A 249,389-nucleotide genomic window follows, 5' to 3' on the forward strand; every position below is an offset into this window, starting at 1 on the left:
AATGGTAAAATTGAGGTGCCTGCGTATGAGTTTTGCCCCATGTTTACCATAATACTCACCACCCCGATCAGATCTAACAATCTTGATAACTTTTCTCAACTGTTTTTCGACTTAATTCAGTCTTAAAGATCTTAAATTTATTAAGAGTTTCAAACTTTTCTTTGATAAAAAACATATATTCAAATCGGAAAAAATCATTAATAAAAGTAATGAAATACTTATTATTGCATATTGTGGGTGACACTACAAAACAGCAGCCATTTTGCGACGGATAATTCCGTCGCAAACTACCCCTTTTCCGTCGCGAAACCACATTTGCGACGGCTTTGCGACGGACAAAGCCAATCGTCAAATGCCTGGTCGCTAAAGAAATAGCGACCAAGGCGTCGCAAAAATGGCGACAGACCGTCGCCATTGCTAAAACTCCGTCGCCAATTTTATCTCCTCGAAAATGAAAAAGGAGACGAAATGGCGACGAAACATTGAATTTGGCGACGGAATACATCCGTCGCCAAATTATGTAATTTGCGACGGACTATTATCCGTCGCAAATTTATTTAACTTTTGCGACGGCTTTTCCGTCGCAAAATGAGCTTGTTTGGCGACGTATAATTTTCATTTTGCGACGGAATGTCCGTCGCAATTCCGTCACTATTTGGACAGAACATTTCTTATTTTTGTCTGTTTCCCTGTTTTATTCATTACGATTATACCCCGTAAAATCTACTATTTGCAATTCACACTAAAACTCAATTTTCAAAAAAAAAACGTTGCCATATCAAAACATGTCATAGTTTACATATCGTAACAAAATGTATATAGTGACAAAATACAAAATGTCAGAAATACAAACAGGACACTACAAAGTCGGAGTGTCATCATCGTCTGGTTGTGGGGGTGGGCGATACTGCGGAGGAAGAGTCTGCATCATCTTCGCCATCTCAGCCTGAATAATCTCGGCCATCCTCTCATTGGCTCTCGCCTGCTGGGCACGGAGATCCTCCACCTCGGTGGTAATCTGGCGCAGTCCATCCTGGATCCCTGCCTGCACATGCCGCTCGATCTCCTCGTCAGTTCGCTGTGACTGTGTGGACCTGGTCCTCGCCCTACTAGACGCCATCGTATCCACGTACGCACTAGTCGATGAACCCAACCAGTAGACACGCCGCTTCTTGTTGACGCCCTCGATATCCAGAAACAGCTGGGTCTCGTCAACTTCCGCTGTGCTAGAAGAACCACCATCTCCGGTCGGCGGCTGCGATGCAGCAGCAAGTCTCTGAGTAATTGCATCCTACATAAAGATTGAAAAATATATCACGTAACGGCTAAAACGTTAACGCATAACATATGAAATGTAAGTATAATTCTTAACAAAATTTCGGCAGCATTTCCTTTATAATTTGATCAACACCCATTTTTCAGGGACATCCTGCAAACATATAGATTTCATATACAACCCACCGGCTGTTAACACACCTAATCTAGCATTTACAATTTAAATTAAAACACATTTACACTAATTTAATCTAACACTTGAGTAAAGTAAAACAACTACTAAAATTATATAGGTTCATGACTTACACTCATGTCCTGGGCCCTCTTGCCTACCATGACACTCTTATCAGCTATCGTGGAGTGCATCCGAGTATACAGCTCCGTTGCGGTAGGCTTGCAGCCAAGCTCTTCAGCCTAAAAGAAAAATAAACAATTTGTTAGTTCATCAGAAAATCAGAAAATAAAAGATAGTTGTAAATAAAAAAGAATTTTAGAAACAAAACAACACATCCATATGTCGGATGGCGGAACGGGATCCCCCTGTATGGCGTACTGGTCCGGAACCGGCTCCAGTAGGCTCGCTCATCTGATTAGCGCGAGCTACATCGGACTTCTTCTTCTCGTCCTCGGACGCCCAGAAGGCCTTCCAGGAATCCCAGATATCTTGGCTGATTGAGGTATGTTTTTCGTCCTTCTCTCTCATCCTGTGAATAACGTCCTTGCATCGGTTGGCAGCATGCGTCATGAATACACTTTTGATGACGTCGTCGCTGTAATCCGCCGTATCCCACCAGTATTCCTTCTGCAAAACATAAACACCAAGTTTGAGTTAGTAATTTTGCGTTAGTCTAAATTCAAACTTTAAAATAAACAATTTATTACCTTAAATTCCTCCCAATAGAAATATGTCTGCTCTGCGGTCAGAAACCGCCAGGCTCGCCCATTCTCGAACCAGCACTTTCTAAAGATCTCTCGCATAGACCGGGAGATTGGTCCAGAGTTCAACAGCCTCTCCCTGCGAGGTCACAGCAAACTTTTACTTTCTATAGTAAAACGATAAAAAAAAATTAAATTAAAAATTTACATTCTTACCTGCTGGCGTCTGGGAAACACAGTGCCCTCCCCTGGGCATCCAGCACTACAGAGGGCTCTCCTGGCTGTCGGGGCTGAACAGGGGGTGCCGCCTCCACCTCCTGCTGGTGACCCTGAACAGGGATGTCCTCAACAGGGGCACGCACAGCTGGGTTACCCCGACCACGACCTCTAGCTGGGTTACCCCGACGTCCCCGACCTCTAGTCGGATCACCTGAACCACCCTGCCCTCTCATACCTGCAGACATTAAAATACGTTTCGTTCCACATATAACAATTTAATACATTGTTAAAGAATACGTTATAACAAAACATTACAGAAAAATACATTATAAAAAATACATTGTTAATTGTTAACAATTTAATATATTTAAATTAACTAATACATTTAATATAACTTATTCATTACAATAGTAACGAATACAAGTAACAAAAACTGTAAAAATATCTAAAACGTCAGTCAAGTTGTTCTTCATCTTCGTCTGATGAGGATGGCGGAAATTCTTCTTCTTCATCTTCAGCAGGAGGGATTTGCAATGCATCTTCGTCGGCCACCTCATTCAGGTCATCGAAATTTATGGGATTGTCGTCCGTTTCAAATATAAGGGGATTTTCTTCAATGTTCTCTTGAAAGGTCGGGATAATCGCATCGGGCATGTCAAGTTCTGATCGTGTCTTAATTTTGCAAACTGCCCACCTATTTACTTTGTCCCGTCTTCTACTTGGATATGGAAGGTAATGAACTTGGTCAGCTTGTTCTGCCAAGATGAACGGTTCGTATTTATTGTACCTGCGTCTGTGATTAACATCTACCAAGTTGTATCGATTGGTAGTGTATGTGCCTGTATCCGTAGGGTCGAACCATTTGCATTTAAAAATGACGGTCTGCTTCATTGGTAGAGCTGGATACTCTAACTCAATTATGTTCGTTAACACTCCATAAAAGTCATTTTCACCCTCAACATATTCTGTTCCCCTTACGCAGATACCGCTATTCATTTGTAAGTTGATCCTGCCCATATTCCTGAGTAAGAAATTTGAAGCCGTTTACATAGTATCCCTTATATGTGGTGACCTTTCTACATGGTCCCTTTGCAAGACTCATAATAAACGGATTAGTACAGACAGTTGGATCTCTCGCCCGTGGGGAGTTAGAAATTTGTAAGATTTATAAACCTTATTATAAAAATGAAAGTTCATTGTTATAAGATACTTACATATTGTTCGAACCAAGAGGCTAAATCACTTTCCAGCACTCTTTCAATTTCTGTTTCACTTATTTCACTGTTCCTTTCGCGCAACCCGTCCATAAAAACCCTTTAAATGGAAGAGGCCCAAACTACATAAATTTCTAGCAAATATGTGAAATATTACACTATATTTAAATGCTTACTTTCGATGATCTTCGATTTCAGAACAATTCAGAAGAACATAGGTCCGAGCAGCGATGATCTCATCGTCTTCAAGATATCTCTTACCGCTACCACGCAACGGCTTTCCCTTAGGTTTAAAAATTCCCAGTCTGTCGGCATCGTCATCGATATCCATATCACAAGTTTCATTTCTTCCCAAGCGCGCGGGTAACATCAGATCACCTTCAGCAAAATAATAGGATGTAAATTTAGCGATTTCTTCTTGCAGATATCCACTACTAATGCTCCCTTCCACCCTGCCTTTATTTGTGACCTTTTTTTTCAATTTCCTCAAATATTTGTAACCGGATATTAATATTAGTAAGCATAACTAATTGAGTAGATGGATACGATAAAAAACCATAACTAATTGATTACCTTTCAAATAGATACATACAGCGATACTGAACCGGTCCTGCCTTCATAGCTTCATACGGAAGATGCACGGGGAGATGCTCCATAGAGTCAAAAAAGCTGGGTGGGAATATACATTCCAACTTGCACAAGATTTTTGGGATCTCAGTTTCCATACGGTTTAGATCTTCCTGTGACAGTGACGTGGAAGTTAACTCTCGGAAGAAGATACTTAACTCTGTTAGAGGCTCCCACACGTTTTTCGGAAGTAGCTCCAGAAGGGCGATTGGCAGAAGTTGTTGCATAAAAACATCGCAGTCATGACTTTTCATTCCATGCATTTTCAGCCCGTTTAGATCAACACATCTAGACAACTTTGAAACGTACCCGTCTGGAAACTTTATTTTCTGAATCAACTCACGCAAAACTTGTTTTGAATCCCTATCGAAAGCATACATTGCCTTTGGAAATCTCTCAGTTGCCGGATCTTTAGCTAACCCTGGTCAATCACAGATGTTGTTCAACTCTTCACGAGATTTTGCATGGTCTTTTGTTTTCCCGGGGACATTGAGAACAGTATTAAAATGTTATCGAAGACATTTTTCTCAATGTGCATGACATCGAGATTGTGACGTATTACATTCGTTCTCCAATAAGGCAAATCTTAAAAGATACTTTTTTTATCCCACCCATGATCTTTTGGCAGTAATGCATTAGTAACTTTCGCACCAGGCTCAAATGCCTTCTTAAACCCCAGTCGATCAATCTGTGCTAACAATTCATCTCCAGTTCTCACCCCTCTAAACCCTTTGCTCTCTCGTTTCCCCTTACGAAAATCAGTAACATTTCGGCGGAATTGGTGATTCGGAGGCAAAAACTTGCGATGGCAATCAAACCACGATTATTTACCGCTTTTATCCAGTGTGAATGCATCGGTGTTTTCCATGCAGTACGGGCATGCTTTTCTACCAGCAGTGCTCCAACCAGACAACATAGAATAAGCGGGAAAGTCATTTATTGTCCATATAAGAGCCGCTTTTAGTTGAAAATTCTGACGCTTATGAACGTCATATGTCTGGACTCCACATTCCCACAGTTGGTTCAACTCTGCAATCAGCGGCTGTAGGAAGATATCCATTAGCTGTTTCGGGTTTCTAGGCCCCGGTACCAAAACCGTTAAAAACATAAACTCATCCTTCATAAACATGCCTGAGGGAAGATTATACGGCGTCAAAATGACCGGCCACGAGGAATACTACTGCCCAAAATTGGTAAACGGCTGAAACCCATCGGAGCATAAGCCTAATCTGATATTTCTCACTTCATTGGCAAACTCAGAATGCAGCTCACTGAAACATTTCCAAGCCGGAGAGTCGGACGGGTGGCACATCTTATCACCATCCATCTCGTGGTCTGCGTGCCACATCATATGTCGGGCAGTGGCTTTCGAAGCGTACAAGCTCTGTAGCCTGTGAGTTATTGGAAAATATAACATTTTACTATATGGAACATTAGCCTTTCTTTTTGCGGATTTTCCGTGGGTCACAAGTTTCCACCGCGCATAATTAAAACTTTGCAGTGCGTTAGACCCGCGTCCTCCCCCCAATAAATCATACAGTTATAGAAACAACAGTCAATAACCTCAACCGGCAACCCCAAACCTCTGACCAGCTTCTTAATTTTAGCAAAATTCGTTGGCATCTTGTTGTCCTCCGGGAGCAGCTCTTGTATCAATCTGCAGACGTCGTCTACTAAAGCTACTGAATCCTTATGTCGACACTTGATCTCCATCACTTTAGCAGATGCAGAAAATGGAGAATGTCTGCTATTCCCAGGCCATATGTCTTCTTCAGCCGCACGCATCATATCATAAAATTTCTGAGCTTCATCATTCGGGAGCTCTTCTTTAGGAAACGTTATTTCTGAACCGGTCGCATCAAGAATCATTCTTTGAGCGGAACTGAACTCACCTGGCCCCTCATTTTCATAGTCGAACTCAAAATCTTGCTCTGGTAACTGTACAAGGGGAGGGGGATTCAAAACGCTCCCCTCGCCATGAAAAACCCATACTTGATAATCTTTCACAAACCCATTCTTCAATAGATGGAATTCCACCTCATCGACATCCCGATAGTTTGTATTTCGACAACCTCTCTTAGGGCAGGGGCATTTTATCTGTACTCCACTCATACAAGCCGGATGCCGTAATGCAAACCGGACAAACTCCTTCACATGCTCCTTGTACCCTGTGGTTAGCAGCCCGTTTGTGTGGCTCCTGCACATCCAACTGCGGTCTGTCTCCATTTCTGTAGCGCGGATAATTAGAAGTGGGGTTTTCACTCGAGATAAGCAAAGTCAATGTAATTGACTGCTGAAAAGGTAGGGCCCTATCCCATTCGCAAAACAGGCGCCCCGTAACTCGGCCACGATATATGCCTAGCAACGGAAAAAATATTCGGCTGCCTTCCGGCGTCGTTCTCCTTTAGTGCAATATTTAGTATATGTGTTGTAACGCTAATTATATATTCCATGAGGAATAAGCGTTACAAAACATATACTATACATCCATCCGGAGAACAAACGCTGGAAAACAGCCGGATATTTTTCTACCGCTACTAGACATATATGGTTTTTCGTGATTGAGTTACGGAAGCACCAGTTTTGCGAGCTGTACAAACTGTACAATCCCGTGTTGTTCAATCTCTTGAACACACAAGACGGGAACTCTATGGCTAGGTTTACGATTTTATTCGGTGGGAATAAAATCGAGGTTTATTTAGGTTGAATATTGTAAATAAAAGCTATTTCAATTAAAATAAATCAAAATAAGCGATAAAACCTACTTGTTGAAGGGCATAACCGCAAATAGAAGGTGAAACGCCCGGATCACTCGGATTAACGGTGCGCAGCTATCAAGGGCTATCAGCGACTGTCATACCTATCATGGTAAATAAAAACACGTATTAATTAATAAAAATTCGGCAGCACTTCCCCTAAAAATGAGCATCACCCATTTTTTCAGGGAAGTCCTTCAAGCAAATCAAAATACATTTTAAAAAATAATTACTTATTGATCAATCACAACCAACAATACCAATACCAATTATAACATTATAATAAATTATTCAACATTATAATTAATTATAATATTAAATAAATTAATCACACAAATAACCAATTTATAATTTAACAAACCTACAATTTAACAATTAATATTAAATTAACACTTTAATTAACAAAAATATATAAAGTAAGTAGGATTTTATTACGTAAACTAATTATAATTGACTTATTATTAAAATAAAATAAATTAAAATAAATTAAATTAATCTAAACTAGAGTTTTTTTCCCTAAACTATAAGTTATAATATTTAATTAAACAAAGTTCAATTAAATAATGAAAAACTCACTATGGCAGCGGGACGGAGGCGGTGGCAGCGGGACGGAGGCGGTGGCAGTAGGACGGAGGCGGCGGCGGGACGGAGGAGACGATCTGAAACCGAAATAATAAAATTAATATATATTAAACAATTTATTAAATAATAATCAAACAATCAATAAAAAATAATCAAACAATTAATTAAACAATACTTACCGCCGGAGGAAGGAAAGGAGGCGGAACGGATGGCGGCGCTCGGTGGAGGAGGAGCGGATGGCGGCAGCGCTCGGTAGAGGAGGAGGCACTGATGGCGGCGACGGACGGTGAAGAAGAAGGAAGGAGCGGCGTGGAGGAGAAGGGAAAGGAGTCGGCGGCATGGAGGAGAAGGAAAATGACCGGCGGCGTGGAGGTGAAGGAAAATGAACGGCGACAGTTTTCAATTTCAGAAAAAAATTTGTGAAAGAATGGAAGGGAAGGCGTGCGCTGCTTTTAATTTAGGTCTAACATTAGCGACGGACAGATATTTCGTCTTAGACCTAAATGAAACGCTGCGTTTTATTAAGGCCATTTGCGACGGAATATATTAATCTGTCGCAAATGACCTTAATGAAACGTAGCGTTTCAATTGGCGCCTCACATTTTGCGACGGATGTATTACTCCGTTGCAAAATTTGAGGCGCCAATTTAAGCGCGCCAAGTCCCGCCCTTTTAGCGACGGGTTTGCGACGGATTGTCCGTCGCTAAAAGGGCGGAAAATCACCCCGCCAAGAATTCGACAGGATTGCAGACGGATTTAGATTCCGTCGCAAAAACAGTAAATTAGCGACAGAAATGTATTCCGTCGCAAATTTCCGTCGCTAATATGTTGTTTTCTAGTAGTGTGAATAAGGTCTACTTATATCTATATGAATTAACTCCAAAAGGTCTAAGTTACGAACATGTATTTTTTTTTGGTTTGTTTTTCCTACAATAATCACCACATGTTTTTAGGTCATTGAAGTTTAGAGTAGGCAGAATATCAACTTTAATCAGCCTTTAAACCCTATCCCTAGAAATATGGCTAAGTCTTTTATGCCATAATATGGTTATCTTTAGATCGAGGTCTTTTAGCAACAACATTTTTAACATTATACAAAGTGGTACAGATGTTACCAGAATCATAATAGAGTATATACAAAACATAACAAAACAAAACGACGTGCTACTTTTGAGTCATGAGAGATATTTATACAACTAGATCTTATCTCAAAAAGTAGCCAAGTTCGTATAGTATTGAAACTATTATTAAGTTCAGTCTAAAAGACGGTACATACATAATATCTTTCCAAATTAATTTAATCCGGAGCTTGGTTTCAAAGAAACGTCTCTAACAAACTCCACATCCGCGTTAGCTTTGTTACTAACCACAAGCATTAACTCATTCTTATTTGGTTTCCTCTTATTTGTGAATCCCTTTAATGTGAAAACAATAATTTTAGTTGCTCCACTATCTAACCACCAAAAACTTGATGTGGAATCGATAAAATTAGATTTACATAATACAAGAGTTAAAGAGTTACATGTATGCTCGTGCTTTACTAACCAAACACTAAATTTAGAGCAATCAACTTTTTTTATGACCTTTCTTCTTATAATATAAGCATGTTAATTATTTCTTAAAGACAACGTTAAAACTACCCACCCAGTTTCCTTAGCAGTTAAAGTCTTTGATTTCTTATCTTTCTTTTTATGTTGAGCTTGAGAGACAAAAGAGCTGTAATGCTACGTTCTATCTTTATTTCGTCTTCCTCAGCGATACACACGGTAATGAAACCATTGACATTCTATGGAATCTCACGAGAATTATTTATAAGTGTTGCAAACTCCTGTGAAGCACCAGGAAGAACAATGTTTATATTTTTCAGCTTATTTTGAATGTGAAATATCATAAGGATATACTCCCTAACACTTCCTAAACTAGTACATTTTATGAATTATTATTTCTTTAAAAAGATACCTGTATTGGACACTTTGTTTATCAAGGACATCCACCAGAAAATCCTTTAACAACAGTGATCTCAAAAAGACCATTAAACAATATTTTGAAGTCGGCATCTTTATGATCTCAAAAAGACCATTTACTCATTGATATGCATGTTACTTAAAATATATAAAACAATTGAATTGAATATAAAATTAAAAAACGAAATCTGCTTTGAAAACGTTCAACAGTTCTTGATCTCTGCACGCCATCTGGATCAGAAGTTTAAATCTTTTCCTTATGAATTCAATCAGGAGATGACCCTATTCTCTATACCTTATGTTTTCTCCGAATTTTATGAGAAATTTAAAAATATTTTTTATGAGATTAAAAAATAAATCTAGCTATTTATACTGTTTAAGGAGTTGAACAGACTCTCATCAAATTCTGTTAACTCTAGTCCACACTTTATTCTCCACACACAAATTAAAGCTCAATCTTTTTTTATTTGAACACATGGATTTAATAAAACAGTCATTAGTAAAGCCCCTAAATTAACAAATTCGAATTGAAAATTCCAATAGAGTGGGCTCGATGTTTCATTTCCTTTATTTGGTCGGTTTGACAGCCGGTTCTTCGAAGGCGCAAAAATATTTTGTAATTTCAATAATAGATTACGAAAATGATATATGTTGAGTAACTTAAATTAATAGTGGACACTGTATAGTCTAGGTTATTTCAATATTAGGTGTAAAATTATATATATGGTTTTACACTCCTAATTATTTTGATTCGTCCGAACCAAATATCTTTATCAAGTTGTACTTAATAACAACTTAATATAGAGTATTTGAAATTCAGAATAGATAGCTTGAGTCAGTTAGTTATTGATTGAGTTAGTTATCTATCTTTTCTATTTAAAGGAAAGCTCTCTGTAACATTGCCTATTAACGTTGAATAAAATTATCAAGTTACCCATAATTTCTCTTTTCTTCTTGGTATCAAAGCAGGTTGAGAGTATTATATCTCGTTCTTAAAAAAAAAGAAAAAACCAATCATGTCTACAGCACTTGCTACAAACAGCTCACAATCATCTCTTTCCCTTAATGTCGGCAATTTCATCACTCTCCGACTCAACTCCAACAATTATCCATTATGGCGAGAACAAGTTTTAGCCCTTTCAGAAACCCAAGATCTCGTCGGTCATCTTACCAATGAAGACCAAGCACCCACCAAATATAATGCAAACACAGAACCACAAACTCTAACTGATGATTTTATTGTTTGGCGCAAATCTGACAGACTTCTTCGTGGTTGGATCATCGGTACTTTATCCGAAGAAGCTCTTGGACTTCTCGATACTGCACATTTAGTATGGGAGGCTCTCAAGAATGAATATGCACAAGATTCGCAAGAAAGAGAATTCACTCTCCGACAACAGATTACCTATTTTCGCAAAGATGACGATAAAACTGTTGCAGAGCACATCCGCACATTCAAAGGCTTATGTGACAGCCTTACAGCAATCGGCAAACCAATTCCGGACAAAGAGAAAGTCTTTTGTTTACTTACAAGTCTTGGTCCCCAATATGAACCATTCACCACATCTATGTTAAAACCACCGAGACCCACTTACTCAGAACTTGTGTCACAATTACAAAGTTTCGACCAGCGACGCAATTGGTTTTCTGGTCATACAGATGTTACATCTCGACAAGTTACCCAACAATTAGCATTTTACGGGCAGCAGCAAAACACCACAAAATATCGAGGTCCGCCAACCTTTACTTCAGCTGGAAGAGGATTCCAAGCACAACAATCCAGAAATTTCAGCAAAAGCAACGATGACAACTCCTTCTCCAACATCAAACGTCGTCCACCACCACCAGGAGAACGTCGCATGACTCCACAAGAGCGAGACATGTATCGTGAAGAACGCTGCCAGTATTGTGGTACTGCAGGACATATTGCCAAGATTTGTTGGTGGATGCCAAAGAAAACTACAAATCATGAAGATGTTCCACAAGCCCTTGCAGCACTTACATTGGACAATACCATTGCAGAGACTGAATGGACATCAGACACCGGTGCATCAAACCACATGACAGGTAAGTCAAATATGTTAAGAAATATACGTCCTTACCAAGGCTCAGATGCTGTTCTTATAGGGGATGGCTATCCCTTAAAAATTCTTGGTAAAGGCGATACATTTATAAAGCAAAAAAATACCACTCTTCCGCTTCATGATGTTTTACTCGTTCCTGAACTTACAAAAAAATTACTTTTTGTTAGTCAATTAACCAAAGAGTTTCCTGTAAATTGTGAATTTTCTGATGTTGATTTTTGTGTAAAGGAACGAACAACAGGGCAGCCAATGATAAGAGGGAGTCGTAAAGGTGATCTTTATGTTCTCTCCAACACGCCGGAATTATATTTCTCTTGCAGGCAACAATCCGGCACATCTGAAGTGTGGCATCAACGTTTAGGACATCCTCAAGCAGCTGTTTTACATTTACTTAAGAATAAGGGCTTAATTAATGTTTTAGGAACTACAAAATCACATCATCTATGTGATAGTTGTCAATTGGGAAAGCTTAGTAAATTACCATTTACTAGTTCTGAACAATCAAGTACTGCTATTTTTGATAAAATACATTGTGACTTGTGGGGTCCTGCCCCTGTTTTATCTATTGGGAAATTTCGCTATTATGCTTGTTTAGTTGATGATTTTTCAAAATATACATGGATCATTCCGTTGCATAATAAATCTGATTTTTTTAATATTTTCTTAGCATTTGAACAATATGTCCATCGACAGTTCAACAAGCAAATCAAAGTTTTTCACTCTGACGGAGGAGGTGAATTTTTAAACTCCAAATTATCATCTCATTTTCTTGCAACAGGTGTCAAACATCAAATTTCTTGCCCCTATACTCCGGAACAAACAGGTATGGTTGAACGACGTCACCGCATAATAAGAGAACTAGGTATGACAATGCTATTTCACTGTGGTGCTCCTTTGTTCTTATGGGTTGAAGCATTCATGACAGCAGTTTATCTTATTAATCGGTTGCCCTCGTCTTCTTTGAATAATGAAACTCCATATTATAACTTGTATGGAAGTCATCCGGTTTATTCTTCACTTCGAGTTTTTGGGTCAAAATGCTTTCCGTATACATGGGATACTCGACATCACAAGTTTGATCCTAAAACAGTTCCATGTATTTTTATTGGTTACAGTGATAAGCATAAAGGGTATAAATGCTATCACCCATCAACCAAAAGAAATTTTGTTTCGCGCCATGTACTCTTTGATGAAACATTGTTTCCTTATAAATTAAAAAATATTGATTCTCATGTTCCTACACCAAAACATGTTGTTGATATATTTGATTCATGGTTACCACCTACAACTGACAATGACAATTTTGTAGGTACATCAGATCTGAATTCTGAACCGCCATGTTCAAGTCCATTGCCAACTTCTATTTCAGTACAGCCATTGCCAAGTGCAATCGAGATGCCTGCCGAGTCACCGATTTTGTTACCTTTCAACAGCAACATATCCCAGCAGGGTACCACTTCGTCACCCTCGTCAATAGATGATCTGCATTCTGCCCCCTCACTTGATAATACCTCAAGCAGAGATAGTACGTCTTTACTTCCCATTACTGAAGCTATAACGAGCAGCTCCATACAAAAATCTGGCCCTATGGTTACACGTTCTCAACATGGAGTGTTTAAACCAAATCGTAAGTATGCTTTGTCCGCCATTACTTTCTCCGTTCCTCGGGAGCCAAACACCATCAAAACAGCCTTAGCACATCCCGGTTGGAAAGCTGCTATGGATGAAGAGCTAGCAGCTTTACACTCTAATCAGACATGGCGTCTTGTCCCTCGCACTCAAGAAATGCACGTTATAGGATCGAAATGGGTATTTAAGACAAAACTCAAACCTGACGGTTCCTTAGACCGCCTTAAAGCCCGCTTGGTGGCAAAGGGCTATCATCAAGTCGATGGGATAGATTATACAGAGACGTTCTCTCCGGTTGTTAGGCCTGGAACGATTCGACTAATTATGACCATTGCTTTGGTTCAAAAATGGCATATACGACAGCTTGACGTCAAAAATGCATTTTTACATGGTCTAATTTCAGAAGATTTATATATGGAACAACCTCCAGGCATGGCTGATGTGCAATGTCCAACGCATGTGTGTAAGCTACAACGAGCCCTTTACGGGTTAAAATAAGCACCTCGAGCCTGGTTTGATCGATTTAGTACCTTTCTTCTTAAATTTGGTTTCTTTTGCAGTTTGGCTGATCCTTCTTTATTCATTTTTCATTCTGATCATGGTTCTCTCTTTTTACTTCTCTATGTAGACGATATGTTATTAACAGGGTCAACTTTACATTTGGTTAATTCCTTTATTCATATCCTTAGCAATGAATTTTCCATGAAAGATCTAGGACATGTTCATCATTTTCTTGGGATAGAAATTTCATAAGTATCTAGTGGTCTTCATTTATCACAGTCTCATTATGCTCTCACAATACTTGAGAAAACAAACATGGTTGATTGTAAGCCTATGAGTACGCCTATGGAGTCTAAAGTTCAACAATCTGTTAAAACTGAATTCTTAGATAATCCCAGCTATTATAGAGGAATAGTAGGTGCTTTGCAGTACTTAACCCTTACTAGACCTAATTTGTCCTTTAGCGTTAATTATTTATCTCAATTCATGCATTCTCCCACAACAGCTCATTTAAAAATGGTTCGACGCTTACTTCGTTACGTTAAGGGTACAATTCACTTTGGCTTACATTTTACTTCGAATACTTCACTTGATCTATGTGCTTTTTCAGATGCAGATTGGGCTGGCTGTTCTACTACAAGACGCTCTACAACAGGATACTGCATTTTTCTCGGAAAAAATATTATATCTTGGTGCGCCAAAAAGCAACATACTGTCTCTTGATCTAGCACAGAAGCCGAATATCGTGCAATGGCCAACACTACAGCTGAATTGACTTGGTTAACTTATATTCTCAAAGATCTGCGTGTTCCGTTATCTCGTCCTCCAACAATATATTGTGACAATCTCAGTGCTCTCTATATGACTGTTAATCCGGTATTTCATGCTCGAAGCAAACACATCGAATTAGATTATCATTTTGTACGCGAACGAGTTGCCCTTGGTCTCCTTGTTACTCGACATGTCTCCACCAATGATCAGCTCGCTGATTTATTCACTAAGCCAATGTCCAGAGCTGCTCTTCATTATTTCCGCAACAAACTCTGCCTCGAGCCTCGGCACAGTTTGCGGGAGGGTATTAGCCAACCCTCACAGCTCAGCAGTAAAAATTGTTATGAGGATAAAAACAAAGAGACCCAACAATCTTGGAGTGATAAGGAAGCATCTTGGAGTGATAAGGAAGTTTATCCTCATTCAAAACAATAAAACTGTATACTGCTATTCTAATGTGTATGGAGAGTGTTTGAGTAATACAGGAAATCCAAGGTTGACTAGTTCAAATCAAATGGTTATCTAAAGAGATGTGATCACATGAAAATAACAACTTAATATAGAGTATTTGAAATTCAGAATAGATAGCTTGAGTCAGTTAGTTATTGATTGAGTTAGTTATCTATCTTTTCTATTTAAAGGAAAGCTCTCTGTAACATTGCCTATTAACGTTGAATAAAATTATCAAGTTACCCATAATTTCTCTTTTCTTCTGTACTGTTATGATAAAATATTCATACCGGACCGGACTAAATTTTGGTACAGCTTTAGATATCTCAATTTTTTTAACAAAAATCAGTTTCCGACTCAATTCAAAAGATTTATCAATTTCCAGCTTCCTCTGAACCGAACACAATCCTACTTACATTTATCACTGGAAATTAGTAAGTTTATTATTGAAAATGGAAAGGATAGAGAAACCAGAAAATGTTGGTATAAAGTTAAATTGCAAAGTCATACAAGTATTTATGGTCCTCATAATTCTTTAAAGATTGGGTGGTCTATCTAACAAGGCATGTGACCTTTAAAGCAATTGCTATAAAAAAAACACATTAGCTCCCTTTCATAAAAGTACCATAAAATTTGAACTCATTTGTAACTCTTAAACTACTTTTCTTTTAATGTCATATTTAATACTTCCACTGACTCAATAGAATTATCAATTTTATCATTACCACACGATTTAATAAAAGACAATTATTATAATTTTTTACTCCTTTTAACTTTCCTTTTAATTTTTTTTATTTTTTTTGTTATACTAGAACTCATTTATTTATATATTCCACCATCCCAATTTTTATTAATAACTTTTGTAATATTTATGAGTGAATTGAAAAATAAATATTTAAATATAAGATCCACTTTCAATTCACTCATAATTATCAATAAAGTGAATTTTAAATAGGAGTAGTATAAAAAAAATAGACAAGAGTTTTTTTAATTTTTTTTATCAAAGTAGACAATTCTATTGAAACGGGTGGAATATAAATAAAGGGCTTAAACAGTAACGAAGTTAGAATTTAAAAATTAAAGAGAAATTTAGGAAAAATACTCCAAATTTCAACATATTTATAAAATATACCTCACCTCTGAAAAGTTAAAAGAATTACTCTCCGTTTTTTCATCTTTATATTTTTACTCTAATTCATCTATAATTTAGTTATTTACTCTGTATTTTATATTGTAATACTCTATAATTTATTCTGTTTTTGTTTTTCACTCTTCATCCTCTTTCCCCTATTTCTCATCTGATTATTTCAGAGAGCACCACTGCCATCTTCGATTTACTGCAACCTTTACCCGCTCGGCTCTGACCTGTTCCGGATCCACATAAGCAGATTTGTCGCTCGCTTCTCTAGTCTTTCGCAAGAGCAAACCAATTTGTGGCCCCTTTTACGGTTATCCACTGCCGCCGACTTTCATTGCTTTCTTTATTTGTGCTTGCACTGACGGCGTCGCTTTTGGCTTTTGTTTGCCATACTTGTGCTTGGACAGATGGAGTGATGTTTTTCTTAGTCGGCGTCGACAACGATCATGAAGCAATTTTTTCAATCAATTTTTAGGGTTTCTTTTTGATTTCATAGTGTTTAAACTGAATTAAATTGGTTTCATGTCTGGAACTGTCATAGTTACTAGACCAGAGTGAAGAGGAATAATAGCTGTAATAAATCTTAATTACGTTGTTCATCTAATTCTGGTGCCTCATTTTTTTCTTCAGTTTGAGATACATAAATATTGCAATGGTGGTGACAATTCTAAAGAATGTTACAAATATTCTAACAGCAATTGGAGAGTTATACATTTTTAGCAAACATCGGAACCAGAAAGTTTGGGCTGCCATGGTTTTGATGGTAATACATAACGTTTGTATCATGAACGTATCAGTTCTTAATATATAACTAAAGTTGGAATCATCAAATTGCAGTGTAGGATTTGGTTTTCTCTGAGGTGACATGCCATATTGACTTGTGTAAAATCTTTTGTTGGGTAATTTTGGTTTTGGTAATTTAAGTGGATTGGTTGAAAAGCTATTTTTGAATTTGATAATTATAATGAAATTGATGTTGTGCCTCTTAAGTTGTTGGCTGTCATTATTGTTCTTCTAGGTCAATCAATAAAAATTTCAATTTTGCTTCTCTTTTTCTGGGCATCTTTTTGAGGTTAGATTATTGGTTATGAATTAAGTGTTCTTAACGGTGATGGAGTTGTTTTTTTGACGATAAAATGACGGCCATGAGAACCAGTAGTGGCTTTTATACCAATTTTAATTACAAAGTTTAAACCCTTTTACTTTTATTTGAGATGTAAAATGAAAATATGTTTGGTTTGATGGTTTTCAAACGAAAGATTTATTAAAAAAAATTAAATTATCATAAAAAATTATAAAAATCTAGAAAATTACCATTGAACTATGCATACAAAAATTATGATAAGACTATAATAATATTATGATAAGTCTATGATAATACTCTGATAATACTATGATAAGTCTATGATAAGTCTATGATAATACTGTCACGACCCGATTCTCGGCATCGAGACCGGCGCTAGGGAATGGGAGTGGTTGCTCCGAAACCCGTAGCAAGCCTTAAAAATACATTAAAAATCACTTAAAATTTTTCGCGGAATTCAAATCATTTTCGAACATTTTAAAATCGCAGTTTAAAACGTTCTCATACAAATTACCATTTAAAACATGCACATAATTTTTTTCTTTAATTATTGCATTTTAGTTTTTAAAACCATTTCATTATGGTTTATCGTGCATCTCATTATGCATACCATCTTACTAAGGTAATTACTGCATTTCACTATGCATGCCATTTCTCTATGGACTTAACCGCATTTCATTATGCAGACCATTTCATTATGGATTTAACTGCATTTCATTATGCAGATGCGCTCGCCGCATTTTATACTCGTGCAGTCGCTCGGACTTTCGCACAGCATTCACATATTACATTATATCAGAGTTTAAGCGTTATGAAATATAAAGCATAAATAGTTCCAACGACTACTAAGGTATCACCGTTCATTATTCTAACTACTGCAACTCTAGACACAAAAAGGAGAGGTCATTCTCACTTATACAAGCCAGGGATTTCCGGAACAAGAAATTGGAAATCCGCACCTCAAACTACTCGCCTGTAAAAATATTAAATTCAACGGGGTCAGTTATAAAAACTGGTGAATGCGTACAACATGTACTAATAAACATTAATATGAAAGCAATGCATTCCAGATTACCGATTCATATGAAACCCTAAACCATGATTCATGTTCCTATATGCTTTCAACACAGGAAACATAAATAATCCACATTTTTCCATTCCATCCGGGTGAACCTTTTATTTTTCTTTGGCCGTATTTATTTTCTCTTTTTGTACTATTAGCCAGTCAAATTCCGATTAGTTTACTTTTACGTATTTGAAAGTCCCAGACTCTTCTTACAATACAACGGATTTCGGCAGTACATAAATACCGTCGCCAATTTCACTTTTTTTAAATAAAAGGTTTCAACCTCTCAGATCTCGGTAGTTTGCTGACTACCTTTGGTCGTCTATATTCCGTTGCCTCTGAAGATCTGCCATATGTCTAGGCCGTCGCCTGACTACTAGACCGTCGTCTAGTTTTCCACATACCCATATTCACATGCAAATAAATTCTAAATGCAATACCGGTGATCACACAGCACTATTGCCGCCCAATAGTAAGCACGTTTCAATGAATCTAAATCGGTTTCAACACTATGAATAGTTCATGCGATTTAAATTCAAAATAAAATAAAGCATTTGCAAATCATGTAAAGCAGTTCGCAATATTTTTAATACTAATATTTAGCAGTATAAGTTGTAAACACACTCACAGTACTCGCTTATTCCAAATATAAAAATACCACCCGTCGAATATCAAAACCTTTGCTCGCCGGTTTCCGCGACAAAACTCGCTGGATCTAATTTAGAGATTAAACATTAATAAATGTAATAACTCTAAATTCTAGGATAAACTCTAGACCGACTCAACCATATAACCCACATAATCACAAACCAAATTTGATTCCGACTATCTATTTTCGCGTCATCGTATTTCTATACGATACACCACATAGTTTATTTATTTCAATAAATAAACATAGAATTATAATTCCATATAATTCTAACACACATTCAATACACATAATTTTCTAAAAATACATTTTTAGAAAATCTCAACAAATATACCACATTTCATAAATAACCAAAAATATTTTTCCGTAAAATATTTTTGACCCGGGGCTCGGCCCCCCCTTATTTTCTGCCAAAAACATTTCGGCACTAACTGCTGCCAACTGAGTTTAGGACTGAGCCAACATGCTCTATCCCCTCTACTCAAACTCCGGTCACCGTATTCCGGTGGTTTTGGCCGGAAAACTTAAAAACGCTAAAAACGCTTAAAAATCCATTTTAAGCCATTTTTATACCGAAATTCACCAAAATTATTTTCAAATACATTTTTAATTTTTATCTTGTAAAAACAGCAGCCCAATATTTTTAAAATAATATTTTCCATTATTTTAGCCATTAAAACCGAAATATCAATTAATAATCAAAACCGATTATTAATCCTTCAAAACACTACACAAAAATCATTTAAACTCCACAAATAATTATCAAACACATTTCATAAATTTTTTTCACAAATATTTTCTGCCCAGAAATTAAAATGACAGTTTTACCCTTTTTAGAACAATTTTGGCCGAATAGAGTTATTAAAAATTAAACCCGATTATTAAACCGCTAAAAATTAACCATCAACCATTTAATTAACATCAACCACAAATATAACTCATCCATGAACAAAGTTATTTCCAGAAATTAAAAATCAATTTATTTACCATTTTTAAGCGATTTTTAAGCTTTAAAACAATTAAAAACCGAAACCCAACTAATTAAATTAACACCCGAATAAATTAACATTTTTAATCCACAAAAATTTAACTTTAAAGCATATATAAATCTCAACATATAGATCAGCCCAGAAATTTAAATAAATAATTTAATTTTCACGGAAAAAAATTATTTAAAACCGAAACCCACATAAATAACAACCAAAACTAGTTAATTAACCATCAAACACTAATATTTAACCATCCTAAGCATGTTTCTAGAGTTCATCAACTTCAGAAAATAAAAATCAAGATTTGAGCTTGAAATTATACCTCAAACGAACATGCAAATATAGTTTAATGATCTACGCAATATTTCCGACGATTTTCGTGAAGAAAATTTTGAGAGAAAATGGAAGTATAATTTTTTGTGTTTTGATCTTAATGGTTCGGCACCCACACAATGGAGAAGATGATTGAAGAAGCTTGGGCACCAAGACTTGTCTTAGAAAATATCTAGATATTATTTGGTTGTTCAATTATTTACAAGTTTGCCATTATGGCATTCTTGTAAATAATTCGAACTCTAGGGGCAAAATAATTTCAACTTTACCAAATATTCAAAAACATTAAATCATATCATATGGGCTGTTTTTAAAATATTTTTGGGCTTTTAAAAATATTTAAAATAATTATTTTTACGGTTTTTAGTGAAAAATCACAAAATTCACTTTTAACACGTAAAATTGCCAAAAATCACATTTAAGGCAAACACATAGCAAATCACATTTTTACCCTTATAAATTCATCACGTGAATTTATTCACTATTTTCGAGGTCCTAATCAATTAAAATTGGACACTAGCGAAAATAAACACTAAAAATTCTACGGGGTATTACATTCACCCCTCCTTATAAGAAATTCGTCCTCGAATTTCAAAACAAACTATTACCTTGAGCAAACAAGTGGGGATATCGTTTCCGCATATCCGCCTCTGTTTCCCACGTACATTCCTCAATTGTACGGCTCCTCCAGAGCACTTTTACCATAGGTATCTCCTTACTACGGAGTTTCCTAATCTGGGTATCCACAATTTCTACGGGTTCCTCCTCATATGATAGTTCCTCGTCTATCTCAACCTCCTGAGGTTGAATAAGTCTATGAGGGTCAGGTATATACTTCCTAAGCATTGACACGTGAAACACTGGATGTACTAGCGACATCTCAGACGGTAATGCTAACTTATAAGCTACCGCTCCTATTCGCTCAATAACCTCATAAGGTCCTGCATATCTCGGCGCTAGCTTTCCTTTCTTTCCAAATCGGATTACACCCTTCATAGGTGATATTTTAAGAAACACAAAATCTCCGACTTGAAATTCTATATCCTTTCTCCTCACATCAGCATAGCTCTTTTGCCGACTAAATGCAGTTTCTAAACGTTGCTTAATCAACGGCACTTTCTCAGACGTAATCTGAACTATTTCAGCTCCTGACAACTTCCTTTCTCCAACTTCTTCCCAACAAATTGGAGATCTACACTTACGTCCATACAACGCCTCATACGGTGCCATCTCAATACTGGAATGATAACTATTGTTATATGAGAACTCTACTAACGGTAGATACTCATCCCAATGGCCTCCGAAATCTAAAACACACATTCTTAACATATCCTCCAAAGTCTGGATGGTCCTTTCAGACTGTCCATCTGTTTGGGGATGAAACGCCGTACTAAAATCTAAACGCGTTCCTAAAGCCTCTTGTAGACTTTGCCAAAATCGGGATGTAAAAACTGATCCTCGATCTGACACAATTGACACAGGAACTCCATGTAAACTGACCACTTTGTCAATATAAATCTGCGCCAATTTCGCTGCTGTATAGGTAACCTTGATCGGAATGAAATGAGCCGACTTTGTCATTCGATCAACGATAACCCATATCGAATCAAAACCATGTTGCGACTTAGGCAATCCAACGACAAAATCCATGGTTATTCTCTCCCATTTCCATTCTGGTATTGGCAATTGCTGCAAAAATCCAAATGGTCTCTGATGTTCCAACTTCACCTGTTGGCATATCGGACACTTAGCAACAAATTCTGCTATATCTCTTTTCATACCATTCCACCAATACATCTCCTTAACATCGTGATACATCTTAGTAGAACCAGGATGAACACTATACTTAGATCCATGTGCCTCCATCATAATTCTCTGTTTCAATTCCTCTACATTTGGCACGCACACCCTTGTACCAAATTTCAGAATACCACCTTTCCAATTATACTCAGAGTTCATTCCCTTTTGAACTTCTGCAATAACATGCTTTAGTTGAGGATCCGTTGTCTGAAGTTCCTTAATCTGATCATTCAATGTAGGTTTAATCGTCATTTGAGCTAACAAACTCCCCAAATACGAAACCTCTAATTGAACTCCTTGATCAAACAACGAATGCACTTCTCTAATCATTGGTCTCTTCTCAACTAAAGTAACATGAGCTAAACTTCCTGCTGATTTTCTACTCAACGCATCAGCCACTACGTTAGCTTTGCCAGGATGATACTGTATCGTACAGTCATAATCCTTTAGCAACTCCATCCACCTCCTCTGCCTGAGATTCAACTCTCTCTGATCAAATATGTATTTCAGACTCTTGTGATCAGTGAATATTTCGCATTTTGCTCCATATAGATAATGTCTCCAAATCTTTAATGCGAATATTACTGCTGCTAATTCTAGATCATGGGTTGGATAATTAACTTCATGCTTTTTCAACTGGCGAGAAGCATAAGCTATAACTCTACCATGTTGCATCAGTACACATCCTAACCCGATCCTAGAAGCATCACAATAGACTGTAAGTCCATCACTACCAGAAGGTAATGCCAGAACTGGAGCTGTTGTCAAACACTCCTTCAGCTTCTGGAAACTCACTTCACATTGATCACTCCAAATGAACTTCGCGTTCTTCTGAGTTAGCTTAGTTAATGGTGCAGACAACTTAGAAAAGTCTTGCACAAACCGTCTATAATAACCAGCTAAACCCAAGAAACTACGAATTTCTGTCACTGAACTTGGCCTTTTCCAATCCATCACAGCTTCAATCTTTTTAGGATCCACCTTAATCCCACTTTGAGATACTACATGTCCCAAAAATGCTACTTCTTCTAACCAAAACTCACACTTCGAGAATTTGGCATAAAGCTGATGATCTCTCAAAGTCTGTAACACAATCCTTAAGTGTTGCGCATGCTCCTCCTCTGTGCGCGAATAAATCAAGATATCATCTATGAAAACTATCACGAATTGATCTAGAAACGGTTTAAAAATCCGATTCATCAAATCCATGAAAGCCGCTGGTGCATTTGTCAATCCAAATGACATCACCAAAAATTCATAATGACCGTATCTTGTTCTGAATGCAGTCTTTGGAATATCATCATTTCTGATCTTCAACTGATGATAACCAGACCTCAGATCAATCTTCGAAAAGTACCTCGCTCCTTGCAATTGATCGAATAAATCGTCAATTCTGGGTAAAGGATACTTATTCTTGATTGTGACCTTATTGAGTTGTCTGTAATCTATACAGAGTCTCATTGATCCATCCTTCTTCTTCACAAACAACACAGGTGCTCCCCAAGGTGAGACACTTGGTCGTATAAATCCATGATCAATCAATTCTTCTAATTGATCCTTCAACTCCTTTAGTTCTGCTGGTGCCATACGATACGGAGGTATCGATATTGGACTTGTACCAGGAACTAGATCAATACAGAATTCAATCTCTCGATCTGGTGGTAATCCAGGTAACTCTTCTGGAAACACATCAGAATACTTCGAAACTACTGATACATCATTCACATTTCCAACTTCCTTCTGAATATCTCGTACCAGAGCTAAAAATCCTTGACATCCTTTACTTAACATCTTTCTCGCTTTCAAAGCCGAGACTAAACTCTTTGGGGTTTCCAACTTCTCTCCCCGTATAGAGATAAGTTCAGTTCCAGGTGCATGGAACGTCACTATCTTTTCTCTACAATCCACATTTGCATAATGTCGCGACAACCAATCCATTCCTAGGATGACGTCGAATTCTAAGACATTAAGCAACAACAAATCCGCAAGCAATTCTCGCTCTCCAATTAACACAGGACACGACGGATAAACTACAGTAACGTCTATGCTTTCGCCTACAGGTGTAGCTACTAACAATGGGTTTTGCAAAATCACAGGTTGAATTCCTAATTTTAATGCAAAACTCGACGATACAAATGAATGCGTAGCACCGGGATCAAATAAAATTGATGCATCATGCGAAGATATTGAAAATATACCTTGCACTACCGCATTCGATGCATTCGCCTCCTGAGGATTGATCGCAAAAACTCTAGCCTGCCCTCCGCTAGCAGTTGCTCCAGATCCTCTTCCGCCTGTGGTCCTTCCTCCACCACGATTACCAAAACCATATCCTCTTCCACGTTGTCCATTAAACACATTTTGGTTCTGTGCCTGCCCAGACATTGCAGGATATACAGGTCTAGGTTGTTGAAACACTGGTTGAACAACACTAGCACTTGAACCTTGTGGTCCAGACATAGGACATTCTCTTGAGAAATGACCTTGCTGTCCACATGTGTAACAACCTCTAGTTGCCCAATAGCATGCTCCAAAATGCTTCTTCCCACAAGTTGGACATAGTGGTACCGTTCCTCCTGAACTTCGTCCACTAGAACTTGATCCAGACATACTGAACCTCCTATCTTTCTTTCCTTTCTTAAATCCTTTACGATATGGTCCAGTGAACCTGTTCGTATTCGAACTAGCAGTTCCTTCTCTTACGAGCTCACTAGTAACATTGATCTTTCCAAATTGGATCAAAGTACTTTCCATCTGACGTGCACTATCGATGATTTGCACCAAATCCTTACTAACATCAGATAGCAATCCAATATATTCGGGTCCTAGCCCCTTAATAAACCTTGAATTCACCCTATCTCTATCCAACATCAGATCAGGTGTGAATCGACTCAACCTTGTGAACTCCGTCACATACTCCTGCACCGTCTTTCCTATCTTGTTCAAATTCAACAACTTCTCTCGATGATTCTCCGTTACTGATAACGGCAGAAAGAAATTCTTAAATCGAGTGACAAATTCATTCCAAGTCATCTCTCCCATACTTGGTTGAATATGCCTTTGAAACCAATCCTTCGCAGATCCTTTTACTGACATCTCCACCATCAGTATAGACTGTCTTTCACTAGCATTAAGACGTCTAGCATTCATCTCTACTTCATCCAAGAAATCTAATGCATCGTTTGATCCATCAAACTTCATGGGCTTGAGCCTCATGTAAGCCATAACGAGATCACGATCAACATTAGCACCAACTCTCTGCTGTTGGTAATCCAACTGCTCTCTGTGCATATTCTGCACTTCCACTTGATTCGTTTGCATGGCTGCTATGCCAGCTAAAAATTGTTCGAAATCAAAGCCCGGAATATTAAAATTAGGCCCACGGCCTCTACCACGACCTCGACCACGTCCACGTCCACGACCACGACCTTCGCCTGCTGCGGGTATCGCATCGTTATGAACGGACTCCTCATCATGAACATTCTCCTCTTGAATGTTTTCCTCATGCTGATCAGCCATTCTGATCAAAGCACGTCGTCTATTAAAAATCTATCTAAGCGTTCTAATCGTATACTATCAGGCTCTACTTACTCCTAACAAGCATACAGACTCGATCCTAGAGCACAGCTGGGAATATTTAAAAACAAATGATGACTTAACAAATGACATGACAGAAACTTATATGTTGCAGTAGACTCTATATATTAATTTCCTAGGTTCACATTCCATACGGTATATCACAATGATACCACCTTTATCACTTTTATCGTCTTTATCACTCCTTACTCATATGAGTAATGGTTTAAGATTATAAACCATCACTTTGATATCAAACTCGACAATGGCCCGTTTTTCGACCATTGCTCTGATACCACCTTTGTCACGACCCGATTCTCGGCATCGAGACCGGCGCTAGGGAATGGGAGTGGTTGCTCCGAAACCCGTAGCAAGCCTTAAAAATACATTAAAAATCACTTAAAATTTTTCGCGGAATTCAAATCATTTTCGAACATTTTAAAATCGCAGTTTAAAACGTTCTCATACAAATTACCATTTAAAACATGCACATAATTTTTTTCTTTAATTATTGCATTTTAGTTTTTAAAACCATTTCATTATGGTTTATCGTGCATCTCATTATGCATACCATCTTACTAAGGTAATTACTGCATTTCACTATGCATGCCATTTCTCTATGGACTTAACCGCATTTCATTATGCAGACCATTTCATTATGGATTTAACTGCATTTCATTATGCAGATGCGCTCGCCGCATTTTATACTCGTGCAGTCGCTCGGACTTTCGCACAGCATTCACATATTACATTATATCAGAGTTTAAGCGTTATGAAATATAAAGCATAAATAGTTCCAACGACTACTAAGGTATCACCGTTCATTATTCTAACTACTGCAACTCTAGACACAAAAAGGAGAGGTCATTCTCACTTATACAAGCCAGGGATTTCCGGAACAAGAAATTGGAAATCCGCACCTCAAACTACTCGCCTGTAAAAATATTAAATTCAACGGGGTCAGTTATAAAAACTGGTGAATGCGTACAACATGTACTAATAAACATTAATATGAAAGCAATGCATTCCAGATTACCGATTCATATGAAACCCTAAACCATGATTCATGTTCCTATATGCTTTCAACACAGGAAACATAAATAATCCACATTTTTCCATTCCATCCGGGTGAACCTTTTATTTTTCTTTGGCCGTATTTATTTTCTCTTTTTGTACTATTAGCCAGTCAAATTCCGATTAGTTTACTTTTACGTATTTGAAAGTCCCAGACTCTTCTTACAATACAACGGATTTCGGCAGTACATAAATACCGTCGCCAATTTCACTTTTTTTAAATAAAAGGTTTCAACCTCTCAGATCTCGGTAGTTTGCTGACTACCTTTGGTCGTCTATATTCCGTTGCCTCTGAAGATCTGCCATATGTCTAGGCCGTCGCCTGACTACTAGACCGTCGTCTAGTTTTCCACATACCCATATTCACATGCAAATAAATTCTAAATGCAATACCGGTGATCACACAGCACTATTGCCGCCCAATAGTAAGCACGTTTCAATGAATCTAAATCGGTTTCAACACTATGAATAGTTCATGCGATTTAAATTCAAAATAAAATAAAGCATTTGCAAATCATGTAAAGCAGTTCGCAATATTTTTAATACTAATATTTAGCAGTATAAGTTGTAAACACACTCACAGTACTCGCTTATTCCAAATATAAAAATACCACCCGTCGAATATCAAAACCTTTGCTCGCCGGTTTCCGCGACAAAACTCGCTGGATCTAATTTAGAGATTAAACATTAATAAATGTAATAACTCTAAATTCTAGGATAAACTCTAGACCGACTCAACCATATAACCCACATAATCACAAACCAAATTTGATTCCGACTATCTATTTTCGCGTCATCGTATTTCTATACGATACACCACATAGTTTATTTATTTCAATAAATAAACATAGAATTATAATTCCATATAATTCTAACACACATTCAATACACATAATTTTCTAAAAATACATTTTTAGAAAATCTCAACAAATATACCACATTTCATAAATAACCAAAAATATTTTTCCGTAAAATATTTTTGACCCGGGGCTCGGCCCCCCCTTATTTTCTGCCAAAAACATTTCGGCACTAACTGCTGCCAACTGAGTTTAGGACTGAGCCAACATGCTCTATCCCCTCTACTCAAACTCCGGTCACCGTATTCCGGTGGTTTTGGCCGGAAAACTTAAAAACGCTAAAAACGCTTAAAAATCCATTTTAAGCCATTTTTATACCGAAATTCACCAAAATTATTTTCAAATACATTTTTAATTTTTATCTTGTAAAAACAGCAGCCCAATATTTTTAAAATAATATTTTCCATTATTTTAGCCATTAAAACCGAAATATCAATTAATAATCAAAACCGATTATTAATCCTTCAAAACACTACACAAAAATCATTTAAACTCCACAAATAATTATCAAACACATTTCATAAATTTTTTTCACAAATATTTTCTGCCCAGAAATTAAAATGACAGTTTTACCCTTTTTAGAACAATTTTGGCCGAATAGAGTTATTAAAAATTAAACCCGATTATTAAACCGCTAAAAATTAACCATCAACCATTTAATTAACATCAACCACAAATATAACTCATCCATGAACAAAGTTATTTCCAGAAATTAAAAATCAATTTATTTACCATTTTTAAGCGATTTTTAAGCTTTAAAACAATTAAAAACCGAAACCCAACTAATTAAATTAACACCCGAATAAATTAACATTTTTAATCCACAAAAATTTAACTTTAAAGCATATATAAATCTCAACATATAGATCAGCCCAGAAATTTAAATAAATAATTTAATTTTCACGGAAAAAAATTATTTAAAACCGAAACCCACATAAATAACAACCAAAACTAGTTAATTAACCATCAAACACTAATATTTAACCATCCTAAGCATGTTTCTAGAGTTCATCAACTTCAGAAAATAAAAATCAAGATTTGAGCTTGAAATTATACCTCAAACGAACATGCAAATATAGTTTAATGATCTACGCAATATTTCCGACGATTTTCGTGAAGAAAATTTTGAGAGAAAATGGAAGTATAATTTTTTGTGTTTTGATCTTAATGGTTCGGCACCCACACAATGGAGAAGATGATTGAAGAAGCTTGGGCACCAAGACTTGTCTTAGAAAATATCTAGATATTATTTGGTTGTTCAATTATTTACAAGTTTGCCATTATGGCATTCTTGTAAATAATTCGAACTCTAGGGGCAAAATAATTTCAACTTTACCAAATATTCAAAAACATTAAATCATATCATATGGGCTGTTTTTAAAATATTTTTGGGCTTTTAAAAATATTTAAAATAATTATTTTTACGGTTTTTAGTGAAAAATCACAAAATTCACTTTTAACACGTAAAATTGCCAAAAATCACATTTAAGGCAAACACATAGCAAATCACATTTTTACCCTTATAAATTCATCACGTGAATTTATTCACTATTTTCGAGGTCCTAATCAATTAAAATTGGACACTAGCGAAAATAAACACTAAAAATTCTACGGGGTATTACAAATACTCTGATAAGCATATGATAATACTCAGATAAAATTATGATAATACTATGATAATATTATGATAAGACTATGATAATACTATGATAAGACTATGATAAGACTATGATAATACTATGATAAACCTATGATAATACTCTGATAAGTCTCTGATAATACTCTGATAAGCCTATGATAATAGTATGATAATATTATAATAATACTATGATAAGCCTATGATAATACTATGATAATACTATGATAATACTATGATAAGACTATGACAAGCCTATGATAATACTCCGATAAGCCTATGATAATAGTATGATAATACTATAATAATATTATGATAAGCCTATGATAATATTATGATAAGACTATGATAAGCATATGATAATATTCTGACATTGTTATAAAAATATTACTTAATTTTGTATATTTTATATAAAAAAATTATGATAAAATTAATGATAATATTATAACAAAAATAAGATAAGATTGTGATTAAGTATGTAAAATATTTTTGCATAGTGAATTTATGATAAAGCTATGAGAAAGTTATAATACTATTATGAAAAATGTTATGATTACGTAAATAATTTATACAAATATTATGAAAAATTATGCTAATGCTATGATAATATTATGATAAGCCTATAATAATATTATGATAATATTAAAATAAAATAATACAAAATATAATTACAATAAGATAAATAATAAACTAGTATTTTATTATTATTATACTATATAATTAATTTATGTTAATTATAAATATATTTTATTAAATGTTATTTATTTTATTCAGTTTATATTAATTTTTAAATATACTATCAATATAATATTAGATAAATAGTAGCATACAAATTAAAATTAATAAAAATATTTGATTTAATTAAAAAAAATTATTTATAAAAAGAAGAAATATTATACGTTTAAACAATTAAAAAATCAAATGTATTAGAAATTATAATCTGCAAGAAGAACTGCATGGGGAAAATTTAAACAACAATAATGATAAAAGATGTAGGTCTGCGCGCAGTGAGGGAGAGGAAGGGAGGGAGAGAGAGAGGGAGAGAGAGGGAGGGAAGGAGAGAGAGAGAGTTGTGTCATAGATTGTAAGTGTTGTGTCAGTTTATGCGAGACTAAGAGAGAATATAGCCAGAGTATAATTATAAATAATTGGGCACGGAGAGTAAAAAAACAAAAAGCTAAATTTCCTGATGTATTTTCGATATTTTTTTCGTGTTGAGGTACTATTCCCTATTATTTTTTTATTTTAGGTAAATACATAATTTTCCCAAAATTAAAAGGACAAAAATATTATGCATTATACATGGAGTAATTTTTAGAAGTTATGAGGTAAATTACAGTATGTAATAACTTTTTCTACTAGTTAGACTTTTTTTAGAAATATTTTTTTTGATGATTTTTTTTAGACTCTTTTTAGAAATATTGGTAGACTTTTTTTCTAATTGTCTCGCTGTATTTCTCTTTTTCCAATTACCAAATCGTATTTTAAAATGATTGTCTACTTCACGAATGGTTGCGGGGGACTTAATTAATCTTCTTAAACATTTCTCAATAATGCAAACTAATTTCTTTTCTAATTAAGTTTGGTTCAAATTTTCTTTTAGTAAGTAGATATACTTGTAAATGATTATAAACAAACTTGACCATATGCTTCTTTTGCACCAACATAAATGTACATTTATCACTTTATATTCAACTTCTAGAAAATAAAAGTGCTGCCAGTATCTATTAAACTGGCATAAAGCAAAATGATGAATACAGTAATATTTGACCAAATGTTCGTCATTCTATGACCTCCATTTAATACAGTAATACTCCTTCCGTCCCATTCTAATTGAACAATATTTCCTTTTTGGGTGTCCCATTTTAATTGACACTTTCCATTTATAGAGTAGTTTTCACACTACTTTTCTCATTATACCCCCTTCAATTAATGCATTTAGAAAGCATATTTTTGAAAAGTTGTGATGCATTTAATGTAATGTAAGGATATAAAAGTAATGTTAATAAAATTTCTTAAATAATGTGCAATTGAAATTTTTTCAATTAGAATGGGACGGAGGGAGTATTTAATTACTATTTTACGGTTTAAGTAATGTTTTTTATTACTCCCTCTGTCGTATTTTAGAACCATTTGACTTTACACACAGATTAGGAAAACATTAATTATCTTTGTCTTTTCATGTTTTTTCATGTTTTACCCCTATTAATAATAGTGGTATTTTTCATAAAACTCTTTTAAGATAACTAAAAGAATGGTAAAATAGGGTATTTAATGGAAAAACATCCTATATATAGTAATGAGACTATTTTAAATGGGACATTTCAAAATGGAATATGGGACTTTTTAAACGGGACGGAGGTACTTTTTTGATAAATGGCTATTGCATGCAAGCACTGATTAGCTTTATTATCATAAATTTCTAAGTCTCTACAAATAGTATGAAAAAATAAGTGTTGAATTTTAGAAGAAGGGTGGTTGTTGGGGGTGAAGGATGAGTTAAGTTTTGAAAAGAAAGAGTAAGATTGTCACTAAAAAAATTAATAACATATAAAATCTATCATTTTTATATAAAATTGTCAAAATGATATAAAATTTAAAATGTAGTGATTCAGAACACCACCTCTCATTTTTTTTTCAAAAATAAAATGAGCACATTTTTAATGGAGTTTATATTAACATGGCATGATCCGTATCACTCTCATCGGGTGTACAAATCAGCAAAATATTATTTAAAAATGTGCCTATGTTGTTTTTGAAAAGAAATGAAAGGTGGTACCCTGAATTGACACATTTTAAAAGTCGTGTTATTTTTGAGATTTTGTGTAAAAATGATGATTTTATATATAATTAACAAAAAAAGAAATTATATGAAGCAGAAGCACAAAGAGTTTTACTCCTTTTGTGATGCTGCTCTGCTTTGCTTATATAATATTTTTTTATGAATGCTTAATTAATTAATTAAAAGCAAAAGCTATTGATTTGTCCTGGAGTGTTTATCACATATATTGATGTGACATGTCATATTTACAACAAGCCAATTAACATTTACAATAGAGAATCTTTTAATTATTACATAATATTTTCACATGATTAACGCAATATTAGTTTGTTATACGAATTGATGGATACCGAATCAAATCTTAACTATAATGAAGTCGAGTAGCAGAAGATCCACTCTCAGACGATATCAGACTCCCGCCAGAAAAACCAAACATATAGGGAATATGGCTGAATCCACAGTATTCGCCGTGATAGCATTTAACAAGATAAAGACCGAATCCCTGAGGACTCAGACAAAGTGCGTAGACCCTGGGATTCAGATAGATTACCATATTTACTATATAATCTCGAAGTATCTTTACTATTTGGATACAAACTTCAACTTAGGAAGATAACTCCAACTTAGGAAGACAACACTATTTAGGAAGGCGTTCCTAAATAGGACTCATGTCTGAATAAGGAAGGACACTCCTAGTCAGCATCTAACCCTACAAAGTAGGATTCACTTTTCCACTACAATACTAGGTATGCAATCATCTACTATAAAATAAATAAATAAACAAAAAATAATTTTTTTTGAAATTAATCCGGTGAACAGACCCACCGACGTGGGTCTTCTTCAAAGAGTAGACCTTCCGGCGTGGGTCTGCTCTTTGTATCAGACCCACTCCGGCAGTGGGTCTGCTCTTTGTAGCAGATCCACCGACGTGGGTCTGTTTTCCGGTGAGCAGAATCACCACGGTGGATCTGTTCACCGGATTGATTTAAAAAAAACTAATTTTTTTATTTAAATTAAAATTAATTATTTATTTAATTTTTAAATAAATTTAGAGTTGGTTATATTTGTCTGGTTTGATTGGGTGGGTTTTAAGTTTGGTTAGATTGAAGTTGTCTGTTTTGTTTGTATTTACTTACAGATTTGCAGGGTATTTTGGTCAATTTATATCAAAAGGGGTTTAGTTGATCATTAGGTAAAGTTTAAGGGATTTACGACCGATTTTAAAATTCAAGGGTTTGGTGATAGGGGAACCTAAGTTGGAGTTTCATAGCTGATTAATAGCCCAAAATATTGTCACGACCCATTTTCATGAATCGTGACCGGCGCTAGGGTATGGGTATGGTTGTACCAAAACCCGTAGCTAGCCTTGCGGATAACCAATTTATAACATTTAAAACAATTAAACCTGCAGAAAATCACAAACCTGGAAAATTTGGGAAAACAACGGAGTCAGATTTACTGAGTAGAGTTTATATAACCATTTACATTTATTAAGTTAAAAACCTTTAAAACGTTTAATAAAACATTTTCATTATGGATTATCAATGAAACCCTAAACCACAATTCTAAATCCATTGTCGTGTCGGTGAGACGTATCTCAATAACCGATCCCCGACTATCACTTAATAAATAGTGAGCCCAGGAGACGTATCTTCCACCGGTGTCCTCACTAAGGTGAGACGTATCTCAACCTACATCAATACCATAATCATTACCGGTGCGCACGCAGTCCCGATGATGCCCATCGAGTAGCACGTTCCAAATCAAATCCACAATGCCGAAAACAGTTCGAAAGCTGTTTATACATATACATATATACAAAATATAACAGTTGCTTAATAAAGAGGTAAATAGAGATATAAACTCACAGCTTGCTATTCCACGTGAAACCTGACAAGTAATCTAACTCTGCTTCGACTCTGAAGTACGAACAGTCGACGGATCTAAACAAGGTATAAAATAATAATTTAAAACAGACCCTAACTCTAGAGAGTACTAGACACCACATAGGACTAGCACGGAGACAAATCAATGTAAAGCCAAGACAGAGTAATCACAATACTCGACTAATAAAGTCAACAACAAATCAAGCCTATTGAGTTCCCGCATTAAATTATAACGCGAAAGAATAAACCCAAATAAAATAAATCAAAATATTATATCCAATTTAATAATTCCAACGTAGTGAGTCAACTGAGTCAACACGTAGCTCAATTTCTTCTCACATGTCGGGCGACCAATGTCTAACCCGACCCAACCATTTTATCAAAAATATAATCTCCAGATTATAATATCAAAAATAATAATAATTTTGATTAAATAATAATTCATAATTAAAACGGAACTCAATAGCTTTAGACTCAAGTAACCAATATCTAAAATTAATTATTTAATCAAAATAATCTAAAAAATAATTAAAAAGCTAAACAAAATTAGCCAAATTGGCACATCAAGCCAATAATATAAAATTAACCATTGGCCAAGTAATTATTCATTTAAAAGATTATATACATGCCATAGTCAAAATATGAAAACAACTAAGATCCTAAGTTATCACAAAACATCGAATCCATAAATAAAGCGTTTTATGGTAAAACTAGCTAGTCTCGTAATTAAGCCAACATGAATCAACACAAACATGTACCAAAATTCCAAATTCATATAGATTAGTAGCACATAATACACGTGCTATTATAAGATTATTATAATTGAAATTCTTTTGGACTAAAAGGTTAAATTTTAAACTTTAGGGACTAAACTATAATCTTATAACATTATAAGAATAAAATGATAAATTGTTCAATTTGCCGTGTAGGAAAGTGATTTATACACTTATCAAATTAGGTTAGGTTGTACAAATAATCAAATAAAAATTAAAGGAATATTGAAAAGTTGAATAATCAAATTATAAAGTAAACCAAAATCATGGATAAATATTCCCTGCATTGTTTCAAACCAAAAGCAATAATACGTGGACCAAAAGTGCACCAACCCAATTACAATTTAACTTGCCCAAACAAAAAAATAAGTTTCAAAGAATTTGTGCGATTAATAATACCTGTTGAAGAACAATCAATTTGAATAACCCAGTTGCAATGTTACGTTTCACTTTTCTGTTTTGTTTTGTTCGGTGTTTGTTGTACCCAGATAAAGAAAAGTTAAGAGTCTTTTATATACACTTAGTTAGATTAGGGTTCTATTTAAAATAGATGAGATTCCAACTTAGCCCTTATCTTATTATTCTCCTCATTTTATTATTATTATTTTTAATAAAAAAAAATACAAGTTTACCCTTTATAATTATTTATTAATTGTTAATATAATTATTTTTTTAATCTTAAAAAGATTAAAATAAATTAATTTCTTTAAATACACATTATTGGAATTAGAATTTTTTTCGCGTATGCGTGTGGTGATCATTCGAATTTTCACATTAGTTTTCGTATTTCTTTAAGTTGGGGAGAATGTAACACCCCATATTTTCAGCGTGTATTCCGCTAAAATATATTTCGTTTCGCTTGACTCTGCTTAGTTGTCTTTGTGCGGTTTTGTTTTACTTAGGTTGATTTTGGCGGTTTTTATCCCGTTTCCGTTGAGTTATCACCTGATCGTAGAGTAATTTTAGGAATCAGAAATTTTTTTAATTGGTGGTTTTCTTTCGTTCCGTTGAGGATGCGTTGTTCCGTATTTTGAGTTATGTGTGATTTTATGTGTGTTATAATGGTTTTTCTTTGACTTTGGTTTTGTGGTAAATTCGAGGACGAATTTTTAATAAGTTGGGGAGAATGTAATACCCCGTAAAAAAAAAATTGAAATTTATTTTATGAGTTTTCGAAAATATTGAGTCGTTTGCGAATTTGTGGTTCGATTTATGGTTTGATTCGTTGTTACGATTATTATTGTGAATCCATAATTAGCTATTTACCAATATTTTTTTTAAAAGAAAATAAATAAATAAATAATTGTTATATGTCTCATACGTAAAAGATGTTATTAATTTAATCTAAATTTTATAAATGGATTAAATTAACACAAAACCCAACCTTGTGAAAACGTGCATTAGAGTAGATTAATTATTTTTCTTTTCCATGTATTTTTCTTTCTTTCTTTAACAGGTCTATATAAAGACCTTTTACCATTAGACTTCGTAAGCTTTTAAAATTATGTTTTAAAACCAAACTCATTCCATTCAATCAAACAAACCCTAGCCGACTTCTTCACCTCAAAAGCATTCTGATAATATTCACCATCCATTCCTCTCGTGGCTTTGAAGTTTGGTATGTTTCTCACGTTTCTTTTCCTTGTTTATTCGATATCGTCACGTTCGGTTTCTTAGCTCATTTTTTTTATTTTAAGCGTTAGATTTGGATCCGTCTCGTCCTAGTTGTTGTAGACACACACCTCTACGATTCTCAACTTCGTTTTAGTTAAACGGTACGTGAAACTTCTCCGCTTAAGCGCCGTTGCGTTTGACCGTTGTTATTCTTTGGCTGTTGTTCTTCTTGATTGTTGCTGTTTTTGATTCATGTGGGATCTGTAAATCCTTGATGGTTGAGTTTTTATTATCTGATGAGTGATTGTTAAGGACTGGATTGCTTGGGATTACTGTGTTGTGTTGATCTCGTGTCTTATTTTTGGTGATGACAGTGGACGGGAATAGAGTTGTTTTGAATGTGTACCCTGTTTTGTCCACTTATTCATTGATTAATTGATTTCATGGGTTAAATATTGGTGATTTAATTTGCTGTTTGAAATTGATATGGTGGGTTTCCATTCTTGCATGCATTTAGTGTTTGATTTACGTAATAATGTGTATTGCCATGTTCAAAGAATGGCATGACTCATTTATCTTTATGTTCCTTAAATTTTTTATGACTTCATGGTTGTTCTTGTTTTGTTTAATTAAAAGTTTGATTTGGTAAAATTCCAATTTGAAACCGAACTTTTAATTATCGAATAGGTCGTTAAAATGCTAATTATTTTAAATCTGAGAATAATATTTGTTTTGATTCTAATTTAAATTATTTGGGATTATTATATTTGAAAACGATAATTATTTTATCTTATAATTATATAATTACTTGGGTAGTTATTAGTTATTTTAAATTTTGCTTGGTATGCCAAATTGGCTAAATTACAATTTAACTTTTAAATTTACGTTTTAAGATTTTAAACGTTTTCTAATTTATTTTAATTAAATAAATTATTAGTAATTATTGGTTACTTGGATTTAAAGATATTGAGTTCCGTTTTAAATATTGATTATTATTTTATCAAAATTATACATGTAATTATAAACTATGGTTTATAATTGGATATTATATATTTTATCAAAGTTATTTTGGGCTTATAAACTCCGGTTTATATTTTGATAAAATATTCGGGCTGGGTTAGACTTGGGTCGCCTGACATGTGTGGTTAGCGTGTTAGTTATCGGTAACTCGGCTAACCCACTATTTGGATTTTAAAACGAATTATTATTTAATATCTATTTAAATAATATTTATGAAAATGACTTTAAAGCAAGAACTCAATAGTCTTGTATTAATAGGGCGTTATTACCTTTTGGGTATTTTGTGTTGCCTTGGATTGTTTTATTCCGACGTGTTATTTGTGCTAGTCTTATGTGCTGTCTAGTACTCTCTAGAGTTAGGGGCTGTTTTTAATAAATATTTATATTATCTAGACTTGTCGACTGTTCGTGCTACGTAGACGAATCAGGAGTAGTTGCTTGCCAGTTATCACGTGGATTAGCAAGCAGTGAGTTTATATCTCTATTTACCTCTTTATTAAGCAAATATTATATTTTGTATATGTATAAACAGCTTTTGAACTGTTTTTCGGCATTGTGGATTTGATTTGGAACGTGCTACTCGATGGGCATCATCGGGACTGCGTGCGCACCGGTAATGATTATGGTATTGAGGTAGGTTTGAGATACGTCTCACCTTAGTGAGGGCACTGGTGGAAGATACGTCTCTTGGGCTCACTATTTATTAAGTGTTAGTCGAGGATCGGTTATTGAGATACGTCTCACCGACACGACAATGGATTTAGAATTGTGGTTTAGGGTTTCATTGATAATCCATAATGAAAATGTTTTATTAAACGTTTTTTTAAAGGTTTTCAACTTAATAAATGTAAATGGTTATATAAACTCTACTCAGTAAATCTGACCCCGTTGTTTTTCCCAATTTTCCCCAGGGTTATGATTTGAGCGAGTCAGCTGGTCTCTGATTCTTTAATTCCTCAGAGGTTTATTTTATTTTATTAAAACTATTAAATTGATTTTATTCTTAGACCGCAGTAGTAATTAGAAGTTGTACTTGTCTAATACTTGTTATCATAATTATTCAATTGATTAATTGTTGTTTTGGCATTAATATAATAACTTGGGTTATTAAATATTTATGCTATGTTGGAGACTCAGAATTGATCGAGCATCTAGCATCTATTATATAAATATTGTACTTTATGAACTGTTAGAACTAGGCTAAAGTCTCGGTTGCCCCCGAGCATTGTTTTCTTGCAGGTTATGTATTTATAGGGTTAACTGTAAGGCTAGCTACGGGTTTTGGTACAACCATACCCATACCCTAGCGTCGGTCACGATTCATGAAATTGGGTCGTGACAAACTTGGTACTCATGTCTGAATAAGGAAGGACACTCCTAGTCAGCATCTATGTAATACCCCAAAATATTTAAGTATTTAATTGGACCACGTGTCCAGTTTTGAGTCGCCAGAGTGACGATAACGGAAAGTCTTCCGATAAAAATAAGATAAATAAGTTTTAGTAGATCGGCTTTGAAAGAGATTATAGCAAAGACTTAACATTATATTTCAGTTCTAAAGTTGGAATTGAAATTAGAAAAGAAAAATGTCAAGAAAAGCTCGAAATGAGGTACAGGGACTAAAGTGGTAATTTAGCCACTATGACTTAAAATGGAAATTATTTCGCCAAGGTCCGCGAAATGTTTTATAGTATATGTGGTAAAAGTTTCGGGTCAATCGGAGACCTTTTAAAATTTGGACGCGGATACGTTTTGGGCTAAATTGTAACTTTTGAAAAGTTCAAGGGCCAAAATGTAAATTAGCCAAATAAATCTCGATAATAGCAATTAAAAGATTATTGACGGGAAATAATAATTATAGATTAGTATTATTTATTTGGATATAAATAATACGTAAGTAATTGAGTTAAAAGAATAATTTAACCGTTAGGTTAAATTAGAAAGCTTAAAAGAGAATTGGTTGGAGTTAAAGAAATGAAGGATCAAAGTGGCTAATTAGCCATGATATATTAAGGAAACCAAATGAATTAAGAAAAGAAGAAGAAGGAGCAGAAGGTTACAGAAGAAGGAAATGGCGATCGTTACGTTCCGTCGCCGTTTCGCCGTTTCTCGTCCAAATCGCGAGTTCTTTATATCGATTCGTCCAGAATTCGATTCTCTATCATCGTTAAGCTTTAAATCGAGGTAAGCTTGACGTTTTTATTGTGAGAATTAGTAAATTAGGGTTATTTCGTTTAAACGAATTAAACAAATTGTAATCGCGTTTCTATACTCGTTTTTGGTGAGATTTAGATTGGATTATATGTTAAAATGAAGCGTAAGCATGTCGGGAGTGTCGGAAAGTGGCGCAGCGCCCGGAAAATGACTTTTCCGGGGGCTGTCAAGGGTGTGCGTTCGCACACATTGAGTGTGCGATCGCACACTCCTTGAATTTTGGGGTGTGCGTTCGCACACTCATTGTGTGCGTTCGCACACTACCCAAATGTTGCCAGATTCAGAAACCCTACGGTCAGTTTATAGATTTGCCTCTTAGGAACGCCTCTGTCCAATTTTATCTCGATCCAACGGTTCAATTGGGAGAGATCGTCGTTTTACTAAACAGTGTCAGTGCGCAGGCAGCACCTGCGCATTGTCCTGAAAACTACTTGAAACTTCATCGGAATGAAACTAAACCCTAAAATTTGAAGGTATCATACGTATTAGAATACGACTAAGAGATATAACAAGTATCTCGACTAAGTATTAGAATACGATCAAGGTTAAAAGTCGTATTTGAACTACGATTATATTAACCTAAGTTTATAACTTAGGGTTTTGATATTAAGCCTACGTTTATGGATTAAACGTACAGGTAACTCGACTAAGTAACTGACGTATCGACGAGCTACCAAGCCATTGGGCCGGAGTGGTTACGTGAGTGGACAATGCATGGAGCTTACGCTTGCGGGATTATAATAATGCAGTTTTGGATAGCGGTCACTGTGAGTGGCAATTTACTTTTGCGTATTATTATAAAAGTTATTTTCTTATATTATGAGTATTGATATTAAATATCTCGTATCTATATGATTTGCTCGTATAAGCTGTTTTGTTTGATAGATTTGATTATATGAATGTTGTTGTATTCGTTGTTTTGGAGATAAGTGTCTAGTGTGCGGTCCGAAGAGACCAACTACCTATTGGGTGTCAATAGGCTACATGATCATTGGTGAGTCAGTCTAGAGTACCTAACTTTATGATTAAGAGTTAATATATATTTATGCATAATATGTTATGAATTCGATACGAGAGTGAACTCGGCTACGGTGTAGTCTGGAAGTCCCCGTATCTAGTGGGCTGGGCCCACCAGTGGCTGGGCCACCAGTGAGTTGGACTCACACTTTATGATTTCGATACGAGTGAGCACTCGACTACGGTGTAGTCTGGAAGTCCCCGTATCTAGTGAGTTGGACTCACATCTTTGAAATTAATAATGTTGCTTATATCATAAATTTATATATGTAATAAGCGTGTGACGCTATATTTTGATAATACTATAAGTAACTTGCAAACTCACTCAGTATTTTCCCAAATACTGACCCCTCACTCTGATGTTTGCAGGTAGACAGAGTCGGATCAGACAAACCATCTCCACTGTGCCAGAAGTCATTGGACTTGCACAAGTTTGGGTTTCTAAAGCTGCAGTAGTCAGTAGGTGTCGGTATTAGATAGATATTTTGACTTCAAACATTATTTTATATTGTAAACGCTAGTATAATATTTTAATATTTATAAATGCTTTATCCGAAAGAGTTTTTCCGAAAATGTTTTATACATAATATTATACTTTTAAATGCGAAAAATTATTAGTGGTTTTAGGCTTACTACGGGTTTCGGAGCTACCACTCCCATTCCCTAGCGCCGGTCTCGGCTCAATAATTTGGGTCGTGACAATTGTGGTATCAGAGCAGTTGGTCCAGTTACCTCTGCTATGATTTGTTTGTCGGTTAAGTAATCTAGGAACTACTGCAGCTATAAAGTTGAGCTTTGTCTGATCCCAGTTGTTTACGTTAAGTGTTTTGTGATAAGTATAATAGATTAACTTGTGAAATATTTGGTTGACTTTCGTGACACGTATATACGAGATAAATATACGTATAATTTTGTTTTCGATAAGATGTGCTTGCATGATATGAGATTGATTTGTATGAATTGAATCGGATACATCGGTTGGCTTTGCTATCGATGTCAGACATATCCGATACATCGGTTGGCTTTGCTATCGATGTCAGACGTATGAGATACATCGGTTGGCTTCGCTATCGATGTCAGACAGATAGGATACATCGGTTGGCTTTGCTATCGATGTCAGGTATATAGGATACATCGGTTGGCTTCGCTATCGATGTCAGGCAAATAGGGTACATCGGTTGGCTTTGCTATCGATGTCAGACAAAAGAGATTAAGAATAGTATGCTTTTTGAAAGGAAGTTTCTAGGAGAGGTATTGCCTCCTATGAATAGAATATAATTGATGTGAATGTGATTTGATATGGGTATTTAGCATCAGATAGCAGGAGAGATGTTATTGGATTCGATCGATCGAAATTTCAGAAAGAGTGAGAAGAAAGACTACAAAATTAAAGAAGTTGAGGAACTTTCCAGAAGCAGAGTTTAAAGGTCTAGAGAACTTACAAAACTCGAAGTTTATAACTTTTAAAAGTTATTTGTTTAACGATTCTAAAAGCATAATTGTGCCTAGACCCGTAATAGCCATTGATAATTGCCACGACATTGATAGGAATGCATCACTACATACATCAATTCATGCATTAATAGAACATGCATCATATGCATTATGTTCAGACGAAGAGGTGAGATGTGGCAACTCTTTGGGGATGAGAGACGTCATCACCCTAGTGCACAATTTTGCTAAGATTTAAATGAAATTTTTAAATGAGTCGTTTTATTTGAAAGAGTTTTCAAAGAGTTTTGTTTTTAATGTGAGTATACCTAGACCAGAACTCTGTAAAGGAAGTAGAGTGCTCGCGAGCAAGCTGTGATCTAGGCTATGAGATGAATGATTACGTATAGTTGTGAGAACATAGGATTTGTGCCTCTAACTAATGAACTTAGCCTTGATTAAACAGACTAGTATATGACTAGGATAATAGATATGTGTTCGGATAATAAAACATATCTGATTAACAATGTATGATATGTATGCTATGTTTTAATACTCTTGATGTTTGATTAAGTCCATGTGAGCGGGATGCTCACAAGACTTAAGTGATGATACGTAATCAAGGAAATCTAGGGAACACTGATTTTCTTGAATCCTGACAACGTAAATGCTTATAGCTATGATGATATATGTGTGTAACATATGCAATGCGAGTATATGTTTTAGTAAATTGCTAAGTCTACAATAAGTTAGAACACTCAGAAGACTAGCAATAAACGACGTAATCATAAAAGGTAAAAAGGGAAGGAGATACTCCTAAAGTCCAACGTACGTGGACATCGATTAGTTGTGATGATTAGTAAGTGTTATATTTAAGGAATTTGTCAGTATTCCTTTATATAATCGCTATACTATGAATAAAGAACTGCGCGAACGCGTGCTGTTGCACAGAAAGTATACGAGACGCGAGAAGAAGATCGAGGTGACAAAGGTGAATGCAACCTAGTCCAATTGGCCTGCAAAGGCTAGAAATGTGATGAAGGTCAACGGGAACCTAACACGATAAAGTGGGAATGTACAGGCATCGGGAGTGCCGCAGTACCCAACGCCATTATAAATCAGTTAGCCGTAAAAGTAACCAATATAAGGAATGGTGTGCCAATGATGAGACGATGGATATAAAGATAGTATCAACGTGAAGAAAGGAACACCTATAGAGATTGATAATGGTATACATAATATAAGACTAAAGGAGTTTGACGGATCACGCGATATGCTAGATCCTCTAAGAGAAGTAAAGTAAGATGTTCATATACATCGAGCGAATGAAGGACAAATAGTATTGTTGATTAAGATGTGATGAAAGGTTTAAATCCATGATTAGTTTGACAAGCAATTAGAGCAGTAATAGATCAGATAGTATGAATTAAGTTTATGACCCGATTTGGGAAATCCTTTTTACTATTAGTTCTGATTAAAGATGATCGTGAAAGATCAAGATACTTAGATCAGAGGATATGACGAAAATGAATAAGTGAAGTATATAATAAGAAAAGATCAAGAGTTAAATAACAAGAACTGCAATCAGTGGATTAAGAGATGAAACTTCCACTTCAAGGTATCAATTACGAAATAAAATAGTAGACTGTGAAAGGTACAAAAGCAATGAATACTTGTGAAATGATAAACCTTGAACTTCAAGTTAAATCAAATAAAGAGTAAAGTGTATAATGTGATCGATAAAGGAGATGAAAGTAAAGTATGCCAAAGGTATGCAACGTGTATGATAAAGTATAAGGATGTAAAAGTAGATTATGGATAGGAAGAAACCAGTCAAGGTAATTAGAGTTAAGGAAAGTACGAACAACCTGCGTATGACGCAAGGGACTCGATAAGAGTGATCGAGGAAAAGAAAAAGAGAGAAGTCATATGGAGAATTGACAAGGAGATCAGAGGAATAGAACTCTATATAGTCGCAGACATATAGAGATAAAGAAAGATAAAGAGGGCAAAGACATAGGATCGAATCCACTTACAGTTAAGATGTCAGTAAAGGTACAATAGTACAATATTGATCGACGTTCAGAGTACTGAAATAAGAAATGTTAGATATGCGAGACATGATAAGGACGATATCAACATAGGATCGGCTTTACAGATGGCCATGATGACAGTACAAATATGATAAGACGATACGTATATGACTGAGAGCACATTACATCGAGGAATTCAGATGAAGAAGGGCACAACTCTCTATTAATGATTGATGTTGTGAATATTAAACGCAAGTAGTACGTGAGGTGCAAGATACGCTGAAGGGGAAAGTATAGAATGCAAGGAAAGATAATGAAGAAACCCGATAATAGCATAAATAAAGAACGTAAGAGAACACCAAAGGATCATAGCATTTAGACTATGAATCCTATTGGTTGACTAAGGACAAGAAGTCAAAGGAAAATTTCCAAGAAGTACATCTACGATATGAATAAAAGTAGGAATAACAAGTGAAGTGGAAAGAACATGGATAGTAATGAGGAGTAAGCTTAACGCTATGTGATAATAAAGAGAAAGGATTTGGAAGTTAAGATCCAAACTAAGATTGAAAATTTGAAAGAAGATACAGATAAGAAAGAGTTAGTTTATGACAATAGATGCTAAAAGCATCTTTGAAAGTCAAAAGACGAACAATATCAAGAAAACGACGGAGAAAAGAAAGGCGTAGGTGAAATAAGAAAGGATAATGAATAAAAGGGTCAAGTTTGAAGTAAGTAACGACGTCATCAGAGTACATTCTGATGTAAGTATATGATTGAAAAAGGATTAAGGCCTTCATTTGAGGTTTATAAGCAAAGAAAGCTTACCTGAGTATTGGTCACGCGCTGTCTTATTACAATAACGATTCAACGATCAATATGACCATCCTATCTGGCTGAAAACCAGATTGATGAAACAGATCGATGTAAGGTAAGAAGAGACAGGGAGTTTTAAAGAATAGTACGTCATGCATAAAGGAAATAAATCAATGGATATGCAGACAAATAAAAAGGTATGCGACATATCTAGATGCAAGAAGAAGGTTAAGTAAGTTTTACAAGAAAAGTGAAGACCTCATAAGGATACGTCCTGAGGATTCACCTCATGGATAACCATGATTAGTGACGATAGCGAAAGAATCTGCATACGAGAAATGAAGTAACGAGATAAAAGGAGATAACAGAAAGTGGAATAAGCTCCTAGCGCTACTATAGATAATAATCAGACGACGGCAATAGCCATACAAGAAAGACTATGTAAGTAATGAAACACGAGTTGTTTGAGTGTCCATATCACTCAACAAGGAATGATGATAAGATTAGACGATATCGGAAAACAAGATCAAGTCGTGACAACGACCAAATAGAGAAGACTAACGGATCATCTAAACGAGGAGGCCTAGTGACAAAGATTATCATCTTTGATAATAAGACGTCATTAAGACGCACTATTATTGGACATCAGTAAGAAGCTGAAAGTTCATTTACAATTATAAAAGTTTATAGCAATGAAGGTTAGATAAAGGACGAACACAAGGATTGTGTTATAGAATAAAGAAGAAAAGATCAAAGATAAGGTTGTCAGTGATAACTGACGTTAAAGTGTAAGAAGTACAGAAATTGAAATGATGATTTCATGCACCGACAAGTGTCAGTAAGACGAACACGGTATTCCTATTATGAATAAGAATTCTAGATGTAGATGGGATTAAAGTAAGAAAAGAATAAGAAAATTCGAGGACGAATTTTTATAAGGGGGGAAGAATGTAATACCCCAAAATATTTAAGTATTTAATTGGACCACGTGTCCAGTTTTGAGTCGCCAGAGTGACGATAACGGAAAGTCTTCCGATAAAAATAAGATAAATAAGTTTTAGTAGATCGGCTTTGAAAGAGATTATAGCAAAGACTTAACATTATATTTCAGTTCTAAAGTTGGAATTGAAATTAGAAAAGAAAAATGTCAAAAAAAGCTCGAAATGAGGTACAGGGACTAAAGTGGTAATTTAGCCACTATGACTTAAAATGGAAATTATTTCGCCAAGGTCCGCGAAATGTTTTATAGTATATGTGGTAAAAGTTTCGGGTCAATCGGAGACCTTTTAAAATTTGGACGCGGATACGTTTTGGGCTAAATTGTAACTTTTGAAAAGTTCAAGGGCCAAAATGTAAATTAGCCAAATAAATCTCGATAATAGCAATTAAAAGATTATTGACGGGAAATAATAATTATAGATTAGTATTATTTATTTGGATATAAATAATACGTAAGTAATTGAGTTAAAAGAATAATTTAACCGTTAGGTTAAATTAGAAAGCTTAAAAGAGAATTGGTTGGAGTTAAAGAAATGAAGGATCAAAGTGGCTAATTAGCCATGATATATTAAGGAAACCAAATGAATTAAGAAAAGAAGAAGAAGGAGCAGAAGGTTACAGAAGAAGGAAATGGCGATCGTTACGTTCCGTCGCCGTTTCGCCGTTTCTCGTCCAAATCGCGAGTTCTTTATATCGATTCGTCCAGAATTCGATTCTCTATCATCGTTAAGCTTTAAATCGAGGTAAGCTTGACGTTTTTATTGTGAGAATTAGTAAATTAGGGTTATTTCGTTTAAACGAATTAAACAAATTGTAATCGCGTTTCTATACTCGTTTTTGGTGAGATTTAGATTGGATTATATGTTAAAATGAAGCGTAAGCATGTCGGGAGTGTCGGAAAGTGGCGCAGCGCCCGGAAAATGACTTTTCCGGGGGCTGTCAAGGGTGTGCGTTCGCACACATTGAGTGTGCGATCGCACACTCCTTGAATTTTGGGGTGTGCGTTCGCACACTCATTGTGTGCGTTCGCACACTACCCAAATGTTGCCAGATTCAGAAACCCTACGGTCAGTTTATAGATTTGCCTCTTAGGAACGCCTCTGTCCAATTTTATCTCGATCCAACGGTTCAATTGGGAGAGATCGTCGTTTTACTAAACAGTGTCAGTGCGCAGGCAGCACCTGCGCATTGTCCTGAAAACTACTTGAAACTTCATCGGAATGAAACTAAACCCTAAAATTTGAAGGTATCATACGTATTAGAATACGACTAAGAGATATAACAAGTATCTCGACTAAGTATTAGAATACGATCAAGGTTAAAAGTCGTATTTGAACTACGATTATATTAACCTAAGTTTATAACTTAGGGTTTTGATATTAAGCCTACGTTTATGGATTAAACGTACAGGTAACTCGACTAAGTAACTGACGTATCGACGAGCTACCAAGCCATTGGGCCGGAGTGGTTACGTGAGTGGACAATGCATGGAGCTTACGCTTGCGGGATTATAATAATGCAGTTTTGGATAGCGGTCACTGTGAGTGGCAATTTACTTTTGCGTATTATTATAAAAGTTATTTTCTTATATTATGAGTATTGATATTAAATATCTCGTATCTATATGATTTGCTCGTATAAGCTGTTTTGTTTGATAGATTTGATTATATGAATGTTGTTGTATTCGTTGTTTTGGAGATAAGTGTCTAGTGTGCGGTCCGAAGAGACCAACTACCTATTGGGTGTCAATAGGCTACATGATCATTGGTGAGTCAGTCTAGAGTACCTGACTTTATGATTAAGAGTTAATATATATTTATGCATAATATGTTATGAATTCGATACGAGAGTGAACTCGGCTACGGTGTAGTCTGGAAGTCCCCGTATCTAGTGGGCTGGGCCCACCAGTGGCTGGGCCACCAGTGAGTTGGACTCACACTTTATGATTTCGATACGAGTGAGCACTCGACTACGGTGTAGTCTGGAAGTCCCCGTATCTAGTGAGTTGGACTCACATCTTTGAAATTAATAATGTTGCTTATATCATAAATTTATATATGTAATAAGCGTGTGACGCTATATTTTGATAATACTATAAGTAACTTGCAAACTCACTCAGTATTTTCCCAAATACTGACCCCTCACTCTGATGTTTGCAGGTAGACAGAGTCGGATCAGACAAACCATCTCCACTGTGCCAGAAGTCATTGGACTTGCACAAGTTTGGGTTCCTAAAGCTGCAGTAGTCAGTAGGTGTCGGTATTAGATAGATATTTTGACTTCAAACATTATTTTATATTGTAAACGCTAGTATAATATTTTAATATTTATAAATGCTTTATCCGAAAGAGTTTTTCCGAAAATGTTTTATACATAATATTATACTTTTAAATGCGAAAAATTATTAGTGGTTTTAGGCTTACTACGGGTTTCGGAGCTACCACTCCCATTCCCTAGCGCCGGTCTCGGCTCAATAATTTGGGTCGTGACAATCTAACCCTACAAAGTAGGATTCACTTTTCCACTACAATACTAGGTATGCAATCATCTACTATAAAATAAATAAATAAACAAAAAATAATTTTTTTTTGAAATTAATCCGGTGAACAGACCCACCGACGTGGGTCTTCTTCAAAGAGTAGACCTTCCGGCGTGGGTCTGCTCTTTGTATCAGACCCACTCCGGCAGTGGGTCTGCTCTTTGTAGCAGATCCACCGACGTGGGTCTGTTTTCCGGTGAGCAGAACCACCACGGTGGATCTGTTCACCGGATTGATTTAAAAAAAACTAATTTTTTTATTTAAATTAAAATTAATTATTTATTTAATTTTTAAATAAATTTAGAGTTGGTTATATTTGTCTGGTTTGATTGGGTGGGTTTTAAGTTTGGTTAGATTGAAGTTGTCTGTTTTGTTTGTATTTACTTACAGATTTGCAGGGTATTTTGGTCAATTTATATCAAAAGGGGTTTAGTTGATCATTAGGTAAAGTTTAAGGGATTTACGACCGATTTTAAAATTCAAGGGTTTGGTGATAGGGGAACCTAAGTTGGAGTTTCATAGCTGATTAATAGCCCAAAATATACAACAGGTTTTTAGGCAAAAAGAATTTGACTGCCACCTAATCATTTTTTATCAGAAAAAATTAAAATGAAAAAAAATTAAAATTTTGTAACTAAAAAAAATTAAAATTTAATGACTAAAATGAAAAAAGTTGAATGTTCAGTAACTCTCAAGATCAATTACTTCAGAACAAGTTAAATACACGTGTATAATAGGGGTGAGCACGGTTCGGAGGAATTCGGGAATTGACAAATCTCCGGAACCAAACCAAAAATCGGAGATATCAAAAATTGGATCTTCGGATCCGTACTAATAATCGGTTCGGTTCGGAGATTTAATTTTTCGGTACTGTTCGGTACGGGGATTCGGTCCTAATGATTCGGTATGGTTTGATATGGATATCACTAGAACTGCGTATATTGTATTATTTAAAATATGATCTCTACTATATCATAATATGTAGTATTTTGACTTTTAAAATTAATTAGCTACTCAGTCATTCATTTTTTTATATTTTTAACTATCACAAAAAAAATCATCACTAAAATAAAAAGGCACAACATGTATATTATCGTTCGATTTAATATTAAATTTTTGATTATTTGATAAGGTTACGTTTATCTATTATTAAGTCTAAAACTATATCATTGTTGTTAAAACTATGTAATTTGGTCAATGATAGAAAATAATGAATATGTACAATTTTTATATCAATTTTTAAAAAATACTTTTAATAATTATTAAATATTTGACAAACTCATATAATTTTCATTGATATATATATATATATATATATATATATATATATATATATATAAACTAATATTTTTAATATATATTATTTAATTTTATAAAACAATTTTAATATTTAGTAATTCAAAGTTAATACGAATATATTAATTAAATTAAAAATAGACTAATATATATATATATATATATATATATATTCTTTTTGGTTATTCGGGTATAAGTTCGGTACTTCGGTTCGGTTCTCGATACGGTTATTATAAAAGATCCAAAATCGTATCAGTAAAATTTTCGGTACGGTTCGGTTCGGGAAAAGTCAATGGTCAACGGATATTTTTCGGTTCTGGATATTTTCGGTCCGATTTTCGGTTCGATTTTGGAGGTATCCAGGATCCGTGCACACCCCTATGTATAAGTGTCAAATAGGTGAAAATAGAGGTTAAGAGGGGAAATTGCACAATTTCAAAGTGGAGAGTTCATATAGAATAATTGAATAGAATCCGGGGATGAAATTATATATTAAGCCATGAAAAGAACAGCAACGACATCGTTTTACCGTACTTTACCGTTTACAACAATCGCGCTCAAACAGTGTCCCGTTAAAGGATAGGACTACAAAATTAATAGCAACAGTGACAGCAGTGGTGAGTGACTCAACATCATCAACGACACTCCATATCGCTAAATTATGCTAAAACGACAACCGTCGATGGCGATTCGAGACGAAGAAGACGACGAAGCGAAATGGAGTCTGTACGAAGCTTACAACGAGCTACACGGACTAGCACAAGAACTGGAAACTCCGTTCGACGCACCGGCGGTGCTTGTGGTGGGGCATCAGACAGATGGCAAAAGCGCATTGGTTGAAGCTCTTATGGGATTCCAATTCAATCATGTCGGCGGCGGTACTAAAACTCGTCGCCCTATTACTCTTCACATGAAATATGATCCTCATTGCGAATCCCCTGTTTGTCTTCTCCTTTCTGATGCTAATAGTAATGAGAATGACGATTATGTCCCTAGACACAAGTCTCTTCATGAAATTCAGGTACTCATTTTTATTATTGCTTGATAGAGTTTAATTTGAGTGAATTTTGAGGTTCTTGAAGTATTTAGGCTGTTTTAAACATATTCTAATTCTGTTAAATTAATATTGTTATTCTTTTAGAATGTGTTCTGATGCCATTTTTGCCCCTAAATTTGTGGTCAAATTATCGTTAATATTTTATTTAGGTGTTACAAATGCTGCCACATTGTAATAATCTATGAGATAATTTGATAAGAGAGAAGTTAATTTAGAGGTTAACTATTACATTGCATATCAATTCCGCGAGCAAATCGATTTATGAAACAATCTTTGTTTTTGCTGTTGTTAGTGAAATGAGTAACTAGGCATGTTAACAATAGCATATTGAAATTGTAGTAAACTAGTGATTTGTAAATAGGACTTTTGAGGGGATAAAATGTCGATTTTGCACGTTTAGATAAATTAGTCTATTAGTGTACCTTTAACAATGTAGTTAAGTAGGCCACATTTTGCCCTTTAAACTTGCAGCAAAAGCTACCATGCTTAAGTAATAGTTGTATGTTAATTTGGGGAATAGAAGATTAAGTTTGCGGGTCAGTTTTTCCAGTGCGTATAAGTTCATGGGGTTCATTGATGCTTAAAGTGCTGTTGTTCATGTTGCTGTATCAATGAAATGGATATTTGTTTGGTAGGCATATATTGAAGCTGAAAATATGAGGTTGGAGCGTGAGTCATACCCGTTTTCAGCTAAGGAAATTATTATCAGAGTGGAGTATAAATACTGCCCCAATCTTACTATTATTGATACTCCTGGACTTATTGCTCCTGCGCCTGGTCGAAAAAATCAAGCATTACAGGTATGGGATAGGAAGTTTAATCATTTAGCATTTTTTTTCTTTTTATGTGTTTATTTTCGATGGATATGAACTTTAAATTCATATAGAGCCAAGCACGTGCAGTGGAATCTCTTGTGCGAGCAAAAATGCAGCATAAAGAGTTCATTATACTATGTCTTGAAGATTGCAGCGATTGGAGCAATGCAACTACTAGGAGGGTAGTAATGCAAGTATGTGCTCTCTAAATTGTCTTTTGAACTGTTTAGTCATTCTGTCTTTTGCTTTTTGCGATCATATTATCACATAGGAGTGTGAAAGTTTTATTGAATTTGCTACAGTCTCGTAAGTGCAACTTTAGGAACCTTGAGCTTTTAAACCAGTTAGTTGGATCTGATCCAAGCTCAGATAACAGAAAACTTTAATTTACAGTATTTTCAACAAAACGTGGACTTCTATGTGGATTTTTTTTAATTCATGATCTCCGATTCACCATCTTGGAAAATCAAGCATAAGTTGCATTATTCGTTATAGAAATTATAGAATTGTTTAAAGTGTTCAATGTTTCTTAAAGCTTGACTTCTCTTCTTGGTCATGAACAGATCGATCCTGAGCTTTCAAGGACTGTCATTGTTTCAACCAAACTTGACACCAAAATACCCCAGTTTGCTCGCTCATCTGATGTTGAAGTTTTTCTTTTGCCACCCACCCACACGCTGGATGGCTTCATACTGGGCGACTCTCCCTTTTTCACATCTGTGCCTTCTGGAAGAGTTGGTACTGGTCATGATTCAGTTTACAGATCAAATGATGAGTTTAAGCAGGTTTGTCTGCGCAGACTACCATTATTTCTATCGCGTCGAATTAAAATAGTATGTGCAAAATGCAAAAAATTCTTAGCAATTTCCAAAAAGAAAAGAGACAATTAGTCTGAACCTCGAGGTTCGACATACTACATTAGTCTTGTAAAATATATTAAAATATCCTTTTATCTTACAATATTATACCAAAATATCATTTCGTTGGATTTAGTAAATTTCTAAAGCACAACTTACATTGCCGTGAAGGATGACCGATAAAATAATGATATCAAAATCACTTGTATTAAAGGTCAAATTAAGGTTAAACTATGGATACGTGTAAAGTTAAAAGTAAAGATTTGCATGAAATGCATGCAAGAGGTATGGTTTTCAAAACCTACTGGATTATAATCAAACTTCTTGTTGCAGGCCATATCCTTGAGAGAAATGGAAGACATAACATCTTTGGAGGAAAAGCTTGGCCGTCCATTAACAAAACAAGAAAGAAGTAGAATAGGTGTTAGCAAATTAAGGTTATTCTTGGAGGAATTGTTACAGAAAAGGTATACTGTCATTTGTCTCTTATCTTATACTGGTTTTATAATTGCTTTAAAAAACTCTTTTAGTCCTTTCTGTGCTTGTTAGGTATATGGACAGTGTCCCTTTGATCATTCCCCTTCTCGAAAAGGAGTCCCGCACTTCAACAAGAAAGCTGAACGAAATAATTAATGAACTCAGGTTTGTCATTTGAAGTATGTGATATATCCAAGGAAATATGGCTCTCATCCATTTCTCACTCCCTCAATGAAAGTGTATATCTCATTTGAGATAAAACAGAGAAATATATATGAAACAGATGGCCCTAGACTCCTTCCCTCAGTGGTCTTCTAATTGTTTGATTTCCGACTAACTGGCTGAATGTCCCTAGCTATTCTCATGCTAGAAACTTTCTTTTAGTCAGAAATGGGATTGATGTAAAATTTCTAGGTCTCTCTACCAAACCCAATTAGCATTTCGTTTCCATAATACCATTGAAAGGTCAATCTTAACAAAATAGTATTTATGATAAAAATCACGACGAATGAATTTTTACTCAAACACCATGCACCTACAATCCTGAAAATACCTAGCAATCTATTTGCAACCACATTTGACTTGTAAAAACTCATTTTCACTTTATTTTTAGCCTTTTGATTTCCATTATATTAGACGATTAGTCATGAATGAATTTCTTCCTTAGCATTAGTAGTTGTTTTGAAATATCATTTGCAATGTGTGCAGCACTTTAGACGAAGTAAAATTGAAGGAGAAAGGGCGGGAGTTTCATGACCTATTCTTAACAAAGGTATATTATGCTTACTATTATTTTTTCACCTTTCCTACTACATTGATGTTTTTTTCTTTTAAGCCAACTTTGGCTTACTTGTTCAAGAAAAAAAAAACTGGGCTATGAAAGAGGTCAGGTTATGTAAGTATTGCTTCATTTCCACTTTCCAGCAACCCTGGGTCTAAAAATGCAGCACTGGATAATGTGATGCATGCAAATTCTATATATGTGGATTTTTTTGATGCTTTTTATTGGGTATTTGTGCTGACTAAATTTGCTTTGCATATTCAGCTATCGTTGCTGTTGAAAGGAACAGTTGTTGCACCTCCAGATAAATTCGGTAAACTATTTTGCATTGCTATCCAAACAAAGCTTAGCGTACGATACTGTTACTCTGCTATGGTGTCATTACTCAGAGAAGTGTGAATTTAGTGGCTTCAACCTTCAATATCATTCCCATTCTAAAGCTGGCTTACTGTTTTTATGCCTGTAATCTTAGTAATGAACAGTTTTAAGTTTGTTGCAGGTGAAACACTGCATGATGAGAGAACTGTTGGAGGGGCATTTGTTGGTACTGATGGTCATCAGTTTCCGCACAAGTTAATTCCTGTATGTTGCTTTGCGAACTCAATTTCAGATCTTTATACATATTTCATTGTTCTGCAGCTTGTCGAGCAGTAGGAATGTGCTATACATTCTTGTATAAGTATAACATCTTTGTCGCTTCCTTTATGACCTAAATTTTCGCTAAATGTTATATGATGTAATGCAGAAGTCATCTTGAAATACACGAGACCTACAACTAGAACAGCCCTGAGCCTGTTTCACCCATCTTTTTCTGATCTTCATTTATTTCCTCAAAATCCTCATTTTCTATATAAATTTCCTGTCTATGTCCTTCTTCGCATCATAAACCTAATCACTGAAGCTATTGAATTTTCTGCTTTGTTTATTTTGTTTTTTCTTGATAATTTTATTCTTTCAGTTTTTCCATTTGAGTAACCTGTATTATGCTGATATAGGTACTATTCTCATAATTTGAGAGAAAAGTTCAAGCTTTCAAGAATTTAAGCAAACTTTAAATGTAGAATGCAGGGATGCGACTTTATGGTGGTGCACAGTATCATCGAGCCATGGCAGAATTTCGTTTTGTTGTAGGAGGAACCAAATGCCCTCAAATTACTCGCGAAGAAATTGTGAATGCATGTGGAGTTGAAGATATTCATGATGGAACTAACTACTCTAGGTACTGGTGAAAATTTTGGTTGAATCATGCATGATTTACGTTTTAATTCTTTTGCCATCAATTTATCTGAATTCCAACTTCCTCATTCTTATGAATCTCAGGACAGCATGTGTAATAGCTGTTGCAAAGGCTCAGGATACATTTGAACCTTTTCTTCATCAGGTGCAATATAATGTCCTCCCTTAACAAACCAAATTTACTTTTCTCTCAAACAAAAGTATTCTCTTCCCTCATCCTCCTCATTCCTTTCTGATCGGGTAAAGAATTTAATCTGCAAATTGAGAATCTAACAAGGTAATCTGATCTTATCTTGAGAGTCACTTCAGAACTGGCGTTTTCTTTCTCTATGCATAAAAAACTAGGACTGGGCACCGTTTGCTTGAATGCTGTCAAGGGCCGCTATCTACAAAAAGGAAGAACTCATTGACTAAATGAAGTAGCTATGATTCACAGGAAGCAGATGTTGAGAAATATCTGTTTTTGCTTAAGGAAACTATAATAGGTCTCTTCAAATAAATTTGACGGACATTATATAGTTTAATATTAACTTCTATAAATCGTGGGCAGATATTTTTAACCGGAATGTAAGAAGTTAGGGAAGTGTCAATAGACGTTGAAAAATTAGAAATTCTACTCCTGTCAAGTGCCTTTAGAGTAAAATCAAGCTCGTCTGAGGGCTAATTTCTGTTTCATTCCTTGGCTGTTTTTTTTTGGCTTGATGAACATTAGAAGGACATCTTATAGCTTATGTTGCAACTTAATTTTATTATTGTGACCAAGATTTGTTATGGAATGGTTAAATAGAGATTTAATCTCTACTTTGCAACGGTAATATCATCATATTTTTAGTTTTATCTCTTTTGTATGACCAGTGTTTAGGCTTACTGTCGTCATATTTTTAGTTTTACATGTGTTTAGGCTTTTTCTGCCTGATCTATTCTTTCCAAACTACAAAATTTATGTTTGTTTTACCTTTGATTTGGAAATGTTTGTACGTACTTCCATAAGTTGTATGTTGACTTTTTTGTTTTCTTGGTGCAGTTGGGTAATAGGCTATTGCATATTTTGAAGAGATTACTTCCCATCTCTGTCTATCTTCTTCAGGTATGGGATTTTCCAATTGATGTGATTTTTTGAACTGTTTGACTATAACTATATCCTTAATTGTTTTTTAACAGAAAGACGGTGAGTATCTTAGCAGTCATGATGTATTCCTTAGGCGAGTTGCTTCCGCCTTCAATAATTTTGCGGAGTCTACTGAAAGAGCATGCCGCGAAAAGTAAGTTTGCCACTATTCCTTTTTTTTTTGACTTAAATTCAAATATTATGTTGAACTGCAATTACACAGGCCTAATCCATGCAAGTGAACTAGAGGGTGAGAGCATTTATATTTTCCCTGGAGCATGAGCTCTATATAACGTCATAAGGTAGATAAGAGACAGACCTAGTCTTTGACTATATAAAAAGTGTCTTAAATGTAGCAGAAGTGTTTTAATTTTTCTTTCCCAAAATACCTTTAAATAATAAGTACATAAGAAATGCTTCAATTGTTACTTAATTACAAGTTTTTCCATAATTATGTTTTAACTCAGTCTTCCGTTTCATTAAGTTTTGCCCCTTAACTTTTAACCTTAGATAAATACCCTTTTATTAATAGTATTAAGGTATTCCAATGTATCAATTTAGGCATAAAGTCATATAACAGATTAACATTAAGTTTTCACGTTAATACTGCTCTTATACTTCCATAAAAAAGAATAATAATTTAAGATATGGATAATTTTTTTTCTAAATTAATTTATTTTTTCGAGTAATTATTATTGAAGGAAAGATGCATTCTCATCCTACAGTGATAAGAATAAAGTCAAAAAAATAATTGAAGAAATTTATTTTCAATAATTAGTATATGATTAGTTCAAATATATTAGAAATTTTGTGATGCACCTTTTTGTTTATTTAATAATTTAATGAAAATAAAACTTATTCAATTACTTTATTTAACCTTGGACGAGAATGATTTTTTCACTGAATGACATTTTTTCACAAAATATAAGGTTTTTAGAAAATGAATTAATGGTATAATGCTCCTTTTTATATGTATTTAATTTTCAAATAATTATGGCTTAACCCATCTAGAGGTTCCTGTACTTTACACTTTTTTTTTCGTAGATCCTTATACTTCATTTTTGTATCATCTGGTCCTTCTACTTACCTATTTTCGATTTTCAGGTTTTTTTTGAGTTTTTTACAGTCCCTGTACTTATAATTTTTTTCCCTCCAGCCCCCCACTTACAATTTTTTTTCCTCCAGTCACACAAAAAGACTGGAAAAAACTCAAAAAGGACCTGAAAATAAAAAATAGGTAAGTAGAGGGACCAAATAATACAAAAATGAAGTATAAGGACCTACGGAAAAAAAGTATAAAGTACATGGGCCTCTAGATGGGTTTGGCCAATAATTATTCTTTTCAATAGATATTTAGAAATTATATATGAATGGTAAAATATATCAATTTTTAGTTTATTCTATTTAAATTATTATGAAAAGTGTAATGAACTAGCACTGGCCTCATTTTCTAATTTGATGGTCTGTTTAATTTCTGAGGCGTGGGTCTATAACTTTGCATATGTATTTGATCTATTTCATTGCTTGGCAATATGTGTGTGTGTATAAATAATGCCTAGAGTGATGATTGATGAGAATGCAACTATCATCATTTAACATAGTAATTGTGATTGTTTTAGTAGACTTTTGGTCAAGGATGTGCATACAAAGAAATATAACTCATCTTTGATCTTCTTAGGCCAGACATGTTATTTAGTGCTGTTAGCCTTTCTTCCCCAAAAATTCATAACAATGTCGCCAAACTCTTAATATGAAAAACATAAATTATATATACGCTTCTCTAAGAGTTTTTATTATTTCCATTGTCACTGTAGAGTCCTTCATATTCTATTAGCTTGTTCCTTATGCAATTGAGTGCATCATGCTGTGACAGATATTGCTAGTGGGATCTAGTCATGTTGAGGTATTGGATTTTGAGACGAATGTGAGATTGTCCACGGTGGTGAAGTATTATGTTATTTCAATTCTAGTGTCAGTTTCCTTCTGCTGTTATGACTGTCATTTTGTCATCATCTTTGCTGCTATTTGATTTAATGATTTGTGGTTGGTAATCATATAGTTTTTTCATCTTTTATCAGCTGGAACATCCCGACACCCATGCCGTGATTGTTTCACTAAAAACACTTCAATTGTTCTCTCCCCTTAAAAGAAATAAAATGTGAATGTTCTTCTGTTCACCAGAAGATTGGTATTGTTGTTCATATATGATTTTTTAGATAAAGAACTCGTGTACTAATTTTTTTTATACATTTGTTGCAGATGTATGGAGGACTTAGTCAGCACCACTCGTTATGTATCATGGTCTCTGCACAATAAGGTTAAACACAGTTAATGTACAAAGCTTAATTTGAGATGTGTAAAGTCTTATAAGTCCTTGTAGTTCTTTTTCGAATATTGGTGCATTTTGCTCCTCAAAATTTATGGTTGTTGTAGTGTGATCTGAGTTCAGGCTGCTCTTTTGGGCTGTGGAGTAGTTTTGCCATGTATACATCATTTTTATCTTCAATATTTTGTTTTCTGATTTTTTTTAAAGTTTACTACTTCAGGATGTGAACACATTTTCCGAATTAGCAGCATTAAGCTTCCAAGCTGGTTTCTAAAATCTGTACATTTCTTAACCTGGTGCTCCTATTTTAGGAACACAGGAGTTTGCCTAGTTTCTAGGATTAAAATAGATAGATTTCTGATGGGCACTCGCGCTACAGGTCATAGAAAAGTTATTACATTTCATTCAAATATCTTCGTCGATTTACTTTTTTCTTTTTTTCTCCTTTTCTTTTCTTAACTAAAAGTACAATTGCTGTAGTGCTGAGAAGAAAAATTTGTATGAAAAATTATAAATCTAAAACTACTGTTAATATTTGCAACTTTTCGATGTGGTGTTCTTGTTATTAGTAATTTACTTGCTTTCACTCTCTTGGTGTTAAACTACAGAATCGGGCTGGGTTACGCCAATTCTTAGACTCATTTAGTGGATCAGAGCAGTCAGCTGCAGGAGGCAATTCCGTATCAGGTGGTCTTCCTCAAGAGTCATCCATGGGCGCAGTTGTCAATGAGAAGCATGAGAGTAAGCCAAGGGCTGACGTCAAGCTTTGTCATTTGGCCTCAGGTGTCGATTCAGGGTCATCTGTTCCGACAACAGAAACAAGGCTTGCCGATCTTATAGACAACACACTTTGGAACCGAAGACTTGCTCCTTCATCTGAAAGGATTGTTTATGCTCTGGTACAACAGATATTCCATGGGATAAGAGAGTATTTCTTAGCCTCTGCTGAATTAAAGGTATAAAATCTCGGATCACCTCTAGTTGTCGAGTAAAAGAATATGTGCTAGCTTATAACCTTTCTACTGATCTTTACATCTCTCTCTGTATATGTATTTTCTATTTGTTATATTTAATTTACATGTTCATAATTTGCAGTTCAACTGTTTTCTCTTGATGCCCGTCATAGACAAGTTGCCAGCCCTTCTCCGGCAGGACCTAGAATCTGCATTTGAAGATGATCTGGATAATGTCTTTGACATAACCAATTTACGCAACTCATTGGACCAACGAAAGAGAGAAACAGAAATCGAGCTGAAAAGGGTATGTTTTTTCCTGCTTGCGTTCCATATAAGTTACAAATTCGTCAATATATTCACTAGTTTTTTGTTAAAATATGGTGTTGGCTTGCAGATCAAGAGGCTTAAAGATAAATTTAGGTTGATATACGAACAACTATATCTGCACCAGGTGAAGGCCGGTGGTTCTAGCCTTGAAGGTTTAAATTGCAAGTAAAGGTGCCAACGAGGACTGCAGTTTTCTTCTCAGGTACGCCTATAGGATAATATATAGGATAATAATGGTACGCCTACTCCTTCGGTTTGTCTTCTCAGAACTCGAGGAGAAATGATTGTACTTTCATTGAAAGCCTTAATTTATTGTAGGTAATTAATTAGGAAGAAGCCTTATGAATTTGTTGTGTTTGTGCAAATTGCATGATGCTTCATTATATTAAATAAACTAGTCGAACGAGTCGGATAAATCGTAAAATGCAAATATTTATTTGCTCAATTTGATTCAATTTGTAAATTCTACATATTCTTGTTAACAGAACTGTTAAGCTGTATGGTTTTGGAAAATGGGAGTATGCATTCGGTTCAAATCGAACCGAACTGAACCAATCGAGTTTGCTTTGGTTTTTCAATTTGGAAATCTCTTACCATCAAAATTGAACCGAGTCAAAAATTGATTCTTTTTATTCCCAATCAACTTAAATTGAATTTTCCGGTTCAATTTGGTTAATTGATTTCGGCTCGGTTTGCAGACTCCTAGGTGGAAAATTTAAAATTAAAGGAGCAGAAAGGTATCAATTGGTTGGAGATGTAGTTAAGCAATGAAGCCTTTTTGAGCTGTCTGTCTCTACTTGTAGATTCACTCTCTTGTACACGTATTCTTTCATTCTCTAACTCTTTATCTCATGCATTCATATAAAATCTTCACTACTACTACATTACAATATGTACGGCACTTGCAACCTACAAAGGGGCTGTTTGGGTTATGGCTCAAAATCTTAAGTTGCTTCTTGCTCTTTTATTCATCTTCATTACTGTTGTTTCAGGTAACCTTTTTTTTATTTTATTTTATTAGTTTCCTACAATTTAGCATGTGTTTTTTTTCTTCACAATAGAGTATAGCTCAATATATTTTTTTCTCTCATGCAATAAATAAATTATGATGTCTCAATCATTAGCATTACACTTACGGATGTGCAGTTGGTTCAAATCGAATGAAACCAAATTGAACCAGTTGAGTTGAGTTTTCGATTTAGTTTGCACCAAAATTAAACTCAGATTCGAACTGAAAAACTTTATAATTATAAATATGATTTAGTTCGGTTTTGCATAGCTTATACATACATTTTGCATTAGTATATGATTCAGTTTTTTATTTTTATTTCTTAATTTTTTAAAAGGATTACGAAGAGTTGGATTTTGAACTTAAGATCTATTGCAAATGCCAAATGAACTGCACATTACTAGAGTTCATTGAATTTCTTGTTAATTATACAAAAAAAGAAAGTAAAACAAAATTGATAGAATATTAGTCAATTGAAGCTTTACTAATAAATTTAGATAATATAATTCTACTTCCCTACTTGTTTTTAAACTTGACCCTTGCCATTTCTTGAGTTATTAGCCATTTCATATCATTTTTGTTTTTGTTCATAAAATATAATGAAATAGGTTCATTTGTGAACATGAAAAATAGGGCAAAATGCTTCAACAAGTACAAAAACATTCACATTGATTAATAACTGCAAGGAGACAATTTGGCCTGCAATATTAACAAGAGAGATTTAGAAATTTACCTAAAAAATAAAAATAATAGGACTTTATACCTCAATAAGGAAAAGTTAGTACAAATACCTCACTGTTTTAATATTTTTATGATATTACTCTCCTTATTTGATTGTTTATAATTTTACTCTGACACATATCACACATTGCACATGCTCTCTATCTCTCTCCACGTGGTCCCCCTTTCTTTTTCTTTTTTCTCTCTCCACGTGGTCCCCCTTCTCTCTTTTTTTTTTCTTTTTTCTCTCTCCACATGGTCCTCCCTCCTCTCTCTCTCTCTCTCTTTCTCTCTCGTATGACGTGACATACCTTATTTATGCCCATTACAAATTATTCATAGGTTTAAACTTCCTTTTGTTTATTTCTTTTTTGTGATTCATTTATTTTTCTTTTTTCTTTTTTCTTCGCTGATTAAATTAATAAAATTGCAGACTACACATTATTGAATAAATTAAAAATTTTCTTTTCATTTATTTCAGTATCAAATATTTTCTAATTTAAAAATATATGCTAATATTTAAATATTTTATTATATTAATAGCATATTCAAAAACTATATGAACTAAATAAAAAATCACAGTATCACATTATCATATGATTATCACAGCTTCATCTTAGCATGTAATTATCAGTTTGTGATATTGCATTGTCATCTTATTATCATGTCATTATTCAAAATCGTATATAACTGATCATTATATGATAATGTGATGATACCGCTGCATAATGTAAGACAAAATCACATTATCACTTTATCATATGATTATCACTGTATCACATTATCATATGATTATCACAGTTTCATCTTAGCATGTAATTATCAGTGTATCATATTGCATTGACATCTTATTATCATGTCATTATCAGTACAATATGTAGCAGATTATTATATGATAATGTGATGATACTGCTGGATAATATTAGACAAAATCAGAGTATCATATTATCATATGATTATCAAAGTATTACATTATCATATGAGTATCACTGTATTATCATGTTGTTATCATAACACTGTATAAAGAAAGATTTTCAATAAAAAAAATTAATTATCATGTTGTTATCACTGTATAATCATCTCGTTATCATAATATAATCATATGATACCGAGATGATAATGTATTATTATACCTAAATAATAATGTTATGACAACGACATAATAATAAAATTATGATAACAATATGATAATATGATACCTATATGTAAATAATTACATAAAAATTATGATAACGAGATGATAATGTGAAGAAAATAGTATGATAATGAAGTATAATAAGGTCATATTATCATACTATAATCTTCACTTTATCATCTTATTATCATAATTTTTTTGTAATTGTTTTTTTCATGCATGTATCATATAATTATACTATTATCTTCACATTATCACCTCGTTATCATAATTTTTTTGTAATTATTTTTTTCATACAGGTATCATATTATCTTTACATTATCATCTCATTATCATAATTTTTCTGTAATTTTTTTACATATTATCATAATTTTATTATTTTATTATCATCTGGTTATCATACTGGTGTCATGAATCTTTTTGTAATTCTATTTTCACGTACGTTATCATCCAGTTATCATAACATTATCATAATTCATTATCATACTCTAGTGTTATGATAACGACATGATAATCAGACACTATTTTATCATATATTATCATATATATCATCATATATGTACCATAAATATTATCATCTTGTTATCATATGATAAAACATTATCATATGACACTATTTATGTAAAATATTTTTCATGTAAATATCATATTATCATACTGTTATAAGCTTATAATTATATTATCATAAAAACATTATCATAGTATTATCATTATCGTACATTTGTATTATCATAACCTTATCATAATCATATAATTAATGTCATGCGACATGATAATAACATGATAATCAGACGCTGTTTTTTAATAAAAAAAATTGATTTTTTTCTGCAGTGTTATGATACTTGCATGATAATGCAGTGATGATACTCATATGATAATCAGAAGCAGTTTTTTTTTCCAGAAAATCATTTTTGTGTATAAAAACGTCTTTAATGCAGATTTTTAGATCTAAAATTGAAAAAATTCAAGATTAATTATTTAGATCTGAAAGTTAAACAAATCGTATTATTCACCACGAGTCAAGAAAAAAAATGCTAAAATTGAATATGAAAAACGGCTTAGCAGCGGCAGAATGATGGCGGAGCGACGGCGGAATGATGAATTATTGATGAAGAAGAAACAAAAATGAAGAAGGAATGAAGAAGAAGAAGAAAATGAAGAAAAACAATGGCGGAAAAAAGAACAGAGAAAGAGAACAAAATGAATGGAGAAGAAAGAGAAAAGGAGAGAGGAAAAAAAAAAGAATGACAGTTGTCAAATATGGTTAGAGTAAAATAATAATAAAAGGTAGGTATAATTATAATATAAATAGGTGTTAGAGTAAAAAAATAAAAACATTAAAATGGTGAGGTATTTTCTCTATCTTTTCTTTGTTGAGGTAGGAAATCATATTATTTTCAAAAAGAGAGTATTTTTCCTAATTTTCTCTATTAACAAAAGGTGATGATAGCCATGGACATGGACAAGCTTTTACCCTAAACACAGGCCAAACTGCTTTCTACAATGCCCCAATTGGCTGGAGTGGCAGAATCTGGGCTAGAACCAACTGCAATTTCGACAAAAACGACACAGTATCGTGCCAAACAGGCAGCTGTGGCACCTCCCTAAATTGCTCAACCCCAAGTACCCCACCCAACACGATTGCCGAATTTACCCTCGGAGATCCCGATTTTTTCGACATTAGCCTTGTCAATGGTTTTAATCTACCTATAGTTGTTTCACCTCTTAACACTAAAGGAAATTGTAGTATAGCCGGTTGCGACGGAGATTTACGTCACAATTGTCCGTCTGAGCTCGCAGTGAAGTCCGACGGGAAAGTTATTGCTTGCCGGAGCGCGTGTGACGTGTTTGACACGGACGAGTATTGCTGTAGAGGAGGATATAATGATCCTATGGTATGCCAACCTTCAAACTATTCAAAGATATTTAAGGAAGTATGCCCTGCATCATCTAGCTATGCATATGATAGGGATGCAACTAGTATTGTATCATGCTCTGCGTCAGATTACATTGTTGCCTTCTGTGCATCAAGGTAAGTTTTATTAATGGAACTTAAATTAAATACTGAATTTTAATTGTTGAACTTGATAAATACTAAAAACATTACTTGCTGAATAATATTCTATTACAGAAAAATATTGAATTTTTCATTGAACATGTTTTAATGTTGAAATTTTTGATTTGTAATCATTGAAATTACTTATATAAATATTATTTGCATCGGAACATCATATCTATATAATTATATAAAGAGGTATGAAAGTCATAACATTACTGAATGGTATAAACGTCAAAAAATGATTTACAAATTATTATTGATACTTTATTAAAATTTTGATATCATAAAGTTACTTTAATAAAAAAAAAATTCAAATACAAATTTTAGTTAGTAACTTTGATTTATGATTTTAAATATTTTTAAATTTGATTGGATAATTTGAGTTGAATTTGATATGTATTAGTATCAAATATTACTTAGTAAAAAATACTAATAAAATAATAAATTGAATAGTCAAACACCATTTTAATAAACAAAGTATATCTCAAAGATTGAAGAACTAATTGCTAAATTTTGTTTGTGGATTTTAGGAATCAAACTCTATGCTCTTACCATGATAACTAGTTGATGACTCAAAACCACTATTGCCCAATGGATGGTGGATTCTCATGGTGGCACTGCCAATGACATTTATTTTCCAAATCAAGATTTAGCATCCTGTAATTTGTACGGTGTTCCCATTTTTGAAACTGAAAATTTAACGTCGTTTATATGTTGTATCTCTACTTTTTTGCTTGATATAATGTGAACTACTCCAAGTTATTTTCTCACCCCCAAAAAGTATCATTTATATATCATTAATCACAAATTTAAAATCCAACACCTCAACATGTTTGGATTGAATTGAATGAAAAGAATTAATAGGAACCTAATTGTTTATAAAAGAAAGTATAGGTAGTTAAAGGACTCTTTTAGTTATTAGTTGTTCGAATATTTAGAGGAAATTAGGCCCAGCACCACCAAAGGCCTAATTATTCTCACTTTTACAGCCCGGTCCAGTTCATTAGAAATATACGATTCATACCTTCTTCTCTTCTTTTTACCGTTAAACATTTAGAGGATTACAGTTTCTATCAAAACTCTGATTTCCTCACTACATTTAAGCATTCATGTCTGCATGTGTTTGAAATTCGAATCCCACACACTTCTTTTTCAACCGCTCCAATTTTCTCAACTGTTTCTCCACACTTAATCATCGTGTTCTTCATTTTTCAATTTTATTAGTTTTCTCTATACTATGGTGATTACTAGGTCTGTTTCCAAAAAATCTCCTAAATCTACGGCTGTAATGCCTAAAATTAAGAATCCTTCAAGCAAACGAAAGATTGAGTTTGCTGAGAGTAGTGGTCACAAAAGGAGAGTTGTTGTTGAAGACGACGATGATGATTTCGAAAATGTTATAGTTTCGAAAAAAAAAATTGCTAAATCTGTTCTTCCTTCTAGTTCAAAGGCTGTGCGTACCGTTAAGGTGACTTTTTCTTTTTATAGTTTTAATTTTTTTGCATTTTCATGTATTTTGTTAGTTATTTAATAATTATGATATTTTATTTATTTTTGATCTGTGTTTTTATTTTTATTAATGATTATTGTTATGTGTATTTGTTGATTTTAGCAATAATTTTTAAAAATAAAATTTTATTTCAGGATTTAGGAATTTTTAATTTTCATATATCGCAATATTTTTCTGATTTAATTGTTTTGGTTATGATTAATTTTGAATAGCTAATTTTACAATTTATTAACCTATTTTATAGTTTACTTAATGTTAGTTAATAATTTTCTATTGAGTTTTGTGGTTTTTCTGTGTTTGTATTTGCTATGTTTGGTTTTTCTTATTTTCCAAATTTAAGATAGGTTTACTAACTAGTTTCTTTCAGTCTACTATTTTTTTTGTTCTTTTATGTTTTTTGTAATATATTGTATTCTTTTATTTGCATTTGTTCAGGAATGGGATTTTTTCATCAGGCCTGAAGATCATTTTCATTCAAAGGTTTCTCATAATGAGGGTGTCGATGTCATTTCTAATATTAAAAAGAATTTAACCCCTGAAACTTTGGAGAGATTTTCACAAACTTGTTTTGGAAAGTTTTTAAATATGCAAGAATTTTTAATTCAAGGCCAATTGATCCACTGTTTGCTTCTTAGAGAGGTAAAACAACCTGTGTTTTATGAGTTATGGATCAAAGTTTCTGGTCAGTTGTTAAAATTTTCTATTGATGAATTTGCTTTAATAACTGGACTGAAATGTGTTGGTAGTGTTGATCTCAAGTTGTACAAAAATGAGACTTCTGATTTTAAAACTAACTGTTTTGGAAATATAAAGAAAGTTTCAAAAAAGTTTTTGGAATATAGTTTTCTTTCGAAGCGTTGGAGTAACGAGGAAGAGGCTTTTCAAATGGCTGTCTTGTATTTCATTGAAATATTTTTATATAATAACAAAAGTGAGTCAAATGTTCGTGATGCACATTTTAACCTTGTTTGTAGTGGTGACTTTGAAAATTTCCCATGGGGAAAAGATTTGTTTCATGCTACTTTGGAGTTTTTAAAAAGTAAACTCAGTTTATGGAAAAACTGTGATTTTTTAAAGAAAAAATCGAGATCTTCTGATACCCGACCTTCAAGCCGATATGACGGATTCCCTTTGGCCTTCCAAACTTGGTTTTTCGAGTGTTGCCCTGCTCTCGAAGGTGGAATAGCTTCTTGTTGTGGAACTGAAATTCCTCGCATTTTGCGTTAGAAGGTTACAACTCTTCAGAGTTGGTCTTATTTGTGCCGAAACCTCTTTGATCAATCTGCTGAACAGGTTTATATTTTATATACTTTAATTAAATTATATAGAGTTTGTTTATAAACCCTGGTTTTATATATTTATGTTAATAAACACTCATACACTGTTGGAACACTGTTGGTAAACTATTTAATAGAATTTGTTTAACAGTATGTATATTATCACGTAGCTGAGTTTATTTAACTGTTTTGTTTATGTTGTTTGTCTTTTTTTGTTCAGTTAAAATTATGCAATATTACACCAACCGTTGAGGAGAGGACGTTGTTGAACTTAGAGGCGTTGTTTTTAAAAGGAAAGCGTAAAGTCGAAATGGAGCTAGAGGATAGTGAAGGAGTTAATTTTAAAACCAAGATTAATAAATTGGTTTTGAATCAGTCGAAGATGTTCAATGAGTTTGCTGCTATCAAGACATTCATAGAGACTGAATTCTTTGATGTCAAGAATCAATTGGTTGAATTGAAAAGTCTAATCACTGCGGCTGCTCGTCGAGATACTGTCGAGGTAAACATTTAGTAATCCTTTGTTTTATAGTTAGTAAAATTTTTATGTAATTCATTATTTACCTTGTTATATTTTGTTTTTGATCTTTTGTGTAGGTGGATGCTCGTGGTCTTGTTTCTTCTTCAGAAGAAACTGTTAGTGAACATTCGATGAGAGTGAATCAAGAAAGCATTGATAACAAGGGTGATGAGAATGAGCAGAATAAGAAAGTGGAAAGTAATGCGAACGATCCTACTGACATACCGAAAAGCGATGACGTCGGTGATTCTAAGGATCATATGAATGACCATACTGATGACAGCGATGATAGCGGCAGTGAGGATAAGGTTGATCCGAATGAGACTCGCGATAGAGAGGAAAGTGATGATAGCGAAAATAGTGATGATGACATGACAGATGATAAGAGTGAAAGAGATGACAGAGCAGGTGATATAAAAAAGGATGATGAGAGAAGGGATGGCTCAAGCTATGGGAATGCAGTTGACGAGAGGTTCAATTATGCGTACAAAGATCGTGAGGATGGTGAAAGTTCTGAAAAGAAAGTTGATGAGGGTAATGATGTATCAAAAGAGAATGAAAAAGTTAGACAACGTAGCAAAAAGGTAATTTTTTCTAGGTATTTTTTATTAAATTATTTACTGGCTTATATGGTTATTAACTTCTTCTTTTTTTTATGTAAGGCTGATTCTGTTGATAGTCGTCCTACTTTCAATCTTCTAGAATCAAGTACTCAAGGGACTCCTAGTACATTTGATTCAGTTGAAATAATGGGTCTTACCAAAGCTGTTGATCTTGCTGAAATAGAAGCCGGTCTTGTTTCTAATGTAATTATTTTTATTTTCCTGTTTCAATAATTTTTTTTTTTATTTAATGGTGTACTTATGGTTTACTAATAGTTTGCTAATTAATTTTTTTTTTAAGGTTAATGTCGTTGATTCTTTTTTTGAAAAGAAAGTTGATGAGGGGATTAATGTGATGCAAAAGGGTGAAAATGATATCAAAGATAGCGAAAAGGTAGAATTGATTACCCTTACACTTTTTAATTAATTAACTTGTGCTTTTGTCATTCTTATTAATTTTTTTTTAAGGTTGATTTAGTTGATAGTCGTCCTACTCTCAATACTTTTGAAGCAAGTACACAAGGGACTTCTAGTACATTTGACGCAGTTGAAATACGTGCTATCGATAAAGCTGAAAGAGACGCTATCAATAAAGCTCAAATAGACGCTGTTGATAAAGCTGAAAGAGACGCTGGTCTTCTTGGCAAGGTAATTTGTTTATTACTTTTATTCTGATTTAAAGTAAGTTTTTTGACAAATTACTAACAGTATACCAATAGTTTACCAATAGTTTACCAATATACATTTTATTTGTTTTTTGACTGTTATTAATATATAGTTTTTATTTAGAAGGTTTATGAAGTTGATGAGGGATTAGAGTATGATTCTATATTTGATGAAGCTTGTCTCAATGATCTTGCTTATGTTTGTGATCGTATTGAAAAACAAGCTGCTGATCGTATTGAACAACAAGCTGCTGATCAAGTTGCAAAAGAAGCTTCCGCTGGTCAAGTTGCAAAAGAAGCTTCTGAGGTATTTATTAAAATTTAATAGTGAATAATAATTTATTGTTGTTTTTTTATAAATTAATTTTTTTTTAAATAGTTGCAGAAGGCGTCTTTGAAAGAAATTACTGTGTATCGAGGCAGTCCATCAGAGGTAGTATTTCAATTATATTTACTGTTTTTTTGTTATAGTAAGTAGGTTCTAAATAGTTACTAATAGTCTACTAATTAGTTTTTACAGTTATTTTTGTGATTTTATTTGATATAATAATAATAATGGCAGCAAATTTCAAAGATTGCCTCTGAGTTCAAAATTCCTTATGCAAAGCCACTAGCATTTATCAAGGCTAAAGAGAACGTAAAATGTGTGAAGAAACTGAATCCTCTTGACGACAATGTTGATGGAGATATCCAATGTGCAGAACTACAAGATTTTGTTGATTGGATTCAGTGTGGCCTGAGGCCTGATCTTAAGTACGTTTTTCTATTTTTAAGTTTTATTATTTTAATGCATTATAAATATATTTTAACTGTTTTTTGTTTTGATATTTGTAGGAAAAAGTTTTATCTAGATAATGACAACATGATTCGACCAAGAATGGATTTTGGAGTGGAACATATTTGGAAAAAATCATGGTTTTATACGATTAAGTGTAGTGGTCAATTTTTGACGTCATCTATAAGTATTTTTTACTTGTTTTATTATTGTGTTTAAGTACTACATTTGGTTTTAATTTCCATTTAACTTTTATTTACAGCATATCAATGTGGTTATGTATTACATCCGCAAGAAAGCAAAGTATAAGCTGTTAGATGGTTTGCGAATTACCACAACTGACTGCCTGTTTGACGATAGAATGTGTGCAACGTATGTGGCATATACAAAAAAGAAGAAGCATGATGTATCTACTGTCAGTGAGCGTGGTACTGTAGCTGATTTTATTCGTGGAGATAAGGTTCTTTGCAATACTCATTGGAAGGACGTGGATGAGGTTCTTTTTCCCATACACGTGAACAGTCAGAAACATTGGATTTTGGGACGTTTGGTCTTTAAAGAGAGATGCATATATGTCTATAATTCCATGCAATCAGCTTTGTCGAGGGCTCTTGGAATCGAAGCAGCCACGAAATATTCAGTTCTCATTCCTCTGTTTTTAACTCGTATGAATATTTATCAAATGAGGAGCGACATTGATTTCAACTCTCCTGCTTATCAGAATAAGGATTTTTGTGATCCTTTCAATATTGTATCTGTTTCCAGCCTTCCAGAGCAACAAGAAACGTAAGTATTTATATATTTATAGTTTTATATACATCTGCGTTTTTGTGCATTAAATGGGTCATTTGTTGATTATTAATTAAGTCTTTTTTTAAACAGTGATTGTGGAGTGTTCACTCTCGCGTTTGCAGAGCATTTGATTCATAATAAACCTATTCCGTTGACTCTGGATATTAATCGCTATCGGATGCGTCTCTCATATCTGTTGTACCGATATGGCATGATGAAGAATGCAGAAAATATTGTTAGTGATGAAGAGATTGAATCGAAGAAGAACGATGAAAAAGCAACAAAAAAAGGGAAGAAAAAGGTGTCAGATTAGTAAATGTTTAGTATAGTATGGATTTTTAATGGTATGTTTGAATCAGTAAAAGTTTAGTATAGCATGGATTTTAGTTAAACTAGTGTTTTTGGATTATTATGTGTTTTTTTTTGTATATAGGTTTTTTAAACCTATGAATGCTTTTACTTTAAACTAATGTTGTTCTAAATTTTTCTCTCTTTTAGCAACCTTTTAGTTTTCTTTTAGAAAACAATATGTGATATTTAATTTTTGCCTTTTCTTATATGTTTCGATTATTTTATGTTTTTTTTTTCTATATAGATTTTCTAAAACTATGAATGCTTTTTTACTTTAACTAATGTTTTTTCAAATGTTTTTTAAAATTTTAGAAACTTGTTAGTTAACTCTTAGAAGACTGTATATAATTTAAAAAATTTTAAGTTTGAATGTTTGTATTATTGTGTTTTATCTCTTTTATGATGGAAAGATCAAAATAGTGTTAAAAGAGTATAAATTTTTGTTAGTTAACACTTAGTAAACAGTCAGTTACCATTTAACTTTTTTTTTATATATATATTCACTCTTTTAGTAATATATTAGTTAACCCTTAGTAAATTGTTAGCTACCACTTTGATTTCCTGACTATATTTAAGGATAAAGAAGTAACTAAGATTTAACTAAAAAATTGCTAAAGAGTATAAAAATTAATAAAAGAACATTAATTATTATAAATTTTTAACACTATAGATAATAGTTAGTTAATCATTAGTAAACTATTAGTTACCATTTAACTTTTTTGTATATAATATTCACTCTTTTAGTAATATGTTAGTTAACCCTTAACTCACTGATATATATATATATATATATATATATATATATATATATATATATATATATATAAAACACTATAGATAATAGTTAGTTAACCTTTTAATAAACTGTTAGTTATCATATATATATATATATATATATATATATTTCAGTGAGTTAAGGGTTAACTAACATATTACTAAAAGAGTGAATATAATAGTTAGATAATAGTTAGTTAAGCTTTAATAAACTAACTATTATATTCACTCTTTTAGTAATATGTTAGTTAACCCTTAACTCACTGAAATATATATATATATATATATATATATATATATATATATAAAAACTATAGATAATAGTTAGTTAACGTTTAGTAAACTGTTAGTGACCATTTAATTTTTTTGTATATATAATGTTAGTTAACCCTTAACTCACTGAAATATATATAAAAAGGGTTAATTGCAAATTAATACACAAACTTTACCCTAATTTGCAATTACAACACGAACTTTAAAACTTGACAAATTGGTACACCGATTTTCATTTTTTGGCGAATTGATACACCAAATTGGAAAAACACTAACGTGGACATTGTCATATACAGCCACGTGTTGTTGTATGATTGGTCGGTGTACTGATTTGCCAAAAAAATGAAAGTTGGTGTATTAAATTGCCAAGTTTCAAAGTTCGTGTTGTAATTGCAAATTAGGGTAAAGTTCGTGTATTAATTTGCAATTAACCCTTAACTCACTGAAATATATATATATATATATATATATATATATATATATATATAAAAACTATAGATAATAGTTAGTTAACGTTTAGTAAACTGTTAGTGACCATTTAATTTTTTTGTATATATAATGTTAGTTAACCCTTAACTCACTGAAATATATATAAAAACTATAGATAATAGTTAGTTAACCTTTAGTAAACTGTTAGTGACCATTTATATATACATGCAAATTGTTAAAGAGTATAAAAATTAATAAAAGAACATTACTTAGTATATTTTTAAAATATTTAGTAAATTAGTATTCAGATGCAAAATCAGTTTTTTATTAGTAAACATATGTAACTTGTTCACAAACAAACAATAATAGTGTCTAAAAAATTTCAATGATGTTTTATTACAAATCAATTACTGAAAAATAACATTCTACTTTGGTAGATTTCGACATGTCTTTCGGTTATGTCCTCTTTGATCACATCTTCCACACTTACTTGGATTAGTTGTCTCCGCTGGTCCATTTATTCTTCTTTTTTTTGGTCTTCCAGCTGGTATCTTTCCTATTGGTGGAAGTATTTCAATCCTTTCAATTTCAGTAGGTATATCCCAATTGTTTTGACTTGGCATTGGATACACAACTCCATCATACATTGCAAGCAGATTCTCTTTGGTGAAGAATTTAGAGCAGTATTGATAAGGATCTAGGTGTAGTGAGGATAATATTGCAAGTGTATGTGGACATGGCATCTCATCAATTTGAAATCTGCCACATGTACAGTTCTTTTCTCTCAGTTTCACTATAAATGTCTTTTCACCATCTTGCACATCATGCACATTAGTAACTGATGTTGAAGCCTGTGTTATAAAAAAACATGTTATAACTTAATTATAGAATACATTAGAAATTATAAATAGAACACTGTCAGTAAAAGAGTGAAAAATAATAAAACATTTAGTCCTCTAATTAGTAACTAACAGTTTACTAAAAGAGTGAAAACAGATAATAACAGCATTAATAGGTTTAGAAAACATATATACAAAAAAATAAAACATAAAACACAATAATTAAAAACATAGAAGCAAAGATAAAAAAGTCAAAGATATTGCTAAAAGAGTGAAAAAATGTACCTTCATTCTCAAAGAAATTGCATAGTTATCTCTGAGATCATTTTCTGCTTTGCTTGTCAACTTAGTCATTGTACAGATTGCGGCATTTCTATTCGTGTAAGTCCATTTTTGCGTCATGAATCTCAAATATTCAAGAAGTGTCGCTACTGGTAACTCCCTAGCTGCTTTGATAGCTGCATTCATAGATTCGGCTATATTTGAAGTCATTGTTGAGAACCTATTGTCTTTGCAATGTGATCTTGCCCATTTTTTGACCCCAATTTTTTCCAGATAGGGTCGAATTGCAACATTTATAGCATCTAGTTGTCCCATGAAATAGTCAAAAGACTGAACTGAGTAAGACTTTGCAGCTCCATAGAAACACTCTCTCAACGCTTTTGCATTTGTTTTCTTTCCGAACTTTAGTTTAACATTGTTTAGTAAATGGTATGCACAAATTCCATGACTTGCTTCTGGAAAAATGTTTTTGACTGCCTCAGATATGCTATCGTGCCTATCTGATACTATACACAATCCAGCCCTCCGACCAAAAGTTTCCAGTAATTTTGCAAAAAAGTATTCCCAAGAAGCATGATTTTCAGAATCAACAACAGCAAATGCTAGTGGAAAAATCTTACCATTTCCATCTTGGGTGGATGCTGTCAATAGCATTCCACGATAGGTTGATTTTAAAAATGTCGCATCGACTACAATCACTGGCCTACAGTACTTCCAACCTTTTATGGATGCATCGAGAGCCATAAAAACATATTCAAATTTTCCATCGGTCGTCTGTATATCTACTACTGACCCCGGATTAGTTTGTAAAAGCATGTGTTGAAATTTTGGCAAAATAGAATATGAGTCACATGGATTACCTCTAATCTGATCTAGCGCCTTTCCTTTTGATCTCCATGCCCTATTGTAACTCAAAATCACCCCAAAATCTTTTTGTATGTCTGCAATTATGTCTGATGGGGTATAAATTGTTTTAACATCCAAAAACTTTATTTTTATATATTCCCCAATTATTGATGATGTAGCTTGCCGTTTGTCTTCCATTCTAATTTCTGGTGGACAGATGTGGATGTTATTCACTCTTCTAACAACAAACATACTTGTCTTTCCATCTCTTGAGGCTCTTACAGTCCACTTGCAATTGTCGTCTAAGCAATTGACTATATATTCCTTCGGGCATGATTTACTCACTTTATATTGAAAGTGGTTAGCAATTGTGTAAAAACAAAAACTAGTTATCATGATCTTTTTATCCTTAAAGATCTGCCCGACATATATATCCTTTATACTAGGTTCAGTGACCATTGAGATGTCTTCTGGTGTTCTCTCAGCTTTTTCTTCTTCTTTGCTATTCTGTTCTCCCAAAATTTCAGCATATTTGACAATATCCATTGTTGTTTCACTGGAGATCATATTTTCTGACTGTCCTTCAATCATTGTGGCAGAATTGAAGCTTTCAGGTTCCGGTGATTGCCACTGTTCTTCGCATACTTTGTTAGTAACACACAAAGGAAATTTGGTTACTCGCATTTCCTTTTTTTTTAGTTCAATGTAGAATTGTAGGCTGTCATTGTCTTCAACTTCTAAAATCTGGTAGCTGTCTTCTAAGCGATATTTCATTTCCAGCTCTGTTTCCCAGTGGTTTACCTTCAGTATTCCAGCTATCATTTCCTTCAGTTTTTGAAAGTTTATGTCTTCCTTTATTATTATTCCTTTCACCTTATAGTTGGAGTAATTTAAAACTTTATCCCATACTCCATTGTAGTATACAAGACCTTGAAGTGTTGCTTTTGCTGCATCATATTTATATAAAATTAATAAACTTATAAAAATAGCATTAGTTATCTAAAAATAAAATAAACACTTAATTTATTATAAAACTATTAAACTGTTGAAATCCAGTGGTAATCTATGAGTTTACTAACTGTTTACTAGCACTTAATTTATTATAAAAGTTCTCGTAATCTATAAACAGAATACCTAAACTAAGAAATGTACATTAAAATAAATGAAAAATACAGTGATAATTATAATTGTTGAAAACTTATAAAAAAATATTGTAAGTTTAATTTTTCTAAATTCTCAAAAGCTGAAATTCACTCATGCACATACACGTTGTAACACATTCACTCAGTACACATACACATTGTAACATATTCAAACGCATAGAACACTTTTAGTAAACTAACAATACTAAAAGTGTTTAACTGATTATTAAACAATTTACATAACTTAACTTAACTCATAATACATAACTTAACTCATAATTTTAACAATTTACACAGCTTTCAGCTAAATAAACACATCTAAACATTTTGAGAATCATTCAAAACCTAAATTTAGTTTGATTTGAGCTGTTTAACTGATTATTATCTGTTTTTAGTTAAATTTGTATGATATTTCAGCTCGTTTAAAAATCACGATTAAGATTGAAAGTTAGTTCAAATGTGATTGATCAAAACTCACCGAAATCGTTTGGTAAACACATGTCGTCGTGATTCATCGCTTTTTCTCCAATGTTTTGATTGATTATCCTTTTTCTGTTGAACTGTGATTGATCGCGATGATCAATTTTGTAATTGATCGTGTTCTAATCAGTGATTAATCGAAGCTCTGTTTTGAATTTTGAGAGAATTTGTTGTTTGAGTTTAGCAGAATCTCTTAACTTTTTGAATGATTGATTTTGCATGGGTTTTGTTTCCTATTTATATTGAATCGTATATATGCGAAAGAGGAAACATAGTTTTGCTAGATTTTAAAGTCAACCTGTGAATTTCTATAAGTCCTGGTCAAATTGTATTTGTGAGATTCTTTTCTTATTTTATATATATTTGTCTAAAAATCCCGAATATTTACCGCTGCTATCAAAAATATACATACAGATCAATATTATTCAAGAGAAACTGGACATAAAAAAAGGCGAAAAACAAAGATTAAAGAACTTTACCCATTACACGGAGAAATATACATTTTGTAAACTATATACATTCCATTACAAGTTTATCTACAAGAAAAGGCTTCTTCACTGTCCATATAATAGCATTTACCACAAGCTTTCAATGAGAAGAAATGCACTATAACAGTTCAGAGTAACTTTAAAACTCATCAGTTTGAAGGGCTTCTTTGAATCAATTGAAATAGAATTTTAACCAAGGAACCACATACGCTCGCGATATTGGTACCACCAACCATGTATATAAGCTTACTGAAAGTTGCTGGCTTGGTGTAGCAGATTCAAAGCAGCACAAGCTGCAAATTGCACATGCAGAAACAAGAAGCAAAATCTTGAAATAAGAAAGAATGTTAAATCAAATGTTAGCGCACTATGAAGTCGGAAAACAATTTACCTCAGTCCTCGATCAAAAAGCTTGTGAGTGGTAAAAATGATCAGCTGATGTGAAAGGTATTCAGGAAAAACTTGCCTTCATTTAAGATCTTAAACACGTCTCATTCGACTACGTCAACATCATTTTACTGTCTCCCCTAATACATCCCGCCTAATTCTCACAAAAACAGCTTGAAGCTGATAATAATAGCTGTAAGAGGTAGTAGCTTTTCATAGTAAGGGTCTATTTACGTTGCTCAATATCTAAGGTTTACCACTCTGTTCTAACTCTTCTCCAATTGTTTATTATCAATTTTCTTCTTTTCTTTTGCTAATGTTGAATCATCACTTTCAAAAGGTAACACGGCTACAGGAGCTGCAGGCACGGTGTCCCAACGTTCTTTCAAAAATGTTTTGAATTTTTGTACCATTTCCTTCCGGAACTCGAGCTCCCGCGTAAAGAGATCAAAGAGAAGAAAGGAAGCAACATACTTGAAAGGGACAATGAGGAGAGTGGTAGCAGAAGCCAACAACACCAAGGCAACCTCAGTTGTAATCTGACATATAGTTCAAAGTGTGAAGTTAGATGCTTGTAGAATATACAGAAAAACAAATTATTTAATATTTCAGAAGGCGGGAACAATGAAATTACAGTTATTGAATAACTGCTAAGATAACCGAATAGTGTGTGCAGTAACCTAATAGAACGCTCTCATCTTAACCATTTCTACATTGGAGACAATCACCTGAGTCAGTCGAAAACATGACATCTTCAGAAAATGACATATTTGAAAAGGATGTCAGTGCTTAAGATTTTTCTTTAAAAAAGAACATTTGCGTGTGATTTTATAAGAATTCGTTAGTTAAAGAATAGAACTTAGTAATTGTAGAGAATTAACAGGAGGAAGAATAAAAAGAAATAAAATAGAAGATGACGAATTCAATATGAGAGAAAATGGAGAGGTTATCTGCATTTAAAATCAACAGATGATATTTACAACTTGACTCCCTTTTTCATACTATTAACTGAAGTAACAGAACGAGAGTTAAAAGTCCAAATCATAGCTATCAACTCTAAGAAATTGAGCAGGCTATCTAACCAGCGATATCCAACTGTTTCAGCACTACCTCCCAAATCACATAAATGTTACTAGGCTGTTAAGTTCAAATCTGAACTTTTCTTGAATAAAGGCTGAGACTAAAACTGGGCAAGGGACTTGAGCCGCTCCCTTTTGCATCAGCTTTTTATAGGACGAGAACATCATGTTCTTCAGTTTTCAACGAAAGACAGGAAGTTTAAAAGAAACCTTACAGTTTGCTTATTTTAAAGATAACATACCTGAGGTTGACCCGAAAGAACAATCGTACGTATTTTAAGAAGGGCGACGTTGAGACTCTGGAGATAATCTTCCACATCACGCATGGCATCTTTTACTGCTATAATCTTCTGTATGGTATTTGAAGGTGGTTGATCATGGATGGTCACTTTCCCGAATGATCTTCCCAACCGACCTTGTTCTTTCAGCCCCTTTAGCGTTAGCATCCCAGCAGCCAAAACCAACAATGCCATTGGAAACACATACGACAACAAATTTCTGAAAGGAAGTCAACATAATAGCTCAGACTCTAACAGAACACACAAATTGAACAAAAGAGTAGCCTGGAGAGAACACATTACTTTATTAACTTTCTATTCAAAACTATATAGTATATTCTAATACATAACTTTTCCAATGTAATATTACATGACAGTCGCATGGCAAATAGATGAGAGGATGCAAGAGTTCAACCTAGTTTCCTAATATATGGGAAGACATCCATCAAATGAGCAGGAGAAAAGAAAAGGAATCAATAGTCTATCACTTTATGAGACCTGCAATAGCAATGAACAAAAGATAACAAAACCCTCTTTGTCGCTCTTCTTCCCAAAAATAAATAAAAAATTGAGATGCCATATCACAAAAAAGAAAATTATCATTTTGATGCTTCCGGTTTGATAATATAGGGAAATCTTTGTTCAATCAAAGAATAAGTGCCACATATATCAGCTTCAAGAAGTTGAACAAGTACGCTAACTGTCTAAAATTGAGCAGTTGGTTAATACACAAAATCAAGGAAGTTAACCTACAAAACTGTTCTACTCAAATGACTTCGTCAAAACATGAAGTAAACTTCTGTATGAAAAATTAGTCGAGAGTCATAACATGTTTTAATCCAATTAATAGAATAGCTATGTGAGGATAGCTTCCCGCATGATGCTTTATTGACACTTAAGCTGTTTATTAGTAGTTCTTCTAAGCATTGAATGTACCTGAAAATAATCGAATATGAAAATGCAAGAAAAGATATCGTCACATGTGGCTCCTCCCAGCGTCTCAGTTTTTCAAACTTTTTGGCAATGATAGTCAGGGGAAGCATCAGTTCCTGCAATGAAAAAGTGCAAATTCCGTTTAGTAGCTACATTCTAAAACTGAAACGAAACCAAACAGTCAACAACTTCTAAAAAGTTTATCATTCATAGTTACTGTCGAGAAAATTTTAGAATTGCAACAAAATTAAACAAACCGTTGAGCTTAAAAATTATATAGAGCTAGAATAATATTCTTTCTATGTCACTTGAATGCTAGTCAATATAGAAAGGCAAGAAGTTCAGAGAAGTAGAAGACCATGCATTCTCGAAATATATTTTAACCAAGTGACTCGAGCTAGTAAAAGAATAGTGAACCGGACAGTTGGCATCATTGGCAAAGAGGATAACTGCCCAGAAACATAAACGATGAAGGAAAAGATGCGAAATACACCTTGAAAAGATCAATGTTACTTGGTATTCCCTTGAGCATAGCAGCATCAATCGTTGCTTGAGTCTTCTCAACCACCTGGTATTTTTCTCTGCATGTCAATGCTGCCTTCTGAACAAGAGCAGCATCAGCCACAACAAGATTTTTACTTAATACAACTCCTTGCTTTATTGAAGAGTTCTTCCAGAAGTTATCAGAAGCATTGGATGCCCATGATGGAGATCTCATCCATTTCTGCAAGTACACACTCCCATCTATGTCAAATACATGATTACTAATTTGTACACCATTAGAAGGCCTTGCTCCTTGTGCTGGTTGATAGTCTGCCTCGGTATATTTTTTAGCGAAAATCCCACCCCAGTAATTCACAGCAAGAGCTTGGTAAACAATGTCACCATAGGGTGCCTTTTGCAAATATGAGAATTGAACAAGTTTGATAGGATCATCTAGCAACTTCCGCATGAATTGAAGTGTCTGAAGTCTAGCAATACTATTCATTGCACTGGTAATAGCCCTTTCCTTTCCTTTCTGGGCACCATAAGCTTCCAATGCTGACTGATCACCTTCTTCAGGTCCAAACTCACTCATAAACTTGTGCAAGGAAATAACTTCATTGATGATTGCATGCCAGACATCTCTTCTGGAGTCAGAACCCAGGTCAACAAATTCTAGTACCCATGTTTCTGATCTGAACAAAAATTCATATTATGACATGTTAGATATAAATAAAACTATGGTTGTAGCTTCACAAAAAAGCTTGAACTTTTAAGTGAATTGATTATTTCACATCCTAATTTTCTTAGACAAGCTAAATGAAAACGTTTATACATTAGTGCATCTGTACAAGTACTGAAATAAATTCAGGTTGGGAATTTACTCACCCGGGACCAGATGAAACAGATACTGCAGAGTCAAAAAGTACAGAACCAAAAGGTCCAATCTTTGTTTTCTGCACCTGCAATCCATTTTTACTAAGATCAAATCTTCTGGATTCTTTCTTCCCGAGCAAGCTAACCGACTGCAAGGCAAGTATGAGACAATAAGATAAATGGTAGAAAAAACTAAATTCAGTCAAACAAAAAGTTGTAGGATTCTCCACTGTCAATAGTTTGTGTTCATAGTGGTTTCCTTATTTGATCATTAGATTATAGGCTGAGTTAATGCTGCTATTTAAATCAGCATTGATATGTATATAGCAGTAGATTAGCATTTGATTTACTTTCCTTGTATAGTAGCTAAGTTATAGGCTGTAATATTGCTGTGTACAGCTTGTCTTTTCCTTTCTTGGCTCATAAGCCTTTTATATAATAGAAACCCTACCTCATTGAGTAGGGACTTCAGCCAAAATTGACATCCACTAGCACGTTATTCATGGAGCAATTTTATCAGGTCCTTGAAGAACTTTACTTTTAGAAACTACAAATATATATATTTCTGGTGCCATTTTGCATATTCAGGTTTATAATACGTTACGAAAACATAGCATCACCTTAAGATTTTAATGCTTTTCAAAAACTGAAATGGCAACTTTTCTTTTTACCTCTCTCTTCTACCCAACTCTCTCTACTTCACAAAACCCTAACCGCAAACCATCAAGGGAGGTGATTTTGGCCATTTTTTGGTCTAAAATCACCTCCCTAACTCTTAAATCTCTTCTACTTTAGTATTTTCTTGTTTTGCTTTCAATAATTTCAGATTTGAGTTTATTTTGTTTTTTCTCTTCCTCTATGGAGTTTTTGTCTCCCTTTGTGGAGTTGATTTTACCGAACTTATTATTTCCTTCATGGAAATCATTTTGGAGTGTAGATCTAAAGTATTAATATTCCATCAATCAGACTCATACAAAGACCAAAGAGTCGATTTGTGGTTTAAAATAACTACTGAATGGAGCGGGCGGATTGCCGAGTTGCACATTCAAAGAGCTCCGTCAACACACTTGAAGAATTTGGATATAAAGTTATGTTATTTTACCGATGTTCTCCTCTCTATGTACTTCTTGAATGTATTGCTTAACTTAAATTTAGATCAAGTAGCAATTTTATTAATCTGTTAATGAAATATCATTATTATTATAAAAAAAAAACTGAAATGGCACGATATTTCCAGACTTGAAAGTTCTAAATGATTAAATAGACAAAGCAAGTTAAATAATGGAGGAAAGCCAAAAGAAAAAAAAATTAACTATATTTACTTGAACCACAACTAACCTTTAGATAAGTACATTACTACTTCAGCTACAGCATCCAAAAAATCCTAAAATTAGCACTTCAGTTTACATTGTTAAGCTGCTTTAACATGGTCTCATTTTTCTTAGGAAGTAAGATGAAATTAATAGTAACCTAGAAAACAAAAGCTTCGTACTATTTTGGGCAGATGAAATAACAACGCATTCATGTAACACAAAATTGAAAAAATAGTTAATAGATTTTTTGCTCGAGCATTTTGCAGTATCCAGGATTTTAGCAAAGAAACCAATAAACTATTGTAAGAGGAGCTTCCCATTCAGTCAAACTTCCTTCTTTACAAGGGTAGGGAAATGGAGATAGAAGGAACAACAGTAGGTAAAAGTACATTATGCAACAATTTAGAAACACTTAATGTCATCTCGTCAAGAACAAGAAAACATCATGAACTTGCACAATTTAAATGAAGTCAGGTTGTTTTCTCCATTAATTGTGCACACATCAACATCTAAATTGCGTCTTACATAAATTTTATTTCAATTTGTCCATTTTCAAATTTGAATTTTGATCGACTTTACCGCTTGAGTTGGTAACCTGACCATTTGTTTAATCAATAAGAATTGCATCATATGATTGACTCACTAAAATACAAAAGATTGTTAAGTAAAAGAAATTATTGATGAACCTTTGAAAATACTAGGAGTCCGAGTCGCCAATTGCATCATAATATCATATGCACAAGTACCATACTTATTAGAAGAAATGTAGAACGAATAAGTACCTCAAAGTAAAGTGCTCTATCAGTTAAAATAACTTTTCCTGGCCATGCCATGTTATTTTCCCATTTTAGAACGGGACGCTTCCTGCTGGAACCAATGCATAAAATTTGCTCCTCCAAAAGGTTAGGACATTCATGAATCTGGAATGATCTCCGCCCTTCATGCACTCTACACTTAATTTGAAAATGATATCTCAATAATATATGGAATGAAAAATAAATCAAATATATATCAAAGATAACCAACATTTATATTGAGAGAGGAAACTGGGAAGCACAAAGTCAAGAACATAAGAAAAGTGAGAGAAAGAAGCAAGCAAAGATAGAGAGGTTAAGTGCATCTGTGAAATTTTTCATCATTATGCCGCCAGTTTTTTCAAATCCATCAAGGAAAAAAAGGACATATAATACAGTACAATAGACATACAAAATTTTATAATATCAACATCCAATTCATGTCTTTTCAATGATTAAAAAGGACTAACTGTCAACAATCTCCCTTAGTGTTGTCCATCTTTTGTTCAATGGCTTCCTGTCTAATCAAAATTATCACTTGAAAGTCAACTATTTTCTTGACAGTTTTTTTTATGAATATTTTCTTGACAGTTAATTACTAAAAATATTTGAAGCAGTCATTTATTCTTATGTACCCATGGTCATAAAGGAAACCCATACCTAGCATCTCATGAAAAACTATCAGAAGATTGGTAATTACATAAATAAGTATCAGTGATATCATGAATCTCACTTGAGAAGTTCATCAATGTAAGTCAGCCACAAGGCTAGAGATATTCCTTCTTCCTCCCCAGCGAGATCCCTGAAAAGGTTATGTGCCGTGACATGATCAGCCAAACCGGAGACAGCAGGAGCAATACGTATGAAAGCCTCTTCTCCTACAAGCTTTCCCTTCAATGTCAACAAGGAGAAGAAAATTATCTTAATTTTCCATCCACCATTTTCATAGCACTTTTGCGAAATAGAAAACTGAACCTATATGTCCACAGGCATAACCATGATTAAGCAAGTAAAATTTAATTTATTTTTGTTCTGAACTGAAGGTTCTCCAGCCAAACAACTGAAGACAAGTTAAGCACACAATGGTCATTTTTTGTGAACTCTCTCCCAGGGCCACATGGAAAAATTACTTTCAGTTAGTTGTGTTTGATTAGGTAAGACTAAGAAAGATCTATTTCACTAAAGTTGGCAGAGTCAGTCCTTTCACTTGATAATTGACACTGTTGACTCCAATGTTTTCACATATTATGGTAAAAAAACTGTGTCCTGCAAGTTCAACCAACGGACATGGAGTTTGACCATATACTTTGCAGGTATATTTCCACCTGGATTTAGCATACTTTGACCTTAACTACAGCGACAATTAAAAAGTACGACCGACAGACTATTTCTTTTCTTAGCTGCAGCTTAATTCATTAAGTAAACACTTACAGCTTGAAGCCGAAGAAGGCTTTTCTCCTGTACTTATCAAAATATGATGCAATCAAACTGTATTTCAATTACACCATCAACCTCAAAATTCCTATTGACAAAAACCATCTTGCGATAAGATAATTCATGGTGCAATAAGTTGGTAGGAGCGTCATAAGGCACTTAGGTATAGCCCATAAATTGCATCAATAAGGAAATGATTATGTCAATATTGTGCACACTGAGGCACCCATTTAAAACTCCGCCTTTTTTTGACAATGAAACATCTTGTTTGCTTTCATTTAACGTAAGAAACAAAACCATCACTACAATACTGAAATCTACTAGTTCTTCACTAAACTAAAGGTATTGTCCTCAAAAGAATTAAGAACTGAAATTGAACCTGAAGAGAAGGTTTTTCAGACACATCTTCCTTGCCATAAGGATTCTCCCATGCAAGCATAGTTATGAATATTAGTTGCTGGAATGCTGGTTCCTGTAAATATATCATGTTTACCTCAAAAAATTAAAACAACATTTTACATGCTTAAACACCAACATAGTATCAAAAACAACAAGGAGATCAAATAATTTAGACGCCTAAAAGAGCATGTTGAGATCAAAAAATGCAACCTTCAGTGAAGTTGGAATTGTGGTTATTCCTCAAGATTTTATGAGTTATGTGCATACCTTTAAAATTAGTGCGGCTTATAAGCCAACTAATAAATACCTAAACTTGACAATTAATGCCGTGGCAGACAACTCATTCATATATTACATAAGCATATTTCAAGCAGAGGAGGGGTGAGTACCGAAAGCAATGTGGCGACATAATTCAATTTATTTACAAACATAATTTTCAGTTTTAAGTATAGCGTTTTCTTTGCTATTACAAGGACAGGAAAAATTACTGATAATAAAGGTTACAAACCTTGAGGCACGGATGAATAGCAGAGCTATCCCTCGACAAGAACCTGAAGCAGCAATACTCCACCAAATTACGGGCATCATTAAAAATAGGTTCAGTAACAAGTGTTTTGAATATCTTCTGCATCTTATAGGCAGTCAATCCATTCATCCTGCAAATCGTATTCCAGGATTCAATTCAAAATTCTTTCATCAGTGTTGTGGGCATGCAGTTATGTAGCATCTTAAAAGAAAAACATTCTCACAGCAGATCCACTGCAGTATAGCTTTCAGAATGAGTAAGAAGCATAAATTATTTAGATGATCTAAATATCTGAACTAAGTTAATCTAGATATTTGAACAAAAGTTTCCTAGCTAAAGTAACATGTCTTAAATAACGGTAACTGTTGCAATCATGGTTGCAGTCAAGATCGTGGTAATGGACATGTGATGGTCATAACATAACGATAACGTCTGTTGCTGTGCAAATTGTTTTTGAAAAATTTGGAAAATTTGTGAAATTAATAAAATTTAGAAGAGCCCATCACAGTAAGATATACAAATGTCTAATGCACATGACTGAAATAAATAGAAAATATTTTATTTATAATTTATATCATAATTAAATAAAAAACTTATTTTTCTTGATAAGACTATCAATTATGAGTAGAAATTAAACTAAAATTTTAATCCAACTAGATTAAGTTGAGATTGTAAGAAAAATACTAAATATCATGTTAAATTTATTAACTTCATATTTATGTTTTTTAATTTCAACATAGATATTCACTTGATTGATTTAAATGTTAAGAGCATAAATTATGCTAAACTTGGTTTAGTATAAATCTTAGTTGTTTAGTTATTTTTTACTTCTAGCAGGAAAAATCACAAAAACAATGTTTTAAGTTTTAGAGAAAAATAAAAAAAATTATACACCTTAACTTTAAGACTCCATTCTCAGGAGAAAAAATCCGTAATTTATTTTGGCAAAATCAAAGGCAGAATAGAAAAGAGAACATGCATTTTTAAGCTGTAAAGGTTGTTATGGTAACACTATGGTCCATTAATGGCTGCTAAGGTTATGTAAGGGTCATAACGACTGTAACCAATTCAAAAATACTGTAAAAGTTCTGTAACACGAAGGCAATTTTTGTTTAAATAAGTTACTTAAAAGGGCTATTTGGAAAAAAGAAAACACTCACCTTTCACGTTTATAGCAATTTAAGCACACCTTTTAAAACTGGGCATAAAAAGGCTCAACCTTTCATTTCTTGATATTTTACGGCCCAACATCGTTACCCGGTATCGTTTCATTCATTTCAGAACGACATCATTTGGTGAAAAAAAAAAAGTTTTCTAGCTAGAAATGCCAAGAAATGAAAGGTTAGACCTTTTTGTGCCAAGTTTTAGATGTCATGTTTAAATCGTTACAAACATGAAAGGTTAGGCTTTATTTTTTGGCAAATGCCCTTATTTAAAATTAAAACCATGAGTAACATAATAGTAAATTACTGTTAAAGTGTTAACTTCATCCAAGTGGCTTGCTGACATAAGAAATCTAAATGCAGATTTTTGGATGACATTAGGAGGAAAACAGCACAATACAAGACTTTGGAGAAGATTACTCGCGTCCAGTCAGAATAAGTTTAATGTTGGTATTTACCAGAGAACTATACAATTAAAGTAGCCTCATTTCAACAGTATAAGATATCTGCTACAAGGATCCTCATAACTTTTATTTCGTTAAGGGCCATGACTGGCAATGGACTTTCCTGCTTTCTAAAAACCAATTACCTCTTCCTAAGTAGGGTTTTTATTTTATCAACACGATTGATACGTTTCATTCAATAACCCAAGTCATCTCGTAGCAGAAACATCAGGATTAACATATGAAATAATTACATTGAATGATCTAATAAAAAAAGACTTCAGACCAGAGTTACTAAAAGAGACAGTTTTACCTGCTAAATTGCTCAATAGATATGATAGCAGCAAATGAGAGAACACCATTTGGCGTCCTACTATCAATCGTCTGCTCTCCAATAAATATTTCCTTCAGCTCTGGAGCATCAAATGCATTACCAGGATCAGGGTTTCCAGCATGACCAGATTTCACTAATGGCGTAGTCACCTCATTAAAAAGATCTTGGGTCTTAGACAGCCATAAATTGAATCTTTCTTGCACTCCCTCTGTCAAAAGAGTATCGAATATTGATGCTTAGTTAGATCAAAGACACCAAGTCACCAACGAAATAATCACAATTTATAAACTCCCGAAAATATGATATATCATGAATCTTTCTTCTTCATTCTTCAAATAGAAACAGGCCATTGATGCAAAATCTATAGACATGGAAATCCATTTAACAGAAATATAAAAGTGTCCAGATCAAGGTCAATATTCTGGAAATTAGCATTCTTAATTACTCTCCAATTCTGGAAATGAAATGCATTACCCGGATGAGGCTTTCCAGCATGATCAGATTTTACTAGCGGCACAGTCACTTCATTGAAACGATCTTGGGTCTTAGACAGCCACAAACTGAATCTTTCTTGCACTGCCTCTGCCAAGAGATTACAATGCTCAGATAGATCCAAGACAAGTAAACACAACCGTATTTTCTTTCTTATATGATACATCATGGAGTCCTCGGTTACCTTTTAGATAAAAACAAGTTACAATGCATTCAAATCCATGGACATGGAACTCTACTTCACAGATAACGCATTTAGATCAAGGTCAATGTTAAATTCAACATTCTCAAAATAACTTGCACAATTTTCATTTACATGTGTACTCCATCATATGAAAGTATAACTGCAGTGAAAATCTATAGATTTGGAGATCATAAAGAGATTTGGAATTGAAAATCCACTTTATAGAAAAATAACAATGTTCAGATCAAGGATGGTGTTTCTACGCCATCAAGGTACCTAAATATAGTTACACCGTGTTAAAGCACAAAAATGTTTGCTATGTGATGGTGCTACCTCTATTCTAGAGTCTAGACTGTGTTGTATGGAAACGGAAGAAACAAGAAACTGGTGAAACCAAATACTGCAAAATGATAGGTTATAAATACAAAAATTGGAATTTCATAAGTATTCTAGAAATGAAACTACAACACCGACACTTAAGACATGATAAGTTTTAGTGCATCATATGTTCTAGACTGCATGATAAATTCCATAAGCCAGAAATTACGCCATGTCTGGATGAGTACTAACATCATACAATGAGCATAACAGGATGGAATTATTAATACGAATGGAGCTAAGAAGAGAAATTTAACATAACTATTGAAAACACAAATTGAGAAAAAAAGAAATGAGATGAATAACAGGGAGTAATGTTTTTAACTGAGTTGATTGAATGCAATTTATCATAGACCTATATTAACGGTACTCAGATTTTGATTCAGAGCTTCATCCAGCAAGAGAGAAGAATATAAAGCAGCACAGCTTAAAGCAGTATCAGATACATATGTTTCATTAATATCATATAACAAAAGCTACAAAAATATAAATTGAGCATAAACATGGCTAAACAGAATAATACAATCAATCCAGCTACTCTACCTAGTTTAATTGAGTTGAATTATATTGCACAGACATTCATATTTAGAGACATTCATATTTAGGGTCAAACGAATTCCACATTTTTCATGGAATTCAATTGAATTATGCTAATGGAGTCCCCGTTTATTACTATTTTTAAAATATTAAAATATAAATTATATAATATACAGCAAAAATATTAGAAAATTATATTTAAAAATCGTGATACCAAACATAAAAACTCATTTTCAAATGAACATCAAATAGAATTCATTTACAAATTAAACATAATACAGGATGACTAAAAATCTCAAAATCAGTATTGATATCTGTTTGTTTGGTTTTAATTAGTTAAATAACAAAGATTTAAATATTAATCTGCCCCTTCAATTTATACACGATAGACAATTAACAATGAATAACTCTTCTTATCAATTTAACTTCATGTGTCAATTTTGAAGAAAAAGAACAGCTCGACGGGCCAACTGATTAATTAATCAAATACTACTATTAAGCTTAGTGATGAAAATTAACAAATTCATGGAACTAATTGATAAAGAAATTAATTTTGGTGCTAAAAACCCATCACATGCAAGTTCGGGGACCAAACTGACATTTAAGTCTAGACAGACTACTGTATGTACGCACATATAGGATTAGTCTTTTATGATTAACTCGCTCAATAATTCAGTTGACCAATCTCATGAGACTAATTCTTAATTAATAACCTCAAGCGTCATTAATAATATAAAAAATTGATCAAAATTCAAAAAAAGGGAATAAAATTGCGTACTAGTATCGATATCTCCGAGCTTCCATCTATCGCCGAGAGATTGACCCACGACCTTAAACCTTGAGCGGCGGTCGGCGGAGCAACCGAACCGGCAGAAATTCCTCCGGGACAAAATGGAAGAAGTGGGAACAGTTGGTAACAGAGTTGGTGTGGAGTGAGCAGAAGAAGGTTTTGATAGCATTTTTTTTTAACTGAATTTTTGTTTGCTGTTTAAATTAGGATGTTCAAGATTCAAGAATTGAATTCATAATTTAATTAAAATGAATGGCAATAATTGAGAACGAAGAAAAAGGAGGAAAGTGGGAAGTGAATTTGGCCATGTTTTTCTTTTTCTTTCATTTTCATCAACAAAGTTTTGCCTAAATATAAAATATTATTCCGACCGTTGATCATATGCGACCGATGTCTGACCCATTAGATCTGCCGCAATGTAAATAATAAAGGTTGATTTCCCCCCTCCGACTCCAGTCGAAACACCAAAAGATCCCAAATTCATTATTTTGAATAAATATTTTAAACCAATTTACACATCTAGGTAGCACGAATCTGGATACCGACACAGGGAAACGGAACACTTGGACACAGCGAAACGGTGTTATTGTAAGATTTCCTACGTAAAAAATAAAGTTTCGTGTCCGAAATGTCAAGTGTCTGATCCGAAATGGGACACGTCGATTGAATGAAGTATCTGTGCTACCTATTAATATCACGTTATCCATATTCAGCAGTGTACGATGATTTAAAATTGATAAATTCGGATTTGTTTTTGGTACAAGGTCGATGAGATCTCTAGAACAGATCTCAATTATGAAACGACGCCTTTAAACTTTCCACATTCAGATTAATTCTCACTCGAATTGTATAGGTTTTTTGTGGAAGACAGACTCTGGTACAAAAATTTAAATAGCTGTATACATGAATACGGTTCGAACCCACGAGCTCATTTAAGTTAAAAAAGCGCCTTACCAACTCATTTACGCCGTTAAATTTAAATGTTTTATTATTATCTCAAATTATAAATTTATATTCTGTAGATCTTTTGTTTCAAATTGGTAAGTGAAATATGAACTTTTATTGGTTTAGTAAGTTATAAACTTTATTTCTAATAATAATATTATATATTATTCTATATTAAAAAAATTGTTTTTTTCTTAATTTTGAATCACATATTTAATTTAATTAATATAAACTATCAAATACTTTTCATTTATATATATAAAAAAGTATCATGAAATATTAAATAGAAATCATCAATATACTATCTATAAAGTATTATATATTAATTTAATTATACTATATAATTTCACTTCAATCTATATGAACCCAATTAAACTAAAATAAGCTATAAAAATTTAATGAAAAAAATAATTTACATGTTTTGACTTTTTTTATTTTATTACTTATAGAATAATGTAATTTGCTACATTCTTTTTTACTTTGGGGGTCTAAGAGAATCTCTAATAGTTTAAGTTAAAATAGTGTGAATTTTACACTAAAATGTTTAGCTCTAATAGTTGACTCTATCTTTTTACACCAAAAGAATATTTTCAGCATATTCCTATCCAATAAATTATTTAAACATTTTACATTTACACACATAAATTATTTAAAATATATCTATATATTTATTTATAATAAAAATTATTTTCAATTAATATATTTCTGAATATGTTTTCATGTATTTTTAAATATATATAGTATATATTCATTAAGAAAATAAAAAATATATATTTATTAATAATAAAAAAACATTAGTATATATTTTATTTGTAAATTGTTGAATTAATTGATACAAATTTATTTTATTTAATGTTACATATTCAAATTTCCGATTAAATTGAATATGCTTATTCGGATAATGTTATAACAAAAACTAACAAATGTTTAATAGTGAAATTTATAATAAAGGTACACTATAATGGAGTACTCTATTTCATTTTAAGATTCATTATAATAGAGTGATTTTAAATATAGAATAAAAAATAAAGTATATTATAATAAAATTGGATATAGAATATTATCAGGGAGGATTCGCCCGTCAAATTGACAATTTGGTATGCTATTATTGTAGATGGCCTAAATAGACCAATATTGAAGTTGAGTAATTATGTTTAGTGGTGAGCGTCGGTTGGTTCGGTTAATGTTTTTTTAGTTTTTTCGGTTTTCGGTTTGGAAAAATATCAATCCAAACCATTCTTTATTTAACCAAACACCAAAAAAGATTTAACTGAAAAAATCTGGTTGGTTCGATTCGGTCTCCATAATTTTTATCTGTTTGGATTTTTAAAAAGCCCATAAAAAAGTTAAAGTAACGCCTATAATTTTTAATAAAGAATTAAAATAAAGTCCATGATTTTTAATAAAAAGTTAAATAATTCAAACTATAAATAAATTATAACATAACAAAAAAACCTCCATTAACAATTACAAATATTAGAGTTTGTAAATTAAAAAAGAATATATATATATATATATATATATATATATATATATATATATATATATATATATATATATATATGTTCTTGTCCTTCTATTTAAACGATATAGTTTTAGTATTTTCGGTTGATTCTGTTTTTCGGTCGGTTCGGTTTTTTAAAAGTTACAAACCAAATGAAACACCAAACACCAAATTTTCTCATATTTAACAACGATCTAAACTATTTTTACTGAAAAACCGCACTAAACAATAAATTTCGAATCAGCTCGGTCCAGTTTTTCAGTTTGGTTGGATTCTTGCTCACCCCTAATTATATCTTACACTGCCTTTTACCTAAAGAAAAAGCAAATAACATGTCACGTGCAAGATCACACGCAGCAATAACCATCATTAACTGCCACTAAAACCAAGAATTGAGAACAGAGAGACAGAGCTGAGCATAGGCATGGCCTTATCTTCTTCAACACTAAACTCTCTCGCAATTCTCACTACCAACCCATCAATCCCCAGCCTCACCATCACCTCATTTAACCACTTTTCTCCCAAACCCATTACCAAATTCCATTTCTTGAACCTTTCAACCTGTAAAACTAACACTAACTCCAGCTCCGATGATAAGTGGAGAGCTAAAATTTCGTTCTTTCCTGCTTTCTTGAAGAAGAAGAAAGACGCCAACGTCCTTAAAGAAGAGCTTCTTGATGCCATTGCTCCTCTTGATCGTGGCGCTGAGGCCACTCCCGAAGACCAGCAGAGAGTTGACGAGGTTAGTCCATTTACTTGGGACTCTGAATTGGGTTCTTGAAATGTATGTTTAATGATCAATTAGTAAGTGTTGGTGTTTGTGTTAACAGATTGCACGCCAACTTGAAGCTGTTAATCGGACAAAGGAGCCGCTGAAATCTGATTTGATCAATGGCAAATGGGAGCTTATCTACACTACTTCACAGTCTATTTTGCAAACCTCCGTAAGTTTTCTCTTTCTTAAGCAAATCAGAATTTTAATAGTTGCCATCTAGGTAGCGAAATGGTGTTATTTTAGGGGTTTCTATGTATAAAATGAAGTTTTGTGTCCGAAATGGCATGGGTCTCAAACGTTTTCGAAATGGAACACGTTGATTGAATGAAGTGTCCGTGCTAGCTAGGTTGCCATTGCTATACATTCGTTTTCATGGGCACTTTGCTATGTACTTGCAATGACTCATCTTGTTCATTCACCTCTAACTTTACTCAATGTTAATTATGTACTGTTAGCTATGTATCAAGGAAATGGTGAGAAAAACATAAGTATTTTCAAAAAGGGAAACAAAATGCTGAAACGTACGAGTCGGAAAGTTTTCATTCTGTGTCACTCTCACTGACTGCTTGTTGAGTGTTAATATCTACTGTCTTATTATTAGTTCATGGGTCCTGATTATTGAAACACTGCTCCAGTTTCTTATTTCTTTAAGAAAAAGAAGGGAAAGAAGAAGAGGGTTTACTATTTTTCTAGTTTATTTTTATCATTTCTTTTGTTTAATTTTGCAGAGACCTAAGTTCTTAAGGTCTAAAACAAACTACCAAGCTATCAATGTGGATACACTCAGGGCACAAAATATGGAATCCTGGCCACTCTTCAACCAGGTAATTTTAGAGATTAATTTGCCCTTGCAATTATTTTTGAACTTCTACTAGCTACTGTGATTATTTTACTAGTACATTCCAAATTCTTGCCAGAGTTAAATTATTTGCCAATTAAGCAGAAGTGTAATTTGTTCTTTAAAAGTTCTCAAAAATTTATCAAGTCCCACATTTCGGCCTTTTTTGAACTTCTAGCTTCTGTTAATATTTTAATAATACATTCCGAATTCTCATCTGATTTAAATTATTTGCCAACTAGTCTAGTGTATTTTATTATTTCTATGTTGCACGGGAATTTGTTGAGTCCTATGTTTTGGCGTTTCATTTCCGAAAATGGGAACCTTCTGAAACTTGGGCGTTTTTGCAGTTTTCTATTTCGACCTTTTCCATTTCAACGTTAAGGTTTCCTTGCAACAATTTTGGCTTATCTGCAATAATATATCATCTCCCCTTTTCTTGAATTTACATTTATTTTGTTCAAATCTTCATCATTTCTATGCTGTGGCTTAAATAAGTGCTTGTCAATTTGACAATTATGCTTTGTAGGTGACTGCAGATCTAACACCCTTGAATGCGAAAAAAGTGGCTGTGCAGTTTGATACTTTCAAAATTGGAGGTCTGGTAAGTATTTTGTTAGTTTCAACTGCAATGTTTGTTCTTTTTCTTGACTACAACATTTCTGAGATTTTATGAGCTGCTACGTGTTTTAAAAGCTTAAGAACTGTTCTATGAGTAAGATTTTTTTTGGTTACATAATGTCAATTCAGGTTCCTTGCTTTAAAACCATAAAGTAGCATTAACCACTGAAGTTTTGTTTTAAATTACTGCCACAAGGTAGCCTAGTGGCAATACCTCTAGGTTGGTCGACGACTCAAACTCGAGTCCTCACTCGTGCCGAGTCTAAGTTTCCTCCCCGATTAGAGAAGAGAAAGAAAAAAATGAAAGTAATAAATTGGTTCATTTAGTAGAATCATCTTGAAAAGTTCACCTCCTACAGAGTATTTGGTAATGAATTCTGGAAAAGTAGGTAAATAGATGTTCTTTCAAAAGTAAGTTTGGAAAAATAAGAAAAAAATAAAGAATCAAACAATTAATTCAAAGAAAAATCTGCATTCACTTTTCTAACAGGCTTATAATAGTTTTTAAGATGTGAAGTACTCTCGTCCATATAAGCTATGAAAACATTGATTTCATCATGGTTGCTAGATTCCAATCAAGGCACCCGGAAGAGCTCGAGGCGAGTTGGAAACTACATATTTGGATGAAGAACTAAGATTAGTTTTAAAAATATATTCCTGTTTGTTTCGTGCTTTAATAACTCAACTTTTACAGGAAATGTACCATAATTTGCTGAGAACAAAATAATAGAACTTGAAAAGTAGCTATTAAGAATACAAGTTTATTAGTGAGTCTCTGTGTCCATTTTCAGTTCATAATCCAACTGAACTTAAGATGATCAAAATGACTATACAATCTCGCATATGATTCACCTCTGGGAATGGAAATGTGCTTCATCTTTAGCAAGTTATTGCATTTAAAATCATCTTTGGACACTCATCCCTTAATTTAGCGATACTTATACTATGCATTTTCAACTGATTTCTGCTGTAATTAATGCACATAATAGTCATTTTTGTTCTTCACTTAATCAAGTTTCATTTTTCTTTCAACAGAATCTCCCGGGGTGACAAAGGAAATTTGTTCGTCTTGAAAATGATCGACCCCTCTTACCGTGTCCCTGCTTGATTGCTCAATCACATCCCCACATTGTATCTTCCTGGTATTTGATCATGAGAATGAAAAGGTTACTGCAGGTTTTGCTTGCAGATAATCCCAGGCTCTCTGATGTATACAAATGATGTTATAGATACATTTTTGACTCTTTTTCCTGTATATAGAATAGATTATCTTCCACTCGGAATATTGTACTAATTGAAATTCCAAAAAGAGTTATAAATAAAGTTGCTAAATTTCTCTCCATTGAATATTTGTGGAATTATTCATCTTAGAATGACATGTGGCGTAACAGGACTGGATAAAACCCCTTATCCACAAACTGAAGGAATACTAACATTCATAAAAGAAGCAAATTTCACCACCAGTCCACCACCACTAATGGCCACCACTTCTTCAGGTTTTAAACTAAGAACAACACTGCACTTGGCTGAGCTCTTCACTTCTCATCCTTTACAATCTAATCTCTCATTAAATTCTTTATCTTTAACCCGAGAACCTAATACCCAAATAGAGATAAGTTCTAACAGCAAAAGCAATGAGTATGCGATTTCTGATTGTCGGAAATGGAGGACTAGAGTTTCCTTCTTACAGGGTTTCCTGTCAAAAGAAAAAGATGTTAAAAGCCTTAAAGAAGAACTCTTTGAGGCCATAGCTCCACTAGATCGAGGTGCTGAGGCTTCGCCTGGAGATCAAGAACGTGTCAATGAGGTAGAACTTGATCTTGGTTTGGTTTTATCAGATTATAATTCTCTACATATGCTTTCAGAATTGTATTCATTTTCATTTGCATTTAGTTTTGTTTTTGAGGTTTATGAGCTGTTTGTTGATCAGATTGCTCGTAAACTCGAGGCAGTGAATAAAGTAAAGGAGCCTCTGAAATCTAATCTGCTGAATGGAAAGTGGGAGCTTCTATATACAACATCTCAATCTATTCTTCAAGTAAAGGTATTGAAATATTCCCAACCTTTATTACTTTCGGTGCACTGCTAAAAATATCATTACTTTGATTCCAAATCATGAATATGTGGGAAATTCTTACCTAGACCGGGTTTATGGTGAGCCACTCGTACAGTTTGGGGAAACTACTGCATTTGAATTTTTCAAAATGCCTTTTCAAATCTGATTCCTGATTTGCTGATTACGATTTTATCATGTGTGCTGTAACAGAGGCCAAAATGGCTAAGACCAAATGGAAAAATTTACCAGGCAATCAATGTGGATACTTTAAGGGCTCAAAACATGGAAACTTGGCCATTCTTTAATCAGGTACTATTTATTCTTAGTAATCAGAATTTGCTTTGTAAACATACAGTTATTGCCTCATGAAATCTGCTTATTCCTTTATCTACAGGTTACTGCTAATTTAGTACCTTTAAATGCAAGAAAAGTGGCTGTTAAATTTGATTTCTTCAGAATTGCTGGTCTGGTAGGTCAAACCTCTTATAGCACTGCATTTCATTAGATATAATTTCTTAAGCAATCTGAGATTCAGATGGTGCATCTCTATATTATCTATGTTACATGGTAGTAAAAATATTGAAATGGAAAACGGCGAAATCGGAGTTTCAGATGTCTTTCCGGAACAGGAAAAAAATGCTGACGCGACATGAAACATAGTGTATATCATCACTACATTCCTGATGCCGGGACACATTGGAAGAATTTTGTTTTTAACAATTTTATCAACTATTTGATAGCGAAAAATAGTTTCTTTTTTCGGGTTTCGAAACAACTTGGGCGAAATGGTATTGTACCGGGAAATCATGTGTCAACAATGAAAGATTTTGCTTTCATGTGTATTATTACTATCTTATAGTTTTTCTGAACCAAGCTGTACGTTTGATCTGCTTCTCTACAGATATCAATAGCATCACCTGGAAGTGGTCGCGGTCAGTTGGAAATTACATACTTGGATCAAGACTTAAGGTAAGCAAAAGAATGATGATTATGTTAAATTATTTTAAACTATTACAGTATACATTGTAAAATGAGTAAAGGGTTATTCCGGTACTTCTTCAACTTATGGACCGCGCTCATATAAATCAAATTTGGTCTATTTTAAATGCTTTTGTATCTTTAAAACGATAAGAAAAACTATCGTGAAGATGTTAAACACACACATGTTGAAATTATCATAAGATACTACACATAAATATCTTCACGGTTACTTTTCATGCGCTTGGAAATACAAGAGTAGGTGTTATTGGTGCACTTCAAAAACTGAAATTTGCTCATTGTAAGCCCCTACTTATATTGAATTTTCATTTGCTTATTTGCAGAATTTCAAGAGGTGACAGAGGAAACTTGTTCATTTTACAAATGGTGGATCCATCTTACAGAGTCCCTCTGTAATATACTATTTGTTTTTTTTATCTGAAACTTAATATACCATTAATAAAACCAGACTTTAAGATACTTTTTAGCCCTTGTACATGTAATATTTCTTTACTTTTTTAAGTTTAAGAATTGAAATTATACCACTGACCCTCAATTCATTGGAAATTAATCTATTCTGAACTGGAAAAGTCTCTTTAATCTTCATCCTTAAATATAACAGCAATGTTTTACACTCGAAACAATTCTCCATGTAAAGCACAGAACTTATGAATTCACTATATTTAACAAGTACTCAAATTGGCATTCTAACTCATCGATTCCATCAGATTGAATGGCCCAGATTATGATGCAAATTAAAAAAATAGAAACCAATGTCAAAGATTGGTAGTAATCTTATCAAAACTGTTAGAAGAATACAAAAAGCTTGACCACTGTTTACAGTTAAAGGATGATCAAGTGACATTTTAAAGCAGAGATGAAGCCAAAATAATAAAGCTGAAATGCTAATGTTATGCATCACAATTAGTGATGCCGGGAGAAGCTGTGGACTGCAGACAAGTGAACTCGTCTCTAGCCACTTGCATTCCGTTCCTGACAAGAGCAGACGCTTCTCCTTCAGCTTCATGCTGTGCTGGGATCAAGAACATTAAGACGCTTGCTCAAACTCTAGCCGATAAGCGAGCTGCATGCAAATGTATTAAGACAGCGGCTGCTCATTACCCCAATATAAAGGACGACGCTGCCTCTTCCCTCCCCAACATCTCAAGAACCACTAACTGTCAAGCGTAAGTATTCCTCGTAATTTTTAGATTCTATGTGTATTATTGAATGATCTTCGCTACCTAACTCCGTGAATCCATAATTTTCGTGCAGCATCAACTAAATGAAGGTGGAGATGGATCTAAGAAATAAAGATACTGGCATATTTGCTTGTATGTTTAGTATTATCTGAATAAAAGATTGAAGATTACAGGCAATGTTGAGTTGAGATTGCAATACCATTGTATTAACAGGCACAATCAAGAAACCTTGCATCAAACCAATTAGCATACAATACATGATGTTCTCAAATCTAAAATCAGGTATAGAAACAGTAGGTGGAATTCAACAAAATAGACATAGTAATCCAAGACAAGAGCCAGGCAGCTATTGGAAGTTGATAAGAAATTAAAAAAGCACAATTGCCAAACCATATTGATGTCAGAATAATTCACCATATAAAGCACAAAACAATTAATATGAGTTTTTAAATTCAACAAAATTTAGGAATTCACTGAAATGAGTAAATCTATATTTAACAAGTATATTCACAACATTAATAACCTAAACTCTTTAAACTGTAAATCTATCCTCATGGTTCTGCAAGAACTGATATCTAATATAATCTGCAAGGTCTTGATCATCTTGAAGCTGTGCAGCCACGTCATTTGCGAGTTCAATTTCTTCCATAGAAAAAGCAGTCCTTTGTTCTTCAGCAGCAGCAACAGAAACAACTTTATCATCTTGAAGCTGTGCAGTCACATAATTTGCAAGTTCAACATCTTCCGTAGAAAGAGCAGTCCTTTGTTCTTCAACTGGAAGCATCGCAGCCTCATATTCTGCAAGTTCAACTTCTTTAACTTCTTCTTCTTCATCATCTTGAAGCTCAGCCAGGAATTCTGCAAATTCAAGTTCATCAATTTCTTCTTCAGTAGCAGGAACTTGTTCAGAAGCAATAGTACTCCTTTGTCCTTGATCAGCAGCAACAGAAACAACTTGTTCATCTTGAAGCTGTGAACCCAAATAATTTGCAAATTCAACATCTTCCATTTGTTCGTCAGCAGCAGCAACAGCAGGAACAGAAACAACTTGTACACCTTCTTCAACACCAATAACTTGTTCATCCCTCCTCGCGCGCTTCGATCCAAACCCATCAGCCCCATCTTCACCCTTTCTTTTCTTGTGGTTCTTTTTTATCCGGCACACCACAGTCCCTTCAGATTCATCAAGACAATATTCCTGCATCAACCAGCACCCATTCTCACACTTATTCTTCTTGTTTCGATATGAAAACCGCTTTTGAGTCCATCCAATTCCTTGTACCTCAAACTTCTTCCCTGTGTCCTCTCCGCGCCAAGTCCCTCCGCTGGATCCCACATTGCGTTTGAACGTAGAACCCCCGGCAGTCCTCCTCTTCAAACAGCTGAAAACGTAAAGAAAGTCGTTGTTGTTGTACGTTGGTCCGCCAAGTCTATCCCAAATCTGCCAGGGTTCTTGATCGCCGTAGATATCGCAATCTTGAATGAGTCCTTGGCATGGAAGTGGGGTTCCACGGACCTTGTTGAGTAGATATAAGTGGACAATTTGATCATCTCTAGGCTCAAACTGGAAACCACAGCGAGTGAGGTCCATGATACAGCTCATTGCTAACAAATTAAGAAGAACGCAGATCAAAGCTTAGAAGTAAAGAAGAGAAGAGTAAGAGTAGCTAGGGTTATTTACTTACTTATTTATAGGGTTGGGTTACGTCGGCTACGTGATAGAATTTTCTTTCTGGTTATAGATTAGGAGATATATATTAATTAATTACTTTACTTATTTATTACTCATTTTGGGACTTTCTATTTAGGAAGTAGCATTTTTATTTTTAGAATGTTTTTTCATTAAACTTCTTTTTACCCTTCTTTTAATCATGTTAAAATAATTTTATAGAAAACTTCACTATGGGCAAAAATGAAAGAGTTTAAGATGCATTAGATATTTACGTTGAAAGAGTTTAAGATGCATTAGATATAATTACTTTACTTATTTGCTAAAATTGTAGTGCTTCTTAGTTCTTACTTTACTTATTTAGTGATTTGCGGTGGTAACAAAGAAACATAAAAAAAAATTACCAAAAAAAAAACATGAAAATAAGGGCAAGTCTCTCCCTGGTAAACTCTTAAGATCATTCTACTTTTATCAAATTATAATTTTATTATTAAAATTTATTTATTTTTAAGATTAAATTTCAACTTTATTTTAGAATGAAAAAGTCAATCAATTTTAACGACGTGGCACTAAAGTCAAAATATTCAAAGAATCTTTACCATGTCATTTAAAATTCAATTTTCCTTTAAAATAAAGTAAAATTCCATATTTCAAAATTTCAAAAAATGTTCTAATATATTATAAAAGAACTAGAGTCAATAAAAAATATAATTAAAATTATAAAAAAAGTTACAATTAATAAAATTACCAATTAGATGTGTGCAAGTTTCATTTAATTTGGTTTGCTTTAGTGAAATCTAAAATCAAATTGTTCTATAAAGAATAAAATAAAAATTAAATAGTACAAAATATTTATATAAGATTTGGTTGTGTGGAAAAAATAATAAGAAAATAAAAAATTTAAATATATTAAATATAAATCTCAAGTCCAATTCAAATTTTAATGTATTATATATTTTACTAGTATTTAAACAAAAAAAATGTAATAAAAAAATTATAATAAAGTTTTATAGTTTATTGTTTGGTCTTTGCATATAAATCCCAAAGTGAACTATTTTATTTTAAATTTATAATATATAAATCGAACATATCACTTTTTAATTTTGTTCGGTCTTTCTATTAGTTTAGAGTTGAATATATTTGGTGTCAGGTAGGTAGCTAGATGCATTACTAAAAGTGAGCATCCGGTCGATGAAATGTTAAAACTATATAGTACATGACAAAAAATAATCGAACTAATTAAGTAGCATGATTCTGTTGAATTTTTGGTTTAACCAAAAAATAAGAAAGTAATGTTTTTAATTTATAATGAGATATCAAATCAATGAAAAAACTAATAGGTATTAAATTTAGAAATCAAAAAGAAATTAGAAATTAAATCTACATTGAACTGTAATGTAAGATAGCTTATGTGGCAAGCCTATAAAACACGTAGCTAGTGTGTTAGTTTTCTTTTTCTTGTATCTATAGTCGATCAGTTGTAAATAAAAGCGGTTATCAATATCAATAGAATTGATAATGACCTTTAATAATTTATCTAAACCCTTATTTTCCAACTTTCAAGAATATGGTATTGTTCAGCAACAAATTATCCCTACATTTCACAACAAAATGGTGTTATGAAAAAGAAATATATATATATATACTTGAAGTGACTAAAGTATTAAGATTTCACGCATATTGCTTTCTAATTGCCCATATGCTTATGAGAATTCTAAATTATGAGAAACATCTGTCAAAACCTCCTAAAAAATTATCTATTGAGAATTTTTTTTTTTTTATTGTCTAAATTTTTTTATTTACAAAAACGGCCTAAAATGTTTTATTATGAATTTTCGAGAGCTTCTGAAAGTTTTCGGTTTTCGAAACATTTTTGAAACAAGACACTTAATTTTGTCAAATTTTTCGTACTTATTAGGTTGACTATTGTATAAAATGAGAAATACTTGTGTGAACAAGTTTGCCATGTAACCATTTTACGTGGTGAATTTAATTCACACAAATTTTTTTCCTATAAAACACGTAGTTAGTGTATTTCTTTTTCTTGTATATATACTTGATCAGTTGTAAATAAAAGCGGTTATCAATAATAACATTAGAACTGATAATGGCCTTAAATATTTTAACTAAACCCTCTTTTTTAAACTTCCAAGAATATGATATTGTTCATCAACAAATATGTCCCGACATTTCACAATAAAATGGTGTTATAAAAAAAAGTATGAGCAAATTATTATTAGACCCCTCATATTTAATATAATTCACACTTTAGTCCCTTCTGTTTAAAAATTAAACTATATGCGTAAACATTTTAGTCTTTCGTTCCATTTTTGGTGTTAGTCAACAAAGTAAAAAAACTTAAGGTATATTAACTTTCAAATTCTGAGCGACGAAATCGTTGACAAAAATAAAAATAAAAGATGAAATCGTTGAAAAACAAAAAACAAAAATGGGGGGACTATAGTTTCGTTGACTTTGTTGGCTAACACCTAAAATGAACGGAATGACTAAATTATTGATAAAAACAAAAATAAAGGGCTATAGCGTTTGATTTTAAAATAAAAAGAACTGAAGTGTAAATTATGTAAGTGTCATAATTTATTCTTATATTTACTTTTGACTAGATCTTTAAAATTTCACGCACATTGCTTTCTAATTGCCGCATATGCATATGAGAATTCCAAATTGGCAGATTTCTTATGAGACATATCGGTCAAAACCTCCTAATTACAATATTCTCTTAGTTTTTGAGATTTATGAACTGTTTGTTGATCAGATTTTGCTCGTAATTAGAATTTGGCCATTCTTTAATCAGCTACTATTTATTCTTAATAATCAGAATTTGATTTGTAAACATACAATTATTGTCTCATATTATAATCTGCTTATTTCTTTATCCATAGGTTACTGCTAATTTGGTACCTTTAAATGCAAGAAAGGTGGCTGTTAAATTTGATTTCTTCAGAATTGCTGGTCTGGTAGGTCAAACCTCTAATGGCATTGCACTTCATTATATATAATTTTTCAACCAATTTGAGATTTAGACGGTGATATCTCTATTGTCTATCAATGTTACACGGAAATAGAAATACTGAAATAGAAAACGGCCAAATTGGAGTTTCAGATGTCTTTCCGGGACGGAAAACAAATGCTGACTCGACATGCAACATAGTGTATCATCACTTCATTCCTGATGCCGAGTCCGTTGGAAGAATTTTGTATTCAAATTTTTTATCAATTGTGTGATAGCGAAATACAGTTTCTTTTTTCCCGTTCTGAGACAACTTGTGCGAGATGGGATTGTACCGGAAAATCATGAGTCAACAATGAAAGATTTTGCTTTCAGGAGTACCATTACTATTTTCTTGATTTTTTGAACCAGGTGCTTGATCTGCTTATCTACAGATACAAATAACATCACCTGAAAGTGGTCACGGTCAGTTGGAAATTACATATTTGGATCAAGACTTAAGGTAAGCAAAAGAATGAGGATTATGGTAAATTGTTTTGATCTATTACAATATACATTGTAAAATGAATAAAGGGTCATTCTGGTACTTCTTCATGCGCTATGAAAATACAGGAGTTGGCGTATTGGCGCAGTTCAAAAACTGAAATTTGCTCGTTGTAAAGCTTCTTCAACAATAAATAAGCTCCTACTTATATTGAATTAGGTTAATTCCTAAAAAAATCACGAACTTTACACGAAGTTTCATTTTAATCATGACTTTTAAAAGTTGTCATTTAAAGGCACAAATTTTTATATTGTTTCAAATTCATCATTTCAATGTATTTTTATTAACTAAATTCTTCACTAAACCATTAATGAAAGACCCAAGTTACTAATCAACATCAAATCTTATTATCTTTCAGTTAGAGTATTTAGGATTAGAAATTTTTAATCAGATAAAATACACTGAATTTACCTTTGGTGATAGATTTGAAATAAAATGAAAGTCCGTGCCTTTAAATGACAACTTCTAAAGGTCATGATTAAAATGAAATTTCGTGTAAAATGAACTTTCCATTTGCTAATTTGCCGAATTTCAAGAGGTGGCACAGGAAACTTGTTCATTTTGAAAAGGGAAGATTAGGATAATACTCTATTTTTTTAAAATAATTTGATTTCCTACCTCAATAAGAAAAAGATAAAAAGATTTTATTTTTTTACACTAAAGCATGTTTATATTATAATTATACCTATTTTTCTTTAATTATTTACTCTAATTATATTTTCTCTTATCATGTTACAGCTGTCATATTTTTTTATCTCTCTCTCTCTTTCTCTCTCTCCTCTCTCTTTTTTTTTTGAGAAAATTACACCAAATCACCCAAAAATTCAAATCTTTGTGTTTATAACCCAGCTTTTTATTTTTTGCAAAAATCCCCCTTTTTTCAAATCATCTTTCTACGCATACCTTTTTACTTTTTAGTTTCCCATTCTATCCTTATGCTACACAACTTTACTTTGTGTCTATAACACCCTATCATTTCCCTCACTTCCTTCTTCTTCTTCATTTTTCATTTTTCTTAACTGCTTCCATTACTTCCATTACTCTTTCAGATTTACTCCACGATCTTTGTAACTGCTCGTCACTCTCACCACATTTACTCCATTATCTCTCATAATATCTGTTCTCACTCCTTTATATTCTCTGCAACTTCTTTTTTAACCTATTCTAATGGTTACGACGCGCAAAGCTTCTGATAAACAATCTAAAATTGAAACTGCTGCTATGAGGAAGAAAACTGTTGCAACAAAGGTTCGAGCAAATGCACAGGGAAAATCAACAGGAGAACCCCCAGCTGTCCGTTCTCCTCTTTCTCTTAATAAGAGACATGCAGATGAGCTAGCTCGGATATCTAAGAAGCAAAAGGGCATTTCTATCAATGAATCGAAGGAATCTGCTCCTAAGGTATGATTCTTAATTTTTTTATAATTTTTTAGGGTTTGTAATTAGTTTATTTTAGGTTATTGTAACTTAAATTAATATTCATTAGATTTTTTGTTTGTTTGTTTTTCCAGTTTTTATGTTTCAATTCTAATTTATAGTTGTGTTTATATGTTGTTGACATTGTGTTTCTGTGTCAACTCAGTCATCTAAGAAGCAAAAGGGCATTTCCATCAATGAACCGACAGAATCTGCACCTAAGGTATGATTATTAATTTTTTCAATAATTTTTTAGGATTTATAATTAGTTTATTTTAGGTTATTGTAACTTAAATTAATATTCATTACATTTTTTGTTTGTTTGTTTTTCTAATTTTTATGTTTACAATTCTAATTTATAGTTGTGTTTATATGTTGCTGACATTGTGTTTCTGTGTCAACTCACTCATCTAAGAAGCAAAAGGGCATTTCCATCAATGAACCGACAGAATCTGCACCTAAGGTATGATTATTAATTTGTTCAATAATTTTTTGGGTTTACAATTAGTTTATTTTAGGTTATTGTAACTTAAATTAAAATTCATTAGATTCTTTGTTTGTTTGTTTTTCCATTTGTATGTTTACATTTTCAATTTACAATTGTTTTTATATGTTTTTTACATTGTGTTTCTGTGTAAACTTACAATTTTTCATTTATTTTTTGTATAGCAATGGCACTTTAAAGTGAAGCCAGAAGCTCGGTTTCATTCTAAAATTGATACGTGGATGTCATATGATGTTATTGAGGAGATTAACTCGATTCTCAATCCGGCTGAATTGAAAATGTTTAAGGAGTCTTGTTTTGGTTATCTGTTGGACATTCCTAAAATAAAAGTTCAAAATCAGATTATTCACTGTTTACTTTTGAGGGAAGTACATCAACCAAACAAGACTGAAATGTGGTTCGAGGTCGGTGGACACAGATTGAAATTTGGAATTGAAGAATTCGCTCTAATTTCAGGTTTAAAATGCATAGGTGACAGTAACAAGTATGGTTATCCACAAGTTTCCAATGGTCTTATTGATACATATTTTAGTGGGTGTAAATCAGTTTCGAAACAAACCCTTCATGATTTGTTTAAGTCTAGGCGTTGGGAGTCGGATGAGGATGGTTTTAAGATTGCATTTATGCACTTTTTACATAACTTTTTGCTAGCTTCACCAATGACTACCCGTATTCAGTTAAAGGACTTTGATGTAGTTGATTCTGCAGATTTTAATGATTATCCTTGGGGAATCGACGTATTCAAGTACACGTTCGATTCTTTGACTACTAAGGCAGTTCTTAGTCCTGGTAGTCTTAAGAAGTCAAAATCTGAGAATGAAATTTATAAGTATCGCCTCATCGGTTTCCCACAAGTACTGCTTTGCTGGTTCTATGAATGTTGCCCGACGGTCAAAAATTCCTTTGTTCAGCTTGTTAACAAAACTGCTATCCCGCGCATTTTAAGGTGGCAAGCGTTCTTTTTCCCATATTATATTCCAGTTGACAGAGAAATATTTCTTGATGTTGCATCCGATAAGGTTTGTATCTTTTTAAAATTCAACTTTGTTATTTATATTTACTATTTGTTCTTTGTTGATATATAGTTTATATTGGGTTCATATTTTTGTTTATATGTAACAGGTAACATTTCGTTCTATTGTTCCAACACCGGCAGAGAGGAATGCCCTTTATTTAGGTGATTTTTTCAAAAGAAATAAGGGCAAGGGCAAGGCTAGTGATGATGTGAGCGTTGGCAAAGAAGATGGATGTGAAGTTGGTTACCGTCCGGCATTTGACATATCAAGGGATCGTGATCCATCGTCTAAATTGATTGATTTAAGTATAATAGAAGAGAAGTTAGAGTTTTTGGTGGCTGGTCAGAAGACTATGCAGTCTGATATTTCCAAGTTGAAACAATTTTTCAACTCTAAAGTTTCTGAAGTCCTAAAGGTTGTGACTTTATTGAATGTTAAGCTTAATCCTACCGTTGATTCTAAACAGGTAACATATTCTGATTTCCAAATTTAGCTTTTTATTACTTTGTTTTTTTATATGTTTTTCTGTTTTTTAATAGTTAATCTCTTATTATTTCTTTCTTAATTTTTTTTCTTAATTACAGGCTGATGGAGTTGTTGATTCGGAGAAAGATGTCTCATCTTCTCGTGATGAAAATGAAAATGATGATGCTAGTCCATTTCTTGGTGATAAAACTGTTCAATCTGAAGAACCTATGGACTCAGAAGATACCGTTTCTGATGAATCTGAACCAATTTTAAAGGTTTTTGTAAAATATAATGTTTGCTCTTTTATTTTATTTCTTTGTAACTTGATATGAACTTGATATGAACTTGATATGAACTCTATTTTGTGTCAGGTTAGTAGCAAAAAACAGGAAGCATCGGCTAGCATGCAGACATCAAGTGTTGTCAAAGAAGAAAATTGTGCACTTCCTGTAGAGGAAAGTTCAAAGAATGACAGTTTTACTGCTAGCGTTGCTCAAAGCAATAGAGGAGGTGAAGATTCTGTTGCTCGTCAAAATGTATTTTCCGATAAAGAAATAGATAATAAGTCTATTTCTAGCAATGAAAACAATGACAAGGAGTTCTGTGGTGAAGAAGAAAAGAGCAAAAAAACTGAAGATGTATATTCGGTTGATGACAAGGCTGTTAATGATGTCAAAGTTGACGATGTTGATCGTGTGTTTGTTGCGGATTATGAAGCTGCTGGATGCTCTAAGAATGTTGGTTCTGCTGTTGGGATCAATGTTCTTTCTGATTTTGCGACTGAAAAAAATATGGATTCTGCTGTTGTTGTCTCTCCGGTTACTGAGGTATATTTATTAGTTTGAAATTTAGTTTTTTTATTTTTCTTTTCTTATCTCTTATACTTTTAATTCAATAGGTTCCGGATCAAAGAAATGCTATTTTGACTTCTCCAACCTTCAATTTATCAGTTGAGGACATCGATGAGGTTCTCGAAAAAGCAGCGGAAGCTCATGCTAAATTGAAGTTGAGACAGGTAAATTTTTTATTTCATTCTTCATGGTTTACATTTGGTCAATTTATAGTTCATATGAGGTCACTTACTGCTTCTTGCTTTATGTTTTTTGATAGGTTGATTATGTCCAAGCTAACTTTGGTATTGATTCCATAAATCCTGATTTTCATACCCCAGTTCCTACTAAGAGGGTTATTAAACCTAGTTTTTTGATGAAGTCGCCTTTTCTGAATGAGTTTGGTTCTTCTTCAGGCTGTATTGTTCCGAAGCAATCTATTGGTTGTGTTCGTATTTGTCCATTTCATGAAAATGGCAATTTTTTTTGTGATTTGAAGAAACGGGAACCTTTTCGGAAATGGTTGGAAGAAGGACGTCCTAAAAAGTCTAGGTTAGAATCTCAACTTATTTTATTTCTATTGTTATTTTTCTTAAGTTTAGTTATCTAATTTGTTTATATTTTATTTTTAGGAAGAAAATTTACGAAGATTCGCATGCCATCTTGTGTCCCCGTTTTCGATTCGGCGTGGTTGATATTGAATTGAAATCATGGTTTTACCAACTTTATCATTCTGGACAGCCTATTTCTTGTTCTGTTAGTATATTCCTTTTTTATTTGTTTTTTTTTTAATTTTTTTTTTATTATTTAAATTAATGAAGACAGTTGTATTAACCATATGTGAACTCTATATTAACTTATGTTTAAATTATGTTCATTTTGGCAGCATGTTGATATTTTGCTTTACTATTTGAGGAAAAAGGTGAAACTTGGACATGCTGCAACCACCAGATGTACAACTACTGATACTTTCTTCGATCGACGTATTCAAGCCATCTACAATTTGTACTCGAAAAGCAAAGATTTGTCACTTATTTCTTCAAAAAGTTCTGAGGCTGATTACATTAACGGTGGTCGTATATGTTGCAACACCAAGTGGGCTGATGTCGATGATGTTCTTTTTCCGATTAATTGTGGGAAAGATTGGCATTGGATATTAGCTCGTCTGAATTTTAAGGAACGGTGCATCTATGTCTACAATTCATTGAGATCAGCGCGACGTGACAAATCAGCGAACGAGTATGTTGAATGCTATAGTGTCTTGCTTCCACTATACTTTGATGCAGTCAATTTATTTGATTCTCGGAATGACATTGATACTACTACCGGTCCTTATGAGGAAAAGAGTTCTACTGATCCATTCAGAATTGTAAATGTGGAAAACATACCTGTGCAAACTGATATGTAAGTTTTTTTTATTCTTGTGAATTTTTTATTTACCTGCAGTTTTTTTAAGTTATTGTTACTTAATATGAACCTAATGTCAACTCTTAATTTTGATATATTTTCACTATTTTCCTCCTTTTTTCCAGTGATTGTGGAGTTCATATGTTTTGCGCTGCTGAGTTTTTTGTTGATGGAAAAGTTATGAGTGATGATTTCGATATCAAAGAACATCGAGCTCGTTATGCTTGCTCATTATATACTTATGGATGTTGGAAGGATGAATTTGCAGCTTTGAGTGAAGATGAAGGTCCTGTAAAGATCAACAGGATTTGATTGTTCTCATTTTTGAGTGTTTGATGAACCTTTAGGTTTATGCATCTTTTGGATTTGAAATCCTTTTTGAATATCTCCTGTATTATCGTATTTTACATTTGAATGTTCTTAATATGTATTCAATTTGTGTTTTTTTAGGATTGTATTATGGATTTGATGGTTTTAATTATATTTGGACTCTGTTTTTTCTTATTTTCTTTTTTTTTCTTTTATTATTTTATATAATTTAATACTTATCTGTCTTAATTTATATGCAAATATGAATAAAAAATACACATGTTCATATGTACTTAATATGAACCATATGTGAACAATATGTTAATTATAATATAAAGTAAAAATGAAAATTATAATGTCTTGTCCAATTATAAAATTTAAGCAAATGGATAACAAATTTAATAATCTAATAACTTTCATTATTGAATTTAGACATTTTATTTGTTTAAATTATATAAATAAATAGTTTTAGACATTAACTGTGTTAGATATGAACCAGATATGAACTAGATATAAATCATATGTAAACTTGACTGAAATTTAATTAATATTCATAATGTTACTCTATTAAGTGTAAATTTATTTTTCAGCACATATATGTGACATTTTATATATAGAGAAACTGAAATTTATATTACTTTTCAAATTTGAATATGTCTTTAAGTAAAAGATATGTCAACTTCATAAAAACCTAAAATAAACCTGATATGAACTTCAATAAACTGAATTAATTTTTTGTAGGCATATTTTTGCATGTCTTCACATTGTGCCCATACTTTTGACACCTGCTACACTTGCTATGACCTCTAGTTTCATTACGACTTTTAATTCTCTGCTTTCTAGGCCTTCCTGACTTTGTTCTTCCATGTGGTGTAGTTACAATCTTTTGAGCCACTTCTTCCGGCACATTCCACGTATTTTGGTCTTCCACCGGATAAACTGTTTCCTCATATGTCTTCAATATTGTTTCTTTTGTGAAATAATCAGAACAAAATTTGTAAGGATCTTGATTCATTTCTTTGAGTATTGCCATTGCATGTGGGCAAGGAATGTCGTCAATTTGGAACCTTCTACATGTGCATGTTCTTTCTTTGAGGTCTACAATGAACTTTGTTGTATGTTGAAACACTGTCTTTATGTTGTCATTTGAATTTGAAACCTGCATTTGTTGTTAAATACCAGAAACTTGATATTAACCATATATGAACTGAATGTAAACTTTATATATTAATCTGATATATAAATTCATACCACTAATTTCAGTGAGTTAATGTAATTTTCATTCAAGATATCTTCTGCTCTTTTTGATAGGGCTGTGAAAGTTGATCTCGCCAAATGTCTGTTTGCGTAGCTCCATTCTTGCACCATTGTTCGTAGGTACTCAAGTAAGGTAGTGACGGGGAGATCTTTTCCAGCCCTTATTCTGGAATTCATTGATTCTGCAATATTAGTTGTCATGACTTTGTACCTGTTGTTTTCGCAATGTGCTCGCGCCCACTTTTTATATTTAACAGATTCCAGGTAAGTCTTTAAACCTCTACACATACTGTCAAGTTCCTTCATGTAGTAGTCAAATGCCTCTTTCGTGTAAGCTTTTGCGGCACCATAAAATGCTTCGCGTAGCTCTTTTGATGACTTCTTGAAGTTTTTTTTAATGTTGTTGTACAAATGGAATGTGCACAAAGCATGAGTAGCTTCTGGAAACACAGCAGCGGCTGCGTTCTTTATGCTTTCATGTCGATCGGAGACAATACACATGTCTCTTTGCATTTGAAACGCATCTCTAATCCTTCTCATAAACCATTCCCATGATGCATCGTTTTCAGAATCAACTACGCAAAAAGCTAGAGGAAAGATCTTACCATTTCCATCTTGTGCACACGCTGTTAAAAGCGTACCACCATAGGCTGAAGTAAGGAAAGTACCGTCAACAGCAAATACGGGAATGCAAAACTGCCATCCTTTTATCGATGCATTCAACGCCATAAAAACATAAAGGAAACTGTCATCATCATTTACTTCCAATTTGACAAAAGAACCCGGATTTGTAACCATTAGCATGTACAAGTAGCTCGGTAGTAATGAAAAAGACTCATCTGCTTTTCCTCTCACCATTTCTTGAGCTACGGCTTTCGATCTGTAGGCTTTGGAGTAGTTCATTTTTATTCCATAATCATCTTTCATGTCCCTCAAAATATCAGCCGGCTTGTACACAGTTTTGAGGTTTATGTACTTTGATTTGATGAATTGTCCAATCACATTTGATGTCGCCTGCCTCTGATCACTTGTTCTCACATACATTGAGCAATTATGGTTGATATTGAGTTTTCGAATGATAAAAATCTGTGTTTTTCCTTTTCTCGAAGCATTAAGTTTCCATGAGCAATCCGGATCACAACAACTCAAGAAATATTGTCTATCACATGATCTTCGTACCTTGAACTGGAAGTGGTTGTTGATTGCATAAAAGCTCAAAACTGATTTCAAAACGTATTTGTTTTTGTAATACTGTCCTTCTCTGATTTCTCCATGTTTAGGGTCTGTTATCACACTTTCACCTATAAAGCTGCTTTCCGCTTCATCTTCATCATTTTCGAACCTGCCGGTTAAAAATTTAGCATAATTTATCACATCTGATATAGTTTCTCTCTGTTTTTCACTTGTTGTATCAACTTCATATGTCGATTTCGATGCATTTGCAGATTGCTGTCCTGATTGTATGTCCGCATTTGATATATTGAAAGTTGACTCAAAGAATGCCATTTCTTTTTCGTATGACTTGAATGAAATACACAACGGGTACATCATACAGTCGGCTGCTTTCTTCTTCAATTCCAAGTAGAATGATAGATTTCCATTGTCTGTTATTCTTATTGGTGGGTAATTATCTTTCACTTGATACTTGATCTCCAGGCAAGTTGACATATGGTTGATATTGAGTTGCTGTGACAATATTTCCAGTAAACTTTTATAATCACAATCTTGTCGGACTAAAATTCCCATCGGTTCAAAATCAACATACTCTATGTTTTGATTCCATTCTCCCTTGTGGTGAACAAATATCAAAATATTATCCATGTCTGCATTTATTAAAGACAAAAATATAAAATAATTAGTTAAAACAGTCATAATAGTGTATACTGCTTTTTCAGAGCTTCAATATTCAATATATGTATAATCTGTCTTGTAGAATATGGAATCATTGAAGTTCATATTTATTCAATGTAATGTTATTAAATTAAAGCATTTTATCATTTAAAATTTGTTTAAGTTCAAATCAAATTCATTTTTTTTGAAAATAGATCTTAAAGTGTAAGATCTGAAATTAATAAAACTTGTTTTTATATAAACCTATTTAAGCTTGAAAATAAAAAATAAAACCTGTAAACCCTGTAATTGATCAAAAGTTCTTTGAAGAATTAGATAAATTTTACAGAAATCGATTCTGTTTAATTCATTGCAATTTATGCTATCAAACAATTCAATGTGTTAGAATACAGATAATTTACTTGTTTATTGATTAGAGTAATGATTTCAGAACATGAATTTCATTATAGAGATGTTACCAGTTCATGTAAATTAAAAATTTCTTAATCACAGTTGATTACTAACCTGATATGAACTTGATTTTGAAGCTTTCAAGTATCGTTGATAATGTCAGAGATCGCTTTCTTATTGTTTGAAGAGGAAGCACATTCTGCTTAAATTCATCATTAATGGCGTTATTGAAGGAGCTTGAAGAAGGAGAATGTTATTGTTGTTTGTTTGGAAAGTTATTCTTTCCTTTTTGTTTCACACGTTTCTGTTGGTGTGTGGAGGTTATAATTGTCCTTTCCTTTATTATTTTAAGTAAATTTTGGGGTATGAGTGATTTGTAGAAAGTTTTTTATTTTTTTGAGTGATTTTTGCCAAATCTGAAATTCTGAGGTATAAACAATAGAATGTCAACTTTTTAGGGGATTTATGTAAAAAACCCTTTTTTTTTCTTCTTCTTTTTTTTCTCTGTTTCTTTTTTTCTTCGTCAATTTTCTTCTTCTTTTTTATTTCTTCTTTTCTTCTCCATTTTCTTTCTTTCTTCTTCGTTCCTTCATCGCTCCGCTGCCGTTTCTTCATCGCTCCACCGTTGTTGCACTGTTCTTTCATATTTTATTTTAGCAAACTTTTCTTTAATTCATGGTGATTATTGCAATTTTTATAACATTCAGATCTGAATAAATTACTTTTGATTTGTTTTTTAATTTTAGATCTAAAAATCTACATGAAAAAAACGATTTTCTGCCCAAAAAACGATTTTCTGCAAAAAAACAATATCTGATTATCATATGATTATCATAACACTGCAGAAAAAAAATGATTTTTTATAAAAAAAAAAAAAAATAGTCTCTGATTATCATATGAGTATCACTGTATTATCATGTTGTTATTATAACACTGTATAATGAAAAAATTTCTACAAAAAAATTGATTATCATGTTGTTATCACTGTATTATCATCTCATTATCATAATATAATCATATGATACCGAGATGATAATGTATTATTGTACCTAAATAATAATGTTATGACAACGACATAATAATAAAATTATGATAACAGTATGATAATATGATACCTATATAAAAATAATTATATAAAAATTATGATAACGAGATGATAATGTGAAGAAAATAGTATGATAATGAAGTATAATAAGGTCATATTATCATACTATTATCTTCACTTTATCATCTTATTATCATAATTTTTTGTAATTGTTTTTTTCATACATGTATCATATAATCATACTATTATCTTCACATTATCATCTCGTTATCATAATTTTTTTGTAATTATTTTTTTCATACAGGTATCATATTATTTTTACATTATCATCTCATTATCATAATTTTTTTGTAATTTTTTTACATACAAGTATCATATTATCATAATATTATTATAATTTTATTATTTTATTATCATCTGATTATCATACTGGTGTCATGAATCTTTTTCTAATTCTAATTTCACGTACGTTATCATCCAGTTATCATAACCTTATCATAATTCATTATCATCTAATTATCATACTCCAATGTTATGATAACGACATGATAATCAGACACTATTTTATCATACATTATCATAGATATTATCATATATGTACCATAAATATTATCATCTCGTTATCATATGATAAAACATTATCATATAACACTATTTCTATAAAAAAAATTCCATGTAAGTATCATATATCATACTGTTATAAGCTTATCATTATATTATCATAAAAACATTAGCATACTATTATCATTATCGTACATTTGTATTATCTTAACCTTATCATAAATCATATAATTAATGTTATGCGACACGATAATAACATGATAATCAGACGCTGTTTTTTAATAAAAAAATTGTTTTTTTCTGCAGTGTTATGATACTTGCATGATAATGCAGTGATGATACTCATATGATAATCAGAAGCAGTTTTTTTTTAGAAAATTATTTTTTGTGTATAAAAACGTTTTTAATGCAGATTTTTAGATCTAAAATTGAGAAAATTCAAGAGTAATTTATTAGATCTGAAAGTTAAACAAATCGTATTAATCACCACGAGTCAAGGAAAAAACGCTAAAATTGAATATGAAAAACGGCTGAGCAGCGGCAGAATGATGAATTAACAATGAAGAAGAATTAAAAATGAAGAAGGAATGATGAAGAAGAAAGAAAATAAAGAAAAAGAATGGCGGAAAAAAAAGAACAGAGAAGGAGAAAAAAAATAGAAAAGAAAGAGAAAAGGAGAGAGAAAAAAAATGACAGTTGTCAAATATGGTTAGAGTAAAATAATAATAAAAGGTAGATATAATTATAATATAAATAGGTGTTAGAGTAAAAAAATAAAAATATTAAAATAGGGAAATATTTTCTCTATTTTTTACTTGTTGAAGTAGAAAATCATATTATTTTCAAAAGGAGAGTACTTTTCTTAATTTTCTCTTTTAAAAATGGTGGATCCATCTTACAGAGTCCCTCTGTAATATAATTTTTATTTATACTTAATATGATATTTATAAAACCAGACTTTACGATACTTTTTAGCCCTTGTACATGTACTATTTATTTTGAACCGAACTGACAGCAACTAACAGTAAAAATTTATTTACATTACTTTTATAAGTTTAAGAATTGAAGTATACCACTGACCCTCAATTCATTGGAATTTAATCTATTCTGAATTGGAAAAATCTCTTTAATCTTCATCATTAACATTACAGCAATGTTAATTTTTTGTACTCTTGCATCCAAAAATCAGATACTTACACATCATGATCATGGAAACAACCAAGTACAATGGCAAACCATATTTATGTCAGAATAATTCTCCATGTAAAGCACAGAACTACTGATCTGAAATTTTCAATTTAACAAATTTATGAATTCAATAGAGATAAAAAGTGAAACTGACAGCAATGAGTAAATCTATATTTAACAAGTATATACTCAAATTCGCATTCTAATTCCTTCAGATTGGATGACCCTATTTTGCTGCAAATTAAAAAATAAAAAACAATGTAAAGATTAAGATTGGCTATAATCTTATCAAAACTGTTAATACAAAAAGCTTGTCTTCTCTTTACAGTTAAAGGTGAGCAAGTGACATCTAAAGAAAAGAAGAAGCCAAAATAACAAAACTGAAATGCTAATGTTATGCATCACTCCTAACCCACAAATTCTAACTTTAAATCTCGAGAGGCTATAAATACCATGTATCATTTGTTATTTTACTCATCAATCACACTCAAAAGCACAAGCTCAAAATCTCACTTAGTTAAGCATTTTCAAATACCTGAGTTAGTAGCGGAAAAATGAAGGGAGTAGCGATCTCAATGTTGGTTATGCTCGCTATTGTTCAATTACTGATGCCGGGAGAAGCTGTGGACTGCGGACAAGTGAACTCGTCTCTAGCCACTTGCATTCCGTTCCTGACAGGAGCAGACGCTTCTCCTTCTGCTTCATGCTGTGCTGGGATCAAAAACATTAAGACTCTTGCTCAAACTCTAGCAGATAAACGAGCTGCATGCGAATGTATTAAGACAGCGGCTGCTCATTACCCCAATATAAAGGACGACGCTGCCTCTTCCCTCCCCAAGAAGTGCGGCGCTGATATCAATATTCCCATCTCCAGAACCACCAATTGTCAAGCGTAAGTATTCCTCGTTATTTTTCTATTCCATGTGTATTATGGAATGATCTTCGCTACCTAATTTTGTGAATCCATAATTTTCGTGCAGCATCAACTAGATGAAAGTGGAGATCGAGCGAAGAAATAAAGATGTTGGCATATTTGCTTGTATGTTTAGTATTATCTGAATAAAGGATTGAAGATTACAGCCAATGTTGAGTTGAGATTGCAATACCATTGTATTAACAGGCACAATCAAAAAAATTACATTTAACCAATAAGCATACAATACATGATGTTTTCAAACCTAAAATCAGGTATAGAAACAGCACATGTTTAGATACTTAAATATCAAATTCACCCTTAAATTTACAAGCGTTGAAAATTAACACCAAAATTAACTCTTTAAATTAACAAGTTGCCTCATGAACTTGTTAATTTTGATCAGCTAATCCAAATATTTGGTCAATTAACACCCTACAGTTGTTCTGAAAATTACCACATTTCGTCTAATTGATAAAAGTTAGCAGATTCAAAGGATTAATTGAGGAAAAAGTTAATTTTGGTATTAAATTGCTCATTGTGTACAAGTTCTTGATATTTAAGTTTTTTTGATAAGAAAGTTATAATGCCAAATAATGGCGATCAAACTGTCATGAATAATCAACTTTTTGCAGCAAATAGAGAAACAATGTTCAAATTTCAAAATTGTGTACTGCAAAAGAGTATTATAATTGTTACCTCAAAACGGTTCCAGAAGTATAAAATGAGGTGCTGCATAAATGCTGCAGCGATCGAGAGCGCCAAGTACAAAAAACCTGGAAAATAAATTGAACAATATCCTCAGATAAAAATGAATAGTCAAACTACAAAGCAAAACCAGACTTAATAGAGTAGATCCATACCATATGAATAGGAAAAGAAGTAGATGTGAAAAACCAGAAAATAAAGCAAAAATAAGCATGGAAAGAACTTCATTGATATTGGTGTCCGCACGCTGCAAAATGATGGCATATACACAATATCGTTATTAGAATATTACTGAAGAACAAAAATTGGTAGAGCTGAAGAGTCCATTGATAGTGGAGTAGAGTAAAATGAACTTAGCAATCACAGTAATTACATTGGCTAATTTAACCCAGATGATGGCCATCTATCCGAGAAATCTAGATGAACTTACCATGGATAGTGGGATGCATAGCGTAATTGAATAAAACTAACCAACCAATCAATACCACATCAATTAGTGGTTTTTTTTATTATAATTAAGGCAAAAGGTACAAAAAAGCCCTTGTAGTTTTCACAAAAGTACAAATCAGCCCTTTTATTTTTTTGTGGTATAATTAAGCCCTTAATGTTTTCAAATAGAACAAATAACCCCTTTCATCCAGCATTATTAGAAACACTCGTTAATGGTTAACATGTCTCTCATAATCATATAGGAAAAAAGTTCAAAATGTATTTTAATGTTTAAAATATTTACCGAAAATTTGAGGGGGCAAGTGTCCCAAAAGTAAACTAAAAGGACTTATTTGTTCGATTTTAAAACAACAAGGGTTTAATTGTTCAATTTTAAAAACCCGAGGGCTTAATTGTGCCTAAAAAAAGTAAAAGGGCAGATCTGTACTTTTGAGAAAAAGTCGAGGGTTTTTTTGTACCTTCTGCCTATAATTAAATATTATTTGTTGATTGGTCATCTTCGTTCAATTGCGCCACATGTCACGCTATCACTGAAAAGTTCACAAGCTTACTTGGTATATTAGGTCCATCTAATAATCGTTCCATCTAAACACACCATCAACCAAAGACCACATATAAAGAAAAAGAAAAGTTCGTGCAAGAGGGGGAGAGACCCGATCAATGTAAACAGTTCGCAATGCCAAACAAGAATTAAGACCATGAATGCCAAAAGTTGATTGTCATAAAACTCGAATAGAAAAAAACAAGATCCCAATCATTACCAGCAAAAAAAAAAAAGAATAGAATCCATGAGTCATTAATCCCAGAAGACTACTGGGAGCAAATTTACAAAGAAGAACCATTATAGTGGTCAGAAAACTGGTGAACAGAATATGAACAACTTTTAGAATTTGTTAGAATAATATCACAGTAACAGTAGCTCAGCAAGATTTGTTCTTACAGGAACAAGACAAGTGACTCGATCACATGAGCGAATATCAACTGAAATGTTGGCAACGTTGTCGAGCATGGTGTTAAAGCTGCACAGCAGATATTAAAAGAGTACAAATACAAATCATAGCAATTGAAGAAAAGTGAATGAAGCAAAGACCGATATTAAACATCTAGAAAAGGCAGTGCTCCCATATCGTGTGAACAAGTCATGTTAGTAAAAGCCACATAATTTTTCAAATTTAACACTTGATCACAAAACTAAAAGTCGATCCAATTAATTTTATAAAAAATTAAAATTAAATCCTTAAAATCACACATTGACAGATAAAAGTTTTGAAAAGTTTCCAATCAAAACCTTAATTAAAATTACTCCATAAAAGTAATATATGAAACTTCAAAAAAAACATCCAATTAGATCCAAACCAAATTAATTTGGACACCAATCTATTCTGAATTGGACAAATCTCTCTAATTGTCATCATTAAACATAACAGCAATGTTTTTTATACTCTTGCATCCAATAATCAGGTTCATGGTCATGGAAACAAACAAGTACAATGCAGAACCATATCGATGTCAGAATAATTCTTCATGTAAAGCATAAAATTACCAATCTAAATTTTTCAATTCAACAAACATTTAGGAATTCACTAGATATCAAAAATGAAAGTGGCAGCAATGAGTAAATCTATCTTTAACAAGTATATACTCAAATTGGCATTCTAAATCATCGACTCCTTCAGATTGAATGACCCTGATCATGATGCAATTTTTAAAAAAAAAATCAATGTAATATCAAGATTGGCTGTAATCTTATCAGAACTGTTAGAAGAATACAAAAAGCGTGTCTTCTCTTTACAGTTAAAGGTGAGCAAGTGACATTTTAAAGCAGAGAAGAAGCCAAAATAATAAAACTGAAATGCAAATGTTATGCATCACTCCTAACCCACAAATTCTAACTTTAAATCTCTTGGGAGGCTATAAATACCATGTATCATTTGATATTTTAATCATCGACCACATTCCAAAACACAAGCTCAAAATCTCAGTTAGTTGAGCACTTTCGAATACCTGAGCTAGTAGCGGAAACATGAAGGCAGTAGCAATCTCTATGTTGGTTATGCTCGCCGTTGTTCAATTGGTGGTTCCGGGAGAGGCTGTGGACTGCGGGCAAGTGAACTCGTCTCTGGCCACTTGCATTCCGTTCCTGACAGGAGCAGACGCTTCTCCTTCTGCTTCATGCTGTGCTGGGATCAAGAACATTAAGACACTTGCTCAAACTCTAGCCGATAAGCGAGCTGCATGCGAATGTATTAAGACAGCGGCTGCTCATTACCCCAATATAAAGGACGATGCTGCCTCTTCCCTCCCCAAGAAGTGCGGTGCTGACATCAATATTCCCATCTCCAAAACCACCAACTGTCAAGCGTAAGTATTCCTCGTTATTTTTATATTCTATGTGTATTATTGAATGATCTTCGCTACCTAATTTTGTGAATCCATAATTTCCGTGCAGCATCAACTAGATGAAGATGGATATCGAGTTAAGAAATAAAGTTGTTGGCGCATTGACATATATGCTTGTATGTTTAGTACTATCTGAATAAAAGATTAAAGATTGCAGCCAATCTTACCACTGTATTAACAAGCACAATCAAGAAATGTTACAATTAACCAATTAGCATACAATTAGTTATAGAAACAGTGAGGGAATGCAACAAAATAGGCTTAGTAACAATTGGAAATTAAAAAATCATATACTAATAATTATGATGCACAGAGGTCGTAACAATGTTAACCTAAGAATCGCATTAGATGATCGGAATGCAATTAAAGGAAGTTAGAGAGAGCCAATAATTCAAAACCCTAATTAGACATAACCCTAAATCAAAAAGCATATACTAAATCACCAAATTGAATAATGAATTGTAATTTTAATGAGAAAATCTCAACATAAAGAAGCTTTCAGAATCAATGTGTTCTTCTACTGCTAAACGATCCTACTGGTAAAGGGTGAAAATGATAAGAAAATGTAAAGAATTGATTTTTTTTTTTTACCGATTGTTTTGAGATTGATTTTCTATATATATTTCGCGCCAAGTTAAGGGGTGAAATTGATCCTTTATTCTTTGGGAATTTTTAGAAGTAGAAAAATAGTTTATTTAAGCCCCTCAATTTTGATTATGTTTGTAATTACATTGTGGTGAAAGCAAAACAATTAGCTATAATATGAATAATAAAATTAATATCGACGAGGTACTTTTTTTTTTTGATACAAAGAAAACTGGCCAAAACCAGAGAACTCTAAAGAGATCTACACATACGGGGTAAACATATGCCCGCAATATCGTCCGAAACGAAGCTGAGAAGACCGTCTATCATGCCATCATAGATGGTAAGGCCTAGGTTCTGAGCAAAACCATTGCTAGCCATTTTATCGGCGCAGCGATTTCCCTCACGATGGACATGCCAGATAGTAACATTCCAGTCACGCTTAGCCATACTTCTGATAGCATTCACCAGGTTTGTGTTAGCATTAACCATGATACCCTCCCTACAAATAGCCTCGACCGCAAGCATGCTATCCATTTCGAGAATGATATCCCTGAACCCTCTATCCCAAGCGATCGCAAGACCATCAAAAGCTCCCCATAATTCCGCTTGTAGAACCGTACAAGACCCAATAAGCCTGCATTCTCGTAGTAGCGTAGTTTAAGATTGAAATTAAAAGGGGAAAATATTTTTTATATATATATAATATTAAAAATTAAATTTCTTAAAAACCAAAAGGGTCGGCATATATTATTTTTAGATAATATGTACAAATTAAAATAAATTTTACTTGGCCTTTTTTTTAATTAAGGAGGGCACATGCCCCTCCTTGTTATCAAAATAAAAAATTAAGGCCTTATTTGGTTGAAGGTAAGTTCACTAAGGAAGTTTAACTTTCCGAAAAATAGCATATTTTTCTTACTTGGTTCATTTTTATCAATTTACTTTCCGAGAAGTTGAAGGGTTGACTTCCCTTTAATTAGGGAAATGACTTCCCTAATAAAACTTTGGTAAGTTCTACTTCCCTAGTTAAGTTAATGATAATACGATTATAATCTTGCATTTAATTAGTCAATTTAGTTATTGAATGTAATATTATCTTTATATTTTAATTAATTAAAAATAGAGTGCAACTTCCCGGGAAGTTACTAAGTGACCAAACAATAAAAATATTAATTTTCTCCACACTAACTTCCTTACTAATTAACTTCCCGGAAAGTTATACTCCTTTTAACCAAGTGAGGCCAAAGTTTTAGAATGTATCAAAACTCTTTTTGACAAGTTAAAGAAACTTTTATCGCTTTACTCCTAAAAAAAATAGATATACGTCGAACTATTTCACACTTAATACTTTTTATATAAAAAGATATTATATGTTTGAAAAATATTTAAACTCATATAAATAACTCACACGAAAAATAAAGTTTTTAGTAATACATGAGACAAAATGCATAGATAACAAAAGGCATATATAATCTCTTATCCATGTATATACGAGATTTAACCAAATCCACATTCTATTTTCTAACTCTCAATTATTTCAATTAATACTTCCCAATAAGTCATTTTTCTTTAAGTGCATTAAGTCTTACGATATATATTTGTCATTATAATAACTCGTAATTATATCTTCTAATTACATAAATTCGTATTCATAGGTTATATAATTTTATTCATATGCTCATGCCTGTTAAATATGGCTTAATGCCTTAAAAAACTCCGACCTTTTATCCCCTTTTCAATCCTACCCCGACGTTGAAAAATTATCAATTTTATCTCAGTTTGTATTTTTTCATTTCAATTGTACCTTAAAGCATAAAATTGACCTTTATTTATTTGACAAAATTTCAATTTTTTTTTAAAATGGTCAATTTAATATAAAAAGTTAATCTAATGCAAAAAAGGTTAATTTAAATAATTTTTGCCAAATAAAAAAAAAGGTCAATTTTATGCTTTGAAGTACAATTGAAATGAAAAAAATGTAAAATAGGGTAAAATCGACAGATTTGCAACGTCAGGGTAGAACTGAAAAGAGGATGAAAGGTTAGAAAGTTTTAAGATATTAAACCGTTAAATATTAATAAGATACATAAATGGATATTCATAATATTGTGTGGTGTTACAACACACGTCTCATATATAGGCAATGCAAGAGTATACTAAAATTAGTCATTTCCAACAAATCTCCACCATGACAAACTTCACTTTCTATCATCTTTGTTGTTGAAAGATCTCCAATTTATCTTCGATTCTTGATTTATGAAATTTCAATTGCATTTGCGCTTCGTCGATAAATGTTAATCCATCAAGAAAAAATGAAAAAAAATTGGCTAATTATTATACTATATGAAATTAAAATAACATAAAAGAAAAGATGGCTACCGTCAATGGCATTACCTAAACCATTGACGGCAGCCGAAGAAGAATTGAGAAAAGAGTTATAGACGGCTAGGGTTTTTTCAGAGAAAAAAAGAGATAAGAGAGGCTAGGATTTAGTTAATTAGACAAATGCTTCCTTAATTGCCTAAATAATTGCATGTGCTCTACCTATGTGGTAAACAAAGCAATTGTTGACAGTAAAATAGATTTTTTACTAATCGGCACCTTTGTTAGATTAAACATATATACAATAGTTGATCGCCGCTTTCTAAATCACTAGCGTAGTCGAAATCATAATACCTAATTATATATTGACCATATTTTTTGTCCTGGACAAATATTAGACCAATATTTATAGTGTTCAGAATATATCGTAGAATCCATTTTACTTCTTGTCAATGCTTCTTTCCAAGTGCATAAATATATATCTGCTCACAATCCCAAATGCTTGTAAACGTCAGGCATTATACTTATCATAACGTACATCAAGTTGCCTACAACACTTGCATATAGAACCTTTAACACACATTCTTGTTCGCATTATTCTTTTAAAATAAACACTCATTCAACTTCATATGTGAAACGGGTAGAGTACTCAATTAATTTTGATTGTTCATTCTTTCCAAAATATTTTAGTACCTTTTCAAATATTTCCTTTTGTGGCAAACAAAGTTTTTCCAAACTTCTATCTCTACTTATTTCCATATTGGGAATATTCTTGCCTTCAAAATCTTTCATTTTAAACTTTTGAGTGAGTTGAGCCTTCAATTTCTCCTTTATTCCTCAAAGCTATCGACGTACCATCAACATAAATGAGAAGATATATGAAAGAATCATCTTATAGCTTATGCAAATACACACATTGATCATATTTGCTTTTTTTATACTTCTGTCTTAACATAAACTTACCATATCATTTGTACCACCGCTTTTGTGATTGCTTCAAATTTGATTAATTAGTGATAATTAAGAATAATTAAAAGACAAGTTTTAATCCTAATGGTCTATGGCAGGGAAAATCCTAGCACCCCTGCCCCCATATAAAATGAACTTTGACTATCAATTTAAGGAGACCATCTTATTTAAAAGGGTTAATTACATATAAAATCACCACCTTTACACGAAATTGCAAAAATAACACGACCTTTAAAACGTGGCAATTCAGGGCACCACCTTTCATTTCTTTTCAAAAATAACACGGGCACATTTTTAGTGGCATTTTTGCTGACGTGGCGTGACACGTGGCACTCTCATTGAGTGTCCAAGTCAGCAAAATTTTATCAAAAAACGTGCCCATGTTGTTTTTGAAAAGAAATGAAAGGTGATGCCCTGAATTGACACATTTTAAAGGTCGTGTTATTTTTGAAAATTCGTGTAAAGGTGGTGATTTTATATGTAATTAACCCTATTTAAAATCAATTTCAGTATTCACTAAAAAAGCTTTAAATACTGAAATTTTCAATACTTAAAATTATTAATCTTAGCCATAATTGAACTTGAAAAATAATCAAACAACATTCAATCTCGGTTCAATTTTTAGTTGGAACCATTATAGCCGATCAAATATGCTATTTTTCAGCCGGATAAAAAGAGAGGCAAGGCGGTATTTCTAAATAGACCTGACAATTCATCCGTGCGGGTCATATATGTTTAGACACAAAGTGTTATTAGCCTAAACACGAATACGACATGCTTATTAATTGGGTTTATTGTATAAAATCCAAATACGGCCCATTTTATCATACGAACTAAGAGATATATAAAGAGGAAATTAGGCCCAGCACCACCAAAGGCCTAATTATTCTCACTTTTACAGCCCGGTCCAGTTCATTAGAAATATACGATTAATAACTTCTTCTCTTCTTTTTACCGTTAAACATTTAGAGGATTACAGTTTATATCAAAACTTTGATTTTCTCACTACATTTAAGCATTCATGTTTGCATGTGTTTGAAATTCGAATCCCACACACTTCTTTTTCAACCGCTCCAATTTTCTCAACTGTTTCTCCACACTTAATCATCGTGTTCTTCATTTTTCAATTTTATTAGTTTTCTCTATACTATGGTGATTACTAGGTCTGTTTCCAAAAAATCTCCTAAATCTACGGCTGTAATGCCTAAAATTAAGAATCCTTCAAGCAAACGAAAGATTGAGTTTGCTGAGAGTAGTGGTCACAAAAGGAGAGTTGTTGTTGAAGACGACGACGACGATTTCGAAAATGTTATAGTTTCGAAAAAAAAATTGCTAAATCTGTTCTTCCTTCTAGTTCAAAGGCTGTGCATACCGTTAAGGTGACTTGTTCTTTTTATAGTTTTAATTTTTTTGCATTTTCATGTATTTTGTTAGTTATTTAATAATTTTGATATTTTATTTATTTTTGATCTGTGTTTTTACTTTTATTAATGATTATTGCTATGTGTATTTGTTGATTTTAGCAATAATTTTTAAAAATAAAATTTTATTTCAGGATTTAGGAATTTTTAATTTTCATATATCGCAATATTTTTCTGATTTAATTGTTTTGGTTATGATTAATTTTGAATAGCTAATTTTACAATTTATTAACCTATTTTATAGTTTACTTAATGTTAGTTAATGGTTTTCTATTGAGTTTTGTGGTTTTTCTGTGTTTGTATTTGCTATGTTTGGTTTTTCTTATTTTTCAAATTTAAGATAGGTTTACTAACTAGTTTCTTTTAGTCTACTATTTTTTTTTGTTTTTTTTATGTTTTTTATAATATATTGTATTCTTTTATTTGCATTTGTTCAGGAATGGGATTTTTTCATCAGGCCTGAAGATCATTTTCATTCAAAGGTTTCTCATAATAAGGGTGTCGATGTCATTTCTAATATTAAAAAGAATTTAACCCCTGAAACTTTGGAGAGATTTTCACAAACTTGTTTTGGAAAGTTTTTAAATATGCAAGAATTTTTAATTCAAGGCCAATTGATCCACTGTTTGCTTCTTAGAGAGGTAAAACAGCCTGTGTTTTATGAGTTATGGATCAAAGTTTCTGGTCAGTTGTTAAAATTTTCTATTGATGAATTTGCTTTAATAACTGGACTGAAATGTGTTGGTAGTGTTGATCTCAAGTTGTACAAAAATGAGACTTCTGATTTTAAAACTAACTGTTTTGGAAATATAAAGAAAGTTTCAAAAAAGTTTTTGGAATATAGTTTTCTTTCGAAGCGTTGGAGTAACGAGGAAGAGGCTTTTCAAATGGCTGTCTTGTATTTCATTGAAATATTTTTATATAATAACAAAAGTGAGTCAAATGTTCGTGATGCACATTTTAACCTTGTTTGTAGTGGTGACTTTGAAAATTTCCCATGGGGAAAAGATTTGTTTCATGCTACTTTGGAGTTTTTAAAAAGTAAACTCAGTTTATGGAAAAACTGTGATTTTTTAAAGAAAAAATCGAGATCTTCTGATACCCGACCTTCAAGCCGATATGACAGATTCTCTTTGGCCTTCCAAACTTGGTTTTTCGAGTGTTGCCCTGCTCTCGAAGGTGGAATAGCTTCTTGTTGTGGAACTGAAATTCCTCGCATTTTGCGTTGGAAGGTTACAACTCTTCAGAGTTGGTCTTATTTGTGCCGAAACCTCTTTGATCAATCTGCTGAACAGGTTTATATTTTATATACTTTAATTAAATTATATAGAGTTTGTTTATAAACCCTGGTTTTATATATTTATGTTAATAAACACTCATATACTGTTGGAACACTGTTGGAACACTATTGGTAAACTATTTAATAGAATTTGTTTAACAGTATGTATATTATCACGTAGCTGAGTTTATTTAACTGTTTTTTATGTTGTTTGTCTTTTTTTGTTCAGTTAAAATTATGCAATATTACACCAACCGATGAGGAGGGGACGTTGTTGAACTTAGAGGGGCTGTTTTTAAAAGGAAAGCGTAAAGTCGAAATGGAGCTAGAGGATAGTGAAGGAGTTAATTTTAAAACCAAAATTAATAAATTGGTTTTGAATCAGTCGAAGATGTTCAATGAGTTTGCTGCTATCAAGACATTCATAGAGACTGAATTCTTTGATGTCAAGAATCAATTGGTTGAATTGAAAAGTCTAATCACTGCGGCTGCTCGTCGAGATACTGTCGAGGTAAACATTTAGTAATCCTTTGTTTTATAGTTAGTAAACTTTTTATGTAATTCATTATTTACCTTGTTATATTATGTTTTTGATCTTTTGTGTAGGTGGATGCTCGTGGTCTTGTTTCTTCTTCAGAAGAAACTGTTAGTGAACATTCGATGAGAGTGAATCAAGAAAGCATTGATAACAAGGGTGATGAGAATGAGAAGAATAAGAAAGTGGAAAGTAATGCGAACGATCCTACTGACATACCGAAAAGTGATGACGTCGGTGATTCTAAGGATCATATGAATGACCATACTGATGACAGCGATGATAGCGGCAGTGAGGATAAGGTTGATCCGAATGAGACTCGCGATAGAGAGGAAAGTGATGATAGCGAAAATAGTGATGATGACATGACAGATGATAAGAGTGAAAGAGATGACAGAGCAGGTGATATAAAAAAGGATGATGAGAGAATGGATGGCTCAAGCTATGGGAATGCAGTTGACGAGAGGTTCAATTATGCGTACAAAGATCGTGAGGATGGTGAAAGTTCTGAAAAGAAAGTTGATGAGGGTAATGATGTATCAAAAGAGAATGAAAAAGTTAGACAACGTAGCAAAAAGGTAATTTTTTCTAGGTATTTTTTATTAAATTATTTACTGGCTTTATATGGTTATTAACTTTTTTTTTATGTAAGGCTGATTCTGTTGATAGTCGTCCTACTTTCAATCTTCTAGAATCAAGTACTCAAGGGACTCCTAGTACATTTGATTCAGTTGAAATAATGGGTCTTACCAAAGCTGTTGATCTTGCTGAAATAGAAGCCGGTCTTATTTCTAATGTAATTATTTTTATTTTCCTGTTTCAATAATTATTATTTTTTTTATTTAATGGTGTACTTATGGTTTACTAATAGTTTGCTAATTGATTTTTTTTTAAGGTTAATTCCGTTGATTCTTTTTTTGAAAAGAAAGTTGATGAGGGGATTAATGTGATGCAAAAGGGTGAAAATGATATCAAAGATAGCGGAAAGGTAGAATTGATTATCCTTACACTTTTTAATTAATTAACTTGTGCTTTTATCATTCTTATTAAAAAAAAAATTTAAGGTTGATTTAGTTGATAGCCGTCCTACTCTCAATACTTTTGAAGCAAGTACACAAGGGACTTCTAGTACATTTGACTCAGTTGAAATACGTGCTATCGATAAAGCTGAAAGAGACGCTATCAATAAAGCTCAAATAGACGCTGTTGATAAAGCTGAAAGTGACGCTGGTCTTCTTGGCAAGGTAATTTGTTTATTACTTTTATTCTGATTTAAAGTAAGTTTTTTTGACAAATTACTAACAGTATACCAATAGTTTACCAATAGTTTACAATATACATTTTATTTGTTTTTTGACTGTTATTAATATATAGTTTTTATTTAGAAGGTTTATGAAGTTGATGAGGGATTAGAGGATGAATCTATATTTGATGAAGCTTGTCTCAATGATCTTGCTTATGTTTGTGATCGTATTGAAAAACAAGCTGCTGATCGTATTGAACAACAAGCTGCTGATCAAGTTGCAAAAGAAGCTTCCGCTGGTCAAGTTGCAAAAGAAGCTTCCGCTGGTCAAGTTGCAAAAGAAGCTTCTGAGGTATTTATTAAAATTTAATAGTGAATAATAATTTATTTTTGTTTTTTTATAAATTAATTTTTTTTAAATAGTTGCAGAAGGCGTCTTTGAAAGAAATTACTGTGTATCGAGGCAGTCCATCAGAGGTAGTATTTCAATTATATTTACTGTTTTTTTGTTATAGTAAGTAGGTTCTAAATAGTTACTAATAGTCTACTAATTAGTTTTTACAGTTATTTTTGTGATTTTATTTGATATAATAATAATAATGGCAGCAAATTTCAAAGATTGCCTCTGAGTTCAAAATTCCTTATGCAAAGCCACTAGCATTTATCAAGGCTAAAGAGAACATAAAATGTGTGAAGAAACTGAATCCTCTTGACGACAATGTTGATGGAGATATCCAATGTGCAGAACTACAAGATTTTGTAGATTGGATTCAGTGTGGCCTGAGGCCTGATCTTAAGTACGTTTTTCTATTTTTAAGTTTTATTATTTTAATGCATTATAAATATATTTTAACTGTTTTTTGTTTTGATATTTGTAGGAAAAAGTTTTATCTAGATAATGACAACATGATTCGACCAAGAATGGATTTTGGAGTGGAACATATTTGGAAAAAATCATGGTTTTATGCGATTAAGTGTAGTGGTCAATTTTTGACGTCATCTGTAAGTATTTTTTACTTGTTTTATTATTGTGTTTAAGTACTACATTTGGTTTTAATTTCCATTTAACTTTTATTTACAGCATATCAATGTGGTTATGTATTACATCCGCAAGAAAGCCAAGTATAAGCTGTTAGATGGTTTGCGAATTACCACAACTGACTGTCTGTTTGACGATAGAATGTGTGCAACGTATGTGGCATATACAAAAAAGAAGAAGCATGATGTATCTACTGTCAGTGAGCGTGGTAATGTAGCTGATTTTATTCGTGGAGATAAGGTTCTTTGCAATACTCATTGGAAGGACGTGGATGAGGTTCTTTTTCCCATACACGTGAACAGTCAGAAACATTGGATTTTGGGACGTTTGGTCTTTAAAGAGAGATGCATATATGTCTATAATTCCATGCAATCAGCTTTGTCGAGGGCTCTTGGAATCGAAGCAGCCACGAAATATTCAGTTCTCATTCCTCTGTTTTTAACTCGTATGAATATTTATCAAATGAGGAGCGACATTGATTTCAACTCTCCTGCTTATCAGAATAAGGATTTTTGTGATCCTTTCAATATTGTATCTGTTTCCAGCCTTCCAGAGAAACAAGAAACGTAAGTATTTATATATTTATAGTTTTATATACATCTGCGTTTTTGTGCATTAAATAGGTCATTTGTTGATTATTAATTAAGTCTTTTTTTAAACAGTGATTGTGGAGTGTTCACTCTCGCGTTTGCAGAGCATTTGATTCATAATAAACCTATTCCGTTGACTCTGGATATTAATCGCTATCGGATGCGTCTCTCATATCTGTTGTACCGATATGGCATGATGAAGAATGCAGAAAATATTGTTAGTGATGAAGAGATTGAATCGAAGAAGAACGATGAAAAAGCAACAAAAAAAGGGAAGAAAAAGGTGTCAGATTAGTAAATGTTTAGTATAGTATGGATTTTTAATGGTATGTTTGAATCAGTAAAAGTTTAGTATAGCATGAATTTTAGTTAAACTAGTGTTTTTGGATTATTATGTGTTTTTTTTTTGTATATAGGTTTTTTAAACCTATGAATGCTTTTACTTTAAACTAATGTTGTTCTAAATTTTTCTCTTTTAGCAACCTTTTAGTTTTCTTTTAGTTTTCTTTTAGAAAACAATATGTGATTTAATTTTTGCCTTTTCTTATATGTTTCGATTATTTTATGTTTTTTTTTCTATATAGATTTTCTAAAACTATGAATGCTTTTTTACTTTAACTAATGTTTTTTCAAATGTTTTTTAAAATTTTAGAAACTTGTTAGTTAACTCTTAGAAGACTGTATATAATTTTAAATTTTTTAAGTTTGAATGTTTGTATTATTGTGTTTTATCTCTTTTATGATGGAAAGATCAAAATAGTGTTAAAAGAGGGCTTAATTCATAATTTGACCCCTGAACTTATACCCTTTTACCTATCTAACTCCTAAATTTAACGTCTCACCTATCGAACCTCTGAAGTTGTTAAATAATCCGATTTAACCCCTGAACTTGATAAATATGTAAATATTGAACCCTTCGTGTCCACCTGTCACTTGAAACGTTCTAGAAGAAATTGTGTACGGAGGGGTTAAATGTTTACGTATTTATCAAGTTCGGGGGTCAAATCGGGTTATTTAACAAGTTCAGGGGTTCGATAGGTGAGACGTTAAATTTGGAGGTTAGATGGGTAAAAGGGTACAAGTTCAGGGGTCAAACTATGTATTCAGCCGTTAAAAGAGTATAAATTTTTGTTAGTTAACACTTAGTAAACAGTCAGTTACCATTTAACTTTTATATATATATATATATATTCACTCTTTTAGTAATATGTTAGTTAACCCTTAGTAAATTGTTAGCTACCACTTTGATTTCCTGACTATATTTAAGGATAAAGAAGTAACTAAGATTTAACTAAAAAATTGCTAAAGAGTATAAAAATTAATAAAAGAACATTAATTAGTATAAATTTTTAACACTATAGATAATAGTTAGTTAATCATTAGTAAACTGTTAGTTACCATTTAACTTTTTTGTATATAATATTCACTCTTTTAGTAATATGTTAGTTAACCCTTAACTCACTGATATATATATATATATATATATATATATATATATATATATATATATATATATATATATATATATATATATATATATATATATATATATATATATATATATATATATATATATATATATATATAGATAGATAATAGTTAGTTAAACTTTAGTAAACTAACTATTATATTCACTCTTTTAGTAATATGTTAGTTAACCCTTAACTCACTGAAATATCTATATATATATATATATATATATATATATATATATATATATATATATATATATATATAAACTATAGATAATAGTTAGTTAACCTTTAGTAAACTGTTAGTGACCATTTAATTTTTTTTGTACATATAATGTTAGTTAACCCTTAACTCACTAATATATATATATATATATATATATACATGCAAATTGTTAAAGAGTATAAAAATTAATAAAAGAACATTACTTAGTATATTTTTAAAATATTTAGTAAATTAGTATTCAGATGCAAAATCAGTTTTTTATTAGTAAACATATGTAACTTGTTCACAAACAAACAATAATAGTGTCTAAAAAATTTCAATGATGTTTTATTACAAATCAATTACTGAAAAATAACATTCTAATTTGGTAGATTTCGACATGTCTTTCGGTTATGTCCTCTTTGATCACATCTTCCACACTTACTTGGATTAATTGTCTCCAATGGTCCATTTATTCTTCTTTTTTTTGGTCTTCCAGCTGGTATCTTTCCTATTGGTGGAAGTATTTCAATCCTTTCAATTTCAGTAGGTATATCCCAATTGTTTTGACTTGGCATTGGATACACAACTCCATCATACATTGCAAGCAGATTCTCTTTGGTGAAGAATTTAGAGCAGTATTGATAAGGATCTAGGTGTAGTGAGGATAATATTGCAAGTGTATGTGGACATGGCATCTCATCAATTTGAAATCTGCCACATGTACAATTCTTTTCTCTCAGATTCACTATAAATGTCTTTTCACCATCATGCACATTAGTAACTGATGTTGAAGCCTGTGTTATAAAAAAACATGTTATAACTTAATTATAGAATACATTAGAAATTATAAATAGAACATTGTCAGTAAAAGAGTGAAAAATAATAAAACATTTAGTCCTCTAATTAGCAACTAACAGTTTACTAAAAGAGTGAAAACAGATAATAACAGCATTAATAGGTTTAGAAAACATATATACAAAAAAATAAAACATAAAACACAATAATTAAAAACATAGAAGCAAAGATAAAAAAAGTCAAAGATATATATATATATATAGTCTATTAAGGTTTAACTAACATATTGCTAAAAGAGTGAAAAAAATGTACCTTCATTCTCAAAGAAATTGCATAGTTATCTCTGAGATCATTTTCTGCTTTGCTTGTCAACTTAGTCATTGTACAGATTGCGGCATTTCTATTCGTGTAAGTCCATTTTTGCGTCAAGAATCTCAAATATTCAAGAAGTGTCGCTACTGGTAACTCCCTAGCTGCTTTGATAGCTGCATTCATAGATTCGGCTATATTTGAAGTCATTGTTGAGAACCTATTGTCTTTGCAATGTGATCTTGCCCATTTTTTTACCCCAATTTTTTCCAGATAGGGTCGAATTGCAACATTTATAGCATCTAGTTGTCCCATGAAATAGTCAAAAGACTGAACTGAGTAAGACTTTGCAGCTCCATAGAAACACTCTCTCAACGCTTTTGCATTTGTTTTCTTTCCGAACTTTAGTTTAACATTGTTTAGTAAATGGTATGCACAAATTCCATGACTTGCTTCTGGAAAAATGTTTTTGACTGCCTCAGATATGCTATCGTGCCTATCTGATACTATACACAATCCAGCCCTCCGACCAAAAGTTTCCAGTAATTTTGCAAAAAAGTATTCCCAAGAAGCATGATTTTCAGAATCAACAACAGCAAATGCTAGTGGAAAAATCTTACCATTCCCATCTTGGGTGGATGCTGTCAATAGCATTTCACGATATGTTGATTTTAAAAATGTCGCATCGACTACAATCACTGGCCTACAGTACTTCCAACCTTTTATGGATGCATCGAGAGCCATAAAAACATATTCAAATTTTCCATCGGTTGTCTGTATATCTACTACTGACCCCGGATTAGTTTGTAAAAGCATATGTTGAAATTTTGGCAAAATAGAATATGAGTCACATGGATTACCTCTAATCTGATCTAGCACCTTTCCTTTTGATCTCCATGCCCTATTGTAACTCAAAATCACCCCAAAATCTTTTTGTATGTCTGCAATTATGTCTGATGGGGTATAAATTGTTTTAACATCCAAAAACTTTATTTTTATATATTCCCCAATTATTGATGATGTAGCTTGCCGTTTGTCTTCCATTCTAATTTCTGGTGGACAGGTGTGGATGTTATTCACTCTTCTAACAACAAACATACTTGTCTTTCCATCTCTTGAGGCTCTTACAGTCCACTTGCAATTGTCGTCTAAGCAATTGACTATATATTCCTTCGGGCATGATTTACTCACTTTATATTGAAAGTGGTTAGCAATTGTGTAAAAACAAAAACTAGTTATCATGATCTTTTTATCCTTAAAGATCTGCCCGACATATATATCCTTTATACTAGGTTCAGTGACCATTGAGATGTCTTCTGGTGTTCTCTCAGCTTTTTCTTCTTCTTTGCTATTCTGTTCTCCCAAAATTTCAGCATATTTGACAATATCCATTGTTGTTTCACTGGAGATCATATTTTCTGACTGTCCTTCAATCATTGTGGCAGAATTGAAGCTTTCAGGTTCCGGTGATTGCCACTGTTCTTCGCATACTTTGTTAGTAACACACAAAGGAAATTTGGTTACTCGCATTTCCTTTTTTTTAGTTCAATGTAGAATTGTAGGCTGTCATTGTCTTCAACTTCTAAAATCTGGTAGCTGTCTTCTAAGCGATATTTCATTTCCAGCTCTGTTTTCCAGTGGTTTACCTTCAGTATTCCAGCTATCATTTCCTTCAGTTTTTGAAAGTTTATGTCTTCCTTTATTATTATTCCTTTCACCTTATAGTTGGAGTAATTTAAATCTTTATCCCATACTCCATTGTAGTATACAAGACCTTGAAATGTTGCTTTTGCTGCATCATATTTATATAAAATCAATAAACTTATAAAAATAGCATTAGTTGTCTAAAAATAAAATAAACACTTAATTTATTATAAAACTATTAAACTGTTGAAATCCAGTGGTAATCTATGAGTTTACTAACTGTTTACTAGCACCTAATTTATTATAAAAGTTTTCGTAATCTATAAACAGAATACCTAAACTAAGAAATGTACATTAAAATAAATTAAAAATACAGTGATAATTATAATTGTTGAAAACTTATAAAAAAATATTGTAAGTTTAATTTTTCTAAATTCTCAAAAGCTGAAATTCACTCATGCACAAACACGTTGTAACACATTCACTCAGTACACATACACATTGTAACATATTCAAACGCATAGAACACTTTTAGTAAACTAACAATACTAAAAGTGTTTAACTGATTATTAAACAATTTACACAACTTAACTTAACTCATAATACATAACTTAACTCATAATTTTAACAATTTACACATCTTTCAGCTAAATAAACACATCTAAACATTTTGAGAATCATTCAAAACCTAAATTTAGTTTGATTTGAGCTGTTTAACTGATTATTATCTGTTTTTAGTTAAATTTGTATGATATTTCAGCTCGTTTAAAAATCACGATTAAGATTGAAAGTTAGCACAAATGTGATTGATCAAACTCACCGAAATCGTTTGGTAAACACATGTCGTCGTGATTCATCGCTTTTTCTCCAATGTTTTGATTGATTATCCTTTTTCTGTTGAACTGTGATTGATCGCGATGATCAATTTTGTAATTGATCGTGTTCTAATCAGTGATTAATCGAAGCTCTGTTTTGAATTTTGAGAGAATTTGTTGTTTGAGTTTAACAGAATCTCTTAACTTTTTGAATGATTGATTTTGCATGGGTTTTGTTTCCTATTTATATTGAATCGTATATATGCGAAAGAGGAAACATAGTTTTGCTAGATTTTAAAGTCAACCCGTGAATTTCTATAAGTCCTGGTCAAATTGTATTTGTGAGATTCTTTTCTTATTTTATATATATTTGTCTAAAAATCCCATATATAAATACGTTTAGCTAAACATGTTGATGGACCAATATATTTAAAATGACACATTTAAATCTATTATTCTAGGTGCAATTCTTCAATTATATTAGACTTCATTCTTTAAAATATCCTCACCTTGCAGTTTTTTTTTCGTTTATACCCTGACCTTGTAAAAACACCATTTATACCTAATTTTGGGGTTTTAAGTTTTATCCCTACCCAAAAGCATTACATTGTACTCTTTTTATTTGGAAAAGAGTTTGTATCATACTTTCTTTTATTTTAAAAAATACAAACAAATCCTTTAATTTAAAAATATTTAAATACATCCTATTAATTAATTAATTTTATTAAATAAAAAAAATTTAAAAATTTTAAAAAAATCTGAAACCAACGAAAAGCTGCGGCCGCTCCTTTTCCAATTTGGAGAAGGAGCGGCCGCTCCTACTCCAATTTTGGAGAAGGAGCGGCCTGTCACGACCCAAATTATTGAGCCGCAGCCGGCGTTAGGGAACGGGAGTGGTAGCTCCGGAACCCGTAACAAGCCTCAAACTACAATTAATTTTTTGCAATAATAAACAGATAACATCAAACAACAGAAGCAAATATACATATATAACATATAACCAAATATTTACACTAACTGTTCAAAAACCTCGCGGGCTCTAGTTACCGTACCCTGTACGAACTGGCCTCGCGGTACTATATACAAAAATTAGTGTAATAGAACATATCACCGGCATCTGGGGCCGTGAACAAAACATACTATCTGTAGCCTATTAAAAACATATAAACAGAACAGCAAGTAATATGTACACTCAAAATGTACTGCTGTCTAGGCTACAACTCTGTCGACGCGGGACCACTACTGCAGCACTCACAGAAGTCAGAGACTATACATACACATCTGACTTCTGGACTTCAAAACTGGCTTCTAGCTAAGTTCACACACTAAGCACCTGAAAGACATCAAAGGTGAGGGGTCAGTATTTGGGAAAATATTGAGTGAGTTTGCATTTACTAACGGTATTATTATAAAAACATAGCATCGCATTTCAAGAAAACAATAATATAAAATAATAAACAGGTATTTAATCCGTACGAAACTAATATCCTAGCATGCGACATAACTTTCGAATAATCAAATCATACTGATCCAGATAGTCCGACCCGGGAGTGTTCACACTCTACCTCGTCGATCGTGACCTATCTCTTAATCCCAAAGTGTGAGTCCAACTCACTAGATACGGGGACTCCAGACTACACCGTAGTCGAGTGCTCACTCGTATCGGATTCATTGTCCAACTTCGAAATTCATATTCATATTATGTCATTTCATATCATGCGTGTATCAATCATGAATTATATGCAAAACACACTAGACTGACCCGATACTGGTGATCACACAACCTATTGACACCCAATAGGTAGCTAGTTTCTTCGGATCGCATACTAGTTCTAGTATATATACTTAATAGAAACATATAACATTTATTCAAATCATATATAATGTGATGCATATAAACAAACCACGTATATATAAAATATAATATTAAATAACTTTAATATATAATACACGAAAGTAAAGTGCAACTCACAAAAACCGCAATCCAATCAATGACGTAGTCGATGAAATGATGTGCCCTCGCTATCCCACGTCTACTGACCTCTCCGCTCGCTAACACGTCTGATACATAATAATTAACGTTTAATATGCAGATGTTAATCCAGTATCGTTATACGTCAAACATTTTATAATTCTAGGTTTTAGTTTCATTCTTAGGTTATCCGTAAACTCGATATTTCTTTATTGTATTCACGATATATCGAACTCCGCTTCTCATATTCGAGAAACGTTTAATATCCTTAACGTTTCCCGTTATCGTTAATTATCGAAAACGTCGAACTAAAACTTTACTTTTTAAATTATCGGGGTCCTTAATCGTCTTCAGGGTCTAATATTCAAAAATACAGAAATCCTGTTCAATTAGGGCAAAAAGCCCAATTTGGTCCCCGTGGACCCACTGTGCGGGCGTACACGAGCACTGTGCGTCCGCACAGTGTAGTGTGCGTTCGCACACTGCAAGTGTGCGTTCGCACACCGAATGCAGTCCCACGCACAGCTCCGGAAACATCGTTTCCGGGAAGTTTCGTCGCATCTCGACACTTCCGACACCTTCAAAACGTTACTTCCAACAAAACCCGTATTCTCGTTTTTCATTAAAACGCTAAAATAGGTTAAAATCGTCAAATTCATTTATCCCACACAAACAGCCCATAAAACTTGATTTTAGCACCAAAAATCCGAAATTTTACCTTGAGACAAAGCTTAGGATCGATAGAGAACGGAATTCTGGAGAAATTGCCGTGAAAATCACTCGATTCAGACGTCAAACGGCGGCGAAACGATCGTAATCGGCGATAATTTCTCCCCTTCTCTAAATCTTTCTTTTTCCTTCAGATTCATATTTTCCTTCCTTATATATTTCGGCTAAAGTGCCACTTTGGTCCTTGTTCTTTTTGTTTATTATCATTTATCCTTTAAACTTTTCTTTTGTACGATTTAGTCCATAGCTAAATCGTTAAAATACTTTTATTATGACTTATACGTATTATTTATCTCCGATAAATAATACGAAACTTGATATTAAGACTTTCCTGCCAAAATCTAAAATTTCCATTTTCGATTCCTAGTGGCTAAATTACCACTTTGGTCCCTGCACTTTATTTTGGGTTTTTCTTGACATTTTTCCTTTTAATTCCAATTCTAATTTTAGAATTGAAATATAACCGTAATTTCCGCATAATTAATTTCCCGAAACCGACCTACTTGAATTTTATTTATTTTAATTTTATCAGAAATCTTCCCGATTTCGCCACCCTGGCGAGTCCAAACTGGACACGTGGCCCAATTAGATAATTAAACATTTTGAGGTATTACACGGCCGCTCTTTCTCCAAATTGGATAAAGAGCTTCGGCTCCTTCGCCACTTTTGGAGAAGGAGCGGCCGCTCTTTCTCCAAATTGGATTAAGAGCTTCGGCTCCTTCTTCACGGAGAAAGAGCAGCCGCCGCTCCTTTTCCGATGAAAAGGAGCGGCGGCGGCGGCGGCTCCGAAAATATTAAAAAATTAAATAAAAATTATTATCATTTTAATTTTTTTTTAAAAGATGGTATTTTTATACTATTAATAACTAATTAATATATAGGTTAAAAATAAAAGATTGTTTTAAACTCTTTTCCAAATAAAAAGTACAATTTAATATTTTTGGAAATGGATGAAACTTAAAAATTCAAAATTGGGTACAAATGGTGTTTTTACAAGGTCGGCGTATAAATGAAAAAAAAAGTGCAAGGTGTTATTAAGAATACATAAGGTGTTATTATTGAATCTGATTCAAGAGTTGCACTATCTCGAATATTTGAGCCCTCTATTAGTATTATCAATAAAATCAAATATCATCAGAAAATTTCTCCCTTCCATTCATTTCTCTTAGACTTCAGACAAGATGACTCTGTAAACGCTCTTGTAAAAATTGGAGTATTGATTTCATCCCCCAATTTTAGCATTACATTTGCTAAAACACAATTTTATAATATCGCTAGGAGATGAAGTTTGATGATGTAGATCACATTACATCATAACTCTCAACTATTCTTTTTATTCGTCATATGTAATTAGAATTTAGAAGTTCTAAAAATGCAGTGGATTGGATGGTCTCGGGGAGCCGTGTCAAATGTGTTTGTACTTCATAGTTGTATCGTCTAAATCCACTCAATTGATATGATTAGAATATATCATTTTAAGACAACAAAATAAAAAGATAATATCATTTTAAGACGGAATGCGCATTTATTTTTTAAATGCACTTTTAATATACTTTAGAATATATTACTCTCATCATAAGCAAAATGTAATAAGAAATGTACAAAAAAAAAATTATTATTTAGAATGGACGCAAAAGTGTGCTTATGACAAGTGGTGCCATCTCTGAAAATATCTCGAGTACAAGAATCATATAAACATCAAAAAGTTCGTGCTTTTATGGCATTAACTTCTCCCATAGAATAAATATGTTCTAAAACAAGAACCCGAGCAAAAATCTAAAAAGGAGACATAATTCTTCCCTAAAATATGTCTAGTATTATTGCAAAAGAGAGTGCCCCTTCTTCGTATATTTGCGCAAACCAATAATATTTCTCACAAGTCACATCTGAAATTTCAAATTAGGAAAAAACACCTCAAGAAAATACCTTAAGCTGCCTTGGGTGCTTTATCTGGTAGGACATTATCTGGAAGAATAAGTTCAGGCGGGGTTTCACGAACAACACCCAACATTGAGTCATATTCTTCATCCCGATGTGCAAACTTCTTGCGAAGCACCTTCTCAAACTCGATCTCATCAAAAGGCTTAGCATTCTCAGCAGCGTGAACCTGTGCAAGATTAGAATAATTGATGGCTGACTGTGTGATAAAGGCTATCTCTTCATCAGTTAGCTTCCTGAGAAATTTTGCAGGATTGCCTCCCCACACCTGCATATGTTGCAAACACTTGAGTTGCTATATCATGGATAGCATCTTGAAGTTTTCACTTTAATGTAAGTGCGCACGAGAATATATTATGGACCATAGCAGCTCCACTAATGATGCAATTCCTACCTATATATACTGGGTGATAATAATTTAAGTGGTCAAGACTAATATGATTAATAACGGAAACAAACTCCTAATAAAAGATATCACTATAAGATAAATATGCTGATATCATCTTGCATGGAAACAGGTGCAGAAATACCTCTCCTGCGGGTATCTTTGTGTTCTGCCTTACAAGGGCACCAGCAGCCACCATGGCATTTTTCTCAACAACAACACCATCAAGAAGTGTTGCTCCCATACCAACAAAAGCCTCATCTTCAACCGTACAGCCATGGAGAACAGCACTATGGCCTGCCCATTTTAAACTTCAAATAATAATACACAGGGAGTTGAAGCTTACATCAAGTTGATTAACAATAAAGAATGCTGCGGTCATATTCCTCACCTACAGTAACATTGTTCCCAACTATAGTTGGCAGTACCTTCCCACTTAGATTAGACTTTGCCACATGCACAAGGGAGTTGTCTTGTATGTTAGTTCCGGATCCAACACTAATACTGTTCACATCACCTATCCACAAAGAAAAGTATACATTGTTGTCAACAAAATCTACCAATGCAACCGCAAATGGAAGTAGTGTGAGTTAGCCTCTTCTACAATTAAAAATGGCCCTACCAGCATTTCCGTTCTAATTCCAACATCTTTGTTTATCACTTAGTGCTCCGTTTATGGAAATGTTTCTTGGGATTAAAAAAATGAAAATTAATACATGAACTCTATAAAAGAAAGGGACCTAGTCCTTAATATAGCAATATAATTATCATTTTACCTAGACTACCGCTCTAAAGTCAGGTTTGAATTTATTGATTTGCAAAAAATGAAATTACTGTGGAAAAAAGGGTCAAATTCTATTGAATAACCTATATCCATTATATCAACAACAACAGGATGCAACGATCCAATTTAGCCGAAAATTTTAAATGTCATGTGTGATGGAAAGAATACAAGAATTTTAATCAATTCATTACAGCCATTTACACAGATGAAACTCTTTGACTAGCAGAATTTATAGTTATAATAGACTTACAAATTACAATCGAGTGCAAATGATAAAGAAAAAGTAACATATACATGATAAATCATACATACCTCTCAAAACACAACCATACCAAATAGAAGATCCTCTACCAACTTGAACATCCCCAATGATTGAAGCACTAGGAGCCACAAATGCATCATTATCAACCACAGGTACTTTGTCAAATACATTCATCAGAGTGCGATGCCTAGACACTAAAATCCTTAAAATATTAATTAGTTGCTAACTAAAATAATAATACTAAAACAACAACCTAAAATTTATATTCCTCAATCTGATCGAGTCAATCACCATTACTACTATTATAAAATAAGGACAGTCAGGTGCTACTCAATGTTCATTTAAATTAAACGGAAAGGATCTAAGATATTTAAACAAAATGAGGAAAACTTACATTTTTCCTGGAAGTAGTAGTTTCCTTGCAGACGGCAGCCGAGACGATCAAGAGCTTGGCCAGATTCACGAATCCAGAACCCGACGGAGTATATTGCTCTGCCTAGGGTCCCCATTTATAAACCTGATAGCATAATAATAATAAAATCAAAAAACATTAAAACATAAACCTGATAGCAAAAAATTTGAAAAACATTAAAGCGTCAATTTAAAAAACATTCAATTCAATACATAAAAACAATACGTTTATCCAAAACATAAAAAAAATATTAGAAGTTGTTCGAAAAACGTGTCACATAATGATCTTGTGTTTATATGATTTCAAATAAAATTCTGTAGTCAAAATCTGTAAAATTCAACTTTTAGAAGGGAAGCGTCAATATTGTGATATACAATCACGCCAATTAATAAGCCAAATTAGATCTGAAATAAATAGAGGCGAAGTCCTATCATCGCTATCAAAAACTGCAACAATAACAATAGCAATCAAAGAAATCTTTAACATGCATGTGAAAATAACTCGACTTTTAACAGGATATCAAATCAACCAAATAATATTCACCAACATGCTATTAATTATTTTATATGTCAGTGCACTTTTTCATTTTTAATTTATAATCATAAATTATTTGATATTATTGAAGTCTGGATGTCAATGTCATAGCTGATAATATGTACAAATCTATATAAAAAATTATACTGAATTTAAATTTTTTAGTCTTGGTAATGCAACTCTAGAAAACAAATTACATATACTATTAGATTAGAAACAAAAAAAAAATGTAAAACATAACACAAATTAAAGCAAAATGCCAAAGTTAATATTGTTAGAGTTTGAATGAGTGAGTGACAAATTTCTAAATACATTTTTTCATTTTGGTAATAAATTTCCAACTAATGTTTTAAGGCATATTTTATGATGATAACGACTCTCATTACATTAATATAGACAACCGTTTATATGAAAATAGCTAATAAGAACATTTATCACATCTGTTAAATTAAGGCCTAATGCCTTAAAAAACCCCGACCTTTTAGCCCTTTTTCAATTCTACCCTGACGTTGAAAACTGGTCAATTTTACCATATTTTGCATTTTTGTGTTTCAATTGTACCCTGAAATATTAAATTGACGTTTTTTTCGTTTGGAAAAAATTAAAAAACGTTCTCCATGTTTAGCATATATTAACTATAGATGTTGAAAATTTATTTAGATTTAGTTAAATTAATTAAAAATTTAAATTAGTTTTAATTTGATTATGGTTTTTAGTTAGTTTTTAAAAATAAAATACTTATTTGTACATTTTTAAATGAAAATATATTTAATTTTAAAATCTTTAAACTTAGTTAATTAAATGATTTCATTATTTAAATAAAATAATTGTGAAAAATTAGGGTATAATTGAAACAAGAAAATACGAAATAGGGTAAAATTGATCAGTTTTCAATGTCAGGGTAGAATTGAAAAGGGGCTAAAAGGTCGGGATTTTTTGAGGTATTAAGTCTTAAATTATTCATATAAAAGATATAAAAAAGGGACCAAGATGTTGAACAATAAGAAACATGTAACTGAAGTAATTAAGAAAGAAGAAGAGAATTATAAGATTTCAATAAGTTGTAGTTCAAATCATGATTAATCAACAAATAAAACTTAAAAAAATTTAAGAAAATTTATATGAACAATATTTTAACCTCTCGTGAATAGTTAAAGAGTTCCAATTTGTAAGCATTACGAGGCAAAAGTTTAGATTATGCAAACAACTAAATAAACAATAACACATACAAGAATTCACATCGTCATTGGGTTCCTTGGAAGAATCAAATTCAAAATTAGAGAACTTTGCTTTGTTCTTAGAATTAAAAGATTTCATTACAATTAACTGATTATTGATTATTTCTTTTCCTCATCTTTAAGAAATTATAAAAATTTCATTGCCTTTCTTTTTTCTAATATTCCAAACATTCTTCCTTCCAAAAACCAACTTATCAAATTTCCAATGCTCAATACTCAAATATGGAGATTAATGTAGAAGACATATTTTAAGAGAATGTCAAGACCAAAATAATAATTAACAATATTAATGAAAAAAATACATTGATTACCTAAATTTTTACTTACAATTATTATCAAACAGAATTACAAATTATACATTCTAATTAACTTATAAATACTTTAAATAATTAATAATAACAATTCACAAACTATTCCGTAATTGGTAAAAGATTATTAAAAGTATACAAATTAAAATAATTAAATTATTTAAAAATTATCTAAGAAACTAAAAAATACTTAACAGATTAAACTAATAGTGCTCACTTGTTATAGAGCAGGCGGCGGCAGCGGAGAAGAGGAGAGGAGAGAAGCAGCGGTTCGGTGCAGATAAGAGGAGAGGATCAGCGGAGAGGAGAGGAAGAGCACGGCAAGCGGCGGAAGCGGCAGGGGCAACGAACGGCAGCGGCAGATGGAAGAGTGACGGATGCGGCAGATCTGTTTTGCAAAGGCCAGAGATGAAATGAAGGACTTAAACTTTGTTTTTTTTTTTTGAAAAAAGAATCAAATACGCCCCTAATGTTTATAGAAATATGCGGATATGCCTTTAATGTCTAAAACTTTTGATTGATTTTTTTAAAAGTAAACCATACACGAATATAATAAAAAAATTATTTTTATGTAATTCACTAATTTTTTTTATAATATATTTTTAAAAGAAATTCATTATCATATTTATAAAAACATATTAAAATAATTTTAAAATATACAATTGAAAAATTATTAGATAATAAAAAATAAAAAATAATTATCATAATAAGTAAATAACACTCTTTTTAATATTTTACATTGAAGAAAAAGTTAAAAAGTTATAGTACTATCTATAGCATTTTATAACTCTTTTGTGCTAAATTTAGCATAAGAAATGATACTATGCGAATATGAATAAGTATATGAAGTCAAAGAGATTTACAAAATGAAAATATAGTTTTGCAATTTGTTTCGTCGATTTAAGCGGGCGACCAAGCTTATCCCACAATAGACATGAGTAGAGGGAAATGAAAGGCACAACATGTTGTAAATTCAGCTAATCTCTAAATCCTTTTTTTTATCGGAGGTGGAAATCGACTCTTTAGAGTCTCATGTTAGCTGTTAGTTACCGAGGTGTGATTCGAACCCACAACCTCTCGATGCACTTAGAGACGCCTTAACCATTCAGACTAGGCCCACATTGGCAACCTCTAAATCCTAGTAATGCTAACTCTAAGCTCAAACATTTTTATATAATAAAAAAAGGAAAAAAAAAGGTTAACTTAGGGCTTTGATAGGCCATTAGCAACTTATCCAACTTATCTATTTGCTTCTGCATGTGTAATGAGCAAAAAAATTAGAGGAAAGTAACGCCCAAAAAAATTTAACAACATTAAAAAAATAGATAAGGTTAATCTACATAAACCATCCAAAATCGGGTTCGGTTTACATTCATACCTCACAATATTTTTGTAAAAATCTCTTAAAATAATGTAAATGTTTACATGTATTCCTAATATACTCAAAAATAAATATATTTTAACACAAAAGAGACAAAAATATCCCTTACACGTGTCAACATCTCATTAACTTGGTTTTATGTCAATAAGATGTTAACACACGGTGGTTAGTGTCTCCAATTGGAGTGTTCCGCAGCTGGCGCTTGCCGGATCTAGTCGGCAACGATCAGTAGTAAAGACAATCGGGATCTTAGACTAAACAATATACTCTACCGGGTTTTGAATTCGCAAAACTGGCTGAATTCTTGATTGATTGATGTTTTAAATCTGTAAGGTTTCTATACTAAATACTGTGAAGGGAATAATTAATTGATCATTTTCATATTAAAGAGTTTGTCCGGCCATACACCTTTTGTGCTCAAAGCATGGGCCGCTACAGATCTTTGTCGTGTTGGATCCGTAAAGTCGACTTCCCATTCTCAAAAAGGTCTACTTTAGAACATAGAGAAACTAAGTCTATAGCCTCGAAAGAATGGGAGTTTTCCATGTCTTGGATTTTAGCTTCAAAAACAAAAAGATTACTTGTAGTCTCCACCACAAATTTTTCTTAGCACTAAAGAGAAGCTCCAGCAAGCTTGGTCCGTTTCTCGAGCAGCTTCATCTCATCCTTGATCAACTCCAGCTTAATGTGGTCTTCGTTAGCATGGCTCATAACCTTATATATAAAGCATGGACCTATACACAATATTTGAAGACTACTAAAAAACACATAAAAAAGAGAACGAATCACTAACAAAACTACAAACGAAATAAAAAATAAATAAGAACTCACACATGTTGATCATGCTAAAGGCATATTAAGGTGAGAACTTTGGATCCAGTTCATCAATATACTGTCGATCTTGAGGAAACACTATTAGTTTAGGAATATCCAGGACACTTAGAGATTGCTCATAGAAGACTTCCCGTGATAGTTAGACTGCAACTACATATGCACACGTTCCATAATAAGAGTAGATTCAGGGTGAGAGCCATCAACCTTTTCTGGCATTCTAACTTGAACGTCAACAGCAGAAGAGACACGACGCTTCTGAGTAGTCGGCATATGCTCCTCTGTTGCATTCTGAGAAGAATAAAATAGAGCAACCTTGTTAGCATTGGTAGGAGTAGAAATACTCATATCTTGTTATTGTTTTCTAGCCCATTTATCACTTTTTAATGTAATTTATAATGCTATATATCTCATTATTAAACTTGAGTAATTTCAAGATCAAACGCCTTACAATGGGGAGTTTCAGGATTATTTTAACTATTTCGAAGAGTGTTCAAGCATCGGGAATCAAGTGAGCATCAAACAATGGCTTTTGGGAGTTTATAGTTGCCATGACCCGATTTCACGGCACCGCGAACGGCGCTAGGAAACGAGAGTGGTTGCTCCGGAACCCGTAGCAAACTTTAGAAAACGACAAACGATCATTCATTTGATGGATCCGGTAAAAAATTGCCATGTCTTTCGAGTCGCTCCAAATTCTTCTCCCTTTGGATCGCTCCGTAATAAACTTTATATCTAATGAACCCTTAGTTATGTCCTACAAGACAAATAAGGTCAGATAGGATTTCAAACTCTTGCTCCAAAATCCACTCTGAAGTTTAAGTTAGTATCAATCTCCATATAGAAAAGTACTACACAAAAGAGGCAATAAAGCTCAACTTACTATAGTAATAGGCTGGCTTGTCTTATATATAGACTTATTGAGTTGTCTTCCTTATAAACTAGAAATGTAGGATTTTGGTATAAAGCGGTCATCTGAGATTTTGTCTTATTCCATCAATTATCGATAAAATCAACAATTCTCGGGTTAACCAAGACTCCGACATACATTACATGGCATAAACATCACATACATATCGATTTACATTCATACACCAATACTCGAAATGATCTGAGATTCCAACCTTAAAATAGCATTTGCTCGAATCAACTCGAGTCTCCAAAATATTATGTTAAGATAAAAAAAAATATGCCATAATAACATTACATAAAATATATAATCATCCACATCAGAGTAATTGAAACTACAAACGACAAACAACTTTTATTGACTATTATCTCTAGAAGGAAAAATGTTTACATTAAACTTTGATAACTAGAACTCCCGGAATGAAATAAGAAGTCCCCTTTATGCTTTAATCGATAAAACCTGAAAATAGAAACAATAGCGGGGGTCAGTCAAAACTGAGTGAAAAATTGTTAATCTCTAAAGCTCAAAAACGGTGTCTTTGTATGATAAAAAAAGGAAAAAACTGTTAACTTAAGGCTTTGATAGGCCATTAGAATCATATCCATTCGCTTCCGCATGTGTAATGAGCAATTTTTTTAGAGGAAAGTAAAACCCAAAAATAAATTTTAACAACATTAAAAAAAATGGAGAGGGCAATTTACACAAACCACCCAAAATCGGGTTTTGTTCACAATCATACCTCATAATTGTTTTGGTAGAAATCTCTTAAAATAATATAAATATTTATATTTATTCCTAATATACCCTAAAATAAATATATTTTAATACAAAAGAGACAAAAAAATATCTGTTACACGTGTCAACATCTCATTAACTCGGTTTTATGTTGATGAGATGTTGACACATGGTGGTTAGTTTTCCGATTGGAGTGGTCCGCAGTCGGTGCTTGCTGGATCTAGTCGGCAATGATTAGTAGTAAAAAAAATAGACACCTTAGACTGAGCAATATACTCTGTAGGGTTTTGGAGGCCGAATTCTTGATCCATTGACGTTTTAAGTCGGTAAGGTTTCTATAAGGATCTTGTCTACTTGTATGCCGTGGAAAGGGGAATAAAAATGTCACGTGCTTACAATTTCATGGTTCACTTGGATGGGCTTGTAAGAAGGCCAAGCACTCTTCGGTGTGATGCATTTGTCATGGCATTAATCAAGCACTCTTCAACATGGAGTCCACAAATCCTCCAACTTCAAGAGAAGACGTACAAGTGGAATGCAGACTTGATAGACTTAGATCTTTGGATCAACAATTGCAAGGCCTTTCGAGTTAGGGGTGATCACTTTGTTTGTTTACTTGATGAGAACTTGATGCGCACCCAAATTGAACGACTTGCATCCAAAAGGAGGAGAGGCGAGGGCCAAATGGAAGCGGAACAAGGGATGCAAAAAGGGGTTGAAGCGGCTATTGGACAACCGCCAGATGTGCCAATGGAAGAAGCACAAGCTTTCCTCCACCTCCACCCGGTATGGACACCAATCAACTTCTCTCTCAACTATATAAGAGAATGACTTTATTTGAGCAACACATCGACAATCAGTTTCAACAAAATGGATTCAAGGTCTGATAAGGTTGAATTTGACATAGTCTATAATGCGCTCAAGAATGGATTTCTATTGGGGTGCTCTTTCTCCCCCTCGGTTCATGATGAATAAGAGGAATATGATGAAGAAGTGAGCGAGAGTTAGAATTTTTGAAGATCCATATCATTGCATTTCATTTAACTGCATTTTAATTTTGTTTTTCAAAATTTTACAATTCTAAAAATGCCTTGTATTCCTTTCTAGCCATGAAATACATGTATGTTTGTATTTAATTTATGCAATGACTTGTTATTAACTTAATTCTTAATGCAATTGGTGTGGTAGTTATATTGTTTTGCAATTACTCAAAAATATACTTATGATTATATGCTTTGATTTCAATTTTTTTATTAAAAATGCAAATTTTATCAAATGCCTAAGTTTTAATTTTTTTTATTTAATTTATGTCTTTAAATATCTTTTTGATTATTGGTGTATGAAGTAAGGGGGAGTGCTTCACGGGATTCACAGGCGTGGCAGGTTTTCACGGGCGTGACAGGAGGATATGAAATACCCCTTGATTTTGAACATAAGTCATGGGCGCGACTCAGAGGCTTCACGTGCGCGACCAAGAGATCAGTTGGAGAGTCCAAAGGTTACATTTGAATGTCTCAGTGAAAAGGTGCCATGTGGCAAACGACAATTGCAGAATTCAAGAAAACCATGAGTTGCGGGCGCGACCGAGTTGTTTCTTACAATTTTTTTCTCACTTGGAAGACTGAGAGAATAATTGTATAGGTTAAAAATATCCTTCAACCACCACATTTATGTGGTTAGACACATTAAGAATAATAACAACTACAAATAATTGATTTTTTACTGTTTTTATTTATTGTGCATCAAATTAATTGATTGTTTTTTTGTTGATTATCATTTGTTTATTAATCGTTTTGTGTAGGGTTGTGATTAGTCTTGAATAATTACTTTGTGGGTTTGAGATTAACTCTAAAAAATTAAGTGTTTAGTTTGAAAACACCAACCCATTAGTGGATTAGCAATCTCAATCTTTGATTGAATAACGGAGTAGAATCGGTTTGTTATTCGAACCACTCTAAATCCTTGGGGTTAAATGCAAATTCATACACCAACTTTGACCTAATTTGCAATTACAACATAAACTTTTAAACTTGGCAATGTCGGTAGCCAACTTTCATTTCTTGGCAAATTGGTACACCGACCAATCATAAAATGACAAATGGCGGTTTATTACAATGTCCACGTTAGTGTTTTTTGAGTTTGGTGTATCGATTTGCCAAAAGTGTAAAGTTGGTTACTGACATTGCCAAGTTTCAAAGTTTATGTTGTAATTGCAAATTAGGTCAAAGTTGGTGTATGAATTTGCATTTAACCCAAATCCTTGTGTGATTTTCTCGCAACTCTCAAACTCTTAATCTAAACACTAAATATTTTTTTTTTTAAAATAACTTTATTCACCCACTCAAAGGTAGTATTTAGGAAATTAATTTAATGGTGTAAAATATCACAAATTTTAGTGTGTTTTTTGCATTTTAACACCAACTTTTGATTTTTTGCAATTTTAACATTGAGCAATTTTCAGTTAGAAAAATGCTTAAAAATGTTGATGTGTATACCAGAATAATCACTCTTCTGGCATAATTATCGCATTCCATAAAGATAATACTTTTCAGACAAAGTTGTAATCATTGCATTACATAAGGATGAAACTGTAAATTAAATAAGTTTCATAAGACTTGTGAGCTTATTAAGTCAATTGTTTTAGTGTTCGAGCTGAACTTGAGTAGATAGATTATTCGAGTAGTTCGAACACGATCTCGATCTCGATCTCGATCTCAATCCTATTAATACCGAAATCAATTCCGTATAGCTCACGAGTTACTTGGTTTGATCACCTACAACCCTTCCATAAAATATGTTTGCAAATGTTCCAATTTTTTTTAATAGACTAATAATATTTCTAAATTTCGGTTGGCCAAAATGCAAACAAATCACAAACCGCCACCATTCTCTTCTTTTTGTTTCTTTTCTATTTTTCCTTTTTCTTGCAAAATCACAATCTATAAGAAATAATAATAAAGAAATGAAAAGACACAAAGATAATGACAATTAAGAAAACCAAAATCATAGCTTAAATAATCAATATTACTATGATATTAAGAATGTTGTTCTTCACCAAGAAACATAACAAACCTTCTCCTCCAACTCCTTCAATGGCGCCATCTCTCTCATCTCTTCTCCCCTCTCATTCCCACCCTTTCTCATCTCTCAATCCAAATTCTAATCACAGCCCATTTCTCACACAACGCCACTCTCTCAAACCCATATTTTTCTCCACAAAAAACTCCTCTAATAACAATAAAATCACATACCCACCGCCACCTCCGCCGCCGCAACAAGAGAAGAAATCATTTGCTGTGGCAACAGGGGAGCTGTTCTTGGGAATTGCGTCGAGGTTGTTGAAGAGTAGGAGCAGAAATGATAAATTTGTAGATGGGAATTTGCCAAATTCTAGTGCTGGGGTTTCTTTGAATGGGAATGGGAATGTGGAGTATGAAGAGAGAATTGGAGCTATTATGGAGGATGAGATTGAGCCTGCTGTTATTTGGGAACAAAGGGTTAAAGATGTTGAGGCTGAGAAGAAAAGGCGGGTGATTACTAGCCCTGGTTTTAGTTTTTCTGCTGCTGGATTGTTGTTTCCTTATCATCTTGGTGTTGCTCAGCTTCTTATTGAAAAGGGTTACATTAAAGTTAGTATTTTTTTTTCATTTATTTATACATATAGTGCCAAATTATGTTTACCATTGCTAAAATTTGGAGCTTTTGAATTCGAATTAAGTGATGGTTTTTGATGGTTAGAATTTTTATATGTTAATGCTGACAGATATGGTTTGTGATTGCATTGTGAATTTATGTTAGTAAAGTTTAGAAGAATTTCGGCAAAACGCATATTTGGGTCCCTGCACTATCTCTGTACTAAAAAGCATCCAGATTGGGTCCCTACACTATCAATTGCAAATACATTGAGACCTTCCATCCATTTCTGTTAGATATGAACTCAATGTGTTTACATGTACGTAAATGGACGGAATGGCTTAATTTGGATGAAATTGATAGTGTAGGAGCCCGACGTGAATGTTTTTTCTAGTACAAGGATTCAATCTTTAAAAGTGTGGTATTCTGTGTTAAGCCAAGAATTTTGCTTATAATGTGTTGATGGGGTGGTAAATTTGTGTCGATTTGGTTTTTGGCATGTCTTTCATATTCTGTAGGTTGGTTTGCATTATACCAGGTTGTGAATTTTATGATTATAATTTTGGGCCTTTTAAATCGATGTCGTTGTCCAATACTAGAATATCATCTAGGCAGCTTCAATTCAGTTTGCTTTTATTTGTGAAGAGTTTGTTTTTATTATAAAACATAATTTGCATGGATGATGTCGGGTTCCTGAGAATATATAACATGTGTGCTTGCTTTAGGTAGAAGGTTGTTTCTATACTTGATAACTTCATTATGAAGTTTAGTTAATTATTAAAAAATGTCATCTTAGCTTGTGGTTATGGTCTTATGGATACTCTTCCTGTTAGTAGCTTTGTAGTCCTATTATTCTGTTCACATGGACTTAATTAAAGTGCGCTGACTCTGGTCTGGTTATGAGGTTCCCAAAGCCATTTCAGAATCAGAAACAAACAATAGCGTGATAAATTCTTTCCTTGACCTGCTGATAATTTTATTTTTCCTCATCAGTAAATTTTTATTGAACTCAAATGTTTGTTTGACTCATAAACTTCTGAATACTGTGATTCAGGAAACCACACCATTGGCTGGTTCCTCTGCTGGTGCCATAGTTTGTGCTGTAATTGCCTCTGGTGCTAGTATGAAGGAGGCACTAAGAGCAACCAAAATACTGGCTGAAGACTGTCGGCTAAGAGGGACTGCATTTCGACTTGGGGTAAATTTCTACTGTAATTTCAAATGTGCTATCTGTAGTTGGGTATTTCTTTTTACAACGATAATTTTCATTTTTAATTCTACTGGGCTAGCATGTATTATTAATTTGTTTTACATTAAGATTTGATGTTTAAAGTAATGTCATATCTCAACTACTATTCTTGGAACAAGGACATCGTATATACAGCAGCATTTAGAGAACATTTATACATAGTCGAAAGCGCAACTTTAGATTTGTGTTTGGTCTGCGATTTTTATGTCCTTGCTATTGATCCAAAGGATGGAATGGCGGAGGCCTTTGCTCCCCGTCAAGAATAGGGCTTAGGACCTTGAGGTTAATTTCTTTGTGGGCTTGGGAGAAGCAAACTCTGCAACAAAGAGAATCACTATAATTTATTCTATAATGTTGCAAAAGAAGGGAATGATAGATTTTATACCGATTTTTTTTTTTTTTTTGGGCACAGGCTGTTCTACGTGAGGTCCTTGAAAACTTTCTGCCAGATGATGCCCATATCAGATCTAATGGGAGGGTTCGTAGTAAGATGATCTTTACTCTTTACTGATGAAGTCTCTGATTTATTGAGAATGATTGATACTTCTAGATAATTTGTTTTCTTCTACAATTGAGCATTTTTCATAAACTAATATCTGTAGTGAGGCAGATGTGATGGCATAAGTGTGCATGCATTAAAAATATATTTGTGTTACAGGTTTTGGTTCCTTTTTTTTTCATAATCTTTTCCATTAGTTAATTATCAGATCATTTATGTTGCATATGCTTGTTTTTGTTCTTGAGCATCTCTTTGGTTAGGGTAAATTATTTATTTGCAATTTGCAGCATTTAGATAATTTTATGACTTGTTTCTATTTATAATCATTTCCTTGTCCTGATATGGGACTACAGTAACATGTATTTGGACATTTGAAATTTTTATTGATCTGACCGTGGACTTTGTTAATATTGTCTGTGTTATACAGTTGCTGTAACTCAGATTTTGTGGAGGCCCAGGGGTTTGTTAGTGGATCAATTTGACTCGAAAGAGGATCTCATAAATGCAGTTTTCACTTCTTCCTTTATTCCAGGGTGAATAGTTAATACATTATTTTGCCTTCCATACTCGTTTTTATAATTGTTTTAGGGAACATTAAATTAAAATTATAATCTATTGAAAGTATTGCAGATATCTTGCACCAAGACCTGCCACAATGTTCAGAAATCGACTTTGTATTGATGGGGGTTTGACATTGTTTATGCCACCGACGGCAGCTGCTAAGACGGTAATTCGTAATTGCTTATGATATTTTCCTGTATATTTTCTCAATAAGACTCCCAGCTCTATCATACATAAACCAGTAGTTGAAGTGATCTAAATTATCATGATCTTGTACATAATTCTTGGCTAGGTTTGTAATTTACAACTGAATTGACGACGTTCATCCGAACTGGCCATTTGATCAGTAAACTGAGCTTCTCTTTGTGTGGTCTTCTGTCTGTGTGGTCTGATGTGAAAACAGTCTGATGTGAAAACAATGTATGAAAAAGTGATTCTTCACGATGGAGACCTATAAAAGGTCCCAAAGCAATATTGTGCACGCCAAATCTGTCAACTAGATGATTTAAAGAAACTTGTGATCGAGTTGGATAGCCAGTTGCGACTAGCACGGCCTCTGATTATTAATTTTTTTTTTTTTTTTGGGGGGGGGGGGGGTTTCAGAACACAATTATTGGCCAGTATTTAGGAAATCTTGAATTGTTCTGTCGAATTGTTTGCTCGCTCTTATCATGCAGCTCCATTTGTGAATTGTGGCTATGCTTCGTTGTGCTTTATTCCATTTTGTAAAAGCATCTTCACTTCATATCATGTCACTTGGTTATCTTCAAAATTCCTTGGATTAGCATGCAATGAATTTAGGCTCATTTAGGCTGCTTCTGCTATTGTTTAGAATACTTATGTCTTAAAACTGGAATCACCCAAAACATATAGTTGATATATATATGTTTATCGTTTGAGATGTGCATAGCTAATTACATCCTCCATTTGCTGCAATATATATCAAGATATGGACATTGCCATAACCTCATTGTTGCGTTTATTTCTCTCGGTTTCCCTCCTTTTTCTCCACAATGTAATATAGCAACTGTTTGCTGTGTTACAAGCTACATTGCACAGGAGCTTATTGAGTCCCACTTTCGCCTGTTATAACTCTGAAACGTTATATCTATAATCTGTTCCTATAAAAAAATTGTTTCAGCATTTCCCGTTTCAACATTTTCTATCCAAGTATTTCTGATTTCATGCGACATAAATTACAAGTATGGCATTTTGGTTAGTATTAATGAGTGTGGACGTTCTTGTTGTTTTGCAGGTACGTGTTTGTGCCTTCCCAGCTAGCCGATTGGGTCTGCAAGGAATCGGAATTAGTCCAGATTGCAATCCTGAAAATAGAGCTAGCCCTAGACAGGTACATCGGTCGTTGTCGCTGACTTTAATACTCTACACAGTATTATAGTTAATTAACATGTGTTTGCAATTATTCCAGCTTTTCAACTGGGCATTAGAGCCAGCAGGAGATGATATTCTCGACAGACTATTTGAGGTTGGTTACTTGGACGCAGCTGTTTGGGCTGCGGAGAATCCGGTCAATGAAGTCGTCCAAGATGACAGCCCGAAAGTTGAAAATGGCTCGGCGAAGTAGCTTAATGTAAATTCTGTTTCCATTTTGATGCTGAAGATGCGGATTATACGGTTTATAGTTGGCAGTTAGTTCCATACCTTAGGTTAATACTTGTTAGTTTAGGGGGAGAAGAGAATACACACATCTGATGTTCTTCTGTTAAATGCTGTATAGTCAAAAATCAATCTAGCAGATATCTCAAAAGGGAGAGGAAGTGTAAGGAAAATTTGTAAAATTTAGGGATTTTGATGTAGTGTGATAAAATTAGGATGATTCAATGTACTTTTTTTTTGCATTGAACTATAGGTTTAAGAAGAATCCACAATAAGAGAAGAAACTCTATTTTTTTTTATATAATTTTAAGTTTATTTGCTCTGTTGTTGTCTTGGATTATCAACCCTTATTTTGTATCTTTTCATTTTCCTCTCTTTTTTGGGATAATTATGTATCTTTTCAGTTAATTGGGCAGATAGCTAATTAAGAGTATCTCCAAAGGACTTTAAAATTGTCAAACTCTTTAATTTAGATAGTTTGACAATAAATTTAAACTTCAATGGACTCTCTATTTTTTAAATTTAAAGAAAAGAGTGAAAATGGCTCTCTACATATAGAGAGCCGTTTTCACTCTCTACTTCAAATCTTAAAAGATCAAATTTTAAATTTCAAAAAATAAGTTAGTTAGTTTTACTTTAAAATATAATATTAATTATTTGTAATATAAAAACTGAATAAATAAATAATTTTAAAATAAAAATAATTTTATATTATTAATATATATTATTAGTATTAGTTTTTGTAAAAATTAAATTAAATAAAAATATTATTATTAAAAAAGTCATTGAATTAATATTATTAATATTTAATATTTTTATTATTATCTATAAAAATTTAAAATTTAAAATTAAATTTAGAGAGCTTATTGGAGTAAAAATAAAAATAGTACTCTATTTAAAGATGCTCTTTATTTTACTAAAGATGTTCTTTAAAATAAAGAGCACATTGGAGATGCTCTAACTATATAGTTGATATATATTTCTTTGGCTTAATATATCATTTGACTCCTAAATTATACCCTTTTATTCTATGAGATTCCTAAACTAATTTTGTATTCTATTGAATTTCTTAACTTTTCTAAATTTTATTTAACCTCTCAACTACAATTTTTTTGACGATTTGACTTTTTTCGTCCAGCGTGGTAAAAGCGCGTGGTTTTAAATGTTTTGAAGCACGTGAAGAGTAATTAAAATGCATAAATTGTTCTGTTTAACACTTGAAATATACTATTTTGTTCTATTTGAAGTCTAAACTATTTTATTTTCCTTCTGTACCTTCAATTTTTTATTTTTTTTACCCATTTAACCTCCTCGAAAATATAATTATTTAATTTTTAAGCATTTTATACCTAGCATGAATGGTAAGAAGCATATAAAATAATTTATATATAATCACATATAATTTTTTTATAAATTGTTAACGACAATAGAAAAACAAAAGATATTGAAATCACATAATATAACTTTTTATACATGTAAATATTTACTTAGATTTCAATAATAATTAAGGGATTTTATCTATTTTTAATGATATTATAAAAGATATAAATTTATTATACTGTGATAATATTAAATACAAACTTAATTGTTTAAAAAATTATATTTTTTAGTGTGTTTCACAAATTTTAAATTTTAAAAATTTTAACATACCAACTTTTAATTTCTTGCAATTTCAAACTTTTCAAATCAATTCTGAATTTTTCAAATTGGTGTTAAAATTGGAAAACACGCTAGATTTCATGATTTTGAAAGTAATTAAGCTTTAAATGATTTTTCAAATAATATATAAAGTATATCACTTTTTATTTTAAATAAAAAAATATTTAGAATTAATATATTTTTTGACCACTAAACTTTACTCTTTTGTTCCCTATGACCTCTAAACTATTTTAGTGTTCCATTGAATCTCTTAACTATTTTTTGTTCTATTTAACTCCATGTCAACAATTTTATCCACATCAGCGCGCGTTGTGTGCACGTTTCGAATGAGGGGGTAAATAGAATAAAAAAAGAGAGTTAAGAGGTCCAGTAGAACATGAAATTAGTTTATAGATCGCAGAAAATAAAATGGTATAATTTAGGGATTAAATGATGTATTAAGTCTATTTCTTTTAATTGGACTAGTGAGACTAAGAAGATGAAGAAGAGAAGTAGATATTATAATTGTATAAAGAGAAATTGGCAAAATAAATGCCAATGTTTCACTTTTGTAACGATTTAAATTTAATGTTGAAATTACGAAATAAATCTCAATCTTTTCAATTTTTACATTCTATAGCCTCATTTCGAGTTTCGGTCATTTTGCCATATTCTTTAAGCCACATAATGCAAAAATACGAAAGATTAAAATTTTATTTGCAACGTTTTAAAACGTTGAGATTATATATATATATATATATATATATATATATATATATATATATATATATATATATATAAATGCTTACCACGTATGCAAATAATTATTAGAAAACGGATTGGGCTATAAAATACAAAAGATAGAAAATTTGAAATTTGTTTCATAACATTTTGAACATTAGATTTAAATCGCAACAAAACAGAAATGTTAGGATTTGTTTTTCCAATATTTCTATAAAAGATAAGTTAGTATTTTTATAAAGAAAAAATTGACATAATATTTTTGTAAATATTTTATATTATTGTAGTATAGGGTGTAATTCTCTAATCACATTCTCATTTCTAGTCAATGAGAGTCTACCCTTAATTGTTAAGGTGTCTTCAAGTATATTATGAGGTCGTGGGCCGAACCCGCCTCAATAATTAACATATGATAATTAAGATCATAATAGTCAGGATTTTATTTTATATATAAAAAAAAATTCTCATTTCTATATGATTTTTTTTTGGTAGAAAACAACCAAAAGCTCATTTAATTAAAATTAAACAAGAATACAACCAAAAACTAACGAAACCCCTGTTAGAAAAGCCTCAGGGGGAAAACAGGAAAGGATAAGTCCTCTGTTACAAAAGCCTCAGAGGACTAAACCTAACTAGAAAAGAAGAAGGCTGGAACAGAAACCACCCCTGTTACAAAAGCCTCAGGGGGGCCTGCAACAAACAAACAAACCTACCAGAAGAAACATAAAAAGAAGCAAACCAGAGCACTGCAAACTACTGACCCCAATACAAAAGCCTTAGGGCCTAGAGCAAGCAACCTCTGGCAGACACATAGCAGATTATATAGAGCTAACCCCCTGTTACAAAAGCCTCAGGGGAAAAGCAAACTAACAGAAGCAACCTTCAAAGACTATATGAGGAACACACCAGAGAACTACAAAGCTACTGACCCTGTTACAAAAGCCTCAGGGCCAGAAACAAGCATCCTCTGGAAACCAGAAAACCAAGCATTAAGAGAGTTGATTGATAACTCCATTAATTCATCATTCTTGTCTCCCACTTTAGCAATCAGCACCATTCTGATATTCTGGATAATCTCTTCCATTTTAGTATCCTCTTTTAAGAAATTTTTTTGTTCTTGACTTTCCAAATGTTGTACACAGTACCAGCAAGCACAATTCTTCTGCAATTTGCCATCAAACTCTTCCCAGAAGCCTTCCTGCTAAACCAACTAATGAGTCTTCTCCAACTACTCAAGTCCAGTGGGCATCTGCAAACAGGCAAAACTTTTTGCCAAATGCTTTTAGCATAGAAGCACTCAAACAAACAGTGCTCCATAGTTTCAGCAGTACTAGAGCACATTTCACAAGTATCGGCATCAATGACTCCCCATTTTTTCATTTTATCTTTAGTTCTTAACTTGTTCATTATAGACAGCCAGAGGATAAAATTGAATCTGTGAATGGAATTTCTACCCCAAACCACTTTGTTCCAATTCACCATAGGATGGTTGTCTCTAATCTTCTTCCAAACTTGATTAATTGAGAACTTGTAGTTCTTTTCCACACTCCAAACAACACTATCCTCAACTTCATTCTAGATTTTGTAGTTGTTCCTTATAAACTCCCAGGCATCTTCAGTATCTTCATCAATGAAAATCATTAAATAGTTAGAAGAGCGGGCATCCCGTCTGTCTCTATAGACCAATTCAGTCAACTTAATTTAAAAAATACAGTCGAGTTTTACTCAATTTAGATTCAGATCATTTTTTATTTTGATTATAATATATTGACTTAAAATTAAAGGTTTGTAAAGGAAAAGAAAATATAATAATTTGTTTTTCGATTTATAATACGATTTATAAATCAAATTGTGCACTTTTAATGTGTTTTATATCAGTTCAACAAGAGAAATTTGAATGTTTTTTGTATTTTTTAATAATATTACTGCAATTGTAATAATTTAATAATAATTTATAATTTTACTTGAAAAAGAAGTATGAAGTGAGTTGACAAATTAAGTGATTATAAAGGCTTAGGTAGTGGAAAACAAATGCAATCCAGTTAACATTCCACTTTCACAGCAAGTCAAAAAGCTTCTTGAAAGTGCTAGTAAATCATTTTACCTCCAACATGTCAACGACAAACTCATTTTTATCCTCCCATTCCTAAAAGCACCACATCAAAAACAATTTGATCAAGTCCTCTTTAAAAAAACAACAATTTCAAGGGTAGACTTATGAAATTATAAGAGTAACATATGAATCTCCAATTTCATACGAACCTTTTAACAACTCATTTATAAATACTAGTTTCGTATTACGTGCTATGCACGTGACTCGTAACATAACTCGTTAATGAATATATTAGTAAATTTATTATAATTATATTAATTTTTTTATTTATAATTAATATTAAATTAGTTAATTTTTTTATAAAAGTAAATATAATATATTCGGTTATCAAATTTTTTTCCATACTGAATTTATTCTTGTTTTGATTTTATAATAATCATAATTAAATAATTAACTTAATTTTATTAATAATATCTTTAAAAATAATAAAATAAAAATTTAAATAATAATATATTGACCAAATACAGTATTTTAATTTTGTAGTTCAATCAAACTAAAAGATAGGTATTCTACTAATTTGTCGACAATTTAGTTATTTTTTACACACTAAAAGCTAAATTAGAGATAATTTAGCTACCTATTCTAATTAGGACTTTAATTACAATAGTGATTAATTAAATAATTAATTAGTTAATGACTATAAAATCTTTATTTAGTAGTAAACTGAAAAGGATTATTCAGTAAATTTGTATGTCCCCCCATCCGTGCTTTTATATATAGTATAGAAGTATAGATTAGAAGTCTCATTTTATGGGATATGGAATTTGAACCTATGATGTTTTTTCAGTCATTTGTTTACTGTCTGTATATAAGACTAATTGAACCAACCTTAAAATGTTAGAGTGGTGGAATGATTTTTGTTTAATTAGGACCAAAAAAATGCCACTTTGGCCAATGTTTGTTTTTTCTTTCTAAAAATAACCATATAAAATATGGTTTGTTATAAAAAATAGTTGAATAACATGCGACCGTTAAAGTGTAAAATTTCACCGACTATTTTGCTATCCTTGATTCTGCCCATGTAAATGCATAAAAGAAGTGATCATTGCATACAGCTATTAGCATATATGAACATAGACATCGTACCAAACCATGCACGCTCATGCACCTTCTTTCTACATAAAGTTGCTCTTAATTTCTTCTCAAACATTTTTATTAATTAGTCGCCATAAAGCACACCAATACTTTAATTAATTTGTCTACATTTCTAACTCTACTTCTTCAAGCTTTGGCCTAAATTAATCTCATATTTCTCCGTTTCTTCTCTCTTAGGGTTTTTCAAGGGCCTTGTTGCAGAGCCATTTTGGCATTCTGTCCACCTCCGTATGATAATGTTTGGAGATGGCCAGCATGTCAAACGGGCTCTGTAAATTTTTCCTTGACAAACCCTTCGAGATTTCAAAGCCATAGATTTGTATTCTTACATTATGAAATTAAGAGTTTTATCAATATATATCACCCACACATTTGATTCGAATGGTGAAAACGAAGTTGACATCTCTTGAGTAAGGGTTTCGGGTGCGATCCTTGTATGAAGAGCTTGGTCACATACACAGAGACTTGATCTTTCAACTGAAACATAAAGGTGGGTGATGAGTGAAAGCATGAACAGAACTAGGGGACGGATGGGCGACCTCCCCTAGCCATCTATTATTTTTTCTTATATCGTTTGCTATTTTTTTCTCCTTTTATAATTATTTTTATCGGGTTTATTCATCTTTCTTTCGCTTTCTGTCTTAATGTTTTTTATTTCACTACTTGTGAGTGTAAAGATAGATTAATGGATTGTACTCGTATCGTGTCGATCCATGTTAATGATTGAGAAGAATACGAGTTACTTATTAATCGTGTTAGTACGACTCATTTATTAATCGTATTAATACAAATATAACAAAAAAATTAAACACATTATAATACATGTTAATCTATATGATTTTTTTAATCTAAATCGATTATATGAATCATACAAACAGGATCCATTTAATTTATTTATTATAAATGAATCGAATATCAATCATATCATGACACGACATGTAGTTATTTAGATAAATTGAATTTGAATAACACCAGCAAAACATGACATAAATTAAGCATTCAATTCTATCTCCTGGAATTTCATTCTGAATATGCTTCGCAGGATGAACTTTGATCAAAAGTGGATTTCATGGATTTTGTCCTTCTTTGATTCAGCACAACTTTCTGTTCTTTTGAATGGAAGCCCTACAGAGAATTTCTTTATGGGTAAAGGTGTTCGCCAAGGCGATCCTATCTCGCCAATGTTGTTCGTTTTAGCTGTGGATTGTTTGCGTGCATTATTCTCCAAAGCTGTGAATTTGGGTCTTTTATCGGGTGTTCATATTGATGGTCTTGATGAGCCGGTTTCCATTTTACAATTTGCGGACGACACCCTTCTTTTTGTTCCTAATGACTTAGAGATGATTGATAATCTTCTTTGCATTCTGAGATGTTTTGAGTTGATTTCGGGCCTTAAAATTAATTACCAAAAGTCCTCTATTATTGGTATTAATGTTGATTCTTCTTCTCTTGCTAGAGCTTCTGAAATCTTGGGGTGCAAAATTGAGGAACTTCCGATCACTTATTTAGGACTCCCTCTCTCTGATAGAATGTTGGGTATAAAAGCTTGGGATTCAGTGGTGGCTAATTTTTCATCTCAACTTTCATCATGGAGAGGTAACCTTCTTTCTCCGGCAAGTAGACTAATTCTTATCAAGTCCGTTCTTTGTAGTTTGCCGGTTTATTACTTGGGTTCTTTTAGAATTCCATGTATTGTTGCTGATTCTCTTGAACGCATCATTCGAAGATTTTTATGGAATGGCAAAGTTGATACTCGGGTGGCTTGACGTTTGCGCTCCGTATTCGTTAGGAGGTCTTAATATAACTCCTTTGCGAACTAGAAACATTTGTTTGTTGATGAAATGGTTGTGGAAATTGATGGCGTGTAACAAAGACTCCTTATGGTTTGCGGTGGTCTCTTCTAGCTCGTCGATTGATAATTGGTTCGCAATTGAATCAGCGAATACTCTCCACTTCTCGCATTTGTGGAAAGGCATTCATAAAGTTTGTGTAAAAAATAAGGTTGCTTGGGATTGTTTTTTGAATTCAGTTTCTATGTCATTAGGTGATGGTACTCGGACTCGCTTTTGGTTGGATCGTTGGCTAAACGAACCATTGTTCTCTATTTTTCCTAGCTTGTTCAAGATTTCAAGAAATAAACATGCCCTTGTAGTTACTGTTTTCGATCAGCAGCTGAACCATTTTGGTAATTTTGAATGGGCAAGACGTCTTCGTGTAGGTGAGCAGGAGCAGCTATCTCAGTTGCAGAATTTGCTTCCTCGTCTGGATGGATTGCAAAATGAAGCTGACGGGTTTTTATGGCTGAAATCAACAGAGTTCACAGTGGCATCAATGGCGAAGCTTTTTACTTCAGCTTTGCACTCATCTCAGGTCAGCTCTCACAGCAGTTTCACGTTCCTTGCAGCAGCAGTTTGGAAGGAATTCCTACCTCCTCGGTTGCAATTCTTTGTCTGGCTTATGGATCGGGACTGAATCTCCTCAAATGTAACTTTGGTGAGAAGAAGTATTCTCAATCATGAACAGATTTCTTGCTCTATTTGTTCTATGGAGGAATCATCAATCCACATTGTGCTTCATTGTAAGTTTGCATGGAGCTTCTGGAACTCTATGTTATCTAACAGTAATGTTATTTGGGTGACTCCTTTTTCTCTTGATTCATTCTTCATGCAATGGATGACTTTAGCTACGGGTAGATATCGACCTATATGGAAGCTTATTTGGTTCTTCGGAGTTTGGCACCTATGGAAAGCACGAAACAATCGAGTTTTTAATGACACAACTTCGAAAGCTCAGAGCTTGGTTTTCTTAACCATTTGCAAGGCGGTGGAATACTATCGAACTAGGAATCAGAGTTTCCCTTACTCGGAAAATGATGTTTATCGCTCTATTGATTTCTTTATGTAATTTTATTTGCCTAGAGGTTTGTCTCTGACTTTTTTGCCGCTTTCGCTTTGTGAGCGTGCTAATATACCTACCATTTATCTAAAAAAACATGACATAAATTGACACACAAGATATGTTTAAATTGTGTTATAAATAGACCAAACGAATTTACGTGTCAATCAACAATACGATAAATTTTAAGAAGTGTTACAAACATGTCTTCTTAATGATATGAATATATATAATTTAATTTTTTTTAATAATTACATATAATTTAATCTTATTTTGTTATTTTTTGTATTAGACGAGTTTACTTTCTGTATCGCTATTCACCATTAAGTAAAAGTCAACCAATTAAAAAAGAAGCCATGTATTGCATTAATGAATGTTTCACTTTTTGGTTAATTTGCCAAACTTTCTTTTGATAGTATAATGATTCCTTGAGGCTCGATCGGTTGGCATGTTTAAAGTTCCACTATGTGATTTCCTGTTTAAACTTGCACTTTTCTTTTTAGTCCGTATTTACATATTGCAATTTGTTTTTGGATTAGTCCATTTGAAGGTCCTTTAATTTTCTGTTTTTTAATTATTTGATTCTTAAATTTCACTTTCGAATTTTTATAGCCTTTAAATTTTGATTTTTTGCTTTTTCAGATCTCCCGACTTTTTACTTTTTCAGGACCTCAAACGAGTACGGATCACTAAACATAAACAAGTTGATGGGTTAAGATATAAAATGGTGTTATAATTTGTACGGTTTCTATCTCTCCCAACATTGTAAACGAACGAACGGAATGGACATGCATTCATTTGAAGACTCGAAAAAGCAAAAAATCAAAATTCAGAGACTAGAAATAATAAAAATAAAATTTATGGTCCAGATAATCAAAAATTAAAAGTTAAAAGACTTTAAAATTGACTACTCCAACTGCTAGAGTTTCAAATATTAATAATTAGTTGCAGCGACAGGATTGAAAGTTTAAGTCACTACATTAGCAAAATGTTAAAAAATATATTTTACCTTTTGATTTGGTAAAGTAAATTTTAATTAAGACGATCATGCATGGAATCCTAATTTCGTTAAAATAAAAGGTAGGATTATTTTTCATACTTATATAGAAATACCTTTAAAAATAGACATATTAAACTTCAGGGTGGCGCTATTTAAAAATTATAACTCTCTGTGTGTGAGAGAGAGAGAGAGAGAGCAATGTTTTTTAGTTTGATAAAATTGTCCTAATTTCATTTGAATCCATTTCTTTATCTTTAATAAAAGAAGGCAAATTTGTTAAAATAAAAGTTCTTATTCTATTATCACTACAAAAAATACTAGAATTAGCAGCAAATATTTTTGCTGCTAATAGTGCTAAAATTGTTACTATTAACATATAATAACAAAAAATAATTGTGTCATGTTACTGCTAATAAAACGTTGCCTTAAATAATTTGTAACAAAATTTGCAATAAAATGCTACTATAACTTAATTAATGGCAACAACTTTTAAAATTAATGCTGCAAAATGTTTTTTAGCAGCAAAAAAAAAATTAGCTGTAAAAATATTTGTTGCCATATACAGAATTCCTTGTAGTGTATTATCCATTGTTGCTCTGATAATAGCAATACAATAAATGTTATATTTATTTTTGAACAAAGAATCATTTTACCTCCTGATATTAGCACAAAGTATCAAAACCGTCGAAATTATGAAAAAGGTACAAAAACCCATAAGTATGAAAAACCGGATTAAAAAACCCACAAGTATAGATTTTATTCAAATAAAAAGAGTTTAATTTGATATTTTAGGGTGCTATTAAAAATTAAAAATATAGAATAAGTGCAATTGACAGTTTTATAAATCAGGGTGCTATTAAAAAAATGGATAGTTTTTGAACCTATTAGCCTATTTTAATTTATAAAAATATAAATTTGTAATATAAAGTAGTATTTGAATATTCATTTCAACAATAAAGAGGATATTGTCTATAGTATACAAGTCAAAAAAGATTCACATGGATGAGCTAATCTGGATTTTAAAGGTCCACAAATCATTTTATTAATTTTTTATTAGTATTTAAAATAATTGCTAGTTTTGGCTTAATAAGAGATGGAACCTTGTTAAAAGCATGAACAACCTAGAACTTTTTGAAGATTCATGCAAGAGTGATTCAGAAACATTAAGAAAGAAAGCAATAACACCCAAAAGAACTATTGTAATGAATAATATATGCTATAAAAAACTATTATTAAAAACAAAAATTTACATCTAATATATTTATTCTTTCAATAAATCAATATTTTCGGCTGTATAAATCTCACTCCAGTGCTAGATACTAGTTAAATCTATTATTATTAAATATGTATCTTGCTAATTATATTATTAATTCTTATATAAACAATTAAATATTTAAAAATTATTAAGTGTATCACTAAAATATGCATTAACATAATTTCTTTCAATTCTAAGTTTTTTCTTTCATGTTTTTGTAGGTTTATCCCATCAATTCGACTAGTCGATTAAATTTATAATTTCAAGCAACAACAAAATATTCACACTCGACCACGCTTGGAAAAAATCTTAAATATTCTTGAAAGATAACCTCCATTTAATAAAAAAAACAAACATAATTATATTATTGCATTTTCAGTAAATGCCTAACATACTGAATTTAGAAGTAATAAACCTTAAAGAATACTGAAGACTACTGTAGTGGTGGTGTCGCTTTTGCATTGATTTCCAGCTTCATTCCGGCTTGACAATCCACAGAGTCACTACAAATAAATAAATTTTGCCCAAAAATAAGTTGGATTTTATCATTTCCTGACTCATAAGTTGTGGAATTGCCTGAAACTGTGCATGAATTAAATCCTTCTCTATCATCCACCACCACATCGTATAATTGATAATCATACTTGAACACTACACCAGAAAAAAAAGTCAGTTAGACTTGCTATGGTAATAGTTAATAAATTAAATATATCATCAATTATAAATTACTTAAAAAAATAAGGCTTGATCGTCAAAAAATACGTCACTTTTCACTTTTTTAAAATATCAAGAGCTTATTTAAATTATACGTCGAATATAAAGAACGTTTTTTTAACCTAATTTAGAGTAAAAAAAAATCTCAATTTTTCAAAATGGATCGATACAATTAAAACTGAAAATCAAAAATCAAAAATTAAAAAGTAAAAATTAAAATTAATGATTTTAAAAGTTTGGAATATGAACAAAAACCATAACGTAGTGAGATTACTTACCAAGAAAATCACCAGCATAAAATGTCTTGCCATCGGCCCAGGATTGCATGTCAATGGTTAGACTCCAGCCGAAGCCATCACCAACCATGTAAGTGGCAGGAGGTCTATGAGCATCAATTACACTACCAATTAACACAACACACAGTAACAAAATTATTTTTGCAAAAACCATTTTCAAACACAATTAATTTTTCTTTTCTGTCTCTCTGTTTATTATGTTATTATTTCTTGAGTATAATATCTCTCTTGATCATCAATTTTGCCCTCTTTATATATTATCTCTATGCTGATATGCATTGGGAAATAATTAAAATTCCTAAAAGGGCACCTAACCTATATAAGCAATTTTGGTAATGTCCTAGTTTTTTTGCTTAATTGTTGAATATAATTAGTTTACTGTTACCAAATTAAGAATAAAATTTTCCTATAATGACACTTGTTGATTGACCTCTTTCAATACATTTAATATATTTACAAAGTTATAATTTTAGTTCATATATTTTGTTGCAAGTTATATTTTAATTATTTAGAGTAATTATATTTTTTTATTTTTTCAAATAATACTCCTAAAACTATAATTTTTATTAACATTTTATCATAAATGAACAATTAAATTAATAAAAATTAACTCACATATTAATAATTAATAATATAGTCTGAATTTTAATTTACTAATCTAACAATTATCTAAAATTATTTAAGTGTAACTTACCATAATTTTAAAAAATAAAAATGGATGAAATGTATATTTATTTAAAACAATGTATTATTTTTTTAAAAAAAATTATTAATAAAAATTTTTAGTATCTGAACTTATAAAAACTTATTTTTAATTGATTAATTAATTTAATAATCTTTGTTTATTTCATTTTTTAATTATATGCAACACCACTTTCTAAAAAAAACTAAAATATAGAAAAAGATTATCAATTGGAAATAAATAATTATACTACTGCTCATTTTTCAATAATAATATAAGAATATAGAAACTAAAACTGTAACTTTGTAGATATATTAAATATATTAAAAGAGCCAATCAATAAGTGTCATATAATTCCTACAACCAAGGTTGTAGAAAAATTTTATTCCCAAATTAATGGGAAGAGTATTTTTCTTTCTTTTTATACCATCTGTTGGGTTTCGTTTGTCAACGCATATAGTATAATTAAGGCCAAATGACTAAAAAAGTCTGAAGAAAATTTCATAAAAGTTCAAATTTTTAAATTTTATTCGTAGATACATATTTTCGTTTCAATAATGTCCAATTACGCGATTTTGATGATGTGGCGTTTACGTGGAGCTGATGTGGCAATGCTACACATCAACGCCACATAAGCAAAATTTCTAGTTGGACATAATTGAAACGAAATTGTGCGTTTTTAATGATAAATTGAATAAAATTGAAATGTTTAGACTTTTGTAAAAAATTTATGAAAAATTTGATAGTCATTTGGCCTATAATTAAATAAATATGATCAAGTGTGCATAATATCAATTGAAAAAAAATTGAAATTAATTAAAATGACTTGGTACATAGTTGATTCTAAACTATATCATTTTATTTCTTGAGTCCTATAAACAGTTTTTTGTTTTCTATTGATCCCTTAATTTTTAATTTTGTTCTATTTAACATCTTAAACCGTTCATGAATGAGATGTGCACTGACGTGGACAAAAAAATTAGACTTTATTCTAGTTAACTCCCAAATTATACTATTTCGACCTATATGACCAACCTCTCTCACACAATATATATTAATTTTAAAAAATATATAAATATGTCTCTCATATTTAAAATAAAGAGCGGCGTCTTTATATATTATTTAAAAATTCATTTAATCCTTAATTGTTTTAAAAATCAAAAACTTAAGTGTGTTTTACAATTTTAACACACACTTGAATAATTCAGGATTGATTTGAAATGGTTTAAAATTGCAAAAAACCAAAAGTTGGTATCTTAAAACTTTTAAAACTAGAAGTTCGTGTTAAATTTGCGACACACGAAAATTTATGATTTTTTTAAGCATTTAGGTTTTCATTTAATATCATCAAAATATAGTAATTTATGTAGTTTATTAATATCGCTAAAGAAAACTACAAAAAAATCTGGAAATTGTGACGGATTTTTGTTACGGAATAAATCTGTCACTATTTGTGACGGAATTGTGACGTAATTGTGACCGAATCTTAAATTTGTGACGTTTTTTATGATGGTAAAAAAAAATTAGTCATCTTTCTTTTGTGCTGATTTTTGTGACGGAAAACTGACGGAGTTGTGATGGATAATAGTGACGGATTTAATTTCCGTCACAACTTTATTTTTTACAACAGTTTTGTGACGGATGTGTCCGTCACAAATATTTGTGACGGACTAATCCGTCACAAATTATAAAAAATGGTCATCCGTCACAATTCCTTCACATATTTGTGATGGAATTGTGACGATTCAAACTCTCCGTCAAAAATTAAGTGACAATTATTTCATTTAGGTTATTAAAAAAAAGTTAATAAAATTATTTCTTATCTATCGTCACTCTCTTCTCTTTTTTGCTTTTAGGGTTTCTGTATTATATGGCTTGATCAGAAATTTTAACGGCAACAGTAAATCTCAGGTTGAAGGTAATCCCCGACTCCTCTCTCTTCCCTTTCAAATCACATTTTAATTTTTTAATCATTCTCCTACTGCAGCAACGCAGCCATGGAGCTTTCTCGTTTATGCAGAAGTGTTTCTTGTTTACTATTGTCAAGCAATACAACATTGCTATCAAACCTTTAATGTAAGTTTACCTAATTGATTCGATTTTGCCTAACATTTTCAGTATAATTTTGGCTAATTGATTTTGCCATAACTTTCAATATTCTATGCAAAATTATTTTCAGTCTAAGTTTACCTAATTGATTTTGCCCTAACTTCTAATATTGTATGCGAAATTAGTCTGAGTTTGAATTTACCTAATTGATTTTTCCCTACCTTTCAATATTGTATGCAAAATTAGTTTTAGTTGAAGTTTACCTAATTAATTTGCCTTAACTTCCAGTGATGTATGTAAAATTACTCTTAGTTTAAGTTTCTCTAATTTGATTTTGCCGTAACTTTTTAAATAGTAATATTATTGTAGTTGAGGTGCCGGATGAATTTATTATCTATGAGCTGCTTTTAGCTAATTTTTTTCCTTTAATTCTGCATCTTTAATTCGGCATATTGGATAGTAGTGGCATTATTGGGAAACTGAGGGTGGTGTTGAGATTTTGTTTTGTTTGTAGAGTAAAATCAATTGAATTAAATGCTACTGCCTTTCCATCATTCGTTCAAATTCCATTTTTCATTTGTTCCCATTTTCTTTTGCTGCAAGTGGATCTTCATTTGTTCAGATTCCATTTTTCATTTGTTCCCATTTTCTTTTGCTGCAAGTGGATCTTCATTTGTTCAGATTCCATTTTTCATTTGTTCCCATTTTTCATTTGTTCCCATCTTCTTTTGCTGCAAGTAAATTAATTGCTAATTACCAGTTTGTAATTTGATGAAGTATGATATAAAGTGTCTGCATATTTATGTGTTGTTCGACCAGTTTGTCCTTATGTAGAGTTAGAGACTAGAAATAAATAAATGTTTGTTGCCACTCTCCATTGTTAATATGTAACAAAGATTTAATTGGTTGTAGTTTAGGATGTTCAAGCTTTTTTTTAATCAGTATTTAGTTAATTTCACTATCTTATTTTTTTAGTTTAAATAGTTGATTTGATTGTGCTCTAACATTTTAAATTTTAATTTTTCATACTTTCAGTTTAAGTTACTTTTTTAAAAGATATAGAGATTCCAAAGGCATTGTCGTGTCGTTCACTCATCGAAGCTGCTGCTGTATTTTTCTCCTGCCGCGTTTGTCTTCCCTGCTGCAGTTGTCGTTCATCTTCTGCTCTTTCCTACAGTCTCTGCCGAAGTCGTTTCCTTCCTGCCATCAGTTCTATTCAGAAACAGAGGTTAGTAATGAGCATGTTGTGTTCTTTTTTATGTAAATTTATGGAAACGACATTATACTTTACAAGCGTTTTTGAGCATCTGTTATTAGCCACAATTTCAAATGTGAGTGCATTAAATGACAATTCAAGATTGTATTATTATGTCCAATTTGTAGTTTCTTCTTGCTATTTTCTTTGTCTCATCTTTCAAGATACAAAACACTAAAAGCGGTCAACATTGTTTATCTAATAACCAGACATTCAAGATTGTTCATATTAACTCTTTTACTTTTTATTTTTGATAGTTAATCAGTTAATTACTCTTCAAAGTAAAGATTTCTTAACTAGAATAATAACCCCTGTCAATAAAACGATATTGAAAAAAAAGAAGCAAAACCATAATCAGATTTCAAACTACATTTTTCTTTTTCAAAAAACCAAACAGGAAGTTAAATCACTTCACTTTATCATCAAGCTACATTTCCTTGGGTAAAAAGTTCTTCAGTTAACTTTGTTTTCTTGAAAATAAAGAAAAGAAAATGAGACAGGGTGTTGTGATTTCTTGATTTTTCTTTAAGGCTAGTTGGTGTATTTTTCTTTACATGGTTACTGGGTGGGCCAATATGGCTTTGTTTGGATTAATGCCATGATTTGAGCCCTTAATATCATAGCCATAAATGAGAAGATGATGTAATGTCATTAAAAAATTCTTATTTGCCAATCAAACTTTCAATTCAATTTTATATTTTCTGTACACAAGTGTGATAATTGCTGTTATAGTAATAGATAAGTGGCACGCCAGCGATGTAATTCTGCAATTGGAAAGTTATGTGTTATTTTCTATAGTTGGATTCTATTTGTGAAATTCTGTTTTTCTTGATTCACCGGAGGCCTAATTAACACACTTATTCATAATTATTGCTGTGAAGTTCTGTTTTTCTTCATAATTATTCATCACACTTATTACCATAATGACTGATCAGGTTATGTTCTGCTAACTTAGCTGAAATGAATAATTTACATAGTAACATTTATAATACTTATGTTGGCAGATATATTTAAATATTAAAAACATGAATCGAGAATGGATGTATGTTAGATATGATGGTGGATATTTGCATCCACGGTTTATACAAGGGGTGGAGGAGTTTGTTGCGTTTGCAAAAATGCATCCCGATTGCATGAATGGTGAGAAGATAAGATGTCCGTGTGATCATAAAAAATGCAGAAACAAGGGTTACCTTGAGGAGGTTACAGTGAAATGTCATCTTGCAAAGTATGGGTTCATGAAAAACTACAATTGTTGGTATAGTCATGGAGAAACTTTTGTAGCCAATGTAACCCAGCCTACTCCCATCATAGACTTAGAACATGAATTCCATGAAAATGAAACAAATAATCATGGTGATTTCTTTCGATCAATGATGCAAGATGTCATTGGTCCTCCTCAAGTTCCCAATGTAGTGGAAGAGGACCCGAATTTGGAAGCCCAACGTTTGTATGACATGCTTCAAGCATCTGAGCAAGAGTTGTGGGAAGGAAATCCGGGAGGACATTCTCAATTATCCGCTGTTGCGAGATTGATGAATTTAAAAGCGGAGTTTCATTTTTCAGAAAGGTTATATGATGAATTCTGTAAGTTTTTGGCTGAAATTTTACCCCAAGATAACACAATGACTGACAGCTTTTATAGCACGAAGAAGTTAGTTAGAAATTTAGGTTTACCCGTAGAGGTCATTGATTGCTGTAATAAGGGGTGCATGTTATTTTGGAATGAAGATATTCATCTTACCGAGTGTAAGGTGTGTGGCCATGCTCGGTATAAGAAAATGCAAGGTGTTGGCAATCGCAAAAAAAACATACCTTACAAGCCTTATTTTTTTACTTGATTAACTTTATAAATTTTTCATTTATTCTTTCTATTTTATGTTTAATTTTTATCGTCGCTAACAATTTATGAGAATATAATCAAAATTTAAAATAAATATTTTTAAAAAAACTTATATGACATCGTACATAAATTCATTTTACATACTTATATGCATTCATTCTAAACATAATATGGTTGAAAATTAAATAATTTTATTTTTGAGGAGGTTAAATGGATAAAAAAAAATTAAAAGTTTAAATGTACAATAGGAAAATAATAACTCAAAGGTTATATAAAATAAAATAGCATAGTTTAAGAGTTAAATTATGCATTTTAGTTATACTTCACGCGCTACTAAACATTTGAATGCACAGGTTTTACCACGTTGGACAAAAAAGGCTCAGATCGGCAAACAAATTCAAAGTCGAGGGATTAAATAAAATAAAATTGAAAGTTTAATATATTCAATAGAAAATGAAAAAATGTTTACTGAGCTCAAAAAGTAAAGTGGTATAATTTATGAGTTAAACTGTACATTAAGCCTAATTAGAATTTATAGTTTAATTTAGAAAGTTCATTAAGTAAATATTATCGAAAATATATTGCAATGCTTCCTGTTTAAAACTTTTTTTTTCTTAAATTAGTTTGCTCTTCTTTTTTTATCATAGCCTACACTTCACTTTTTGTTTTTGATAATAACAGCTCCTCTTTATTAAGAATCAAATAGAAGAACTGGTACAAGGAACAGGAGAGGACAAGTTCACTCCCTACACACATACATAGAATTGACCGCCTTTGCTAAACAATGGGCGGCGGAATTCGCTGAGCGTTTTACAAAAGCAAAGGAAATTAAATCCATTGTACTTAACAAAGAAATACAATCCGAGACAGTGTTAGAGAAATAAGAGAGATCCCTTTTAGGATGCATCAAAGCAATGACCAGCTCTTGACAGTCAGATTCCATCCGGACATGGTTGAAACCTTTGTTCTTACTCTACATTTCACTTAGTGAAACATAAAGTTGTAACTGTATACACAAGAGCGATTTTACATCAACAATGAGTGAATTACCATTTAAAGATTAAAGGAGAAATCCTTTTCAGGTCTCTAAACTATTTTCCATCCGGTCTTTAAACTATTTTTTGTTCTTATCTGATCCCTCACTTAGTAAAAAATCATTTTCAAATCCTTGAACGATAAAAATGGCGTTGTATTGTTATATTCGAAAATTCAATTTGTTACCCTAAACGGCGTCGTTTTTGTCAATTAAGAACTCGAAAATGATTCTCAGATAAATTGAAGGACCATATAAAGATAAAAAATAATTTGAGGAGTGGATGAACAAAACATGTATAGTTTAAGGACCTGTAAATGAGTTATTCCAAGATTAAATGCTAATACTGCTAATTAGTCATTTATAAAGAATATTTTAGCCACCAAATAGATCACTCAAAATATATTTATAGTGTATAAATTAAAACAAAAAAATAAGCTTAAAATAATTGTCACTTCAAAAATAAAGGGTGAAGTTTTGCATTTATATTTCCTAATGATTTTCATTAAAGATGAAACAAAAATATTTATCAAACGCCATTTTTTTATCTATGCCTGAAATTTCAATGTTTATGCCACAATTGAAAATGCCAACTGTAGTTCAAAAATAAAATAAAATAATTTTACCATCAAATCTAGGTCTACGGTTACTATATTTATAAGAAATATTATTAATTTTATCCATTTATCATTACTGGATGAAATTTAGTAATTAATCTCCATCCAATATCAAAATAGATTAAATAGATTAAAAGAAAATAACCATAGAAAAATCCATCAAATTGGTAATCTTAATTAAAACATTTAGAAAATAATTTCTGAAACAACTGTAAAAATAACCATATTATTGATATATGTAAAAAAATCGATAACAAAATCGGAATAAAATAAAAGTGATGTAATTTAGAAATAAAAGTGATATAATTTAGAAATAAAAAAATGGATTATAAAGGTTGATTTGTTAAAATATTTGAAATATTTTCAACACGTAATTGTGCCTAAATATATCATGAACATGCATTTTGAATGTCACGAATAGGATTGCATTGATCACTAAGTATGTTCACTAAATAAAAGATAAATCAATAACTGATACATGCATAATAGTACATGCATCACGTGCATAGAAATGATTATGGTTTGATGCAACTCTTTGGGGATGAGAGGTGTCATCACCCCGGCGCACAAATATGTGAAATGGATTTTATCGATAAAGTGTTTTGAGAAAGATGTTTTGAAACGAGATTGTGAGTCACATTGTGGTAAATTTATTTATTAAGTTGTTGGATTTCAAATGATTTTGAAACTGTATTGTTAGAATCTTATGTTTTATAGAAAGTAAGAATAAATTTGAAGTTGCGCTCGATATATAGTTGTGCCAAGTGCGGTGTATAGTTATTTTTGGATTAGGAAGTTTTCGTGATAATTTCCGATTTGTGATTTAAGGATTTGTGGATTAAGAATATTGGTTATGCTCATGTGTGTTTTATACACTGTATTTTTAAAAGAGACATTTTGTTTTCAGATTTGAAATTGTCCAATTATTTTTGATATATTGATATAAAGATATTTTCATAAAAAAGGAGAATTACATTGCTAATTTTATCCTTTGAGGAAAGAAAGAATTTTTGTCAAATTGGATTTAAAAAGAAATAAATTTTTCGGTTGAACGATTTCTTTAAATTGTATTTTTGTTTAAGAGGAAAATTTAGAAACGATTTAGATTTTGGATGTTTGAAACATCAATGTGTATTTCAATACGAAGGATTTTTCCACGGTTTGTGTATTTTCGAAAAAGGGATAAATTTATTTCAGCAAGTTTGCTTTAAAGATAACATGAATTTTGTCAGTTGAACGGTTTCATAAATTTACAAAAATTAAAAGTAAATAAAATTTGCGGATTCAAAATGCGAGTAATTTAAAAAAATTCAAGAGTTTACAAAACCGACGGTTTTTCAACTGTAAAAGTATTTCGATTTTGAATACAAAAGAAGGTGTAAGACGTTGAGTCTTTAAAAGAGAAGTGGAAAATATAATATAATATAATATTTTGTGCTTTGGATATTTTGTTTTCCCATAAATTTGACTTGAGCAGAACCAATGACCCGATTACTAATGAATTTGATATAGGTGATCTCTTGTTTGCAAGGTTATAGTTATATTTGGTGAAATGATTTTGGGAATTTAAGTTTGGTTTAGATATATGAGTTAGTTGATTCGAGGATCGAGGATCGCGACTAATAAGTTACGTCAGTAAGGGTTGATTGGTCGATTTTGTTAATTGATAATATTATTATGAAATGTTTGGATATTGTTTTGATTTGTTGTTGAACCTTTTTTGTGTGCGACATGATATTAAGTTTATGTAATATAAGTAGGATGTGGTCAATGTTCGATTACCTTATGTAGTTGCGGGTTTTATACTTTTGAAAGATTGGAAGAGTCTTTCTGGATGATTTTGTTGTTTAACAATTTGGAATTTTTTTATCATGAGTTAAATTGTTGTACTCTTTGAGTGTTTTTTAGCGATCTTGTGATTCTTAATTCGTTAAGGTTGTTTGTCTTGTGGAGAGTCATATCTAGTTGATATATTAGACTAGATCGTTTGTTTCTTATATCAGATTTATTTAAATATTTTAATATGGGATACTTGGTGTTAAGTTGTTAAGTAAGTGGCAAGAGATGCAGGATATTTATCAGTTGAAATTTCAAGGTATTCATGTGGTTTCAGTTGGGTTGGTCACTCGGTTGAGCAGTGCACTTGGAAGACAGAGCTCGTTATGCGGAGATATACTTTCCTTCCTTGTGATACGTTTGGATTATTACTTGCGTGTTTATTTTTTAGTTATTATGTGCGATCTATTTTGTTCTCTTATGCTTGTTATGCTTTCTGTTAAAATCGAGGACGATATTGTTTTAAGTTGGGGAGTATGTAATACCCTGTATTTTTTCCGGCTTGTTATGATGATTTTTTTCCGATGTGTTTTGAGTAAACTTTGGTGAGTTGGTTTCCAAAAATTTTGAATTGGTATTATTAGACCTTGTTTTGATGGTAGATCTTGTTTTTGACTTGATTTAGGATTAGTTCAAATTGGTCTCTGAATTGTGACACCTTGATTGAGCCTTATTTTGTATATTGTATGTTTCACATGTCTCGTGCGGGTATTCGATGTTGATTTGATTCATTTCATTTCCGGTTAATTATAGTAGATGTGTTTGTGCATTTTTTAAATCTGTCATGCTTTAGTAAAACGTCTATATCTTCCAATTGCACCGTCGGATCGGGCCGCCGTTCGGATATGTTGTTCCTAAGAGGATTTGCTAAAATCTGGTTGGTCAAGATCGGTTTTGGATGTCGCGGGCGCGACGCTGGTGCTCTTAGGTTTTGCGAAGTCTATAAATAGACCCCTAACTCGACCTACTCCGCCTTGTTTCAACTCCTAAACTTTAAAAACGATCTTATACATTGCAAATACTCTATTTCATCATTCTATAATGTCTATGTGTGATTCCTATCAATTACAACGTGATTTAATCTTCTAGTTACGAAATTTATGTGATTTGTGGAAGCATCTTTTTCGTTGGTGGTTTGGTGAATCAATTGAATTTGGTCCATTCATACCTTGGTTCAATACCTCTATTAGTATCTCATTTGTCATATTTAGGTAATGGGTTCTCTCCTTTCAATTTATGGTTTCGTTGTTGTATGATTGTTGTGTAAAATCGCATGATTTAGGATCTTATTGATTGAAACCATATGAATGATGGGTTGTGATATATAATCTGATTTGGTATGAATACAATGATGTTAAGGACATGTATATTTTGATGCTACATGAATTGGAAACTGTTGGGCATTGATAAATCAATGTTAGGGTTAATTCTAGCATTTTATGAATTCGATTTGAATTGTTGTTTTGCGTTTATGTTGGATTTGATTTGACTTGATAGTAACTGAATATATATGTTGGGTTACTGATCTTAACTATTGGAATTTACCAAACACTTTTCATGTAATAATTTGTATTATGCGATTTTACGTAGAATAGTGACTTCATGGGTTATGAGCATTGTTATCGATTTATTATTTTGAGATGATGTACCTACTGTTCTAGTATGAATAAAATGATATTTTTATTGTGTCACGACCCAAATTTATGAGCCGCGACCGGCGCTAGGGAATGGGAGTGGTAGCTCCAAATCCCGTAGCAAGCCTAAAAATCTGTGTAAATTTTTCGCAAATCAAAACATATTTCATATATTAAAATACATGTGACCCCATTTACAAATAATATCAGAGTTAAAAACGCGTTATACAAAATTCTAGTTAAAATATCTAGACTACTGCGGACTGCTAGAATGAAAACCTTCTTTTTCTTCTTATACAAATGACTTCCGAGAATTAAAACTTCGGAAGCTTAACTCTTCAAATCATATCATGCCATCCCTGAAAAATGGGAGGAGCAACGGGGTCAGTATAAAACTGAGTGAGTTCACCAAATTACACGCAATATCACATAAAGGGTTAAAACATTTGAAAACCCATTTTATATATAGAAAATACTCTTTTGAAATCATATTGCATACTCTATTTACTTTCCTTCATAAATCTTTATTTATTTCATAAACTTATAGTTTATACGTATCTGACATCTTTGATTTCTTATTATGGTATTGATATTTTTCTTTCTCGTTTTGTTGCATTAGTTTTCAACAGAATCTTAATCTTAGTTTATATCATCATGATTCTAAGTCGAATTAAATCGTTGGCAAGTCTCTTGTGACTTGATCCTTATGGTTGGGTCCCGAGATAGTTCAACCGAGTTACCTTCAACCATATGGTACAGTCCCGAGATAATTCAACCGAGTTACTTGTACCATTTCTCAATCCCAAACGATCGATAGGAGTCCCGAGATAATTCAACCGAGTTACTCCTTAGACACGGGTCTCGAGATAGTTCAACCGAGTTACCTTCGTGTCTACATTCGGACTCTGCACCCTGCAGGTCTTTTGAACTTAATTGTCGATTCATATGATTTCTATTGACATTTAATAGAAGTGTTTGTTCACATAGTGTCTCGATCTTGTTTCGTATTGATTCTCGATGTATCACACTTACTTTTTATTTCGTATGAGTTCCGAGGATTATCATCGAGAATGGATGAGATACAGGTCCCGGGATAATTCTACCGAATTCAACCTTGTATCTCAGTTCTTATTATTTGTGTACCGTAGTACAATTCTCATTTCACGTTTTTGTATTTTTTCGTTTTGTTATATTGATCCTTTATGGACCATGGCATGCACATTACAATCTACAAGCATACATCTATAACACACGCATGTATGGGTATTTATTATGTTTGATAGTACATATCGGAATGGGGTTTTTGACGAATTTGTGCCTTCAAAATTTAAAAAATTCCAATTTAATGCCTCTTTTTAAAATAATTCCGATTTAGTGCCTGTGTCCCACCAATCCGCGATTTTGAATCGCGGATTGCGTGGCAATCCGCGATTCAAAATCGCGGATTGCACTTAATTACTTCAAAGAGTAATTAAGATGCATTAATACACATTAAAGGCAATTGCCTTTGACCTTTCCCACGCAAGGAATTATTATGGGGATTCTAATCATTACTCCAATGAATGGGATTCCCAATTATGGCCAAAATATATTATTAAGATTATTATATTATATCTTAGTTATTAATTTGTAAATTTTACTAATTTATACATTATGGATAATATTTTTTCTTTCTAAATATAATTTGTAACTTGTTTTTTTTTGCCAAATAATATGTAACTTGTTAACATAGTGTTTATGGTTTTTATTGTAAACATATTAATAGTTTATAGTATTTTATATATTAATAATAAAATGTATTTTATATATTTTAAACATGTAACTTGGAAATACAGTAATATAGTATTTTATATATTAATAATAAAAAAAATAGACTAATAAATAAAATAATAACATAAAATTAATGATGCACGTATATAATAATTGCTACTAATGTTAATTTGGTATATACCCTAATTCATATGGTTTGATTAAGACTAATTTGATATATAAAATAATTAATATATTTGCCATAATAGGGGATCCCATTCATTGGAGTAATGATTGGGATCCCCATAACATGCAGGAATGTCAAAATGCATATTAATGCATCTTAATTACTCTCTGGAGTAATTAAGTGCAATCCGCGATCTTGAATCGCGGATTGCCACGCAATCCGCGATTCAAGATCGCGGATTGGTGGGACACAGGCACTAAACCGGAATTATTTTTAAAAGAGGCATTAAATTGGAATTTTTTAAGTTTATGAGGCACAAATCCGTCAAAAACCCTATCGGAATGTACTATATTTCTTTATTCATATTTGATCTGATACTTGTATATTATTCGATATTCGATTTATTAGTACATATAGGAATGTACTGTACTTTTCTTATTTGTATTTGGTTCAATTTACGTTATTTTACTTTACCCATCCCCGGTACCTTAACATTTATGTTATTATCAAATTAATACATTACGATAAAACATCATTTTCAAAACATACATACGCATACAATTTAAAAACAAACTTTTCAGATATATAAATATTCATATAGCTTTTCGTATTAAAATACGTAGCTTTATGAATATTAGCGAGTAATTTAAAGTGTACTCACCACTTGCTATCCAAATTCTTTAAATAAGCACGACGATATCTCGATCCATTCGCCTCGAGCCTTATCGATAGTCGCTTCGTCGAATCTACGCAATTACGATAATAGCGCAATAAATAACAATTCTCATCTCCAATTTTCTATTTAAAGGCTGTTTTGTAGCTCACTTTGGCTATCAAAACGCTTATCTAAAATAATCCGACCTCTAAACAAAAGTGACATTCTTATAGTTTAGAACGTCGCCTACAACTTTTGTTTAGGTCTCGGACCATGAAATGCACCCGAAGGTGTCGAAAACAAGCTTCGAAGTTAAAACCTCAAGCTGTCCAGAATAACAGTTCAGACTGCACACAAAAATGTTTTGCCTCAGATGACCATCTTAGAGGCAGAATTAGAGAAATATTAAAACTAGACAATTGTAGTTAACATCCCAAAGTTTCCGTACCAGCAAACGGAACTTAGTTTGGAATCATACAGCCCGAGATATTGCCTTTGCAATATCGCTGTTTGCAAGACGTTTTATGCAAAACGTCAATTCAATTCGGAACTTAATACACAACAAGACTAACCTATTGATACCGAATTAACCTTAACATAATTCAGACACCTCGATCAAGCCATCTCTTAACAAATTATTCAATTCATTTCAAACCATTTTCTACTTGTCTATACAAATATACGTATCGGCATAACCATCGTTGTGCATAGCACGGCTGCCTACACCGACTATAGTCAAAGATTTATTCAATTAACCTATCAAATGGCCATATTTTCTCTGAAAATTTTATGGCACTTATATAACATATATTTCTAAGTGCATACCAAAAATTAGGCCAAACTAATGTGTTTAAGGTCCTCAAATAATTAACTTACAGCAGCAGCCTTACACAATTTACAAACAGAGCACTAGGTGCTATTTAATTTTTATCTCAATATCTAAATTATGAAAAATTCTGAAATTTTTTATACACCAACTTAACTCATATACTCAGAACATATAAAAATTCCAGCTCAAACAAACATTTCTAAATGTTTCGAAAAATTCTAGTTGTAGACAGCATCAATTCAACACCAAACCAGAAAATCCAACTTTAAACTTAACCAAAACTCCACTCAATTCAATCAATTCATTACCAAAAGTCTAAAATTATGAATTTATACCTTTGTTTGATGGTATAATCCTTTGGCTGAATGAATTCCTCCATGAACAACCATCAAAATTCCATAATCATAGCTCCTAATCATCATACACCATGATCTCCTAATTGCCGAAAATAACAGCCCACAATTCATCAAAATTCGTCCAAAATTAGCCATAAAAATCGTGAATTGATGCTTACCTTGAGTAAAGGCTTGAATCCCGAATCCATAGCCACCGAAATCATCAAATTTGGTCGAGAAACGAGCTCCGTAGCTCGATTTGAAGTTGAATGCTCCATTTTCCCCTTTCTCTCATCTTCTCCATCTTTTTCTTTCTTTCTATTTCTTTTTAATTTTGAGAGAATGAGCTGAACATGGGACATTAATTCCTTGACTTAGCCTATAAGTTGTTGGCTAAAGTTTACTTAAGCCCTTAAAGTTGCCACCTCCTCATTTCTTAATCCATAACTTTTCTTTCGTCCAATTTAGTCCACTAATCCTTTAATCATTCGATTCTCGATAAATTCCGTATTATTTATTTTCCAAATAAATAACATTAGTCTCATACCTTAAAATATCACTTTCCAATAATGTATTTTGGCAATTTTGGCCAAAAACGCTCAAGTTTCCATTTTGAGCTAACTTGCACTTTTTCTCACTTTTTCGTCAAATTTTTCATTTTAATGACTATCGATAACAACTTTATCGATATTATTTTCTTATATTGAGAAAATAGAGTAAAACACAACTTCTTCCGGAAGTTTGTGGTTAAAAGTCCACTTTAGTCCTTAAAGTGGCTAATTTGCCCTTTAACCCTTATTCTTAACTAATCGTCAAACTATCTTCTAAGACGCTTTCATATACTTACGAAACTTGACGATCGTTTATTAATAATATTTCACGGACCTTAGCGTGAATATTATTAGCTCGGGCTTTCCAACGTATTTTATTTTTATTCTACTTCCTTTCTTTCTAATTCCGTTCAAATCCAATTCATCGCATATTTATTTTCCAGTTAAAATTATTATTTTATGATAATTCCAATAGACCCTCTTCGGTCTAAGTCCTTATTATCCAATCCTAATCTGATTTTCTCGTTCTTAATGTTTACGATTATGCCTCGTGGCACTACACGTAATACCTCAAAAATTTAGGTTATTACATATTGTTTATAATCAGTTGTTACATGTTTGGAACCTTAGGCTTATGTTTTGGCATGTTTAGGCAATTTCTAGCAAAATTGCGCTATTGTTTAAATTGGTGTTTTTGGCATGAGATAAGACTTGAACTAAAATGATATTTTATGTTTATATGAGATGTACTAATGATCTATGAGGAATTGTAATGTTGATTCATGTTGGGTTGGTTCATATTGGCTTAGTTTGCGAAATTAGTTGGTTTTACGCTAATATGCCATGTTTTCGGATTCGATGTGTTGTGGTGACTTAGGATTTTTTTTGAACTCATATTGTATGTCAAGGCATGAATATGATCTAAGGTGCTTAGTTGATGGTTCATGTTTGAGTTTAACTTGGTTTATTGTTTTTTAACTAAGTCATTTATTTTGTGATCCGATTTATGTTTTTTAAAGTGGGAACTGGTGTTGCTTGATTATGGATTGTATATTGTATTTGGCAATTGTGTTTGCTTTGGCTTGTGGTTTGAGATACTAGTCCTTTGTGGTGTCTAGTATTCTTAGAGTTAGGGGATAATTTGATTTTAACCTAAGTTTTGTTTCTAGACCTGTCGAATGTTTGTGCTTCGGAGTCAGATCGGGTTAAGTTGCTTGCTAGGTTTTCACGTGGATTCGCAAGCAGTGAGTTTATATCGCTATTTACCGCTTTATTAAGTAAATTATATTTGCATATATATATATATATATATATATATATATATATATATATATATATATATATATATATATATACAGCTTTCGAACTGTTTTCGACATTATGGATCTGAATTGAAACGGGCTACTCGATGGGCATCATCGAGACTGCGTGCGCACCGTTATATGATCATATGGTATTTGAGGTAGGTTAGAGATACGTCTCGCCTTAGTAAGGGCACCGGTGGAAAATACGTCTCTTGTGACTCACGTGTATTTATTTGAGTGAAAGTCGGTGATCGGTTATAGAGATACGTCTCACTGACACGACAACTGGATTTAGATATTTGTGGTTTAGGGTTTCAATGCGTATCCATAATGATAAATTGTTTTCTAATTGCTTTAAAGTTTTTAGAAGGTTTTCAATTAATAAATATAAATAGTTGTATGAACTCATCTCACTATATCTGACCCCGTTGTAAATTTTCCAGGGTTATGAGTTTGACCGAGTCAGCTGGTCTCCGATTCTTTATTTCCAGAGGTTTTATATTATTTAAATAAGCTACGCAATCTGGTTTTACTCTTCGACCGCAGTAGTAAACTAGAAGACTTTATTATTTCTAAAGTATTGTCGGATTGGTCCGAATGTATTAAAATTGTTTGGCATGATATATTGTTAACTTTTGTTTATATATTCCATGTTGTAGACTCGGAGTTGGTCGAGCACTTATTATATAAATGTTGAATATTATGAACTGCTAGAACTAGGCTGAAGACTCGGTTGCCCCCGAGCAGTGATTTTCTTGCACGTTCATGTATTTGTAAGTTTAACCGCAAAGCTAACTACAGGTTTTGGTATAACCATATCCATACCCTAGCACCGATCGCGATTTATGAAAATGGGTCGTGACACATTATGTCTGTTTGATGAGGATGAGGATCTGGTGGCTTGTGACCTTGGTGAGACGGCGAGAAAAGTGAGGGAAAAAAGGTGGAAAATTTGTTAACTGGTAATGTTTTATCAACTAAAAAAGTAAACAGAGAAGGTTTAATCCATTATGTGAACTACATATGGAGACCATGGTTGTAGAAATGGTGGGATCAAATATCTTTGTCTTCCAATTTAGTTCGTTTATAAGATAAAGAAGAGTTTTTGGTGAAGGACCATGGAAATCCCAGGATAGTCTAATTGTTCTGCAAAATCCGACTGGTGTGGGTGATCATTCACACATGAGTTTTGATTCGATCCAAATTCATAACCTACCGTTAGTTTGTCTGAATAAGGAAGCGGGTATCTTGTTATGAGCACAAATAGGTATGCTGGAAAATGTTGATCCTGGTGCTTCAGGAGAGTGTATTGGGAAATATATGCGCGGTTGTGTCAAGATAATATAATCAAACCTTAATTTGAAACGGGGCTAGAAGGTTAAATTTGATTCATAAGGCATTATTATTACTACGTTGTGTTATGAAAGATTGTCAAAATTATGCCTAAACTGCGGAGTGTGAGAGCATCATGTACTAGAATGTCCAAAACAGGAAGAAAGTTATGGGGATTTCGAATATAATGAGTTCATCAGGACAGGTGATGGCCGACATTATAGAGTCAATAGTAAAAGATCCAGGAATAAGTAGAGGTTGAAGATGATGGAGGAAGGCAAATTTGATCGCATGTTAAATAAAAAAAATTGTAGCGCATCGCTTATTCAAAAGAAAAAATTTACTATGAAAAAGATCTAAATTTTTTTGAAAAGTAATTTTCATTTAATGATATAATTGTATTATTGCAATTTCGATAAATGCCTAACATACTAAATTAAAAGCAATAAACTTCCAATAAATGCTTTATGTGGCATGGTTCAATAATAATAGACAATTAGGTCGATTGATTATAGTAGTGGTGGTGGTGCTTTTCCATCAATTGTCATCTTCATACCGGCTTGACAATCCACAAAGTGACCACACATAAAGTAATTTTTTCCAAAAACAACCTGAAGTTTATTGTATCCATCATTATATGTTGTAGAATTGTCTGAAGCTATGCATGCATCAAATCCTTCTTTATCATCTACCACCACATTGTAATATATCTCATCATACTTGAACACTACATCAGAAAAAAAAATTAGTCAGATATGCTATGATGATATAACGGTTTTAATGCAACAAAAATCACCAATTTTTCCGTATTTTTGGTATTTAATATAATATTTTAATTTTGGCATATTAAACATGAACTTTCTATTTTTTTGCAATTAAGACCATGTGTGTTTTCTTTTGAAAAATAGTGTTATTTTACATCTAAAACGGTTCGTTTTAACGTAAAACGGTGCCGTTTTACATCCAAAACGGTGCCAGTGTCTTCAATTACAAAATTTTGAAAGTTTATGTACTTTTTTGCCAAAATTAAAAAATTATATTATATACTAAAAACACGCGAAAGTTGGTGATTTTATGGTGCATTTAAGCCTAATATAATAGTCTGTGGCTATTTAGAATTATGTTGTAATAGCCTGTAAGACGAGTAAAGACAAAACATAAATTTTCATATGGACAATGTTATAATTTTAAAGTGAATAAATCATGCTGTTGAATTTTATATTCACAATTTTTAAAGATTTAAAATAACAAAATAGACAACTGTCCATTATAATTTTTTTCTAGATCCGCCCCTGATGATAGTATTATGAATCATTAAAAAATTAATTAGATAGTTAATCAATTATAAATGCATTTAAGTGTGAATTTCACATAAATATGCAATAAATTTAATCTAATTATATTCAAAAGAATTAAAATTTGTTATTTGAATGTTAAAGGACTATCTATCATATAATACAATATTTTTATTTTTTTAATGTTTTAAAACAGCCAAAACATTGCACACAAGGTCATTTCTAACAAATATTTTTATAATCATCTCATTTAATTCAATTTGATATTTATTGTACTAAGTTATAATTTTTTTTAAAATAATTTAAATTTCTGCCATATGTTAATTATGTCACAGATGACTCAATATTTTTAATTAAAAATAAGGACATGTCATTACAAAATCAAATAACCTCTCTTAACTTAAAAACATGACCAAACCAAATCGTTTCTTTACGCATTCGGTATTAAAATGTATATAAAAAAAAAATTAAGCGACATATACCATCATTTCTATCATAATATGTTGACTCATCCGTAACGTAGCCAGCAATAAAAAAATATTTTAAATTATGTTTAAAAATAGTTATAATTGTTCTAGCTGACACGAAAAAATATAAAATTGATCAAGAATTGACTTTATCAGGAAGATATTAAACCTTTTTAATATTAATAATATATAATTTTGATGACATGGACTTACAATTATTCAAAGATTAGAAAATCTTAGGTAATAATAATAATAATTTTATATTGACATTACACTTACCTAGATAATCACCAGCATAAAATGTCTTGCCCTTGGCCCAAGCTCCCATGTCAATTGTTAGAGTCCACCCAAATTCATCGCCAACCGTATAAGTGGTAGGAGGTTTTGCATCAATTAAACTCCCAACCATCAAAACACACATTAACATCATTAATTTTGCAATAACCATTTTATTTTATTTATTTCTTGACTCTATTATCTGTCTTGATCATCAATATTTTTGACCCCTATATATAAAAAATTTATTTCTATAAATTAGGAAATGATTAAAATGGCTAAAAGGTACCTAACCTGGATAAGCAATTTTGGTAAAATCCTAATTTTTTTACTTAAATGTTGGATGGAATTATTTTGTGGATTCCAAATTGATGGGAGGAATATTATGTTCTTTCTATATTGTTTGTTGTTGTTTTTGTCAACGCATATGTAATTGAATGTCAAGTTAGCACCAAAATGGTTAAGTGTGCATAAATTTAAATAGGAAAAATTTGAAATTAAATAAATTTATTTTTTATTAAGAAAGTCTGTTACATTAAATATCATGATAAACCTTTTTAAAAATATCAAAACTTAACATATTAGGTCCATTGTGATCAATATTTCTAAAATTGTTTCTTTGTAATTTCCTATTTGGTGTATCAATTAATTATTTTTTAAGAATTATATTAAATTTCCATACATGTCATCCATATCAACACCGAGTTTATATCTTTTAGATTTAATAACGAAAAAAAATTAAATTTTTACGACTTATTACAATTTAAACTAAATTTTATAATAACAGCCAAATTGCATTTTTTTTATTGTAATAATAGCCAAATTTGAATTTTTTTATTACAAGCTATTATTGCAAAAAAAAAATGCAATTTGATTATTCACTACAAAAAAACATGCTTTTTGTGACGGAAAAATCCGTCACAAATCCGTCACAAACTGCTATTTGTGACGGATTTGTGACGAATTTTTGTACGTCACCATTTTGGGCGTCACTAATATTTTGTGACGGAAGATAAAATCCGTCACAAATTTGTGACGGATTTGTGATGGAAAATTTCGTCACAAAAACCATTGGTTAATATTAAAGAATCCGTCACAAAGTGGTGACGGCATTTCCTTCACAAATTCGTCACTAATTAGTGAAGGATTTGTGACGGATTGGTAGGAATCCGTCACAAAGCCGTCACTAATTAGTGACGGATTTGTGACAAATTCATACCAATCCGTCACTAAATTAATTATATAAAATTTAATTTATTTTATTTTTCTATGTCTGATATATTAAAATTATTATTCTAACAAATATAATGAAAATAAAAAATAATTTATTAAAGAAAACCTAGCAATAGAAATGTTACCCATTAATTTGAAAAATATATTACTTATAAACACTATTATTTCTAAATACATAAACACATTGTAAGTACTGATTAAAATATAGACAAATAATAAACTACTAATACAGGGAAACATCGTACAAAGATTAAAAAAATACTACTAATACATAGGAGCCATTGACGATGTACCACAGCCGCCAACCTTGATGATTTTTCCTTCATGATTCTAGCCGATACCAATCAATTGATAACACTTTTCCAATCATTGAACGAGCCCCTCATATATCTTTCATAGTTTCAAACAATGGAACTACTTGCAATTCACTGAACGAGCCCCTCACATATCTTTCATAGTTTCAAACAATGGAAATACTTGCAATTCACTGAACGAGCCCCTCACATATCTTTCATAGTTTCAAACAATGGAACTACTTGCAATCTGTTCCAACAAGAAACCATAAACATTAATTGTTCAGCATAAGAAACCATCATCTCTTTAGAGCAATTTGCAACCTAAATGAATTTGCAGAGCTTTTAAGCCAAAATTACAAGATTTATGTTAAAGTTTTTATGCCAATACAAGAGTTCTTTGTTTTTGTAATCTTAAACTAATCACATAAATTGTACCCAATGGCACCACACATCTATGCATATCAAAAGAAACACCAAGACATCATTAGAAAGAGCAACATGCCTTTAATGAATTGTATATGATAAGAAAAGCTAAACTGAAAAGAAGCTTTTATGATGGGATAAAATATGATACGACTAAACACTTAGTAATCATGATCTAGTTAGAAGATAAAAAATTATCAAAAATCAGATGCTCCAATATGTAACTCAAAGTTCATATATCAATGACTAAAAAACTAATACAGAAATTTCAAGCATAATCAGCAGGCTAAAGAACCTTATAGGATTACATCATGCGTTTGTGAAACTTGAGAAAGTCACCTGCCTGGACAAAATCGTCCCGTAATGCACAAATATTATTAGAATTGTTAGAATTATGCCTACAATTAAATTCATAAGCAATGAAGTTAAACTATAATAAGCAAAAATGCACTTGAAATTTTGTTATTTTTTGGTGCAGCCTAGATTTATCTAAAGTTTATATGCGGCTTTTATAGCATAACATAGAACTCACCTTAGGCATGCATATCGGATGATCTTTTCTCCATCAAGCCATACAACTGCATCAGCAAGTCCTTTGGCGTCATAGCTTTAAAACATATAAGAAATACCATTTTGCTTTTCAAAATCAAGAATGACTAAGATAAATAGCAGAAAAAAGGAATCAAACACTTACATCATCTTCCTTTTAAAATTAATGAATTTTGATATGGAGGTCTTCTTTACACTTCTTCAAAATTTGAGCTCTATATAACAATAATGTGAGACCATGAGATAATAAACAGACTATTTTGCTTTTTCAAGCCATTCATAAATACAACCCATTAAATTACAATTAAGACAAATAGAAGCTTACCATAACATTAAGCCATACATTGCATATATGTAAAATACAAACTAAAAGATCCACTCTCACATTTATTACAATTCATCAATATAGATCCAATTAATTAAGAAACCGTAGCATTTTACTGAATAAACACATTTAATAAAAACTGAATAGCCGAACCGAGCCAGCGAATGTGATTTGGTTGGGTTTGACACTTGATATCGATAAACATGATATTAGCATCCGAAGACTGAAATCAACATCAAAATATCTATAGGATAACAATTGCAAACATTTCAAGCCCAAAGTATTTTTAATTTTCCATGTTCTACAAGTGTTTCTTTAAACGTTCAGTTTCTCTCTAGTCAACTTAAACTTTTTTGTTTGATGAGAATATAGCATTTTCTGCTCAAATAAATTTAAAAACAATAAGAAGGCTCAAGAATCACAACAAGTAGCCAAGAAAGCACTAAATCATTACTTAATCACATAAAGTAACTGCAAAAAGCAAAGCAAAATCGAGTTCAGCAGATAACATATATAATATAATTTAAACAACAAAGCAAATTCTTCACAATATAATTTGTCAACAGCGCAAATCATTTCAGAAATAATAATATTCAATTCATCCAAATCAATTGAAACAATTGAAAAAATACCGTGAAATGGCTTGAAACAATTGAACAGATACCGTGAAATGGCTTAAAACAACAAACTGATTCAACTTACCAGAAAATTAGTTTCAATTGATATTTGGAGGTTACTGAATCAGAAAACCTAATTCTATTTAGAAATAGAGAAGAGGATATCATTAATTTGGCGAAGAGAAAAAAATTGTGAAGAGAAGAACATAACTATATACGAAGTGTTTGAAAAAATCAAGAGAAGAAAGTTGTAGACATAAAAAAAAATTGGGGACGAATAGAGGAAGTTGAAGACGCCACCTGATAAGCAAACAAAGAAGGCGGCAAAAGTAGTGGCGGAGGAACAGAGTTAGCGGTGGAGAAGACGAAACGACAGTGGCGGAGAAGATTAAACGGCAGTGGCAGAGAAGTGCTATGTAAAGAGGAGACTTATTCTTGGGCCAAAAACCCTAACATTAAATTAGTGAAAACTGCATATGTACTAGAAACCCTAACATTGAAGTGAAAAGAGACGAAACGGAAGCAGCACAAACCCTAATTCTTTTAGGAATAATTTGTAACAGAACCAAGGAATGGACTTTGTAAGGAAAATAATAATTATTTCTTAATAAAATTGTGACGGAAATAACGAACCGTCACAACTCCTTCACAACTTTGTGACGGAATTGTTACAGATAGTAGCAATTTGAATACTTGTAACGGATTTATCCATCACAAATATTAGTGATGGATAAACCGTTACAAATCCGTCACAACTTGTGACGGTTTTGTGATGGAAATATCTGTCACTATATTTGTGACGTAATTGTGACGGAAGTTTCAGTCACAAATATTGTGACGGAAATTTCCATCAAAAATCCGTCACGAATTTAAAATCTGTCACAAAACCTTCACCAATCCGTCACAAATTTGTGACAGATTTTTTCCGTCACAAATTTCCGTCACTAAAACAAGTTTTTCTAGTAGTGATTATTATAAAAATTATTTCTAATTATTTAAAAACCATCCACCCTACCATCAATTTGGAAATTATTAATATGGTTAAAAGTTAACTAAATAAGCAATTTTGATAAGATCGTAATTTTTGTACTTAAATGTTGGATGGATTTATTTTGCGGTTTCCAAATTGATGGGAGGAATATTATGTTCTTTCTATATTATTTGTGTTTTCTTTATCAACGCATATGTAATTGAATGTCAAGTTGGCACCAAAATGGTTAAGTGTGCATAAATTTTAATAGAAAAAATTTGAAATTAAATAGATTTATTTTTTATTTAGAAAGAAATATCATGATAAACTTTTTTAAAAACATCAAAACTTAACATATTAGGTCCATTGTGATCAATATTTCTAAAATTGTTTCTTTGTAATTTCCTATTTGGTGTATCAATTAATTATTTTTTAAGAATTATATTAAATTTCAATACATGTCATCCATATCAACACTGAGTTTATATCTTTTAGATTTAATAACGAAAAAAATCAAATTTTTACGACTTATTACAATTTAAACTAAAATTTTTAATTTTTATAATAACAGCCAAATTGCATTTTTTTATTGCAATAATAGCCAAATTTGAATTTTTTTATTACAAGCTATTATTGTAAAAAAAATAATGCAATTTGATTATTATTACAAAAATGATTTCTAATTATTTAAAAACCATCCACCATACCATCAATTTGGAAATTATTAATATGGTTAAAAGTTAACTAAATAAGCAATTTTGATAAGATCGTAATTTTTGTACTTAAATGTTGGATGGATTTATTTTGCGATTTCCAAATTGATGGGAGAAATATTATGTTCTTTCTATATTGTTTGTTGTTTTCTTTGTCAACACATATGTAATTGAATGTCAAGTTGGCACCAAAATAATTAAGTGTGCATAAATTTAAATAAAAAAAATTAGAATAGAATTATTTTTGTTTAGAAAGTCCGTTACAGTAAATATCATGATAAATGTTTTAAAAATATCAAAACTTAGAGGCCGTCTGGTTCAAGGTTGAGAATGAGAATCGGAATAAGAATTGAAATGAGAAGGAATGAGAATGGAAATGATTATTTTCATTTTTTGTTTGGTTCAAAGTATAGAAATAGGAATGAGTAAATTTAATAAAAATATTATTTATTAAAAATATTTTTTATATAAAAAAATAAAAAATAAAAAAAATATTAAAAAAAATATTTTTTTATTTTAAGTATATTTTTTTTAAATTTAAAAATTATTTTTTTAATAATTATATATTTATTATTTATCATTAAAATATTTTATTAAATTTTGATTACCATTCTCAAAAGTTCATTCCTATGGGATAAAGGGGGAATGGGTGATTCCCATTGAGCGGTAATCACATTTCCATTTTCTAGTGTAATTTGACAAAACAAACACAAACAATGGGAATTATTCTCATTCCCATTCCTATTTCCTCCTTTTTTGGCGAACCAAACGGCCCTTAACAGATTAGGTCTATTGTGATCAATATTTCTAAAATTATTTCTTTTTAATTTCCTATTTGGTGTATTAATTAATTATCTTTTAAGAATTATATTAAATTTCAATACATATAATCCATATCAATACTGAGTTTATATTTTTTAGATTTAATGACGAAAAAAGTCAAATTTTTACGACTTGTTACTATTTAAACTAAACTTTTTAATTTTTATAATAACAGACAAATTGCATTTTTTTTATTGTAATAATAGCCAAACTTGAATTATTTTATTACAAATTATTATTGCAAAAAAAAAAATACAATTTAGTTATTATTATAAAAATTAAATCTAATTACTTAAAAATCATCCACCTTGTAAATTTTTTTCATTGATATTATGACCTAAAAAAAAGTTTATTTTTACCCCATTTTGTATAACTAGTTTCGCATTACGTGCTATGCACGTGGCTCGTAACGTAACTCTTCAATGTACATATTAGTAAATTTATTATAATTATATCAATTTTTTATTTATAATTAATATTAAATTAATTAAGAATTTTTGTAAAAATAAATATAATATATTTAGTTATTAATTTTTTACTGAATTTATTCTTCTTTTGGTTTTATAATGAACATAATTAAATAATTAATTTAGTTTTATTAATAATATCTTTAAAAATAATAAAATAGAAATTTAAATAATAATATGTTGACCAAATACAGTATTTTAATTTTATAGTTAAATCAAACTAAAAGATAGGTATTCCTACTAATTTGGAGAGAATTTAGTTATTTTTTACATACTAAAAACTAAATTGGAGATAATTTAGCTACCTATTCTAATTAGGACTTTAATTACAATAGTGATTAATTAAATAACTAATTAGTTAATGACTATAAAACCTTTATTTAGTAATGAACTGAAAAGGGTTATTCAGTAAATTTGCCTGTCCCCCCCCCCATCCGTGCTTTTATATATAGTATAGATAATGTTTCATCTCTACCCTTAAAAAAATAAGCACGCTTATTTGTCCACCCTGTCCGCCATGTCAGCTAAAAATACCGCAATTACCATATTATCCCTGTTGAGTCACCGCTGAACTAACCGAACCATGGTAAGCCACATTTTCCATTACAATACGCTGCGTTTTGTTTTTCCCTCCCTCTAACCCATCGTTCTCCTCATTCCAAAACCTAAAAAAAAAATTCTTGACACAGACGCTAAACCTTCACTTTTGTAATCCTTCAAACCCTAATTAAACCTTCACTTTTATGAAAATTAGCTCGAACCCATTTTAGTCGACAATTGAAAGCTGCAAAAGTTATTGGGAAATGAGTTCTCTCACTGTGTTTTAAATAGCGTCTTCAGGCTGAAATGGGTAAAAGAAAACGAGCACACAATCGTTTTGGCAGAGGAGACCCAAAATTTCTCACTAATTATAGGTAAGAGATTTTAGGTTTTTTTTTTTTTTAAGATTGGTTTGTACTTTGTTTTATCCTTTGAGTAGCCTAGGGTTATTATATATTCTCTGCTGGTTCTTTATATATGTTTTAGACTGAAATAACTAAAAATTATTGACATGATTAAACCTTTGGCTTTACTGGGGTTGTTAACTATTTATGCTCAAGATGTCCTTTACCCGGTATTATACCGGGGCTTGAATTCATATTTCTTTCTCAGTCTGTGCATTGGTAGATTCTTAGGCAAATGCAAACTACAATAGTAACTTAACCTAACTAAAATATAGACGCTATTTTAAGCCGCAAAAAGAAATTTAACTCAATTTGGACCTGAAATCAACCACACCAAATCCAGTTTTTATTTTGGCTAACTCACCTTCTATCCATTACTCTCCTTTAAAAATAATTTCTCTCTTTTGCTATAATCTCTGCATAAACAGCAAATTCCAAAAACCCTAGGCCCTGTTTTCTCATTATTATTATTATTATTATTAATTTAATGAAATTCAATTTCATCCCTTCTTCTTGTTTTCCACTTCTCAGATTTCCATTTCTACGTCGTTAGGGACTCTCGAGATTCGTCCTCTTCCCGCAATCAACGCAACCACCGCAACTCCGGCCTCGTCCGCCGCTGTTACTGGTTCAACATCGCCATCGACTACTGAAGATGACGCTGTTCTTTTTGTGAACACTGCTCTTGCTAAGGACTCTTCTTCGCATTTCCAGTCTCGTCGTTTTGTTGAGTGTCTCGCCGTTTTGCATCAGCTTAAGCAGAAGAAAGAAGACGATCCAAAAGTTAGATATTCTTTTTTTTATCAATTTGAATTACTTGACTGTGAAATGTGATTTATTACTGCAATGGTTAACTTTAACAGAACATGCTGTTATTGTACGTGATTTGATGACATTATGAGCTATTTCATCTATATCTAGGGATTTATAGCAATTATACTGTCAAATTTGGCTCCTGTCTTCAGTAATTTCAACCAATTTACTGAAACCATGTCATAGTGGCTACGGGAGCTCGGAATTATTTAAATTCCAGAATATTTTTTCTCATCAAACTGGTTGATGCCTTAATTTCTGCTATTTTGACTTCCATCCGACCAGGAATATGTCAATTGTCTTGTTAAGTTATGAGCACTGTAGTTTGTTTCCGCTTAACCATTTTATCTTTCCCCATGTGCTCAAGTACTGTCACAATACTAAATTGGTCCATACCCAGATAGTTAAATCATGTTTTAGTCACTAGCCTGTTGTTCAAACTGCTCTTGTTGACTTTTATTCACAGTTTTTATCGGATATCAGTTGTGCTAGAAGATGTTCGATGAAATGTCTGAGAGAAATAATGGGTTTTTGATGTTAAATCCAATCAATCTTGCTCGTTATCCGGATGCGGATGTTTTAACTTCAAGTGATTCAGTTGTACCTACTGTTGTTGATGACAGGTTGGACGTCTGTCACGAAGGTGAAGACTATGTTAAAATAGTTAATGTTTACTTTTAGTGAACTTATGCACGCATGATTCTGTTTCATTATTCCAACAGTCTGCATAGCTCTAAATTTGCTTTTGGTTCTTAGTTTTCGTTCTCTGTTTGGCATTTTAAGGCTGTAGACAACATTTGTTTACTCCTAATTATTTCTATCAATCATGATTGGTGCTGTTCATTTCAGAAAGATGTCTTAGTGCCAATTCAAACTGAATGGATCTCATCTAACACATGAATCACTATAATCAAATGTTTAGTCAAGGTTGTAAAGAATGTGGATAATATATGTTTCTGTGAATGTAGTCTCTCATTAGTGCACCTTAATTGCATTTCCATATTCCAACTTTGTCTTTGCCGGATTTGTAAAGCTACCTATAGCATATGCTGACCATCATTTCACTTATTTTATTTGGTGTATTATGCCCAAGTTTTAACGTAGTAATGTTTTTTTTAATTAAGTTATTTCACTGAGTAGTTGGCTATTAAATTTATTAATTTTGATTCTATTATATATGTTAGTGTGTTTGTTTTGTTTTGTTTTGATGATTTCACTGAGTAGCGGACTTGTATATGCTTTCTAACTACATGCCCAGAATAGGAGGAGCTAGTGCCGGAAAGAGGTGGAACCACCGTGGACATAGAGGAACAAAGTTTATGAGATAAGGAGAAAAAGGGTTTAAAAGAAGGAAACCCAGTAGAAAGAGAGTGATAACAAGAAGAGGGTTTGTGTCTAAATTTGAAAGAACTAAGAGTTTGAGAAGATCATGGGGAAGAAGTGAGAAGGATGGGGGTAGAAGAAGGGCTGAATACTAATGAAGAAGAAGAATATATAAAATGAGAGATGTCTAACAAAACTGGCCCCACTTATTTTAATTATTATTTGCCACATAGGCTATTTTTTGCCATTATTTTGATTTCTTTTAGCGGAGGTTATCTTCTGTTAACTCTCCGTGTCACAGGGACTTAAATTAGAGGTTTTTAATAATGTAGGGAAGAATTTTATATTTTTTTAATGTAGGGACTCAAATTGGAAAAAAGTTATATTGCAGGGACCCAAATATGCATTAGGCCAAGCATTTATTGGTCATAGGTGTAAATATATGCCATACATCACTCCGTTGATTGACTTATTTTGGTAAATGTTATTAACTTTTTCCTTTATTTTCATTTTGTATCTGCAGTTCTTAATGAGTCTATCTCCCTTCAAGCAAGACATCGACGAGCTTCTTAATGAGTTCGGTGAGGTAACTATTTTCTACTTAATTCTTTCATTTTTTAATTGTATTTTTAGCTGTTTTTGATTGTTTAATTATTTGACTAATAGCTGTGAATTTTGCGGTGTAGAATGAGTTAACAAAATTTGCTGAAATGAAGAAAGTTTGGTATTCTAGAAGGTTCAGTTACATCTTTGATGCTATGCCTTCCAACAAATTGGCCCTGTTTATGCAATCTCTTTATGCTCATTCAATTGGTAACCTAATTTATTTAATTTATGCTTTTAATTTAGTTTATGTTGTGCAATTTACAAACTTATTTTGATGATACGCAGGTTACATGGTGAGTAGTAATGCTCCTTTGTCTCGAAGATTAGGCGGCTTGTATTGCCTTTACTGTTTACATGAAACTCAACCATTCAAGCCACCTTTAAGAATCTATATATCTCTTGGTATGTTCCCCAGGCTACTGCATCAAACTTTTTAATTGATAACTTGACGAGCATAAAGTGTATCTTAGTAGTTTGTAATTAAAGCTTAATCGAGTTTAGTTAAAACTATTGTCATGTACTATTTTACTTGAGATATTGTTCTGTGGATTGTTTCCAAACCACCATCAAGTAGAAGCTGCCAAGGTTTCTTTTTAATAATTGCAATGCGATTATGATCTATGATAGATTTTCTTTTCTTTGTTTAATTTTGGTCTTTCAATTGATCTGAGCATGCTTAATGATTTTTCTTCTATCTATAGCTATGAATTGGGTGGTACATACACAATTGAATTTGTTTTTTTCCTTTTTAAATTTTTGGAAATTTTCTAGAAAGGTTATTTGTAAGGTTATTGGCTCCAATGACACAGTATGCTAAAATGTGCTTTTATTTGTTTTAATCCCTCTCTTTCTTGGAATCTCATTCCATGCATAACCTCGCAGGAGAGCTAAAGAAACTTAAGCAGCTTGTGATTGATGCAAAAGCTCAGGGTATAAAAGATGTTATCAGTTTGGTCAATAGAATGCTAGAAAAGAACATGTTTCTTTTTGGCGCTGTGGACATAAATGAAGGCTCTACTACCCAGTTAGTGGACGAACTCACACAATTGCAAAATGATCGCGTCCAGCATGCATATAAAAAGTAATCTTCTAACCTAATTTTCTACTCTAGCTTGAGCATATCATATTCATGTAACCACTGTATCTTTTCATTGCCTATTGATTTCTTGCTGCAGATTAATTCCTGAGACTTACCTTAAACAATTCCTCTACATGGACTTGGTAAGTCATTTGACCACAACCAATATATTTATAGAGAAAATCGGCATATGCATAGTCCAACTATGGGAACTTGATAGTGTGTGATGATACATGTAATCTAGATTCAACTAAATGTTTTTTTCCCCTTAGCTTATTTAGATGTCTCACTCATTAAGTCCAGAAATTATTCATTCCAATTCCAATGAAACTTAGATGTCTCACTTATATTAGTCTTACACGGTGCATGTAGTTTTTCTACTTCAATGTTATAATTAATTTACTAACTGGTTATATTAGTACTCATATAACTGAATACTTTTAGCAACAATGAAGATATTTTGGTATAGTTTCTATCGACCAATATACTAGGAAGACTTTGAAATAATTAGGCGTTAGTGATATTTATAAAGAAAATCAGTGATAATTTTTTCCGATTTTTCTCTTTGAATAAGCCTGTGGATTAAGCAGCATTTCATTTAAATTTTTTATTGTCTCATTTATCAGGGTAGCGAATTCGATCTTGATACAATGAAGAAAATGTCAACAGAGTATGCAAAAACCAAGAAGCAAGCCATCCAAGGTAACTTTCCCCATTTAACTTTTCATGTAGTAGCGGTTTTACCACAATTAAGCATCAGTTCTTCAAATTATTTTTTATTTATCTAAGCAAACCAAAACCAGTGCTGCTCAAGAGAGCTTCTGATTACTGCTAGTGCTAATATCCAAATTTAGTTTACCTATGAAAATAGTTTTACAAGCTTTCAGCTGGGGAATTTTATTATAAGCCACATTTTGGAGGAATTTTTGAAGTGTTTAATTCGGAGTTGCTTTGGTATTTTCTGATTTCACTTGTTGCATCATGTGCTGCTATTAAGTTTCTTTATCTTTTTTTTTTGGGTCATTTCTGCAATTTGTTTCTGTTGTGAATTTTCCTTTTTGGAATCTCGAAACCTGAAAGGTTTTTATCTTTAAATATTTTTGTCGCCACCGGAACTTTAAGTATTTGAGCTCTCATAACTTGACCTCATCGTTCTGTTTGTCCAAATAATTTTAACGATCTTTATTATGTTCTTGTTTAACAATTTATTTCTTCCTTTTTGTTTGAAGAGGCAAGTAAGGTGGTGAACATTGAGGACATACAGCACATATCAGATGATAAGGAATTTATTGGAGATATAATGGATAACATCAGAGAGAACTGGAATGTCCAGAAAGAGATGTTCTATCAGCAGACAGGATTGTATCAGCATCCAGCTCAAGAACAAGACCATCAGCATCAGAACCATAAAGAGAAAAATGAGGACGGCGATAATGATGATTTTAGCCGTGAATTAGAACTGCAACTATATGAAGAAGAGCCACAACTATAGAGACAAGAGGATGAAGATATAGGTGGAACTGAAAATGCAACATTTTCACAATCTGCTACAAGAACATTGACAAGTAACAACAGGATAATGAAGAACGTAGTCACCGAAACAAGGGAATTAGGAAAATGGTTTAGACTTCAAACGCACTTGACTTGAGATAAGCCGTTGATGGACATATTGGAATATGCTCGATATGAGTTATAATTAGGTACTTTGGATAAAACTGGGATTGGTTGTAGTGCAGATTAAGGAAATATTAAAGAAGAACGGCAGTCGGTAAACAAATTGATAACTTTATATAAATACTATTAACAGGTTGATTTTTTCTACCAGGCTGTCCTCTCAAGTTTTTGTTGATAACTAAGAAACTTTTGTGAATGAAATATTTATCAAATTCAATTTCAATACATATTCTGATTGGTGTTTTCGCTTTGGTTGAGAAATTTATATTTCTTTAACTATGTAGTGTTTATAGTTCTAATGTTTGGGGTTGTTATGATCGCAGATAGCAATAATGGTGCAAGAGCAACACTTGATGCTCATTGGTTTTAGGCCTAAAAAGCTTTCAACTAAGATCATCGCTCACTATGCTGGTTTCATCCTTATATCCCTCGTCCAACTTCGATAGTTTTGCTCCTCCTTTCACTTCATACATTAGCCCATCAATGGCACCATCGGCATTATACATGGCAATGAGTCCCAAGGGTGCAAAGCTGAACCCAAGTGCTAACACCTTAATGGGCGTCACTGTGAATATGTCATGCTCAAGGACTTTGAGTAGGGATGCATTATAAGGGAGAGAATAAGCTCAGTAGTTTGGTGACAGTAAATATTATGTTGCTGCTTCAGCAATGAGATGGACATCACGATCCTTAAAGGCGCCTGTTAATGCCTCAGATTTTGTTTCGTGGAATGTGTTCTTTCTTTCAACACTATTCCAAGCTGCTCCTTGACAATTGTAAACTCCTAAAACGCCTGTGTATTTGTTATTCATATTCCATATCTTCAACAAGCTGCTAAACACAAATTTCTGGTAAGAAAATTTACCCGCATATAACTTTCTATGCTTACATCCTGTGTTGCATAGAAATTTTTCAAGTCCTACATTTCAACGTATTGGTTTTGTTTCTGGAACGCATATAAAACTCTAAATTCTATATAAAAAATATTGATTCGGCCGTGTTATATAACACCCATCAAGAAAGATTTAGCTACTTGTCTTGCAGTTCTTACCTAACACCATCACGAGTTGGATCGGAAAATAAACAGTCACGGGTTAGCCGGCTAGGCAAAAGAGCACAAAGCACGGACCCATCAGGCAAAACCAGCTTCTTGAGCAAATTAAAAATCATGCTTCCCAGGCTCATCACTGGTCATAAAAGCATTCATCAGATGATCTAACATAAAAATAACATCACGGTTGCCATATATACGAAGAGAAAATGGCGTTTTTGCAACATTAGGAGTACCTAACATAGTCGGACCAACGCTAATAGCTCTAGCCGAAGCATGATATTCGGCAGCTGGATGGAGTGAATGAAACATGTCCCAATCTGCCAGCATAAATTCTCCTAAAAACACAATATTGTATGCCACAGCTGCTATATGGATTGTGTGTGATACGAGTCCCTTGGGAAGAAATCATCTGATGCTCTTACTACAGCCGTCTGTTTAGAACTGTGCCATACACCAACAAAACATTATATCAAACCTGGGGTTAAAATATTTTAGCATTTAATCAAAAATTACTTTTTTCAACAAACAACATGAGATAACTAAATGCAGTGTATATAGTAATTTTTAAAATGAAGGGGAAAAAAAGTTCAAACCTATATTTATGGAGGTAATAATAATTAATTCAAAATTTTAACCCAACTCCAACTAGAAATTCTAATTATTTAGCCAATTAGGTTCAGAAAAATAAAAAACTTACCAGTATAATGCATCAATATTGTGACTCATGCAAGCAATGCATCCAGCTTGATGATATTGCTTTGTCAATTCTACCCTTCCTCCTAAGCCCCCACCCAAAGTTTCCAATATACACTGCACGTACACCTTAACTCCATTTATACCCCCAGACGCTAGATAACTATGCAACTCATTATAAAAAGAGTGTTTATCCCACACAACAGATGTGCCACGTCATTTTTACAACAAGCCAATAATTATTTGCGATAGGGAATCTTAATTTATTGCTTATTTTTTTATCATTAAACATTTGCACATGACCAACGTCTTATTGGTTTGTTGCACGAATGACGTGGCGCAGCCGTTCCGTTGTATAATTATTCTTATAAAATTTATAAACTTCTTTAGGATTCATCAAACCTAACCCCTGCATTGCCAGTGGATCGCTTTTCCATGTTGGTTCATTCTTCATCACCCTTTTTAACACTGTTGGATATTTCATCAACGATCCATATTCCTCCATCTCCTTAACTCCTGGATGGACCCCACCCCAGTATCCTATGATTGCATGCCACACGTACACGTATCTCAACCCGTATTTCTCTTTCGCTATGTTCACTATGTTCTTTATACCCACCGTTGGATCATCTTTCTTCTGAAACTTTTCGTTTTCCTTTAGTCCAGTCAACCTAAGTAACGGCTGAGAGTTGCTTTCATCTTGTTGTGAACCTCCACCGACGGATTGCCATCCATCATCGATGATCATAAATCTTGGAGTAGTCCCACCGTCGGATAAACTCTTTAGCCCATATTCTAGACCTTCTTGCGTAACTTCATGGTAAAAAAACATCCCAGGTGCACCATCCAAAATAATTAACGATTGCAGGCAATTTTTTCTCATGCCGTTGACAGAACGTCTTTGAGTGCAACTTACACTATTAGAAATACATGAATTGGCGACGGGAATTAGCGACGGAACCATTTTCCGTCGCTAATTTGGCTAATCACCGATCTGAACTGGCGACAAATTGTTTATCAATCGCCAAAATTAAGAGAAAATATTTGCCGACGGAACTTCCGTCGGTAATCCGTCGTTGTTTTGGCGGGGTGAAGGATGGAAGAATTGATGCGTTTTTATTTACCAAAATTAGCAACGGATAGTAATATTCCGTCGCTAATCGCACAATTATATGAAACGCAAAGTTTCATTAAACTAATTAGCGACGGAAATTGATAGGCGGTCGCTAATTAGTTTAATGAAACTTTGCGTTTCATTTATCTTGATTTTAGCGACGGAATTACAGTCCGTCGCTAAAATCAAGATAAATTAAACGCAGAAGCTTCTTCCTCTTCCTCACCATTTCAGAAACCTAATTCTAAAAACAAAGAACTGCTGCCGCCGGTCACCCGCTGCTCCATCTGGTCCACCGGTCACCCCCGTCTTCTTCCATCTGCTGCCGCCAGTCTCCCTTGTTGGTCTCTTTCTTCCTCTGGTCTCCCTCCTCCGCTGGTCCCCGCTGCTCCTCCTCTTCCCTGCTGCCGAAGCCAAACCGCTGCCCACGCCAAGCCGCTGCCGTCCTCCTCTCACTGGCCACCACACATCTGTAAGTTTTTTTTAATTAATGTATTTGTTATATGAATTTAGGGTATTTTTAGGGTTTAATACTGTTAAATTAATTGAATTGTTAGGTTAGTTTAATTTATACTATTAAATCAGAATTAACTTAGGTAAATTTATATTTAATTAGTTTAGTTAAATTATTGTAGGGGTTAATTTAAATGTTAATGAAATGGAATTGTTAGTCCCATTTATTTTGTTCTAATTATTGATTTTGGATATTAATATAATTAGATTTTAATTAGATTAGGTTTAAGTTAAACTTCTAGAATTAAATTATAAAAATTTCAGATTATTACATTAGGTTAGTATTTATATTGATTTAATAGATTATTTTAATTAATCCTTAAGTTTATTTTAATTAGGTTAGTATTATTGGATTAGGTTAGGATATTTTGTTTTATTTTATTTTAGTTAAAAAAATAGAATAGTTTATTTAAATTTATTAGATTATTAATTAGTAAATCTTTATTAATTTTCTAAAAATAGTAATAAAATTAGGGTCATTTATAATTAGATTTTTATAGTTAATTATGAAAATTTGAAATTAGTAGAGAATATTATTAGTTTTTTAAGTTGATCTATACAATTAAAATTGCATTATATTATTATAATAATAAAAAATAATATAATTAGATTATAATTATTAGATTATACTGATGTTCTTTAAAATTAGTTGAATAGAATAGTAATAAAAATATTATTTAATACTTGTAAAATTAAGAAAAAATTGACATAATTCATGATGGTTGTAATTATATAATGAATTGATGGAATTGGTGTATTGGATATCTTTGAATATGTAATATTTTGCTTGCAGGATTTCCCTGAAAAATGGTTGATGCTCATTTTTAAGGGAAATGCTGCCAGATTTCTGTTAATAATTAGAATTTTTTTTAGTAGTACTCAAAGTAGACATTCAATTTGTTAACTTGTAGTGCTCTAACAGACTTATTTGAAACTATTATTGTAGGTTTTGTCCTTATTACGGTTATTCCTATTGTCGTCTATCCACACCGTTTTTACCATCCACATTCTCTTCTCTCTTGCGGTTATGCTCTTCAACAAGTAAGTGTTACTGCATTTTTGTATTTCATTTTAGTTTGTTATAGTAAATTGAATCACTGTTAAATTTAATTAAAAAAGATTTTATTCCCACCGAATAAATCTTACCTAACCGTAGAAACCCGTCCCGTGTGTTCAAGAGATTGAACGACATGGGATTGTACGTGTGTACAGTTCGTAAAACTGTCGTCCTCTGCGTAATTTGATCACGAAAAAACATATATGTATGGATATGGTATAGGAATATTTGGTAGTTTTCTGGCGTATGTTCTCCGGGTGGCTATTTAATATAGGCTGTGTAACGCTTATTCCTTACGGAATATATAATTAGCGTTACACACCCTATATTATATAATGCACCTGGAGAACAACGCCGGAAGGCTGCCGAATATTTTTTTCGTATTCATGCATATATCGTGATCGAATTATGGGGCGCCAGTTTTGCGAATGGGATAAGACCCTACCCTTTTAGCAGTCAATTACATTGACTTTGCTACGTTGAGCTTATGAATCAGTACCTAATTGTACGTCCACCAGAAATGAATCCAGACCACAGTTGGATGTATACGAGGCATGACAGAGGCTTCCTGCCACCAGATTTTTTCTCTAATCTTGAAGAGTTCGTGAATTTTGCTGTACAACATCCCGAGTGTATGAGTGGAGAAGAGATAAAATGCCCATGTTCTAGGACAAAATGTAGAAATACGAATTTTCGAGATGTAGAAGTTGTGAAACTACATGTCTTGCAGTCTGAGTTTGTTCCAGATTACAATGTCTAGATTCACCACGGTGAGGTGAATGTCCCTCCTGTAGTTCAGCAGCCGGCTAATGAATACGATTACTATAATGAGGGAGGGGGAGATTTAAACTCTGGTCAGAGAATGGTTATTGATGCTGCTAGTCCCGAAGTTTTTGAGGAAGAGACCCTGAATGACGAAGCTCGGAAGTTTTTTGATATGATGAGTGCGGCAGAAGAAGAAATATGGCCCGGAAATAGCAGACACTCACCCATGTCCGCATCTGTTGAAATTTTGGATATTATGTGTCGACATCAGGGGTCGATATCTTTGATTGATAACACCTGCCGTTTATTACAAGAACTGCTTCCAGAGAACAACAAAATGCCGATTTTTTTGCTAATATCAAGAAGCTGGTGAAAGGTCTCGGGTTGCCAGTCGAGGTTATTGATTGCTGTTTCCACACCTGTATGATTTACTGGGGGGGCGGATGAGGATTTAACCCACTGTAAAGTTTGCACATTTCCTCGGTGGAAACCTGTTACGAAAAGCAATTCGTCCAAAAGAAGGGCTAACGTTCCGTACAAAAAAATGTTTTATTTCCCTTTAACTCCGAGGCTGCAAAGATTGTACGCTTCCAAAGCCACAGCTAAACATATGACATGGCACGCTGAACATGAAATGGAAGACGAGAAGATGTGTCATCCTTCTTACTCTCCGGCTTGGAAACGGTTCAGTGAGTTGCATACAGATTTTGCTGACGAAACAAGAAATATCAGGCTAGGCTTATGTACTGACGGGTTTCAATCATTTGGTAGTTTTGGGAAAAATTATTCTTCCTGGCCAGTTATTGTGACGCCGTATAATCTGCCTCCTGGCATGTGCATGAAGGATGAGTTTATGTTTCTAACAATACTTGTCCCGGGACCCGGAAATCCAAAAACCATATGGATATTTTCCTGCAGCCATTAATAGTAGAGTTGAATCAGTTGTGGGAATCTGGAATCCGGACGTATGACATTCAAAAACGGTAGAATTTTCAAATGAGGGCGGCGCTTATGTGGATAATTAATGATTTTCCCGCTTATTCAATGTTTTCTGGTTGGAGCACATTAGGAAGATTGGCATGTCCGCATTGTATGAAAAATACTGAGGCTTTCACGTTGCCTGAGAGTGGTAAACAATCCTGGTTTGATTGCCACAGAAAGTTTTTACTTACAGGTCACCATTTCCGTCGGAACGTTACCGAATTCCGAAAAGGCAAACAAGTAAGGCAACAATTTGGAGGTGTGAGGACTAGAGATGAAGTGTTAGCAGAGGTGGACGGTCTGGGGTTTAAGAGGGCCTATGAGAATGATGCTAAGGCTACGAATGATGAACTATCTAAAGGCCGTGGTTGGAACCGAAAAAAGTATATTTTGGGATTTACCGTATTGGAGGACAAATGTGATCCGACATAATCTCGATGTCATGTTTATATTGAGAAAAATGTATTTGACAACGTTTTCAATACCGTGCTCAATGTACCTGGTAAGACGAAAGATACGGCAAAATCTCGGGCAGAGTTGAATAAAATTTGTGATCGTCCTGGCCTGGCACAAGATGAGGAAACTGGTAGATATCCAAAGGCTTTGTATGCTTTGGACAGAGATTTAAAAAAGATTTTGTTAGAATGGATTCAAAAGTTAAAGTTTCCGGATGGTTACTTGTCCAACTTGTCTAGGTGCGTTGATTTAAACAGTTTAAAGATGATGGGCATGAAAAGTCATGATTGTCATGTCTTCATGCAACGACTTTTGCCAATTGCTCTTCGCGAGCTTCTTCCGGCAGAAGTGTGGGAGCCTTTAACAGAGTTGAGTATATTCTTCAGAGAGTTAACTGCCACATCGCTGAAAAAGGCAGATCTTCAGAGATTAGAGCTTGATATCCCGAAGATACTGTGCAAGTTGGAACGTATATTTCCGCCGATTTTTTTTATTCGATGGAACATCTCCCCGTACACCTTCCGTACGAAGCTATGATGGCATGACCTGTTCAGTATCGTTGGATGTATCCGTTTGAAAGGTAATATATTTAAAGTTCTATTTCGTCAACCGATAATTAGGTAAATTAACTAATTATATGATTATGTAGATACCTGAGAAAACTCAAAAATAAGGTCTCGAATAAAGACAGAGTGGAAGGAAGTATTAGCAGCGGATATCTACTGGAGGAAACAACAAAATTTGCATCTTTTTATTTCAAGGATGGTGATCCGATGGTACCATGTCAGATGCAAAGAAATGAAGTTTGCAAAATGGACGTTGATGATGATTTCGACAGATTATCTATTTTCAAACCGAAAGGGCGACCTGTAGGTGCTTGTCGGAACATATATCTGGATGATGCTGAATATGTTGCTGCCCGAAGATATATCCTTTTGAATTGCCCTGAAATCGAACCTTACAGAGATTAAGTCTTAATATACATATTTAAGCTCAGTATTGAAGAATTTGATACAAATTGTATTAATTCGCTCGTATTCTTGTAAATAGAGTTTTTGAAGGCGAGTTGTATGAATTCAACCACGAAATTACACAGACCGAAGTTGTAGTCAAGTTGGAGAGGGAATTCGCCTTTTGGTTCGAGTAATATGTAAGTATTAATGTTGTTTTATCGTCGTAGTTGTATATATTATCGTGTTGATCAGTATAATAATTGTGCTACAGGTGAAAGACCCAACTGTCTGTACCAATCCCTATATTCTAAGTCTTGCAAAAGGACCGTTTAGATCGGTCAAAACATTCAAGGGGTACTGTGTGAACGGGTTTAAATTCAATACTGAAGAATATGGGAGAGGATCGGGTTACAATGAATAGCGGAGTCTGTGTAAAAGGATCACTCTACGGCCCAGCTGAAAGCGACTTTTATGGAGTGTTGACTGACATTATCGAGTTAGAGTATCCAGCTCTACCAATAAAGAGGACGGTTTTATTTAAATGTAATTGGTTTGATCCTACAAAAACGGTTGGTATGTTAGTCCATCCTCGGTATAACATAGTGGATGTTAATCACAGAAAGAGATACAACAAATACGAACCTTTCATTTTAGCTGAACAGTCCGATCAAGTACATTACTTACCTTATCCTAGCAAAAAGCGGGACAAGAAAGATTGGTGGGCAGTATGCAAGATAAAAGCTCGCTCTGAGCTAGACATGCCTGAAACAACTGTTCCAGCTTTCCAAAATGATAGTGCAGAACATCCGCTCGATGTCATAACGAATGACGACCCGACAAATTTAGTTGATCCGAATGGCGAGGCGGACGAGGCTGCATTACACAACCCTCCAATAGTAGAGACGGAAGATGATTATCCACCATCCTCATCAGACGATGATGACATTGGAGCGGAAGATGATATAAAAATTGCATGATTTGTTTTAATGTTATTTCTGTAAAATTTTGACTTTTATTTACGTTTGTTGATGTAGTAACTTTATTTTTGTTAAAAAATTATGTGTTATGGTTTTTATAATAGATGTGATTATTTTTTTCTTGTCGAATATTGTTTTGTAATTTGTTTTGTAGATATGAGAGGTTCAGGTTCTTCTTCTGCCGGCCGAGACATGGGTAGGGATACCGGTCAGGGACGTGGACATGGACGCGGCCGTGGCGACCCAGAGCAGGATCCACTTGAGAGCTCGGATCCCGGGGCTGAGCAGCAGGTGCTAGCGGGTAGACCCGCACCGCGGAGAGCAGCGAGACAGCCGCAGCCACAGGACCAGCCGCCAGCTACGGACGAGACTGGGAGGATTAGAGTTACACCTGATGCTGCAAGGTATGATTGACAACTTTTTTTTAACAAATATTATTTCAAAAATGTGGAAACTAAGTTTTTTTGTAATGTACAGAGAAAGGTTACTAGATTGCAGGAACGACAGAGGGAACGCATCGAGGGCGATCTTGCCCATTTTCCGATCTAGCTGGTTCCCTAAGGGTTCCTCGTGGAAGAAGCTGAAAGCAGAGCATAAGGGCTTCTACTTCGAGGAGTTCAAGGTTGTTAAATTAATATTTTAAATTTATGTTTTACTTTCTTTTTGATTTCTAGTTGTTTTTATTAATTAATGGTTTGCAGAAGGGTTTTTGTTGGGACTCCACCTACCCTGAGGACCTGATTAGAAGGGTCTTCTACCGACATGCGGCTAATCGGTACAAAGATACTCTCCACAACATGAAGCCAGATAAAAAAGAGGGCGGTGTTAGTGCTGATACTTGGGCGTCATGGAAGCGAGACTGGGATACTGCTGAGGCTAAGAAGAAGTTTGAGATAGCACGAGCTAATCGGATGAGTGAGCCATCCGGAGCTGGCACCGGACCGGTTCGACATACCGCAGGATCGAGATCGGCTACGAGGCATAAGACAGTTACAGTATGTTTTTAATATTACTAATCGTGTTATATATTCTGTTTATCTACTAATTAACTTTTTCATTTCATATGATAGACTGAGGAGCTCGGTTGAGAGCCCACTTTGGCTGAGTTGCATGTACGGTTGCACCTGACCAAAGCTGATCGGACTGTCTTCGTTGACAAGAGATCAAAGGATAAAAATATAAGTTTATTTTGACTTTAAGTGACTGCTTAATATGATATAAATATAACTTTATATAGTTAGTTGTTAATAGGATGTTTACGTGTTTGTTGTGAGTGTTGTGATTGCTATTTCATATTGTTGAACAGAGTTTTCTGTAGTTTTTGCAGGATGTCCCTGAAAAATGGGTGATGATCAAATTTTAAAGAAAATGCTGCCGAATTTTAGTTAGAAATGTAGGTTTAAACTAATATTTGTGAAGTATTTTTATAAAGTTTCAGTAAACTATAAATTTGTATTTTTAATCTCAGGACCGTTTCCAGGCAGAGCTTGCTGCAGTGACCCAGTCTCAGGCGCCTGGGGAAGGGAGTTCGTCGACTCCAGAGCCGATCGACGAGAACGAGCTGTTTTTGTCTCTCGAGGCAATCAAGAAGCAGCGAGTCTACGGTATTGGTTCGGTTTCAGCATCCTACGTCGGCCGGAGCAGCCGATTGCACCGCGGCGGATCATCCCAGTCACAGCAACCGGCGGTCGTTAGTGAGGAGATCGAGCAGCGCATTGCTAGAGAGGTTGAGGAGCGACTCGAGCAGCGGATGCGTACTGTGGAGGCGGGTTTTGAAGAGCGGATCGAGCAGCGGATCCGTACTGTGGAGGCAGGTTTCGACGAGCGGATCCGTACTGAGCTTGCGCGACTCATGACTACACTCCCACCGGAGTTACGACCGCAGTTTCCCCCACCTCCACCTCCACCGGCTGACGACACTACTAGTTTGGGGTAGTATAGTATTTGGACTTGGATTTTATAATACAGTTTGCATATTTTGACTTATTTAGTATTTATCGAATTGTATACTTTTTTGTCGTGTATTTATATATAACGGTTTCGGTTTATGTTTATTTGTGTTTCGGTTTTTGTTTATTTGTTGTTGTCTATCGTGTCTGTCTGTGATTAGTGAGTCAATGGGTCTATTAAAAAACAGGAAAAATCGGAAAATGCCGAAAAACGGGAAGTTTCTGCCGAAAAACAAAAAATTAGCGACCACATATGAGCTTTGAGCAACGGATTTTCCGTCGCTATATTGCTCAAAAACGACAAAATTGGACTAATTAGCGACAGAGTTTCCGTCGCTAATTAGTCCAATTTAGCGACTACCGGTAACGACAGACTATTCCGTTGCTAAGTTAGCGACGGAATAATCCGTCGCTAATGGTGTCGGTATTTGTTCGGCTAGCCCGACCAAAATACCGACTGATCCAGGTCAAATTACCGACGGAAATTCCGTCGGTAATTTGGCGACGGTTCATTTTTTTGGGTCGCTAAATGATTAGCGACCCAAAATGTACCGACGGATTACGTCCGTCGGTAATCCGTCGCTAACCTTATGTAGCGACGGATTTTAGCCAATTAGCGACGGAAATATCCGTCGCTCATTGACTGATTTCTTGTAGTGTTAACAGCTCTATCAGCTTCGGTTATAATACTAAACGGATCATTACTGGCGTGAATAAAAAGAGAGTGGCTAAATGACAACGCTTTAGCATCCACGTCACAACTCTCGTAGGCGCCCAAAATTTGCACTTCGTGCCTTTTTAGAATTAAATTCCAAAAGAGTGCCTGAGACCATATACGTGGCGTTTCACATTCCTACAATGCGGAACATGCTAAGCAGCTGATTAATTGCTTACTCAGCTGCTTAGTAACGTTCTGAATTGTAGGAATGCGGAACGTTGCTTCTCTCCAATGATTGGGGAGCACTTTTGTCTCCCCAATCATTGGGGAGATGCAGTGATTGGGTGCCCAATCATTGGTGAAATTTAAAAGAAAAATTGTAAATATTAAATGAAAAATATATTAACAAAAGCTATAAACTGATAACGATTTTAAAATAATATTAATAAACGATATGATTAATGAACGACTTTAACAAACGATTTAAGTACTTATTTTATTTAACTAATGATTTTAACAAATGATTATAAAAAATAACAATTTTAACAAACGATTTTAAAATACAAGATACAATAAAAATACAACATCTACTAAAATACAAGTATCAATAAATGAACAAATATGAAATCTAATCCTAATATCTACGGTTCTTCGGTTTCTGTATCCTCAAACCGTGAGTCTCCTGTCGGTGCCGCGAACTCTCAGCAATTGAGTGAAACCGTCTAGGTACCGGAGCGCCCTCGTTGTTGTCGTCGTCCTTGTCCTCGTACTGAGCTGAAAGCTCAACATCTACTCCTAGTGGCGCAGCATCGGTCTCCTCCTATGTGGCCGGTAGGAGTGTAAAAGATGGTGGTGTGATATCGGCTCGTGACAAAAGCACGTTGTATGCCTCACCGAGGTCTAGTCTATACAACCAAGACTCTGACGGCGAGAAATGAAGCTGCGATGGATCCTGAGCCTGGTGAGAACAAGAGGGACGTGAATGTGACGTCGACGGCTGATCATTCAGAGGCAGCGTGGGACGGTAACACTGGTCTAATGGAGTGAAATGCTGATCATCTGTAGATAACAAGGGACGAAAAACATAATTAGTATTTGTATAGGTTATTCAAGATGATTTAAAATAAAATTAATCTCAGTTAAACATCCGATTTTAGGATTTATGCATGTAAATTGATCTGGTTCCAGACGAATCTACTTGTAAACAGTTTTTCCAGACATGTTTACTTTTCTAGCATTATATCATGTGGATTGTTATTTTTTGTTGAGATCAGATAACCAAAAATGTCTAGTAAATAAACTAATAACCGATAAGCCAAGCACACGAGATCAGGGAGGTCAACGAACTTGATCTTTTGGTCCGGCGTACAATAACCTTACCTATAAGCGAATAGGTATTTTCTTGTTAAATTAGACAGTGACTCCATTATTTTAAACCTTTCCAGAATCTAAAGTCATCCATAAGTCTGGGCGAGCGGCCCACGAATCCCGCTCCGCTTATACACACTCCACATCATCTGAAACGTCATATAAAAACCCTAAAAATTACAAAAGAAAAAAACCTTAAATACCGAAAGTACCATACATGTTTTCTTCTTGTTAATTGAATGGCATCAATACGAAAAGTTCATTATAAAATTTAAATAAAATTTAGTTTGCTACTTATTTTAACATTATTTCTTACAAATGTAAGTAACCTTTTTAATGTTTTTGTAGTTACTATTCCATTTCAATTCAATTTAACTACGTCGATTAAATTCTCATTCAAGAGACCACTAAATAATCAAACTCGAACTCATATTAGATAAAAAAAAATTGTCACGCATCGCTTATTCAAAAGAAAAATTTTACTATAAAAAAAACCTGAATCTTTTTGAAAGGTAATTTTCAATTGATGACATAATTGTATTATTGCAATTTCAATAAATGCCTAATACAATAAATTAAAAGTAGTGAACTTCCAATAAATGCTTTATGTGGCATGGTTCAACATTAATAGACAATTTAGTTGGGTTGATTATAGTAGTGGTGGTGGCGCTTTTCCATCGATTGCCATCTTCATGCCGCCTTGACAGTCCACAGCAATACCACACATAAATAAATTGCTCCCGTAAACAATCTGAATTTTATCGTTTCCTGTATCATATATTGTAGAATTGTCTGAAATTGAGCATGAATTAAATGCTTCTATACCATCTACAACCACATTGTAATCTTGAGTATCATATTTAAACACTACATCAGAAAACAAAAAAAATCAGTCAGATACGTATCAGAATTGTTTTACAGAAATCTGTAAGACGGGCAAAATTGACAAATTATAAATTTTAAAATGAGAAATGTTATAAATTTGAAAGTGAACAAATTATACTATTGAACTTTATTCACAAATTTTTAAAAATTTAAAATAATAAAATGGACAACTGTCCACCATAAACTTTTTCTAGATCCGCTCCTCGTAATATATGAATTCATTACGAAACTAATTAAAGACTTTACCAATTATAAATGCATTTAAGTGTAAATTTCATATACATATACAATAAATTAAGTCTAATTATATTCAAAAATATTAATATTTTTTATTTGAATATTAATGGACTATCTATCATAATACAATATTTTCATTTTTTTTAATGTCTAAAAACAGCCAAAAATTTGCACATAAGGTCAATTCTAACTAATATTTTTAAAATCTTTTTATTTAATTCAATTTGATATTTATTGTACTAATTATAGTGATGTTTAAAAATAATTTAAATTTTTACCACATGTCACAGATCATGACTCATATTTTTAATTAAGAATAATAATATATCATCTAAACTGAACCAAATCATCTCTCTAAACTCAAAAAAATGACCAAATCAAATCTTTTATAACACATTTGGTATTAAAATTAAAAAAAATATAAGTGACATATGCTATTATTTTTATTATAATATGTTGAGTCATTCGTAACGTAGCCAACAATGAAGAAATATTTTAAGTTTTTAAAAATAATTATGATTGTTATAACTGAAATGAAAAAAATACAAAATTGATTAATTTTAAAAATATTGATTAGAATTGATTTTATCCGGAAAATATCAAACCTTATTAATATTGATAATTTATAATTTTAATAACATGGACCTACAATTATTCTAAGATTAGAAAATATTAGATGGTGCTTACAACAATAATAACAACAACAACAACAAAAATAATAATAATAATAATAATAATAATAATAATAATAATAATAATAATAATAATAATCTATTGACATTACACTTACCTAAGTAATCTCCAGCATAAAATGTCTTGCCCTTGGCCCAAGCTCCCATGTCAATTGTGAGAGTCCACCCTTCTTCATCACCAACCATATAAGTGGTAGGAGGTTTAGCATCAATTAAACTCCCAACCAAAACACACATTAACATCATTAATTTTGCAATAACCATTTTCTTTTTATTTTATTTATTCTTGAGTCTATTATCTGTCTTGATCATCAAGTTTGACCCCTATATATATAAAATTTATTTCTATACATTTGGAAAATGATTAAAATGGCTAAAAAGTACCTAACCTGCATATGCAATTTTAGTAAAATCCTAATATTCAGAATTATTTTGCCGGATCTAAATTAATGGGAGGAATATTATATTTTTTGCTATATTGTTTGTTGTTCCATTTGTCAACGCATATGTAATTCAATGTCAAGTTGGCATAAAAATGGTTAAGTGTGGATAAAATTAAATAGAAAAAACAAATTTGGAATTAATTAGAATTGTTTTTCATTTAAAAAGTTCGTTACAGTAAATATCATTATAAACTTTCTATTTTCTCAAATTCACTTAATTGTAGAAACAAAAGAAAATCTTAATATTATTTTAAAAATATCTAAACTTAGCAGATTAGGTCAATAATAATCAATATTTCTAAAATTGCCCCATTTTGATTTTTGAATTTGGTGTATCAATTTGGTTATTTTTAAGAATTATATTAAATTTCATCATATATCAGCTGTATCAATACCGAGTCAATATATTTGATCATAATTGCTGATAAATCACTTAAAAATCTAACTAAACTATATGTGACACTCAATGAAAAACAAATTAATTTCCACCATTGCCCAATTAATTTTTCCTTTTTTTTGTTTTATCACTATTTGATTGTTTGTCATTTTATAGCACAAATCAAAATATCATCGTCATTATTTTCATATTATGCATAAAATTAATATTTCACAATGAATAGAAAATAAATAAACAAATAAAATAGATAATAAATAGAAATAGAAATATTTTAAGAGATTATTTGTATAATATCATACTTTTAAAATTTAATTACAACAATTTTAGTCAATTTTCTATAATTTCAGTTGATATTTTATTTATTAATTTAATTTCAAAAATGACACTTCTTAATTAGGGTTTCTTTAATCTTTTTTTTTTCTCATTTTTATCGAACTCTCTTCTCTCTTTTTTTAAATTTCTGTTTTTCATTTAGAAAATTCGCTACAGTAAATATCATTATAAACTTTCTATTTTCTCAAATTCACTTAATTGTAGAAACACAAGAAAATCTTAATATTGTTTTTAAAATATCTAAACTTAGCAGATTAGGTCAATAATAATCAATATTTTTAAAATTGTCCCATTTTGATTTTTGAATTTGGTGTATCAATTTGGTTATTTTTAAGAATTATATTAAATTTCATTATATGTCAGCTGTATCAATACCGAGTCAATATATTTGATCATAATTGCTGATAAATCACTTAAAAATCTAACTAAACTATATGTGACTCTCAATGAAAAACAAATTAATTTCCACCATTGCCCAATTAATTTTTTCCTTTTTTTCTTTTTTTCACTATTTGATTGTTTGTCATTTTATAGCACAAATCAAAATATCATCGTCATTATTTTCATATTATGCATAAAATTAATATTTCACAATGAATAGAAAATAAATAAACAAATAAAATAGATAATAAATAGAAATAGAAATATTTGAAGAGATTATTTGTATAATATCATACTTTTAAAATTTAATTACAACAATTTTAGTCAACTTTCTATAATTTCAGTTGGTATTTTATTTATTAATTTAATTTCAAAAATGACACTTCTTAATTAGGGTTTCTTTAATCTTTTTTTTTTCTCATTTTTATCGAACTCTCTTCTCTCTTTTTTTAAATTTCTTTTTTCTTCTCTATTTCCGAAATATGCAAATTTTCTTCCTTTTTTTAGATTTACAACTATAACATCGATGTCTTTTTTCCAGTTGTTTGGTGGTTTCATCATCGTCCTCTTCTTTCCGATGGTTTCTTCATCGTCATTGTCCTTCTTCTGGTGGTTTCATCGTCGACCATCTTCCGTTTTTTAGGTTTTTGTGATTGTTTAGTATTTTTTTTTTAGTTTTTTTGTGATTTTTAGATTTTTTTCAAACAAATTATTGTAGATATATTGATCTCTTGTTAATATAATTGTTATATTATTAATATACTTATTTTATTGTTCATATAATTGTTCTTTTGTTCATTCTCTTATTTTGATGTTACTGATTTCGTATACAACGAGTTGATTTATATTTTTATAGTATTTTTACTACTGATTTCGTATACAACGAATTGATTTATATATTTATTTGTACGTAAAAAAAATGATTTATGTTTGTATGTTGTTTTTACACTAAAAAACCATACAAAAACATTATAAAAACACCATAAATACACTATAAATAACATTATAAATTACTATAGGGAAAACACCATAAAACACCACCATAAAATATATATAAAAAAAATCTCTAAAAGGAAAACATAAAATATAAAAACAATAAAAAAATATATTTTTTTTAAATTAAAACACTAGAACAGGTACCTCATGTTAAAAAAAAAATATTGCATGTAAATAAGTTAAAAAAAAAAGATGATGAGGTAATTATGTTTCAAAAAGAGACGCTCTAAAAAATTTCCTCTTAAATTTATTAGCACTAAAATAAACATAAAATAAGTGCAATATAAATACAAAATCAATGAAAAAAAATAAACAATGTCATATTTACATAAGACATAACTAATTGATATTAAAATTTATTAGTTGTAAAAATAAATATAAAATTAATAAAATTATTTAAATGGCTCGTGAGGTGCATAAGTAATTAGAATTCTTTGTCAATAAAATTTAATAATATATGAAAATAAGTATAAGAAACTAGAAACAAATATTATAAAAGTAAAAATAAATGACATATTATATAAATTAAAAATGGAAAATTAATTTTATTTAAATTTAAATAATTTACTTTTATAAATTAAATAACGCTAAAATGAATAAATGCTACAAAAACTAAAATAATTAAAGGTTATATAAATTAAAAATAAATACTTAAATCATATATTAGAAAATATATACCATTTCAACTAAAAATTATTTATAAATAATTATTAATTAGTTTAAAATTAAATAAAAGAAATTATACAAGTTAAAATTAAGTTTATATTAAAAATAAAAGTAAACGTAAAATAAACTTAAAATCTATTGTATCATGAGTGAATGATGTACATTAACTATAAAAGACATAGTGAAATTTATATTTTTTTTTATCATATTCAGTTTCAATGAAAAAGCATAAAAAGATCATGAGTTTATGTGATTAAAATATTGTGTGTGTTGTTTGATAGTTTTGTAATTTGTAAATATTTTTAAAAAATTATAGTTTCGACAGAAAAATTTCTACACACATTAAAAACATAATTGTTTTTAGATTTTTCTGATGCTTTTGAATAGTTCGCAAACAAATATTTTCCTACGAATCAATTGACATGAAGATGGAAAAAAGATTGACATGAAGCAAACACAAAAATTTATTATCTAATAGTAATTAGTTTTACAAAAATATAAAGCTCGGAGAAATACAAATATTACAGAAGCAAGATACAAAAATCCCAGAAGAGCCATGATGGTATTTTTGGATCAATAAAGAACAAAACTCGACTATCACGGTTCCTGAACTTGTTCATATTGCATAATATGATCTTTAATTGACCTAAAAATAAAAAACATTGTCCTTAATTGATCTAAATGGGCGAAAGTGAATTATTCGATTTTAAACCGCAAATTTAGGGACCAGATTGACCCTTGATTAGATATTGTAATATGATCACATAGCATTAATGGCTATTTTCATTCCACCTTGGCAGTGACCAGGGAAGGTGCAGATGAAGAAATTTTGTCCTTTGGAAAGCTTAATTCTATCTTTGCCTGATGTATAAGATCTGGAACCCTTCGGAGCTGTGCATGAATTATAGCCACCCTTGTTCACTGCTACCACATTGTGTGCTCCAACACTGTAATTGAAAACTGCAAAGGTAATTATTTAGTTAATACTCAATGTGGAATTATTAATTTTTTAAAACGTTTTATTAGTAAAGATAAGTAAAGAAAAATGATGCAAATAATATCCACAACATTCATCAAAAAAAAAAATACCCACAATATTTATCTCAGAAAAAAGATTTCCTTTTTTGTTCCTTTTTAATACTCTTGTACCTAATAAGTTTAATTCTTAAACTCAAATTTAACTTTATTCGTTACGTCCTTTGATTAGCGGACTAATGCTAAACGGAAGGATTAAATTCTAACGAAAATGAAATTCAAGAATGACATGTCGTTTGATCCTAAAATAAAAAGGATGAAAGTGGAAATGCATACACGGACTTTATCCTAATTTGTAATTACAACATAAACTTTGAAACTTGGCAATGTCAGTAACCAACTTTCATTTTTTGGCAAATTGGTACACCGACCAATCACGCAACGACACATGGCATTATATTACAATGTCTATGTTAGTATTTTTCGTGTTTGGTGTATCGATTTGCTAAAAGTATAAAGTTGGTTACTAATATTGCCAAGTTTCAAAATTTATGTTATAATTACAAATTAGGGTAAAGTTCGTTTATGAATTTACAATTAATCCATCCTAAAATAAAAAAGATGTAAGTGGAAATTATACTATATGTCAGGGATGTGTCAGAATAATTTAATCTTTTTAAAATTGGAGGGTGCATTTGAGTTTTAAAAAATAATAATTAAAGAAGCTCATATATATATATATATATATATATATATATATATATATATATATGTTTACCCACCCAGAGTTGAACGTTAAGAATATATTTATGTATTTTTTTTATAATAAAAGAAAATCTCCTATAGAAATCTACTATAATAAGCCAGTCATATCATAACACCTCATTAAAATAAGAATATTTTTGTAATTTTATTTGTTATTTGCATACACTTTTAAATAATGATATTATAAAAATACCCTCATTGTAATAAGGTGTTATGATATGATTAATTTAGTCTAAAGATAACGTGTTGGACCGAGTTTATATAAAAATTTCTCTTTTTTAGACTTTTTTATTTATTACTAGGTACAAAATTTCAAATTTAATACCTCACTCTATTAAAGACAACTGTAATACTAGATAAGTCATAAAGAATCAGAAAATAAGGCAAGATGTATATATCTTTTCATCATTTTAGTTTATTTAATAAATATTTTTAAAATTATTTCATATTTACCCTTATCTTTTTGACATTTACATACTTATAATTAGATATGATGTGACACGATACTATTTATTTATGTGTATAAAGTTAACCTTATATGGTGCATACAACATCTAACACATCCTCTTTAAATAGAAATATGGATATATTTGAGAAAGCTATAAAAGACAATAACATATATGGTAAGATTTCAAAAAAATTATATATATGATAAAATGACCAAATTTGTGGATAGATAAATATATTTTACTAAAAAAATTAAAAATCAAATCGAAGTCATATCGATGGTTGAATTGGTGATTTGTGTAGATCTAGATTTACATAAATAAATATGCCAATAACTTAATTATTTAAAATATAAGTGAATCTAATAGAAAAAGATAAATAAATAAAAAGGTGTCGATCATATACTAGTTGAAATGCTCGGGTGCGATTCCTGATTTTTTGACTACAATTTCAGTTAAAAAAAAATATTAGTGAAAATGAAAATAAGAAATTAGGGCATAAAAATGAGCATACCAAGTATATCACCAGCTCTAAAGCTCTTGCCTTTAGGCCAAGAAGCAAGATTAAAGGTCCAACCAGCACCACCACCAACAGTATAAACTGCAGCACTACCCATCTCCAACTGGAAAATCAACATGAACAGCACCACCATAGCCACCATTGCACTGCCTCTTCCCTGAGCAGCCATTAAAATTTTCTTGATCCAATCTAACTAAATTAACCCTAGCTAGGTTTAAGTTTTATTAGTGGAGTAAGGAATTTGAGTGAAGAAGATGAGCCTTTTAATAGAGGTTGTTGATAAGTGATTGTGGGGTCTATTGTATTCAAGATTTTGAGACTAAGTTAATGTGGGTTTGGTCAGTCTCATTATTTTTAGTTTGAACATTGTCAAGAAATTGTGACATGGGGTGACACTAAAAAAAGATATTAATTGTAGTGTTTTAAAAATCCGACCGGACAAAGACTAGTTCGATCTGAATTAATGGTTGCTTCGTTCAAAAGAGGGTTAAACTTGAAAAATTTGATTAGACTCGGAGGTTGATTGATTTCGACCAGTTTGACCAAAATTTATACTGGTTAAAATAATATACGGTAGATAATTAAATCTTAAATAAAATATATATATTTAAATTTTTGCACTATTATATTTTTTGAATTGGCTCCTCCATGTATATTTGTTAAAATTGAGTCCTGCCTTTTTAATTTTGTGGACATTAGTTCTTTCCGTCACGAAAATTAATTAGTATGTGTGCTCCATGTGCCGTTAGTGCGATTATTATAAATTAATTTTTCATAATAAGTTTTTTAAATCGGATTCCTGTATTTTTATTTTTGCTGAAAGTAAGTTTTTCCATCGGTTTTTCGGTCTGTGTTAATATTTTTTGTGACTAAAGACCCAATGTCTATAAAATTAAAAGAACAATGACTCAATGCATACAAATTATAGTGAAGGAATTCATTTTAAACTAGTGCATGAATTTAAATATGTCTCGCCTAAATTTTAATTTATCGGATCATTTGGTTGAACCAATCTAAATGATTAAACCGATACAACTGCTGGCTCACCCGATTCGGTCAACAATTCAATTTTCATAAAACAGCTAATTTTATTCAGCATTTGAACTTTATGAGGATAGAATTTATGACAGTAGTTGAGCAAATTAATCTAGTTTTTGCAAAGTCTAAGTTTCTTGTCCTCTTTATTTATGTTTAAGAGGAAATTACACCATTTACCAAAAAAAATGAAAATAATTACAAAACTACATGTTTACTTTTTTCATTTACAAAAATATTAATAATATTTACAAAAGTACAAAAAAATAAAAAAAAATATCAAACATACGGTGTATACTGTGGGTATAATGTCAGTATACTAATAAACTAACATTATATCAACATTATACCAAAATTATACCAATATTATACATACTGAGATTTTATTAATATTAAATAAAAATTTACCAAAATTACATTAAATCGTATTTTAAAAATTAAACTAATAATATACCAAAATTATACCAACAGTATACCTAGAGTGAACACATCAAAATATACTGAAATTTTATTATTACATCAACATTACACTACATCGCATACTAAATATTAACTGAACAATATACTAAAATTATACCAACAATATACAAATTCTCTAGTTCATTACCAACTATAGTGAAAAATACATATAAAAAAAATTATACATGTTATCAACTACAAAATATATATAAAAATTGTATAATCAATATACCAAAAATATACTGAAATTATACCAATAATAAACCAAATATTATTTTTAAATTATCTGATTTATAGTTTTAATATTCTAAAATTATATCATAATTATACCGACATTATACAAATCATACTTTTGTAATTAATTTTCATTTTTTGGTACTTTTGTAAATTAATTTTAAATCAGTCGTATTTTTGTAAATAAAAAAAATTTACAGGTACTTTTGTAAATATTTTTAAAATTTTAGATACTTTTGTCATCGTCCCTATGTTTAAGGGACAAGAATATTCATTTAGAGACTGTCTTGCATAATTACATTAATAATGTTATATAAATCAATAAGGTTGGGGAAGCATGTAGTAAATATGTAATATTTCAAGTTTGATACAACCTACATCAGATTTTTATCTTTACTGTTAATACATATATACGATACAAATTCATAGAATAATTACTACGGTGCCTCATACTTTAATCGCAATTGTTAGTGTAAGAAACAGTTTGCAAAAGAAACAGTTTGCAAAAGAAACCAGTTTACCTAATGAATTTCGCAGACTATGTCACTCTATCCAAAACATTTTGCGACCTCATTTTCCGGTGTAAAATGAACAGACAACCACGACGTTTCTAGAATAAAACAATCTCATGATTCGATTAACACTGCACTATATAAAACATCATAAAATCTAGGTCTAATGCCATAAAAAAATCCCGACCTTTTAGCCCCTTTTCAATCTTACTCTGACGTTGAAAATTGATCAATTTTACCCTATTTCTCATTTTTGTGTTTCAATTGTACCTTGAAATATTAAATTGACGTTTTTTTCGTTTGGAAAAAATTAAAAAACGTTCTCTATGTCTAACATATATTAATTGTATATGTTGAAAATTTATTTAGATTTAGTTAAATTAATTAAGAATTTAAATTAGTTTAATTTTATTATGGTTTTTAGTTAGTTTTTAAAAATAAAATACTTATTTGTACTTTTTTGAATAGAAATAAATTTAATTTAATTTTTAAACTTAGTTAATTAAATGATTTCATCATTTAAATAGAAAAAATGTGAAAAAATAAAAATTAGGGTACAATGGAAACGAGAAAATACGAAATAAGGTAAAATTGACCGGTTTTCAACGTCAGGGTAGAATTGAAAAGGGTCTAAAAAGTCGGGGTTTTTTGAGATATTAGGCAAAAAATCTATTAACGTTCAAAAAATAAAATGCAATAATAAATGTCCAATCTAATCGGCCGACAGACAGACGGATGGGGTGAACCAAGAGTCGACTTTATCAAGGAAATTATTTACTTTTTCCGTTTCTAAATTGTTTATTTAGTTAAAGTTGTATATACCAAAATAGTGTTTTTTTTGTAAGACCATGAGGTGTTCAGAGCGGGTTACAACTATGAAATAGCATTTTTAATCCTTCCACATTAAGGCTAATCTCCATTCAAGCCGGATAGGTCCCGTACGGGAAGCTGTGACCCCAAATGTTAAACGGCTGCATACATGAGTACGATTCAAACTTGTGACCTCAATTAAGTCAAAAGAGCGTTTTATCAACTTACTTGCGCGCGCCTTAAGGTTAAGATAGTGTCTTTTTAAGTATGAGTATAAATACTGGAACAAAGGACCAATTCATCCCCTGAACTTGACACAAAATATCAAATGAGTCATTTTGAAGGTTAACCCACAACTTGCATTGTCGTATCAAGAAGGCCCTTCCGACACCAAAAAAAAGTGACATTAACTAATTATAATTTTTAAACCTATTCAATCCTAATTTAATACTAATTAAACATAAATTAAAACTCTATTTAACACTAATTAAACCTAATTAAAACTAACTAAATCGAAACCTAACCCTATCGGAAAGCGCCACCATAGCCGCCTGACTGAATCAAGACTCTTGTCAAGATTCTCATCAACCAAGATAATTTACCCAATAGCATTACCAATCTCAACAAATACCTCCTTAGACCAAAGAGATATTAGCGATCCCGACATAGACACCCAAACCAAACGCAAGTACGATTTCTCAAAATTAGTCGCCCATGAGTATGATTGGAAAAATCCAAAATCTTTGGTCATGATTTAAATATTAAAACTACAATTTTCAAACCGTTTGATTCTTAAAGTTTCCATTCTTTTTAATTTTCGTCATTACAATAGATGCAACAATTATTGATGGAGTCTGCTTTCTAATCAGCATTGTGACCTGCAAAATAGGGTAGAAGATAACCGGACGATGGTTGTCCGATTAACTCTCCGATGTTAGAGTCAGTTTAGCCTTTGAGCAACGTTTTAATACATAAATGTAATTGTATTTAGACATACCTCAATCTTTTTATATAGTAGTTGAGAGAGTACCTAGTAGACTTCGAATAGAAAAGTAATTCCTACGTAGTAGGGATTGAGCTTGAATAGGAAATAGATTTCTTATTTAAGAGAAAGTTTTATTTAGAAATATCTTCCTGAATAAACTTATCTTTTTAAATTGGAGTTTGTATCCGAATAGTAAAGATATTATGTATATTCGATCTGAATTTCTCAGGCAACGCGCTTTCTCTGAGTTTTTGGGAATTCCGGTTTATTTTGGGAATTCGGCTGATTCTTCCTCTAAAATTAAGGTTTGACGAATCTCATGAATTTGGCCATCGATATTATCGGATTTTATACTTTAAGCAAGAACTGATATTTTTTCGGAAGGTACATCTTGTACGATTCGATTTGACTATTGTTATAATAGAATTCGGTTTCTGTCGGTTATCAATATATAAAATAGTCAAACAGTTAACCATCATTTGGTACATGTAAAATAGTCACAGCTGCACTATGCCATCCTAGTTTCATCTGCCTTAACTTTTTTTTTTCCCTAGTTTTCTTCCACTAAAATTGCCCTAACAACCCACCAAGATTGGTGGCTAAATTACCTAAAAGGATTTTGGCACTAAAAGCAAAACTTTTTCTTTCTTTAAAAGAATTATATAAAAAAAAAATTAAACATTTATTCTAACATGACCAATTTATTTGACATATGTCTAATTTTTTGAGATTGATTTAATAATACCTATGAGACAATTAAATGTGCAATTTTTTAAAAAAAATAAAAAAAATCTAGTTGAGATATTATATTATTCAAAGAAATTAATTTTAAAAATATTAAACAATTTTAAAAAACTAAATAGATTTTCAGCAAATTTCTAAAATTAAAATAAATTTACAGCTTTTAAAAAATTACAATACATATTCATTAAATAAAAAAAATTGTCCTACTATTAGGCCTTCTAAATCTAAGTCAATTAAACTAAGAATTTTGCTTCAATTTTCTTGATTGTAGGTCTAGTCTTGGCATCTAATCTCAAGAGATGTTTTTTCTTTCTCCACTATATTCGCTTTATCGACATAATTTTTTTATATTTATAAGTGAATCCAAATATTTTTGATAATTATAAGAATAATTACTATGAGGCCAAAGAATGGGGGTAAAATAATTTTCAAATACACAAAACGAAATCGTTCACTGAAACAAAAGTAAGAGATGAAATTAAAAAAAAAAATGAGGACCATATAATTTCATTAACTCGGTTGACTAACATAAAAAATGGACAGAACGATTTAAAGTGAAAAATTATATTGTTTAATTTTTAAATAAAAGAAATTAAAGTGTGAATAACGACAAACGTGCGGAGTCTACATGAATATTAAAATAGTTTTAGAGATATGAAATTCCAGTAAACACGCTGTCATAATTCAATTAAAAAAAGTAGGGTTAATGTCATAAAAATTCACCAACTTTACATGTTTTCTCATTTTAATCACGCAGTTTAAATTTTCTCATTCTCATGCACGAACTACCTTTCTTTCTCAAATTCATGCACGGTGCTGAGGTGTCACGGCTCCATTGGTGTAATTCGCTGATGTGGATGTCATTTTACACCAATGAATGAGTGCCACCTCAGCGCCGTGCATGAATTTGAGAAAAAGTGGTAGTTCGTGCATGAAAATGAGAAAATTTAAACTGTGTGATTAAAATGAGAAAACGTGTAAAGTTCGTAATTTTTTTTGACATTAATCCAAAAAAGTAAATATATTATTTTAGCTAGCTCCCAGCTCATCTTTGATGGTCAATTTTTTGAAGTCTTTGGACTCACTTGTCAACAGATTCATCGAAAGGTTAGGTTCATCATAAATGAAAATCCAATCAAATTTATCGATCATGTAGTATACAATTTCTCTATCCAATTTAACAATTACAAAAAGTAAAGTTCAATCCGTATTATAATCTTCTCAAAGTAAATTGATTGTCATATACCAAAGGTTTGTTGACAGAATCAATACGGAAATAACAAATCATTTGATTTTTAAGGAATACCAAATTGTAAATAATGACAAATATAAAGATATTTAAGTGATTTGCTCTAAATTTATATGTGGTTAAAATGTAAAAGAGTGAAAATAAAGATTTTTTATATAATTACTAAAATTTATCAAAAAAAATTCATAAGGCAAAAAAGATAAGAAGTTTGTAATCTAGTTTAATATTAGAATTATGAAAATAATTTTTTATTTTATTTTATCCATTGTAGTTTGCAGATTATGAATTCTTAATATTTTAAATAAATAATATTTATAAATAAAATATTATTATAGTTCCGTGCAAATATGCGGTAGTTTAAGAGGTTTAAATGTAAATAAAATAAATAAAGAAAGTCATTCGATTAAATGAGAGAGATGATCTAAGCTGTGGTTACACGTTAGGAATTATATTGTTATAATTTATTAATTTTACAAATAGAGGTGGAGCCATAGAAAAAAATTCGCGTCTCTTTATCATCTTCTGAGTTTAGTTTGATGAATCTCAGAAAGACCAGTCGAATTTGCAATGTATAAAAGTTGTGCTGTAGTCAGAAATGGTGAAAGAAACAAGTCCATAAAAAACCCAAGCCCGCCCACCAGAAACCCGAGAAAGTTAAATCATAACTTTATGATTTCATTTCATTTATGACGTTTAAAATGTCACATTAGTTAAATCATAATGTTTAAAAATCTATTTATAAATGAAAAAATTAATTTTTTAGTTTCCTCTTATATTTCAAGAATTTAAAAAATAAAACTTTAATAGTGACCATTTCAATATTATAAGTTTGTTTCCATCTTCTTCTTAATATTTTTATTGCTAAAATTCATTGTAATAAAATGATATCAAAACATGTTAAAGGCATGAATTTTGACCCAGAAAAAAATCTTAATGGCTTGTTCTTTTCAAATAAATATAAATAATAAAAAAAATTATTTATATAAAAATAACTCAAAATGTTATATTGACCTAAGTTTAATAATATTATAAGAGGAAACTTCCCACGCTACCCATATTTGGAACTTTATTACCCCGCAATCCTTTTTTTAAAACTATTATCGTGTCCTATTTTTTTGGTTTTCTAGAACTATTATTAAAGCTTCTCAATTTTGTAAAATAAGAAGTATTTTGAACTTTTTGGGTTATTAGGACAAAATGAAGAGTGTCAATACGGAGAAATTCTTAATTAGACTCAGTTTATCACGTCATCCGTAGACTAAACTATCACATTATGACACGTCCTTAAAATAATGGCACTATTATAATATTACTATTCAAAAATGTAAAACAATAATAAACGAAATTACGATAGTGCCACTATTTTAATGACATCCATGTAATAATGTAATAGGCTAGTTCACGGATAACGTAGTAGACTGAGTCTATCTAAATTTTTTTCGTCAATAAGACAATTACAGTTACGAGGCGTCCTATCAAGAGAAGTCCAAGTTTATATGTTCATGTAAGGGTATTAAAATGAATTGGCAAATCGTGTTCGTGTCCTATCAAGAGAAGTCCAAGTCTATATGTTCATGTAACGGTATTAAAATGAATTTGAAAATCATGTTCGTGTTCTCTGTAGTCTCATTTTGTTTGCATAATCAGAGTCAATACAAATGCGACTTATTTAATTAATGGGAAAAATTGAAAAATATAGAAAAAGGGAAAAATAATCCCATAATTACGGAAATCTGTAATTAATTAGGGATAACACTTAACTAATTTTCCAAACAAAAGTTAGCACTTATTTTTCATATATTTTTTCAACCAACACGTGTTTTTCAAAATCACAGATTCTCAACATCACATTTCCCTTCCTTTCTTGTCTTATTCATGTCCTTCCTTTGCCTTATTCGTCTCCAACCATGTCTTATTCATCTTCTTTATTCGCCTTACCCATCTCCTTTTTTATTTAATCTATCTCATTTTCTATCTAATTTCAAACATAAAGATCTATTTTTTATCGCGCTAGATCTATTCTCTTCCGCCGCAAGTTTGGAGTCCCACAGTCGTTGCAAACTTTGAGTCCCACAGCCGCCGTAAGCTTCGAGTCCCACACCCGTCGCAAGTTTCGACTCTTACACCCGTTGCAAGCTTCGAGTCCCACACCCGTCGCAAGCTTCGAGTCCCACACCCGTCGCAAGCTTCGAGTCCCATAGGCGCCGGCTCTATTTTTTATTTTATTTTTCAATTTATATAGCCTACTCCTAACTTCTTCTTTGTTCTAATTTTTCATTAGTCATGGTATTTAAGCTTCATGGTACTACAATCATTACTCAAAAACAAACTTCTTCATCTATTTATCAATATACAATTCAAATTTCAATCGATTTCAGGTTTATATAATTTTTGTATTTTTTATTGTGATATTGTTGTTGTTGTTTTTTCACGTTGCTGCAACTGTTTTTTTTTTATGTTGATGTTGTTGTTATTTTCTATTTTTTCTTACTGCTGCTGCTGTTTTTTGCAGCTAATGCTTGTTTTCTCAGTATACTTTTTGTATACTTTTAGTATACTCTCATATAAATTTAGTATATTATTTCTTTTTATATGTTAATGCAATTTAAAAATTAAATGTATTGATTATTTTATTTTATGATTACAATGATTTGGTATACCTTTTTAATGTTTTCCGTATACATTTGTTATATGTACTGATTTGTCTAAATAAGTACAATGTTTATTCTAATCATATTATGTATACTTTATATATATTATCAGTATTTGGCGTTATCTTTCGTATATTTCTACTATGTTTGGTATATCTTATATATATTTTATGTATATCCTTATTATATCTTTTACTTTTCTAATTTCTGTTTACGTGTTTGTATATTTTATGTATACCATATGTATACTTTATGTATATCGTTTGTAATTTTTTAAAATAATTATAATGTTTGGTATATCTGATGTATATTTTATGTATATTTGTATCATATCTTTTAATTTTCTTGTTTATGTCTACAACGTGTTTGTATATTTTATATATACCATCTGTAATTTTTTTTAAATACATACAATGTTTATGCTAAACAAATTATGTATACTTTATGTAGATAATCGGTATACTTACTGTGTTTTTTTAATGCTCAGAAATGACAACACCAGTTATTATCAGTATTTGGCATTATCTTTTGTTTATTTTTGTAGTGTTTGGTATATCTTATGTATACTTTATATATATATTCTTATTAAAAAATTTACAAAAATTTAGCTGTTATATAAAAAAATAAGAATATTATATTAAAAAATACAAATTGTATAATACAGATATACAAAATAACCTACAAAAAGTATGCCAATAGCCTGCAAAAAATATACAAATTAAGTTATTATAAAGACTAATCAAATATTGATAAATCTCATAAGCACACTCTTCCTCTTCCATAATCATAATCAACGACCTAATTGTTCTTTTATGCATATAATAATTATTTGGGGTTAATGACATGTTTATTTATAAAATTAATAAAATTTCTTAAATTAGCCCCCAATTAAATTTTTTTCTAAGTTTGTCACTTCTAGACCGCAGAACACTTCCGCGGTCTACTGCAAACCGCGGAAGTGTTCCGCGGTCTGCAGACGTGGCTCCATCTGAACGCAGGTGGAGCCACGTCGGCGTAAACCGCGGAATTGTTCCGCGGTTTACAGTGACACGTCACTGTAAATCGCGGAACAATTCCGCGGTTTACAGAGGGAATTTATTCCCTCTAACAGGGAATAAATTCCCTTTGACTAGGCAGTATTATTTAAATTTATTCCCTGTGACACGTCATTTTAATTTTTATTCCCTGTGACACGTTATTTTAAATTTATTCCCTGTGACACGTCATTTTATTTTTTTTTAATTTGTAATTTTTAGTTTATTAAATATGTTATTGTTATGAAGTATAAATTATATTTGAATATTTGTTAATATAATTATTTTGTAGTATTTTATAAATTCATTTTTGTAGAATGTTAAAAAAATTAACTAATTCAAACGTTTTAAATTTAAAAAATTCAACAATTAAAACGTAAAATTTTTTTAATCAAAGATTTTTTCATTTTTAAATAAATATTTTATTTATTTAATTTTTTTTAAATGGTTGGGAGAAAACCTCCCAATCATTTAAAATAAATCAAATGATTGGGAGAATTTTCTCCCAATCAGTGCAGCCAGGGAATTAAATTTCCTGCCTACACAAAAAGCAAACCGCGTAACTGTTACGCGGTTTGCCACGTTGGAAAAGCAAACCGCGTAACTGTTACGCGGTTTGCCACGTTGGAAAAGCAAACCGCGTAACTGTTACGCGGTTTACTTTTCCTATGTGGCTCCTCCCTGACTGGCCAGCGAGGAGCCACGTAGGACAGACCGCGTAACAGTTCCGCGGTCTGTAAGGTATTAAGTGGGAAAAATTGAAATTTTGGGGGTAATTTGAGAAATAATTAGCAAATGAGACATACAATGGTCATTAACCCAATTATTTGCAGATATAACAAACTTCGAGCCAATATAGTTTTTTTACCATTGCATTAATTTTAAAAAGCTTTAACCTAACAATTATTGCAGCATTCCATAATCATCCTCAATTTGATTGCTTTTGATGCCAAAGACAATTATATGCAGATATAATAATCTTCGAGCCATTATAGTTCATTTGCCATTGCACTAATCTTAAAAGGTTTTAAACCGACAATTGTTGTCGCATTCAATCTTACATCTATATAGTATAACATTTATATACTTTTTGTATTTTTTGGTATACTTTAGATATATCAAAATTACATTACTCTTCTTTTCTCTCTCTAACTTCTCTCTCTACTGTAAATAACATAAAAACACAACAAACACATAAACAAAAATATGACATTCAATAATTAATTATTGTTCTATTTCCTTTTAATTTTTGTTTCCATTTTCTTTCTAATCGGAACAAAAATATTGGATCCTTAATTATTTAATACCACTGCCATCGTTTGTTTAATCGTTGGAGCATAAGCAGTAGTCTCCGGCGGTCGTTGGAGCTTAGACCGGGGACGACGATGGTCGTTTTGCCTGAAAAAAGTGTGATTGATTGATATTAGACGGAAAATTGTGTCTTTGAAACATTAGCAGCTGGGTCTTCGTCTTTGCGGCAGTAGCAACCCCATCATCTCAGGTAACACTCTCGTATTCAACAACAAATGGGATGGTGATAGAAAGGATAAGATTGAAGGAAAAACCAGTAAGCTACGAAGACAGTGGAAGAAAACTATAGAAAAGAAAAGGAAGAATGAAAAGAAGACGAAGAAAGGAATGGAAAGAACAGTACGTGGTTCAGCAATTAAAATAGCTTATTAAGTGTTATAAACAAGACCCAATCTTTTGTTGCAATTAACAAGTCGCTCCCGTACTTATCTAATTACTTTACAAAAACACGTGTTACATCTAATTTCCTCTTAATTAATTATATCTAAAATTTAAATTCTAACACGAGTTAAATTTTAAACTAATAACATGATACGATAAGATTACCACGTTAAGACAAACGAATGATACGACTAATACAACTAACATGATAAACACGATATACTAATACAGCCCATTTAAACTATAAAAATATTTTAAACATATAAAATAAGATTTTAATATAATTATTTTATATTTATATTATTATAATTATCTCTAATTTATTTAATAATTTTATTTTATATTTTATAAACTTGTAACCCTTTTGTTTTCATATTATTAGTAGCATAATCTGTAAACGAATTAGGCAGGTTCGCGAGCCAATGTGTAACAACCTATTTATTTCGTGTCATAAACAGATTGACACATTTTTAACACAAATTCGATAATGCTCAACAATAATTTACCAATTTTACATATTTGACGAATGAGGCTAATTAGGGTGTTAAGACCTATTTTATCAATCATATGTTCATGAGTTCACCATGGCAGAGATCAATACATGTAGTCAGATATCTCAGGTTAGTTAACAGAAAGTATTCCTCTAATTTGTATTTTTCATTTTTCATTGTTTCGGAAATTAAAAGAACTTAAAACAATACTTTTAACAATAAGTCCATTTTTAATTTTTAATGCATCTAATTATATAACCAAACAATGGAAAACAATTATTTTCCTGGAAAACTTCGAAAATACTTCTCTATAGAAATTTCAACTGTAAAATGTAACTCATAAAAAAAATGCAAGCTTTCCACAGCTTACTCTGAAGAATCGCTAGAACAGCCCATCTCCTGCTTAAGTATCTTTACAGCTTCCATGACTCCATCCTGCAAGTTCCGAACAAACAAATTTAACTTCAGAGCTCGACAACTTTGCGTTCATGATTACATAAGAAACAATAAAGAGCAGGATTAAATCGAGGCCCTTCATAACAGCCGATTTCAAATGCAATGAGCAAGAGAACATACAAAAGAGTGTTTATCCCATGCTAATTTTTCCATATGGCTAACGCACATTAGTCTGTTGTACGAATGACATGGGGCAACGATTGCGTGCAATAATTTTTCCATACAAAGATGTTCTTTTATTTTCCTACAGGCGGACCTCATTATGGTTATTACCAGTTGAACACTCTAAAATGATCATTGAGACGAGTTTCACGATAAGTTCAGCAACTGCTTGTGCGATGGTAAACAATTGAATGCCACTTATAGTTTTGGCTAGTTGGGTGTATAAAATATCCCTATTGCTTAGATTACTCAGAACTTACAAATATGAAGTTTCGGAGGTTTAGAAACGTTTCCAGAAACAGAAATGAAACACAGAATCATAGGACTCCACAAGTTTAACATCATTCAAAAGTGTTAATAGAGAATAAGTAACCAACAACACATTGATTTCAAGAACGGGCATTACCTCGCGAGAGATTCTTTGAGCAATTTCTGAGGCTCGTGCTTTAACTTTAGGAGATATTGCATCATATATGGCCTTTGATAGAACATTTGCAGCAAACCTGACGCTCATTGCGTCAGATTTATCTGGAGCCAAATGGTTTGTTTTAACAGGTTTTGGTGCAACTCCCAGCCAATACATCTTCTCAGCCCAATAGAACTGGTCCAGCATAAATGGACATACTACCTGCCATCATATAGTAACAAATAACAGTTAAAAACCATAATTTATATGAATAATATAAGAATAAATGCAAATACAATCACGAAACTTTTGCAATTTCAACGCGAGTTTTTAATATTTGCAATTCAAACATCAATTTTCATTTTCCTTTTTTGCAATTCGAATCACCAATTGAAAATCCACTTAATCGGTGCCGATAAGGACGCCATACATAACTTGTTTTTTTTTTAGTTCCGGTGTTCGACGTAACAACCAATATATAGGATTTTCAATTGACGATCCAAGTCGCAAAAAAAAATGAAGTTGATGATTCCAAAATTTGTTTCGAAAGTGTAAAACATGCTATAGTTCATAATTTTAATTTGCATTTAAGCTTTCAATATACACATCTCTACCAGCATTTAGTTATTAAGGATGCAATCAAGGGGTGTGTCAGTCGAGGGAAGTCTAGTTTTGCCACAAACCTGAGGGATTCCTGCATATAGTGCTGCAGCAGTGGAACCACTATTAATCAAAGAAAAGCGAAGTCAAAATATTTAGCTACGTTAGATGTTTACAATGTACTCATGTCAGGATCGAGTAAAATAGAACACCAACCTGCCCCCATGATGTATTGCAGCCAGACATCTTGGAAATAGCCAACTGTATGGTATCATACTGGTTTGGAGAACTAAAAGATGTCAGTTAACAAAGACGAAGAGTTGTCGCAAAATTTAGCAGCTGATAGCCTAAACTTCTCATTTTAACATTCCAGTTATATGATTTCACATGTGGAGTCAAAATCAAGACACCTTTTCATATGCATATATCGAAATGTAATTTCATACAAAAAGAGGTATTCTGATACTCTAGTTGATTCTATGATCTCTGAGGATTTCTATTTTGTAGTGGAAACTGATGTCTTCATATAGTCCTACATTTCAACATCTCATTTCCATTTCCAAAAACAACTATGAAACTCCAAAATTTTATATATATATAACCAATTCGTGTAAAAAAAAGGCTGTTGAGCAGTTTCTTGCTTCAGAGATTCCGTTTTTTATGCAATATAGCAATCCAGATTACAGGCTACAAGCCTTGTAATGCAGTTGGAAATTGAAATGGCCATATATCTTCCAAATCTATTGGTTCTTACTACAAGTCAAGAATAAACTGACCAGTTAGAGATTATTTTAAAGCCGAATTTTTTACTCAGCTCCTCGAGCTTTTGTCAAAAAGCTGCAGGGCTCTTGTGAAACTGATGAGCTCATATTGGCCTAGGATCTGAATAAATTTGCAAGAGTTTCCTATGGTGCTTTTATTATTTTCTTTTAAAGGAATGGGACTCTTCTACTATCAAGTTACCCAATAAGAAAATGCTCACCCAGGAAAGCAGAAGAGGCGACCATCAAAGAGACAGATCCCCTCCTCATTGTACGTCAGCCCTTGATCCGCAGAGGAAGTTTTGGTAGCAATCACTTTGACAGCATCATCTAAAGGTTCATATCCGGAAGTAAAAAGGATAAATTTGAAATCTGTGATCTCCATTACAGTCTGAATAACCCAAAGGAATGCTTGCGGGTGCTTTAAAAAGCCCATACTGCAAAATCAAAAAGAAGCACAATTCAAGAGAAAACAGAGATTGGCAATCAAAATAAAATATGAAAACCCCACAGCCTGAACAGCTATAGAAATAAAATTCTACACTCAGAATAGTTACTCTTAGGCTGGTGGCAAAGTTGTGTAATGTCAAGATTCCACCCTACTATTTTCCCCTTCAAATTATTATCTATAATGCCCGGAAACTTCTCAAATCCTATGCTTCGGCTTTCATTTCTATTTTCGAAAACATTTCTGAAACTCCAAATTTTAGTTTTTATAACCTATTTTTGTAAAAACTGTGGTTTCTGTTTTCGTTTCAGTGACATTTTCAGTGTTTTCATTTCCGTGCTACATAACCTAATAATATCAGTGATGATAAGCTGTAAAAGAATACAAACAAAGCAAGGAACTTACCTTCCGATAGAACTTAGCCCTATGAAAACAGGCGGCAGCACTGATGACTTCAAAAAAGATTCTAATTTTACATGAGCGGCACATATTTCTTCTTTTGTTCTAGTACTCCCAGGAGAATAGTGTGCTGAAATTTCTCCACACTTTTTACATGAAAACTGCCATTCAGTTGGGAGGAACCAAAACCCGCAAACTCGAACATTTGATGGCCAATAATCTGTTAATGTGTCAGCATAGCAGGATGATTGAAATGAATAAATAAGAGACAGTCCTACTTTTGATCATATCATTGGTGAAATTATTAAAAGCTCACAAAAGTAAAAAGCTGAAATCCTAGATATATAGACTGCAACGTAGGAGATATCCTGCGTCTCTGTGACGCAGGCCCAAAGATGTGTGGGTTATCAATGAAGGCATTAATGATTTTCGTTCTTCACACAACTAACAAGACCTACTGGAAACAGAAAGCAATAGATATCTTGTAGCACAAATCCTCTTTTATACAGAGAAATTAAAACAGATTTATTATGTTTGGGTTACCTTAACTTAAATAATATTTTCACATGCACTAAGAGTCTCATGATCAGCAAATAAATACCAGTTTTTAACTTTTTAGTCTTTTAACTAACAAAGAGGAAAGTGGAGAGGGAGTGGGTATATTGAGTTCAACGCACAAGGGCACAACTCGGAAATTAAAGTTACCCGGACATTCAACAATTTCCTTGCTAAACCCATACCTGTTACAGAAAATTGGTTAATTAGAAGTTGGTGAAGTTTTTAACTCTTTTTGGGATAGCAGAGATGAGGAAAAAATAAAAGAGTAAGAAAAGATAACAAAATGTTTATACCATTTCTAACTAAAATTATCAGGAAAATCATCATTAAAGGACATTCGCTCAGTACTGATTTTTGTTCAGTTACCATAACTTCTTATTTTACTTCCATCCCAACCGCATGGTGGAATGAATCCCTTTTGGTCTATTATTTTCATGAAATGCATGGGCCATTCACATGGAATTTTGAGGCCAAGGGAGTTGATGACTTGATGGAAGAAAGCCATTTTCTTTATACCCTTATCTCATCACACATTTGATAGATCAATTATTGTTATTTCAATTCAAAAGGCATGACTCACAAGAGTAGTGGAGATGGTGGCCAATTATGCCAAGTGGGAAGACCTGTTACTGGGTCCTGCATACATTGGAAAGTTGATGATGATATTAGAAATCCATTATGAGACAAAATAACCAATTATCAGATTGTAAATGAACTAGGAAACATCTACATATCTAGTGTAGCAAATATAACTAGGAACTGTAATATTAAAATGCACCAACAGTAAGAGGGCAGGCACTCAGATTTAAATCATCGCTTCTCCATAATCCTGAATTTTCAGCAAAAAGCGGCCACATCCAGTGAATCACGTCTTTCCAGCAAACCTACGCCCACAAAAATGTCAAGAATATCCTAATAAATAAGCTTGCATTTCGATAGCTATATGATTATAACAAGCAAAAGTATCAAAAGCTGATTACTTATTGTTTGTTGACAAAATTATGGAACCCATCAGTTTCTTAAAGCCTTGTTGGACAAGTAAGAGGAAAGATTATACTGAATAAGATTCGAACACCTTGTCAGCGGATGCTTGTTGCAGATATTCATAAAGAACGGGAAACTCTTTTCTGAAGTGACACTCAAATGATGAAGGTGCACTGTAAGGAAGGACGCAAAGAAAACTTCATACAGAAAAATTTTCATTTCAAAAAATGAGTGCATGAGATTTTTTCTTCCTGGACAAAAATAATTAAGCAATCAAACAGATGTCTCCCATACAGGTAAATAATAAGACATTAATGTCCTCATTTGAGCGTGTTCCCACAACAATTTAACCTAAGACTAATCCAATAGCAGATAAATACTGCCAATCAAACAGACAATGATTGATCTTCGCGTCTTTGGTCTGTGAAAGATATTACAATTAGATCTAGGCCTTACCGGTCAACCGACTCACATTTTGTCTCGATATGCATCTTAGTAGTTGATCGACTTGCATTTTATCTTGATCTCGATTTAATAGCATAAGCCTTATATGTTCGTTATATTTGACACTCCAAATCAATATAGGATTACATTCTTTAACATACTCTCTCATGAACAACTATACTGGACAGTTGTCACTTTATATTTTCAAAGATACTCCTCCAAGTGCATTGTGCTGGACAATTTTTTTCATTTGCCAAATACAGATAGCATCTCTAACCATCCTCAAACAACCTTCCCGTGTTTCTCTGTGACCTGAGATCTTTACACGGATCTAGTCTTTTTTACTAGCACAAACACTAAGCTTTTGGTTGAATCCAAGATCTTTTCATTATTATGTTTTGTTAAGTTCTGATACCATATTGGTATCCACGGATATGCTACAGCAGAATCTGGGTATTAGTAGTTGATAGGCTAACCCTTCACTAAAATATCCTAGCCATTTTAGTTAATACACAAAATTACCTTATATTTCCATGACTTTTTCACTCATGATCAATGTAGGATTACATTCCCTAACAATTGACTACTTGGAAATATCAATTTTGCAAATATGCTTTTCTAACATCATGGTTTTTCTGGAATAAATTTAAGGCTGTGAATATTTCCTCATCTACATCTAGCATATGCACTCCCCATCAAAATGCATACATTTTTTATTCCAACTAAAGGCTTCATTGAAGAGATTCAAGGAAATAGTTTGTAAAATTATGAACGTATTCCTCATATTAGTGATTGTTTCCCCTCCACCTCCTCCACCACATTCTCATTAATCTTCTAAGAGTATTTAGCCACCCTAAAGTTAATCCTATCCCCTCTATCGGCCATAAAGTGCAAGATCTATCCTCGCGAGTTCTTCCACATAAGTTTTCTCTTGATTTTAGTACCTGTAAAACACTATTCCACCTTTTCAATTATCCTCTAGAGATGTCGTTTTCTAAGATTAGAAGAACAGAACAAACAATTTCAGTAAAAGATTACATGTGAAACTTATTCTTACCACATACTCTGAGTCATGTACTACAACATCTTAGCACTATTCATCAACATCATCCTCCAAAGAAGTTCAAGAGTTTCATCTTCCATTATCTAATCAACTGTCTAGACACATTTGTCCTTGCCAAACTACCAACTCTATAGCAGAGTGGAGAACCATGTGTTTCAGATAACAACTTTACTCAAAACTTAATTCAGTTTTTTTATCATCACTCGTCATTGCATTTCATTAACTTCATAATGCATCCTGAAAACAAATCTAAATGTACTCCACAAATATATAAAATGTCCAGTAGAAAACATTTACATCAATTATACATTCAAGTAGATTTCAATATTCTTAAGTACATGCGTTATATATATGCCCTTTTCATATTTCATAATGCATATGCAAAAGCATGGGTTTCCATAAACTAGAGAAATCATGTGTCCTAACCTCCTTGAGGTACTATAGTTAAATAGACTAGCATTCACAGCCTATGTTATAGAGACATCAGCTATGTACGTGTGAACTCTATCATTACCTGTATGGAATAACATAAGGAGCAGCAACAACACAACGAACACGATTAAGTTCTGCAAGGCTCCAGCCTTCCTGGAGCAATATACAAAGAAACATTTTCCATAATCAGATATTGCTACTAGTTGTAGAGACGAGTGTATATGGCATACTCGAAAAATACCAAAAGAGTAAGAACAAAATAAAATTTTCAACAAGCAATACCAATGCAAAGAAGTTAATGACCATAAAATCCTCCTTCATGCTCGGGCTAGATCCAAAAATTCCTTCCACTGCAGAATGGCACTCTTGCCTATGCTCTGTCGTAATAATTCTTTTCTGATGTAAAAATTCCAATTCATGAAATCCTATAAAACAAAATTACTTATTAGACAATGTGATTTTCGGGTAGTTAGCTTCCTCGTACTAGCAAGAAAGCCGGTATTATTTCCTTAAAAGTGTAAATAACTTGCTAGAAGGAAAATAGGGCGAGTTAAAAGAGTGACTGATTTGAACCTGCGGAATCATCATTCTCATAAACAGAAAGAACAGGTGGTGATTCGATAGGAAGATACGTAACATGTCCGCTCTCCAAGTGAGACCTTAAGCTCTAATAAAACAGCCAGAAAGTGACAACATCACTATTTCCATTGAATAATATGTAAACTAGCTTCCTTTTTCTTTTTCTTCAATGACATATATATATATATATTAGGTGCTCCATTTTCCAAATCAAATCAGCAAGAAACAAACTAAAATTGTAATTAAAACTAAATAAAGTCTCTCAATTCAAATTAATGAGTGATCAATTGTTTTCAGGTGAATCAATTCTAAAGAATCAATGTAATTCAAACCTCATGAGCTGAATGTGTTATAAGAACTACACGGTATTGTTTCTGGTCACAGGCAAAAGCTGCAGCAATGGCCTGAAAAAGGAATAATCTTTAATGATGATTTTCCTGAATAAAACTCACCAAATTTTCAAATGGGTCCAAAAAAGAGAGGATTTTGAGGACTTACGGCAATTGGGTAGACATCTCCTTTGGTTCCAAAAGCCATGAACAAAGCTACTGCTTTCCTTTTCTCCATCACCCCTTCTATTCTTTTCTGCACTTTTTTTTGTTTGCAGACCTCATAGCAACTCAAAATGCAAATACAAGTGTTTTAAATGAAGGACTAACCCATTTTAAGGTCCCTCAATTTTACGTTTTTATCTATCACGTCCTTAAACTTTTATTTGATTTTATCTGGCCCTTAAACTTTATATTTATATTTTATTTGGTTCTTAAACCTTTATTTGAACTTATTTGATCCTTCAATTTTATATTTTTTAATTTATCTAGTTCCTGGACTTTCATCCATTTGAAACCCGAGAAACCAAAAAATTCAAAGTACAAGAGTTTGATAAGACCAAATAGTAGTTCGGGAACCAGATGAACTAAAAACGTAAAGTTCGGAGACCAGATAAGACTAAATGGGAGATCAGGGAGCAAATAAACTAAAACATAAAGTTTAAAAACCATAAAATGAATTAATCCTTAAATAAACTAGTGTACTTGCACGGAATCTAATTAATAATTGTATTTTTAAAATTAATTTATACCGACCTTTACTTTTTTTATAGCACCACGACCTTATAATTTCGTCAATTGCATCCTATTTCGTATTTTTCGTTTCAGTAGCACCCTAAATTGAAAAAAAATAGATAATTTTATTAGTATAAAGATTAAATTTTATAAAACAAAAAATATAAGAATCATTTTATACATTTTGGCTAAATTTAAAAAGATCTTTTAACTTAAAATACATTCAAACATTACCCTCTTCTCCATTAATTTTTTTTTAAAAAAAAATATCTTCCCCAACTTTTTTTTGACAACTTTCCCGATCCACCACCTTTTTCCGTCATCGCCATTTTCTACCATCGTCTTCCATGGAAGACTAGCAGACGTGCCAGTCTTCCATAGAAGACGAGCTGCTCATCTTCCATGGAATACGGGCAGCTTGTCTTCGGAAGCGGGCGGTGACGGAGAGCGGCGGCATGCTCTAGGAGGCGGTGTCAGATTTGATTGATTTAATTAATTTTTTTATGAAAAAAATAGTTTGTATTTATAATTTAAAACATTATATAATATTTAGAACTTTTGAAAAGTATGAATGATTTGTTTTGAACTTTATTCAAATAAAAAGAGTTCAATTTGATGCTTTGGAGTGCTATTGAAATGTAAAGATACGAAATAGGGTGCAATTGACGAAATTATAAGGTCATGGTGCTATTGAAAAAAAAAAGTAAAGGTCGGTAGTTTTTGAGGGGATAAGCCTTTTTTTAATATTTCTGCTCTTAAATATTATTTAGACTTCCGTTTGTAACACACAACATTGATTATCAGATTTAAACGGTTTTTCGGAGTTTTAAAAATTATTGTTTAAGGACTAATTTTCAAATTAAAAGGGAACATCATGGTAATCTTTAAATACTAATTATCAACATATGCAACTAAAATTCATGATTTGTATTTATAATATATGTAATATTCGTAATATTTTTTAAATAACATTTATATATATTTTAAAAAATTAAAAAATATACAATTTATATTTAGTAATTTATTTTTAAAATAGTTAATTTTGAAAGGTTTTATAATAATTTCAATAATATTTGGTAATTACAGACTTGCAGTTATCAAACAGACTTATTTAATTTAGCACTTAAAAAAATTAACAATTGTTATTTTCAGCACTTAATTTTCAGTTTTATTAAACGTCATCTTCATTTAAACTTTTAGAGTTTATTGCATATTTAAGAGGCTTTTTATAGAAAATATTATTTTTTTTAGAATATTTATTATTTTACTATCCGTTTAGAATTTGAAAAAATTACCAATAAGCTACTTAAAAGAATTAAAAATATATTATTTTATTATCAATAGGATCGAACCTGGGACCTCTCATTTATTGTTTATATGTCTAATCACAAATGTTTTTCTAATTGTTGTTTCTATATACTCCCTCCGTCCCAATAGAGTTGTCCACTTTGAGAAAGTTTTTTGTCCCAAAATACTTGTCCACTTTCAAAAAGTAACTAACTTTTACACTCAATGTTTCTATATTACCCCTATTTAAAATCCACTAATGAGTAAATTGAAATTAAATTGCAAGTGGACCCTATATTAAATAGGGATATGACAAGAAAAGTAAGGAGAATTTTACAAAACCCATAAACAATAATTGCTTTTCTTAAACTGTGTGATAAAGGCAAAGTGGACAACTCTATTGGGACGGAGGGAGTACTTTTTATTAAAAATCTGAATATTATACTATGTTGCCTTTCGTTTTGAATGTTCTTTGCCACTACTTGTGACTTTTTATTATATAATTCATATTCATTAAAAAAGTCAGCGAGTATTTTTATACATCGTCTTATATAATAAAATGGTTACTAAAATATCATTTTATTTTAAAAATGATTTTTTATCACTGAAAAAAAATTATCGAGTTGACTTATGGTTGATCATATATATATAAAAAATATTAGGTATTTTTTTTTAATAAATGTGGGCGACACCACAAAATTTTATTTGATGACCCTTATTTATGGTGGAGGAAAATCATGGTTTAAAAAAATCAAAATCACAAAATTAATGCCTACAATCCATAAAACCATTTACGATCCTGAATGATAAAAGAATTTTGGCCAAAAATCAACTAAAAATCTCCCAATTCACACACATTAGAAAGTTTAGTAAATCATTTTGTTACTATGAGCGAAAGCAGGGGTTTTGGAGTTTCCGTTCACTTAGACTTATGGCAAGACTTTATCCTGGACATGTTTTGAAATAATATGGAGTCGTCACCTAACTCAGTTATGAAATGTCTCTTACATCAACTCGATAACCTTACTCGTCTATGGATAGATTACCGTTCCCGACCAAAGACCAGGTTCGTGGACCTATCATGACTCATGCGTTTAGCTTTATTAACTTCTTATTTTTATCTACTGGATGCATTTTTATCATCTCGACATTTCAATTGCAGTTTATAGGATATCGTATTGAAAAAAAAAAAGCACTTATGAAAACAGTAAACATGTTTGACGCGCATATGACTCGATCTGAACTGGTCAAGTAGCAATCACTCCTAAACATACATCTAAACTTGGCGGTTTCTAAAGTATAACAAGTATTGGCTAGTCTGGTTATATTACATGCATAAAACCTAAAACATGATGTATATGTTTGATTGATTTTATTAGGTCATTTTTTAAAATCCTATACAACCTCTAATTACATTTTACATGCAATCTTAAGATGTATAGGTGAGTTGTTGGATTTGATTTGCCAATTTAACGTGGTTAGTTTTTTACCTTGTTTATATTAAATTTTCATGCTTTTGGACAGCAGTAAACATTGTCAACATACGCATTACGCAATTGATAACCATACAAGGTAAGAAACACTTTTAAACCTCGTTGACTTGAGCGCCTGGCACTCGCCACGTTTCGACTATCAGTGTGATTACAATTGGTTCTTGAGAACGCATAAGTTGTTCGACTCGTCGATACGGTTCCACGGGTTTAAACTGAGTTCGATTCCGAGTTTGCGTGGACCCGAAATCCGGTCTGGAAGTCGTTAGGTTCGCTGGTTGTAGGCTTATGGCCACGATTTACATAATGGATTACACTTTTGGGTTTCGAGCCCAAATTACATTAGGACTGGCCCATTACAAAATTAATATTAAAGTACATAAAAAACTCTAAACCTGGGCTCAAACATGGCCGGATTCCTAGCTCAAATTAGCTTGAAAACCTAAAAACAAGATCAAGTTGAGTCTGGGAAGATCTGGAAATAATTCTAGGAAGCAAGGAAGGACATGAACTTGGGGCCGGTTGCAGTGCCAGCGGCGCTAGTTTTTGATGGCGGCGGCGCCAGTCCTCACCAGCGGAGGCGCTGGTTGTAGTGACGTCGGTGCCAGTTCAGGCAGAAGCAGTAGTTCATCGTTTTTTCTCGTTCTCTCATCTGTTTTCAACGCAAACATGCTCAAAAAAACATCAAGCGAAGAAGAAAACAATACAAATATTCTGGAACTATCTTACGGCAATTAAACAGGCATTCACACACCCTAAACTACGGTTTTCAAACAATTTTGATAACAAGGCATCAAGCACACCAAGAACTCAGAAAAAGAGACAGTTGATTCTAACATGCTCCCTAAGTGTAAGAATTCAATAGATTCAAATTTAATGGAATAAAAATATTAGGACGGACCTAAAACATGCTTCTTAACCCAATTTTATGGCAGTTTGGAAAAGAGCATTAACACAGCAGTTATAGTAACACAATCAAAATCAATCTAAATATGCAATGTAAATCATGAAATTGACAAATATGATGAAAAGTGATACAGACAATTAATGGTCCTCAGAAGTACAGTTATAAGTTCTTGGCTCGATTATTGCAAAGTGGATGTGGAATCTAGCTTCGAATCGCGCATAATAGCTTCGTACTTAATTGATTAAAGCGTCTCAGCTTGTTTTAGAACTGGAATCGAGTGCGGTTTGTGTGTGGGTGTTTGAGTGAGGGGTTCGTCCAACTCTCTAATTCTAGGGTTAGGGTTTCTAATTTGGTGTGTGATTTTTGTGCTCTGGTTCGACCAATTTTTCCCGACCCCTGACTAGATTGTTTAAAGGTAGTATTTATAGAGATGAGGGAGATTTAGAGTTAGTTAGAATTCAGTTTGTGTTAGGCTTTTATTAGATAGAGTTCCAGAAAAAATGAAGTGTATGAAGTGTTTTTAGATTAGGAAAAACCACTTTTAATCTAATTAAATTAGAATTATTTTATTAAGGTTAAGCAAAATGTGTTTAAAAGTTATATTTAGTGCACGAAAGTGCTTAAAAAGTTTTCTAAGGTCCTATGAATTTGGTTATGGTTAATTTCAGTCCATCAAATTTGCAAATTGACCCATAAACTTCTAAAATATTACAATTAGTTCACTAGACTTAACAATCTCTTTGGATTTTATAGGTTATTCACGACTAATTACATTTCAACCCTTCAAATTCTTAGGTATGCACTGATTAAACTTGTTTGGATTCAAATCGATAGTTTGTCACCAGGACGATTTTCTCTAGAAATCATCATTGAACGTTCAGTCCCTTATCACTTTTTACCTATTTAAAAAATAAGTGTCTATAGTTATATTTTAAAATGGATTAATTCCATATAAAATCACCATTTTTACATGTTTTTTCATTTTAATCACGTACTTTAAAAAGTGTCAAATAAAATCACCACCTTTCATTTTTTTGCAAATTTATCATCGATGAGTAAAATTTGATGTCTTTTTTCTCCCAAATAAATGTTTTAATCTAACTAATGCCCTATTAACACACAAAATACATTCATCTTACTATTTTCTTGTTGATTCCGGTTGTCGAGTCAATAAAGATAAATCGAATTTTCACATTCGTGATAGATTTGAAAAAAAATAAAAAGTGGTGATTTTATTTGACACTTTTTAAAGGACGTGATTAAAATAAAAAAACATGTAAAGGTGGCGATTTTATATGAAATTAACTCTTTTAAAATTTAGTTACCATAAAAAAATACAGAAATTCAAAAACCAACTATCCAATTTTTTTTATTCTATTTTTTAATGTCCGGTACCAAATGGAATGACAAGTAAAGAATAAAACAATACTATTCAATAATATAATTAGAATAATTGAAAAATATTTCAAAAGTTGAGAAGTTTTTTTGTCATTAAGGTTGAATTTATTTTATCATCAATTTTAAAATTTAATGAAAGAATGAAGAATCCAACAAAATATAATCCATTAAGATTGATTTCTTTATAAAATTTTTGATGCCAATTTCAGAAGAATGGTACGCGGCTATTATGTAACAACTTAAAATGATTCATGCAGATCAAAAATAAATGTGAAAAAATATTCTATAAATGGTATCCACATGAATATAAGTAAATGCATATCTAATTACAAAGTAAATTTTGATTCTTTTTAAATAGGCTTATCCCTTTAAAATACCCCCACCTTTTATCCCCAATTCGTTTGCACCCTCACGTTGTAAAACCACCAAATATACCCAAATTACGACCTTTCACTGTCAATTGCACCCTCAAACATTAAATTGACATCTTTTCACTTGAAAAATGTTCAAATCAATACTTTAAATTTTAGCATATATTTTAAAATAGGACTTAATATTTTATTTAAAATAAAAATAAACCTAATTTTTCAAGTGAAAAGAGATCAATTTAATGCTTGAGGGTGCAATTGAAAGTGAAAGGTCGTAATTTGGGTATATTTGGTGGTTTTGCAAGGTGAGGGTGCAAACGAATTGGGGGTAAAAGGTGAGGGGTTTTTAAGGGGATAAGCCTTTTAAATATAAATGTTATGAAAGCTGTCACAGACTCATAATATCTGAGTAATGAGACAAATTAATGTTGGTATACGTTGAATTAATGGATCTAAATAGAAATAAAATTACATTCCTATTTTTGCATGGAGAACAACAAAATTCTAACGTTAAAAAATTAAATTCACAAATCATTTACTGAAAATGCTGGTCGACTTGTGTATAAATAGGAAGCCATGAAACATGTATTCATACACTAAGCAGTTTTGCTTAGAAATCAGAATCAAAATTAAAAAAAAATGGCAAACTGTTTGGGTGTAGCTTTGGTGTTTGCTTTGGCATGTTGTCTTGTAGATGCTAGGTTAAACTTTGGGGAGAAGCCTAAAGGTAGCGAACCTCCTCCATCGGGACAAACTCCACCTATTATAAATTCTCCGCCACCACCATCATTTCGACACATCTATTTTGGCGAGAAGCCAAAAGGTGGAGAACCTCCTCCATCCGGGCAAACTCCACCTATTATAAATTCACCGCCGCCACCATCATTTCGACACATTCATTTTGGCGAGAAGCCTAAAGGTGGAGAACCTCCTCCATCCGGGCAAGCTCCACCTATTATAAATTCGCCGCCGCCACCATCATTTCGACACATTCATTTTGGCGAGAAGCCTAAAGGTGGAGAACCTCCTCCATCCGGACAAGCTCCACCTATTATAAATTCACCGCCGCCACCATCATTTCGACACATTCATTTTGGCGAGAAGCCTAAAGGTGGAGAACCTCCTCCATCCGGGCAAACTCCACCTATTATAAATTCACCGCCGCCACCATCATTTCGACACATTCATTTTGGCGAGAAGCCTAAAGGTGGAGAACCTCCTCCATCCGGGCAAGCTCCACCTATTATAAATTCACCGCCGCCACCATCATTTCGACACATTCATTTTGGCGAGAAGCCTAAAGGTGGAGAACCTCCTCCATCCGGGCAAACTCCACCTATTATAAATTCACCGCCGCCACCAGCATTTCGACATATTTATTTCGGCGAGAAGCCTAAAGGTGGAGAACCCCCTCCATCCGGGCAAGCTCCACCTATCATAAATTCACCGCCGCCACCATCATTTCGACACATTTATTTTGGCGAGAAGCCTAAAGGTGGAGAACCTCCTCCATCCGGGCAAGCTCCACCAATTATAAACTCACCGCCGCCGCCAGCATTTCGACACATTTACTTTGATGAGAAGCCAAAAGGTGGAGAACCTCCTCCATCCGGACAAACTCCACCTATCATAAATTCACCACCACCGCCATCATTTAGACATATAAGTTTTGGAGAATTGCCTTAAGGTGGAGTTCCTCTGTCCAGCCAAACTCCACCTATGATAAATCCGACATCCTACTGATCTACAACACCAGTGCAATATTTGCCATTGATTCGATGATTTTGAAATGTATTTTAGAATTGTTGGAATTGTAATAAGTTGAAATTTGAATCTTTTAATTATCATTTGTACGTTGTTTGCAAATTCATGAGTATATGGTCTTCTACTATTATTATTTTTATTATTTTACATACTTCAATGAAGCAATCAATTAAATTAAGCAGAATATATATGAACTACTCTATGTTTTTCTTCTAAATGTGTTATCACTTGTCACTACAACTTTAGAATAAACCAACAAAACATTAATAACATACAATCCATCTACCTTGTTTTGCATGTCGTCAATTAGAGCTCACAATCCATCAATTTATCAAGGCCTAATCACTCAAAAAACCCTCACCTTTAATATTTTTTTCAATTCCACCCTGACGTTGAAAATTTGTCAATTTTACCCACTTTTGAATTTTCCGTTTTCAATTGTACCCCAATTTTTTAATTTTTATTAATTTTTTAACTTAAATGATGAAATCATTCAATTAACTAAGTTTAAACATGAAATTAAATTCTTTTTTATTCTAAAAATTACAAATAAGTCCTTTATTTTTAAAAATTAACTAAAATCCATAATCATATTAACACTAACTTAAATTTTTAATTAATTTAACTAAATTTAAATAAATTTTAAAAACGTACAATTAATATATGCTAGACATGGAGAATATTTTAAACAAATTTACAAACGAAAAAGACGTTAATTTAATTTTTCAGGGTACAATTGAAACACAAAAATGTAAAATAGGGTAAAATTGACAAATTTTCAACGTCAGGGTATGATTGAAAAGGGGCTAAAAGGTCGGAATTTTTTAAGACATTAGACCATTTATCAATATTGTTTATCGATCATTATATTTTTTTTCTTCTGTTTTTAGTAGTTTAATTAAACAAAACTTCAAACCATTATTTGTTTTGGATAAATAATTATTAAATTAGTTTGTCCCTATGTTGTAGTAAGGTAGGGCGGTAAATCCATCGTTAGGTCAATACTCTATTTACTTTTTATTATTTATTTGAAGTATTGTATGTTTGCAATTTTGCATATGAGTCCCCATCAATTCCTTGAGAAAAGTAAAGTCAAATCTCTAATTGATTTTATGGTGCAAATAAACCCAGATAAATCCCAATTGCCCAAGTTTTATGAACTTCTAATTCTGCATTAATTGCGTGATCCTGGCGCCTTTTAGCAGTTATAATTGTATTTTTTTTCTGTTCAAATCATCTGAAAAGGGGAAAATTCTTACCTAGACCTGATCCATGAATTTTCCATGCACCTATTCAATGAGGTGTTAGAAAATCTAACACAACTTTCTCTCTCTTCTCATTTTTTTTATTTTTTTTTATTTCTTTAACACCTTATTGGATGGGTCCATAAATTTTTCATACACCAGATCTAGGTAAGACTTTTCCATGAAAAGGAATCAACATCCTTTGAAGTTTGAACTAGAAATAGATAAAAGATTACCAATTAAAAAAAAAGAATACTATTTAATTAACAAACATTATATTTATTTTGAATACTTGAAAATATTTCAAAGTTGAGAAGTTTTTTTTTTATTAAGGTGAATTTATTTGATCATCAGTTTTGAAACTTAATGAAGTGATGAAGAATCCATCAAAACAAAATTCGTTAATTAAGATTGCTTGTTTACAGAATTAATTTTTTTTAAAAATCGTATGCGGCTATTATGCCCCGATTAAAATGATTCATTATTTTCTTCCCTGAAAAATATTATATGGAAGGTATCCATATATGTAAATGCATATTTAATAGTACTAC

At 32.2% G+C, this 249,389-nt stretch overlaps 26 protein-coding genes, 5 long non-coding RNA genes and 2 pseudogenes across 48 annotated transcripts; 16 read left to right on the forward strand and 17 right to left on the reverse strand.

Annotated features, from left to right (window-relative positions):
* Nucleotides 1–859: 859 nt before the first annotated feature.
* LOC130014947 (uncharacterized) lies at nucleotides 860–2,615 on the reverse strand. The gene is made up of 5 exons (XM_056104098.1): nucleotides 2,368–2,615; nucleotides 2,158–2,290; nucleotides 1,829–2,077; nucleotides 1,582–1,689; nucleotides 860–1,291 (listed from the first exon to the last, which is right to left on the reverse strand). Exons 1-5 carry the CDS (start codon nucleotides 2,613–2,615, stop codon nucleotides 860–862), a joined length of 1,170 nt encoding a protein of 389 aa, XP_055960073.1.
* A 140-nt stretch (nucleotides 2,616–2,755) lies between these two features.
* LOC130014948 (uncharacterized) lies at nucleotides 2,756–6,437 on the reverse strand. The gene is made up of 8 exons (XM_056104099.1): nucleotides 5,680–6,437; nucleotides 5,455–5,602; nucleotides 5,095–5,328; nucleotides 4,809–5,010; nucleotides 4,158–4,632; nucleotides 3,761–3,931; nucleotides 2,923–3,391; nucleotides 2,756–2,803 (listed from the first exon to the last, which is right to left on the reverse strand). Exons 1-8 carry the CDS (start codon nucleotides 6,435–6,437, stop codon nucleotides 2,756–2,758), a joined length of 2,505 nt encoding a protein of 834 aa, XP_055960074.1.
* Nucleotides 6,438–36,105: 29,668 nt separating this feature from the next.
* LOC126660168 (uncharacterized) lies at nucleotides 36,106–38,533 on the forward strand. The gene is made up of 3 exons (XR_008789754.1): nucleotides 36,106–36,366; nucleotides 37,619–37,692; nucleotides 38,137–38,533. It is a non-coding gene; the product is annotated as an uncharacterized LOC126660168 (long non-coding RNA).
* Nucleotides 38,534–50,140: 11,607 nt separating this feature from the next.
* On the forward strand, nucleotides 50,141–60,481 carry LOC126660407 (dynamin-like protein ARC5). 4 transcript variants are annotated; one of them, XM_050353890.2, is made up of 18 exons: nucleotides 50,141–50,591; nucleotides 51,263–51,427; nucleotides 51,514–51,636; nucleotides 52,006–52,227; nucleotides 52,633–52,766; nucleotides 52,849–52,941; nucleotides 53,485–53,548; nucleotides 53,822–53,870; nucleotides 54,057–54,139; nucleotides 54,619–54,776; nucleotides 54,878–54,938; nucleotides 55,818–55,880; nucleotides 55,955–56,055; nucleotides 58,161–58,218; nucleotides 58,836–59,183; nucleotides 59,323–59,487; nucleotides 59,578–59,712; nucleotides 60,209–60,481. In XM_050353890.2, exons 1-17 carry the CDS (start codon nucleotides 50,232–50,234, stop codon nucleotides 59,677–59,679), a joined length of 2,349 nt encoding a protein of 782 aa, XP_050209847.1. In that variant the 5' UTR covers nucleotides 50,141–50,231; the 3' UTR covers nucleotides 59,680–59,712; nucleotides 60,209–60,481. The 4 variants fall into 4 exon arrangements, with proteins under 4 accessions (XP_050209847.1, XP_050209848.1, XP_050209849.1 ...); XM_050353891.2 differs by lacking the exon at nucleotides 60,209–60,481 and adding an exon at nucleotides 59,996–60,014; XM_050353892.2 differs by lacking the exon at nucleotides 60,209–60,481 and having other exon boundaries at nucleotides 58,836–58,914; nucleotides 59,011–59,183; nucleotides 59,578–59,973.
* LOC126660409 (pathogenesis-related thaumatin-like protein 3.5) lies at nucleotides 60,442–66,605 on the forward strand (annotated as a pseudogene).
* A 925-nt stretch (nucleotides 66,606–67,530) lies between these two features.
* Nucleotides 67,531–70,984, forward strand: LOC126661546 (uncharacterized). The gene is made up of 11 exons (XM_050355400.2): nucleotides 67,531–67,722; nucleotides 67,818–68,324; nucleotides 68,403–68,546; nucleotides 68,644–68,736; nucleotides 68,811–68,990; nucleotides 69,135–69,314; nucleotides 69,387–69,440; nucleotides 69,570–69,760; nucleotides 69,842–69,995; nucleotides 70,045–70,568; nucleotides 70,665–70,984. The coding sequence occupies exons 1-11, from the start codon at nucleotides 67,531–67,533 to the stop codon at nucleotides 70,885–70,887; spliced, it is 2,442 nt and encodes an 813-aa protein (XP_050211357.1). The 3' UTR covers nucleotides 70,888–70,984.
* Nucleotides 70,985–72,782: 1,798 nt separating this feature from the next.
* LOC126661547 (uncharacterized) lies at nucleotides 72,783–74,176 on the reverse strand. Its single transcript, XM_050355401.2, has 2 exons — nucleotides 73,526–74,176; nucleotides 72,783–73,252 (listed from the first exon to the last, which is right to left on the reverse strand). The coding sequence occupies exons 1-2, from the start codon at nucleotides 74,174–74,176 to the stop codon at nucleotides 72,827–72,829; spliced, it is 1,077 nt and encodes a 358-aa protein (XP_050211358.2). The 3' UTR covers nucleotides 72,783–72,826.
* A 2,275-nt stretch (nucleotides 74,177–76,451) lies between these two features.
* On the reverse strand, nucleotides 76,452–89,627 carry LOC126660406 (uncharacterized). Of its 2 annotated transcripts, XM_050353886.2 has the most exons (13): nucleotides 89,290–89,626; nucleotides 87,395–87,502; nucleotides 86,900–87,128; nucleotides 84,963–85,110; nucleotides 84,435–84,527; nucleotides 83,355–83,512; nucleotides 82,610–82,775; nucleotides 80,527–80,663; nucleotides 79,649–80,333; nucleotides 79,159–79,271; nucleotides 78,187–78,442; nucleotides 76,870–77,404; nucleotides 76,452–76,771 (listed from the first exon to the last, which is right to left on the reverse strand). In XM_050353886.2, the coding sequence occupies exons 1-12, from the start codon at nucleotides 89,468–89,470 to the stop codon at nucleotides 77,132–77,134; spliced, it is 2,547 nt and encodes an 848-aa protein (XP_050209843.1). In that variant the 5' UTR covers nucleotides 89,471–89,626; the 3' UTR covers nucleotides 76,452–76,771; nucleotides 76,870–77,131. The 2 variants fall into 2 exon arrangements, with proteins under 2 accessions (XP_050209843.1, XP_050209845.1); XM_050353888.2 differs by lacking the exons at nucleotides 76,452–76,771; nucleotides 76,870–77,404; nucleotides 78,187–78,442 and adding an exon at nucleotides 78,509–78,720 and having other exon boundaries at nucleotides 89,290–89,627.
* A 2,494-nt stretch (nucleotides 89,628–92,121) lies between these two features.
* LOC126660410 (probable plastid-lipid-associated protein 4, chloroplastic) lies at nucleotides 92,122–95,326 on the forward strand. The gene is made up of 6 exons (XM_050353897.1): nucleotides 92,122–92,492; nucleotides 92,581–92,694; nucleotides 93,254–93,349; nucleotides 93,893–93,967; nucleotides 94,553–94,618; nucleotides 95,018–95,326. The coding sequence occupies exons 1-6, from the start codon at nucleotides 92,175–92,177 to the stop codon at nucleotides 95,090–95,092; spliced, it is 744 nt and encodes a 247-aa protein (XP_050209854.1). The 5' UTR covers nucleotides 92,122–92,174; the 3' UTR covers nucleotides 95,093–95,326.
* A 30-nt stretch (nucleotides 95,327–95,356) lies between these two features.
* LOC126660408 (probable plastid-lipid-associated protein 4, chloroplastic) lies at nucleotides 95,357–97,558 on the forward strand. Its single transcript, XM_050353894.2, has 6 exons — nucleotides 95,357–95,791; nucleotides 95,915–96,028; nucleotides 96,251–96,349; nucleotides 96,435–96,509; nucleotides 96,942–97,009; nucleotides 97,363–97,558. Exons 1-6 carry the CDS (start codon nucleotides 95,357–95,359, stop codon nucleotides 97,433–97,435), a joined length of 864 nt encoding a protein of 287 aa, XP_050209851.1. The 3' UTR covers nucleotides 97,436–97,558.
* Nucleotides 97,559–97,636: 78 nt separating this feature from the next.
* On the forward strand, nucleotides 97,637–98,468 carry LOC126660414 (non-specific lipid-transfer protein A-like). The gene is made up of 2 exons (XM_050353900.2): nucleotides 97,637–98,205; nucleotides 98,294–98,468. Exons 1-2 carry the CDS (start codon nucleotides 97,949–97,951, stop codon nucleotides 98,301–98,303), a joined length of 267 nt encoding a protein of 88 aa, XP_050209857.1. The 5' UTR covers nucleotides 97,637–97,948; the 3' UTR covers nucleotides 98,304–98,468.
* A 284-nt stretch (nucleotides 98,469–98,752) lies between these two features.
* On the reverse strand, nucleotides 98,753–99,823 carry LOC126661548 (uncharacterized). The gene has a single exon (XM_050355402.1). It carries the CDS (start codon nucleotides 99,821–99,823, stop codon nucleotides 98,753–98,755), a length of 1,071 nt encoding a protein of 356 aa, XP_050211359.1.
* Nucleotides 99,824–105,233: 5,410 nt separating this feature from the next.
* LOC126660405 (uncharacterized) lies at nucleotides 105,234–109,455 on the forward strand. The gene is made up of 11 exons (XM_050353885.2): nucleotides 105,234–105,283; nucleotides 105,490–106,344; nucleotides 106,448–106,807; nucleotides 106,926–107,084; nucleotides 107,181–107,636; nucleotides 107,708–107,824; nucleotides 107,920–107,944; nucleotides 108,056–108,191; nucleotides 108,272–108,395; nucleotides 108,526–109,043; nucleotides 109,172–109,455. Exons 2-11 carry the CDS (start codon nucleotides 105,547–105,549, stop codon nucleotides 109,356–109,358), a joined length of 2,880 nt encoding a protein of 959 aa, XP_050209842.2. The 5' UTR covers nucleotides 105,234–105,283; nucleotides 105,490–105,546; the 3' UTR covers nucleotides 109,359–109,455.
* Nucleotides 109,456–110,082: 627 nt separating this feature from the next.
* LOC126661549 (uncharacterized) lies at nucleotides 110,083–112,433 on the reverse strand. The gene is made up of 2 exons (XM_050355403.2): nucleotides 110,607–112,433; nucleotides 110,083–110,514 (listed from the first exon to the last, which is right to left on the reverse strand). Exons 1-2 carry the CDS (start codon nucleotides 112,431–112,433, stop codon nucleotides 110,083–110,085), a joined length of 2,259 nt encoding a protein of 752 aa, XP_050211360.2.
* Nucleotides 112,434–116,066: 3,633 nt separating this feature from the next.
* Nucleotides 116,067–116,618, forward strand: LOC126660413 (non-specific lipid-transfer protein A-like). Its single transcript, XM_050353899.2, has one exon. It carries the CDS (start codon nucleotides 116,202–116,204, stop codon nucleotides 116,541–116,543), a length of 342 nt encoding a protein of 113 aa, XP_050209856.1. The 5' UTR covers nucleotides 116,067–116,201; the 3' UTR covers nucleotides 116,544–116,618.
* Nucleotides 116,619–119,527: 2,909 nt separating this feature from the next.
* On the forward strand, nucleotides 119,528–120,153 carry LOC126660412 (non-specific lipid-transfer protein A-like). The gene has a single exon (XM_050353898.2). It carries the CDS (start codon nucleotides 119,742–119,744, stop codon nucleotides 120,081–120,083), a length of 342 nt encoding a protein of 113 aa, XP_050209855.1. The 5' UTR covers nucleotides 119,528–119,741; the 3' UTR covers nucleotides 120,084–120,153.
* Nucleotides 120,154–125,146: 4,993 nt separating this feature from the next.
* On the forward strand, nucleotides 125,147–128,115 carry LOC126661550 (uncharacterized). The gene is made up of 6 exons (XM_056104101.1): nucleotides 125,147–125,305; nucleotides 125,856–126,713; nucleotides 126,927–127,208; nucleotides 127,304–127,810; nucleotides 127,885–128,028; nucleotides 128,104–128,115. The coding sequence occupies exons 1-6, from the start codon at nucleotides 125,147–125,149 to the stop codon at nucleotides 128,113–128,115; spliced, it is 1,962 nt and encodes a 653-aa protein (XP_055960076.1).
* A 995-nt stretch (nucleotides 128,116–129,110) lies between these two features.
* Nucleotides 129,111–130,399, forward strand: LOC130014949 (uncharacterized). The gene is made up of 4 exons (XM_056104102.1): nucleotides 129,111–129,272; nucleotides 129,354–129,477; nucleotides 129,557–130,080; nucleotides 130,177–130,399. Exons 2-4 carry the CDS (start codon nucleotides 129,382–129,384, stop codon nucleotides 130,397–130,399), a joined length of 843 nt encoding a protein of 280 aa, XP_055960077.1. The 5' UTR covers nucleotides 129,111–129,272; nucleotides 129,354–129,381.
* Nucleotides 130,400–132,161: 1,762 nt separating this feature from the next.
* On the reverse strand, nucleotides 132,162–134,418 carry LOC126661551 (uncharacterized). Its single transcript, XM_050355405.2, has 2 exons — nucleotides 132,892–134,418; nucleotides 132,162–132,578 (listed from the first exon to the last, which is right to left on the reverse strand). Exons 1-2 carry the CDS (start codon nucleotides 134,416–134,418, stop codon nucleotides 132,162–132,164), a joined length of 1,944 nt encoding a protein of 647 aa, XP_050211362.2.
* A 5,322-nt stretch (nucleotides 134,419–139,740) lies between these two features.
* LOC126661349 (gamma carbonic anhydrase 1, mitochondrial-like) lies at nucleotides 139,741–144,336 on the reverse strand. Its single transcript, XM_050355178.2, has 6 exons — nucleotides 144,127–144,336; nucleotides 141,812–141,934; nucleotides 141,468–141,611; nucleotides 140,763–140,888; nucleotides 140,517–140,668; nucleotides 139,741–140,254 (listed from the first exon to the last, which is right to left on the reverse strand). The coding sequence occupies exons 2-6, from the start codon at nucleotides 141,924–141,926 to the stop codon at nucleotides 139,976–139,978; spliced, it is 816 nt and encodes a 271-aa protein (XP_050211135.1). The 5' UTR covers nucleotides 141,927–141,934; nucleotides 144,127–144,336; the 3' UTR covers nucleotides 139,741–139,975.
* Nucleotides 144,337–150,747: 6,411 nt separating this feature from the next.
* On the forward strand, nucleotides 150,748–155,647 carry LOC126661336 (uncharacterized). 2 transcript variants are annotated; one of them, XM_056104031.1, is made up of 8 exons: nucleotides 150,748–151,395; nucleotides 152,304–152,342; nucleotides 152,454–152,597; nucleotides 153,061–153,133; nucleotides 153,575–153,680; nucleotides 153,778–153,874; nucleotides 154,964–155,059; nucleotides 155,138–155,647. In XM_056104031.1, exons 1-8 carry the CDS (start codon nucleotides 150,796–150,798, stop codon nucleotides 155,291–155,293), a joined length of 1,311 nt encoding a protein of 436 aa, XP_055960006.1. In that variant the 5' UTR covers nucleotides 150,748–150,795; the 3' UTR covers nucleotides 155,294–155,647. The 2 variants fall into 2 exon arrangements, with proteins under 2 accessions (XP_055960006.1, XP_050211119.1); XM_050355162.2 differs by lacking the exon at nucleotides 152,304–152,342 and having other exon boundaries at nucleotides 150,751–151,395.
* Nucleotides 155,648–166,349: 10,702 nt separating this feature from the next.
* Nucleotides 166,350–167,354, reverse strand: LOC126661341 (basic blue protein-like). The gene is made up of 2 exons (XM_050355169.2): nucleotides 167,055–167,354; nucleotides 166,350–166,713 (listed from the first exon to the last, which is right to left on the reverse strand). The coding sequence occupies exons 1-2, from the start codon at nucleotides 167,224–167,226 to the stop codon at nucleotides 166,496–166,498; spliced, it is 390 nt and encodes a 129-aa protein (XP_050211126.1). The 5' UTR covers nucleotides 167,227–167,354; the 3' UTR covers nucleotides 166,350–166,495.
* A 2,181-nt stretch (nucleotides 167,355–169,535) lies between these two features.
* Nucleotides 169,536–171,351, forward strand: LOC126659975 (uncharacterized). Its single transcript, XR_007635165.2, has 3 exons — nucleotides 169,536–169,672; nucleotides 169,742–169,830; nucleotides 170,839–171,351. It is a non-coding gene; the product is annotated as an uncharacterized LOC126659975 (long non-coding RNA).
* Nucleotides 171,352–178,175: 6,824 nt separating this feature from the next.
* Nucleotides 178,176–182,403, reverse strand: LOC126659974 (uncharacterized). 2 transcript variants are annotated; one of them, XR_007635163.2, is made up of 3 exons: nucleotides 181,956–182,403; nucleotides 181,777–181,876; nucleotides 178,176–178,380 (listed from the first exon to the last, which is right to left on the reverse strand). It is a non-coding gene; the product is annotated as an uncharacterized LOC126659974 (long non-coding RNA). The 2 variants fall into 2 exon arrangements; XR_007635161.2 differs by lacking the exon at nucleotides 178,176–178,380 and adding an exon at nucleotides 180,175–180,703.
* A 2,989-nt stretch (nucleotides 182,404–185,392) lies between these two features.
* On the reverse strand, nucleotides 185,393–187,179 carry LOC126659809 (basic blue protein-like). Its single transcript, XM_050353139.2, has 2 exons — nucleotides 187,005–187,179; nucleotides 185,393–185,690 (listed from the first exon to the last, which is right to left on the reverse strand). Exons 1-2 carry the CDS (start codon nucleotides 187,171–187,173, stop codon nucleotides 185,473–185,475), a joined length of 387 nt encoding a protein of 128 aa, XP_050209096.1. The 5' UTR covers nucleotides 187,174–187,179; the 3' UTR covers nucleotides 185,393–185,472.
* Nucleotides 187,180–188,395: 1,216 nt separating this feature from the next.
* LOC126659876 (uncharacterized) lies at nucleotides 188,396–189,312 on the reverse strand. Its single transcript, XR_007635133.1, has 2 exons — nucleotides 189,249–189,312; nucleotides 188,396–188,777 (listed from the first exon to the last, which is right to left on the reverse strand). It is a non-coding gene; the product is annotated as an uncharacterized LOC126659876 (long non-coding RNA).
* A 172-nt stretch (nucleotides 189,313–189,484) lies between these two features.
* Nucleotides 189,485–191,087, reverse strand: LOC126661455 (uncharacterized). Of its 2 annotated transcripts, XR_007635667.2 has the most exons (4): nucleotides 190,745–191,087; nucleotides 190,530–190,583; nucleotides 189,648–189,717; nucleotides 189,485–189,560 (listed from the first exon to the last, which is right to left on the reverse strand). It is a non-coding gene; the product is annotated as an uncharacterized LOC126661455 (long non-coding RNA). The 2 variants fall into 2 exon arrangements; XR_007635666.2 differs by having other exon boundaries at nucleotides 189,648–190,583.
* A 2,950-nt stretch (nucleotides 191,088–194,037) lies between these two features.
* On the forward strand, nucleotides 194,038–200,770 carry LOC126660675 (uncharacterized). 4 transcript variants are annotated; one of them, XR_007635411.2, is made up of 11 exons: nucleotides 194,039–194,330; nucleotides 194,892–195,143; nucleotides 195,640–195,816; nucleotides 197,020–197,082; nucleotides 197,183–197,309; nucleotides 197,388–197,504; nucleotides 197,985–198,183; nucleotides 198,278–198,323; nucleotides 198,807–198,882; nucleotides 199,410–199,948; nucleotides 200,178–200,770. XR_007635411.2 is itself a non-coding variant. In XM_050354282.2 (10 exons), the coding sequence occupies exons 3-10, from the start codon at nucleotides 195,790–195,792 to the stop codon at nucleotides 199,670–199,672; spliced, it is 918 nt and encodes a 305-aa protein (XP_050210239.1). In that variant the 5' UTR covers nucleotides 194,039–194,330; nucleotides 194,892–195,143; nucleotides 195,657–195,789; the 3' UTR covers nucleotides 199,673–200,115. The 4 variants fall into 4 exon arrangements, 3 of the variants coding, with proteins under 3 accessions (XP_050210241.1, XP_050210239.1, XP_050210240.1); XM_050354282.2 differs by lacking the exon at nucleotides 200,178–200,770 and having other exon boundaries at nucleotides 195,657–195,816; nucleotides 199,410–200,115; XM_050354283.2 differs by lacking the exons at nucleotides 195,640–195,816; nucleotides 200,178–200,770 and having other exon boundaries at nucleotides 199,410–200,115.
* On the reverse strand, nucleotides 200,238–200,915 carry LOC130014753 (probable galactinol--sucrose galactosyltransferase 6). Its single transcript, XM_056104103.1, has 3 exons — nucleotides 200,906–200,915; nucleotides 200,540–200,746; nucleotides 200,238–200,419 (listed from the first exon to the last, which is right to left on the reverse strand). The coding sequence occupies exons 1-3, from the start codon at nucleotides 200,913–200,915 to the stop codon at nucleotides 200,238–200,240; spliced, it is 399 nt and encodes a 132-aa protein (XP_055960078.1).
* A 98-nt stretch (nucleotides 200,916–201,013) lies between these two features.
* On the reverse strand, nucleotides 201,014–203,002 carry LOC126661553 (probable galactinol--sucrose galactosyltransferase 6; annotated as a pseudogene).
* Nucleotides 203,003–217,862: 14,860 nt separating this feature from the next.
* Nucleotides 217,863–220,385, reverse strand: LOC126659677 (basic blue protein-like). Its single transcript, XM_050353002.2, has 2 exons — nucleotides 220,123–220,385; nucleotides 217,863–218,382 (listed from the first exon to the last, which is right to left on the reverse strand). The coding sequence occupies exons 1-2, from the start codon at nucleotides 220,295–220,297 to the stop codon at nucleotides 218,183–218,185; spliced, it is 375 nt and encodes a 124-aa protein (XP_050208959.1). The 5' UTR covers nucleotides 220,298–220,385; the 3' UTR covers nucleotides 217,863–218,182.
* Nucleotides 220,386–232,171: 11,786 nt separating this feature from the next.
* On the reverse strand, nucleotides 232,172–239,935 carry LOC126660906 (sterol 3-beta-glucosyltransferase UGT80B1). Of its 8 annotated transcripts, XM_050354618.2 has the most exons (15): nucleotides 239,815–239,935; nucleotides 239,649–239,720; nucleotides 239,311–239,404; nucleotides 239,020–239,162; nucleotides 238,820–238,890; nucleotides 236,890–236,971; nucleotides 236,597–236,698; nucleotides 236,395–236,450; nucleotides 235,962–235,996; nucleotides 235,263–235,476; nucleotides 234,631–234,846; nucleotides 233,865–233,924; nucleotides 233,732–233,771; nucleotides 233,049–233,270; nucleotides 232,172–232,459 (listed from the first exon to the last, which is right to left on the reverse strand). In XM_050354618.2, the coding sequence occupies exons 1-15, from the start codon at nucleotides 239,881–239,883 to the stop codon at nucleotides 232,391–232,393; spliced, it is 1,545 nt and encodes a 514-aa protein (XP_050210575.1). In that variant the 5' UTR covers nucleotides 239,884–239,935; the 3' UTR covers nucleotides 232,172–232,390. The 8 variants fall into 8 exon arrangements, 7 of the variants coding, with proteins under 7 accessions (XP_050210575.1, XP_050210576.1, XP_050210580.1 ...); XM_050354619.2 differs by lacking the exon at nucleotides 233,732–233,771 and having other exon boundaries at nucleotides 233,865–233,937; XM_050354623.2 differs by lacking the exon at nucleotides 232,172–232,459 and having other exon boundaries at nucleotides 233,097–233,270; nucleotides 233,732–233,754.
* Nucleotides 239,936–246,469: 6,534 nt separating this feature from the next.
* On the forward strand, nucleotides 246,470–247,516 carry LOC126662165 (uncharacterized). Its single transcript, XM_056104104.1, has one exon. It carries the CDS (start codon nucleotides 246,470–246,472, stop codon nucleotides 247,514–247,516), a length of 1,047 nt encoding a protein of 348 aa, XP_055960079.1.
* The last annotated feature ends 1,873 nt before the right edge of the window (nucleotides 247,517–249,389 follow it).

The sequence above is a fragment of the Mercurialis annua genome, linkage group LG8, assembly GCF_937616625.2.
Source record: "Mercurialis annua linkage group LG8, ddMerAnnu1.2, whole genome shotgun sequence".
NCBI lineage: Eukaryota > Viridiplantae > Streptophyta > Magnoliopsida > Malpighiales > Euphorbiaceae > Mercurialis > Mercurialis annua.

Excerpts from the sequence above, each read along its gene's own strand:
- LOC126660906 (XM_050354618.2), bottom strand. The coding sequence starts at position 239,883 with ATGGAGAAAAGGAAAGCAGTAGCTTTGTTCATGGCTTTTGGAACCAAA. Across the intron at positions 236,699-236,889 it reads AACAAGCATCCGCTGACAAG|GTTTGCTGGAAAGACGTGAT; the intron begins GTGTTCGAATCT and ends TTGTGGGCGTAG. Across the intron at positions 236,451-236,596 it reads TGAGTGCCTGCCCTCTTACT|GACCCAGTAACAGGTCTTCC; the intron begins GTTGGTGCATTT and ends CAATGTATGCAG.
- LOC126660412 (XM_050353898.2), top strand. The coding sequence starts at position 119,742 with ATGAAGGCAGTAGCAATCTCTATGTTGGTTATGCTCGCCGTTGTTCAA.
- LOC126660405 (XM_050353885.2), top strand. The coding sequence starts at position 105,547 with ATGTCATATGATGTTATTGAGGAGATTAACTCGATTCTCAATCCGGCT. Across the intron at positions 107,085-107,180 it reads AATCTGAACCAATTTTAAAG|GTTAGTAGCAAAAAACAGGA; the intron begins GTTTTTGTAAAA and ends ATTTTGTGTCAG. Across the intron at positions 107,945-108,055 it reads TTATGTCCAAGCTAACTTTG|GCTGTATTGTTCCGAAGCAA; the intron begins GTATTGATTCCA and ends GTTCTTCTTCAG.
- LOC130014947 (XM_056104098.1), bottom strand. The coding sequence starts at position 2,615 with ATGTCTGCAGGTATGAGAGGGCAGGGTGGTTCAGGTGATCCGACTAGA. Across the intron at positions 2,291-2,367 it reads TGTTTCCCAGACGCCAGCAG|GGAGAGGCTGTTGAACTCTG; the intron begins GTAAGAATGTAA and ends GTGACCTCGCAG. Across the intron at positions 1,292-1,581 it reads AGAGGGCCCAGGACATGAGT|GATGCAATTACTCAGAGACT; the intron begins GTAAGTCATGAA and ends ATCTTTATGTAG.
- LOC126659677 (XM_050353002.2), bottom strand. The coding sequence starts at position 220,297 with ATGGCTGCTCAGGGAAGAGGCAGTGCAATGGTGGCTATGGTGGTGCTG. Across the intron at positions 218,383-220,122 it reads TAGAGCTGGTGATATACTTG|TTTTCAATTACAGTGTTGGA; the intron begins GTATGCTCATTT and ends TTACCTTTGCAG.
- LOC126662165 (XM_056104104.1), top strand. The coding sequence starts at position 246,470 with ATGGCAAACTGTTTGGGTGTAGCTTTGGTGTTTGCTTTGGCATGTTGT.
- LOC130014753 (XM_056104103.1), bottom strand. Across the intron at positions 200,420-200,539 it reads AACAGGCGCCTTTAAGGATC|TGACGCCCATTAAGGTGTTA; the intron begins GTGATGTCCATC and ends ACATATTCACAG.
- LOC126661546 (XM_050355400.2), top strand. The coding sequence starts at position 67,531 with ATGGAGCTAGAGGATAGTGAAGGAGTTAATTTTAAAACCAAGATTAAT. Across the intron at positions 69,761-69,841 it reads GGCCTGAGGCCTGATCTTAA|GAAAAAGTTTTATCTAGATA; the intron begins GTACGTTTTTCT and ends TGATATTTGTAG. Across the intron at positions 70,569-70,664 it reads CTTCCAGAGCAACAAGAAAC|TGATTGTGGAGTGTTCACTC; the intron begins GTAAGTATTTAT and ends TTTTTTAAACAG.
- LOC126661341 (XM_050355169.2), bottom strand. The coding sequence starts at position 167,226 with ATGGTTTTTGCAAAAATAATTTTGTTACTGTGTGTTGTGTTAATTGGT. Across the intron at positions 166,714-167,054 it reads TTATGCTGGTGATTTTCTTG|TGTTCAAGTATGATTATCAA; the intron begins GTAAGTAATCTC and ends TTTCTGGTGTAG.
- LOC126661550 (XM_056104101.1), top strand. The coding sequence starts at position 125,147 with ATGGTGATTACTAGGTCTGTTTCCAAAAAATCTCCTAAATCTACGGCT. Across the intron at positions 125,306-125,855 it reads ACGACGACGATTTCGAAAAT|GAATGGGATTTTTTCATCAG; the intron begins GTTATAGTTTCG and ends GCATTTGTTCAG. Across the intron at positions 126,714-126,926 it reads TTGATCAATCTGCTGAACAG|TTAAAATTATGCAATATTAC; the intron begins GTTTATATTTTA and ends TTTTTTGTTCAG.
- LOC126660414 (XM_050353900.2), top strand. The coding sequence starts at position 97,949 with ATGCCGGGAGAAGCTGTGGACTGCAGACAAGTGAACTCGTCTCTAGCC.
- LOC126660408 (XM_050353894.2), top strand. The coding sequence starts at position 95,357 with ATGACATGTGGCGTAACAGGACTGGATAAAACCCCTTATCCACAAACT. Across the intron at positions 95,792-95,914 it reads ATCAAGAACGTGTCAATGAG|ATTGCTCGTAAACTCGAGGC; the intron begins GTAGAACTTGAT and ends TTTGTTGATCAG. Across the intron at positions 96,510-96,941 it reads TCTTCAGAATTGCTGGTCTG|ATATCAATAGCATCACCTGG; the intron begins GTAGGTCAAACC and ends GCTTCTCTACAG.
- LOC126660410 (XM_050353897.1), top strand. The coding sequence starts at position 92,175 with ATGGCCTTATCTTCTTCAACACTAAACTCTCTCGCAATTCTCACTACC. Across the intron at positions 93,350-93,892 it reads CCTGGCCACTCTTCAACCAG|GTGACTGCAGATCTAACACC; the intron begins GTAATTTTAGAG and ends TATGCTTTGTAG. Across the intron at positions 93,968-94,552 it reads CTTTCAAAATTGGAGGTCTG|ATTCCAATCAAGGCACCCGG; the intron begins GTAAGTATTTTG and ends CATGGTTGCTAG.
- LOC126660407 (XM_050353890.2), top strand. The coding sequence starts at position 50,232 with ATGCTAAAACGACAACCGTCGATGGCGATTCGAGACGAAGAAGACGAC. Across the intron at positions 50,592-51,262 it reads AGTCTCTTCATGAAATTCAG|GCATATATTGAAGCTGAAAA; the intron begins GTACTCATTTTT and ends TTTGTTTGGTAG. Across the intron at positions 54,939-55,817 it reads TTGAACCTTTTCTTCATCAG|TTGGGTAATAGGCTATTGCA; the intron begins GTGCAATATAAT and ends TTCTTGGTGCAG.
- LOC130014948 (XM_056104099.1), bottom strand. The coding sequence starts at position 6,437 with ATGGAGACAGACCGCAGTTGGATGTGCAGGAGCCACACAAACGGGCTG. Across the intron at positions 4,633-4,808 it reads TCATGGGTGGGATAAAAAAA|GGTTAGCTAAAGATCCGGCA; the intron begins GTATCTTTTAAG and ends GTGATTGACCAG. Across the intron at positions 3,932-4,157 it reads TGTATGTATCTATTTGAAAG|AAATGAAACTTGTGATATGG; the intron begins GTAATCAATTAG and ends GCGCTTGGGAAG.
- LOC126660406 (XM_050353886.2), bottom strand. The coding sequence starts at position 89,470 with ATGCTATCAAAACCTTCTTCTGCTCACTCCACACCAACTCTGTTACCA. Across the intron at positions 87,503-89,289 it reads GCTCGGAGATATCGATACTA|AGGCAGTGCAAGAAAGATTC; the intron begins GTACGCAATTTT and ends ATCTCTTGGCAG. Across the intron at positions 80,664-82,609 it reads ATAGAGCACTTTACTTTGAG|TCGGTTAGCTTGCTCGGGAA; the intron begins GTACTTATTCGT and ends CTTGCCTTGCAG.
- LOC126660675 (XM_050354282.2), top strand. The coding sequence starts at position 195,790 with ATGACAGGTTGGACGTCTGTCACGAAG. Across the intron at positions 197,310-197,387 it reads TCTTTATGCTCATTCAATTG|GTTACATGGTGAGTAGTAAT; the intron begins GTAACCTAATTT and ends GATGATACGCAG. Across the intron at positions 198,184-198,277 it reads GTCCAGCATGCATATAAAAA|ATTAATTCCTGAGACTTACC; the intron begins GTAATCTTCTAA and ends TTCTTGCTGCAG.
- LOC126661548 (XM_050355402.1), bottom strand. The coding sequence starts at position 99,823 with ATGAGCTGTATCATGGACCTCACTCGCTGTGGTTTCCAGTTTGAGCCT.
- LOC126660413 (XM_050353899.2), top strand. The coding sequence starts at position 116,202 with ATGAAGGGAGTAGCGATCTCAATGTTGGTTATGCTCGCTATTGTTCAA.
- LOC126659809 (XM_050353139.2), bottom strand. The coding sequence starts at position 187,173 with ATGGTTATTGCAAAATTAATGATGTTAATGTGTGTTTTGATGGTTGGG. Across the intron at positions 185,691-187,004 it reads TTATGCTGGTGATTATCTAG|TGTTCAAGTATGATGAGATA; the intron begins GTAAGTGTAATG and ends TTTCTGATGTAG.
- LOC126661549 (XM_050355403.2), bottom strand. The coding sequence starts at position 112,433 with ATGGATAATATTTTGATATTTGTTCACCACAAGGGAGAATGGAATCAA. Across the intron at positions 110,515-110,606 it reads TTAACTCACTGAAATTAGTG|GTTTCAAATTCAAATGACAA; the intron begins GTATGAATTTAT and ends CAACAAATGCAG.
- LOC126661349 (XM_050355178.2), bottom strand. The coding sequence starts at position 141,926 with ATGGGGACCCTAGGCAGAGCAATATACTCCGTCGGGTTCTGGATTCGT. Across the intron at positions 140,889-141,467 it reads GTATGGTTGTGTTTTGAGAG|GTGATGTGAACAGTATTAGT; the intron begins GTATGTATGATT and ends CTTTGTGGATAG. Across the intron at positions 140,669-140,762 it reads TGGGAACAATGTTACTGTAG|GCCATAGTGCTGTTCTCCAT; the intron begins GTGAGGAATATG and ends TAAAATGGGCAG.
- LOC126661547 (XM_050355401.2), bottom strand. The coding sequence starts at position 74,176 with ATGCTATTGACAGCATCCACCCAAGATGGAAATGGTAAGATTTTTCCA. Across the intron at positions 73,253-73,525 it reads CAATTTCTTTGAGAATGAAG|GCTTCAACATCAGTTACTAA; the intron begins GTACATTTTTTC and ends TTTATAACACAG.
- LOC126661551 (XM_050355405.2), bottom strand. The coding sequence starts at position 134,418 with ATGCGAGTAACCAAATTTCCTTTGTGTGTTACTAACAAAGTATGCGAA. Across the intron at positions 132,579-132,891 it reads CAATTTCTTTGAGAATGAAG|GCTTCAACATCAGTTACTAA; the intron begins GTACATTTTTTT and ends TTTATAACACAG.
- LOC126661336 (XM_056104031.1), top strand. The coding sequence starts at position 150,796 with ATGATATTAAGAATGTTGTTCTTCACCAAGAAACATAACAAACCTTCT. Across the intron at positions 151,396-152,303 it reads TTGAAAAGGGTTACATTAAA|GTTCCCAAAGCCATTTCAGA; the intron begins GTTAGTATTTTT and ends TCTGGTTATGAG. Across the intron at positions 153,681-153,777 it reads ACTTCTTCCTTTATTCCAGG|ATATCTTGCACCAAGACCTG; the intron begins GTGAATAGTTAA and ends AAAGTATTGCAG.
- LOC130014949 (XM_056104102.1), top strand. The coding sequence starts at position 129,382 with ATGATTCGACCAAGAATGGATTTTGGAGTGGAACATATTTGGAAAAAA. Across the intron at positions 129,478-129,556 it reads GTCAATTTTTGACGTCATCT|CATATCAATGTGGTTATGTA; the intron begins GTAAGTATTTTT and ends TTTTATTTACAG. Across the intron at positions 130,081-130,176 it reads CTTCCAGAGAAACAAGAAAC|TGATTGTGGAGTGTTCACTC; the intron begins GTAAGTATTTAT and ends TTTTTTAAACAG.